Source organism: Alligator mississippiensis, chromosome 13 (assembly GCF_030867095.1).
Source record: "Alligator mississippiensis isolate rAllMis1 chromosome 13, rAllMis1, whole genome shotgun sequence".
NCBI lineage: Eukaryota > Metazoa > Chordata > Crocodylia > Alligatoridae > Alligator > Alligator mississippiensis.
This window is the reverse complement of record NC_081836.1, coordinates 24,011,163-24,290,412: the sequence shown is the minus strand read 5'-3', so window position 1 is coordinate 24,290,412 and position 279,250 is coordinate 24,011,163. Positions and strand designations below refer to the sequence as shown.

The following is a 279,250-nucleotide window of genomic DNA, read 5'->3' as shown; positions in this document are numbered from 1 at the left end:
CTTGTGAAAAGCTCAATTTGGCTAAATGGGTGCTTGCATTAGAACACTCTAGCTCACATTATGAGGACCTTATTTTGGAATATCAAGACTTGTTTCATGGCCTTGATTGCTCACCAGGGGAACATACAATTCAGATAAATAAACAGGTCCCTCCAGTTATACACCCATGCAGAAAGGTGCCTTTTGCCCTCCATGATAAACTAAAGGCAGAGCTGAAAAGGATGGAGGAAGACCAGGTAATACAGAAAATTGAGGAGCCAGCAGTGTGTGAACTCCCTAGTTATTGTGGAGAAGAAGAATGGACAGCTGCGAATATGATCCAAGGGATCTCAATAAGGCCATAAAGATTGAACATTTTAAGTTGCCCACCAGAAAAGAGATTATGGCTCAGTCTGCAAATGCGCAGTTGTTCAGACTGCCAGTGTGGGCTTACCAGATTGACCTGAGATATTTACCCTGGGCTAGGGGTGTAGGTTGTAGCCGTGTTGGTCTAAGGACATAGGCAGACAAGGTTCCTTGTGTGAATTTGATATCTTTTATTAGACCAACCCAAATAGTTGGAGAATAGTTATTAAGCAAGCTTTCGGGTTCAAAAACCCTTCGTCAGGCTAAGGAAGTTTCAGCAGTTGGTGTGTGCTCTTCCTGGATGGAATGAAAAGTAAAGAAGCCAGGGACTGGGCTGGGCTGGGCTGGGGAGTCAGTTGCCAGGCAGATTGTAATGTATCAAAAATCCCATGTCTATGTTTAGTCCATGATCTCTAGTATCCAGGAGATTGATGAAATGGAGCTCATAGGCTTGTCTCTGGGAAGTGTTGTGTAAGTTTCCCTTGAGGATCAGGACTGAGAGATTGGAGAGAGAGTGGCCCTCCTGTGAGAAATGTGCCCCCACCAGTAATTGGGTATTTCTGTCTTTGATGGATTTCCGGTGTGCATTCATTCTGGTGCGCAGTTGTTGTTTGGTCTCTCCTACGTATTTTCCATCAGGGCATTTGGTGCATTGGATGAGGTATATTACATTTCTGGAGGTGCAGCTGTAAGATCCTGGGATGCTGATGGCTCTGTTGTGGGGTGTAGTAATAGTGGGGGTGGTGGAGATGTGTTGGCAGGCTTTGCATTTCTTGTCCTGGCACGGTCTGGATCCTTTTGGTGTGTTCTGGGCTTGAGGAAGTTTGCTTCTGGTGATGAGGTTGGCGAGGTTCGGTGCTTGTTTGAAGGCTAGGATGGGTGGCTCTGGGAAGATCTTTTTAAGAATAGGGTCTCTTTCTAGTATGGGTTGCAGTTGTTTGAGGATTTTCTGTACAGATTCAAGGGAGGGGTGATACGTCATAACCAGCGGTGTGCGATTTCTGTGTGTGTGGGGAAGGGGGGGGGGGGGTTTGTACTGCAGCAGTTCTTCACGGGGTATCCAGGTGGCTCTTTCAAACGTGTGATCTACCTCTCTGGAGGAGTGTCCTTGCTGGGTGAAAGCCTTTAAGATTGGTGAGGTGGTGATCCCAGGTGTTCTCTTCAGTACAAATGCGGTGGTATCTGAGGGCTTGGCTGTTTATCACAGCTTTTTTGGTGTGTTTAGGGTAATTGCTGGTTCTGTGCAGATATGTATGTTGGTCTGTGGGTTTCTTGTATACTGTGGTCTGTATTTTATCATTTTGGATACTGATCATCGTGTCTAAAAAGGAGATGCTGGTGCTGAAGTATTCTAGAGAAAGTTGGATGGAGGGATGGTGATTGTTGAATTTCTGGTGGAACTCAATCAGAGATTGTAGGTTTTCAGTCCAAATGATGAAGATGTCATCGATATATCTAAAGTATAGCAAGGGTTTGATGGTGCAGTTCTTGAGGAAGTCTTCTTCCAGGTGGCTCATAAAAAGGTTGGCATACTGGGGGGCCATTTTAGTGCCCATAGCTGTTCCCATCATCTGGAGGAAGTGTTGATTATTAAAAGTGAAATTGTTGTGTGTGAGGATGAAGTGTATAAGGTCAGTAATATCTTTGGGTCTGTATTCTGAGTTGTAATCTTGTTCCTGTAGATATGTAAGGCAGACTTGGATGCCATCCTGGTGTGGGATGTTGGTGTATAGGCTGGTAACGTCCATGGTGGCTAGGAGGGTGTTGCTGGGAAGGTGGTCTATGTTTTTAAGTTTCCGTAGAAAGTCTGTAGTGTCTTGTACAAAACTTGCTCTGTGGGTGACAAGCGGTTTTAGGATTGATTCAACGAAACCTGATATTTCCTCAGTTAGCGTCCCATGGTTGGATATGATAGGTCTGCCAGGGTTCCTTTGTTTGTGGATTTTAGGGAGCATGTAAAAAGTCCCCAGGTTAGGTAGTGGGGGAATCAGAGTCTGTAGTTTTTCTTGTAGTCTTGATGGAAATGATTTGATGGTATTGTTGAGTTTTTTGGTGAAAAGGGGAGTAGGATCTTCTTGTAGTTCTTTGTAGTAGGTGGTGTCAGAGAGCTGTCTGTTGGCTTCCTTTATGTAATCCTCACAGTTTAGGATGACTATGGCTCCTCCTTTCTCTGCTGGTTTTATTACTATTTGGTGGTTAGATCTTAGAGATTCTATGGCCTTTTTCTCTGGTAGAGAGAGGTTGTTGATTATTTCATTGTTCATTCTTTCCCTGAAGCAGTCAATGTAGTGGTCAAGGTTAGGGTTTCGTCCACTGTGAGGTGTCCAATCTGATGAGCTAGAAATAGTGCCAGTGAACTCTGAGTGACCCCAAGGGTGGAGTAGGGGAGCCCTGCCTTGTGGAAAAGGAGAAGCCAATGGAAAGAAGGGGTTTTCAATCCCCTCATTCGCATGGAAGGGGGATGGCCAGGGTTGTGCCCCAGCCACCCTGAGCCCTGGTTGGCTGGTTTGCAAACCAAGGAGGGACTGCCAGAGGGGATAAAAGCAGCAGCTGAACTGGCATGTGGGGCTGCTAACAGTGAATCCAGGGAACGAAGCAGGTGGCCTAAGAAGAGCTAGGGTGAGCTGACCCAGCAGAGGGAGCAGAGAGACCCCTCTGAAGAGCCTCAAAGGCCCTGGGAGCAGCAGTTGGCCATGCCTCTAGCCCTGCAGCAAAGTGGGAGCAGTGGCCAGGGTTTGGGGCAGAGAGCTGGTGCCCCAAGGCCCCATCGCACTGTGATGGACATGCTGGGCATCTTGGAGGCTAGGGGTGGTAGTCGGCCTCCCACTCCACTGCGGAGAAGAAGCAGCGGCCCGGAGCAAGGAGCTGGGTGGGTGAGTTGAGGAAACCCCTCACCTTCCCCAGAGAAGCGGGACAGCAGCAGGCAAGGTATTGGGATCCTGAGGTGTGGCAGAGTGCCAGGATGAGGGTCTCCAGGAGCACAGAGCACAGGCTGGCACTCGCAGTGGGATTGGTGAGCTGCAAGGCACATGGGGCACCCGGCCAGTCATCTGGAGCAGGAGTTTAGAGCAGCGACCCCTGGGAGCTGCCCGTGCTGCTGACCCTCTGCCACTCACTGCCCCAGAGGGGACTCCATCCTGTCCCTTATTCTACAGCTGATTGTTATCGGATGGAGTCCCTGAGCTTTGTGCTTGAGTCATGCTGATTGCTGCAGTAGCCTACTCTCTTGCTTGTTGCTTGCATTTTTGGTTGCCACAGAGGGTCACCCTTCAGCCTCTTTGGGGGGTTGGGGTTTGATACAATTTGATTGCTGCAGACCAGAAGAGCTTACACTGTTGCAGTCTGTTGCTTATTGAGAAGCCTGTTGGAGCTGCTGGGAGTGAGCGCCTTGCTTCCTTGCTGTAACATCTCAACTGTGGCTGAAAGCTGCCAGTTACCCTACCCGTGGTTCTTGAGTCAAGGGTTGACTAATACATTCTGGCTTGTTTTATGATTCTGGTTATGCCATTTAAGTTCACTTGTAAGTAACCTTTCCTATTATTCTTGTTTTGTAAATCAAGTATAAATAGTTAAATCAGTTAAGTGTTAGACCTTCTTGGGACCACGGGCTGCTCTGTGGGGAGCAGGGGCCAGCTGGAAAGTAAATTGGTGCCGGCCGGGAGTTCTGCCCCACTCTCACCACACCGTCCCTGATACTGGGCAGGGGTGGCAACTATTGGGCTGCCACCCGGGTTACAATTAATTAGATGCTTCTTCAGGATTCTGGCAGCTGAAATTCACAGAGGAAAGTTCTTAATTATGCATATTCAATACTCCATTTGGAAGGTATCAGTTCCTGCATTTACCTTTCAGTATAGCTTCAGCTCCAGAGGTGTATCACAAAACTATATATACGATTTATAACCATATTCCATGTGTAGACACCTCTATTCAGCCTGTGCAAAGTGGCTAGTATTAGCTTTGGGTTTGGATTCGGCGAGTTCGGGGGACAGTGATTCGATTCAGTGATTCGAATCACTGTCCTGATTCGATTCGGCCAAATCTAATTTGGAGATTCGGCTCTTAATCAGCCAAGCCAGGCCCCTCCCCCACCCTTCTCCCAGCCCGGCAATGGCTGCCTGGCCCACCCCAGCTCCCGGCACCTGGGGGGAAAAAAGCCCTGGCTCCACGGGTGCTGCCAGGAGGGGGGCAATCCCCGCTGCCCCCCACTGCCCCACACTGCATGGGGGGCTCTGCACGAGCCCCCAGAGACCTCCCCTGCTCCTCCAGCCCCCTCACGGGTTCCTCTCACAGGCAGCTCTGGCCCTTTAAGAAAAAAAAAACCCTGAAGAAACCCTGGGACTCACCACCCCGCCAGCGGGGGACAATCCCCGCTGCCCTGCATCACATGGGGGCTCTGCATGAGTCCCCCAAAGCCCCCAGGTTGCACCAGAAGAGGTAAGTCCTGGGGCAGGGCAGCCGGGGGGGGCTGGAGGACCGGGGGGGGTCGAGGGGGCTCATGCAGTGCCCCCCATGCAGTGTGGAGCAGTGGGGATTGCCCCCTGCCCTGCAGCACCCGGTGAGCACCAGGGCTTTTCTTTAAAGTACCTGGAGCTGGGGCGGGTGGGGGCAGCCATGGAGGGGCTGGGGGGAGCAGGCAGGGAGCAGGGGGGTTAGAGGAGTGGGGGGGCTGTCAGAGGTCCCCCCATGGTCCCTTCCCCCAGTCCCCTCTCCCCCACCCCTAGTACTTACCAGCTCAGAATGGCTGCAGCTCCCTGCTGCAGCCACCAGGGACTGCTCAAATCATCAAAGCTCTCCGAATCATTGCCAAAGATTTATCACTGAAATCAAGCCGAATCTCCTCTGAATTGAATCACCACCTGAAGCTTCATACAGCCCTAACCTCTGTGGATAATATCATCATCCAGGGCTCCATCAAGGAAGAGCTTGATCGTAGGCTCCGAGAGGTATTGGAGACAACTAGGGCTGCAAATTTGAAACTCAATAGACGGAAATGTGTATTTAGAGCTACAGAATTGACATTTGTGAGGAGACATTATTTCTAGAGAAGGGGTGAAACTGGACAAGAAAAAAAATCAGAGTATTGAAATAATGCCACGCCCCCAGTCAAAAATAAGTCTTGCAACGCTTTGTGGGAATGGTAAATTATCTTGGATTGTTCATACCAAACCTGTCTACAACAGCAGCATCTCTAAGGATGCTTCTGGAGAGTAAAAATGAATGGTGGTGGAATCCAGAACAGGAAGAAGCATGGAAGGCATTGAAGAAACAATTAATACAAAAATCTGTATTAAAATTGTATACCCTTGGTAAACCAATACAGATATCAACAAATTCTTCGCAGTTAGGATTAGGTGCTGTGCTACTGCAGAATTCTTACAATCAATGGCAACCTGTTGTGTATGCATCCAAATCACTAACTGAGGCAGAAAGCAGGTTTGCACAAATTGAGAAAGAGCTGTTAGGAATTTTGTTTGCATGCCAGAGATTCAATCAATATATTTATGGGCAGAAAGTGAATGTAGCCCTTGATAGCACTGTTTCACGAGCCTCTGAATGACTGCACCTTAAGGATTCAAAGAATGATGATTAAGCTGCGGAAGTGAACTAACTACACACCTGGAAAGTTTCTGTTTACAGCAGATGTGCTGTCCAAGGGAATAGCCTCTACTGGCCAAGCAGAAAAGACCTCCAAGACAGAGATGCAAGCCTATGTCAACTTGATTGTTAGTACACTTCTGATCGTGGACAGGAGGCTACAATAAATAAAAGAAGAGACTGAGAAGGAACACTCATTAGGGATCCTGAAGGAAATGATAATTTTGGGTTGGCCAGAGGACAGGAGTACCTTTGAATTGCGCATGCGGGACTACTGGAATTGCCAGCATGAACTTTCAGTTACTGAAGGAGTTACTTTCAAAGGCAGTAAAGTCACAATACCATGGACCCTCCAAAGTGGAATGCTACAGAAGATCCATTAGAGACACTTAGGTATTGAGAAATGCAAGAAGCGAGCAAGAGAGGTGATGTTTTGACCAAGGATCAATCAGGACATTACTAATACAGTTGAAAACTGTTCCACTTGCTTGAAATTCAGACCCTACCAGCAGGCAGAACCACTAAAGTCTCACCCTGTTCCACACAGGTCCTATGAGAAGGTGGGCACCGATCTCTTTATGTGGAACTCCAGGGTGTATTGAATAGTTACTGATTATTACTTTTTGTATCCGGAAATCTGTACACTGCAATGTACCAGCAGCTGCTTAATGATAGCTTGCTTGAAGGCCATATTTGCAAGGCATGGAATTCCAGATGAAGTATTCAGTTATAATGGGCCACAGTTCTCCAGTGCAGAGTTAAGGCAATTTGCCATGGATTGGGATTTTTGTCACACCACATCGTCCCAATTATCCCCAATCAAATGGTCTTGCAGAGCGATCCCTTCAGACAGTGAAAAACCTAATGGAAAAAGCATAGGATAGTAGAGGGGATTTATATAAAGCACTACTGGCTTATCGTAGCACACCTTTGGACAATGGCTAGTCTCCAGCACAGTTGTTAATGAGCCAGTGGATACAGTCAAATCTGCCCATTACTAACACTTTATTGGAAAGTCCTAATATGGTAGCCATAAGGAGAATGAAAGAAAATCAGAAGAAGAAATAGGAATACCACTTTGATACAAGAGCTTGTGAGCTTTCACTACTAAAGCCAGGTGATAGAGTTTGTCTGAGGAATTACTTGTTGAGAACATGGAACCAGCACGATATGGTGAAACAGCTAGTGCATCCATGGTCCTATCTAGTTCAGACAGACCAAGTGGGCATGCTTTGACTTTATCGATGAGACCTACTCATGCTTCCACTTAGCTCTCAGACATCAGCAGGAGATATGGACTTGGATCAGCCTCAGTTAACGGTTCCTACTTCCTCCTCTTCATCATCATCTTCAGAAGGTGAAGATACTAATGATGCAACAGAGAGCCCCCAAACCTCTGATGAGGAGCTGATACTCCGGAGATCCAGGAGACAGGTGAAACAGCCAGAAAGTCTCATAGAGGTCTGTGAATAAGTTAAAGGGACCTGAAGAATAGGAAAGTGAGTGGTAAAGATTCATTTCAGAGTGAAGTGCTGGTAACCTCTCCTCTGTAGATTATGGATTGTTTGGTGTGGTGGTGGTGGTTTTGTCTTGCGTTGTTGTTGTTGTGGAGTTTTGTTGTTATAGTGTGATGGTTTGTTTGTTTGTTTGTTTTTTTAAAGGGAAGATGTAGTGATAAAAGTTAGACGTTGGAGACAGTCCCCTGTAAGGGACTGTCTTATCAGGTGAGGAATTTGAACATGATCCCTTGGGGGAGCAAGGGGAAATCAAGATGGAGGCAGCCACATGGTCTGTGCTAGAGGAACCCCGTGCTGTAGTATCATTAAAGGTCTGTTCTCTTCCTCATTCATAGTTGTTGTTATTTGCTGCAGGGCCTAAATCATTACATGTCCTGGGCCTGGGATGACAATCAGCTGGTTGTTGACCTTGGCCCCAGGACAGCCTTGGTAGATTTTGGGACCCTGGGCTGTCTCAGGCTGGGGCCAACAACCAATTGATTATCAGCCCTGGTGGGGGGGAGCCAAAGGGCTTCCCCTATTGGGACTTTAAACCCTGTGTCTAGAAAGCCTCTTCAGTGTTCAGAGACTTATAGTGGGGGAAGCCAAAGGGCCAGAGACTTTAAATCCTGTGCCCAGGAAGCCTCTGATCCCACACCAGGAGTCACTGATTCCCCTGCCCCCCCCCCCCCCCCAAGTCTCTGATTTCCACCCCTCCACCCTTGACTGCAGGGCAGCCCTGGGGCCAGTTCTAGAACTGGGCTGTCCTGGGGGCTCATGCAAACAATCAGCAGCCCCCAACTGGTTGGAGACCTGGGCTGCTTCAAGCCAGCACTGACAATATTATCAGCATGAAGGTTGGAAACCAGGACTAATTCTAACAATCAGCTGATTGTTGGGCATCAGCTTCAGAGAGCACCAGTGTGTGAACATGCCACACATTCAGTTTAAGGCACCACACAAACCAACCACAAAAGTGTCCTACGTGTAACATGGAACATTTTTTATGGCTGCTTTCCATTTTATGGCATCTTAAATTGGGCGCATATGTAGCACCCGTGCCACTTAGGTTGTGATTAATATGTTGATCATGACATAAATGTAACTTGTAGAGGGGCTCCAAGACACAATATTAAAGATACAATAACATATTTTCTTGATAGTAAAGAAAGATAGGAAATATAAGAGACTGAAATGGCTCTCAAACTCTTTAAAAACCTGAAAATCAAAAATGAAACATACAAAATGTGGAAATAAGAAGGAGAATGCAAGAATTGGACAAGTCTGTAAGAACAAAATCAGAAAGACTAAGTTGCAATATACTTACAATTAGCAAGAGATGTAAAAGTAAGAAAGAAATGTTCTATAGATAAAAGTTTTTTATGTACAATACTTAGCCTTCCAAACAACAGCCTTCTCTTTTAAAATGTTCAGTATCTTTTACTTACAGTCTTTTTTGTGGACACTGAACTGGAGGCTTAACACCATTAATATTAATAGGAACACAACAGTGTAAGAAAAGAAAAGGTTAAGTTAGATGTATTTGAGTTGGCAGGACCTGATGAAATTCATCCTAGAGTCCTTAAAGAACTAGCTGAAAAAAACAAACTATCTGACAGATTCTGAAAGATGAAGTAATCTCTGAATCATTAGCAATTATCTTCAAGAACTCATGCAGAATGGGTAAAGAGGGACAAACACTGATCATTAAGAGGGGAAGAAGGAAGAAGAGAACCTGGATGAGTGTCCACAGCTACCTTGTTCCAAGAAATGGCATTCTTTCTTGAGGAGCTATGATGCAGCTGGCCAGAACTGAACAATAATGTATTTTCCTTGAAGGCCGCTAGTCAGGTAAAATGTGGGAGTTCACTGTAGGCTTCTCTGCTGAGTCCCTTACTATGTAGTGACTGTTCTTGATAGTCCCTTGCATCTGTGCTATTAAATGAAGCCTTTAATTATTCTACTTAACCTGGGGTTAACGATCTTGTGCCTCTCACTGCCCTTGCTTCCCTAGGTCAAGGAAATTACACATATACTACATATATAAAAATCAACCAAGAAATAAATGGTTCTCCTGAGGCCATCACAGCTAACTAATTGTTCAGCACATTGATCCAAACAGTTATATATCCATGTTAAAGTACTTTAGTCTAGTTTTCATTTTTTTAGCTTGTTAATTAGAATATCATGGGAAACTCTAAAAAACCTGGCTAAAGTCAAGATATCCACATCCACTGCTCTCCCTCCCCATCTATGAAGTCTGTTACTTTATCATAGAAGAAAATCAGGTTAGGCAGGCATGATTTGTGCTTGGTGTATCCATGCTGGGTGTTCCTGACCACCTTGTTCTCTGCTAGGTGCTTCATAATGAGTTGCTTGAGGACCTGCTCCATGATCTTTCTAGGTACTGAGGTCATGCTGACTGGCCTAGAATTCCCTGGATTCTCTTTCTTCCCTTTCTTATATATGGGCACAAAATCTGCTCTTTGCCACTAATCTGGGACCTCACCCAATCTCCACAACTTCTCAAAATAGCTAGCTAATGGCTCTCAAATTATCTCAGCCAATTCCTTCAGTAACCTAGGGTACATCTCATCTGGCCACTTTGAAAGCATCTAGCTTTTCTAATCCCTAGCCTGTTCTTCTGCTTGTCTAAGCTGTTTTTCTCCATCCCAATATTTGCTTACAACTATACTTGTCATTTAGTAGCTACTGATATGAAGCTAGTGAAGACTTGAATAAAAAAGGCATTAAATATTCCAGCCTTCTTGGTATTATCCATAACTAGTTTGCCCTCTGAATTCTGTAAAAGACCTATGGTTTCTCCAGTCTTCCTCTTACTCCTGACACATACTTGTAAAATCCCTCTTTATTGCCTTTTATGGACCTTGCCAGTTACATCTCAAATTGTGCTTTGCCCCCTCCCCCCCGCCCCCCCCAGTTTTCTCCCTGGATGCACATGCAATACTCTTATACCACAGGTGGGCAAAATATGGACCACTAAGCCATTCTGTCTGGCCCACAGGGCCCCTAAAAAAGTTAGAAAATTAATATTTATCTGCCCTGGCTGCCTGTCAAAGATGACAGGAGGCAGTGGCAGTAGGACCTAGGGGGAATCAGCAGCAGGACCCAGCAGCTGCGGTGGCAAGGTGCTCCCAGCCCTGGCGCCCGCCCCAGCTCCCCCAACCCCAGCTGCAAGCCTCTGCCTAGCAGAGCCTTCTGGCCTGGGATCCTGGGACTGTTCTCACCTCCCTCTACTGAAGAGGGAAACTCAGATAAGAAGTGGGAGAGGAGGCAGGGGAAGACCACGGGCAATCACCCCAGTCCCCAGGGTTGGGGCAGGCCAGGCCAGCTGCATCAGTCCCAGCACTGCAGCTGGGAGCCACATGGTACCAGAGTAGCAGGTGGGGGTGTGGAGAAGAGCAGCAGCAACCACAAGCAGGGAAGCAGGGAAATGACTGCAGCAGGTGGGGGCCAAGGGGCAGCAAGTGGGCACAGGGAGCACAGCGACAGCTGAGTGGCAGCACGGGCCTGTCCTGGTGCACCGGGACCGGGACCCATGTGCCCCCAGCCTGCTGCAACCATTTGCCCTCCCCTGCCACTGCCACTGCTCCCCTCCATCCCCCCACCCACTGCTCCTGCACCATGTGGTTTCCAGCTGCAGCACCAGCCTGCAGGACTCAGCAGGAACCAGCCTGGTCTCTGTGCTTCTCGGCTGGCTCTGTATGGTGCCAGTCAGGTGGATCCAGCTCCTCCTGCATCCTGTGGTCTCAGCTATGCAGCTGGGATGTGGTGCAGGAGTGATGAGCAGCAGGGCAGGGTAGGAAAGGGAAGCATCATGAAAAGGGCAATGGTGGCAGATGGAGGGGGAAGTGGTTGTGAGCAGAAGCATGGGGCCACACTAATACCCTGGGGACAGGAGCAGCAGGAGTGCATAGCCTAGGCTTGGAGGAGTGCCAGCGTAGGCTTGGAGGAGTGCCAATGCAGAGGCTCTGTGTTCCACAGGGGGCTGTAAGCAAACCCTCCCCCTCTACACATGCCACAACCCACCCCAGCCACCTTCTCCCCACATGCTCACAGCCAACCCACAAATTCCATACCCACTTACACCCCACCCCACATATCAACACACCCCCACATGTTCCCCTACCCCACATATACCCACAGCCCCCCACAAAACTATACCCACCCACCCCCCCTACCCCACCACAATACACAAGAGTAAGGTTTCATTTTAAGCTATTATACAAATACCTCTATGTATGCTACACAAACGCATATAAATCAGGACAAAAATATTTTTTAAATCAAATTACTGAATTTTGTAGTAGATGTTTGATTTTTAAAATAGAATTTGGTATTTTTCTGGTTCCAAGATGGCAAACCCTTGCTGAAAGAAGGCGGGGGCAAGGAATGGCAAAGGTCAGGGGCTAGGGGATAGGACTTCCAGTCCCAAGATGGTGACCAGGGGGCAGGCACCTGTCAAGGGGCAGGCCTACCCTTGCAGCCCTAGACAGCTTGCCAAAACTTGGTAAGCCGCCCTCCACCCGAAATAATTGTCTGCCCTGTCTTATACTCTACCCTAGAACCGTGACTAAGATTCCACTTTTTGTAGAATTTATTTTTGAATTTCACTTCACTGATGAGATTGCTGCTTAGCCAGGCTGGCCACTTTTGTACTTAGAATCCATGAGTGGGTATTATTCCTAAATCAAATATAGAGCGAAATGCTTTGACTCAGAGTTTCCCCCATGTTTTACTCTCCTACCATGACTTGATGAGAGATTATTCGAAAAAGAGCACACAGGTAACTCTGTGCTATGTTTACAGTTATAAAATAATCTTTCTTTTTTTCTCTCTTGATATCTCTGTGACCAGAGGTCTGCTCACTTCACAATAAGTAACATGGTTCTGGGCATTTATGGACACATCCCATTCATAACTTCATCATTGTACTTGAAACCTGTAATGAAACCAAAAAAAAGAAAAAAGCCCTAAAGAAACAGCTTCTCTGACAGAACTCTTCCACACTTTGGGTAGAGCACCATTAGAAAAGTTTCTACAGTCCAATTATTCAATCATTAACTTATAACAAAGTCTCTAATTCTTTTTTGTTACATGTTCTGGGGATCACCAACCCCTCCCTAGTTTACAGGAAACACTTCAATATCTTTGATGCTTGCTTCTTGATGGATGCTGCCCTCCATCGCTCTCATGCCTCCACATGAAAATCAACACCGTCGTTAGCTCACCACAGCTATAGGCTCCCCTTCCAGGGACTCACTGTTCATTTGTCATTCCTTTTATCATTGTAATTTCTGGTTATCAATTAACAGCACTTTCTGTCTTACAGGCACCATGAATGCTCCCAACACTGACTGAAAACGTCAGCATTTTCTACTGCTTCGCCGCTGGCATGATAAGTTTCTTTCTTCATTTTTCCAAGTAATGGAGACCCACAGCTCCCTGTTACAGAATCATAGAATCACAGGAAGTTAGGGTTGGAAGGAACCTTGGGAGGTCATCTACTTCAAACCCCTGCTCAATGCAGGACCATCCCCAACTAGATCATCCCCGCCAAAACTTTGTCTAGCCAGATTTTGAAAGCCTCCAAGGATGGAGATTCCACCACCTCTCTGGGTAATCCGTTCCAGTGTTTTACTACCCTCCTAGAGAGAAAATTCTTCCTAATATCTAACCTAAAATTCCTTTGCTGCAACTTGAGACCATTGCTCCTTGTTCTGTCATCTGACACCACTGAGAACAGTCTAGCTCCATCCTCTTTCAAGCCCCGCTTCAGGTAGTTAAAGGTTCCTATTAAGTCCCCTCTCAGTCTCCTCTTCTCTAGACTAAATAAGCCCAGTTCCCTCAGTCTTTCCTCAGAAGTCATTTCCCTTAGTCCCCTCACCATTTTTGTTTCCCTCTCCTGAACTCTCTCCAATTTGTCCACATCCTTTCTGTAGTGGAGGCCCAAAACCGAACACAGTACTCCAGATGTGACCTCACCAGTGCTGAATAGAGGGGAATAATCTCTTCCCTTGACCTACTGGCAACACACCTACTAATGCAGCACAGTACACTATTAGCCTTCTTGGCAACAAGGGAATGCTGTTGACTCTTATTCAGCTTATTGTCCACTGTAACCCCCAGGTCCTTTTCTGCAGAGCTGCTTCCCATCCAGCCAGCCCCCAGCCTGTACTGGCACATGGGATTTTTCTGTCCTCAGTGCAGGACTTTACACTTGTCCTTATTGAATCTTATGAGGTTTATTTTGGCCCAATCCTCCAATATGTCTAGGTCACTCTGAATCCTAGCCCTACCCTCCCATGTATCTACTACTCCCCCCACCTTTGTGTCATATACAAACTTACTGAGGGTGCACTCTATGCCATCTTCCAAGTCGTTAACAAAGACATTGAACAAAACTGGCCCCAGGACTGACCCCTGGGGCAGTCTACTAGATACCACCTGCCAACTAGACATCAAGCTGTTGGTTACTACTCTCCGAGGCCAATGCTCCAGCCAGTTTTCTGTCCACGTTACAGTCCATTCATCCAGCCCGTACTTCCTTAGCTTGCCTGTGAGACTATTGTGGGAGACTGTATCAAAAGCCTTTGCTCAAATTAAGATACACCACACCCACCAGTCTCCCCACATCCATAGACACAGTCCTCTCATCATAGAAGACAGTCAGATTGGTCAGGCATGACTTCCCCTGGTGAATCTATGCTGCCTGTTCCTAATAATCTTTTTCTCCTCCAAGTGCTTAGAAATGGATTCCTTGAGGATCTGCTTCATGATTTTTCCAGGGATGGGTAAAATGCACTCCATCTGCAGTTGGAGCTTGAGGAACACCAGCAGTGGGATGTTCACCTGGAGGAACACCAGCTGCTCCACCAAACCAGGATCCAAGGAGGTGTGGTGGGGTGCCACAATATCCTCAGCAATGCTGAACACCCTCTCACTTAGAACACTGGTCGGTGGACAGGACAGGTGTTCCTGGGAAACTGTGGTGAGATCCTGCCACATCTGGCTACAGGTTGCCTAATAGGCCAAGGGGTTGCAGTCCAGTGGCTCCACGTCCTCAGCAAGACAGGTAGCCACCAAAGCCTTGGCGCTACCTGCCCAAGGCTGGGGTCTGGTGCCTCTGGACCCCAACATTGAAGCCATGCCCTTGACCTACATTGGCAGTGGCTAGCATGGAGTAGACTGGCTGGTGTTGGCACAGGAAAGTGGATCCCCCTCTTCCACATCCCTTTGCCTCTACCCTTCTGCCTCCCTGACTCTGTTCACTAGCCCCTCCATCCAGTGATTGAGAGTTTTGGTGCTGCACATGTTCCCCTTCACCCTCTGGTCAGACATGCCTGCCGGTACTTGGACCATACTGGACCACAACAGATCCATCTGTTTTTTGATGCCCTCCTTCAGCCGCTTCACCAGCGCCTGCACCTCTATTGAAAACAGCTTGCCCATTGATCCCCTGGAACTTCTCCATTTGATTCTCAAGTTCCCTCACTATGGAGATCACCTGGCTAAGGAGGGCATCGCCAGCACTGAGGGTCTCAGCGGCCTCAAGGAATTGCTTGAGGACCACCAAGATCTGGGAGATGGTATCCCACTCCACTTTATTAAGGGGGCCACTGATCCCAATCTCCCCAAGCAAGGGCATCTCAGAAGGGCTTCTGTTGCTCCACCAGCCTTTCCGGCATCAGATATGTGGAGTTCCACCAAGTCTCCACATCCTGCATGATTTTGTGCTGTGGGATGCTGTAACAGGGGACTTTCTTGGGGCCAGTCTGTATTTGGCCTGCCCACCTGTTTCTGGGCCAACCGCCCACCTCCTCACCTGTCACTCCTTGATGATGCATATTTATGTTGTTAATTAGGCGGGAGGCTGCCCATTCTTGCCCTGATGCCAGGGAGCACTATCTACAGCTCTGTTCTTCCCCTACACCACAGCCGAAGCCTCGTAGATGGCATCCACAGTTCTTCACATCACTGGCCCCACACTGGGCCCCAGAATCTTCCAGTCCAGACCCCAAATGGATCCCTCCAATCAGGCAGCCTAACTCCACCCTCATTTTGGGCTGCCTAGCTCCCTGAACTCCTCCCTGTCTTGGTTGTGGCCCCCCCAGGACCTTTGACCGCATAGGCCCTGGCCTGGCCTCCAAGGCCAATCAGAAACCCCAAGCCTTCAGCTCTGGGTGTCCCTTGCAGTGGGCCTCTGGCCCTTTTGACCCTTCTTGTCCTGGCCCTAGCATTGACCAGTCTAGGGTGTTTTAAGTCAGGCTTCTGAGCCTCTAGCCCACTCTCTAAACTGGGTCTGCCTTCTTGGCACTACTATAGGGTAAACCACCTGGTTGTGAGAGCTGGGGTTTTTAAGGTGCCCTGACCTACCTTTCACCAGGGTGGTAATTGGCCTGGTATTTCCTGGGGACTCCCATGTCACTGGGAGCCCCACCAGGCCACCCACTCCAAGCAAGGTGCAGTTTTAGGTCATGCCCAGGATCAGGAGCCTCCAAACCATCCCCTACAGCTCCTACCCTTACCTCCAGGATGTTGTATTCACCCTTGTAGCCAGGCAATGTTACTACCTGGCCTGCCAGCAGTGAACTACTCTGTTTATGTAGGTGGCCAGAGATCTAAAATGGCTGCCGCAATCAAGCACCTGCTGGCTGCCTGGCTCAGCCCTTAAAGTGGCAGGCACCACCACTGCCCTGCCACAGATGCTCAGCTCTGCCTGTTTCTCCCACAGCATCTTGCCCTGCTTGATGCTGCGGTGGAAGTAGCCTACCACCTTCCTGCATTTTTAAATCAGCTGAGTGGTAGTAATGACGCCATCACTGGCAGCCCTGTTCCCCTCCAAGGCACCCCTGACTATGAGGCGGAACTTGTGCACCACACAGCGATAGCCAACAAAGTTGGCATCATGGACTGCCTTGACCATATTGGCCCTGTTGTCTGTGACCATGAACCCATGGGTGCGCTTGCCCTGCCCAATGAGTCACCCCTGCACCATGCAGTTCATGGCCCCCATGGTCTTTCTTGCCATGTGGGACTCATCTATCACCTTGGCTTGAAGGAGAATCCACCAATGGCCTGACTGATCACACCAGTGCCCTGTGAGAGAGAGGTAGGCATGATCTCCACCCCGGCTGTTCCAGATGTCTGAGGTGAAGTGCAGAGCTACCTGTGGACCTGCCTTGCACAGCTTCTCCCTCAAGTATTCCCTGCATGCCTCATACAGGGAGGGCACCACCATCCTGATAAAGATGATGCATGCAGGCACTTGGTAGTATGGGGCCATAAGTGCCATGAGCTGCCCGAATCCTGGACACTCAAAGGTTGACTATCCAGAGCAAGCATCTCCCCAGTGCTCTGGGTGACCTCGCTGTCCCTTGCAACGCACTTCTCTGTGTTTGCGGCTTTTCCCCACCGGTCCAGGGTGGCCTGCCTCTGCTTTGTGGGGATGGGGGCTTTGGAACAAAAGGGGGAATTCCCTTTGGGCATGCTCCCACTGGCGCCAGGCTGAGGAGGAGCAAGGGCAACAACAGCCATGTCTTAGGCAGCCACCAGATCCCCTCTCAGCCTTCTTTTGTGGAGGATGAACAGGTTCAGGTCCCATAGCCTCTCCTTGTAGGGCCTGCCCTGCTGCCCCCTAATCATGTGAGTGGCCCTCCTCTGGACCCTCTTGATGCTGTCCACATCCCTCCTGAAGTGTGGCACTCAGAACTGGATACAGTACTCCAACTGCGGCCTGCCCAATGTCACAAACCTTATTCCTTATTCAAAAGAAGAAAACTAAACCTGTGTACTATGATAATAAGAAAGTGAGACTTAGGGCATATAATGTGAACATTAGGCCTGTGTGAAGCAGCTAGTATTTGCTTTGGGTTCAGATTCGGCCGATTCGGGGGACAGTGATTCAATTCGGCTATTTGAATCAGTGCTCCAATCAATTTGACCGAATCTAATTCGGAGATTTGACTGCTGCAAAAATCACGCAGGCCCATCCTCCAGCCACTCTCCCAGCTCCAGCAATGGCTGCCCCCCCACCTCCCCCCAGCTCCTGCATTTTGAAAAAAAAAGCCCTGACTCACCAGGTGCTGCCAGGTGAGGAGGCAGTCTCTGCTGCCCCCCACTACCCCACGCCAGGTGAGCGGCTCTGCCATGAGCCACTCCGACCTCCCTCCTGTCCCAGGCCCCCCCATGGCTGCCCCAGCTTCAGGCCTTTAAGAAAAAAAAAACAAAAAACCCCAGACTCACTAGTTCCTGCCCAGCAGGGGGCGATTCCTGCCGCCCCCCACTGCCTCGCACCATGTGGAGGGCTGTTCCATGAAACCCACAAAGCCCCAAAGCTGCTCCAGAAACTGGTGAGTTCTGGGGTTTGTTTGGTTTTTTTTTGGGGGGGGGGGGGGTTCTTAAAGAGCCAGAGCTGAGGCAGGCGGGGCAGCCATGGGGGAGGGGGCTGGGGGAGTGGGAGGGGTTCAAGGGGCTGGGGGAGCAGGCAGGGGTCCCCCCATGGTCCCCTCTCCTCTCCAGCCCCCCCTCCCCTGCCCCCTACTTACCAGCTCTGAGTCCAGCTCCAGCTCCCTGCTGCAGTGGGCAGGGAGTGCCCAAATCATCGAAGCTCTCTGATTCTTTTCCAAATCGATTTGGTGAGCTTCAAATTGATTCCGACCTTTTTAATGGTCCCCTGATTCAATTCAGATTTGGAGATTCGGCTCCTAAATTGGGCCGAATCTCCTCCGAATCAAAATCAGCACCCAAAGCTTTGCACAGTCCTAGTGAACATGATTGCAACCAAAGATGTTCGTGCAATGCATGTTAGATACAAGGGTAATATAGTAAAATTCAGTTTGCAACAGTCCCAGGAAAGCTAGTGCCAATTATTGGGTTGTGAAAATGTAAAACTCTAGGTTTGATTAAGAGAGTGAATGCCATTGAGGGACTAGAAAGCAAGAATGTACAAGAAGAGTTTTATGATGTGTTTCAAGGCATAGGGAAATTGTCAACTGAGTACAAGATAGAATTAAAGGAACCAAATACTCCCACCATACATGCTCCAAGAAATGTTCCCCTTGTGCTAAGAGGGAAACTAAAAAAGGAATTAGAGGAATTAACAAGGAATGAACATGAACATAATAGAAAGAGTAGAGCAGCCACCTGCTTGGGTTCATTCACTGGTCATAATAGAAAAAAAAGATGGATCCTTAAGATTGTGCCTGGATCCTAAGCTAATAAACAGGTACATCAAAAGGGAGCATTTTCCCATTCCCACCTGGGAAGAGGTTTGGCAACGTGGCAGAAGTTCAATATTTCTCCAGTTTGGATTCCTCTCCTGGGTTTTGGCAAATTCCCCTAGAAATGCATAGAACTAGATTACGTACCTTCAATACACCCTTTGGAAGGGATTGCTTTCATAGGCTTCCTTTTGGACTGTGTTCTGCATCTGAAGTACTTCACAGAAAGGTACAACAAATTTTTGAAGGTCTTAATGGAACTATGGTTTATATTGATGATGTATTCATTTGGGGAAATACTATGGAAGAACACAACTTGAGGCTAAGAAAGACACCAGAAAGAGCTTGCAGAGCAGGTTTGAAACTGAACAAACAAAAATGCAAATTCAGGGTCAAAGAAATTACATATCTGGGAGAAAAGCTGTCTGAGAAAGGGATACAAATTGATCCTGCTGGGGATAAAGCCATTACAAACATGCCACCTGCTACAGATAAGGAAGGAGTGCAAAGATTACTGGGAATGATCAATTTTGTAGGGAAATATCTACCTAACTTAGCAGAGCAGACCAAACACCTTAGATCACTCCTACAAAAGAATGCTAAGTGGATATGAAAACATGAACATGAAGCTGAATTTAAAAACTTAAAGGAAAAAAATAATTAAAGCTCCAGTACTAAAATACTATGACCCTAAAAGACCCATTAAATTGCCAACAGATGCTTCTAAAGAAGGCATTGGAGCAGCTTTGCTTCAAAAACATGGGGATAGCTGGAGACCAGTAGCATATGCATCTAGGACACTCTCTAAAAGTGTGTCTATATGCACAAATTGAGAAAATTTTAGCTCTGGTATATAGTAGAAATTTCATATATTCATCTATGGGAAACCTGTGATAGCTGAAACTGATCTTAAACCTTTGGTAACTATAGCAAAGAAAGGTTATCAGGTATGCCACCCAGATTACAGAGACTTCTTTCAACTACAAGTATATGATCTAGACATACAGTACATGCCAGGAAAACATCTACTTCTTGCAAATACATTGTCCAAAGCATATGACACAATGGAAAATGACAGAATTCCAGACTCACACATGGTACATGTTAATCTAATTAAAAGAGTGATTTCTGTCACAGATAAAATGTGGGCACTAATTGCAGAAGTTACTGCTCAGTAGAGCTGTGTGAAACTTCTCTGACTGTTTTGATTCAACACTGTTTCAACTCATTTCGAGCTCAAAACAGCAAAATCAAATCGAAACAAAGGGCTTTGAAACAGCTTTGAAACAAAACAAGGCTAGTCGAAATGTTTTGAAAATTTTGAAACATTTCAAGTTTCAAAGCAGCCAGCAGCCAGGTGGTGGGAGACAGGGGAGAACCAGGGCTGTGTTCCCAGTGGTTCCATAGCCCCATGTGGCTCAGCTGGGAGCACAGCCCTGACTCTCCCCACCTCCTGTGGCTGGGTTGAGGGAAGCTGATCACAGCACAGGGGAAGGGAACTGAGCCCCATCACTCAGTTCCCCTCCCCAGCCCTATGATTGGGCTGGGGAAGGCAACACAGCCCAGCTGAGCTGAGTTCCTTTCCCCAGCCCGATCACAGCACTGGGGAGGGGAACTGAGTGATCAGGCTCGCTTCCCTTCCCCAGCTCCCCAGTCCCAGGTGGCAGCACCCGGCTTTCCTCCCTCATCTGGCAGGCAGATCAGGGGCCCGGAGCCCCAGGAGGACTGGCACAGCCCCCACAGCCCTTCTGGGGTTGTGGGCCCCCATCTGCCTACTGGATGAGAGAGGCTGTTTTGAGCTTCCCCATTATAACATATGGGTGAAACATCGAAACAGAGTCACTGTTTCAATTAAACGAAACAGAACAGCGGTTTCGAATCAAAATGAAATTTGAAATGAAATGCTCTGTTGTTGAAACCTCAAAACTCAAGTTGAAACAGAACGGTGCCATTTTGCACAGCCCTGCTGCTCAGGACACCACAGTACAAAAAGTGATAACAGCTATTTGTTTTTGCTTGTTGACCTGGAAAACATAGACCTAGCCCCTACTCTCAGTTCAAGGAAGAGTTGTCAGTACTGGATGGCATTTTGTTCAAAGGTTCATGGCTTGTTGTTCTAGCAGTGCTAAAGAAAGACACATTAAATAGAATACATGAGGAGCATCTAGGCATTGAAAAATGCAAAAGGAGAGCAAGGGGTGCTCTATATTGGCCCAACATAAATAATGACATAGCTATAAAGGCTTGTACAATGTGCCTAAAGTACAGATCAGCACAAAGAAAAGAACCCATGATGGTCATGGAGGAGCCCAGAGCTCCATGGTATCAAGTGGGCATTGACTTATTCATGCATGTAGGAAAAAAAATATGTATTAGTGTTGGATTATTATTCTCACAGTCCTGAAATTGCATTGCTGAAAAGCACAACAGCAAACCATGTCATAACTCACATCAAATCAATTTTTACTAGACATGGGATTCTACAAATTGTGAAAACAGACAATGGACCTCAATTCAACTGTCTTGATTTTAAACAGTTTTCAAATAAATATGGATTCTATCACAACACTTGAAATCCTAAATTTGATTCCAATGGTCTGGTGGAAAATGGACTACAAATAGTGAAGGAATTGTTGAAAAAAGCTACAGATTCACACACCAATGTTTACCTGTCACTCTTAAATTACAGGGCAACACCCATGAAACATGGATTGTTCCCAGCAGAAATGCTGTTTAACAAGAAACTCAAAATGAGGCTGCCAAATCTTGTGGATGATGCTCATCAGAATGAAAATCCAGACATGAAAACATTTAAAAAATGTGACAAACTCGAACAAAAATTATACTATGATAAAGGTTCCAGGAAGATACCACAAATGCACAACAAAGATATGGTGTTTATTTCAGATGGAGAAGCGTGGAAACAAAAAGTACTAGTTTCCCATCAAGTAGCTCCCAGATCCTATAAAGTAGTCACACTGGAAGGACAGGTGTTAAGAAGGAACAGACAACACTTGCAGCTCGTAAAGGGGAGAAAAGAAGAAGAATCACGAGATTTGCCAAAGGAAACAGAACTAACATCAAAGCAACAAGAAATGACAGAGGAGATTGAAAATGACACAGAAATAGAGACATCTGAACAAGGAAACCAAACAAGAACTGAACAAATAAGGATTGACAATTTAGAGAAACTGAGATCACTTAGACATAAAAAGCCAACACAAAAACTAATAGACACCCTTTGAATGTGTTTTAACTATGGGTTGAACTAAACTTCCAATGTTAGTAGAACATGGGGACATGTTACATGTAAAGAGGGGAGATGTGTGGATATCTTTTAAGAGTGTTATGTATAAGTGTTTACAATTGCCCAGGAATTGCAGGATGGAACAGCAGAACAGTAGGCAGGCATTGCTCTCTGAATAAACAAGCTTTATCGTTTTATAAGCTTAACTCCTTGGTCTTTTGAAAACTACACACTTGCCTGCTCCAGACTGCTTGGATAGGTAATTGTTCACCTAAACAGAGTTTTGTTAATGGGTCTAAATGGTTGGAAGCTTCTACCTGGACCAGTTTCTTTCCCCTTCAAGCCCTGTCTTTTGTGGAAATGCAAAAGCTGGATGGCTTCATTCCAGCCAGTTTCCATGGCTAATCGCTAGGGCTATGCAAAATTTAGCCTCCAGTTTTGTTTGGAAGCTATTTCGACCCATTTCGAGGTTGAAAAAGCAAAATCAAAATGGAAAAGCTATAGTCGAAACAGCCTTGAAACAAAACGAGGCAAGTAGCTAGCTACTGTGTTACACAATTGATCATGATTCACTCAGGGACCAGTTCAATACACAGTAGCTAGCTAGGATAACGAGTCAGTGAGCAAGGATTAACACCTACAAACCACAGATTAACGAGAGGAAAGAATCAATACAGAGCCAGGAACTCCTTCAAACTTCACTGTTAAAGGTACAGAAGTCCTGGTTTGAACTAATGAACTCTGGAGACCCACTCTTGGGACCGAATACCCCCCAATCAACCACTCCCAGATCCCTATTCATCATAGCAGTGAATTAATCAAAATTCATTAACGGACTCCCAAGACTGCACATACTCACGGACATGACCCCTGGGGCTGACAGCTGCCATCCAGCAGCCACCAACAGGGACGTCCCATGAGGTCAACGACCCCTGGATTGGGTAGGCCCAAGAATAGGGGAGTCATCAAAGTCTGCCAGAGAGGGATAAGAGGCAGCAATAAATGCTCCCCAATGGCACCCTCTTTGACCTGACCAGCACCCTGCCTGTCCAGTCAGAAGGACCAGCTGGCAACCCCCTTCTGAAGCAACATCACACTGAAATAAGCCTCAACTGGCCATTGATGGTGGACTCCGCCTCCTGCACCAATCTCCTTGACAGCTGGCAGGCTTCCTGGCCTCAGCAGGGGCTAGCAGGCCTGCAGCTTTCACCCTGCTGCACCTTAAAACACACACAGTATCACCCGTGTCATAAGTTTTGCTTGTCCGCAGCTTGAGGTACAGTTTCCCCCAAACCCCACCTAGCTCCTTGAAACTTGGCAGGCTTTGTGGCCTCTGCAGGGGCTAGCATGCCTGCAGTTTTGACCCCACTGTGGAAACACATACATGTGACATGAGTTTTGCTTTTAAGATTTTGGGGTGCAGTTTCTCTGAACTTCCAGTACCTAGCTCCTTGAAACTTGGAAGGGTTTTTGCCCTCATAAGGGGCTACCATGCCTGCAAGTTTCATCGAAATCAAACCATATATCCTATGGGCAAAACGGCAAAATGTTTTCGCTGTTTCGACCCTGTTTCAATGGAACGGAACGGAACAGCTGTTTCAAATCAAAACAAAATTTGAAACGGAACATTGTTCCATCAAAACATTGAAACACTGGTCGAAACGAAACGCTGCCATTTTGCACAGCCCTACTAATCACTGAAAGAGTGTTACATAAGGGCTTGTGGCATGATAAAGTTGCCAAGTTTTTGAAGACAAGACGTTCTTCAGGTCCCAGATCTGCATATATGTGGACATGTGTGTGCATATATAATTGCCTGGTTCCATTAAGAGTCTCCCATATGGTCACTGCTTGGTTATTCAAGACATTATTTGAGGAATCTACTTGAAAAAAAGGCTAAGTCTCTGGGAAATTTCTCATGCTGCCTGAGGGCCTAATAGGTTTGAACTGCTGCCTGATATGACATTTATTTAAATATGAGGTAAAATCTGTTATTTTCCCTGTTTAATATTTTTCCCTTATTTTTCCAATGGGCTTGTTCTTATGAAGTCAATGAAGAGGAAGTGACGGTGTTCAGCACACAGGACTTTCTCAAACTAGTAAGTGGTTCTGGCAAAGGGCTAACTCGTGTGTGTGTGTGTGTGTGTTATTTATATGTATGGCTTTGGGGGATTGGGGTTTGTGACAAAGGAACCCGAGTAAGATGGATTCTAGCCTGCAGTTCTGGTTGGGAGCACTTTGGGGGACTTAATGTGGGCAGGTTTTACGGTGGATATTTCTTGTAAATTAGATGTCCTTACATGCAGAAATCTATATACCCTTTTCACCTCGAGGCCAGATGGCAGCCATGTTCCCTCTAAGATTTAGCAATCCATGAGCAATCCTGACGGGGAGTGCCTGGGTATCTCAGCGTGCCCACCCATCCCCCTCCTGCAGCAGCCTGTGGCCGGGTTGGAATGGGTGGCAAGAGGCCAGATGCAAAGCTGGCAGTGGCAGCGGCAGCAGCAGTGGTGGGGGGTGCAGGAGCACCCCCTTGCTATAGCACTGGGCATCACCCCCAGGCCAGCACCCAGGGGCCATGGTCCCCTACCATCCCCCCCATTGGTATGCCACTGTGTGCACGGCATTAAAAAGCTATTGCGCAGCATGATTTTTTATTGTGCACAGCCGCACACGTGTGCAGCTTAGACGGAACTGTGGATGACAATCTAGGCCTGACAGCAGGCCACAGACTGCTCTTTGATTCGTTTCCATGACAAAATGTTTCATTGTATTGGGGGAGTGTTGTCCCCAGGTTCAAACTATAGTTTTGCAATAGCTTTGTTGCAAGTGTGGCTGGCTGAGCCTGAGGAGAGCTGGAAGGAGAGAAGGTCCTAGGGCAATCAGAGAAAAGGAATGGTCCCAGAGAGGACAAAGTCCAAGTGAGGACAAAGGGAACTGGAATGGTACAATAAAGTCTGTTTGTTTTGAAGCAGAGTCTGTTGTGCTTTTGAAAACAATCAGCACTCTGATAATCAATGATCCAGGTTTTCCATTTCCCATGGAAAAACAGAGAAAATCACAGATTTCCCTATTATAGCAGAGAAAAAATGGATTTTACCTTTTAGCAGAGAAACCCATAGATTTCTCACTTTTGCAAAGAGCTCTGAACATTGGTAAAGTTCCAGCCTGCAAGAACTAATTGCAAAAAGGGTGGAAAATCCCCAACCCTGTCCGGAGGGGGAGGGAGATGGGGAAAGGGCAGGGCCTGAGGCTCTTAGTCACCCAAGGCCTGGCTCAGGCTCACTTTCTTTCCTGGAGCCTGTGAGGTAAGTGGGGCTTGCTGGGACCCAGGGGGTTGTGGGTCAAGGCTGGGGGACACCAGCAGGGCTGGGGGGGAAGCTGGCTGGGGGCTGATCTGGCTGCAGGGGTAAGCTGGTTGTGGGAATCTGGCTGGAGGCTGAGGGAGCGGGAAAGCATAAGAAAAAGTCATGGAGTGCTCACTCAGCCAGCAGCACATGGACCATGAGCAGGGTACTATCAGCCCAGGTGGGTTCTGCATCTCCCTATGCAGCTTCCCTGAAGGGCTGATAGCATGCCACTCTGGGTCCATTCGCCGCCAGCCAGGAGGGCACCCCTGTGGAAAGCTGGCTGGGGGATGAGGGAGCCAGGAGGTGTTGGGGAAAGACATGGAGTGCCTGCCCGGCTGGTGGCTCACGGACCCAGAGTGGCACGCTATTGGCCCTCCAGGGAAGCCACACATGGAGGCATGGAGCCCCTCGAGCCAATACCATGCCACTTCAGGTCTACATGCCACCAGCCACACTCTCACAGGTCCCCCTTGCCCCCCAGGAGTGTGCGCTGCCACCAGGAGCCAGCCCCACCCCTGCCCAAGCCCACAGCAGGTAGGCAACAGTGGGGGGCATCTCCGTGCTCCATCTGCTGCAGCCACTGCCTTCTCTTGTGGGCAGGGAGCTGTGGACCTGGGTCCCTGGCTCCATAGCCCTGGCAGCTGGGGGCCCCCTCCAGCAGCCCTGGGGGGCACAGGCTGTGGGTGGAGGGCAAAGGGCACAATCAGGGATGGGGGCAGTGCGGAGGAGTGAGGGGCACCAGCTGGGCTGGGGAGCTGTTGTGGGGGGGATGAGGGGCGTGAGCAAAGCTGGGGGGTGTTGTGGGGGAAGTGAGAGGCATGAGCAGGGTGGGGCCCTGTAGGAGGAGTGAGGGGCACAAGCAGGGCTGTGGGGAGTCTTTAATTTTAATAACAGAATATCAGAGAATTTGTGATTTTTATATCAAAGAATTTCCAATTTTTATCAGGAAAAACCAGGATCCCTGCTAATAACCCTCTTCTTTGAAAGAAGAAAATGCCCTTCCTCCTTCCCAGGAGCTGACCAGAAAAGAAGATGCTGTCAGAGGTGGGGGTGGTATGGATCACTGGGGCAGCCAGGGAGAGAGAAGAGCCAGGGTCTCAAAGCCAGAGGCTTACCACTTATGAAGCAATGCTGGGGCTGGCTGCCCAAGAGTCCTCTCAGGAGAGGGAGACCTAATAAAGCTGCTTCTTGGGGGATTCCAAAGTATGGCCAAACCCCACTCCACAGCTTGACCCACGCTGCATACCCTGCTAGGGAGCTTTCCACCCTCTCAGAACACTCTTGTGCTACAACTTAATGGAAAACTTAAGTAGAATCCTGTCCCATAGGAAGTGGAAGGCTCCATCTTCAAGGCTACTCCCTCTCAGGCAAATAGTCCACTATGGTCTCTAATAAGACACCAGACCAATAACAGGGGCTCTCCCACCCCTACACCCCCACCACAGGGCTTCATAATAACACAGTTGTCGGCTCCTGCTGTTAAGGCTTCACAGCTAGGAAGCTAGTCACAGTACCTTCCCAGGTGACTACCAGAAATTCCTAAAAGTCAGGCAGGTACAAAAATAAAGAAATATGGGCAGGTGAACTGCCCCTCACTATCTGAGACCATCTCTGTCTGGTGGAAGATCTCCTCATTTACCACTTTCATTGTCCCTTTTGGGTTTCCACTGGATGCTCCCAGCCTACCAGGGTTGGCTTCTGCTCTCCCGCTATTGCTCGCCCCTCCCTGGAGTGTCTGTCATGGCACATAGGGGCTGGTTTGCTCACCACTCTGCTCCATTCGTCACCACCACTCGTCCCAGTGCTGGTGTTGCGGCTTGCCCCTCAGGAGCTGAGGAAAAGGGGGTGAGTGGGAAATTCCCCCTCTGGGCTCCTATTCTACACAAGAAAGAGCTCTCCCTTTCCCCTCTGAAAGGGGAAGGGTGATCTCTTTATCTTTTCCATAGCAAGTTTATAGTTATAAGCACTGTAATAGTGCACTGTTGGTTACTCTTGCCTTCTTACATAATTTCCCAAGTACCTTTTATATAAAACCTTTCTTCCCTTCCTCTCCTCTTATGGTATTTGCATTTGTCATTGAACAATTTCATGAAATGTCATTGGAAAAACACAATTCTGAGAGAGCCAAGCAAATGTATATCTCATGGCTATCGTTGCCAAAGGTATATGTATAAATCATGTCACATATCTAAGTAACATATCAAAACAGTATCAAAAATACAGAATTCGTCTTTATGGAATGAGTTTGACCTCACTGTACAATGCCATAAGCTACAGGGAGGTAAATGAGTTTATTCTACCATGAGTGGATGAAATCTAGATTCTCACCATAGTTTCTGCCTATTTGATTTACACCACTCCCAAGCTTTAAACTATCCCTTGAGTGGATTTTAACTTCTGGTTGTAGCAATTGCCCAGTCAAACTGAGCTGATTTGCCTCTGAGGTGATAGCAGAAAAAGAAGATAGAAATAAGGAAATAGGATATGGGAGCTTGAAATAATCATTGGTGCTGTTTCCATTGTAGAATTAAATTACAAATAGAGCCAACATATTCCACATTAATCATTCACTGTGTCATCCTAGCAAACCAGTTTAACTGCTTGCTTATTACATAGCTTCCTGTCTTCTTAATGAAAGATACATGATACATTCATGTCTTAACTCCTTATTCCTTTTGTAGATTTGTTTCACAGTATTAAAGGGTATTACAGTGATTGCTTTCAGCAAAATTACAGAATGGTTTGTGACATGTTTAAATGTAAACTCTTCATTGCACAGCCATATACACTGTGGTGGCCATACGCAAGTTGCCACGATCTCTGACAGCCCAGAAGTACTGAGAGGACCCCAATCCCAAGACCTACCAGCATGCCCAACAGCTGGGCAGCTGAGGGAAACCCCAGCACCACTGCCACCATGCTTTATCAGTGTGTGCCGTCTCTGGCTGGCCAGCTGGGGGCCAGAAAACATCATAAAGATGCACCCAATGCCAACAAGGTAGGAGACTGAAAGAGGAAGAGAAGAAAACAGCCACCAGAATGAGTTTCCTTGGCAGGGGCGAGTGGAAGGAACCAGCTGCAGCTCCTTTGTGGGAAGACTTGGAGGAGTGGGGAGAGATGGCAAGAGGATCCAGACCTGCTGATGAGCCAGTCAAGCAGCAAGGAGCATTTGCCATCCTGATGAAGAAGAGAAAGCTACTAATGATAAGTGGATTGGGAAAGTGGAGAGAAGTTTCTTCCTCCCTCCCCCCCCCCCCCCCCAATCCTCAAAAAATATATAAAAGTAGAGAGTCATTATTATCTGATGGCATAAGGAAACCTTCCTCATGGGCATAGGACATTGCATAGAGGCAGCCAGAGTGCTCATGGACTTAGATTAACTGAGGTTTCTAGCTCAGACACATGGTCACACCAAGTGCTTGAGGATGTTGTGGGCATGCTAGCTGCCCTACTTACCTAATTGTGACTGATGACATTGGGTTGGTACTAGGATGGGGTGTAAGGGAGGCAGAGCCCCAAGATGAACCACTTGACCAAGCACAATCACAGTGTAAAGGAATTGGAAACCTTCCTCCTCTTCAATATTGTAAACATCAAGCATGGTGGGTGAAAGGAGCGTTTGTTCCATAGCATTTTGCAACTAGGGTCAAACTGTCCAGTCCTAAGGGTGGGCATGCAGAGGACCTCACCTCAAGATGTAAACATCCAGCTAAAACAACACATGGCCGTTTAGATTGGTGCATTGGCTGGGAAAGATATTACCACTCAGTCGTGGAGAAAGAGCTGGACATAGTCTTAAATATGATGCCCCAGGTAGATATATTGGGCCAGACCCTACAGGTGGAAACCAAGATATTGAAGGTACCAGAGTCCATGTACACCAGGACGAAGACAGACAAAGGGAAATTAGGAAATCTGGGGGGGAGGGGTGCCCTATTTATAGGTATAGTAGACTGGGGTACATCTCCTGGGAATGCCCACAAAATATGAATGAACGTTGGAAGCATGGGAGTATTCTGCATGTCCCTAAGGAAAGTCTGCCTGAGACAGAGGCAGTAGAGACTATGGACTGCAGCTTCAGCTGCAGGGATGAGGTTACAGTATGGGATCATCCAGTAGTAACAGCATGGGTCGCTGGAAAACCAATACAAGCAACACTAGACATGGGTTGCTCTCAGACCCTGTTTAGGGCTGACTTGGTACCTAGAGAAAGTGTTCAGTGGAGCAAGTCAGTCTGTATGAGATGTATCCATGGAACTAGTATGAGGTTTTTTCCAGATGAAAGTGGCCAACTGTCAGGGCCAGATGCAAGTAGGGGTAGCACCTGACCTTGATTGCGAAATGATATTTGGAAGAGACTGGCCTCCTTTATATGATGTGTTGGAGGAAGTAAGGAGGGCAGAGATGGAACAGAAAGGGTGGCCTAGTATGGAGGGATGGATAGATGAGGAAGATACAGCCTCACCTTCAGATGAAGAACAACCCTTGAATTCAGAAGGGATTGCCAGTAGTCCATGATTTAAGATGGAAGAGGACAAGAAGGAGAAATTTGTGGAGCTCTGGGACCAAGAGATGTCATGGATAGAAGAGCACAAAGTACACCCTGAGTGTAAGTGATCCTCATTATGAAATAAAGGGGGGATTACTATATAGAATTTTTAAAGGACATATAGAAGGCAAGGAGATAGAGATAGAGCAACTGCTGGCATCCAAGCCATTTAGACAAGCAGTGTGGGAATTAGCTCATGTGACACCAACCGTGGGATACATGGGTTGGGATAAGTCCACAGCAAAAATAAGTAGGTAGTTCTTCTGGCCTGAACTGAAGAAAGAGGTGGCACATAGTTCAGCCTACAGTGAGTGCCAGAGAGTTAATGAGAAACGTCCACCTTGGGCTTCACTGCAAGTCATGCCAATTGTAGATACTCCTTTTGATTGGGTAGCCTTAGATTTACCTAAGAGCAGTGCTGGCTATCAGTTTATATTAGTGATGGTGGATTACGCTACTAGGTACCCAAAGGCCATGCCCTTGGGGTCTGTCCTGGTGACATGTATCGCTGAAGAGTTACTCAAGTAAGTGTCCCAGGTAGAGATTCCCTGGGAGATCCTCACAGATCAGGGTACCAACTTCATGTCAGAGGTAATGAAGGCCATGTGCCAGGTACTTGGGATTAAACAAGTTAGGACTTCCATCCATCTACCACCCTCAGACCAATGGCTTGGTAGAGCATCTAAATGGTACATTGAAATGTATGTTGCAGCAATGTGAACAGAGGGACCCACAAAAATGGGACCTTTTGCTCATGCCCTTGCTATTCAAGCTCAGGGACATCCCTCAGTCCTCAACTCAGTTCTCCCCAATTGAATTAGGTTTTGGTCATAAATCACAGGGCTTAATGCAAATCATGAGAGAGAGATGGGATGAAATGGGGAATAGGGGATTGGTGGCCAACCAATATCGGCAAAATATGCTAGGCTGTCTCAATGTGGCATGACAGGTAGCACAGGAGAATTTAATAGATTCATAGATGTTAGGGTCGGAAGGGACCTCAATAGATCATCGAGTCCGACCCCCTGCATAGGCAGGAAAGAGTGCTGGGTCTAGATGACCCCAGCTAGATGCCTATCTAACCTCCTCTTGAAGACCCCCAGGGTAGGGAAGAGCACCACCTCCCTTGGGAGCCCGTTCCAGACCTTGGCCACTCGAACTGTGAAGAAGTTCTTCCTAATGTCCAATCTAAATCTGCTGTCTGCTAGCTTGTGGCCATTATTTCTTGTAACCCCCGGGGGCGCCTTGGTGAATAAATCCTCACCAATTCCCTTCTGTGCCCCCGTGATGAACTTATAGGCAGCCACAAGGTCGCCTCTCAACCTTCTCTTGCGGAGACTGAAAAGGTCCAGTTTCTCTAGTCTCTCCTCGTAGGGCTTGGTCTGCAGGCCCTTAACCATACAAGTGGCCCTTCTCTGGACCCTCTCCAGGTTATCCGCATCCCTCTTGAAGTGCGGCGCCCAGAATTGCACGCAGTACTCCAACTGCGGTCTGACCAGCGCCCGATAGAGGGGAAGTATCACCTCCTTGGACCTATTCGTCATGCATCTGCTGATGCACGATAAAGTGCCATTGGCTTTTCTGATGGCTTCATCACACTGCCGACTCATGTTCATCTTAGAGTCCGCTAGGACTCCAAGATCCCTTTCCACTTCCGTGCCACCCAGCAGGTCATTCCCTAGGCTGTAGGTGTGCTGGACATTTTTCCTCCCTAGGTGCAGCACTTTGCATTTCTCCTTGTTGAACTGCATTCTGTTGTTTTCTGCCCACTTGTCCAACCTGTCCAGGTCTGCTTGCAGCTGTTCCCTGCCCTCTGGCGTGTCCACTTCTCCCCATAGCTTTGTGTCATCCGCAAACTTGGACAGAGTACACTTCACTCCCTCGTCCAAGTCACTGATGAAGACATTTAAGAGTATCGGTCCAAGGACCGAGCCCTGCGGGACCCCACTGCCCACACCCTTCCATGTCGAAGCTGACCCATCCACCACGACTCTCCGGGTGTGACCCTCCAGCCAATTCGCCACCCACCGGACTGTGTAGTCATCCAAGTAACAGCTTCTTAATTTGTTCACCAGTATGGGGTGGGATACCGTATCGAAGGCCTTCCTGAAGTCTAAGTATACGACATCCACCCCTCCTCCTGTGTCCAGGCGTTTCGTAACCTGGTCATAAAAAGAGACCATAAAAAAGAGAAATTTTTCCTGGTCATAAAAAGAGAAATTTGGAGGGAGCCCAACATCAACAGAAAGAAAGAGATGATCATAGGGCTAAGGAGTGGGAGTTCTAAGTAGCAAATAGAGTCTTGGTAGTGCTACCTACCTGTGATGGCGGTGTGCCGCCGTCACGGGCACAGACGGAGGGCAGGAAGGATTGGGAGGCAGCAACAGCCCCTAGACAGAACCCCAGGCCAGGTTACTTACCCCCGGGAGGGACGGCAGCATCGGACCTGGGACCACGGCAGCAGCTGCAACCGTCATTATAGCCGCGCGAGCCGGCATTACTCCGGCTGTTTAAACAGCTGTTCCCGGTAAGGGGAACAGCCGAGCCAATCGCGGCAACCGCAGCGGCCACCGCGGGAGAGTTTAAAAGCCCCAGCAAACCCGCAGGAGGAGGAAGCAAGGGAGAGAGAGAGAAGATGTGCAGCACGCCGGTGGTGCTGCAGCCTCCCCAGAGCGAGAGCCTCGATCAGGCGGCTCTGCATCAGCCCAGCAGCTGAGGCTAAATCCGAACCCCCCAGCAGGGGCAGGAGGAGTGGTCCCTAGGGATTGCCGGGGCCAGGGCGTTGGTCCAGGAAGCCTCCCCATCCCGGAGGAATATTATTTCTAAAACCAGGGGAGGAAAGTGAGACAACCTAAGCTAGCGGAGGAGCCAGCAGGATTCGAAGGCAGCCTGGCTGAGGGCGACCGTTAGCCCTAGGTCCCTACGGTCGGAGGACACCTCCAGCAAGTAAGCCTGCAGAGAACAGCAGGCCACCATCCCACCAGCAAGTGACTGGCTGGCGAGTGGACGTGGTGTAGGGGTGGTGGAGCCCCGTGGAACAACAGAAGCATCAACTGTGAGTACACCCGCGTCAGGGAACCCCTCTGGTAAAAGAGCTCCACTGAAGCCCTCCTTCGAATCACCCATAACATCAAAGTCGTGGCAGGCGGGACGAGGGGAGGGGCTACCTAACGGCAGGTGATACTGGATGTGAGGCTCCCCAACATCACAGTACCACAGCCAATAAGCTGATCACGCAATGGCAGGACCCATTCAAAATTATTCATAGGGCAGGTCTGGTGGACTGAGGTACACTGCCTGGGGCATAGTCAAGAACATCAGATCTTTCATGTTAACTTATTGAGGGCCTGAAAAGATCCAGAGGGGTGGATGGTTAACCCTGAGAGTGTGGTAGAGGAATTCAGCCCCAAACTCCCCAGTCCCAATGAGGAAGAGACATTGAGCAGTACTGTCCAATGGAGTGAGAGATTAACAAGTGAGCAGCAGAAGGACTTGAGTTTCTTGATCCATAAGTTTAGGGATGTATTTGATTAAAAGCCAGGGAGGGCCAAGGGCATAGGGCATGAAATACATGCACCTAAGGGAACAGTTGTACACGAGCGATGGCAACCAGTCCCTCATCATATGCACCAAGCCATACACAATGAGTTTAAAAAATGGTGTGGATGCAGCGTGGCTCAGCAGGGAGCTATGCGCTGTCTGGGAGCTGGGGCAACTCCAGAAGTCAGCTGGAGCCCAGCACTGCTCAGCCTAGCAGCCCCAGCTCCCAGACAGTGCACAGTACCCTCCTGAGCCCATGGGGCAGCTGCTGCGCGGGTGCCAGGTGGGTGGGGTGATCCCCACTGCCCCCCATTGCCCTGTGCTGCATGGGGGGGCTCTGCCATGAGCCCTCAGAGGCCCTGATCACTGCTGCTACAGCTGGTGAGAGTGGGGCTTTTTTCTTTTTTCTTAAAGTGCCGGGAGGCTGGGGTCAGGCGGGGATGGAGCCAGACAGGGCAGCCGTGGGGGCTTCTCCTGCAGCTCCCCCAACCCAGGGAGAGGCAAGCACAGCTAGAGGAGCCACAGGAGAACCTGCAGCCATGCAGCTGTGCCTGCCTCTCCCCAGCTGATCTGAATCACTGAAGCAGCACCAAATCTCTGATTCTGATTCGGCCGAATCGAATGGAGACAGTGATTCGAATCACCAGATCGAATCACTGTCCTCTGAATTGGGTGAATCCAAATCCAAATTGAATACTTCCCTATTCACACAGACGTAGTGTTCTCACAGAGTCCATGGAGAAGCCCCATGGTGATAGTTACTAAAGCAGATGGGTCCCTCAGGCTATGTGTAGATTTTAGACATGTCAATGCCAGAGCCCAGTGGTTCCCAAACTCTGACAGACTGAGTACCACCAATTTAAAATGATACAGCCTTAAGTACCACCAGCAATTTTTTCATACACATAGGTAACAGACTATGTATTAAAACAACATCAAAACCTTTAGTAATCATAAAATATTGTTTTATCAGTTACGGTAGCCATATAAAACAATTGTGAATTGGAAAAAAAGACAGTGTAAATTTACCCATCCAGAGATGCTTTTGGGGATGTCTGTGGGAAGGTGTGGGGGGCTGTGGGGTATGTGGGGGGTTTGGAGCCTGGGGAGGGAGGGGGTTCCTGCATGCCCTGGCAGGATGCAGGGTACTGTGGGTCAGGAGTAAGGGACAGCAGCAAGGCTGGTTGGGGCTGTGGCTTGAGAGTGACAGACACATATAGACAGACATGCACACAGACACACACAGTACCCAGCAGGTAAGTGTGGAGGGGGAGAGGGAGAGGGGCAGATCAAGGTCTCCACAGTGAGGGAGGAAGTGGAGCAGGGGCAGGGTTGAGGGCGAATGGGACCCTGGGGCCAGGGTAGATCATGGGACGGAGCAGCAGGCAGCTCATCCAGGAGCACTGGGGGAGGTGTGGCTCCCCACCATTGCACACACCCCAGGGCAGGCATGGGAGGCACATGCCCCCCTGATCTGTGTATGGGGCAGAGGTGGGGCCTGTTGCAAACTGGGCTCTGCACCACGCTGCTGCTGCCCCAGGAGCCTTGCATGATGCCATGGGCCTTCTGTGCACTGGCTGCACTGTGTCCCCTACCCACCTGGTGGTGGCAGGCACATGGCGTCCCACGTGGCTCCGGAGACAGCAGCAGTACGGTGCAGAGTGCAGCGGCAGCCCACTGTTCCCCAGGGGTTCTCCCCTCATATTGGCTCACCCCATCTCCATGGCAGGGCCAGCACAATGGCAGTATGGGCCTTTGCAGGGATGTGGGGGAGGCTCCCCCCACTGGGTGCACCCTGGAATAGGCATGGGGGGATGTGCCCCCTAGATCGGGGGGGAGGGGGGCGGGCTGTGTGCTGTGCTCTGCATCACATTGCACTGCCTCTGGACCTGCACGGGATGCCATCTGCCTGCTGCTGCTGGGTAGACAGAGGCACTTGGCCAGCATGCAGCACACACATAGCATCCCACGTGGCTCTAGAGGCAGCGGCGGAGGCAGTAGCAGAGGCAGCAGCAGCAGCAGCATGGTGCAGAGCCTAGTGTGCAGCACGGAGCCCACCTCTGCCCGGATCCAGGGGGCACTTGCCCCCCCATGCCTGCCCCAGACTGCATACAGTGGCAGGAGACCCCCCCCACCCGTGCTGCCTCAGGAGCTGCGCGGGACACCATGTGTGTGCTGCATGCTGGCCTAGTGCCTCTGGCCACCCGGCAGTGGCAGGCAGATGACATGCCATGCAGGTCTGGGAGCAATGCAACATGGTGTAGAGCCCAATATGCAGCCCACCTCCCCCCATGCACAGATCCAGGGGGCACATGTCCCCTATGCCTGCCCCAGGGTACACCCAGTGGGGGGGAGCCCCCCCACATCCCTGGAAAGGCCCAGGCCATCTTCGTGCCAGCCCTGCTGCAGTCATGGGATGAGCCAGCTTGAGGGAAGAAAACCCCCAGGGAGCAGTGGGCTGCCACTGTTCTCTGCACTGTGCTATGGCTCCCTCTGGAGCCACATGGGATGCCATGTGCCTGCTGCTACTGGGCAGGGAAAGGATGAAGTGCAGCCAGCATGTGGCAGACACATGGCATCATGCAAGGCTCCTGGGCCAGCACCAGCATGATGCAGAGCCCAGAATGCAGTGGCAGCCCGTTTCTGCATGCACAGATCCAGGGGGCATGTGCCATGCCTGCCCCGGGGTGTGTGCAATGGTGGAGAGACACCCCCCCCACACACACACACACACCCCTGGATGAGCCCCCCAAGCTCTGACTGTTGCACCACCCACCCCAGGGGCACATTCACCTGAGCCTCTGCCTCTGCCGCCTACCTCCTTCAACATGGGGGCCTTAATCTGCCCCCACCTTTCCTCCAACACACTTACCTACTGGGTGCTGCTCAACACATGGTGCTGTGTCTTTGCCATGTGCAGCAGGCTGTGTGCAGCAGGCTACTGCTAGGCTCTGGGTGTGTGTGTGTGGTCCTTCCCTCCAGCCTTCCGCTCACCACTTCCAGGTCATCTGCATACCACTGCTGGTACTCCTATGTCGCAGGGCACTAAGGCAATCCTGCTCCTTTAAGAAGGAAACAGCCTAGCTAGAGAGCCCAGTGAGCTGCGGCAGAGCTCCATAGCTGCAGGTTGCCCAAGAAGCAGGCTAATGAAAGAATTAGCTGGCACTTGCACCTGGTTACCTGGCCAGAAGTAGCTGCAAATGAAAAAAAAAAAAAAAAAAAAGCTGACCAGAAGGAGGCAGGTCCCTGGGCCTATAAGTCCTATAAGCCCCAGGTCTGGGACTGGCAGGGAGTTAGTTCTATGGTAGCCATGGAGGGAAGGAGCTCCTGCAGGGAAGAACTACTTAGAGATATTTGATGGACTGGGCTGTTGCCTACAAGATTAATAATGTTTATAAGGTACCTGGTGCTAAGAGGCACACAATGGTAAGTTTACCTTCTTAAAGGGGCAGAGTGTGTCCTCCATTATTATTGTTATGTTGTAGCCTGGGGCTTGTTTTTCTGTTGTCTTTTAAACTGGTGGACTGGGAAGAGGCTAATAGGGGAGGAGGGATTGGGGCACATGATTGTGTAGAGCCCCAGCACCAGAGGGCTGTATCTGCAGGGGCCTCAGAGCCCAGCACCAGAGGGGTGCAGTCACAGGGGTCAGGGGGCCCAGTGACAGCAGGAGGCTGAGTTAGGACAAGACCTTATCAGTAAAACAATATTTATATACCACCTGTGAGACAGGGGGCATGGTAAAGGGGAAGTTTTGGAGCCATGCATCTAGCCATAGGCGGAGGAAGAAAATATAATTTTGGGGTGCTGTGTGTGCATGGCCACAAACATGCACCCCCCCCCTCCCAGCAAGTAAGTCTGTCCTGGGGAAAGGGTGTGGGGGGCATATTGAGGTCCCCATAGTGAGGGAGAGAGTGGGGCTGGGGTGAATGGACCCCCGGGTTCGGGGTGGGTTGTGAGAGGCTTGGAGCCCAGGCAGCTCATTCAGGGGCACAGGGGTGAGCTCCCACCACTGCGTGCACCCCCAGGGCAGGCACAGGGTGCACATGCCCCCCAGACCTGTGTATGGAGTGGAGGCAGCTACTGCTGCTGCACTCTGCGCTCTGTACCCCACTGCCGGTACCGCAGGAGCAGTGTGATGCCATGTGTCTCTTGCATGCTGACTACACCATCTGCCTGGCAGTGGGAGGCATGTGGCATTGTGCAGCTGCCAGAGCACCGGCAGTGGGGTCTGTAGTGCAGTCCGCAGTGGCAGTGGCCTCTACCCCACACACAGCACAGATGTGGGAGGCATGTATCTTCTGTGCCTGCCCCAGAGGTGCAGGTAGTGGCAGGAGCTCCCCCACCCCTCCCCATTCCCCTGGATGAGATGCCCAGGCAGTGAGCTTCCCACAACCCACCCCAGGTCCCCGTTCACCACCACACCTGCAGGGGCCTCGATCTGCACCCCCATTTCCCTTTCCTCCTCTGCGCCCCTTCCCATCCACAAATTTACCTGCTCAGCTGGGCGCTGCTCCACACACGACCAGGTCAGGGCTGAGTTCCTGGCTGCCTGCAGGCTCCAGCTGCTTGTCTGTCTGTGTGTGCCCCTTCCTCCTGCCTCCCCACCCCTGCTGCAGCCACCCAGAGCCAGCACATGAGCTGCCTGCTTTTGCGAGGGCTAAAGCCTTTTAGCTCCAGACTTCTACCACCTATGCATCTAGCCCATAAAGCTTGGGGTGTTCCGTGAAGCATCAACTTAGAGTGGGACCAAGCAAGGGGTCCAAGAGCCTGCAGGTTTTAGTGGGGCCCAAAGGAACCATAAGCAAGCAGAAACTCATGGGGAGCCTCCCTATTATTTATTTATACCAACAAGACGTGGCAGGAAAGAAAAGAAAGCACCCACAGGGCAGAATTGACACAGTCTCAGAGCCCCAGGGGCATCACGGCCATCCTTGGGGACCACACACTGACAGCATACCACATTTTGGGAAAGGTTGCCATAGCCAAATTTGATGCTTTCCCAATGCCTCATGTTGAGGAATTGTTTGAACAAATTGGGCAGTCCCAATACATTTCCACCATTGACCTATCTAAAGGTTATTGGCAAATTCCAATGGCAAGGGAGGATAGGGCTAAAACAGCTTTTGAAACCCCTTGGAGGCTATACAGATTTACATGCATGCTGTTCAGGCTGCATGGCATGGCAGCCACATTCCAAAGGCTCATGGACCGTATACTTGCCCCACACGTGTCATATGCTGCTGCATATACAGACAACATCGTAATATATTCCAGGTCATGGGCACAACATCTCCAAGCTGTATAAGCTATACTGAAACAATTAAGGGGTGTAGGGATGACAGCCAATCCAAAAAATGTGTTTTAGGCATGACTGAGACCAAGTTTTGGGGGGTTTTAGTGGGACACGGTGTTATTAGACCCTTAGCTGATAAGGTAGTGTCAATAGAAAAGTACAAACCTCCCCATAAAAAGTGTAAAATGAGGTAATTTTTAGGGCTAGCCAATTATTATCATCATTTCATCCCTCACTTTGTCCACCCCATTGACAGAAGCTATACATGGAGGATCGTGGGAACCCATCAGGTAGACTCCACACATGGACAATGCATTTAACAAAATCAAGAAGGCCTTATGCCAGGAGGTAATGGTGGTAACACCAGATTTTACAAAGCCCTTTATTCCACAGACCAACACCTCTGACACAGCTTTAGGTGCAGTACTTACCTAAGAAAAAGAAGAAATGGAAACACTCATCACTTACGCAAGCCAAAAACTAAATGTGCCTGAAAAAAGGCATGCAACAATTGAGAAGGGAGTGTTTGGCAATTAAATGGGCCATGGAATATTTCAAGTATTATCTGATGGGGGAGAGTTTCACCTCATAACTGATCATGCCCCATTGCTGTGGCTGTGTAAAACCAAAACAGACAATGCTCAAATTACAAGATGGGCATTGACCTTACAGCTGTTCAAATTTTCAATTGGTTGCAGGCCCAGAGCAACTAATAAAGTGACAGATTTCCTATCCAGATATGAGGAGACACCAACTCAAGAGGAAGAACCAGGCATAAGACACCAAAGAGATGTGGAGGGACTTATTCGTGATAATGGAAAAATGAAAATGCCACAAGACAACTTAATTGGAGGGATGTATGGCACTGAGACCTAAGCTGCCTCAATTGCTGGCAGCCTGGAAGTACCAGGAGAACCTCAATCCTGAGACCTACTGGCAAGCCTGATGGCTGGCCAGCTGAGGAAAACCCCAGTGCCACTGCCGCCACATTTTATCAGCGTGTGCCAGCTCCGGCTGGCTGGGCGAGGGCTAGGAGACATCATAAAGACATGCCCTATGCCAACAAGGGAGGACACTGGAAGAGGAAGCCAGGGAGAGAAAAAGCAAGCCTCCAGAGTGAGTATCCTCAGCAGGGGTGAGTGGAAGGAATCAGATGCAGTTCCTTCATGGGAAGACTTGGAGGAATCTTCAAACTTACCTGGGAAGGGACAGCAAGAAGACCCAGAGCTGCTGATGAGCCAGTGGAACAGCAAGGAGCACATGCCATCCTGATGAAGAAAAGAAGACTCCTAACTAGGGATGTGCAAAGCTTCAGTCCCTGATTCGATTCAGCGGAGATTCAGCCCAATTCAGTGGCCGAATCTCTGAATCGAATCAGAGGACCCTTTAATCTCTCCAAATTGAATTGGAACCTTCCAAATCAATTTGGAAAGATTCAGAGATTTGGACTTAGAGACAGCTTTAAATGTTTTTTCTACATACCTCTAGCTATCAGGGGCTTGTGAATGCTGTGATTGTGGGGCTCATGGAGTGTCCCACAAAAGCATGGGGTGCTCCCCAGCACACCCGGCAGCAGACCCAGAAGTAGACCAGAAGCACTTCCGGTCCACTTCTGAGTCTGCCGGGGAGCATGGTGGGGGCCCCCCCGCACCTTCCTGGCTCAGTGACTGGTGCCTCCTGGGTTGGGGGGGCACCCAGGTTCCCCCCTGAGCCAGCCCAATTGCTGGCCCAGGTTCCCCCTGCAGCCGATTGCTGAGCTGGCCCCCAGCATGCTCCCTGGCAGACCCAAAAGTGGACCAGAACTACTTCTGGTCCACTTCTGGGTTCACTGCTGAGCATGTGGAGGGCCCCCCACCACACTCCTATGGGATGCTCCATGCACCCCAGCATTGCAGCGATACCAAGCCATGCCTGCTACCTCAAGGTATGTAGAAAAAACTTTTAAAGTTGTGTCTATGTCCAAATCGCTGACTCTCCAAATCAGCATTGAATTTTCAGATTTGGCCGAATCGAATCGAGGACAGTGATCCAAATCAACTAATAGAATCACTGACCCTGATTCGGACCGAATCGAAATTTAATAGAGCGCGCTTTGCACACCCCTACTACTAACCATGAGTGGATTGAGGAAGTGGAGAGGAGTTTCTCCTCCTGCCCTCCTCAAAAAATATATAAAATTGGAAAGTAATTATTACCTGATGGTGTAGGGAAACCTTCATCACGGGCATATGACATTGCATACAGGTAGCCAGAGTGCCCATGAACTTAGATTAACTGAGGCTTCTAGCTCAGACACATGGTCACACCAAGTGCTTGAGGATGTTGTGGGAATGCTAGCTGCCCTACTTACCTAATTGTGACTGATGACATAGGATTGGTGCTAGGATGGGGTATAAGGGAGGCGGAGCCCCAAGGCACACCACTTGACCAAGTAAAATCACGGTGTAAAGGAACTGGAAACCTTCCTCCTCTTCAGTATTGTAAACATCAAGTGTGGCAGGCAAAAGAAGTGTTTGTGCCATAGCATTTTGCACCTAGGGTCAAACTGTCCAGTCCTAAGGGTGGGCGTGCACCCCACCTCAAGACGTAAACTTCTGGCTAAAACAATACATGAGCGTTTACATACACATACATTTTTAAGGGCACCAACTGAAGCCTCTATGTGCTATTGTGATATAAATATTAAATAACTATTTATTCCTGTCTTAACATTTTAATTACTTTTGGAAACCTTCCCCTTTTGAGTTAAAGAGTTTCCTGCTTGCTCTCTGCTGGAATGTAATGCAAAAATAAATAAATAGATTTTCTCACTGATTTTTATTTATTTACTCATTTTGGCACAGTGTGCCAGCAGAAAAAAATCTATTGTATAAATGTTGAGCCATTTTCATTTTACAAGGATAGCTCAAAGATGTATAGAACCTGAAACTTTAAACTGGTGAAGTAAATTAACCTTAGTGAATAGTAAATGCCTTCAGACAAGAAACAGAGGGTGAGGCAACAGAGGAGTCCAAAAAAAGAATAGGGGCAGAGCTGCCTCATTTGATTTGTGCAGTGGGAGCTGAACTGATTGGATGTAGAGGCTGAGTAGATTGTGTTCAGAGCTGATTAAGCAAATGTGTCCATGGAGATTGACTAGTCATTGGTTTGGGGTGAGGTAACAGGGCAATTATTTATCAAGCCCCACTCCTAATTCTTCTTCCATTTGGGGGGAGTGAATAAGCAACCTATACCTAATGCACAACAAAAATACCCTGTACCTAACAAAAATATCCAAACTCGGCATGCCCCCAGACACAGGCTGGACACTTTGCAGTAGTTTTCTGGCAGAATTTCCCTACTGGTAGCAAAGACAGCAGAAAGATTCTAACTGCTGATGCAATGGAAGAGGAAATCCAGGGAAAAATTGAGGTCACCTTCTCCCTAATAGTTTTATCTGTTTCTGGCATAGGCAAATATTCCACAGGAGATCTGGAATGGTGTAAAATAGAAACCAAATATAAATATACATCATTTAATGCTACTTTACACCTGAGATCGTCACAAAATTATTAACCTTTTCAACCCAACCACTTCGGGTATACTGCTTGCTTCCAACAAAACTGAATTCCATGTTGCCTATCAAAGATATTTATAGTTCTCCAAATAGGAAAACAATGCCATAAAGTCACAAGGGATATGTATTCGTGCAGGATGAGGGCACTCAAAAAACAAACTCTTGCATCAGAGAATAACTTGATCTGAGAGGATCAGTTAAGATTTTTCTACCAAACAGAATCTTCTATGTTTGGCTATAGCTGTACTGTGCTGCATAATTGCAATGCAAAGATGGACCAGTAGTTCATTTAGCTTGGCTTGCTGCATCCCAGCCATGGCTGGTATATAACAGTTTGGAGAAAAGAGAGAGAATCCACGCACATCATAATTTGTTTGGTCTAATGTACAAAAATACCCATATGCAGTAAAAATGCTTCCTGACCTTTGCAGTAATTGTTTTACATCCCAAAGCATGAGATTTTATTACTGTTGCCTTATACACAATCTATCATACACAAATATTATTTTTAGCCATAAAATTACCCAGCTACTTTTTAAGTCTAGCTATCGTATTTAACTTTCTAATCTCCTCTGGAAGTAATTTTCCTGAGCAAATTACATGCTGTGTAAGGAAGTTTCTTTTATTTGGTTCCTAAATTTTTCTTCTATTAATGTCACACTATGGGACTTCCCATTGAAGTAATCCCAGGTTTTCTAGTACTACATTTCTAGTTTGTACCACCCCCCCCCCCACCCCCCTACACACACCTCTTGCCTCCCTCCTCCCCTTCCACCACACTGGACTTACCAGCTGGGGGCAGCTCTCCACAATGCCAGCTGTGCTCCTACTGCCTGAGTGCTGCACTCTGGCTGCATGCAGCACAGGCATTTATCAATCAAATTATCAGTGCTATTGGGCCAATATCCGATACAGCCAGTTTTCTTTATATCGGTACCAATCCAATATTGGACTGATGTATTAGTGCATCTCTATTATTCAACCTTTTTACAGTATTACCTTTTAAAAAAAATTAGATCAACTTTAGAACAAAACAAATGCCAGCTTGAAACAAAAAAATCAGTGTGTTTCATTGGTAAAATATTGAAAAATGTTTTGACATTTCTGAGACAAAATGGTTCATTTAAAAAATACTGAAATGAAACCCCTTTCAAAACTTTCCCCATTGTTTGGCTTAAAACTATTTGCTGCATTTGACCTGAATTTGCAAAATAGTTTCAATCCTGTCAAAATGGTATTTTTCAAGAAATTCACTATCTGCTGAAAAGAAACTTCCTCCATTTCTACTAGCCAGTCAGAAATGCTGCAGAGAAAGCCCTGACTCCACCCCTGCCTAAGTGCAGACTGGATTCCTTAGAATAATAAAGAAGTAGGGCTGGAAGGGACCCCTGGAGGTATCTAGGTTGCAGACAGAAATGCAACACCCCCCCCCCCACACACACACATTGTAACTGAGAACACTTTGCAAGAAGCATTCTGAATTACAAGGATCCCATCCTGGACCAAACAGAAGTTCACTGATGGTTCCAGGGGGAGGGAAGTCTACCTGCTGGCTGCAACCTGCAGCTGATTTCCCCTAGCAATGGCCCCTGCTCCCTTTGAGCCTGTCCCTGTTTTCACGGAGGGAGAGGGGAAAGGGAGCAGAGGGAGCTGGTTCTAGGGGTTCCCCAGTCAGTGCTGGAGGGTGGGGTGGATGAATTGGAGCCCCCCCACCCCAGCAGGGGGGCGGGGGGGCACACCAGTACACCCAACCCACCCTCCACAGGGGCTGAAAAAACCCAGATGAAACTCCTTCCACTCCCTTTCCCCCCTCCCATTCTGCAAACAGTGACAGGCTGGGAGGCAACACAGACAGAAGTTACAGAAGACACTATTTTAAAATGTCTTCATCTGAACCCTGCTGCCTGGGCACCCTGGCCCATCCACCCCACATCCATTGCCGAGGGCAGGGTCTGTGTGGGCAGGGAGCATGGCTGGGTGGATGGGATGTGGCCGCAGGCAGGCAAGGAGTGATGTCCAGAAGCAGGACAGGAGGACACGCAGGGCCGTGATCCCAGGACCCTGACAGTGCAGGGCCAGGACCAGGGGCAGAGCTGCAATCCACTGCCCACATATCCCTGTGACAGGTACCAGTTCTGCTGGCAGAGACATGCAAGGAGTGGATTGCAGCTCTGCCCGGGGCCCCAGCCCCACACTATCATGCTGCTCCCTGGCCCGCCTGTGGCCCCACCTGCTGCCACCTGGCTGCATGTGGAGCCAGAGCCACTTAGAGAGTTTTGGTGAGCTGTGGGGGGTGGGGAGGGAGAAAAGCTACTGACCTGGCCTGCAAGAGCTCACCAAAACTCCTTAAGTAGCCCTCTGGCCCAACTAACTTCCCACCCATGATCTAACCCCTTAGTAAAACTACTGCCAACACTGACACAGCACAAGACATAATAATCTAACCCAGGGTTGGGCAAAATATGGCCTGTGGACCAGATTCAGCCCACCAGGACATTCTATCTGGCCTCTGGGACCCCTAAAAAATTTAGAAAATGTATATTTATTTGCTCCTGGCTGCCTGTCAAAGATGACAGGAGCCAGGAGCAGTAGGAATCAGGGGGAGCTGGCAGGAGCCAGCAGCAAGGCCAGCTGCACCCCCCCACCAGAAGTCTCTTGCCTGTTGCAGCTTTTCGGCTGTTCCAGCACCACATAGCTACATCGCTGGACTGCAGGAACTTGGGGCAACACCAGTACCCTGGGGCCAGGAGTGGTAGGGTATGTGTGTGTGCGTGTGTGAGAGAGAGTGACTGTGTGTGTGTCTGTGTGTGCAGTGAGGGAAGGGGAAAAAGAGAGAGAGTGTGTGTTCATAGGGTGAGTCCCACATGCACATCCCATCATATACATGTACCCATATCCCCCCTAGCACTGTCATACATGCAGACCCCCTACACCCCCTCACATACCTCATCTACCCTCCCCCACACACAGCCTCCCACAAACCCCATACCCACCCACATGCCACTTATCCACACACATACACACACATGCTCCCTTGCCCCACACTCACACCCTCACCCTCCCCTACAACCCACATGCCCCCACTCCTTCACAATATGTAAACATAAGACTTCATTTCAAGTTATTGTGCAATCACCTCTGTGTACACTATACAAACACATATAAATCAGGGCAAAATATTTTTTTAAATCAAATTAATGAATGTTGTAGATGTTTGATTTTTACAATATAATTTGGTATTTTTCTGGTTCTGAGATGTCAAAACCCCTTGCTGTAAGGAGTATTTCTGGGGGCAAGGGGAGGGACTTCTGGTTAGGGATTAGGGGGTAGGACTTCTGGTCACAAGATGGTGACCAGGGGGTGGGACACCTGTCAAGGGGTGGAGCTACCAATGCAGTCCTCGACCACTTGCCAAAACTCAGTAAGTGGCCCGCTGCCCAAAATAATTGCCCACCCCTGATCTAACCTATCACAGGTAAAGCAGGTGAACCACAAAAGCTAACATCCTGCTTCTGTAAAAGGATGTTAATCTATGCTCAAGAGATCCCAAGTACAGGGCTGTGCCATGTTGTTTCCCCCGCGCACAAACTCAGAAGGCGGCAAAAACCCCACAATTCATACCAATCTGACCACGGGATAAAAATTCCTTCCTGAACCCAAATATGGTGATTAGTTTGACCATGAGTGGAAGGGCAAGACGGTCTAGCTGGGAACCTCTAGCTTTAAGTCTCAGCAGGAGCATTCCACTTGAGATTCACAAATTAGCCACTTCAACCAGAAGAGAATCTCTAGGAAGTGTTTGTGGTTTTGCTCCCTTTTAAACCCAATAGTTCTACTTGCCAAGTAGATAGGAGGCCTCACTACCCTTCCTCTACCTTATTTAGAACAGGGATTTGAACCTAACTCTTTCCCCTTTGCAGAAGAGTACATTCCCCACTGGGCTATGGGGTAAGGTCTTTATTAATGCCCCCCCCCCCGAATCTTTTCATTTTTCATTACACATAATCAAAAATTAATTGAGGCAAGGACAGGCACTCAAATCTCTTAGCAAGTATCCTAACTGCCAGGTCATAGAGTCATTCTTCCTCTTCCTGTGATCTAGTAAACAGTTAAGTGTGCAGCTAAAAGAAACCTACCATTCCATAATCCATGTCCCAGGAAAGTTTTCCTCAGAAGACAAAGGTAAAAAAAAGGGACTGAATAGGCTCAGTGATTGGGAATAGAATGAGCAGAAGACCCAAAGAACTGGGAGCATGTATATAGGTTATTAAAGAGGGAAAAAGACAGTGGTACAATAGGTGCATACACATGTATTAAGTTTCTGACAGTTAAATTGACTTTTTTTAAATCAACTTAACTGTTAGTGTACTCACATATATGTGGAGCAGAGTCAACTTAAACTCAGTGCAAGATAATACACCTCCGAGATGTAATATCTTGAGTTGCATTAGTTAAGTAGACCTATAGAGCAGACAGAAGTTACAGAAGACTCTCTATTTTGAAGCATCTTCATATGACCCCTCATGTAATAAGCTGACTCCTCATGACTATAAACTGATTTCTGTGGCCAGATCGGATGAAAATTGTCACTTCTGTCTGCGTCCTTAAAGTACGTGTATATGCTAAGTCCAGCCTCTGTAGTTGTCATTTCTTTATTCCACCACCTGCAATGCCTGGAGCCATATGCCTGCCACGTGCTCAGGCTCTTAAAGGCACATGCAGGCACAAAGACCAGCTGCTGTCAGCCCCAGGTAAGTCCGTCCTTGTCCTGGTCAGTCCTTGTCCTGATTAAGTGGCAGCCAATGGTGAGGGGTGAAGTGGGAGAACTCAGGGCTTCTGGGGCTGGCAGAGGGGAGGCTTCATGGGGCAGGATGGTTAATCTCAGCTGCCTGCCCCTGTAGGCACCTGCTGTCTAGCCACGGGTGGCCCTGTGAAGCCCAGCTACTGCTAATTCCCTACTCTTTTCCAACAAGTCCACTACATTGGGATAGCTTTGCAGGGCTCTAGTACTACCACCAGGGGGCTGCCTCGCTCACCCTGTTAAGGGCACCCATGCACCTGCTCGACCATGTGATGGAAGGTGGCCCGAGACAGGCAGAAGGTCTCCCTCCACAGCTGTTCATCCCAGGTTCCGAGGACTATGTGGTGCCACCAGCCTATGCTGGCTGGGTGGACCCAAAGGCAATGGCACATAGTCATGTGGCTCAGCCACAGCATGTCCCCCTCAACTGAACTCTATCAGGGCTTTATGGTCCTGGTGCACGTGCTAGCCATTGTGTTCCTTATCAGCTCCAGCCACAAGAAGCAGATCCCAGAAAGGGCTGTGGCTGTTGTTCCCCTTCAGTAGGCCCTGGAACTGGCGCTGGAACCAGCTCTTGGGCTGGCTGTGCAAGTGGCCTCTCTGCCTGTCCTGAAGGTGGCACAGGTCATTGAGGTACTTGCGAGCCTGAGCAGAGCACTCCAGGAAGGCCTGCAGGATGGCTGATGAAGCTTCCGGATTGGGCTGGGGTCCAAGGGGACCAGCAGCAGCCATGGGATGCTCCCAGACTGCTGAGCAGGCAAGAGGAGATGACAGAGAGGCCATACAGCGGACTCTGCAGAGCAAGGACAGCTCTGTGCAGCCAGAAACAAAGGTGAAGCATCAGCAAGGAGGAAGCTTGGGCTAACAGTATAGACTGGCTTCAGCAGCTGGCTCCAGTCGGTCTGGACTCTGCCCTTTAAGAGGGCTATCCCAAGGACTATGACCCATCTGACTGTGTAGGCATTGATGCCACAGTCACCTAATTTTGTAAGGAGAATGGGGTGAGAGACAGTGTTGAAGGCCTTCCTAAAGTCCAGAAAGACTACATCCACCACGACACCTGCATCCAAGGATTTTGTCACCTGGCCGTAGAAGGCCACCAGGTTGGTCTGACAGGACCTGCCTCTAATGAACCCATGTTGGTTGCCCCTAAGCATAATCTCCAGTGCTGGTCCCTCGCAGATGTACTTTTGGATAATTTTCTCAAAGAGCTTCCCCAGGACTGAGGTAAGACTAACGGGGCTATAGTTTCCTGGGTCTTCCTTCCTCCCTTTATTGAAAATAGGGACCACATTGTCCCTTTTTCAGTCCTCTGGCACCTTGCTCAGAAAAATGGAGGCAAATAATTTGTTAAAGAGGTCAGCTTTATCATCCGGTGCAACCACCAGATTGCCAAGTGTGTCCTGCAGGGGCCCCATGTTACCCGGTGCCTTCTTTTTATTCCCTACATATTTAAAAAAGGACTTCTTGTTATCTTTGATCCGGGTCGCTAGTCCCAGTTCTGTCTATGCTTTAGCCTTCCTAACAGCCCCCTTACAGTCTGGAGCAATGGAGGTATAATCCTCCTTGGTGCTGGCCCCTCTTTTCCATTGGGTGTACACTTCCTTTTTAGCTTTCAGATGTTCCTGAATGCCTTTGGTGAGCCATGAGGGCTTTTGAGCACTCTTGCCCCCTTTGAGTCGCGTTGGAACTGTCACCCTTTGGGCTCAGAGGATCGTCCCCTTAAGGAACAACCACTCATCTTGGACTCCCAACTCCCCTCCCCTCCGGGACCTCAGTGCCTCCCCAACTAATCTGCTTAACTCATTGAAATCAGCCCTCCTGAAGTCAAGGGCTGCTGCCTTGCTGAAGGCCTTTGACACCCTGTGCTGGATGGTAAATTCCAGTAGGCGATGATCTCTATTGCCCAGGTGGTTGAGAACCCATACTCCCCTCACCAGGTCGTCGCTTGTAGCCAGGACCAGGTCCAGCAAGGTATTTCCCTTGGTGGGACTGTGCACCTCCTGGGTTAGGTGGAGGTCCTGTATCTCAGCTAGGAACCTACGTGAGTGTTCAGATCTGGCTGAATGCTGCTCCCAGCAGATGTCTGGGTAGTTTCGGTCACCCATGATGGCCGCGTCCCTTGACTTAACTGTCTCTGCAAGCTGACTGGAGAATTCCCAGTCTAGCTCTTCCCCCTGGTTGGGTGATCTGTATTAGACGCCCACCATTAAGTCCCTTTCCCCCTGACCCCCTTGTATTTTAACCCAGAGCACTTCAGTCTTCCCCGGTCTGACCCAGTGCTATTTGTTGAGGACGTGTATTGCTCTTTGATGTAGAGTGCCACAACCCCAGCTTTCCTCCCCATTCTATCCCACCTGTACAGTCTGTAGCCCTTGATGTTTACTGCCCAATCATGGGTTGAATCCCACCACGTTTCAGTGAGCCCCACTATGCCCAGGTTTGTGTTAGCTAGCAGGAGGGCAAGTTCCTCCTGCTTGTTCCCCATACTACTAGCAATAGTGTAGAGGTATTTAAGGCCTCTTATGGGTGTATGCACCACCCCCCTGATTCCAGGACTATCCGGACCCCTGTCACTTACCTGGGTACTTCTTGTGCTCATCGCCTGTCCTGGCTGGGAAGTGTCATTGTGTCCTTCTGTGGCCCCAGCTCCCGGTGAAGCTAGTTTAAAGCACACCGTATGAGATCAGCCAACCTGGAAGAAAAGACATGCTTGCCTTTAGGAGAGAGGAGAAGCCCATCCCACCCGAGCATGTCCCCTGCACAAAAATGTGGGTTGTTGTCAAGGAACCCGAGGCCTGCCTGCTAGCACCAACTCCAAAGCTGCCGGTTGACCACTCTGATGCAGGCCTCATGACACCGTCCACATCCGTTTACCAGAATAGAGGAGAATATCACCTGCACCCCCCATCTCCTTGACCTTGGCTCCCAGGGCCTTGTAGTCCTTCATGATGTGGTCTGGACTGCTCCCCACCTCATCATTTGTTCCCACATGGATTAGGACCATGGGGTACTGGTCCAAGGGTTGAATGAGGTCTGGGATCATGCTCCCAAGCCCCGACTGCCAGGACTAGGGAAAACCATGGCTGAAGATGGCCCAGCCCTATAAAAGAGAGAGAGTGAGAGAGAGGCCTTTGAACTGGAACTGTGAGTAAGAAGCAAAGCTCCAGACTAAGGGAGGGACTCAGTTTGGTGTGAGTGCCCATTTGGAGTAGACTGTGACTGCTGGGCAACAGCCAAACTCAGGCACAGAAGCAGCCCAACTGTTGACAGGAGTGGAGCAGGGGTGTGAATTGTGATCGACTGGAGTGTGCAGTGAAATCCTAAAGGGGAACTGAGACGATTCTGTGAGAGACTGTAAATTGGTGAAGTCTCGCCTCTTATTTTTCATTTATTGTAATGAGGATTATAGAGAGAAGACCCAAAATACACTGTGGACAGGTCAGCAAGGGTACACCCTGAAGAGAAAGCCTCAAGGAAAGCCTGTGTGGTTAAGATTAGAGGGCAGAGATGAATACAGTGTAGGGTCAGGTGCAGCCATGTACCTTGGTCCAGATATTGGGGCCCCACAAATAAGACAGCCTCCCATACCATTTTTTTTTCTTTTCTAAGTATTACAGCAAGACTTGGCAAGTGAGAGTAAGACAGGTTGCCCAAACAGGAGCAATTCCTTACTCCTCTTACACTAACACAAAGCTCTAACCAACTGTCCAGAGGTTATGTACTATGCAGGTCCTTCTCCGGCCTTCCTCTTGAAGTTGGCCCATTTGGCCTCTGAGAGAAGGAGGCATGTGAGGCTATAGGGAAACATGTAAGTTAGAGGTTGAATGGCTTAGTGGCATGGGTACATGTCCACCTGCTGCCCTGGAAAGCTCTGAACTCTAGTGCATCCTTGTCCCTGATGAGGCAGAACTGCCCTTCTTCCATTTTATCCAATGATTTTAAATGCAAGGTATAATGGTTAAGCATTAAGAAGGGGCCAAAGATGGTACTGGACAATGCCTGATCTGCAGCCTGCCAGTTAGAGCACTAGGCTAGTAAGTTAGATAGATGTAGGTTCTAACTACCTCTGGGTGAGGAGAGAACCTGAATCTCAATCTTTCTGGGTAAGCCTCCTAACGAGTTGGCCTATTATCTGGGCCATAATTTGGGGACTTACATTCAGGTATACGTGTATGGAGCCACATGCCCAGAACCCATATAAATATTTAGAGTATCCACACTGCATGTGGAGTAGGACCACAAACTGTGTATAAATGCCCAAAATGGCATTTAACACACCTGAGTGTTCTACCTTTAGTAAATTTGCAGATCCATCAGGATGGGTGGGGTAGTGAACACTTTCATGGACAGGAATAATATTTTAAATTAATTTAATGCAATGATATGTGATAGCCCAATAAGATTTAGTGACATGAGTTCCACATACAAGGCCCATGAACTTAATGTTTTACTCTGTTCAGGACAACTGAGACTTCATCTGGAATACTATGTCTAAGATATGGACAAATTTGAAAGAGTCGAGGGAACGTGGCAAAAATTACTGCAAATATAGAAAATATGACGTAGGAGGAAAGGCTGGAAGATTTGGGGTTGTTTAACCTAGAGAAAAGAAGACTGAAGGGAAAGGACGTAGATAGTCTTAAAATACAAAAATGTTTGTTATAGAAAGAAGTTGATGATTAATTTTTTGCCATTCACACAGGGAACAGGGCAAGAAATAAGGGGTGTAAATTGCAACAAGAGAGATTTAGGTTAGATATTAAAAAGAACTTGTCAGATGGTGGTTCAAAACTGGCATGGGTTACCTAGATAGACTATGTAATCTCTGTCATGGGTAGTTTTTAAGGGCAGACTAGAAAAAACATGTTTCTGGGATGATTTAGGTAGGGATGATTCTGCCTTGACTAGGTAGTTGGACCAGATGACCTCCTGAGCTCCCTTCCAGCCAAGCTTGAAGCCATCACCAACACGCCTGCTATTATAGACTAGCATCTATTAGAATAGTCAACTATGTGGGGAAATGTGATAGGTAATTTAGCTGCTAAAGCTGGAAACATGACAATATTATAGTGCAAAGATGTCCAATGGGTATGGATATCTTAAAATATGAAAAATTGAAGGAGTTAGTTAAAGACTTTCTAGTCCTGAGACATTATAAATATAAAATGTAGCTGTTGATAGGCATCTCCAAGGAAGGTATTTGAGCTGTCCTCTAACAGCAGTGTTATCAAAATTACAGGTAAATGAATCATGTATCATAGGCATAAACAAAACTGAGTGTCAATATTAGGGCTCTGCAAGGCTTGGGACAGAGCTTTGGATCCGGAGAAGCTTCGGACACTTCAGGGTCCGAAGTAGCACATCCAGGTCGAAGCGTTGGCCTCGTTAGGCTTCCCGAAGCGGTTCGGAGATCCGGACATAGGGTATAATGGGGAAACAATAAAATATCTATAACTTTGGAGGGTTTTGCCCAATTTGGATGAAATTTTCAGTGATGGTAGAATCTGCAGAGAGGATGAAGCCTGCCAAGTTTCAAGAAGATCAGTGCAGGGGCTTGGGGGGAACAGCACCCCAAATTCTTGAAAGCAAAACTCATGTCACGTCTAGGCATTACAACACAGAGGAGTCAAAACTGCAGGGGTGATAGCTCTTGCTGAGGCCACAAAGCCTGCCAAGTTTCAAGGAGATCGGTGCAGGAGTTTGGGGGGAACTGCACTCGAAGCTGCGGACAAGCAAAACTGGTGCCATGGATGCTTGTAGGACTGACTGTGTCTGTCTTGGGGTGGGGAAAGCAGACACTACTGCAGGCCTGGCTGCTAAACTGCTGTGTTTCCAGTGACCAATCGATCAATCATGATTCACTCAGGGACCAGGGACTCAGGGACCAGCTCAATACACAGGACCTAGCTACTACATAATGACTTAACGAGCATCAATTAGCACCTACAAAACCAGGCTAAGGAGAGGAAAGAATCAATACAGACAATTGACTGCCCCAGGACAACAGTCTTGACACGGGTTTTGTCTGTCAGCAGCTAAGGATGCAGGGCCCCAGAACCCCGCTGCACCAATCTCCTTGACAGCTGGCAGTAGTCGTGGCCGCAGCAGGGGCCACCATTGCTGCAGCTGTCACCCCGCTGCGCCTTAACACACGCAGTGTCACCCATGGCACGAGTTTTGCTTGTCCGCAGCTTGAGGGTCAGTTCCCCCCAAACCCCTGCACTGACCTCCTTGAAACTTGTCAGGCTTCATGGCCTCAGTAAGACCTACCACCCCTGGAGTTTTGACACCCCCCCCTCTTCCCGCCCTGTGTTGTAACACACAGCTGTGACATGAGTTTGGCTTTTAAGAATTTGGGGTACAGTTCCCCCCAAGCCCCTGCACCCATCTTTTTGAAACTTGGCAGGTTTCATGCTCTCAGTGGAGGCTACCATCCCTGCAAGTTTCATCCAAATTGGACAAAAAAACAATGAAGTTATAGATATTTCATTGATTCCCCATTACACCCTATGGCCAGATCTCCAAGGCGGCTCTGAAACTTCCGAGCCACTTCAGCCAGATCTAGGCAGAAACCCGGTCCAGAGTTCCGGATCGGATCGCAGCCATCTGAAGCAGCCAGATCTGAAGCCAGTTCGGATTGCTGCTGACTCACACAGGCCTAGTCAATATGCTCAGATACAGAAAGAAGTTTGACCTTGGTCCACAGGTATAAAAGTTGAATGTCTGCATTTATGGGAAGCCAGTGCATTGCCGATGCGTAGGGGGTGCATGAGGGTGCACGTACAATCCCCGATCACCTCTGGCCAGTGCTGACACTGCCGGTGACCACTCCATCATGCTACTGCCACCTGCGGGCAGTCACTGTGCCCCCCAGGCTCCAGTGACACGCATCGTTCATGATCCAGTGTTAGCTGAAATCAGCCATGAACAACTTATTTCCATTACCAAAAGGAGTCTGGAAAACATTGTCCTTCCTGAGAATAGAGATTATTTCTTGTTATAAATCTATGGTTTACACAGTGAATGTAGAGTTTGGAGAGATTTACTGGCTGAAGATACATACTCTAGGGAGTGATGTTCAGCCTTCTGGTTTTGCAGGTTGAATGAGTGGTGTGGGACTGGTCCATGGGCTGGATCCCAGGGGCAGGGGCAGTCTACAGGTCGGACCCAGCAGGGGTCAGCACATGGGGTCAATCTGCACTCCAATATTCTGACCTAGTCTTGCACACCAGATCTGGTCATGGAGTGACCCCACATGCCAGGGCAGTGCAGCACATGGAGCCATGTCATCCATGGAGCAATAGAAATTAATGCTGGTACTGCTCCACCACTGCAAAGCTTCCAGTCCCATGGGAGGTCTGTGGGCCAGATGACACAGCCCCATGTGTCTGATTCAGCCCACAGGCCAGACTTTGAGTACTGTTACTCTGGAGCACTTGACAAAAATGCTGGAGAAATATCCACAGATAGTCATTGTACCTATTAACCTGATTTTAAAAAGAAAAAAAAATTGTCCAGTCTCAGATAATGTGTCACTTGTGATTGCCAGAGCTATGGCAGTGGATGAAAACCTATAAAAAGTAGTCAAGTAATTAAGCCCATTCTTACAGAGGTGGCCAGAATTATTTTTTCTAGCCCATATCACAATTTATATGGTATGTGGTTATGGGGGGCATTTAATTTAGTTGGGATTTTGTATAAAGACAACCAGTGATTCATATGGTGTTACAGAAAAATAAAGACTAAATGAAGATCATTTAGAGATTGAAGTATCTTGGAAGGATTGTTAGAAACATTTTATTCTGGCCTCAGACTAACAGCAATATTACAAATTTTATCAAGGCTTGTTGCATATGCCAAAAATAAAGACCAGGTCAGCAAAGCTTTATGTGGGTAGCATAGGAAAGACTAGCCTCACGGAGCAGAACTGACATAGATTTGTCTGTTGACTAGAAACAACATATACTTTTTCTAGACTATTAGCCTTACTTCTCAGAGAAGATCTTACTAGAAATGCTGCAGCTACATACAGGATTGTTTATAGAATCATAGACATTTTTTGTTTATGGTATACATGATATACCTGACAGCAATGCTTGACCACAGCTATGAGTTTAAGCAGTTTGCAATAGAGTTTAGTTTAGACATATAACAGCAAGCCCTCATTATTCCCAATCCAAGAGGCTGATAAAAAAAGAACTTTAAAATAATAAAGCAACTATTGAAAATTACTTCAGAGTCAGGTTCTGATTCATTCTTACCATCATTACATTACAAGATGGCATCAGGTAAACATGGTTTATTATCTGCAGATATTTTGTTGAACAAAAATTTGACTGCTTGAATTCCTGTATTTTTAGAAGCTGCTATCAAAAGAATTGTGCATTTGCAGAAGCAGAAATAGACAAAGAAAGGAAAGCAAAAGAGTAATACAGATTGGAAGTCCCGAGAGCCAGTCGCATAACTAGGGGTGGGTAAGAGGGGGACCTGCCCCAGCCACCAAATTAGGAGGGGCACCAGAATTGCTCCCCACCCCCACAGAATCCTTACTCTGGCGCAAAGAGCAGCTCCATGGCTTATCCATGCTGGGAACCCCAAAACAGTCCCTGGCTTGCCTCTTTAAGAGCAACAGCCAGGGCAGGCATAGCACATAGCAGTGGCAGCAGGAGATCAGCCAGGGACTGCTCATAACCTGCTTAATGGGTACTTCACGTTGGTCTTTCATCAGTCCAGTGGGACCGCCCTACCTAGCAAGATGCGGGACGGCCAGGGAGAGGGCATATTTATACCCAGCATCAATGTTGATCTAATAAAGGATCACCTTAAGAGGCTGGACACCTTCAAGTCATCCAGTCCTGACAGATTATCCCCTACAGTACTCAAGAAGCTGGCCGGTGTCATAGCCCATACATTGGCAAAAATATTCAAAAACTCGTGGCGCTCAGGTGAAGTACCTGAAGACTGGAAGAAGGCCAGTGTGGTACCCATCCTCAAGAAAGGGCAGAAAGTAGATCCTGGGAATTACAGGCCAATCAGCTTGACCTCAATCCTTGGTAAGATTCTTGAGAAAATTATCAAGGAGACCCTTCTGGATAAGCTGGCTGATGGCAACATCCTGAGAGATAGCCAGCATGAGTTTGTCACGGATAGGTCTTGCCTGACCAATCTCATCTCCTTCTATGACGTATCACCTGGACAAGGGAGAAAAGACTGATGTCATATATCTGGACATTAAAGAAGCCTTTGATCTGGTGTCCCATGACCTCTTCATGGAAAAGTTGGCCAACTGAGGCCTCGGCCACACCACAGTCCGATAGCTGGGAAATTGGCTCCAAGTTCAGACCCAGAGAGTAGTGGTCGATGGCAGCGAATCATTATGGCACTCTGTGACCAGTAGCTTCCCCCAAGGCTCTGTCCTTGGACCAGTTCTCTTTAACAACAATGTGGACATTGGTATCAGAAGCGCACTGGCTAAGTTCATTGATGACACTAAACTTTGGGGCATAGCATCTACACCTGAGGACAGGCTAGTGATCCAGGCTGACATGGATAAACTTAGTAAGTGGGCAGACAAACCTGATGATGTTCAATACCAATAAATGTAAGGTACTCCACCTCAGGGAAAAAAACCCGCAGCATACTATTAGGCTTGGCAGTAGTATGCTTGCTAGCACCACTGCTGAAAGAGACTTGGGGGTCATGACTGACCACAAAATGAACATGAGCCACCAATACAATGTCACAGCTGGTAAAGCAAACAAAACCCTGGCTTGCATCTATAGATGCTTCTCAGGTAAATCTCAGGAAGTCATCCTCCTGCTGTACTCGGCTTTAGTGAGGCCACAGCTGGAGTACTGTATCCAATTCTGGGCTCTGCAATTCAAGAAGGATGTCAAGAAGCTTGAGACAGTCTAGAGGAGAGCCATGCTCATGATCAGAGGACAAGAAAATAGGCCTTATGAAGAGAGGTTGAAAGCCATGGGACTCTTCAGTCTGGAAAAGTGCAGGCTCAGGGGGGACCTGGTGGCTGCTTATAAGTACATAAGAGGTGTACATCAGGATCTGGGAGAACATCTGTTCACCAGAGCGCCCCAAGGAAAAGCAAGGACAAATGGTCATAAACTCCTACAAGACCATTTTAGGCTGGACATAAGAAAAAATTTCTTTATGGTCCGAGCCCCCAAGACCTGGAATAGACTCCCTCCAGAAGTGGTGCAGGCACCTATTCTGGACTCATTCAAGAAATGCTTGGATGCTTATCTTGCTGGGATCCTTTGACCCTAGCTGATTTCCTGCCCCTTGAGCAGGGGGCTGGGCTTGATGGTCTTCGAGGGCCCTTCCAGCTCTAACATCTATGAATCTATGCGTCTATGAATCTATGACTGTATAGAAGTTCCTGGTATGGTAAAATTGCTGTAACCCCTCTATATGCCCCTGCTCTCAGAACCTCAAGCCACACCCTTGGCTCTTGGAACCTGCTTGTGCACTTCCCACTCTCTCCCTCAGGGTTTGCCCAGGGCACCAGTGACACTTGTACACGTGACTGGGGTTAATTCCACAGTGTCTCAATCTATCTCCTTTAAAATGACATGGTGGGTGTCAATTTATTCTGTCACTGTGTACATGTGACTACTCAAAAATCTCCAGAATTGATCCATGTGCTATTCAAAGTTAAATAGTGTAGGGGGCACCACATAACAATCCACCCCACTGACCTCTTATTACTAAATTACAGCAGGGGGCACCTATAGCTCACACAATGCTGATATGTGTAGATCAGTGACAAGTGTGCTGTTTCATTAATTGACATATTTTAATTAAGTGTAAGTGTAAGGACTTAGGAGCAGAGCCAGGAGTTACATCTAGGGAGTCAGTGGAGTTATATCATACAGCCTGAGGACAGCAGCTCCTGGAATACCTGGAGGTCAGGGTAGGAACTATGGGGATGGAGGAGGTTCCTGTGGGTCCTGGGTAAGACCTGAAACTGCACCCTGCTGGGGTTGGATGGTGTGGTGGGACTGCCTGTGGCAGGTCAGTCTCCAGGAAATGCTATACCTGTGCCTCCCCAGTGAAAGAAGAGGATGGGACACCATAAAGCCTCAGCCTCCGCTGCCTTGTGGGTAACTTGTGGAGGGGAAAGGCTAGGGGAGCACACCCTGACAGAAAAGCACGGGGTCCAGGCCCACAGAGTGGGGCCTGAGGCCCAAGAAGCATAAGGCCCAGGAACCCGGTGAGGGGCAAAGTAGTGGCCCACTGAGGGGTGGAGTAGTGGCCCAATAAGGGGCAGAGTAGTGGCTTAGAGAAGGGGACAGGAGTCCAAGGTCCACACAGTGGGGCCTGAGGCCAAATCTGAGCCATAGGCCAAGTGCAGCCCAGCAAAGCAGCCGGGGCAATGAGTTATGGGTGATTTGGATGCATCTGTGAGTCATGGGACATGGTAGGAGGCATGGGACACGGTATAAGGGAAGGTTTGGAGCCGTGTATTAAAGCCCTTGGCATCTGGGCACCAGAATGGGCAGCCTCCTGTGTTTATCCTCAATCATTGTGACATCAAAGACATGGCAGAAGAGTCAGGGCAAACTGCCCTAGGCTGGGGGGGCAGGCCAGTGACATGTGCAGCCTGAGGGCAGAGCTTGTAGTCGCCCCCCGTCACATAAATGAAACATCTTCCCCAGTAAGAAATTGTGCATGCTTTTGGTGGTTCAAGCCAATGCAGCCCTTTGTGAGGCAGATGGCCATGCAGCAGCCCTGGCCTGCACTTCAGACAGCCAGCTTCAGCGAGTTTGGTGGTGGTGAGAGGGTTTGGTGTTGTCTGGGCGTGCTATATAGTCCCTGCTGCAGCCCCTCACTATCAACCCAAAGCCCCCCATCCCTGCTGCTGACCCTCAGTCCTTAACCCCAGACTCCTTGTCCTGCTAGTGCCACTTACTCCCTACATATAGTCCTCTGCCCCCAGGCCATGCTGGTGCCCCTCTCTCCAGACCTGCATCCCCCTGCTCCACCCAGCTCTGGTGGAGGGGGCCCCTCTGCTGCTCCCATCATGACTGGCCCACAGTGAGTTTGTCCCCAGCACGGGCTGGTGTGAAGGAGAAGGGCTGGGGCTCTTGTGCTGCCCCGAGCACCTGGCCATGTCCTTTTCCCCAACATGGGTGGTGTCTCCTTCAACAACTTCCCTGGGGTTATTAAGGCAGATGAGCTTGTTTGCTGAAATGTCCTGCAGTAGGTGGCATACCTCACATAGCACCACCTTGGCCATTCAGGGAGCCACGCTGAACTTGTTCCTGATGAAACGGAGGCTGGTTGCAGTTGCCGGTTTCATGATGGCCATGGTCACCCTCTTTTCTGGTGTGATGGGATGACACGTGACAGTTTCCTGTCACCCAATGTGCAGCGACAGCATAGTGACTAAGTGGAAGAATGTCTCCCTACTCATTCTGAATGTCTCCATCCACTTCTGATCGTGCCAAGATGAGAGTGCAATGTGTTCCCACCAGTCAAAGCTGCTCACACGTGCCCAAACCTTGCAATCGTTGCTCTGTAGGTTTATCCACAAAGCCCTGTTCATTCTCAAGATCTACGACTTCCTCTCAGTCGAACGACTGCAGCATCCCAAAAGTTTCCCAGTATAATGAGCATTTTGAAGTTAATAATCTGTGATGACACCCCAGTACAAGGGTCAGCATAGCATGCATTGCATTCAGCATCAGAAGCACTTTGTTATCAATTTGCTCAGTTCTCTGGTTGGACATTTCCAAGACCTCCAAGATCAGCAACATCTTGCTGATTCCATCAGGAGTCAATGAAGCCATCTTGTTATACAGAGAACAGAGCAACACTTACTTGTGCTAAGGGCCTTGTCTAGATAGGGCTGTTGAATAGGGTCATTAGCATTCTAACAGTCATGCTCTTTACTTTTCAATTCCTATCCTCCACAGATCAGGTTACTGTAAATGCCCCTCCTGTGAAAACGTGGGGTGTTCAATGCTCACAATAACAGTCTCAGTTTCCACAAGTTAAATCCCACTTCTACTTTTTCCAGGTCTCCCAGCCAGCACCCCCTTTTTGCATGTGACACCCTCAGCACTAAAACTGTGTGCGCACTCAGCAGACAGTTTTAACTGCCGAACCCCAAATTCAGGCTCATGTGGCTAATGTGGGTCTCACGTTCCCACTCCCCATTTAACAATAGGTCCCCTTATCATGGGCACAGCTGGGCGCCAGAACACAACAGCCAAATCTCACTCCCAGTTTTTCAACATCTCCCAGCCAGTACTTCCTTATTACATGTGACACCCTCAGTGCTAAAACTACGTGTGCACTCAGCAGACAGTTTTAACTGCCAATCCTTGAATTCAGGCTTGTGTGGCTAATGTGGGTCTCATGTCCCTGCCCCCCACTTAACAATTGGTCCCCTTATCACAGGCACAGCAGGACACCAGAGCCCAACAGCCAAATCCCACTCCCAGTTTTTCAATGTCTCCCAACCAGCACCCCCTTTTTACATGAGATGCCCTCAGCGCTAAAATTATGTCGGCACTCAACAGACAGCTTTAACCTCCAAATCCTGAATTCATGCTTGGTGCATGCTGTGGGTGTCATGTCCCATTAGGCAGACCAGGTTTTTTGGGTAAATCTGATATCTTTTATTAGATCAACTCAAATAGCTGGAAAAATTATTCTTAGCAAGTTTTGGGGTATAAATACCCTTCGTCAGTTTTTTAACATCTCCCAGACAGCACCTCCTTTGCTGACTGCCTTTCTTGCATGCATACAAGCCTCTGGCTTCTTTACTGTTCAATCCATCCAGGAAGGGCATACACCAACTGCAGATGCTTCTTCAGCCTGACAAAGGGTATTTATACCCAAAAGCTTTCTAAGAAGAATGTTTCCAAGTATTTGAGTTGGTCTAATAAAAGATATCAGATTTAGCCAAAGAACCTTGTCTGCCTATGTCCTTAGACCAACACAGCTACAACCTACTCTAATGTCCCATTAGCACATCCAAAGCTATACCAGGCTTCCAGAACCAATTTCTGCTAGGGTGGTAAGCGGATGGGGTAATTGATGCACCAGCAGCAATTCCTTTCATTCCAGCTACATTGCAGGCACTGAGTTTCAGGTAATTATCACCTACCAACTGGGTGACTATTTGGGTCAGACTATTATGAGTCTGACCCAATGAAACTATTATGAGTTTAATAGTGTTGAGGCATTGATTGATATTTGGAGAGAACGAAGCTGGAAAATCAATTAACTAAGCCAGTCTATTTATCCGTTATTAAGCAAATGAAGGAACATGGGTACAATCGCAACTGGGAGCAGTGCCACAGCAAGTTGAAGTCCATAAAATGTGCTTTCCATTGGGCCAAGGACCAGAATTCTCATTCTGGGGCTGTATGCAGAATAGTTCCACTCTATGATAAGCTGATGACCATACTAATGAAGGATGCAGGAAACGCTTACCTACGGTCATTTGGCATGATGGGTGTGCCTGAGACAGCCACAGCATCACCTACCCAGGACAAGTCTACAGACTGTCCTGACACCAGAGCAGACAGTGCAGTAGCCACTGCTCAAACTTCACTCAACCACTCGGTGGCAAGGGGCAAGTGTTCGTAGCAACCACAGGACATGGAGAGCCAAGATCAAGAAGTTATCTTGAACATAACTACATTCTCCGTATGGACTTCCTTCAATATCTGAAAGGAGGAGAAGGATATATCAGACTCCACCAGTAACCTGAGCTAGGATTTTTTCTGCATGCCAGAAAGATCTCATTCTTCTGTGCAGGAGTTGCCCGAAGATCCACACCCTGAGACTTTTAAGTTATGGGAAAGGGACATTAGATTGTTTGGGGTGACTAGGGCTTATATGCATGGGAGTGAGGGAGAGAGGGGGTTAGTGTCACAAGTGGCAAATATGTCCACTCCTTGCACTCACACAGTGCTTTGCATATGGAGGGGGGAGGGGGCGTTCTGGGCTGTCTTTTAAAGTTGCTGTGTTTTTTCCCCTGTTCCCGGCTACCACATCTGCTGGAATTGTGGCATGTGCACCCAAAGCTCAGACACCAGCAGGGGTGACTGGAACCTCCTGAGTCTCAGGGGACACAATTTGTGGGTGGGCCTGAGGGCAGGCCAAAAGCTCCATATCCACTCCTATACCAAAAGCTCCATATCCACTCCTATACTTCTGTGCTGTGGCTTAGTTCCCCCACCACCACAAATTCACACACACACACACACACATTCTACTGACCCACTCAGTTTATAGGATTTGAGGTAATCTGTCCAAGGAAAGTTCAACCCCCCACCCACCCTATAGTGCCTGTGTAAAATTAGAAGATCAGACATGCTGCACAACTGTTGCAATTTTTGGCACTGGACTGAGACTGAGAGGTTCACATGGCTCATTTTTGGGGCAGGCTGGGTAGAGCCAGGGTGGGGGATTTTACTCTTGTATTCTGGTGTCTAGCTGTGGTTGTGATAATGGGACTGGTTAAGAAATGGGGTGCGTGCATGGAACCTGACACACACAGTACCCACCAGATGCTGAATTTGAGGTTCGGGTGTTAAAGTGTGCTGCTGAGCACCCACACATATTTAGCGTTGAGGACATCACGTGTAAAAAGGGGGTGCTGGGAAGGAGACATCTCCAAACTGGGAGTGGGATGCTTGGCTGTGGCTGTGATAATGGGACTTTCGAAGACGATGAGGTGCATGTGGCATCCAAGCAGACCAAGACCTATGGGCTGCTGGCTGCTCACTTATGCTACAAACTTTAAACATATCAGATCAATAAGGGGTCATCTCCCCCAATCCCAGGGAGCTGAGCACTCAGTTTATAGGTCTTGAGGTGCCCTGTCCAAGGAAATGTCAACCTCCCTCTCCCCCCACCCTGTAGTGCCTGTGCAATGTTAGAAGACCAGACATGCTGCACAACTGTTGCAATTTTTGGCACCAGACTGAGTGGTTCACCTGGGTCATTTTGGGGCCAGACTGAGTCAAGCCAGGGCAGGGGATTTTGCTCTTGTGTTCTGGCACCTAGCTGTGGCTGTGGTAATGGGACTGGTTAAGAAATGGGGCACGTGCAAGGAACCTGCCACACACAATACCCATCCAAGCCTGAATTTGAGGTTCGGGCATGAAATTGTGCTGCTGATTGCCCACACATTTTTAGTGCCGAGGACACTGCATATAAATAGTGGGTGCTGGGAAGGAGATGTCTCCAAACTGGGAGCAGGAAGCCTAGCTATGGCTGCGATAATGGGACCTGTGAAGACATGAGGGGAGCATCTGGCATCCAAGCGGACTGACACCCATGGGCTGCTGGCCGCTCACTGCTGTCACGAACCTCAGATATCTTAGATCAATAAGGGGTCCCCCAGGAACTGTGCACTCAATTAATAGGTCTCAAGGTGCCCTGTCCAAGGAAAGTTCAACACTGTCCCTCCTACCCTGTACTGCCTGGGTAAAGTTTGAAGACCAGATATGCTCTGCAAATATATCAATATTTGATGCCAGACCAAGGTTCACCCGGGTCATTTTTGGGACCAGGCTGGGTCAAGGCTGGGGGGGGCTCTGTCTCAGCCCAAAGCCTCTCTGTACATGAAAGGGCATGCTGGTTATGGAAGACATAGGACAGTGAGCACACGCTATTCATAAACCTGCTCCAATTTAAGGTCCATGAGTGGGTACACAGAAGCCCGCTTATTGGAGTTTGGTATAGTGCCCAGACATTCAAACTGCCATGGATTCCAGGCAAGCAAAAAGGTCATATCCACCAAGGAGACATGACTAACAACTTCCCCCCATTCTCCACCACCCACCACCTCTGCCCCTAATCTTGTTCCACTTTACCCTACACCCTTCATCACTCATACATATATTATCACAGTCATGATGCTCCCACCCACAGTGTTCATTCTCCTGCCATCGACAATGGTCATGCTTCAGCCACCCACTGTGGTATGGCTTTCAACCCCCCTCCTCCCGCTTCCCTCAAGCACACCTATTTCAGCCCCCTCCCCACTCCCCCATCAGCAATGGGACCAGGAGCCAGGACAGAAGTGCAGCTGGTGGTAAGTTTTCTATTGAAGGGTGTCTTGGGAAATATGGTAATAGGGGAAACCATGAAAGTATTGTTTAGGGTACATTTGAACATGTCAGGCTAACTGCCACATCTTTCTCCCAATTGCCCTCCAGCTGTGTGTCGCTTGACAACAACAGCTGATGCATCCACACAGATCCCTGAAGAAGAATATTTAGCCACACCAAGTGCGTAGGTATTTTCACAGAAGGCTTGGGGACATATTGCTCAGGAAATCTGCTGTAAGGGGAGGCAAGAAAACTCAATTTGGAAGTATGGGACCGTGGCAGGGCACCTTTAGTACTTGCCACTTTAAGAGGCTTAAACAGGCTGTGGAGTAGCCCACAGGTGTGGTGAGACCTAAGGAGGCAGGCACATGACCACAAGAGGGCTCCTGGATTGGAGGATGGGGCTGAGCAGCTTCACTATAAACCCAGGCCTTCATAGCTGAGCAGGCAGTTGCTGCAGGGAACTGGAGGGATATGACCCAAAACTACACCCTGCTGGGGCTGAATGGTGTGGTGGGGCTGCCTGTGGCTGGGGGGGTCCCCAGGAAATGCCACTCCAGTGCCTCACTAGTGAAAGGCAAGTATGGGGTGTCATATAGCCTCAGCCCTCACAATCTGATTAGTTACCCTGTAGAGGGGACAGGCAAGGGTCCAGGCATGTCATCAAAGGAATGAGACCCAAGGGGCATAAGGTCTAGCAGCCCCAGTAAGGGGCCAGTGTAGCACCCTTGATAAGGGGGTGGTGTAGTGGTCCTAGTGAAGAGGCATGTAGAGTAGGTCTGAATGGGCAGGCCTGAAGGACTGCGCATAGGCCAGCCTTAGTGAAAGAGTGAGCTGTGTTTGGAGGGGCCCAATAAGGTGGACCTGTACGAGAAGGAGTGGGTTAGCTGCTCAGAAACCTGACCAGAAAAAACCTTGGCTAGTAAATCCTGGGGCCAGGGCCGAATGGTCAAAGGGCCAGAATGCCTGCTGCAAGGGATGCCCAGAGCCAGGAGCCTGGGGTCTGAATGGCCTGGAGGTGAGGCCATGGCCTGTGTGGCCAAAGGTTCTAGAGGGGGCCATGCACAAGCAGGAGAAGGGTTCAGGGAGCTTGGCAGCTCAGAATGAGGGCGGAGCAGACCACCTGAGAAGGAGGGATCCAGGTGGGGTCCAAACACCAAACTGGAATGTAATGGGGCCTAGTGTGGGGCTGAAGCCATATAGTGATGCCATCTGTGAGGCATGGGACATGGTGTAGGGATGGTACAGAGCCATGTATAAAGCCCTTGGCATCAGGCATTAAATAGGTAGCCTCCCGCCTTGTAAACATCTACCAATTGGTTACATCAAAGGCATGGCAGATGAGGCAGGTGAGTGGACTGCCCTACACAGGTGGGCAGGCCAACAATTTGACTGGCTGTGAGTCCCCTGTCACAGAGACAAACTCCAATATATTCTTTCTTCCCCTGAAACACTCCTGGCGTTTCCTGAACAGGGTCCCCAGCTTGAAGTCGGAATTATGAAAGGCAGACAAAAGACTTTGAAGGGGACATTTGAAGGGGGATAGGGGAGTAGGTATACAGAATTTCTTGAGTCATTTTTCACTATTTTATCTTTGTTATTTATTTATATTGGAATTAAAGTTTTATTCTTGTAAGTTTCTGTGTTTTCAATCAATGTATGCAGTAGGGCTATGTGAAACAGCACTATTTTGTTTTGACTTCTGTTTTGCCGTTTTAATAGGACAGTGTTTTGTTTTGAGTTTTGTTTTATTTCAAAAGCACTATTCTGTTTCATTTAATTGAAACTGTTTATCTGTTTTGATGCTGTTTCGACCTTTTGACCATAGGCTATAATGGGGAAGCATGAAACTGCCTATAACTTTGTCATTTTTTGCCTGATTTGGATGAAAATTGCAGATATGATAGCCCCTTCTGATGCCACAAAGTCTGCCAAGTTTCAAGAAGATAGGTACAGGGATTTTTGGGAAACTGTACCTAAAATCTTGAAAGCAAAACTCATGTCGTGTGTATGTTAAGGCACAGGGGGGTGAAAACTGCAGGCATGGTAGCCCCTTCTGAGGCCACAAAGCCTGCTAAGTTTCAAGGAGATAGGTGCAGGGGTTTCTGGGAAACTACACCTCAAGCTGCTGACAAGCAAAACTTTTGACGTGTGAGCGTGTGTATGTTAAGGCGCAGCTGATTTTCCATCCCTCCCCCAGAGCACTGGGATTGGAAGGGACCTCAGGGAAGGATCACAGTCACTGGTCAGCTACACAGTCAATATCAGAGCAGTCTTTGCCCCCTCTTCCCCCTCCCTCTCCTTAGTTTCTGCTTCCTTGCAAACAAGCCCAGCTTCGAAACTCAAAACATTTTGAGTGCCCTCATTTCATTTCAAAGCTGTTTTGAAGCCTTTTGTTTCATTTCAATTTTGCTGTTTCAATCTTGAAACAAGTTGAAACAGCATCAAAACGAAACACCCAGTGAAATTTTGCACATCCCTAGTATGCAGTGCTTTATATGTGTGGTGTCAGTCTTCTGGCTGGCGACTGTTGTTGGTGGTGTGGGTCTCCCTTGAGGGGGGATGCTGGCTTCATTTTGGTGGGGGGGATTGCTTTTGGTCATGAGGGGTGTCCCATGGCATCCATAACCATATGGGGGAGGAGACATGGCACCCACACTTGCCACCTGAGCCTGAATTTGGGGGTTGGGCACTGTAGTATTCTGCCAAGGACATCTCATGTAAAAAGTGAGTGCTAGGAGACCTTGCAAAACTGGGAGTGGGATTTTAATCTTGGGGTCTGACACCTAACTGTGGCAGTGATAATGGGACCAGTTAAAAATGGGGAATGTGGAACTGAACACACACATCAGCCACCTAAACCTGATTTCAGGGTTCAGGCATTGAAGTGTTCTACTGAGCATCCACTTAGTTTTACCACTGAGAGTATCTCTTGTAAAAAGTGGGGGGCTTGTAACACGATTTTCCTGAATGTGACTGTGTTCCTTTGCTCCTGGATGCCTGGCGTAGTTCAAGCATTCAAATCTTCAACTCCCCAATATACCCTGTCCCGGGGATGCAAGAATGGAAGAACGAGCAACCCCTCCCACAGGGGAACCCAGGACACACAAGAAAGAGAAAAACTTACCCCTTTTAGGATGCCAGATGAACGAGGAAGCACGCTGGGAAGAGACACCTGCGCAGTTTACCAGCTGCTTTTATCTGCAGCTGGGGCTGGGTGACGTCAGCAGGAGATGCCGCCCGGCAAAGACAAAAGTCGGCTCCAAGGATGGGAGAGCAGGAACGCCGGGAGCTGAAGAGGCTGCAAGAGTTCCCCATGTCAGGTGCACCCAGCACTGGCGGGGATTGGACGAGGCAAGTGGTGGCAGCAGCAGGGGCTGCAGGAGGAACCCACACCAGTGGTGTCCAGTGCCAGGACTCCGGGCTAGAGGTGGCTCAGGGAAGAGCTGAACAAAACCCCAGCTGGGGTAGAAGCACAGAGCCAAGTCCGGGAGATGCGCTCACCTAGGGCACTTGGCTAAAGGGGGAAAGGAAGGCTGCTGGGCCCAACGGTTTCCCCTCCTCTTTTCTTTTTCTTCTCCCTTCATGCTCCCCTCCTTCTTCCTTGCTTTTGAATTTCCCTTGTGTGTGTTCCCAGTCTGCTGGTGTGACTCACTTGTCTTTTTCTTTGTTACATTTCTTTTCCCTACTTAGCGTAAGCTCGCTCATTTTTCTTGTGCTGGGTCTTGTGCCTGGAGGTTCCTACCAGGAAGTGCAGATGGCGTGAAGACGCAGTGGTGACTGGCAGCATCCATTAGGACCACCAGGTTATCAGAAGAGACATCTTCAGAGTCATAATATCCAGAGACCCCCTCCGGGTCCAGTCGGAGCCTAGGAAGATCATCCGAAGATAAGAGAGAATAGGAATCTGAGGCAAACATCACCAGAGGGCAAGCCGTAGAAAGATCTTGAGGTTTGTCTCAAGGGTTGGTATATGGATGGGGTGTAGGGGAGGTGGAGCCCCGTATACATCCGCCGAGAGACGTGACAACTTTGGAGGTATTCTCAATGGGAGCCCCCTCCACTAAAGAACTATCTGAAGTTGTGGCAGGTGAGTTTGGAGGTCTGTCCAGAAGTGATCGAGGAGGAATGAATAACACCTTCTCCAATTTCCAAAAGGGAAGGAGAAAAGGAGCCTCAGTTTGTCACATAGCCTGTTCCATCCAGGAAGAGCACAGACCAACTGCAGATACTTCCTCAGCCTAACGAAGGGTGTTTGTACCCAAAAGCTTGCAAAGAAGAATTTTTCCAACTACTTTAATTGGTCTAACAAAAGATATCAGATTTACCCAAAGAATCTTGCCTGCTCACATAGCCTGAGACACTCTCAGCTATGCAAGTCATGATAGATTAAGGCAATCAAGCCAGAAGAATTGACTTAATGACTCCTTATGACAGTAGTACTACTATTGCTGGGGAGATCTTCAAGTCCAGGTAGCAGTGTAAAGCTTCTTAGAGGTTAATCAGACATTTAAATCAGTTTGGTTAATAATCTGGTTATGATTATTTGTAATTGTGTGTTATATAAATATTAAATTTTATTGAGTTCTGGCTGGGAAAGGGAGGTATGGTATTGACAGATATAGCTTTAACTAGCTTAGCTTTAGAGGCTGTAAATTTGCAGAGAGGCTGCATAGGCTAAGGTCCTGTTATGAAGTTGCAGTTAGAAATGGTCTCTGAATTAAACAGTATATCTATCAAACACATTGTGACCAGAATAAAATCTAAACACCACAGGTAAAGTCCATAGGAACAATAGTGTAACTAGAAATGGACAAGTGGGCAGTCCACAGTTTAAAGGGGGTGCCCATGCTACCACACATGCCATGTTCAGGCAGTTCATGCCCAGGCAACAGTGACCTGCAGTGACCCCTGTGCATAGAGGTAAGTGTCTGGTGCACACACACTATTGCTTTCCCATACTCAGCACCCCAGCCTTGCCTGGCCCACAGTGCCAACATTTCTAGTTATTGCAATGAGGCCAGAGTGGAGCTACAGACCTACTTAGTCTCAATCAGGGAGGCAGGGCTATTCATCCCCTGAACAAGCACTACCTGCAACAAGTCCAGGTCAGTGCCCTGGCCCCAACTGGGCTGAGCGAGGCAGTCAGGACAGCCAATCTCTAGAGCTGTGCAAAATGGCACCGTTACATTTTGACTTGAGTTTTGAGGTTTTGATGGAACAGTGTTTCATTTTGAATTTTATTTCAATTCAAAACCGCTGTTCCATTTTGCTTAATCGAAACAGTGACGCTGTTTAGATGCTGTTTTGATGTTTCACCCATACGCTATCATGGGGAAGCTTGAAACAGCCTCTCATGCAGCAGGCAGATGGGAGTCTATAGCCCTGGGAGGGCTGCGGAGGCTGTGCCAGTCCTCCTGGGGCTGTGGGCCCCCAGTCTGCCTGCCAGATGAGGGAGGGAAGCCAGGTGCTGTCAACTGGGACCAGGGAACTGGAGAAAGGAACTGAGCCCGATCGCTCGGTTCCCCTCCCCAGTGCTAAGATCAGGCTGGGGAAAGGAACTCAGTCCAGATGAGCTGAGTTCCCCTCCCCTGCGCTAGATCAGGCTGGGGAGGGGAACTCAGCCCAGCTGGGCTGAATTCCTTTCCCCAGCTGGGCTCAGTTCCCTTCCCCTGTGCTGTGATTGGCTTCCCACAGTCCAGCTGTGGGAGGCGGGGAGAGCCAGGGCTGCACTTCCAGCTGAGCAACATGGGGCTGTGGAGCTCTGGTTCTCCCCTGTCTCCCATCACCTGACTGCTGGCTACTTCAAAACTTGAAATGTTTGGAAACTTTCAAAACATTTCAAATAGCCTTGTTTTGTTTCAAGGCTGTTTCAAGTCCTTTGTTTCAATTTGATTTCACTGTTTCAAGCTCGAAATGAGTGTTGAATCGAAACAGCTGGAGAAATTTTGCACAGCCCTACCAATCTCTTGAGGCCACAGGCAACAGATCCTACCACTCCTGCCTGCAGTACCCATGTTGGAGCAAAAGCAGAAGTTCTTGCACCTGACCCTCTGTGTATTTCATTTCTGGCTCTCTAGTTTGACTCCTGGCTCTGGCTTCTGATATTGTAGTAGGACCTGGGGCATCTCCTGATTCCAGTGTTCACTCTTGATTCTTGTTTGACTTACAGCTCTGCCTTTTGGTTTCTGATCCTGGTTTAACACTCAGCATATCCTGTCTCCGGCTTTGGCTGCTAACCCTAGTTTGGCTCCTGGACTGTCTTGAGTTTGGCTATGTCTCTCAATTCCAGTTCTGATGCCAGACCCCTCCAGACCCCAGTTCCTTGGGCACCCAGCTTGGACTGCATCCATACTTCAGGTGACTACCATTAGGCTAGACTGCCCACACCCCAGTTCCTAACAGCTTGCCCAGACATAGGGTGGGAATCAGGGATGAAGATATGAACCCCATTCCACCTTCTCAGCCCCCCAAATTCCAAGAAGCCCAGGAAACGGTTACCTGTCTCCAGTAGGCAGTTCAGTGACTCCAGACTTTTGAACAGCTGCAAGGGGGAAAGCAGGACCTGTTAAGCTGCCTTGAGGAAGTAGAGGGCCAGGCTGGAGCTTGGCAAGTGCTGGGTGAGATAGTCCAGAAAGAGAATGAAACCTTCAGGCAGCAGCAGGACTCACCCCCAATGCTGGGGGCCTCGGCTGAGCCCAAAGTCCAACTCCCAGGTCACGTCCACACATGCAAGCACGTGCGCTTACAGCAGCTCAAATAGAAGCAGTGCAAATTTGAGCCGGGGCTTTTTGCCTCAGCGCACGTGCTCGGACATGCACTTTGTTGTGGAGCAAATTGTGCCATTTGGGGTAAAATAACCCTGCCTGGCTCCTCCCAGATCTTCGGCCAGGGGGAGCTCAACGGTATAAAAAGCTGCCCTGTCCTAGATCCAGCAGTACAAAAACCTGCCAGTACAAAACCCGGGCCAGCAGCTCAGGGTTACTTGACCTCAGGAGCTTCTAGCCTCTTGTGTCAGCTAGATTGCTGAGGCAGCATCCCAAATTAACTTTTTAAAATACCACAAAATCCACATTCTTCCACAGTTAGAACAGAAGAGAGAGAGAAAGGGGGATTGATCTGATGGGCAATGTTTTAATGTTATATTTACAATGTTAAAGAAATTTGGAAGCCTATCAGTGTCTCTAGCATCATAATAAAATAAATCCTAAATATCTATACGTTTTAATGTTTGCTTAGGGTTTCCTTATCACATGGTGGGTGTATGATGGGGGGATGTGGGGTTTGTAGGAGGGGGTGGGAAGGGGGATGTGGGTGAGTGTGGGGGGATGTGAGTCACTGTGTGGGTAGGTGTGGGGGGACTGTGAGTGTGGGTGCTGCTTAGGAGGGGTAGGTCCCCTGCATGAATGTTGCATGTCCCCAGTGGCTGGTGGGGCATGGCGGTGTTGGTGGCAGTGAGAGCATGGTGGCAGTGGTAAGTGGGGAGCTCCCGCAGATGCTGCCGGCACTGTCGGCAGCGGGGGGACGGGTGGTGAGCGGCGAGCACCCACAGACACCACTGGAAGTGACAGCGGTGGCCAGCAGTGGTCGCTGACTGCCTGGAGACACCACTGGTGGCAGGGGGTGGCAAGCTGCAACCACCTACAGGCACCACCGACAGTGTCAGTGGCACTTTTTTTGACAGGGTTCACTGCCATGCTCAGGGAGTGCATGTGCACCTCCTATGCATCACCAATGGTACCCTGCCCCCCACAGGGCAGAGCCCCCCTCAACACATGGACTACCCTACCTTTAGGGTCCCAGGCCTCTCCAGGGGTGACAGCTTCCCCCCCCCCCCTCGCTGGGCTCAAGCCCCCTGCTCATTCCCCTGCTCTTCTCCAGCCTCTAGAGACTGGAGATAAGCAAGAGAACAAGCAGGAGATTGGAGAGAATAGGAGAATGAACAGGAGGCTCATTCCCATCCACCCCTGTTGGTTCCCTCAGCTCCCCATTTGTTCCCCTGCTCCCCATTCATTCCCCGCATCCACGGTTCATTCCCCCTGGCCCCTGTTCATTCCCCCTGCTCTGCATTTATTCCCCTGCTCCTCACTCATTCCCCTTGCCCCGTTCATTCCCCCCATCCTGTTCATTCCCCCCACCCTCTGTTCATTCCCCCAGCTCCCCACTTGCTCTCCCAGCCCCCCCTCCCCCCCCGCCCCACTCACCAGCAGTAGCAGAGAATGAGCAGGAGGCTGGAGAGAGCACGGGAAGTCTCCAGCTTATCTCCAGGGGCTTGTCTCCAGCCTCCTGCTCGTCTCCAGCCCCCTGCTCCTTCCGCTGCTTGTCTCCAGCCTTGGGAGGGAGCAGGAGGCTGAGACTGCCCCTGGAGACATTCCCCTGATGCCTCCAGCCCCCTGCCCCCCTGAGGCTGGAGAAAAGCAGGGGAAGGAGCAGGGGGCTGGAGACAGCCACAGAAACATTCCCGTTGTCTCCAGCCTCGGGAGAGCAGGGGACAGCAGGGGAATGCCTCCAGGGCTGTCTCCAGTCCCCTGCTTGTTCCCCTGCCATCTCCAGCCTCCTGAGGTCCCCCCCCTCTCCAGCCCCCAACCCCCTGCTTACCTGGCAAAAGCTGGGTCTGGGTCCCTGCAGCTTGCACCACTGCCTGCCCAGCACAGGTAGGCAGCATGCTTCAGGAGCAGAGAAAGGGCCAATCATAGAGATGCTCTGGTACTCTGCCAGAGCGTCTCGGGAGGACTAAGCCTCCAGTTGCCTGAGGGCATGGTCCCAGACCCAGTTTTTTCCCCCGGGTTTTTGTTTGACCCCTGGATATCCAGGGGTCTCATTTTCTTGCAGCACACGGAACATTTTTTCACTCCTTCAGTGCCCCTTGCCCTGCCTCAAAGGGGTTTGAGATGGGGCAAGAGGCACATGTGCACTCGTCTGGACGCACCCAACTTGTTTGCTGGGATGAGTTTGGCTGGTGCTGTAGTGAAGTTTCATAGTTGTCATAGGCAGGAAAGACTGCTGGGCTCAGGTGACCCCAGCAAGGTGTGTGTCAAGATGCTTTTTGAAGTTCACCAGGGTTGGTGACTGTACCACCTCATGGGGGAACCTGTTCCAAACCCTCGGCACTCGACTGAAGTAGTAAGTAGTCTTCCTGGAGCTATACCCAAAGGATGTGTGAGTTACTATGACCCCACTGGTGGATCCTGTAAATCCTTATCTGAATTAGAAGTTTTGTCCTCGTCTTCTGAATCAGCAGATGTTGAGTCAGTACTGGAAAACAAATATTGCAAAAAAACCCTGACGACTGATTAAATTATTAGAGTGAACACCTTGTATTCAAGACAACTAACCACTGATGGTTAAATGGGAAAGTTTTGGGTAAAGAATTAGGCCATCATTCAATATTCACTGCTTGAACATTTTGAAAATGGCGTAAGTTGTAAGGAAGTTGAGAGCACTGTGATCCATTGTTGCTTGTGACAGACAATATGACCTGATTTCTCTCCCAGAGGCTGAATCCTCCCACACTTCTGACATAAAATGTATGTTCCCTCTTCCCAACTGGTACAAATATATGACAGTGAAATTGATACATTAAAAGAGTGTATGCAATTCATAATTTCCTCAATGTTAGATGTCCTTAATTACTGACAATTGAAGAGCAATGAATATACTGTTACCATTATGCTGCCTCCAGTTAAAATAATGGACATATGAAAATGTTTCTGGTCCCAGACTTTGGGCATTCTAGTAGTTACTGAGATCCTTGGAATTGGAGTTGTCTATTGTGAATCTTACAGGACATGATTGATTTTCTTGAGATTTGAAAGACGGAATTCAGAGCCATAACAGTGCAGCTTGGCACCAGGGGCAGTTTTAGCACACACGATAGTGCTGGACGCCATGCTGCTGGTGGTAGAGGTGCAGCCAACCACTAGCCATGTAGCTAGTTATTTCTGAATCTCTGCCCCTCTCAAAAAAAGCAGAGCCCACACCTCTGGCCCCAGGTGCCCCTGCTCCCCCCCAGGCATTTATGCTACTGATATAATTTAACAAAAAATAGTAATTATTCACTGGAATATGCATTAGTAAGGAATTATATAGCAATAGGAATAATATAGGTATTGGAACCATTAATTTAAAGGGAACTATTAAGTCGTGCTATGGCTGGCAGCCATATTAAGTAATCCCTTTAATAACTAAAGAAATTCATAAAAGTAACAAATATAATGTAGCAACTGATAAAACAGATTTTTTTTTAAATGGAAATAGATTATTACAGCTTTAAGACGCATAAAATCTAATATATCCAACTAAAGCAATGTATTAACTCATCTGTACAATCAAGAGATCTTATGTTTGTTGCCCCCATCCACCTTGTTTTCTACCACCTCCACTTTTTTTGCCTTAAAATTATATTACAAGTAGTTTGACAGAAACAGTGTTTCTGTGTGCACTTCTGCCACCATGCAGAGGCAGTGTGATGGCTCTCTGCATAGAGGCAGCAAGAATGTGTACAGGTAAATGTTTGCTGGGGAAAGTTTGGCTGGTGCTGTAGTGAAGTTTCATTGTTGTCATAGGCAGGAAAGACTGCTGGGGTCTCCCTTAGACCCTTAAGTACGCCCTGATACTGCCTGAAGGTGGGCAAGTGCTGAGCAGCTGGATGGGCAAAAACATGGGGATCTTGCATGACAGGTGTGCTGACGGGTGTTGGGGTTCTGAAAGTGTGAGAGACATTTCCAATGGCAATGTGTGGCAGGTACACGAACATATCACAGGGTCATTCAGGATTATGGAGTATCGGCATATGGAATATGGGGGAGCATGGAGGAAAGATGAGCTGGAGGTGTGGGAAGTTCTGAACCCTCTAGAGAGGCAAACTGGACGGGAACACTGTGGGGAAGCAAAAGGTGAGAAGTGTGGGTGGGCACTGTAGGATAGGAAGTAGGTATGGAGGAAGGTGCTAGGAGGTTTGGACCTATAGATAGACAGTAGAGCAGTTGCTCAATCCGTGTTACGCAGAGGCGGATGCCGGAGTGGATGATGGTGGGCATCACAGGAAGGTGGAGAGGGAGGTGTAGGCAGAGGGTATTACCGGGGGAAGGCAACAGGGTGAGCACTCTGCCTCGGGCAGCGTGTTGGAGGGGAGCAGATGTGTGACCGGTGAAGACCAACCTGTGTTCAAAGTGATCTAAGATTACAAAATTGTCCGTGTAAGTTAGTAAAATCTGCCGGGTGCTGCCACGGGCGAGGAGGCACCACCTGGAGGCAGAACGGGGGTGAGCGCTGAGGCGAGGTGGGGAGAAGGCAGCAGGGCAGGGAGGACAGGCGCTTACTGGCCGACTGGCGGGGACATGAGGTGCTCCAGGGGCAGCGGGCGGTGGGGACCACGGCGTGGCGGTGCCCGGGGGCAGAGTGCCCACAGCACGGCGGCCGTGCGAGGGGCGCAGGACCCAGGCAGGAGCCTCGGGGGCGCTGTGGCTACAGCGGCGCGCACCGGGCACCCCATATTTGCATGTCTATTTGCATACGCTTCCCCCTCCCCCGCCCACTCCGGCCGCGCTCGGCTGTTTCCGCGGCCGCTCGTGTCTTTCCGGCGATGGCGGGGGAGGGGGCGTTCCCCTGCGCGGTGACGCAGCGCGCAGGCCCCGCCCCGCCCCCGCCCCCATGGTCTCTGGAAAAGAGAAGAGAAAAAAAAACTTTTTTTTTTAATTGAGGAATCAACAGCCGCCATCTTGTCGCGGAGCCGAGCGCGGCGCGAGCGGGAGCAGGGCCGGGCCGGGCCGGGCCGGGCCAGCGAGGCGGCCCTCCGGGGCACGGGCAGCCGCACGGAGCGCCGCGGAGGCCAGGCGGGCTCGGCCAGCGGGGCAGCACCGGCCGGGGCGGGGAGCCGGGCGCCGCCGCCGGGACCGGGAGCCGCGGCCGCCGCGCTGCGCTCATTGTTTTTCTTGCCGGCGGCGGCGGCTGCTCGTGGGTGGGCGGGCGTCGGGGCGGCCGAGCGCGGAGCGGAGCCTGGGCCGCGGCCGGGGTCGGGGCCGGGGCGAGCCCGCGCGGAGGGGAGGGGACGGGCCGGGCCGGGCCGGGTCGGGCGCGGGGGGGGCGCTGTGCTCCCGGAGTGACTGACTGAGCCGCCATCCGGGCACCTCCTCGCCGCGCGAGGGCGGGGGAGCGGCCGGGAGGAGCGAGGCGGGGGGGGGAAGGGGGGGCGCTGGGCTCTCGCCACCCCGCCCCGAGCCCGAGCCCTCCTCCCTGCGGCCTGCTGCGGCGGCGGCCCGGCCCGGGCATGGGGGAGCGGGGGCCGCCGCCGGCCCGGCACTGAGCGGCGCTGTTGTTCGGCTGCTGGCGGCGCCCGACTCGGAGCGCAAGAGCTGGCGGCCCCGGCCGGCGGGCGGAGCGCGGCGGGGCTGGGGCTGTGACTGTCGAGCCGGCTGCCATGGCGGAGAACTTGCTGGACGGGCCGCCCAACGCCAAGCGACCCAAGCTCAACTCGCCGGGCTTCCCCCCCACCGACAGCACAGGTGAGCGACCGCGGAGCCGGCACCTGCGCACCGGCCTCGCAGGCGGCTCCGGGGCCGCGGGACCGGGCTGAGGCCGGACAGGACCGTCCCCCTTGGGGCTCGCCGCTGAACAAAAGCCCCCGCTTCTCTGGCAGTCGCCAGGCCCGCCCCGCCCCGCGGCTCTAAGCTAGGGGATGAGTCCGGGAGGAGCCTGACAGCCCCAGACCTGGCTGGAGAGGTGCCCCCCCCCTCCCCCCCGAGCCTGGCTGCCCCGTCCCTGCAAGCTGAGCCGGCCCTCACGGAGGCCAGACTTGCCGGACCCCCATCCCCTTCTAGCGGAGCTCACTGGCGGCTGGCTCGCCTGTCCTCCAGCTGTGGCCGCTGCTCCAGGACCGGTGACGGGTTCCCCAGAGCTTGGCAGGACCTAATGGAAGTGAAAGGGATCATTCCTCCCTGCCTTTGCTTGCTTATGCCCTCAGATAAAGGTAAACTAGAGGTGCAGTTGATCAGAACTTGAGGATTTCTGTAGGGAGCTTTGGAGCCATGTCACTGCCATGGTCCAGGGATTTCTGTACTTGCTCTTGGAAGACTTAGTGGTGTCTCAGCTTGACTTGCATTTAGACAGAATTATTTGTGCCTATTCTGTGCATTTTACTACTTTGTCAAGACCACATAGTTAGCCAGGGAGCAGGAATAATATCTCCTGAGCAGTCATTATGTGGTGTAAATGTGCCTTCATCCATTGGGAAGTGCGTTTGAGAACCAGAAAGATTTCATTCACAGTAACTACTTCTGAAAGTTTTTGGCTTTGACTATATAAGTTCTTTACATTCTGGGGAAAGGAAAAAAAATGTCAAATTTCCCTGTTTAAAATTACTATTTGCTTGTTTGGTGTAAAGAATTTATGTTTTCCTATACTTACCTTTGTAACTGTTATGACCTGGTTCTTAACTGAAAAGTTGGGTCTTACAAATAGTCACCTTAGTCTGCTTTTGAGCATTTTCCTATAGAAATTTGCAGGTGTCTTATGCATGCCAGTTGTATGATGTCTTGTGTATTGAAAATGCTCACTAGTCTCAAAATACGTACACTTCAACATAGTTGAACAACATAGTTGTAGTTTTTGCAGTAATTATTTATCACAGTAGAAAATATCTTTGAAAATCATGTTAGGAAAAGGGGAATACTTTTCTATTTTGAACAGATTATTTTACAGTTTATTTTTGTAAACTTTTATGTGCATGTGTATAGTTTGAAATTTAGGGTAGTATCTGAAAAAGCAGTAACAGACCAAGAAGGCATGTTTGACACCCACAAGTCTATGAAGGCATGTGAATGTTTAGTGAAAGGGACTTTAATTAAGCCTGATGCTTTTTACACTGAAAAATTATGCTGTAAATGAAAGATTAGGTGTACTGCTATTTCAGCTTATTTACTATCTGTATTTGACTATGTAGTAGATACTTTTGCCATTCTTCTTTCATATAATGTGTAGCAAAGGGAGGAAATGCTTGAAAGATTATAAATGATTCTAGCTTTTTCTGCAAATAACTGGATATCATGTTGAAGAAGAGTGACATATAGTGAATTTCTATATTCACAAGAGTGAATATAGAAATTATAAAATGAACTGTGGAACCAAAGAAAAAAGGAAATCGTTTATCCTAATTTCTCATATAGTTGTTATAGCGTGTAATCCTGGCTGGTAAAATAACAACTTGAAACACTGACTTCTGAAGTTAATAGTTTCTCTTTAGAATTGGGACACACTAAGTTATGTCCCAATTCTGCAAACACTTAAGCCTGTGAGTAGCCTCAGAGAACTCCTTGACAGCAGTGGTGTGAAATGTTTGTAGAGTTGAGGGCCTTGGTCCCTCAACAGTGATGATGTCCGAAAAGTCGTTTTTCTCACATGTACCTTTATAGTGTCTGGTCAGCATCTAAAAATATTCATAGCGTAATACTTCTGAAAAGTTTGAATAGCATTGGTTTTATTGTATCCTTGGTATATTGAAAGGTTTTTATTCCATCTATCTTTGAGTTATCTTTTTAATACTATTTGAAAGGTGAATGAATGTTTCCACATGAGATAACAGGTTGTTAAAAAAAAAAAAAAAAAAAAAAAAGGTGTTCATTATAATGTTTTACTCAAATTCTGACCCTAAAATGAGCTCTTGCCTGTTGTTTTAGTAATAGAACCTTGTGTTGCAACCTGGAAAGTTGCCTTTGATCACAGTTGTTTGGACAAATAGGTTTGAGCCATGTGCTCTTAAAAGCAATAGGCTGTGTAATGTGTAACACTCAATTGTATTTAGTGGCATACTTTAGCTGTTTGCTGCGTCCTTTTGTGAGAGATTAAAATTGATTCAGGTGTAAGTAATGTAAAGCTCAATTGTGCCGTTCTGTTACTAAAGATTAAGTTTGCATTCCTGCAAGTGCTTATATACCTGCTTAATTTTAGTGTTCTGAATGGTCTTAACTGCACAGGTGGACCTGAATGTTTAATGTGCATGCTGTTGTTTAATTTTTTTCTGTTCCTAGTTCATATGATGGTCTGTGTAGCAGTTGGATGGAAGGGCCCCCCTTTTTAGAGTAAATATTTAAGTATCTTAATTTTTATGGTAGAAGTAGTTGATTAATGTTAAAAGCAGTGAAATACAGTTACTCCATCTACATTACAGTGATTATAATAAGAACTGCTTGAGGCAAATAGTCTAGCATTTTGTACTATTTTTTCTGTGATTGAAATTAGTCAGCACGTGTCCTGTAAACGTTAACATGATGGTGGTGTAAATCTCAGTGCTGTTAATTCAGATAAGTTTGTTAAAATCAAGGTGTACTGATGGAAGAAATGTCCAGTTAATGATGCATCATAAGAAATCAACATTACTTACCATTACAGTTAAATTACTAACTTGTCTGTTCATCTTTCACCTGAACACCACAACAGATTAATTAGAATTGGTTAGTATGAACTTGACCAGCTGTCACAGTTGATACTTGCCAAGTTGGCTAATGAAAATCTTCACTGGAAAGGGTTCTTATTTACTGATCTAACCAGGTGAAAGGATCAGTACTTTTGCTTGCTAGGTTGTTTATGCATAAATATTTCTTTATTGAGTACTAGGTTACTTTAATATTGCACAGTTCTTAATCATTTACATTTTATTTAATCTCTTATTTGTTCCAAAACTTCTAAGATACAAAGAGTTAAAAACATTTAGCATGCAAAATAGATTTACAGTAACTTGGTTATTGCAGTATGTTAATTGGAAACAGAGTGGTCTAATCACTTAGTATATTGTCACTGTTCTTTTTGGCAGGATGTACAGTAATCCATCCAGACTTTTAAATTAATATCTCTGAAGCAGTGTGTGCTGTGTGAGCACTAATGATATATTAATTAGCAGCATTTTCTATGAAGTAATAGCAAAATGTGCGTTCTCTAAGAAGCCTCAAGGGACCAATAAAATGTAGGTGCTGTAATGGCTTATGACTGCGGTATTGAAGAAAATATAATTGCTGTCTAAAAAATTTGAAAAGTTTAGGTGCAGTTGAAATATACTAGTTTTAGAAACTAATTTTTATGTAGGTCCAAATGTGAAGTCTTGACATCTTCCTTATTTTAAAGGTTTATAAAGTTTATACATTTTAGAAAACTTAGGATGAAACTCAAAGTTAATTAAAGCTGGAGTATTAGCATTAAATGTTGTTTTTTCACTCCAGGTTGTATTTGGGTAAAGTAGTTAACTAATATGACTACTTTATAACACTGGTAATTTTTTAGTTTTTGTAAGTGGGGGAAAAAAACTGTGACCTTGCTGTTAACTTATTTCTGTGGCTGTGTGGCCTTACTCTTTTTACAAAGCTAAAACACTTGTGAGAAGTGAGGCTTTAACTAAGTTACTCTTCTTACCTTGCTCACTCAAGTAAGCAAAGAAATACAAGTGTGCATTTCAGGGGCTGGTTTCAGTTAAACTACTTCTTTTTCTCTTTAAACAAGGTAGCTTAATAGACAAGTATCTGAGTTTTAAAGTTCTGAAATCTTTAAGCTAAACTTTCAAGCAAAGCCAGAGTAGGAGGTAACACTTGTTCACCAACCCAAGAATTCAACTACACTTCTAAAGTGGCCTGAACTTGGTCTGCATTTGTGTTCATGTGAACACTTGTATGTGTATTTTAAAAGCATTTACACTTGCATATAGTTAAGTTTCACAAAGTAGTCTTACCTATACACTCGGGTATTATTGTGTGATATGAAATGTATGCAGATATAAGGACACTTGTAATTATATTTGAGTTGAAAATTCCCCTCTCCCCACCCCTTTTTGGGCATAAAACCGGACAAGTCCAACAACAGAATTAATTTAGTTGGTAAAGTGCGGTGGGAAAAGATGATTGACCCTTTCACCTCTTCCACCTCTTCCCCCATAGGATGCAGATCCTTAAAAATTGCTCATGTTATGTTTAACTCATTGTGTGGAACTTGTGTCCTGGCACTTATATATAAAATGTGGCTGTGGTCATAAAATGCAGTTCAGTTTCTTGTAGGTATACTCTTTCTTATGGTTGGGTATGTGTATTTAGAATAGTGATGGGGGAACAAGAAATCAAGAAGACAAAGTAGGACTGTCTCCTCTGTGCATTGTGCTAAGCTTAATGATTGTGTGGAGGCTAGATTTTTCTCTTTTTTTTAACATCATACAAAAAAAACTGAGCTATGCAACTCAGTGCCATGAGAGAGATTTCAGACCAAGAGCTTAGGCCAAAACATGATTTAGCATTTAGATGAAAATGTTCAGAGTTAAGACAGGCTCAGTAAAAGTATAAATAAAATTAAATGCTTCCATTTCAGGGTGTGAGAACATCATGAGTAGCATGATGTTTATAAGAGCCCCTCCTCACCCCCTTTGCCCAGCAGTCACTCTAAAATGCTCCACAGTCATCTGTTTTGCTTTGCTTTGTAAAGCATTTGATAACTGGACTCTGTCAAAGACCTCATTCTAGCTTAGATGATCTCCTGGTTTGATCTTGCATGGAAATGTGGATGGAAGTTTGCCTGTGCTTTACAATGTTAATTTATCTTGAAATTCAGATTTTTAATTATAATTGATAATAAGGGAAGTTTATCAGTGGGTACATACTTAGTACTTTAAAGTATCAGGGGTCAGTCCTGTTTTCTTCTGTATTGTGAACAACCTCTCTACTTCACAAAGTCCTACAGAAATTCTGCCAATACAACATAAGGATTTAAAGCAGGTACATGGAGGGGAGCATGAAGAACAGCACATTATGTTGCATCTTTTGAAGTCTCCTGGACTTCAAAATTCATTCATTCATTCATAGATTCATTCTCTACACAGATTATTTTGAGATTATTCATTTTCTATACCTGCTGCATTTTCCTTGTTTGAAATGGTAATCTTGTGCCTATGGCATCACAATGATTGCTATGGAAATAATAATTATGTTTCATACCTATTCTTCATCAAAACTAAAAAGCTATAACCAGAAGTAGTGAGTTCTGGAACAAAATCTTGTTTCCCTCCAGTTGTCTCTAATAATAAAATGTGGAGAAATGCATAAGCAAAAATCTTGGTACATTAGCTTTGTTGTATTTTCATGAGGCATCATCAGGTCTGTAAAAATGGGATTTGAAAAATTGAAGTAAAGGCCCAGGAGAATGAAAGAACTATGAGACAATTTAGGAATTTGACCTGCCTCACTTCATTTGGTTTACACTTTTAGAACTGTTGTTCTGTGAATCTTCTTGTTCTTTCCATTTTGTTTTTCATTTGTCCTTGCAGATGGACTTTCTCAATAACCCTACCTACTTTTTCATTTGAAAAATGACTCTTAATAGATATTGCAACAAGCAGCAATATTGTGCAAAAACAGTGGACTGACCAGAAGAGAACTATCATTTCTTTTATCACTGTTAATAAGCAAAGATTAAATTCTGAATCTGATGTGGTCAGTGCCCCTTTTACTGTTCCACTAAAGTCTTGTCTTTCCCTTTTCTTTTTTTCTCTACAAATGAGATTTACGGACCTGCACCAAAGCTTTAAACACCTGCTAAATCTAATGTAAATTTTGACTTCAGTAACTCTCACTATTCATGCAATAGATTTATAAGTTTAGTATCAGAGATGATCTTTCTGATGTAATAGGTCCAGTAGGCACCTGGGTAGAGATGATTTAATTGCTTATAGCTTCAGACATCATTGGTGCAACACTCTTGGGTAGCGGCCTTCTCTGATGCAGACAGAAACCCATGTCAGGAAGAATATCCATACCAGAGATATGGGGGCATCTTACTCCCTCTAGAGTTCCATTTGCTATTTGTTAATAACTGTATGATGAAATGTATTATTAAGACTTTTCTATATGGTTCCTTTTTAAATCTGCTTTAATGAGCTGAAGTTATGAATCGAAACAAGAGGTCGGATCTGGAGTCGACTTACTAGAGCACAGGACTACTTAGGGTTTGACTATGTTGTAAGCTGCCATGAGGAGGCCGCTAGTGCACATTGCACATCCTCATGGCTCTACTCAAGCAGTAGTACTGAAAAGCTTGCAGTGCCCTCATGGAGGTACTAGTTGTTAAAGCCAACAGAAAGTCGAGGTTCATCTACATGTAGAGAAATCCATTCCTCATAGAATGGATTTTGCTATGGGAGCTGAATGAAGGGGTTGTCCCACTACAGTGCATCTGAGAACATGGATGTACTTATGATTCTGTCAACAGACTTGGGTTCTGCCAGCAAAATTATGCTGTGCTGCCTAGGCTTAGAATAGCAAAAGTATTTCTAGCAACTGTCAAAAAAGAAGGATGCAGCTGAAGCAGGGGTGGGCAAAATACGGTCTGGGGGCTGGATGCGGCCCGCCAGACCCTAAAAAATTAGAAAATTAATATTTATTTGCTCCTAGCTGCCTGTCAAAGATGACAGGAGTCAGGGGCAGTAAGACCCAGAGGAAGATAGTGGCAGAACCGAGCAGCAAGGTCTACCCAGCCCTTGCCCCCCAACCAGAAACCCCTGCCTAGCAGAGGCTTCTGGCCTGGGACCATGGGGCTGTTCCTGCTTCCTTGCATCGGAAAGGGAAATGCAGCCCTTAACAGTTTGCCAAAACTCAGTAAGCAGCTCTTTGCCCAAAATAATTGCCTGCCTGAGCTAAAGAGAATGCGCACTAACAGCTGGAAGCTCATAGTGCCTCTAGAGGAAAGCAGAGAAAAATACCCCCCCCACCCCCCCGTAAGATGCATCTTGCTTTGAAAAAGCAGAATGAAGAGAAAAGTCTTCTTCCAGTCAGGGCTGAAACCTGACTGCAGAGATGAGAATACACTCTGCAGTGTCAGCAAAAGTTCTAATATCTAGCAGCTACTGCTGAATTGGCAGCAGCTTTTGGCCAGCTGTCATGCATGCTTCTGTTCTTTCATTTTTGCTCAGAGAATCAGCACCCCTATTGAAGATGCACCCAATTTTGGAGAGCTGATTTTTGAAGGAAAGGTGCGTGTACTATGCAAGTCAATATGGTACTCTTTTTACCATCTACCTTTTACATAGTGTGTATTAGAGGTGCACTAATGCACAGGTCCATATCATATAAGCACTGATAAAAGGAAAATTGACATTATTAACAGTCAGCTTTTTTTTAGCTGATGTGGCCAGTAATGTCCCTGATAAATGCCACAAGCATGCATGCAGCCATCCCGGCAGCTTAGAGAGCAGTGTCTGGCTGGTAGATCTGTATGTGTTCCCCTGACCAAGTGCCCCGTGGTGCAGGAGTGAGTGGGGCTGGAGTTGGAGCAGGCACTGCCCAGCTGGGGCACAGGACAGAGCCACAAGCAGATCATCTGGGAGTGAGCTTCTCCTGCCACTGTATGCACTCCCTGGGAAGGCATGGGGGGGGCATATGCCCCTCGGATCTGCATGTGGGGCAAGAGGTGGGCTGTCGTTGCAGGCTAGGGCCTGAGTGACGCTGGGCTCTTCCCGGTGGAGGGAGCTGGGCCAGGGTTGTGCTCAGGACAGGTGGCAGTACTGGGAGGAGAGAGTTCAGGGGGGCTACAGCTGTAGCCCACCCCGTAGCTTCCCTCCCAGCACCACCACCGCCTGCCCCAGGTACAACCCCTGCCCAGCCCACCTGCTCCTGGATGCTGCCTCAGCCTGTAGTGGCAGCCCACCCTCACCCCACGCACAGATCTGGGGGGGCACATGGCCCCCCATGCCTCCCCTGGTCGTGTGCATAGGAGCAGCTCCCCCTCCCTGAGTCCCCCTGGACAAGCTGCTCATGGCTCCATCGTGTGCCCTGCCCCAACTAGGCAGTGCCAGCCCCACTCACTGCAGGGGCCTTGATCTGCCCCTCCCTCCAACAACCCTTTCCTTCCCCCCAACAGATTTAGCAGCCAGATGCTGCTCTCCAAGCTGCAGGGCTGCGCATTTGCAATTGGATCTGTATCAGCTGATATGGCTTGTTAATGGCTATTGGTATCGGCCCAAAAAATCTTTATCATTGTACCCCTAGTGTGTATGCAGACACTCTAATTTTAGACCCCTAGCCACATCATTTTATGAAAAATGACCGTTCCCTGTTTGAAAACTGAGTTCACAATCACTCCCCCTGCAGGAATTCTTTTGCCAGCTTCATTTTTCCAGCAACTGGGGATAGAGATGCTGGTGCTTGTGTGGGTGGACCATCTTTTTTTTCATGTCTTTAGATATTAGCTTTCTGAATTGGATGCAATTAACGTGTCCCCTGTTACTACTTCATTTCATCTTCTCTTTATGATACAAAGTTTAATCAATACTTTGGGTGACTGAAAAGGGGTGTTCCAAGATTGATGGAGATTGCTCTGAAAGGAGGTTGATTTTGAAGTACCATTGGAAGGTCTAGGACATGAGCAATGTTTTGATGGTGGCAGGGAAGGTAGTGGGGTAAGTTAGAAAAATATAGTAGAAAGGTATTTTCAGTTTAAGGAGGGGGAGAGCTTATGTGAGAATAGTAAAAGGATGAGAAGGAAAAGAGAAAATAAACGGAAGACGGATCAGTAAAAATTAAGCAAGGGTGGTATGAATTGGAAAAAAAGGGGAGGTGTGGAAAAAGCAACAGATGTGTAAAACTTACTTTGTTTAAAGTAAATGACCTTCCTAGAATTTAGGTAAGGCAACTCTTTATTGCATAGGATATGACCTTTATTTCCCTCTGCTGAACTCTTTCTAATTTGTCCATATTTCTTTTGAAGTGAGGTATCCAAAATGAATACAGTATTCCAGGTCTAGTTTTAGTTTGATTGCTTTCTTTGAACACAATTATAGTATCTCTTTTGCATATTGCTCATTTAAATGCACAATATTAAAAATTCCATACTGGAAGTAATTTCCAATTTTCTTTTTCATTCACAAAAAAGTACCTGTTCTAAAAAGTTTAGTGGTAAGGGCATATTGTAGGCATTTATGCATGTGCTTCCACGTGTATGCTTATTAGGAAACAGTTTAATAGAAGTATTGAGAAACCTAGAAGGAAAGGAAATGGGTGGAGTAAGGGACTATTGGTTGAATGAAGAGAATATCAGGGCTAGTGATTGAAGTAAGCTACTTCTGAATGTTGGGATAAAAATACTGTTGATGTACTAGTACCTTCAACAGCAGCTTTCCGGGTGAACCAAGATGTCTTTTGAAGAAATAACACTGTTAAGTTGAATTTTGTAATACCAACATTTGAATTTGATAAATGTGTCTGTACTGTTTATGCTAACTACGTAGGACAAAATCATTTCTTTAACTTGTTTAGGGTTGTTCATCCAAGGTATACCTATCCAGAGTAATAAATTGAAACTGTAAGTGGAAAACTAAAGGAAAAGTTGAAAGAACAAACACTGACAGGACATCAGGGTGGTTTGTTGAAAGCAAGAGATGACCTGGTAATGGTTGTATACATACACAGGGGAAAATGATCAAGCTTCTTCAGTGTAGCCGTTGTAAACTTGAGTACGTAAGTGTCCTCAGCAGTACTTTCATGTGGAGCCATAGGATTGGGGAAGGACCTCAAGGGTCACCTGATCTACTTGCTAGTACAGGTGCAAGATATGCTATTCCTAAAGCATCCCAACCACAAGAATTAATGCCTATGGGGACATAATAGTGTGGAAAGGGTTTTTATTCACTCAAGGTATGAAACAGAGTATGTGTTCTCAAAACTTACCACGCTCCTCTAAACTCAGCTGTAGATAAATTAGTCTTCTAGCCTCGTGAAGTTAATTTTTTGGCCTTTGGTATTTGGGTACCTTTCTTCATAAGACATCCTCAAATCATTAACAGAACTTGCAATGGTATATCTTACCATCTTAATCTGTCTAGACACTAATTTATTGCTTTACTGTTTGAAATTGAACTTTTGTTTAAACTAGTTCTTCTCAGTAGTAGCTTATATAACTAGTCTCAGGAAGTGCTTTTATCCTCTTCAGAATCTATACTTTATACTTTTTTAAAGTTTTGTAACCCATACAGCTTATGAAAGTAATCCTTTATATATGGACTATGTATAAATTGATACATAAATATTGCTTGAGACGCAGACAGGTGGTTTCCTTGCTTTGATTGCTATTAAGAGCTTGATCAAGCTTCAACAGAATCAAAATTAACAAGAATCCTATTCCTTTTTGCTGCCAGGTAAAACAGATTAGCACTGAAACAGGCAGTAAAGTTTGGGAGGGGGGTGGGAAATGAAGATGACTTGGAGTGAAGGGCAATAGAATGCATTTAAAAGAATGTGGAGGAAAATCTTAGCAAAAAGATGAGAGAAAATACAGGAAGAGATAGAGAATGCAGTGTAATAGGCAAATATAAGATAGTGGTGTAGAGAAAGAAGAGGTGACAAGTGGATATTAAAGATACCATATAAAGATACACAATGAACTTCTGTATAAAATAAAACAGAAAAAAACAAGCTGGTAAAGGGAAAGCTAATAAATGGTTGGGTGGTGGGGGAGAGAGAGAAACATCAGTAAATACTAAGTTGGTATCATTTCGGTGAAAGTATATAGTATTGTTTGGGCATTCTACCGGTTTGTTTTTTTTCCTGTCAGTTGCTTTCAGTGTTCACCTGAAGTCTTGAGATAAAGTTAAAGCTGTGTAAATAAGGTTATGGAATGTTCCTATCTGCTGGTTGGGGTGAAATGGGAATAAGCATTTGGATTAGAATAAAAAACATGGATTTTAACAAGCAGTGGGGAAAAATTCCTGTTCTTGTGATGTTTCATTTGTATCCTGCTGCATTGTATGAAAGAATTATAGAGTGTTTTAAAGGAATGGGATACTTTATGAATAATATTCGTTTTCATTTGTTGCTTGCTTTCCTAGGTCTCCTGTTCCCTTTTCCTCGCTTGTTATCTCTTTCTCCCCCTCCCTTTTGCCCTGATCTCTTGGTATTTCTTCTTCCTGCCCACATGGGTTAGTTAAGGTGTGCTCCTGGGCATGCAGTTTGCATCCCATACGAAAGCATCTTGTGTTATGGGGAAACTTGAGCTCTCAAGTCTTCCCTCTTCCCACCCCCTCTATGCATAGTTGTCAGAAACCCTCAAAGCCTATTGGCTTGTTAATTTTATGTCTTCTAGCATCTCTAGAGGACGGAGTGCAGCTTTTCACAGCTTCAGAATACCTTTTGTGTAGACATTTGTTTTTTGGATTTTTTTTTACTATGACTGTTTTTTGCCTTATGTCTTTCTGTTCTTTCTTGTGTTCCTAAACAACTTTTTTCTCCTCCAACTTTGTTTTGTTTTGTTTGTTCATATCTTCTCTGTTGCCTCTGATTATAAAATGTAACCATTTAGTTTTCATGATATTTAAATACATTGTAAATTATTTTCTTACAGTACTTTTCTGACATTGGTAAAATGTTAACAGACACTCACTTGTTGGTCTGAAGTAGCCCATATTAGTAAGTCATGAGACTACCTAAACAATTGCAACCTTGTTTTATCTAAACACATTTCTCAGTCTGTTAAGAGTATGTATGGCTTACAATTTCAAATAATAAAGTATTTCAAATTCTTGCCTTTGGTATAAAATCATAGGAGTCTTAAACTACTTGTTTGTCAGATCACTTACTATGGGCAAGTAAGGCTTTGCAAGGATGACTGGAAAACATTTATATGTATTCATTACGCTATAGTAAAAAGTCAGTCAATCAGATGTTGTGCCTGGGTTGGAACAAATTCATGTTGCTCCTGTTTTGCCTGGGTGAGGGACAGTTTGCCATGTCCAGCTCATTTCGTGCTCGGATACATATCCTCATCAGTTTTGGAGTTGCTGAACTATTCAAATTTACATGTTTTAATTTCTAATGAAAATACATTTTTTTTACATCTTCACTTAAATTATTTTATGTTCCATTACATGTTAAAAATAGCCTTCTGTATTGTGGGTTTTTATTATATATGCTGCAAAACATCTAGTGTGGTGCTATGGCACAAAGGGCTGATACGTTTCTCAGATATGCAAACAGGGATGTATAGAGTTAAAAAGGTAATTTTATAGCCCTGGTAAGAGCAGTACTAGAATATTAATGATACAGGTTTTTTTAAAAATGGACAAAAATAAGAGATTATAGATAAGTCATAAAAATGAGTCGAGAGTTTAGGGAAGCCTCTTGCCCTGCAGCAAGAATGTTCAAAGAACTTGATTTGTTTAGCCTCTGAGAAATACAAATTATCAAAGGGTCCTTTATTTAAAAAAAAAATTATGACAAGAACCAGTGGCTGGAAGCTGAATTCAGGTGAAAAAATTAGTGACGGACTGAAATAAAGAGGGGGATTTAACTGCTCATACAAACTACAAGGGAAGTAGTAGATTTTTCCTTCAAATTAAGATTTCCTTTCTGGGAGATTTGTTTAGCTAAACACGTATTATTGGGTTAAGTGGATAAAAGTTTATGGCCTGTCGGGTATAGAAAATAGTAAGTCATGTATCATCATAATATCTCGTCTTTTAAATATCTGAAAATAACTGCCTTGAAAGACTACCTCACTTTTTTCTTATAGAATTTATTTTGGCTACAGTGCATTCTTTGGAATTGAGTCTCTTTGTGGACAGACTGCTGATCTGAGGAATTTATATACAACTTATGCTAGAGTATTTCTTTCATTAGTAGAAAAGAATATTTGGGTACATTTGATATCTTTTATTAGACCAGATATTTATTTCTGTAGTTCAGCATTCAGAATACAGTTTGAGGGTCATTATGGAAAAGGTGTGGTTGCAGATAGCGTTTTTTGTAGTCTGTTGGAGAAAGATGCTTGGCAGGTATAAAGCTGATGGAATGAGTGTACTCTTACTTGTTTATTCTTCACTTCTTTTTGGGGTTCTGTCATTTGCATAGACCTTTTGGTTTATTAGATCAGTGCTTTCGGTAGTTCATAGAACTACCAAAGTGTATATATATATTTCATTTTTATTTTATAACTTTGATTTATTATTAAGTGAAAATTACCTTTCTTATGAAAGAAGTATGTTTTTTAGCTCTTGATTGAAGACATTCAAAAGCAGCTGTTTGTTCATTCAGAGTGGCCACTTTTATCTGATGCTGGTTTAGTAATTAAAAAAAATAACTTTTAATAGTAATTTTAAAAAGATAAATAGTCAGAATCCTATTTTAATTTCAAAATCACATCTTCCATTTTGCTTTAGTTGTTTCCAGTTTGATATTTGGGTCTCTTTTATTTATAATTATTCTTAAGTAATACCAGTATAGAGAGGTAGTTAGTCATGGCAGTGTGAAGTTAGGCAGGGCTGGACCCTAAGTCATATGGTCGCTGTCAGCAACAAAGATGTGTTGGCTATTTTAAATCAAAATTCTAAATTAAGAGCTGTAGTTGGAAGGTGGTATAATCATGTCAGCATTAAGAGGGCTTCTGTAAAGAAAATGGGTGTGATTTTTATTTTTTTTTTTTTTGTTGTGCATGGATGTGACTTTATATGATCTGTTTTTCCCATATCCTAGTGAACTGATATTTAAAAATTTCACATACTTTTTTTAAAACGGTCATTGGTTTAAGTTAAAATGTGATCTTTGTGTACTGAAGTTCAGTACAGTATGATGACTCTATTATACAGGCAGTGTAGTATTTGTTCAAATTCTTTGAAATAAAAACAGAAAAATATAGTACAATATACATTCAGTTCTATGTTAATGGTCTAACTATAGAAGAATGACTGCCTGTTGATGGAAGGTGATTTAAGATGGGACTTCCATACCGGGGCAGATTCAAACAAAGAAAAGATCGATGAACAATCTTAGTATGCCAGTGATTTTTCTATTCCCTTCTGCTTTTTGCAAATGTATGTTTGAATAAGCTGTCATTCTTGCAACCCAGTTTCTTCTGCTTGATGTTCTGTTTTTCAAAATAACTAAATAAATCTTAGGAAAGAAGCACATATTAGGCAGTATTTTCACTTAATCTGCTATACAAAGGATGTTATTCTGTATACATAGAGCACTTCTGTATACTGCATAGAGCACTTTTATATTAACACCCCCTAATGGTGTTAATATATGGTAAGGTGAGATGCACAGTTTTTCATTAGTATCAATGAATTATATCAGTGTCATATTGAATATGAACCTATACAAACAAGCTAATCGTCTTTTCAGGGTTTGTCTTACATATGTTTCTGTTTAATTTTTAGATTTTGGATCTTTGTTTGACTTGGAAAATGATCTTCCTGATGAGCTGATCCCCAATGGAGAGTTAGGCCTTTTAAATAGCAGTGGGAACCTTGTTCCAGATGCAGCTTCCAAACACAAACAACTTTCTGAGCTTCTAAGGGGGGGCAGTGGCTCTACCCTAAACCCAGGAATTGGAAATGTGAATTCAAGTAGCCCTGTCCAGCAAGGAGTTGGTAATCAAGTCCAAGGGCAGCCAAACAGTGCTAACATTGGTAATCTGGGTGCTATGGGCAAGAGCCCTTTAAACCAAGGCGACTCTTCTGCATCAAGCCTGGCAAAACAGGCAGCCAGCGCCTCTGGACCTACTACACCCGCCTCACAAGCACTGAACTCTCAAGCACAAAAACAAGTGGGGATGGTGACGAGCAGCCCTGCAACATCACAGACTGGACCTGGGATATGTATGAATGCTAATTTCAGTCAGACGCACCAGGGCCTTCTCAACAGTAATTCTGGCCACAGTTTAATGAGTCAGCCTCAGCAAGCACAAGGGCAGGTAATGAATGGATCCCTTGCAGCAGCAGGCAGAGGAAGGGGAGCAGGAATACAATATTCTGCCCCTGCCATGCAGGGGAATGCAGGTAGTGTGTTGGCAGAGACTTTAACCCAAGTATCACCACAGATGGCTGGTCATACAGGACTGAACACAGCGCAGACAGGAGGAATGACAAAAGTATGTACCTATAATTTTGTATCTTATTCTTTGTCTGTAGTTGCCTGTTCATGTTTTTTCCCCACTGTGTTTGAGAAATTGATACAGAGACTGATGGCCAATAGGAGTTCAGGTGACTTGAGGCTATTTGGCAGACAAGTTTCTTTGGGTGAATCTGATATCTTTTTATTAGAGCAACTTAAATAGTTGGAAAAAACTTTTTAGCAAGCTTTCAGGTTTTAAAACCCTTCATCAGGCTGAGGAAGTCTCTCCAGTTGGTATATGCTCTTCCTGGATGGAATGAACAGTAAAGAAGCCAGAGGCTGGGCTGATACGCATGTAAGACATGAGGGTATTTGCTTTTCATCTTTTATTAAATGCAAGATGGATATCTGTATTTTATATAAAATTAAGAAGCCAAACTCCTAGTAGCAGTTAGCACAAAATTGATTAAATAATACCATTGCTTCCATAACTGATCATCTCTTTCGTAGCAGAAGAGGAAACTTGAATTCTGCTGAAGTCATTTTTCTCATATGGAAAAAATTACAAGTTTCACATTTAAAATAAGATGTTGCTTATAGTAATTTAAGAAAAAAATGTAAGTTTTTCATCTTAAAATTTAGGTGAAAAATTTGAATTCTATACATTTGTTTTCAATAGGGGAGGTATTATCACTGTTTAAAAATGATTTGTGTATACCCTTTAGATTCTGTTGTGTATTTTTTTTTTAAAAAAGGAAAAAGTTTTGTGGACTGCAATTTATCAGTTTTGGGCACAACTAAAAATGACACAATAAAAGTAGCACTTCTCATAGTATAGTAATAAAAGAAAATGAGTAGTTAGTTTTTCATGGATAAAATCTTGCTAGCTGGTCACTAAAGGAAAATGTGGCCCAAAAGGGAGAGGGGGTGGCTGGTTGACCATAATTAAGGCCAATATAAGGTGCTAGAGCAATAGGCTATGTCAGTTCTTTACTTTTCTGTGTAGACTTCCTGTAAGTTCGTAATGAATGGCTAGGTGTTTTCCTAGGATTTGGTGTAAGATGGTCCATTTCATGTAAGAACATGAACCATTTGGTAGGGGTGCACCGGTAGAGATTTTGGGGGCCAATGCTGATAGCCATTTTTTAAGGAGGCATATCAGCTGATACTGATCTGATTTCCAATGCACAGCTCTGCAGCTTGAAGAGCTGCATCTAGCTGGTAAGTCAGTTGTGGTGGGAGGGGAGGGGAAAGGGAAGGGACGTGGGGGGCAGATCAAGGCCCCTATGGTGAGGGAGGAGTAGGGCTAGGGCAGGTGCCACCCACCCGGGGCACGGCAGGGTGCCAGACAGCCATGGCTCATCTTGGGGGGTGGCTCCCAGTGCTGCGCACACCTTGGGAGGACATGGGGAGTGTATGTGCCCCTGGATCGGGGCAGTGCGCGCTGGGCCTGGAGCCAGGGCTGTGCTGGGCTCTTCCTGGTGGGAGATGGGCTAGGCTGCACTCAGGGCGGGTGGTGGCAGTGCTGGGAGGGTCCTGCAAGGGGGTTGCAGCCACCCAGAAATTCATTGTAGCCCTTCCCCCCCCCCCCTTATAGTCCTCCTTCCAGCACTGCTGCAGCTTGCCCTCCCCCTCCCCCTCCCCCATACACTCACACACATGCCAGGAAGAGCCTGGAACAGCCCCAGTCCGCAGCAGCAGCCCACCCTGCCCATGCCCCATGCAGATCTGGGGGCACACATCCTCCTCATACCCTCCCAGGGTGGGCAAAGCGGTGGGAGCCACCCCCAGTGGCTCTGTCCCGCACTCTACCCTGCCCTGGCTGGGCAGCATCTGCTCCTGCCCCCCTAGCCCCATTTCTTCCCTCACTGCGGCGGCTTTGATCTGCACCCCCACACCTCTTGGCCAATACTGATCTTACTTCTGACACAGTGGGAGGGGCAGAGGCAGCTCCAACCACTGCTGTCCCCGTTCGTCTGGGAGAGCAAGGGCAGGGGTGTGCCCCTGGATCTGTGCAGGGTGGGGCAGGGCAGGCTGCAGCTGGGGCCAGGGGCTTTACTGCTCTGTGCTCGGAGCGGGTGGTGCTGGGAGGAGGATAATGGGGGGGCTGCAACTACCCCATATTTCGCTGTGGCCCCTCCCTGTATCCCCCTCCCAGTGCCAGCACAACCCACCCAGAGCACAGTGTGTCGTGACCTCTGGCCCCAGCCCGTAGCTGCAGCCCATTTGGCCTGTCCCACGCAGATCTGGGGCTGTGTGCCGCCGCGCACCCCCCCCCCCCCCCCCGTGCTTTCCTAGATGACTGGCAGGAGCAAGCGGACAAGTTGTGTGCGGTGGTGGGAGCCACTCCCTCTGTGACCCCCAGATGAGCTGTGGCTCCGTCCCACGCCTGCTCCGCCACAGCTGGTCAGTGCCTACTGCAGCCCTGCTCCCTTCCTTACCACAGGGGTTGTTGATCTGTCCCTTACTTCCCCCTCCCATTCCACCTCAACAGACTTACCAGCTAAGGCAAGTTTCCTGATCACAGGCCCTGGTTCTCATGGGGAACCTCAATAATCCTAACATCTGCTGGGAAGGTGATACAGCAGTGTGCAGGGAATCCAGGCAGTTTTTGGACAGTGTTGGGGACAGCTTCCTGGTGCAAGTGCTGGAGCGGCCAACTAGGGGCTGTGCTGTTCTTGACCTTCTGCTCACAAACAGGGAAGAATTGGTGGGGAATGTGCTAGTAGAGGGCAGCTTGGGCAGCAGCGACCACAAGATGATTGAGTTCAGGCTCTTGAAGAAAGGAAGGATGGAAAGCAGCAGTAAGGACCCTGGATTTCAGAAAAGCAGACTTTGACTCGCTCAGGGAACTCGTGGGCAGAATCCCCTTGGATGCTAGACTGAGGGGGAGAAGAGCTGTGGCTGTACTTTAAAGAAACCTTACTGAGAGTGCAGGAACAAACTACCCCAATGTGCAGGAAGACTAGCAAGTATGGCAAAAGACCAGCTTGGCTTAGCACAGAATTCCTCAGTAAACTAAATTACAGAAAGGGAGCTTATAAGAAATGGAAATTTGGACAGACAGTTAGGGAGGAGTATAAGAGTATTGCTTGGGCATGCAAGGATGAAGTCAGGAAGGCCAAAGTACATTTGGAGTTGCAGTTGGCAAGGGACATAAAGGGGTTTTCTACAAGTATGTTAGCAATAAGAGGAGGGTCAGGGAAAGTGTGGGTATCTTACTGAATGGGGGAGGAAACCTTGTAACGGAGGATGCAGAAACATTTAGCACTTCAGCTGTCTTTTTTTGCCTCTGTCTTCACAGACAAGGTCAGCTCCCAGATCGCTGCACCTGGCAGCACAGTTTGGGGAGGAGGTGAGCAGCCAACAGTGGCAAAAGAACAGGTTATGTACTGCTTAGAGAAGCTGGACACATACAAGTCCCTGGGGCTGGATGGGATGCACCCAAGGGTGCTGAGGGAGTTGGCTGATGTCATTACAGAGCCACTGGCCATCATCTTTGAAAACTCATGGCGATTGGGAGAGGTCCTGGATGATTGGAAAAGGGCAAGCAATAATGCCCATATTTAACAAAGGGAAAAAGGAGGATCTGGGGAACTACAGACCAGTCAGCCTCATCTCAGTGCCTGGAAAACTTATGGATCATATTCTTAAGAAATCCATTTCTAAGCACTTGGAGGAAAAAGTGATTTACGAACAGTCAGCATGGATTCACGAAGGACAAGTCATGCCTGACCAACCTGATTGCCTTCTGTGATGAGATGACTGGCTCTGTGGATATGGGAAGAGCAGTGGATATGATATATCTTGACTGTAGCAAGGCTTTTGTATAGTCTCCCACAACTTTCTCACAGGCAAGCTAAGGAAGTATGAACTGGATGAATGGATTATAGGGTGGATAGAAAACTGGCTGGAGCATCAGGCTCAGAGAGTAGTAATCAATGGCTCAGTGTCTAGTCGGCAGCTGGTATCAAGTGGCGTGTCCCACGGGTCAGTCCTGGGGCCGGTTTTTTTCAATATCTTCATCAACGACCTGGAAGATGGCATAGAGTGCACCCTCAGCAAGTTTGCAGATGACACCAAGCTGGGGGGAGTAGTAGATACACTGGAGGGTAGAGCTAGGATTTAGAGTGACTCTTAGACAAATTGGAGGATTGGGCCAAAAGAAATCTCATGAGGCTTAACAAGAACAAATGCGAAGTCCTGCACTTAGGATGGAACAATCCCATACAGCAGTACAGGCTGGGGGCTGACTGGCTGGGCAGCAGCTCTGCAGAAAACAACCTGGAAGTTACAGTGGACAATAAGCCACATATGACCCAACAGTGTGCCCCTGTTGCCAAGAAGGCTAAAGGCATACCGGGCTGCATTGGTAGTTGTGTTGAGTAGGTCAAGAGAAGTGATTATTTCCCTCCATTCAGCACTGGTGAGGCCACATCTGGAGTACTGTGTTCAGATTTGGGCCCCCACTACAGAAAGGACGTGGACAAATTGGAGAGAGTCCAGTGGAGGACAATGAAAATGGTGAGGGGGCTGAGGGACATGACTTCTGAGCAGAGACTGAAGGAACTGAACTTATTTAGTCTAGAAAAGAAAGATGGGGGGGTTAAATAGCAACCTTCAACTACCTGATGGGGGGTTTAAAAGAGGATGCAGCTAGATTGTTCTAAGTGGTGGCAGATGACAGAATAAGGAGCAATGGTCTCAAGTTGCAGCAAGGGAAGTGCTTAGATTATATATTAGGAATAATTTTCTCACTAGGAGGGTATTTAAACAGTGGAATAAGTTATACAGAGGGGTTGTGGAATCTCCATCCTTTGAGGTTTTTAAGATCTGGCTGGACAAAACCTTGGCTGGGATGATCTAGTTGGGGATGGTCCTCCTTTGAGCAGGGGGTTGGACTAGATGACCTCCTGAGGTCCCTCCCAACCCTCATTTTCTATGAGGTATGGAGGTGCAGTTTGTGGGGTGGGGTCAGTTTGTGCTGCTGCTTGCACCCTGGGAGGGCGGGGGTGGGCGGGGCATGTGCCCCTGGATCTGCATGGTATGGGGTGGGCTGCAGGTATGGGGTGGAGCTGGTGCTTCATGAGGCTTTTCTTGATGGGGGCTGGGTTCAGAGCAGGTTCCAGCAGCGCTGGGAGGAGGCTGCAGCCACCCCAAATCTCCCCGCAGTTCCACTCCCAGCTCCGTGCCACCACCCAGTGCTGCCCAGCTTTTCACAGATTTCATAGACGTTAAGGCTAGAAGGGACCTCAGAAGAGAGAGTCCAGCCTCCTTCCCCAAGGGCAGGAAGTCAGCTGTGGTCAAAGGATCCCAGCAAGGTAAACGTCCAAATGGCTCTTAAAGGAGTCTAGAGTAGGTGCTTGTACAACCTCTGGCAGCAGTGTGTTCCAGGTGTTGGGGGGCTTGGACAGGAAAGAAGTTCTTCCTTATGTCCAGCCTGAAACAGTCTTAGAGGAGTTTGTGACTGTTTGACCTTGTTATCCCTTGGGGTGCTCTGGTGAGCAGGCGTTCCCCCAGATCCTGATGTACGCTTCTTTATATACTTATAGGCAGCCACCAGGTGCCCCCTGAGCCTGCACTTTTCCAGGCTGAAGAGTCCCATAGCTCTCAGCCTCTCATCCTAAGGCCTGTTCTCCTGCCCTCTGACCATGACTCTCCTCTGCACTCTCTCAAGCTTCTCCACATCCTTTTTAAATTGTGGAGCCCAGAATTGGATGCAGTACTCCAGCTGCAGCCTCACCAAGGCCAAGTACAGCCGGAGGATGACATCCTGGGATTCTTCCTGGTGCTTGGGTGGCGGCAGGGCATTCAGCTGGGGCTGTGCCAGGAGGTGGCACAGGGCTGGGAGCAGAGCTGTGGGGAAATTTGGGGTGGCTGCAGCCTCCTCCCAGTGTTGCCGAAGCCAGCTCTGAGCCCAGCCCCTGGCAAGAAAAGCCCTGTGCATCACTGCAGCTGCAGCCCGCCCAATGCTGCACAGATCTGGGGCCACAACCACCCCACCCCCCACCCTTCCAGGGTGCAAGCAGCGGCAGGAACTGCCCCCACTCCACAAAATGCGCCTCTGTCTCTCGCCCCCCGCCCTGACCCTGGCTGGGCAGCACCTGTCCCTGCCTCCTCATGCCCCTTGCACCCCCCCCTTTCCCCTTCCAACTTACCAGCTGGAGGCAGCTCTCCACTCTGCCAGCTCTGCTTTGTGCTGCACTGCAGCTAAATGCAGCATGGGCATTTATATTAAAGAAAAGGCAATTTTCTTTATATCGGTACCAATCCGATATCGGACTGATGTATTGGTGTACTTCTTGTATTTCACATGACTATTTTTGTTCATTAGTTGGATACCAATTTCCATTAGAGTACAGTTTTGATAGAAATCTCAAAGAAAACAATTGAATAAATTAGAGATGCATCATTGTTTATTTCTACAATTTATTCTAGAAAATGATAAATCTGAATGAATGTGAACATTGAAATAGCCTCATTTGCAGGAAATCCCAAATTTAGCATAAAAGGCACATGTCATTGTAAATATGTTTTTAATGGTTGTATAGTGAAATTGAATACATCATCTTTAAAGAAGTAAAGTCAAAATGCACAAGAAGATTAAAAAAGTTATTTAAGTATTTTTTCCTGACTGCTCATTTTAACTGCTTTGATTTAAATAGGTCTACCCTGAATGGACTAAATTAACATTTTTTTTTTTTTCATCCTTATCTGTTCTTTCCCCAGAGTTTTATAGAAACCTGACATCTAGGAAAAAATTAATTCCAAGCGTGTGGCTTCTTTTTTAATCTAGTAGCAAAGGTTCAACAATAATTTAGGGGAAGTGTTTCTATTTGCTGTATTCACAGGTTTGTCTTATTTAATCTATTTGGAGTCTCTCGCCCCATCCTCATTAAAAAATTAGGCGACTGTGGTGTCAACACCTACACAGTCAGATGGGTCGCAAACTGGCTGGAGGGTGGCACCCAGAGAGTGGTGGTAGACGGGTCATTTTCTACCTGAAGGGATGTGGGTTCCCCAGGGCTCGGTCCTCGGGCCCGCACTGTTCAACATCTTCATCAGCGACTTGGACAAAGGGGTGGAAAGCACCTTCTTCAAATTTGCGGATGACACTAAGATGTGGAGTGAAGTGGGCACCCTAGAAGAGAGGGACAGGCTACAACTTGATCTGGACAGGTTACAGAGGTGGGTGGATGAGAATAGGGTGGGATTCAATACTGAAAAATGCAAGGTACTACACCTGGGGAGGAAGAACCAGCAGCATACCTACAGGCTGGGGAACTCTCTTCTCATCAGTGCAGAGGCAGAAAAGGATTTTGGAGTTGCTATTGATTCCAAGATGAACATGGGCAGCCAATGTAGGGACGTGGTCAGGAAGGCTTAACCATACCTTGTCATGCATCCATAGATGCATCACGAGCAGATCCAAGGAGGTGAACCTTCCCCTCTATGCGACATTAGTCAGGCCACAGTTGGAGTACTGCATCCAGTTCTGGGTGCTGCACTTCAGGAGGGATGTGGACAGCATTGCGGGGGTCCAAAGGAGGGCAACTCGCATGATCAGGGGGTAGCAGGGTAGGCCCTATGATGAGAGGCTACAGGACCTGAACCTGTTCAGCCTCCACAAGAGAAGGCTGAGAGGGGATCTGGTGGCCATCTATAAACTTGCCAAAGGGGACCAGCAGGCAATGGGAGAGTCCCTGTTTCCCCGAGCACTACTGGGAGCAACAAGAAATAACGGCCATAAGTTGACTGAGAGTAGATTCAGGCTAGACATCAGGAAGCAGTACTTCACAGTCAGGGTGGCTAGGAGCTGGAACCAACTTCCAAGGGGAGTGGTGCACACTCTTACCCTGGGGGTCTTCAAAAGGAGGCTGTACAATCACCTAGCCAGGGTTGTTTGACCCCAGCATTCTTTCCTGCCCATGCCAGGCAGTTGGACTTGATGATCTGATTAGGTTCCTTCCGACCCTACCAACTATGAAACTATGCATTCTAAACTTCCTCTAAATGGCTGTAAACTTTTCTAAGAAGCTTAGATCTAAACTGATTCTCTTCAAAGGCAACTTTACCAAAATTGGACTAGCACTGCACTCAGATACTGTCCAACATACCAAAAGAGAACTTGCTAGTGTTACACTTCAGATTTTTCAGAAGAAGAAAGCTGATTGGATATTCTTCAGAGGGCCCTGCTAGAATGACTTGTAAAAATTAGACTGAACAGCATATTTTATTTTATTAATCAAGAATAGTCTTTATATAATATCGACTAGCAATAAACAGTCTTCATGCTCTACGGCATGCATTGTGTACCATCTCCTCGCTTCATCTGTTCTTTTGGTACTTTAAAGTGCAATTCAGTTCTCAGAATAAAGGGGCCTCTGCTACTTAACTTCGTATTTGCAGCCACTGTGTACACCTAGTTGGTGCCCCCCCCCCCCCCCCCCTTAGTTTTGGACCAGCTTTCTAGAGTAGGGCCTAATTTTATTTACCCTTTTTTTTTTTTTGGTCCTGGTTTTGTGATTTACTCCTTTTTGCCCCACGTGTGAAGGCAAAAACTTGGGTGACTGAAAGAAAGCTGAAGGATCAGTCACTGGTTTTTTGCTGCTTGTTTTCTTTAATAGTCAACCTGGGCGCACAGTGCTGGCTTTCATCCAGTTTTGAAACCTTAGGTGACCCTTAATTTAAACACCCCACTGGTATGTTTAGGAATGGCCTCTGAAGCTGGCTTATAAAATGTAGGGTTTTGAGACAAATGTTGGAATCTGTCAGGTTGTTTGAAGGCTTTAGCCATCTCAGCCTACTTGAAGGTCTTCAAATAGCTCACTGTCCCAGAACCCTTTGCCTGCCTCCTTACTTGCAGCTTGTGTAAGAAAGGAAATTATGTAAGAAAAATGGCACCTGGTTCACTTTCTGTTCTTCTACAGCAGTGATGCTCAACTGGGATTCGCGGCCCCCTGTGGGCCCGCAAGCCAGTCTCAAGGGGTTTGCTTGGCCTGGCCCAGTGTGAGGAAGAGCAGCCTTGTTCCCCCTTACCCCCAGGGCTGGGGCAAGTCCTGAGGAAAAGGGAGGGGTGGACACAGCCCCACAGCCTCCATCTTTGGGCAGTACTTTGGGTGGGTGGGTGAGGCTCTGAGTTGCTGACGCTGTTCAAGTGAGTGGGCCCTGGGGTTCCCCACTGCTGAGCCCTGCTGACTGCACCTGGGGTGCTGTGGGTGAGGCTGGGGAGCCTGGGGCTGGGGGTTACATGGGTGGGGCTGGGGACCCCTCAGACAGAAAGGGGTTGAGAATCCCTGTCCTACAGGATAGAAATGCTGGGCTGATGGACTTTTTTAGTTAATGTTAAAAATAAACTGCGAAGAATAATTTTAAGCAAACCTAAAAGTTCTGAACATCATCCCAAAACATCTTTTAATGCAAAAATGCCCTGGTGTCAAAAAATTGCAGAGAAGTTTGTGAACAAACAGCTCTTTTAAAAATTAGTGGATTTTAGGAGGCAATGCAGTTGACATGTTTAGGCCATTAAAATAAAAGCTCTATCACTTATTGGCTTCAGGCATGATAACAGAACCCCTAAGCCACTTGTCAGATAGTCACACAAGAAAAAGATCCTGAGTATAACCACAGCTAGTCCTATTTAGAGGCTTAAAAACAATAAGGCTAATTTAAATTGAGTCTCGCATTTTAGTGGAGAGTTCCTCTAAAATAAAAAAAATTAAAAAAAAAAAGCAAAATAGATGCTCATCCTTACCAGTAACCTAGCAAAAAAAGAGTTTAAGCCACAAGCTCACAAAAGCATGTGTGCCTATTGCCACATTATTATATGATAAAGGCATAACCTTTGCAAAGTGCTACATTTCTGAGTCGCATTAGATATATGACCCCCCACAGATAAGACATGATAAAAAAAAAATTAAAGTACAGTTTTTGTTTTGATTCTTGATGCACATGTCACATCCCCTGCAACTGAGGAGATAGAGGAGGAAGTGGAAGACAGTGGAAGTCTCTTGGTATTGGAGAAGATTGCATACTTCAAATGGACCTTTCTGGAGAAAAAAATCAGTCTCAACACCCCATCAACAGAGTCAAATTAAACATGCTGCAGCTAGGAAGGAGGTTTTTCTTGGATTTCATTAGGCTCAAAAGACCAATTCTAATATAAAATCCTTAGTCTGCCTGTCTGTAATGCTTATTTGCACTCTGATTGGTTGTCTTGGCAGCCAGTCACAATGCTTAATGAAACAACCAGCATGCTCTGCACAGACGGAAGTACCTCTATGACAGCGGAGACTGAGGAGGCTTTTTGGAGGCAGAGGGGAGACAGCAGGGGTGGGGTGGGGTGAGGCCAGCAGTGCTGGCTTCGCTTTCCCCCCCCCCCCCCCCCCATGGCCCCATAATCCCTGCTGTCATGGTGATGCTGTCCCCCAGCAGGGCTGGAGGGGAGGGCAGTGGTGCTGGCCTCGTGCCCTGGCCCTGGCCCTGGCCCTTGGAGGCGGGGAGGGGAACAGGCCTGGATCCAATGTGGGAGGTGGGGGAGCAGGGGGAAACAGGGCTAGACAAGAGGTAGGGATGAGGCAGAGCTGGACATAGGGCTTCGTCCATCCATCTCCCCCCCCCCCCCCTTGAAGCGGGGCAGATGGGGAAGGTGGTGGTGGCCCATGGGGCCAGAGGCAGAGTGGCAGCAGTGCAGGGTGTTAGGTGGTGCCGCTCCATCCCTGCCTACCACCCCTTGTCATTCTTGATGGACAATTGGCTAGTACTACAGTAAAAATCTAATTAATAGTTGATGGAGTGTTGTCCTAAAAGATCTTGTGAACTTTATGATAACTCCCTAAAAAAACAGGGCTTTGAATCTTCCATTGGCTTTTAACCAGCCACGGCCTTTGCAATATTTTCTTTCTTACAGAATTCTTTAAATCATCTTCTCCATGCTTCACTGATGGTGACCTAAATTTCTTTGCAGAATTCCTTAGGACTTTCAAATAGCACATATCAAGCTAGCTGCACTGCTTTATAAATTGTAGCCTATGACCTATCCAGTTTATTATCAGATCTATTCTTTGCAATACCATAGTTGGCTTCAACAGGAAGATTAGGACCCTGTCTCCTCAAGCAGTTTTCAGAACCAGTCTATTCCAGGTTCCATTCATTGAGGTAAGCAGTAACAGAAATGCCTCTCTACCTGTCTAGCTAGAATTGTTCTCTGCTTTTTTTTTTAAGTTTGCATTTAATCAAAGGTTATCATATAGGCATTTAAAATATGGCAGCAAGACTAAGCAGACAGCATTACTGCATTTATAGGAATAGGTATTCTTTTATGACTATGATCTGTTATTCTGTCATCCCATGACTCTGACGTGGGGAAAAAGATAATTTCATGTAGCTTACTGTAGCCATTGCTTGTTTTCAGTCCTGCATAGGACAGTATCTTGAGCTGCATTGCTCCTTCTTACCACTTATTGTAATGTTTTATTCAAGGAAAAAAGAAATGGCAAAGAAGATCTTATTTGTTTTATATTGCTCAGATTTCTTTTTGCAACACTAATACAGTGTACTAATTGCAGCACTAATACAACTAATGATGCTCCTTATTTTGTTGGAATTCTGGCTCTGTTTAGAACAAATTCTGGCCCAGTTGAAAGCAGTGGGGCTCTTTTTTTTTTTTTCTCTCTCAAGAAATCCATAGTAACTTGCCCTTTGTATTGCTGCAGCTTACAAAAAGCTAATTCATTAAAATATAAGGTTTATCCTTTTTAAGACTTTGGTAGTCAAGAGTTGACTTGCAAAAAGAAAATGAAAACTGGAACTCTTATAGGTGCTATACAAATTGCCCAAATGGGGATTTTCTACATGTTGCAGGATGTAAAAAATATATATTTTCAAAATAGGGTTCCTTACCTGAGGTGTCTAAACAAAGGGTTGGATGTCAGTACACTATGGCTATCCTATTATTTGGGAAAATGTAAGGCTTTTGGGCAGATTCTTAACCCCAGTTTCCTAATCTAGCTTCTTTAAATCAATTTTCTTTAAAAACTCTCTGTTCTCAAGGGCTTTAACAAATGTTTTAAAATCCTGTACAGTCTTCCTTAAAACCTTTTGGTTTCCATCTTTCTCTCTCTGGCCATTATGGCTTTTTTCTAAATTCTCCAAATTTGTGGAACAGTACCTATTTTCTAATACTTCCATTCTTTTTACTAGGGTGCAAAGTTATCCTCAGAATAGTTCTGGCTTTGTGCCCCAAAGTAGTGTTTATTCCATGTATACTAAAATGCTTCTTTGCAGAGTTGCCAGAAATGTCAGGTCAGAGACCAAGGACCAGTTCTGAAGAGCAGAAGGGGAATATAAGTACTACTTCAAAACAATTTATTTTTGTTAAAGTCCAAATGTTTGTACCGTTCAGAGGAACTCATCAGGACATCTGACATCTAAGTTGCATTTAATCAGCCTGGCTAAAATGATTAAAAGGCTTACCTGGTAGAGTGTCGAGATATTCTGCCAGACTGGTTATTTCTTCAGAATAGAGCAGCATTCATAGTGCTCCTACCCTCTGCTTTATGAGGTATGCGGTGCCTTACCTAAACTAATACTTCAGAATGCTGTAGAGAGAGCTTCATTTTATTCAATTAGTTCAGAGAGTGCTTTTACTCAAGGATAGATTCTAATAGTATAAAAGTAGCTTGAGCTTTTAAGGTTGACCTACGTAAAACTCTGCTCTTAAATAGAGGTGAGGTTGCAGCTTTTCCACAAAAAATGTTTTTTCCCTGTAAGATATAAAGGCTTTTCTCAAGACTAGTTGCCTTTTCTGGATGATAGTCTAGTTAGTTGCAAGTTACTGAGCTCAAAACCAGAAGTAGCTGGACAAATGTTTTTGGTTTAATCTTAGTATTTTAATTATAAACCAGTATGACTTCCCATTTAATAGTTCATAGGATATTTTGAATTTTTAAAATCTATTTTGCCAGGAAACTTGTAATTTTCTTATGATTGCTTGTAGCAAAAACTTATGGTTGTTTATAGAAAAAGTGTTGCTAATGTATTAAAAATCACTTTAAACTTCACTGCAGTCCAAAGAATGCAAACATTCTAAAAACTCTAAAGCTTGAGTGTCAGACTCCTCTCATGACCCAGGCTGGATTTGGACTGCTCCTTATGGGCCAGATTTAGCTCAAGGCACACACAAGTGGCTCTGGCTTGTGGCACATGGCAGCAGCAAGGCCAGTAGTGTAGGAGGTAGGGCAAGTGAGGGCCAAGTGACAAACCAAGCAAACAGGATGATTGGGGCTGTATCAGCCCTTGCTCACCCTCAGGCAACTGATGGCCACGTCCACCAGGGCCCAAGTGCCCTGGATTCAGTGGCCTGCCACACCTCCCAACTTCCAGTTGTTGCTCTACCAGTAGGATAGAGTGCCTCCATGTTTGACACCCATTCTCTAAAGGATGATTTCTTAGTTCCAATCCACGGAATTCTTACTGGCAAGCACCAGTTGTTAAGAGCCCAACTGGTTAAAAACTTAGTTTTTCAATATAACAGTCTAGATTCCTTTTGCTTCAGGTGTGGGGGGGGGTTTGTTTTGTTTTGGATTGTTTGTTTGTTTTTTGGATGCACAGTTCTGTTGATTGATGAATGAGCAAAGCTTGGAGTGGGAAAGTCTCTCCTCTTGCCATATGCTTATGGGTATGAGTAAATGTACATTTGGAGCAGTTTCAAAAGACGAGCTGCTGATCAGGAACATGCAGCTGCTATTTTCCAACAGTTTTGTGCACAAGTTGAGAGTGATGCAAATGTAGGTAAACAGCCCCAACTTTACAGCCTACTTTCCTGTGACCTTTAACACTGTTTCATGCAACAATAATAGCTGCTGCACGGTTCAGAGCAAGAGCCCTTCCCCTTCCCCTGCACACCTCCCCTTCTGAAATGGCTCCAAATCTATGTTTGTCCATACCCAGTATGCATAGGTGGCATAGAATCATAGAAAATAAGACTGGAAGGGACCTAGGAGGTTATCTAGTCCAACCCCCTGCTTGGGGCAGGAACATAACCAGGAGGTAATCTAGTTCAACCTCTGCTCAAGGTAGGAACATTCTTAACCAAGCCATTTCATGCAAGAGTTTATCTAACTCAGGGGTTGGCAACTCTTTTCTGGAGGGGTTGGGGCAGGGAGGGAACAGATTGATGGTGCTGGGATTGTGGAGGTGGGTGGGGATTAGGAGCCAGCTGCAAAATTGAATGGGATGTGGCTTAAATGTTTAAAAATGCAATTTTGATCTGAATAGTGTGTGAGAAAATGTGTTTAATCCACAGATTAGTTTATCCTGCACCTATCAACATTTTTTGACTTAAAGCTTGACTTGTCACTACTATTTTTTGTTCCTGTTATGTATGTTAGCATCTGAAACAGTGGAAGAGGCAGAACTCTTTCTGTTTTCATGTGCAAAGGGAATTATTTACTAAATTGTAGTTTGTTGTACAATCTAATGGAAAACGTCAGTGGTGGTAACTGAGCAGTAATTTTCGCAAGTGTATTTTACATATAGGTGGGCTTGCATATGGTTTAAGTGATGCATGAAAGAAGAGAACAAACTCTGCTGATTGAGTCCAGATTTTTTTTGCAAGGCTAGCAGTTTAAAAAAGTCTTGAAAACTGAGCATGCTGAATTTTTTAAGATAGTGAAAAAGTAAAACAAAAATGTTATTTCTAGAGTATCCTCTCAGAGTAGAACAGCACTATTAAAAGCTACTGCCAACTGTACTGAAGTCTTTTGTCATTAAGAATTTTGCTACCAGCCTCAAATCAAATTGGTTTCTCTTTATTGTAAGACTTTTATAGTGTCGGAAATTGAAATGTCATTCCATGTAGAGTGTGTGCGTGTGCATGTGTGTGTAGGATCTTAGACATGAAACATACACATACTTCTGTTAGTTTGAAGTTTTGTTGTTAATGTGTGAAATGCTTTATTTTTAGTTATAGTCCTTTTGAAATTTTCTCGTGTTAACTGGTGAACACATGGTGGAATTAGCAGTTCTGATTATCAGCTTTACCAGTCAAATCTTTGAGTACCTTGTTGCTGCTGTTCTGCTTGCTTTTTTACAGTTTTTTTTTAGTGTTGCCAATCTGATGTTGAGAGAGAGAACTTGCCAATTTAAATGTTAATCAGTAGAAGTTACAAAGTATCTGGTTAGCTGTATGCAAACATGTGGCTTTGTCCTAGTAAGTTTTCTAATAAGGCACAAATCACTTGCAAATTCTGTTACACAGGAGCATTTCTGCTGCCAAGGATTTTTGGGGGGTTTAAGTAGAAAGTTTTTTGCTTTCCCAAAGATTAAATTTTGGTTTTGGTACTAGGCAACGAAGTGTGAACCTGTACAGAATGCTATAATTAGAAGCATGTTTCAAGAGCTATCAAGGCTCAACTAGCATTATGGTTTGTAAGTCAAATGCTAGTGGCTAGTAATACGTAAGATAATAGAATAAAGTTTTATAGTCCCTGTATATAGTATGCTATATTGAGTGAGACTGTTAGGGAGAGAAAATTCAGCAGAAATTTCAACAAAGTGAAAGCACTTTTTCCCTTTGTGTATTTTCTCAGCCTTCTTGTTTTGAGTTTTCTGTCAAGTTGTTTTGGGAAGTCTCAGGGTTTTCAAACTGGAAAAAAATGTTGAAGAAAAGATTGATGACTAACAAAACTTGTCAGAAGTTATATTTCAGAGAGAGAGAGAAGAGCACTGCCTGGAAAAGCCTCTGACAGAGGTTTCTTTTTCACTCCTAAACGTTGTCAATTTTATTTTTATCTTTTAAAAATTAAAAAAAATAGGTTTAAAGGGAAAAAGGAGCTTTTTCCAAACCGTCTAACCCAGGGACCGCTTACTGGGGTTTGGTAAGCCATTAAGGGCTGTGTGACAGGCAGTCGGGGGCAGATAAATATTAATTTTCTAAATTTCTTAGGGGCCCTGAGGGCTGGATAGAATGGCCTGTCAGGCTGCATCTGGCCGGTGGGCTGCATTTTGCCCGCCTCTGATCTAACCAGTTCTACTTTACTGTTGAACTTCAAACCCAACAACTGTCATTGCAAAGTACAAATGCAAACACTGTTATAGCCCTCTTACCCTTCCCTTTGTGCAAGCCCATGTTCTGAGGAAATAGTCTTCCATATCTATCGTTTCGCTTTGCAAATCTCAGTCCCTGGTCTGCTTGGCTTTGATGGACAGTTTGACTGTTGCGAGTAGTATACTTTGTAGAGGTGCACTATCAGATCAGCACTGATAAAAGGAAAAATAACATTATTGTCAATCAGCTTTTTTTTAGCTGGTGTAGCCAATAATGTCACCAATAAATGCCACATGTATGCGTGTAGCTCCCAGTGCTGCCACCACCCACACAGCTCAACTACTGGCATAGCCCCTGGCCCTGAGCCTACAGTGGGCAGCCTGGCTCCACCCCATGCACAAATCTGAGGATGCACATGCCCCCCATGCTTTCTCCAGGGGTGCATGCAGTGGCAGGGAGTCATTCTCCCCCCCCCCCCCCCGGCTCTGTCCTGCTCCTGGGGTTGCATTCACTGTCCTGGCTGGGCAGCCCTGCCCCTGCCTCACTCCCTCCCTCACCAAGGGGGACCTCGATCTGCCCTTTCTTCCTGCCCCTCCGACTTACTGGCAGGAGGCTGATGGGTTGCATTCCTCTGCATCAGTTATCAGATTGGTATCAGCCAATATGTCTGGCTAATAACTGACCATCAGAATCGGAGAAGACAATCTTTATCGGTGCACCCCTAATACTTTTTCTGGCATCCGTGAGTGAAATTGGGCCAGTACATCATCTTTTCTTTTTCCTCCCCTCTTTCAACCAAAACTCGCCCTTCAGAACTTGCTGATATACAGAAGAAATAATGAAGCACACAACTTGTATATTACTGTATTTTCTTGCATGTAACACACCCTGGAATATTGTGCATCGCATTTAACTTGTGTAAATTCAGCTATATGCGGGGTGGGGGGGGCGGGGCTTGGGTTTGTACACGGTGCTGCCGCTTACCTGGAGGCCCATTATGGCAGTGACAGTCACTGCCTCCAAAACCTCCCGCTGTTGCCACGGAGCTGTGCCTGTGCCACCGGGCAGCAACAGCAACAGTGTGGTGGTGGCCAGGCGGCACGCAGCCATCCCCACCACCACCTTGCGCTGCACTGCTGCCGCACAGCACTAAGCACGGTGCCACGTGCAAACTCAAGCCCCGCCCCCCTCCCACCCCATGTATAGTCACCGATTTTCACTTTACGCGATTTTTGCCTTACTTCAAAACCTAACCCCCACATAAGATGAGACTCCACTGTACCTGTTTTTGAATGGCAGAATGAATAAGAAAAGGTGTTTCCTTGTAAGTAACTGAATAGTAGCAGGTAGGTAGCCAGGCCTGCTCATAGTTCTGCTTCCTTTGGATCACTGCAGATTTCACGTATGGTTTTACCCAGTAAGTGGCAGAACCTGCTCTTACCATGTTTCTCATGTACAATGCACACTTCAGTTACTAGCAGCTAGTTTTGAATTGAAAGTTGTGTGGTATGTGAAAAAAATAGTCTTTGAAGCATTCCGAGTAATCCCTACATATGTCATGCTCCGACTATCATGAAGATCTCCTATAGTTGGTAAAGTTGAAATGGTTGGACAGAAGACACATTTAAGTATTATTTTCACTGTCTACTTTCGAGGATTACCTATAGAAGGCAAAATCATCTAAATAGTAATATCTGTCCAAAGGTTTGTGTTTGCATTCTTTCTTTCTGTAGATACCAACATCACAAAAGAGAGTTTATACAGTGTTCAGTAACTAGTCCTATTTTTCTACTATTCTGACATATTTACATATATATGTCTAAAGTTGCTACTAAATAAGAATTATGTATGGGGTGCACTGATAAAGATTTTTTTGGGGCCAATACTGATGGCTGATTATTAATGAGTCGTATCGGCTGATACCAATCTGATTCCAGTATGTAGCCTGGCAGCTGATATGTAGCCTGAGCAGCATTCAGCTGATAAGTCTGTGGGAGAAAGGGTATGGGGAGGGAGCAGATAGAGGCCCCTGCAGGGAGGTGGGGGGAGTGGGGCAGGTGCTGCACAGCTGGGGTAGGGCACAGGACGGAGCTGTGAGCCACATGTCTGGGGGCATGTGGATTCTGCTGCTCCACCTGCCCCAACCCCCCCCCCCCCCCCCTTATCAGGAAGAGCTCTGGTGCTGACCTCAGCAGCATCCTGCCCTCCCCCCATGCACAGATCTGGGGGGCACATGCCCCCATGGTTCCCTTGTGGGTGTGTGCAGTGGTGGCATGTGCTGCCGCTGCCCCCCCTCCCCCCCCAAGATGAGCTGCTCATGGCCCCATCTCGTGCTCTTCCCCACCGTGACTGGATAGTGCCTGCCCTACTCCCTCCCTCACCACAGGTGCCTCGATTTGCCCCTTCATGCCCCTTACCTCCTCCTGCCGCTTCTCCTCCTAACAGACTTATTGGCTGGATGCTACTCTGCAAGCTGCTGGGCTGGCCGTGTGTATGCTGCGGCTGCGAGCATGCACGGGGCATTTATCGGCAACATTGTTTTGGCCCCATCAGCCAAAAAAAGGTGATTGCTGATGATGTCAATTTTCCTTTTATTGGTGCTGATATGATATGGACCGATGTATTGGTACACTTCTAATTATGTACCATACCATAAATACATTCAGTAGCTCAGCTGAACTGTGCTCCAGGAATAATGTGAATCTCACTGACCAGAATTAAGGCTGAGATATAAGGACAAAGCTTTCTTGGTCAGGTGGACAAGCCATGGGTACAAAAGACATAAAATTGAGCCTGGAATTTGACTGCCTGTTGGAAATACTGCAAAACCTTTGGCATGGTCCTTTTGTGGTAATGAGATATTTACACCATTAATGTCTCTTCAGTCCCTTTCTTTACTAAAAAAACTCAAAACTTTCTTAAGCTTCTCTAAATAATAACTTCTGCCATAACTTGAGATGTTGTGTTTGAAAAAGGGACCATAAATAAAGATGCCATCAGTGGACTTAAGGACTTTACTACCTAGATCAGGGGTGGGCGAAATACAGCCCACAAGCTGGCAGGGCCATTCTATCCAGCCTGTGGGACCCCTAAAAAATTTAGAAAATAAACATTTATCTGCCTTTGTTTCCTGTCAAAAATGACAAGAACCAAGGGCAGTAGGACCTGGGGGAAGTCCAGTGGGGTCCAACAACAGCAGGGCCTGCCCGGCCCCGCCCCCCCAGCCAGAAGCCCCTACTGGGGCTTCTGACCTGGGACCACATGACTGCCCTGTGCTGGAACTGCAGGTAAGGACGAAGGGGGTGGGGGGAAGGGCAGATAAGGAGCCCAGGGAAAAGCTGAGCGTGGGGGGGGAGTGAAGGGGAAGCAGCCTTGTGCCCGATGCCCCACGCTGCAGCCTCTTGCAGCCCGTGTGTGGCTTCCTGTGCCTGCTCCGGACAGCCCCGCGCAAGCTGCAAGCGGCTACAGTGGGAAGTGCTGGCCATGGCGCGGGGGAGGGGCTGCTCCCCCACACCCCCCCAGCGCTCAGCTTTTCCCCAGGCTCCTTCCCTGCTCCTTCCTAGCATGGAGGAAAGCGGCCCCTCCCCCGTCCCGTGTCTGGCGCTCCCTGCTGCAGCTGCTCACAGCCCGCACAGGGCTGTCCAGAGCAGGCATAGGCAGCCCTATGTGGGCTGCGAGCAGCTGCATCGCAGGGCATCAGGCACAAGGTGGGTGAGGGGTCCACTTTCCCCCCCCCCCTGCACTCAGCACCAGCTTGTAACCCGCCCCCACTGCCAGCCTGGGCCCCACGCTGGCTCTGGGTTCACCCGTCAGGGCAGCTGTGGGTCCCCCCTGCTTGCCACACCGGGCAGAGTTTGCTACTGCCACCAGTGGGCTGCCCAGCGTGCGAGCTCCGGGCAGGCAGCAGCAGCCAACACTGCGCAGCACGGCAAGCGGGGGGCCGTAGCTGCTGCTGCCATACGCAGACCTGATGGGTGAACCCAGAGGGTTACAAGCTTGTGCTGAGTGCGGGGAAAAGTGGCTCCTCGCTCGCCCCATGGCTGGTGCCACACGGTGTAGCCACTTGCTGCCTGTGCTTGCTCCAGGCAGCCCTGTGTGGGCTGCGAGCGCCTGCAGCAGGGAGTGCTGGCCATGAGGTGGGTGAGGGGTCGCTTTTCCCCATGCTCAGCACCAGCTTCTTCCCTGCCGGCGAGCAGGGGGTCGGTGCTGTGCACTGCCCCCCGCCTGTACTGTGGGGCTGGGGGGCACTGGGATTGAGCAGGAGCACGGGGCCCACGCTGGTGTCCTGGGACCAGTGCCGGTGGGGCCCAGAGCAGGGTGGCAGGAGTGTGGGTTCCCAGCTGGCAGGGGCTCTATGGAGCTGCATCAGCTCCCCCCTCTCCCTGCTGGTGCAGCCCAGCCTGGCTCCACAGACCCCTGCCAGCCTGTGCCCTGCTTTGGGCCCCACTGGTACTGGCCCCGGGACATCAGTCCCAAGATGGTGACCAGGGGGCGGGTCACCTGTCAAGGAGCAGGGCTACCCATGTGGCCTTGACAGCCTGCCAAAATGGGGTAAGTGGTCCTCCGCCCAAAATAGTTGCCCACCCCTGACCTAGATGTTATGGATCAATGCTGACCTCATGAAGGAACACCTTGAGAGGCTGGACACCTTCAAGTCAGCCAGTCCTGACAGTTTACACCCTAGAGTACTCAAGGAGCTGGCTAGCATCATAGCTCAGCCCCTGGCACAGATCTTCGAGACGTCCTACCACTCCGAAGTGCCAGATGATTGAAAGAAGGCCAATGTGGTGCCTATCTTCAAGAAAGGGAGGAAAGTGGATCTGACAAACTACAGGCCCATCAGCCTGACCTCTATCCCGGGGAAGGTCTTAGAAAAGATTATCAAAGAGGCCATTCTTAACAGACTGGCCGATGGCAACATCCTGAGGGATAGCCAGCACAGGTTTGTTGCGGGTAAGTCTTGCTTGACCAATCTTATTTCCTTTTACGACCAGGTCACCTGTCACCTGGACAAGGGAAAAGAGATTGATGTCCTGTATCTTGACTTTAAAAAAGCCTTGGATCTGGTATCCCATGATCACCTCTTGGCAAAACTGGCCAACTGTGGCCTCGGGTCCACCATGATCTGCTGTTTGGGAAACTGGCTCCGTGGTAGGACCCAGAGGGTGGTGATTGACGGAGGTCAATCGTCATGGTGCCCTGTGACCAGTGGGGCCCCACAAGGCTCTGTCCTTGGACCTATATTGTTTAACCTCTTCATTAATGATGTGGACATTGGAGTCAGAAGCAGACTGGCCAAGTTCACCCATGATACCAAACTTTGGGGTAAAGTATCCACACCTGAGGACAGGGGGGTAATCCAGGCTGACCTTGACAGGCTCAGGAAATGGGCAGATGAGAACCTGATGGTGTTTAACACTGAAAAATGCAAGGTTCTCCACCTTGGGAGGAAAAACCTGCAGCATGTCTATAGGCTCGGCAGTGCTACGCTGACTAGCACTGCAGATGAGAGGGACTGGGGGGGTCATGATTGACCACAAGATGAACATGAGCCTTCAATGTGATGCTGCGGCTAGTAATGTGAGCAAAACCCTGGCTTGCATCCATAGATGCTTCTCAAGCAAATCCTAGGACGTCATTCTCCTGTTGTACTCGGCCTTGGTGCGGCTGCAGCTGGAGTACTGCATCCAGTTTTGGGCTCCACAATTCAAAAAGGATGTGCATAAGCTTGAGAGAGTCCAAAGGAGAGCCACGTGCATGATCAGAGGTCAGGAAAACAGACCTTACTACGATAGGCTGAGAGCTATGGAACTCTTCAGCCTGGAAAAGCACAGGCTCAGGGCTGATCTGATGGCCACCTATAAGTTTATCAGGGGTGCTCATCAGGATCTGGGGGAACGTTTTTTCACCGTAGCGCCCCAAGGGATGACGAGGTCGAATGGTTATAAACTCCTGCAAGACCATTTCAGGCTGGACATAAGGAAGAACTTCTTTACTGTCCGAGCTCCCAAGTCTGGAATAGCCTGCCGCCGGAGGTGGTTCAAGCATCTACTTTGAACGCCTTCAAGAGAAACCTGGATGTTTTTCTTGCTGGGATCCTATGACGCCAGCTCACTTCCTGCCCCTGGGGCAGGGGGCTGGACTCGATGATCTTCCAAGGTCCCTTCCAGCCCTAATGTCTGAAATCTAAGAGATAGTTGGTAGTATAAAACCTTAAATTGGTTCTATGTAGTGCATGTACTCTGTCTTCCTGAATGAGTCAGTAGGTCATGACGGCTTCCTTGCTCTGATCTTCTGTGTCCTAGGGTAAAATGTACTAGTATGTGATACTGTGAGGTAATGTGTAGGCTACTATAATCCTCAGCATGCATAACTAGTTTGCTGATGCAGTAAGCTTAGTTTCCAGTGTTCATTTTAAACAAGATCACCAATATAGCTTTTTTCAAAAGCCATACATTTATTAGCTCTACGTGTATCCTTATTTTGTTTTTCATAAAAGAAACTGCTTGCTTGTACAGTAGGACCTTAGAAATTTACATGCAGTCTATCTCAAAGTGTTTGGAGTAAAAGTGTTTCTTCAAAACAAGCACATGCCTTATTAAAAACTATTAAAAAAAACTTATTTAAGAATTTCTCTTATATGACACAATATGGACTTCTGTAATGTGACAAATAAAGCTGTAATGTTACAAACGAGAAGGCTAACACCAAAAAGAAAAAAAAATCATAATAATCCATAAATAAACTAACATGAAAGGGCACCCATGGAAATACATTTTAATTGATATTGGTAGCATAATAATCAGTACCCAAAACCAGATTTTCTTGGAGTAATGAGAATGGCGGCTTATAAGATGGATGGCTTCAAATTTTAGAATAGAGACCTATAGGTTCCACATTAATTTGCAGTACTTATTCAAAATATTGTAATTATTATAAGTATGGTCCATTTTTAATTTAAAATAATAACACTATTAATATTAAACACTGGCAGCATCTAAAAGCCTAAATCAGGTAGGGAGCAGATTAAGCAAGTATGAACAGACCTGCTGAAGGTATTAATGGTACCTTGATATCAACTTAGCTTTATCCAATATTTCTTTCAAAACTAATTAAGTAGTCTTTAAGATTTTTGTTAAAGAATTTCAACAAACTGAAGTTCTCTGTTATAATTTATATTTAGATTTAGTTCTTGACACATCTTGTATCTGGTACCAATTTAACTTTTAAAATATAGATTTTTTATTTAGGTATGTATTAGAACAGTGGCTGTGTCCAGATAACAGTTTACCTTCTGCTCTGAACTAGCACTCAAAGTAATTTTTAGGATGATAAGAACACATTATTGGACAAATATTTATTGTTGCTAAAAAGTTTATATTTCCAAAAGCTGCACTTTCCACAGATGAACCTTCTTCACTTATTTATCTAATATTATTGATCAGATCTGCAAGGCATGCTGTTTAGTACAAAAGTGATGGGATTTTAATCTTATATATTATACTAGATATTCATTTCCAATCAAAATACAGTTGTTAAATGTAAACTGCAATTACTACCGTTTACAAAAGAGAAAAGAACAAAAAGATGGAAGGAATTCCCATACCAGATCAGTCCTTCCTAGTAGGTAGGTCTGTAGAGTTGGATCACATTGAAGCGACCACAGAAGTTTTAGAACAGATGGAGAAATTAAATACTCTATTTACTTGAATAGAAAATGCCCCTGATTTATAAAATGAATGCCTAATGATTAGATTTTATATATCGAATTATATATATTAATATTAAGATGCATTTATATATTAATCATAATATTAAGATTTTACACACACATGAGATATCTCTCTCTCTATCTACCTCTCTAGCTCATGTGTCTTTAAAAAACAGATACAGGCAGACAGACAGACAATTTATAAATTTGTTATAATTTTCCAGGTATAGAATCTAAATATTGGAGGTTTGCCCTGTATTTTGCACACTGCTACAGCAGGAGAATTAAATCTGGGAAGTCAGGTAGCCCTTTGTTCTGTACTCCTTTCCCCCCCCCCCCACCCTTTTTCTTTTTTTTCCCTTGGCAGCCCCTTTCCCCTCCCCCCTACTGTCAGACCCTGCCCTCCCTAAGCTGGTAGAAGTGAGGAGCAAATCTGAAAGCAATGTTGAAATTAAACAGGGCTTTAGTAATTTGCATACAATATCCATAGACTTAATTCATCGAGAATTGATACGTTACCTTTTTTTTTAAACTGCTTCAAGTTTTCCATAAACTCAGTTTTGAGCAGCACTTTTGGCGCTTAGTTACATCTAGCATAAGTTCTTTATTTTTTTATATTTTGTTCCAAGAGCTCTTTTTGTATGTTTCAGGGGCTTTTTTATATTTCATTTTGGTTCTAGATTCAGTTGGGAATCCAGTAGGTTCCAAAATTCGACTGAGCAGAGAGCTCAGTTGTCACGTGTGTGTGGCTCTACCACTAGGTAAGTATCCTTCCTCCCAGACCCATCAGTCTGGGACTTCAGAGATTCCCCAAATCCAGGTAGGCATCCTATGTGCTAGCCCCAGCCCCAGAACTCTTGGTGTTCAGGTGCCCTCAGTCTCACTTGATCCTAGCCCAGAAGGCTGTGTGTGTCCAAAGCCAAAAGCTCATGACTTGCCACATAGTTCATTGGGCTGGCCCCCACAAGTCAGCAGCATTTTGAGCCATGGCATTGCATACAGTTAACCCATGATCCCTCTGTCGTGCCCTCTAAGCCTGGCACACTTGACTAGTTTGATTAGTGGGGCCTTTACTTCCATGGCAACCTCACAGCTCAGCACTGCTCAGTATGTGTATATATTCCAGATTACACCCCCCCCACCCCTGTCAAAGGATCCATGTGATAACTAGCCCCCACTTATGACTCAAAAAACTGTTCTCGTTGCAAGTCCTGGATGTTCCAAAAAATTGTGCAGAGGCGGCACAGGGCAACCTTGTCTGGCTTTACCTCATGGAGGGTAGAGCCATACTAATCATGCACTAAGATGAGAAGAAGCAATAAAGGGATACAGGGTGAATTGTAAGCAATGCTGTTGCTCACCATGACTTGAAAAAGAATTGGCAGTGAGGGAGATTGCATTTGACGGACCTAACATGTATCTTATTCAAATAGGCTTCGTTAACTTATCCTTGTGGTAGGTTCTCATCCATTTTGTGGCAGAGGGGGCCTGCTTTTGTGTGTTTTCTCCTGGCTGCTCCTCAGCCTTTTGGCTAGGAGCAAGAAAGATTGGGGGGCATCTGAACTCCAAGCCTTCTGGGCCTTTCACATAGGATGCCACCCCAAAAAAGTTTCTATTAGTATATTTGACCAATGTGTGCCATGTGTCTTAGTCTTGCATTATTGGCTGCGTTTAATCAACTTCATAGTTGGTTTCCATTGCTGAGCATATGCTGCTTTTGGCAGCAGTTTAATGATAGTTTATTTAGTGAGATTTCCTTGTATGCAGATATAAGACAAGGGACTTTTTTCCCTATGCTAATTGGGGGGTACCTCATCTTGGTATTTGAGTAAATACAATACTAAGTCATCAGGACTCGATGGCATTCACCCAAAAGTTCTGAAGGAACTCAAAGGTGAAATTGCAGACCTGTTTGGGTATATACCTGTTGTTAAAAATGGCCTTTGTGGCAAAGGACTAGTATATTGCCAACATATAATACCCATTTCATAAAGGGCTTCAGAGACAATCTGGGAATTGTAGACTGACGAGTCTCACTTTTGTCACTGGCAAGTTGGTAGAATCTAATAATAAAGATTAAAATTAGCATTCATATGGACAGATATGACCTCCTGGGGAAGGGTCAACATGGCTTTTGTAAAGAGAAATCCTTCCTTTCCAATCTGCTGGAGTTCTTTGCAAGCACATGGACAAAGGGGATCCAGTTGACCTAGGCTGTTTAAAATCCAAGTATATTTTGGCAGGGTCCCTCAACAAGGGCATTTTGGGAAAAATGCATTGCCATGGAATTGGTGGGAAGAGTCTTTCATGGATTGAACAATAGTTAATAGACTGGAAACAAAGGGTAGGCATAAATGGCCACTATTCAGGATAGAGGGAGGTCAAAAGATGTCCTGCTCGGATCTGTGCTAGGCCCAGTTTTGTTCAACACTTTCATCCAATGGCCTGGAGATCAGAGTGCACAGTGAAATCTCCAGGTTTGCAAATGATGCTAAATTATTTTGGTTAATCAAATCCCATGCTGATAAAGAAGAGCACATAAAGACCTCATTAAGCTAATTGAGTGGGTAAAAAATGCCAGATGAGCTTCAACGTTGGACAAGTGCAAGGAAACGCACCAGGGGAAAAGTAACTTCAACTATACATGCACAAGACTGGGTTCTGAACTAGCTGGTACAACTCAGGAAACTGACCTTTGGTGTCGTTGTAGATAGTTCTTTAAAAACATCAGCTCAGTGTGCAGTGGCAAACGAAAAAGCCTATAAAATATTGGAGTGCATTTAGAAGGAATTGAAAACAAAATGGAGAACATCAACATGCCACTAAAATCCATAGTATGCCTGCATCTTGACTACTGTGTGCAGTTTTGGTCTTCGCATCTCCAAAAGGATATAGTAGAATTACGTATAGAGAAGGGCAACCAAAATAATCAGGGGCATGGAACAGTTGCCATATCAAGGGAGACTAAAAGAGCGAGGCTCTTGAGTTTGGAAAGGAGACACCTGAGGAGGGTTATGAAGAGACCTATAAGATCATGAAGGGTGTGCACCAGGTGAACAGGGAACTGTTGTTCACAAAGTCTCAGAATACCAGAATTAAAGAGCACTCACTGAAACTAGTAGGAGACCAGTATAAAACTAACAAGGGAAAGGACTTTTGTTTTTTAATACATAATTTGTACTTTATGGGTGGAGTTCATTGCCAGAGGTGATACTGTAGCGGCAGATAGTAAAGCCAGATTCAGAAAGGCATGAAGTCAAATTTATGGATGATAGATCCATTAATAGCTGCTAAACAGAACAGTGGGAGATGTTTCCTCTGGCATCTCTAAGTCAGTGATGGTGAATGCCAGGAAAGGTAATGAATAGGAGACAGATTACCCAGTTCAATGCTTGCTCCTTTCCAGATCACCCAGTTCAATGCTTGCTCCTTTCTAATGCATCTGCTCTTGCCACTGTTGGAGATTAGAATACATTACTGGGCTGCATGGACCATTGGTCTGACTGATTATGGTGCTGTTTAAGTTCTTAGAAAAAAATCTTTTAGTTAATTCTTTATGAATATTAATATGTGTGTGTACCCCATAGCCTGGTGCTGGTTCCCATATATTTGGTTTCATCAGATGCCTTTTTTTTCATTGTATACCCAGCCATTTCAGTGGAACTGCATGAGAAGATGGCATTACAAAGTTTGAATCCTTATCCTTATCAATGATTAGAAAAGATTAATAAAAAAAACTTTTCAGAGCATGGATTTTGTTTTCATGAGATCCATTTGACTTAATTTACTATAGCAGTTGGCCTCAGCTTTGAAGATATTTTCATTGTAGTGGAACTTTCATTGAAATGGATTCTGTAATGTGATCCCACCTGTAGTCTAAACTTTAGCAGAGAAGATTTTGCATTTCTTACCATCAGAAGGCATTCTGCTTTCATAGAAGCAGATGTCTTATTTTAAATGGCTCTGCTAAGTAAGATGAATGGAAAGCCCAGACATGGAATAGGTTTAGCAATTGAGCAAAAGAGATTTCACCCTTAGTCAGATAATGGAGAATGAAATGGATCTAGAGAGGGTTTAAATGTGTAAAACCAGTGAAAAGGGAAATACAAATTTCCTAGATAGCAACCTTAGTAGAATTGTCTTTTCCTCAAGTCACTTTACTTCACCCCTTTCTACATAGTGGCTTATAACTAATGCTATATTTTGAAACATTGAAATAAAACATGTAATATGTGCTTAACACATTTGTCTTTATTATACTTGGGGTAATTAATTGGTACTGTGGGACTGTAGCTGGTCTGTGGCCATAGGGGCAGCTGTGACTCCCCCTGCCTGGCTCGGTTTCAGCTGCAGCCCTTCCCTTCTGATCAGTTTCCTGCCATGCCTTGCATATTGAAGGTTATAAAAGGGAGGCTGCCTGTGGGCTCTGTATGAGCCTGAGCCTATGTCAGTGACCACTGGGCCACTCCTGGGTCCCCTCAGTCACAGTCCTGTGCCCCCCAGCTAGCCGGCCCTCTCAATCTGTCTGCATCCCTGCTGAGCTCCTTGCATGGCTCTGTACCTTCCCTATTCCACACCCTGAGGCTCACAGATGTTCTCTCTCTGTGATGTTGCCTAGTTATACACTCAGCCCCTTCAGTCTTTGGACCCCCCTGGTCCTGCACGCTGCCTCTTCTCCAGGCTCACAGATTTTCTGTGGGCTAAAAAAAACAAAGGCCACTTGTCTGTGAAACTGAGTCTTTCTCTGCCCAAGAGGCTTGCCTCTGCCTGTCTATATAAATTCCAGGTCCTTCAGGAACCCTGCTGCCCCAGACCTCCTTGCCTTGCGGCTGCCAGGGAAAAACTGCCTGACCGGCTCAGGCTATGGGCTTATATAGCTTCAGCCTGAGCCCTCTTCTGGTTAGGCGTCTCTCATTAGCACTCTGCGCCCCCTGCAGGCAGCCTTGCAGGCACACCCCAATGCCCTGTTACAGGGACTGTCATGACTATTATGATTAGCACTAAATTTTCTTAATGTATCAGCTTCTGAGTCAGTCAGTCTGTTCTGAGGCCTCATGGACCCTTGGGGCATCTTTGTAGCAACAGTTTGTACAGCCTGGAGATGGACGGGACAGATTGACAGACTGACTCACTGATATGTTAAGAAAATTTACTGCTAATAACAAATTTATAGCTAACTTGTAGATAATCACAGTTTGAGAGCACTCTCCAAAGAATAATCTTTGTTATCATGATAATTGCTCAAGGATGAGGATGAGTAGAAAGGATCAAATGAAAAAACAGGAAGTATCCCTTTTCTGAGATTTCTTCACCATAAATGATTAACAAAGGAATTGGTCTTCAGACTGGATGTCTTGGCAAAGTCAGGCTACTTTTTCTGAAAAGGCATGTTTCTAATCCATACAATGCTGCATGGACCATCATCAATAGCCTTATGTTGTCAACCTTTAAGCAGGGGGCAACAATCTAGAAAAAATTATTTATACTAGTGGGCCATGTTCTTGGTTTGTGTGGGTTTTTTTGTTTGTTTGTTTTTTTTGAAAGGTGGACTGGTTGCATCTATTCAACTATCAGCATTGTATTCCTTATCAAATTCTCTCAATGCTATGGTAGAAAACACTGTTGTTCTCTTTCCTTCCAAACTTAGTTTGCGGGGTGGGGGAAGTTGCAGTGTAAAAACCTCCTTGTTTACTTGGGTCTTAATGAAATCATTCAACTAGATACAGCATTGTTTTCCCTCTGTAAGAATGGAAGAAATAGTTTAGAGTTCGGATTTGGGGCTGGGAGTTAACTTCTTGGTTTTGACCTGTGTGTTGCAGCTTTTTTATTAATACAAGGGTTATACCTCAGTGTTAACTCAGTTGTATTCAAAATTAGGAACTTTGTCTTCTATAACTTAACTGTACCCGTTTGACCACTCTCCCACAAATAAAAGAAAGATTTCTGTCATGTCCCTGCATTCACTGAAAGAGACACTTAAGTTTCCTTGAATGTTGTTTTTTTTTTTTATCAGCAAGAGGACAAACTACCCATTTGATGCTCTTCTGCTGGCGCAGGTCTACTTAAGAAGTCTTTCTTCAGAAGACCTAATAGTTGTTGAAGTGAACAAAACACTCCATCTTGTATGCTTCTTTGGTTCCTGAATGGCAAGCAGTGAGGCACTGCAAAAGGCTTTTCCTCCATTCTTCCCTATCCTCTATCTGACCAGCACCAAATGAAAGCAGACTTTGTTATTCTTGAGCATTAAGTTCAGCTGCATTGGAGAATAAACTTGTGAAAGTTTCACAGATTATAAGTAATATCTTTTAGAATGTCTTGCATTCAAAAGCTTGTCTAACTTTATCCAAACTACATCGTTTGTTCATTAAAAGATATCACCATAAGAAATCCTTGCCTCTCTCAGCTAATATGGCCAGAAGGGGCAGTTTTAATTAGGGGTTGTCAACCGGGGGTATGTGTATCCTTCAGGGTACTTTGAAAGGTCCCAGGGGGCGGGCGGGGACGGAGCGCCACCAGCCCGTGCCGCTGCCTCAGAGGAGCGGGGCCGGGCAAGGTGAGAGCAGGGCCACACAGATGCTCCCCCCCGCCCAGTGTCTGACCGCTTGCCACCCCCCACCCCCATTCGAGGTCCAGCCTCTCGCCATCCCCACCCCCCGAGGTATACTTACTAAAAAGGGGGCTGCCAGGGATACACTTATTAAAAAAGTTTGAAAACCCCTCATCTAGACTCTCGGGTATAACACTAGCCATAGGACTTGGCTTGATTCCTGTTAAAACTAGAGCATTCCTTTGAGGGAAATGTTAAAATGTTACATTTAAAATGTCCCGTGACCAAATACATCACAGGAGTTGATAATTCTTTCAGTTGGTAATTACCTTTTACTATCTTTAAAAAACCAAAAAAGCCACTCTAAAAGGTAGCTTGTCTGAATTTTCCTAGTGTCAACTTTCAGTGAGTGCTTTCTAACTTGTACCTTTAGTCTGCCAGATTACAGAGCCCTGTTATCAAATTTCTGGTCTCTTTATAATCAAATAATACAGATCAAATTACCCCTACAAGTTCAATGTAATATGTAAATTAAGTTGACCCTACTTAGTTTAAAACTGAAGCATGTTTTCTAGTCTTTTAATCAGTCTTGTGGATCTTCTGTGAACTTTTTCCAGTTTACCAGCATCCTTCAACATCCAGTTTTGGTGCTGATACTTCTAGTTCAACTATAGTTGTATCAGAACCAATTTCAGAAGTAATAGAGCCTCTCTCTTCCTCTGTTCCCATTTTTATATATCCAAGGTCAGTCCTTTTGACCCTGTTGTTGCACTGGGAGCTGATTATTCATCAGTTTGGGGGTTTTTTATATTGGCTGCTTCCTATGGTAGTCCATATGCTGTAAGACCTGCATTTATTTTTTTTTGGGTGATGATGTCCCTTGGGGTGTCTTGAAATGTGTATCGTTTGTGTGTGCTAGGCTTACCGAGTTATTTAGATTTTTTTTGGTGAGACAAAGCATCGTACTTCAGTTTTTTAAACGCTCCCCCAGTCTATGTGATACGCTTTCGAAAAAGATTCTACTTTTTCCTGTGTAATCAATAAAAGTAGTAAATAGCCTAGCACTGAAACCAGAGGAATCTCATTGGAAACATCCTTAAGGATGATTCCTCACATACAGTTCTGCTTTGAGACCTATCACTGAACCAATTTTTAATTTATTTAATGTCATAAAGTTTTGGTGTTGTATTATTAAAATTAAAATGTGTGGTACCAAGTCAAATGTCTAGCACAAGTTGTAATCTCATTAAAAGTTCAAGTTAGTTTGACTAAACCTATTTTCCAGATACCCATCTTAATTGGCATTAATTAAATGATCCTCTTTCACTTTTAATCCAGTGTTAGCCATTTTATTATTTTTTCTCTGATTGATGTTGAGATGACAGGTCCATAATTACCCAGGTTTTCCCACTTAGCTTTTTTCTAAATATTGGAACCACTGCATTAATTTCATCATTCTTTCAGTTGTCTGGAATTTCCCTGTTGTTTCAAGACTTATTGAAAATCTGTATTAACAGTTCAGATAACTACTTAGCTATTTTTTAAAAACTTAAATGCAAGTTAAATTTAAGTGTTGCAAGTGTAAAAGTGGATCCTCAGGCATGTGTGCAGAGTGCTTTTAAAACATTTAAGAAGATTGACATTGCTGACCATCTGACAACAGGCCACTTGTACATAAACAGTGAGATTGTGTGGGCAGTAGTGTGTCATTAAGAGTATCTTTAAATGTGGGTAGAGTTGGGCTGGAGGGGAAGGATGAGGATGTTTGACAGTACTAAGAAAGAACGGACGAAGAGGAAAGAGGCATTGTTAAAGGATTAATCCAGTAGTCACTTGCATTTTGAATGCTCCTAGTACTAAGACAAGTAGTCACTGCTCCTAGTACTAAGACAAGTAGTGTGAGATTTGCTAGTTGTACTGAGGTTACATTGCTGCAAGTTTATTATAGTGTATACCAGAGTGGCCAACCTGGCATGGGCAGCCTCTAGGAGTGCACCGTTAAGAGTTTTTAGGGGCCAATACCGATAGCTGATATTTAAGGAGGCATAGTGGCCAATACTGATCTGATACAGCTGCTTCCAGGTGATACGTTTGTTGTGGTGGAAGGGGAGAGGGGAGAGAAGGGGCATGGGCGTGCAGCTCAAAGCCCCCTGCAGGGGCAGGGGCAGGTGCTGCCCAGAGGGGCGTGGGTGCAGCTTGGGGGGGGGGGGGGGCGTAGCTCCCACTGCTGCTTGCACCCCGGGAGGTTGGTAGGCGTGTGGCCCTCTGGATCTGCATGGGGTGGGGGTAGAACTGGAGCCAGTGCTGCGCAGCTTTTCTCAGCAGGGGCTGGGCTTGGAGCAGGTGCTAGCGGTGCTGGGAGGGGCTGCAGCCACCCTAGATTTTGCTGCAGCTTTGCTCCCAGCCCTGTGTGGCCAGGCACAGCCTGGTTCCATGTCTTGCCTCCACCCATGTGCTGGGAAGAGCTGGGGCTGTGGTGGCAGCGGCACTGGGAGCAGAGCTGCGGCAAAATTTGGGGTGGCTGCAGCATCTTCCCAGCGCTGCCGGTGCCTGCTCTGAGGCTCTTCTCCGATGTTTTGTATTATGTTATTTGAAATGTTGTATTACCTTTTTGTGAGGCCTCTGTTTGGGGTCGTTTTGAGTCTTTTGTTATAGTCTGGTTTTCTAATAAAATGTTTAAAAAAAAAAAAAAATCTTCTGGCACTGTGCATGGCTCTTCTCATCCGGTTTGGGCTTGGAGCAGGCACCGGCGGAACTGGGAGGGGGCTGCAGCCACTCCATATTTTGCCACAGTTCCGCTCCCAGCGCAGCTGCCAGCCGCCCTTTGGAGCTGGGCTGTGGCTGTCAGTGCTGGCGGAGTGGAGCAGTGGCAAAGTTTAGCGTGGATGCAGCGTCTTCCCAGTGCCACTGGCACCCGCTCTGAACCTAGCCTCCACCGAGAAGAGCTGCGCAGTGCCGGCTCCAGCCCGCCCGCCTGCCCCGCGCAAATCTGAGGGGCGTACCCCTCCCCCCTACCCTTCCAGGGTGCAAGCAGCAGCAGAAGCTGCTCACCCCCCATGAGCTGAGCTTCTCTCCGTTCCCCCAGGGCAATGCCTACTCCTGCCCCTTCCCTCCCCAGGGGGGTGTTGATCTGCTCTCCTCCCTTCCCCCTCTGACTTAACAGCTGGAGGCAGCTCTACATGCAGCACAGGCAGTTATCAGCCAAATTATCGAGCTGATATCTGCTACAGCAAATTTTCTTTATTCATAGATGTTAGGGTCGGAAGGGACCTCAATAGATCATCGAGTCCGACCCCCTGCATAGGCAGGAAAGAGTGCTGGGTCTAGATGACCCCAGCTAGATGCTTATCTAACCTCTTCTTGAAGACCCCCAGGGTAGGGGAGAGCACCACCTCCCTTGGGAGCCCATTCCAGACCTTGGCCACTTTAACTGTGAAGAAGTTCTTCCTAATGTCCAATCTAAATCTGCTCTCTGCTAGCTTGTGGCCATTATTTCTTGTAACTCCCGGGGGCGCCTTGGTGGATAAAACCTCACCAATTCCCTTCTGTGCCCCTGTGATGAACTTATAGGCAGCCACATGGTCGCCTCTCAACCTTCTCTTGCGGAGGCTGAAAAGGTCCAGTTCCTCTAGTCTCTCCTCGTAGGGCTTGGTCTGCAGGCCCTTAACCATACGAGTGGCCCTTCTCTGGACCCTCTCCAGGTTATCCACATCCCTCTTGAAGTGCAGCACCCAGAATTGCATGCAATACTCCAACTAAATTTATACTGGTATCAATCTGATATTGGACTGATGTATTGGTGCACATCTTGCAGCTTCTCTTGTGGCACATGGCAGACGAGGAAGGGAACGAATTGCACAATGGCAGTTAAGTCAGAAAGCAGAACAGCAAATTGGGCAAGGGAGCAGAAAGGGTATCAAAGTGGCACATGGGGAGGGTGTGAGGCGAATTCATGTCATGCCTGCCGAAAAGTTTGATCCCCATTGGTGTGTACAAATCCATATGCTTCCCCTTATAGCATCCCAGCTTTAGTCTTAAATATCCCTGTTACAGTGGTTTTCAACCTATTTGCTGTAGTGGGTCACATTTGCAACTCTCAATGTGTTATGAGCCACACACCAGGGCTGCCAGGGCTATGGGGCTAGGTCCCACAGCCCCCCTGCCCCTCCTTGCCCCCTAGCAGCACCCAAGCCCCAGCTACTGCCTATGGGAGGCAGCAGTTGCTGCAGCCACAGTAGAGCACAGGTAGCAGGGTGGGGAGACCCGAGCCTCCAGTGTGCAGCCTACATCTGCCCCTACTCCACCCTGTACACACATCTGGGGTAGCACATGCCCCCCATGCCTGCCTTTCTGGGAGTGCATGCAGTGGCAGGGAGCTATTCCCCCACGTCCCCTGAATAAGCTGCCTGTGGAACCATTCCACTCCCCAGCCAGGCCCCACAGCTGCACATTCCTACTTCAGCCCCAAGCTCCACACACTGCCTCAGCTGGGCAGCAGCCCCAACCCTGTCATGCCCTGCTCTGCCCTACTCAACTCCCTCGGTCCCTTCCTTACCACTGGGGCCTCAGTCTGCACCTTCCACACCCCCCTCTGCCCCTGGCATAAACTTACCTGGAGGGAGCTGTTCTCCACGCTACCATGTGCACATGAAACCCCTGCCTCTGATTGCTCTCCTTCTATTCCCCACAGCCCCTTGCAAGCTGGAACTCTGCTGGCCTTCAAGGGGAAACCTGCTGTTTCCCATGTTTTTCTCCTTAAAATAGGAAAAGCTGCATTTTTTTCCATGATGAACAGAAAACCAGATCCCCGACTAACAAACTGCGGGCAGCAATCTTTACTTTTTTTGTTTTTCCCAGCATGTTACATGTACCTCAACAGTGTGCTGATTGAGCCTCATGCAGGCCGCGGTTTGAGAACCACTGCCCTATTACATCTACAGTGACTAGAAGAGGTTAAATTGTGGCTCAGCTCTGAAAGTAACTCATAAAATAATGTTATGAGTACTTATATTTGTTTACTTGATATGTAGATTGAGACAAAGTTTTTAAGAGAACATGTTTTTTCTATTTGCAAGCCTGTGCATTGCCCAGTCAGGATAGGATCTCTACTTTTAGCTCATTACCACAGGCAGTCGAGAATCTGGTGGTCAAATTATGTGTATAATGATGTCTGTGTTCATTTCTTAATTGAGTTTTGACAGGTGTAATTAGCTGTGAAATAGTTTAGTTATGTTGATACAAAGAAGAAATATAATCTAGCTGGCTCTTCAGGGTTAAAAGAATTAAACATTAGCAAAACTTTGTCATAGAGTCAGCAGATCTGACCATAAGCCCACAGTCTGTTATAATGGTAACAGCTCTTTTCAGAGGAGAACCATGCTTTGATACAGGCAGACAAGGTTCCTTGGGTGAATTTGATATCTTTTATTAGACCAACCCAAATGGTTGGAGAATAGTTATTAAGCAAGCTTTCGGGTTCAAAAACCCTTCGTCAGGCTAAGGAAGCTTCAGCAGTTGGTGTGTGCTCTTCCTGGATGGAATGAAAAGTAAAGAAGCCAGAGGCTGGGCTGGGCTGGGGAGTCAGTTGCCAGGCAGATTATAATGTATCAAAAATCCCATGTCTATGTTTAGTCCATGATCTCTAGTATCCAGCAGGTTGATGAAATGGAGCTCATAGGCTCGTCTCTGGGAAGTGTTGTGTAAGTTTCCCTTGAGGATCAGGACTGAGAGATTGGAGAGAGAGTGGCCCTCCTGTGAGAAATGTGCCCCCACTGGTAATTGAGTGTTTCTGTCTTTGATGGATTTCTGGTGTGCATTAATTCTGGTGCGCAGTTGTTGTTTGGTCTCTCCTACATATCTTCCATCAGGGCATTTGGTGCATTGGATGAGGTATATTACATTTCTGGAGGTGCAGCTGTAAGATCCTGGGATGCTGATGGCTCTGTTGTGGGGTGTAGTAATAGTGGGGGTGGTGGAGATGTGTTGGCAGGTTTTGCATTTCTTGTCCTGGCACGGTCTGGATCCTTTTGGTGTGTTCTGGGCTTGAGGAAGTTTGCTTCTGGTGATGAGGTTGGCGAGGTTTGGTGCTTGTTTGAAGGCTAGGATGGGTGGCTCTGGGAAGATCTTTTTAAGAATAGGGTCTCTTTCTGATATGGGTTGCAATTTTTTGAGGATTTTCCTTACAGGTTCAAGGGAGGGGTGATATGTCATAACCAGCGGTGTGTGATTTGTGGGTGTTTTTCTTCTGTACTGCAGCAGTTCTTCACGTGGTATCCGGGTGGCTCTTTCAAACGTGCGATCTACCTCTCTGGAGGAGTGTCCTTGCTGGATGAAAGCCTTTTTAAGATTGGTGAGGTGGTGATCCCAGGTGTTCTCTTCAGTACAAATGCGGTGGTATCTGAGGGCTTGGCTGTATATCACAGCTTTTTTGGTGTGTTTAGGGTGATTGCTGGTTCTGTGCAGATATGTATGTTGGTCTGTGGGTTTCTTGTATACTGTGGTCTGTATTTTACCCTTCTGGATACTGATCATTGTGTCTAAAAAGGAGATGTTGGTGCTGGAGTATTCTAAAGAAAGTCGGATGGAGGGATGGTAACTGTTGAATTTCTGGTGGAACTCAGTCAGAGATTGCAGGTTCTCAGTCCAAATGATGAAGATGTCATCGATGTATCTTAAATATAGCAAGGGTTTGATGGTGCAGTTCTTAAGGAAGTCTTCTTCCAGGTGGCTCATAAAAAGGTTGGCATACTGTGAGGCCATTTTAGTGCCCATAGCTGTCCCCATCATTTGGAGGAAGCGTTGATTATTAAAAGTGAAATTGTTTTGTGTGAGGATGAAGTGTATAAGGTCAGTAATATCTTTGGGTCTGTATTCTGGGTTGTAATCTTGTTCCTGTAGATAGGTAAGGCAGGCTTGGATGCCATCCTGGTGTGGGATGTTGGTATATAGGCTGGTAACGTCCATGGTGGCTAGGAGTGTGTTGCTGGGAAGGTGGTCTATGTTTTTAAGTTTCCGTAGAAAGTCTGTAGTGTCTTGTACAAAACTTGCTCTGTGGGTGATGAGCGGTTTTAGGATTGATTCAACGAAACCTGATATTTCCTCAGTTAGGGTCCCATGGTTAGATATGATAGGTCTGCCTTTACCGGTGGGTTTCAGTGCCACATTCTTTACTCTCTCCAGATGCTTAAATCCCTTCGTTTATAATGCTTATGCTGGTATAATTTACATTGCCTGTAGAGACTGACCCACTGAGTTTGACAGAACAGTGAGACAGCCATGATGAAAATAAACTGGGATTGAAGCAGCAGTTTTCAATGGCAAAAGTATCATCAGGAGGGAAAAGGTAATTTGTGTGCGCAAAGATGGGAGTGGAAGATGAGGGAATGGTGGATGAGAATGGGAATAGCGGGTGCTGACAGACCATGGTGGGTGGGGAACATGCTTTGCAAGAAGAAGCAGGGCGTTACTGCTACCTGGCTCCACAGAGTCTGTTTAGATCGGGTGATTCAGCGGGGCTTTTTGGCACTTCTATCTTGCCCCAACACCCTGGACCCCTGGGGAGCTGGGCCCAGCTGGTTCTGCTGGCAGATCTGGGCAGATTCTCGGTCCCTCCCCACCGCCTCCTGCTTCACCTGGGCTGGGAGGGTGGGAGGGACATAGCCCAGCTGCGGGCCAGCTGAGTGGAGCTGAGGAGGGCCTTGCCCCGCCCCGCCCCAGCTCCTACTTCGCCCAGCCATCCCAGGGAGCTGTGCGAACAGACTGCGCAAAGAGGCATGCTTCTGGACCCAGCATGCCAGTTAGCGTGGGAGTTCGTGCAGGAGGGTGAGCAGCAGAGCGCCCGAGGGCCTGCCAGTGCCCCCTAGAGAACGCAGTCCCAGCTGTAATCGGCCTACCAGTGGCACTATGCAGATGGGCACATGCCACACCCCGAGGGTCCCTTCTGGAGTCTGTGGCCTCCCCTTCTGGTGCCTCAGAGGCCTCCACTCAGATGGAGTCCATGGTTTCAGGCACCACGCAAATGGAGCCTCTGGCTCTTGACTGTGGGGGCTGCCTGGCACTTTTTCAGGCTCTGGGGTCCAGGAGCATGGCCACCTCCGCTTGTGAGGTCTGTTCCCTTTTGGGGTCTCTGGCACACCAACTGGAGGATCTCCAAGCCGCAGTCCAGAGACTGTGTGCCATCAGGGATGGTGAGCGGGAGATAGATTCCTACTGCCAGGTCCATCTCCCCCCTGGAGGCGGAGGGCAGACCATGGTCACCTTCCAGGACGAGGGAAGACTCGGGGACCTCCCGTTCTGTCCAGCCAGAGGATTGAACCAAAATGGTCAAGGGTCCCAAGGCTTGCTGCACCAAGGTCCCTGCCCTGCTGGAGCTTTGCAACAGGTATGAACCTCTTGCAGCCCCAGCAGAGCCTGCTAAGCTGTCAGCTCCTGCAGGCAACACAGGCTCAACTGTAGCTACTGCCCCCACTTTCCCCAAGATAAAATGCAAAGTGTTTGTCATGGGAGACTCCATCCTGAGGGGGCAATCTGCCGCCCTGACCCCTTAGCCTGGGAAGTCTGCTGCTTCCCAGAAGCCCATATTTGAGACATTGCGGAGAAGATCCCTAAGCCCCTCCGGCCCACTGACCACTACCCTGTTCTCCTTATCCATGTGGGCACAAATGACACAGCTCGGAGCAATCCCAGCCAGGTCATGAAGTGCTACAGAGATCTGGGAGCAGGGCTTAAGGGGTTGGGGGCGCAGGTGGTGTTTTCCTCGTTCCTCCCAGTCTTGGGCTACGGGCTGAGGAGGGAGAGGAGGATCGAGGTAGTAAAACAAAGACTGTGACGCTGATGTAATCGGAAAGGCTTTGGCTTCCATGACCGCAGTCCGCTCTTTGGTGAGAGAGGCAGTGAGCTGCTGGGAAGGGACAGCCTCCACCTCTTTCTGCTGGGGAGAAGGCTCTTCTCAGCCAGACTGGCTGACCTGCTCCACCGGGCTTTAAATTAAGCCTGCCGGGGGATGGGGGGACTACCACCACTACTGGCCTGCTGAGCAACCCTTGCAAAGCCAGCAGGCCAAGGCACTTAAGGGAGCCCACCCTTGCCCCAGCCCTGGAACGATCTGTAGGCAAGGTAAGGGCCCCCAAAGGGACACTTGTGTGCCTGTACACAAATGCCAGGAGCTTGGGGAATAAACATGAGGAACTTGTCCTCCTGCTTAATGCAAATAACTATGATGTCATAGGGATAACGGAGACCTGGTGGGACTCCACCCATGATTGGGCCACAGGTATAGACAGCTATACCCTATACAGGAGAGATCAAGTGGATAAAAGGGGCGGGGGTGTAGCTCGCTACGTCAAGGAAAACTACGCATCCCTGCAAGCTGACATTGGTGCCCAGGGTGGATGACTGGAAACCCTCTGGGTTAAAATCTGTGGGGAACACAGCACAGGGGACACAATGGTGGGCGTCTACTACAGACCTTCGAGCAAAACTGGCTAACTGCAGCCTCGGCCTCACCACGATCCGCTGGCTGGGGAATTGGCTCTGTCATCGGACCCAGAGTGTGGTGATTGATGGAAGTCAGTCGTGGTGGTGTGCTGTGACCAGTGGGGTCCCTCAAGGCTCTGTCCTTGGTCCTATACTATTCAACATCTTCATTAATGATGTGGACATTGGTATCAGAAGCAGACTGGCCAAGTTTGCCAATGACAACAAACTTTGGCAAACTCCACACCTGAGGACAGGAGGGCAATCCAGACTGACCTTGAGAGGTTCAAGAAATGGGTGGATGAGAACCTGATGGTGTTTAACACCGAAAAATGCAAGGTTCTCCACCTTGGGAAGAAAAACCTGCAGCATGCTTATAGGGTCAGCAGTGCTACCCTGGCTAGGACTAGGGATGAGAGGGACTTGAGAGTCGCGACTGACCACGAGATGAACGTGAGCCATCAATGTGATGCAGCTAGTAAAGCGAGCAAAACGTTAGCTTGCATCCATAGATGCTTCTCAAGCAAATCCCAGGACATTCTCCCGTTGCACTTGGCTTTGGTGAGGCTGCAGCTGGAGTATTGAGTCCAGTTTTGGGCTCCACAATTCAAAAAGGATGTGGAGAAGCTTGAGAGAGTCCAGAGGAGAGCCACATGCATGATCACAGGTCAGGAAAACAGACCTTATGATGAGAGGCTGAGAGCTACGGGACTCTTCAGCCTGGAAAAGCGCAGGCTCAGGGGTGATTTGGTGGCCACCTATAAGTTTATCAGGGGTGCTCACCAGGATCTGGGGGAATGTTTGTTCACCAGAGTGCCCCAAGGAATGACGAGATCAAATGGTCACAAACTCCTCCAAGACTGTTTCAGGCTGGACATAAGGAAGAAGTTTACTGTGCGAGCCCCCAAGGTTTGGAATAAACTGCTGCCAGAGGTGGTTCAAGCACCTACCTTGAACGCCTTCAAGAGACATTTGGATTTTTATCCTGCTGGAATCCTATGACCGCTGCTGACTTCCTGCCCCTGGGGCCAGGGGCTGGACTTGATGATCTTCCGAGGTCCCTTCCAGCCCCTATGTCTATGAAATCTTTGAAACTGATGCAATCAGCTATTAGATGAAAGTGCCTAAAAAGCCATGCTGAGACACCCAATCTACCAATCTATACAGGCTTTGGGTGAGCTGGATCCAACTAACGCAGTGCCTCTTCTGGGCATGCACTGGGCTCAGTGTGGGGGTGCACAAAGTTTAAAGCAAAGCACTGTTTTGGGGGGGGGGGGAGGAGTGGGGGTAGTTTACACCTGTAATCAGCCAGCGAGGAGAAGTTTAGTCTGAAACTTAAATGTTCACTGACCTGTTTAATGAAACGGTTAACTGGAGGCTTTTAAGTAGATGCCTAACTAGGAAGCACAGAATATTTGCATCAAAACATGTTACATTTGTTGGCAGGAAGTGACTTGGTTTGGGCAGATCCTCAACAATCCTGCTTTTGCTCCCTTTCTCATGCCCCTTATTCATATAACTGCTGTTCTGTGGATGAAAAACTGAAAACATTTCTATTCAAAACTGTTACCACTAGTTCACTGGTGCTCAGCCTTTTGGCCCAGAGGGCCAAATGAGTGGCATGGGACCCTGTGTGCCAGAACTGGGCCCCAGGCTACCCATGCACACCGGGATCGGGTTCTGCACTGTCCCTCTACTCCCCATGTAGTGTACAGGGCCACAGCCAGTGAGGAACCCCAGAGACTGGATCTTGCCTGCAGACTGGGAATTGAGCACCCCTCCACTAATCCATGGCTGCATACAGGTGTTAATTTTTACCAGGCAAAAGCCAGGAGCTGAGTTGGAGAAAGCCTCTGTACACCCAGCTCCTCTGGCTTCCCCTTGCTCCCCTGGCACTCAAGTTGAGAGGCAGGGGCAGCGATTTGAATGCTGGGGAGAATGCCAGAAGCCAGAGATGTAGAGGGTTTCCACAGCCCAGCACTTGGTTCCCTTTTGTCACCCAGCTGAACAGTGGGTTGCTGATCTATTTAAAAAAAAAAAAATCTGGTCACTGGGAGCAGGGCTCAGGGACCCCACTCCTAGCCACGAGCTTTTAAATTGCTATCATGCTGCTCAGTGGGGAAGCCAGCAGGAGCTGGATTGGGGAACCTTTCCCAGAATCCTGCTTCCAGCTATTGGCTTTTAAATTGCTGCCCCACTTCTCTGCTTGGCAGTGGGCTCTGCAAGAGGAAGCCAGCAGGATCTGGCAAAGCACCCTGCCCCTTCCCAAAACCAGGGCCTTCCTAGTTTGGGGGAGGAGGAGGCAGGGAGCCACTGCCCCCACACCTTCTCAAGATAGGGGTGACCCTTGTTTCATGAAGGCAGAGAGCCTTCCATACAGCTCCATCCTCCCTGGCTCCTGGAGTAGTCATTTTTGCTGCAAGAGAAAAAGCCGGAACACGTTTTGTTCCTACCAAGGAAATGGTGTTTCTCCTGGTAGAAAACAAATGTCTGTGCCTAGCTCGTGTTTGCTAGAGGTGGTTTCTGTCGCAGTTGACGTGTCCTGTATGCCTCCTTGGCTTGGGCCACCTCTGCAGCATTGCTAACCCTAAAACACAGAGCTTGTTCTGAATTGCTATGTAGCACCAGAATGTTGTCACTGGAACACTGTACTAGTCTTGTTCTTATTCTAAAATAGTTTTAAACATGCTGATAACTCAGTATTCTTAATCATTTTTCCCAACATGTGCTTTTCTCTGGAAAACACAATATTACTACTAATGTAAGTTTTCAGAGAAAAAATTAATTATTTTTAATGTCATCAAGACTGCATAGTAATGTATAAGTGGCAAAGAGTAGTTAAGGTGATAACTTTTTATTGGATCAACTATGTAGATGGGGATAAAGTTAGACAAGCTTTCAAATGCAAGACATTCTTCATCAGGTTTCTGATCATAGGCAACCAGGCACAGCATAATAATATAGAGGAAAGTATTTTTAATTAACTACTTCTATATTGATCTTTTGTTCACATTTCTGTCTTTATCTTGTATCCATTTTGTTTTTCTTTTTTCTTTTTTTAAGTACTTTTTGGAATGAAGTGTAACAGGAGAAAATGATTTTTTAAATACCCAGGTCTCCATATTGTTTTATTTTTGAAGAATTTTCACCTTAACTTTGCATTATTTTTAGTTGTCTGTGTTCTGATGTATGTACAGAAACAGGTATTTTAAGCCAATTCTTAAAACATTATCATTCAGTGTACTAGAGAACTTTGTGATGCTTGTGCTAGTCTAAGACTGGCTATGCATTGCATGTTAATATGCAGTTTAAAAAGGCAGGTAATAAGGAATTTGAAAGTTTATCACTTGGTAACTAATAGTCTATTGTTTTAGGCATGTGAATATGTTACTTTAAGGTAGAAGAAGGCAGTGTGATGTAGTGCTTTTTCTCCTCCATGGTAACTGCAGTAATGAAAGCACACTCATAAGATCCTGTTTCCACACTCACATAACTTAGATTCAGAATCAGAGCATTTAAAATGTTTCTTAAAAGTTTCATCTGGAAAGCCTCCATTTCAGAGAATGAAGTTTGGGAAAAACAGCTTGTTTTGCTGTGTCTTTTGCATCTTGCTTTGGAGCAAGATTTGAAATTGGGTAGTGGGCACTTGACTATTTCTTTAGAAATGCACCTCCTGAAAATTCCCTAAAATTTGTCCAGGTTATAAATTTTGGCTCTAGCAATTTCCCTTTATTCTTAGTATCTCAAGAAGGTCTCCAGCATACTTTTTCCTGGGCTTCACTCAGTATTATTTAGAGGTGCACTGATGCGTCAGTCCGATTATGGGATCGGCACGAATATAAAGAAAATTGACTGTTTTGGAGATTGGCCTAATGTGGCCGATAAATGCCCCATGCATGCGCGCAGCTGCAATGCAGCATGTAGGTCGTGAGGAGCACAGCCTGACAGCGTGGAGAGTTGCATGCAGCCGGTAAGTCTGTTGTGGCGGAAGAGCTGGGGGGGAGGGCAAAGGGAAGGGCCACGGAGGGGCAGATCAAAGCACCTGTGGTGAAAGAGGAAGTGGGGCTGGGGCAGAGTGTGGGGCGAAGACATGGCTCATTTTGGGGTGTGGCAGCTCCTGCTGCTGTGTGCACCCCAGGAGGGGGCAGGGTGGGTGGCGTGTGCCCCCAGATCAGGGTGGGGCAAGCTGGGCTGCATGGGGCTCTTCCCGGGGCAGGCTGGGCCAGGCCGCGCTCAGGGTGGGCAGTGGTGGTGCTGGGAGGAGGGTTGGGGGGACTACAGTGAATTTTGGGGTGGCTACAGCCCTCCTGTAGCCCCCTCCCAGCACTACCCCTGCTCGCCCCAAGCACAGCCTGGCCCAGCCCCCACTGGGAAGAGACCCACACACCCCTGGCCCCAGCCTGCCCCACCTCACCCAGATCCAGGGATACATGCCCCCCATGCCTCCTGGGTTGTATGCGGCACCGGGAGCTGCCACCCCCTCCCCAGGCCCCCCGGATGAGCTGTGGCTTCATCCTCTGCCCTGCCCTGCCCTGCCCCAGCTAGAGACCGCCTGCCCCAACCCTAGTCCCTCCCACACCACAGAAGCCTCAATCTGCACCCCCGTGCCCCTTCCATTCCCGCTCCCCTTCCACCACAACAGACTTATCAGCTGGACATTGCTGTTCAAGCTGCCAGGCTGTGCATCATAAATCAGATGGGTATTGGCTGATATGTCTTCTTAAAAACCAACTATCAGTATTGGCTCAAAAAAATTTCTATCAGTGCACCCTTATTTCGTTATTGCTGAAAAGGTTTCTGCATTTTTTAAAAGGAGGGCAGTATAGCAGGACCATGCCCCAGGGGCATCCATGAAACCTTCTGGTGGTCATGCGACTCCTGCCTCCCCACTCTGGCTCCTCAGGGGACCCTCCTTTTTTCTCACCTGCCATGCCTTGATGGTACTATTAATGATGTTAAAGGAGCCTGCCCCATGGTCCCAGAGTGAACCCTTGTTCACTTTGACACACTGATACCACTGGTATGCAGCTTACCCCTCAGCACTAAGTTATGGCCCTCTGGCTGTATTGGTGCTTCAGGGCACTAGTTGCCTTTTGGACTGTATTTAATGGCCTCTTTCTACCATGCCCATGCCTTGCAGATGTCTCTCCAGATTTTGTCACACTGGCTTGTATGAGCTTGGCTCTCTTGGCCTTGGCGTGCCAGTTACTTTAGCTGCAGACTCTTAAGCCTGGGCCCACTGGCACTGGCCTGTTTCAGTCCCTGCCTAAACCTGTGTTTGTGTGCTGTGGACCCTGGCATTTGTGCTCTGGGTGCCTGGCCCAGGCTGGTCTGCCTGATGCTGAGTGTACCACCAGGTACCCCTCTGTGGCCTCCACATGTCTCCCCTAACCACAACCTGGTCCTCTAGTATCAAGCTCAAAACAACAGAATAGCAAGCAATCTGATTTACAAGCTAAAAGTTTTTTCCCCACTCAGAGTAAATGTTGCCCTCAAACCTTACCTTCCTTGGAGCCCTTTCTGCCTAGCTCTCTTTGGTGGCTTGGATGCCTGCCTGTTGGCCTCAGGTGCTGGGCTTATGTGCCCCAAAGCCCCACCCCTTCCTTCCTGTCATGTGCCTGCCCAGCTGCATGCAGATGTTTCCAGCTGGGGCTGATGGTCAGCCTGCCCCCTTCCACTACTGGAGCTGCAGCAGCCAGCTGCTCATCACTCTTAATGTGACAGGGGCTTTGGCCCCTGTAGCAGCCAGCCATAGGAAATATTCTCTTTAGGTATCCTCACCCCTCTTCCCACTCCCCCCCATCCTCCAAACTAGGGGTCCATCTTTTGCATTATTTTCAGAAGATGATTGGGACTAATAAAAAGGGATTCAGAAATACAGTTCTGGCACTTGAACTCTGATGTGCCTTGTTTTACTATCCATATCATTGGTCCATAATGAGCCAGAACTTCATTTTACTGACAGTTAGATTGGGATCATTTTGAGCACTCTAGAGCAGTACTTGAGTCAATATGACCACTGTGTTCCCAGTAAAAAGCTGTCACGCCACACAGCTTGCAAGCAAGTTCACATATGAGGAAAAAAATGACTGTTCTATGCATCCAACTGAAGTGAGTATAGGCAATCATTGATCCCCTGGATCTTGGTGTACACATAAGAGGTCTAGTCAGGTGCCTGATGAATCCGTTTGTGGCTGACAAAACCCTATATGAGAGCAACACAGCTTGTTACAAGTTTCACAGATCCATGTGCTGTCTTGAGTTGGAGCCCAAGTTTACAGCACACTGCTTTCTCCATTTTCGTTTTGTTTCCATCGTATGGATCAATGCAGTTTCGTGTTAAGGATGTAAAATTCGTGGCATGTGTGCAGGTAAAATATCATTTTTCATACACTGTTCATGGAGCTACCCTTGATGGTTCCTGGTAGTTCTGTGACTGTTCTGTGAAAAATAATACTTTTACCTGCACGTGTGTGGCAGGCAGGCACACAGACCTAGGCAGCAGAAGGCCTGGGCTAACAGAGCTCAGCCCTCTCAAACACTGGGGAGTGCAAAGGGCCACGGAGCAGCCCGGGCTTGGGTTCCAGGTGGCTGCAGTGAGGGGGAGGGATGTGCATAGACAGACATGGAACCTGCAGGTGGCTGGGATTGCAGCCAGGCGGCTTGCAGAGCACTACCCACCACAGCAGGAAAGTTGGGGAAGGTGGGAGGAGGTGCAGATTGAGGTCCCCACAGTGAGGGAGGAAGAGGGGCAGGGGTGAACAGGGTCCTGGGGCGGGTGGTGGGATGCTCGGAGCCCTGGTGGCTTGTCCAGGGGCAGGGGGCTCCCGCCACTTCTTGTACCTCGGGAGAGGTCTGGGCATATGTGTCCCCCTGATCTCTACAGAAATGGGACAGAAGCAGCTGCCCACTGCATGCTGGACTGTGTGCTGCTGCTCCAGGAGCCAGCTGCCACTGCCAGCTCCCGGGCAGCAGCAGTGGGGCGCAGAGCTCAGCCTGCAGTGATGGTCCACCTCTGCCCTGCGTACAGATCTGGGGGGGGAGGGGGGACACATCCCCCCCTGCTGAAGTGCATGCTAATTGCAGAACCTAAATAATTAGAGCAGTTGATGATGCCAAGAGATTTACCTTCCTGAGTGATGTCAGTTTTTGGTTCTACCACGTCTTGCTACATGATCACAGTCTTGTTGAGACTAATTGCCAACCCAAAGCTCTTGCATGACTCAATCTGCCCAAGAGATTTCTCAGGGAACATTCACTTTGGCCAACCAAAGCTGTATCATCCACAAACAGGAAATCTCTCAGAATCAGCTCTTTTACCTTGGTTTTTGCTTTAAACCTTGCGATACTGAGCAAGCGGGAGATCTGGAGGAAGAGCAAGTAGGAGGTGGCAATTGGGGAGGTGCTTTCATACTACCTGAGAAATTAGGGTAATCAATTATTTACCTCTGGTGTCTGTACACAAATGCACAGAGCCTGGGAAACAAGCAAAAAGAATTGGAAGTCCTTGCACAGTCACAGCACTGTGACATAATTGGAATAACAGACTTGGTGGGAGCTTGCATGACTGGAGCATTGCCGTGGATGGGTCCAAACTATTCAGGAAGGACAGGCAAGGGAGAACAGGAGGAGTTGCATTTTATGTAGAAGAGCCATGTGATTGCTCAGAGCTCCAGTATGGAGCTGGAGATAGGCCTGTTGAGAGTCTCTGGATTAAGGTTAGAGGGGAGAGCAATAAGGTTGATGTCGTGGTGGGGGTCTGCTATAGACCACTAGACCAGGAGGAAGTGGTGGATGAGACTTTCTTCAAACGGCTAGCGAAAGTTTCCTGATCACAAGCCGTGGTTCTCATTGGGGGACTTCAGTCAAACTGACATCTGCTGGGAGGGCAGTACAGCAGTGCTCAGGCAATCCAGGCAGTTTTTGGCGGGTGCTGGGAGCAACTTCCTGGTACAAGTACTGGAGTGGCCAACTAGGGGCTGTGCTCTTCTTGACCTGCTGCTCACAACCAGGGAAGAATTGGTGGGGAATGTAGTTGTGGATGGCATCTTGGGCAGCAGTGACCACAAGAAGATTGAGTTCAGGCTCCTGAGGAAAGGAAGGAAGGAGAGCAGCAGGGTAAGAACTCTAGACTTCAGCAAAGCAGACTTCAACTGCTCAGGGAACTCATGGGCAGGATCCCCTGGGAAACCAGACTGAGGGGGAGAGGAGTCCAGGAGAGCTGGAAGCCTTACTGAGAGTGCAGGAACAAACCATCCCAATGTGCAGGAAGTATGGCAGAAGACCAGCTTGTCTTAACAGGGAACTCTTTACTAAGCTAAATCAAAAGAAGGCAGCTTATAAGAAGTGGAAACTTGCAGAAATAACTAGGGAAGAATATAAGAGCATTGTTCAGGCATGGCGGGGTGAAGTCAGGAAGGCCAAAGCACAACCGGAGTTGCAGCTAGCAAGGGATGTGGAGGGTAACAAGAAGGGTCATGGTATTTCCCCTGTCAGGTACGTATTGAAACTACTGCAAGTTTTAGCATGGGACTCCATAAACACACTTCTGAGCAGCACTTTGGCACCTACTTCTATGTAGCAAAAACTATTAGAGGTGCACCGATACATAAGTCCGATATTGGATCGGCACCGATATAAAGAAAATTGACTGTATCGGAAATCGGCTTTTTTTTGCCTGATATGGCTGATAAGTGCCCCGTGCATGCGCGCAGCTGCAGCATAGCACATAGGTGGCAAGGATCACAGCGTCCAGCTTGTAAGTCTGTTGTGGTAGAATGGGGGGCAGATCCTAGTCCCTACAGTGAGGGAGGAAGTGGGGCTGGGGCAGACCCTGCCCAGCTGGGGTGAAGCATGGGATAGAACTGCAGCTCGTCCAGGGGGCGCGGGGAGGTGGGGGGCGGCTCCTGCTGCTGTGCACACCGCGGGAGGGAATGGGGGGGCATGTATGCCCCCTATCTGTGTGCGGGTCAGGCTGCTGCTGCAGGCCAGGGCTGCGCCAGGCTCTTCCCGCTAGGGACTGGGCCAGGCTGCGCTCGGGGCAGGTGGCAGTGGCACTGGGGGGGCCTGCGGCAAATTTTGGAATGGCTGCACCCCATAGTCTCCTCCCAGCACTGCTGCTACCCTCCCTGAGCATAGCCCTGCCCAGCCCCCACCAGGAAGACCCTGGCTCCAGCCCGCAACAGCTGCCCGCCCTCAGCCTGCGCAGATCCGTGGGCACGTGCCCCCTATGCCCTCCCAGGGTGCATGTCGTGGCTCTATCCCCTCTGTCCCCCATCCCGCCCTGCCCCAGCCCCATTCCCTCCGTCACCACAGGGGCCTTGATCTTCCCCCCACGTGCCCCTTCCCTTCCCCCTCTCTTTCCACCATAAGAGACTTACCAGCTGGACACTGCTGTTCAAGCTGCTGGGCTGTGTATTGGAAATCAGATCAGTATCGGCTGATATGCCTCCTTAAAAACTGGCTATTGGTATTGGCCCCAAAAATCTCTGTTGGTGCACTCCTACAAACTATGCATAATATTAGTCCAAAGCCAAAGGCTCATGATTTACTACGTAGCTCATTGGGCTGGGACCTACCAGAGTCGACAGCGTTTCAAGCCGTGGTGATCCCACAGTTGAGCCATTTCTCAGTATGTCTGTTTATTCCAGGTACCTCCCCACAAAGGATCTATGTGCTAATTGTCCACACTCATGACTGGAACCGGTTGTTGTTATCACACATCCTGGGCTGCTCCAAGATTTTTATGCACGTTAAGTGCAGGGCAACTTGGCCTGGATGCACTAGGCTAAGAGAGGCATCACAGAGGGATTCTGGAAGAACTGTTTGGGGCCCCATTTGGTGATGTTTGCCAGGCATTTAAGGCTGGTGAAGAAACAGGAAAGAAAGGCACAACTCTGCTGTGAGAGTGAAAAGGAAGTTGAAATGTATGCAGTGTGGTGACATGCCATGACTTTAAAAGATTTGGCAGTGAAGGGGTCTGTGCTTAATGGGCACTAACATTTTGTGGCAGTGAGGGACCACTTTCTTGCCTTTCCCCTAGCTGCTCCTTAGCTTTTTGGTTAAGAACAAGCAAGAGTGGGAGGCATGTGAGCTTCCAGGCTTCCAGGCCTGGGGCTTGCGTGCACGATGCCAACACCTTCCTCCCTGCCCCTCAAAAAGGTCCTATCAGCATACTTGCTTAATATGGGCCATGTGTTTTATAGTGATGTTCAGCTTTGGCTGTATTTAATTAACTTCATAGTTGGTTTCCATTGCTGAACATATGCTGCTTTTGGCAGCAGTTTAATAATATATTTAGTCAAGTTTCCTTGTATGCAAATGTAAGACAAAGGGCTTTTTTCCCTATGCCAGTGAAATGGGGGGGTGAGGGGGAGCGGGGCACCTGGTTTTGTGTTCAAGGAAATACGGTAACTGTTGGCTGGGTCCTGACTGGCTCAAAAGCAGTCAGCACTAGTAGATCATTTTTACAGAAACTATTTCAGAAATGATGCTGCTTGTCTTAACAAAACACAACAACTCCCCCCTCCCCCCCCCCCCAAAAAAAACAACAACCCCAAAACAAAACAAACACCCAATGGATTTTGTGACTGAATAGCTTTGAAAGTTTGGTAATTCTTTCTTAGTCTATATATTTGTGTTAGGATATAGGGGTAAATTTGTGCTTAAAAATCTTACTGTTAAAACCACATGCACTATGACTGTGACTGGTAGTTTTGTCAATACACAGGTGGGTTTTAGCAGGGAAAATATCAGCCAATTTCTGTGAATTCTTTTTATTTTGAAGAAAATGTTTCTGGAGAACACTGATTTATTTGAAGTGCATGGCATATACTACAGATTCTGCTCTTTGGGCACATGTGAGCATGGCTCCTATTCACTGAGAGGACACGAATAAAAGAGAGTATAGGCATGTGAAAGTGGAATCATTCTTATTGATTGGATTGCCTAATGTTTAATTTTGAATATTGAAAAGAAAGCCAACTATGTAGAAGCCAGTGGACAATCAGATTTTATTATGCTATTGTACTAGGCCAGATTTTGTTCACAATTAATTGTGCATACATCAGATGGAGACAGATGTGAACTGCAGTAGTTTGTATTAAGTAAGTCCCCTGTTGGCTTTAGTACTTTTTGGCGCTTCTTTTGAGGAGTTGTATGGGGTCATTGTGTGATCACTTTCCATTTATAAGATACGTTTATTATCAGTTCAGCTTTATTTCTGGAAAATATAGCTGTTTCATACCGTTTAGACTTCAAATGGCTGTGCTAGTTCATGCATAACCTCTCCTGTATGCAGATGATCAGTCCATTTTCTTAAACCGCTTGTTTCAGTTTGTGGGACTTTATTCTCCAGTAGGACCCATTTCATCAAACATTTCTAAACTTGAAATTTAGATGATCAGGGAGAGGGTAATAACACTTGAAAGAGTCTTCCATCTTTTTGTCAGTTAAAATGCTTTCAAGTTTCCTGTGCATTTTTCCTTACATTGTGCACAAGAATACAAGATGTATTTCATTTATGCATATAACAATTCAGTTAACTGCATAACTAAATGTTAGTCCTGTGTTTGTTTTCTTGTATTATCTCAAACATCAATTATCTGGGTATTGGTTAAGTGAAACAGAACAGTTGAAAACAGCTTTTAACTTTGTGACATAATTTTGCTCTGTTCAACTGCATTCCAGTTTAAGCCAGAAAATGAAATGCAGGCATCTGTGAAAAGGCAGGTATCAAAAGCATTAAAAGTCAGGGAAAATGGCAGTTCTGAGACTGGGCTGCTTTCTAATAGCAGCTCTGAAACTGACTACTAGGAGCCCTGAAACAGAGAGGAATTGATCAGTTTTGGAGCCCCTGATATTGCAGCCTTGATAGTGCTCTATACTTGAGCGCTATTTACATTTTAAGTTCAGGTAAATGCATAGTCTTCTTTCAGTCCCAAGGCTATGCACTTAACCAAAGTACAGTTATATTTATCTTGTCTGCTGCACATGCAAAAAAGGAAATAAATGTTAATCAGAATTTGGTAAGACCTTTCTTCCCCACCCGCCATCAATGCTGCCATATATCATCCTTGTTTAAAGTCATAACTATGAGACTGTTTCAGAAACTAAATGGAAAAATGGTTGCCCATGCCGTGTGTCTGTGACAAAGTGGGAAACTACACAGCAGAAGGGGAGCACTGAAGTTGGCACTATCCAACATGCCTGTTTATGACAGTTTAAAGAAGTAATGTGGTCCAGTAAATGATCGTTGTACACACAAGGGTTTTATTTAAAAATTGTGGTTATTTTCTGAAATGCCCTCATAATAATAATAATAATAATAATAATAATAATTAAAAAACCCTCATCACCATTTATTACTTATGTGAACTTGTACCTGGAAATTCCTTAGTTTAGTATGTCATGCCATGTGCAGGTTTCCAAATATTTAAACAATGAATGGAATAAAAATTTGCTAGATGCTCTACTTTTCCCATAAGCAGTTGTATTTTCTGCACAACAGGACACAACAGTTATCTGATTTTTGTGGGTTTTGTCAGTATAGTATTGAAGAGAGTAACCCTTTTCTTTATTCAGAGTTTTAGATACCTTTTATAGTCTGCATTACTACAGATAAGATTCAGACACAAAGGGAAACTAAAGCCAAAAAATAATTCTAGTTTGGACATGTATGTTAAGGTGCCTTACAAGCTAAAAATGAGCAACTGTCTCTGGGAGAAGGGAATGTTTGGCTTTTTGGATCAAACAGTAATAAACTGGATACTAAATACTTGCTTTCTTATAGTCTTGTAAATATATGGAAAAAAATTAAATTTAGTAGTAGTAATTTTGTTGTTTCTTTTCCAGATGGGAATGACAGGAAACACTAGTCCCTTTGGGCAGCCCTTTAGTCAAACGGGAGGGCAGCAGATGGGAGCTACAGGAGTGAATCCTCAGTTACCAAATAAGCCAGGCATAACGAATAGTTTGCCTCCCTTTCCTACCGACATCAAGAATACTTCAGTCACCAATGTGCCAAATATGGTGAGTTGCATTTCGTTCATGTAATTTCCCCCTTATTTATGCATGTTCAAAGTGTTCCAAACCCCTCAGTATTTTGGTTGCTAAACGCTATTGACCTTGATTTGATCTTGCCTGCACATGCATTTAAACTTCACACTGGTTCAGGTGATCTCCATTTTCAGTCATTAACTATCAGCAGTTGCTAAACTTCATGATGTAGACCAGGGGTCAGCATCCCCTGGCATGCATGCCAAGTGAGGCCATTTTGCTTGTCAAGCCGTGGCCAGCCCTGGCTCCGGGTAGCTGCAGCCAGCGATGGAGCCCAGGCTGCTCCCAGCAGGGCTTGCAGCATCCCAGCTAACTGCTGGGAGCAGCCTGGGATCCCGGCTGGCAGCAGCTCCCCAGAGTCAGGGCGGCTGCAGCTGAGGGGCTCCAAACAGCTGTGCCGGGCTCCGGCATCAGCTCCGCACCAGTGTGTGCAGGTGCGCCTTGGAGTGGGTGGTGGGGGAGGGGCCTGAGGCAGCCCCAGTCTCTCCCTGGCTCCTGGCACAGAGATGATGAGCCTGGCACAGCTGTTTGTAGCCAGCCCGGGCTCTGGACAGCTGCAGCAAGCTGCTGGCAGCCACACAGCCTGGGCTGGGGGGCAAGGAGCAGTAGGGCTTGGGGGCAGGGTCTTTGGGTGGGGGGCAAGGGCACAAGCAGGGCATCCTGCCATGTACCTCTTGCCCTCATTTTGTTTTTCTGCCACGCCAGCACTCTGGCACTTTCCGAGGTAGGCATTATGGTGTTCTTTGGCACTCCGGCCAAAAAATGTTGCCTACCCCTGATGTAGACTGTGCTTGTATGTACATACTAGAAGCGCACCAGTGTATCAGTTCATACCAGATCGGCACTGCTAAAAGGAAAATTGACATCATTGGCAGTCGGTTTTTTTTTTGGCTGGTGTAGCCAGTAATGTCACTGATAATGTTGCATGCATGTGCTCAGTTGCAGCATGCATGCAGCCAGGAATGCAGCCCGGCAGCATGGAAAGCAGTCGGGCTGGTAAGTCTGTGGGGGCAAGGAATGGGGGGGAAGAGTGCAGATTGAGGCCTCCATGGTAAGGGAGGGAGTAGGGCTGGGGCAGGGACAGGTGCTGACCAGCTGGGGTGGGGTAGGGTGGGGTATGGGGTGGAGCTATAGGTGGCTTGCCTGGGGAGGGTGAAAGGGTAGCTCCCCACCACTGTGTGCACCCCTAGGGCAGGCATGGGGGGCATGTGCCCCACAGATCTGTGCATAGAGTGAGGGTAGGCTGCCCACTGCAGGCTTGGGGCCAAGGGCTGCCATGGGGTAGGGCAGGGCAGGAGGTGGTGCTGGCAAGAGGGCTTTAGCCACCCCAAAATTCACCCTAGCTCCCTCTCCCAGTGCAGCCCCAGCCTAGCGCCGCCATGCCCCGCCCCCTCGGGAAGAGTTCAGCACAACCCCTGGCCCTGAGCCCACAGCAGGCAGCCCTCCCTTGTCCTATGCACAAATCCAGGGGGCACATGCCCCCTGAGCTTCCCCTGGGGGTGTACGCAGTGGTGGGGAACTGCCCCCCCCCCCCCCCCCCCCCCCCCAGCTCCCAATCAGCCACCCGCAGCTCCACCCTGCGCCTTGCCTTGCCCCAGGTGGGCATCACCTGCCCCACTCCCTCCCTCACCATGCAGGGGGGGCCTCAGTCTGCCCCCCCCCAACCCTCCCACCCCCCACAGACTTGCCGGATGGTGCTCTCGAAGCTGCCGGGCTGCTTATGAACTATCCAACTGGTATCAGCCAGTATGTCTGGTTAGTAATCCGCCATTGGTATCAACAAAAACATTCTTTATTGGTGCACCCCTAGTACACACTTCTGCACCTATACCTTACCTTACATCTCAAGGTATGTGCTATGAATATTCACAAGGGTTGTAGTACAGCCATTTATGTCAACTCTATACACTGAGCTCCAAAACTGATACAGGAAATGCTCTGTTCTCTAAACTACTTGTAGCATTATAAGCATGAATACATTCCTAACCCAACCAGCAGCTGTTTTATGGGCAGTTCTAAAGTGGCTTGTTTGAGAGGCTGAATAGTATCTCATGTATTCTTTTGACTCTGATTTGGAAAATATGCTCAATGCTCCTGTGCAAGCCGTGTAATACAGTGACTTCCAGCTAGTGCAGGCTGCTTGTGATTATAGTTTTCATTAGTATTTTTAAGGTGTATTAATTTTGGGATGTTAAAATATTACAAATTTGGGAAATTTTATATATTTTATGTGCTTTTTCTGCAGAAAGCATAATTAAATATCACCACTTTTCTCTACATCTCTGTGTATTAGGGCTAATTTAATCAAACTGCTTGTATAGTTTCTATGGAAACTACAGATCCAGTTGTATAATGTCTTAAATGTGATAGCAGTTACTATAGTAACTCAAAGCCTTTCTGTGAGATGCAAATTACTTATTTTTTATTTAAACTAGAATCGTTGCTGTTCTTTAGCAGAAGTATGAATGTGCATATTACATCCTTGTGCTTCTATATGTGGACTCCAGTTATCCTATTAAAGCTAATAGGAATTTCTGGAATCTTAGCTTCAGTCTGTGCCTAAAAGGAAACGTGAATAGGGAAGGGAAGATATAAATCTAATAAGCTCCCAGGACTTGGTCCCACCCAGTCATTGGAGGAATGGCCCTGCTTGGTGTGAGTCTTCTCTATTGTTGAGAAATCTTTTAATCTTAAATCTGCTGTGTATTGTGCTTTTGTGATTATAGAAAGGGGTTTAGTTGTTACTGTGCGGGCCGGGAGCGATCCAGGCCCTTTTGTGCACGCGGGCCATGGCCAGCAGCCCGGGCACGCAGGGTCGGAGAAGACCGGGGGCGAGCTAGAATTAGTCACGGACGTGTAGTGGTTGATTTAAAGATTGTTTACTTACACCAAAGGTGGTCGTGGTGTAGGCTGGACAGTTTTCCAGGTACAGCTCCACTTAAATCCTCGTTAGAGGACTACAACAAATTCGTTCTCTCCCGCGGAGTTGTTGAAGCTCCGTGGGTTCGGTAGTTTCTCGTACAGGAAGGGATACGTCTAGGAATCTATCGGCGATGGGGAGAGGCCAGAGGCTGTTCAGGCCTCTGTTGCCTTTTAAGAAATGCGTTGGGTCCGTAAGGATCCACAGCACTTGGAGATCTTCACGCAAGGCGAAGGTTTCTCTCTCACTCCAGTTTCTCTCCAGCCGATTTCTCTCCAACTTGGGCGGAAACCACCCAAGCTCTTTATACGGCTAGCAAGCCAATCACTAGCCACCACGTGTGCATATTTTAGAACTGACCAATAATGTGGCACAAATTTAAATACAAATGGCGGGAACTCCTTGCACCGAGCATTTCTTAGATGCAAAAAGAAATGCACCATGCAAAGAAAGCTTCAAATTGGCGGGAAATTCTCCGTTGCACCGGGGTTCTCTTCTGCATCAGAAAACTCCACCGTGCAAAGAAGCTGCAATTTAGCAGGAAAATAATTTAGCAGTGCCGAAGCGCGCACAAACAGAAACTCACAGCTCTGGGTTGTGACAGTTACCTGTCAGAATTGGACTCCTGTGTAAAGTGCAGTCAAGCACAAGTGTACAATACTTACAGTTGCTGCATAAGTATGCTATTTTTTTGCTTTAAAAAAAATTCACCAACTCTACTAATTCCAAAAGAAACTTCTGGAATGGGAATCAGATACAAACCTTTGTAGTGATATTTGTCTATTTGCTATAAACCTAAGGATGGCTTTGAAGAAATTATGAAGTTTTCTTTTCATTTTGGTGATTGGCTCTAAAACAGGGGTGGGCAGTTATTTTGGGTGGAGGGCCACTTACTGAGTTTTGGCAAGCCATTGAGGGCCGCATGAGGCAGCCCAGGGCAGATAAATGTTAATTTTCTAAATTATTTAGGGGCCCTGCAGGCTGGATAGAATGGCTTGGCGGGCTGCATCTGGCCTGTGGGCCGCATTTTGCCCACCCCTGCTCTAAAACCTAATCATGCCAGTTTATGCATCAATGGTAGCTATTTTACTACTTATCATTTTAAGAGAAACCCAAATCTTAAATGTACCTGTCCATGTTGACTATACTGGGAGATAGTAGAATAGGGTGAAATTGAGGCAGTTACCCTCTAGCAAGCTTCCTCTTACCTGAGTAAGAGGAAGAGAGGAAATCTGCATTTGTCTCTAACCCATTCAAAAGGTGAAGAAGAAAAAGGAAGTCTTTCCCTTTCTCAGACCAGAAGTCTCCCTGAGGCTGTTTACAGCATCCAAAGCATGTTAAAAAAAATCTTCCCTCTTAGTTTTCTAGGGGCGCTGGCAGATGTGTTTTAAAAAAAACCAAAAAACCAAGCAAACAAACAAAACAAAACAAAAAAACCCTCAATGCCTTACAGGAAGAGGAATCGCATCACTTTGACCCAGTTCCCCAGCGTCCGTATATCTTGTGCACTTCAGTGGGGCTTTTGGCTGCTTTTATGTAATAGCTGATTGAATCAGCTATTAAATAAAAGCAGCCAAAAGCCCCACTGTTGCACATGAGCTGTACAAATGCTGGGAAACTGAGTCAAACCATGTGTTTGTTTTGTTTTTTGGTTTGTTTGTCTATAAAAGCAGCCTGTGTGTCAGAAGCCTTGCATGTCAGCAGAGAAGTGTGAAACCTACTCAACTTCCATCCCCAGGCTGATTCACACAAAGGATAGTAGTCTATCAGGCCCTTGACATGCATTTAATGGCATAATGGGATCTGATCTCAGCCCCAACAATCACACTTCCTGTGCATTGCAGGAGGTGGAATTTTGGGACCAGGGATCAGTTTTCCATTTGCTTTTTTTAAAAAAAACCCTGAAATTACAATAAATAAAAATGTTTTAAAAGGCTCAAAAGTTAGGAAGTATCAGGTGTCCTGCTTATAGCTTTAATATGGCCTTTTGCATATACATTATTACAGCCTTTAATTGCATGTTGTAGTAGCATGTGACCACATTATCAGATCTGTGTACCCTGGCTTGCTTATTGTACAGAATGAAAAGCTGTCCAATGAAAAGAAGCAGCTATCTAATACTTTTTTGGGGGGTTACCCGTAATTTTTCAATATATGGCAGTAACCTTTAGGTACTGTACTCCATGCAAACCTTTTCTGAATACAGACAAGGTTCTTTGGGTGAATCTGATAACTTTTATTAGACCAACTTATTAGTTGGTCTAATAAAAGATATCAGATTCACTCAAAGAACCTTGTCTGCCTACGTCCTTAGACCAATACAGCTACAACCTACACCCCTGTTTCTGAATATAGGAATTTATAACATCTGGTTTTTCTGTAGTGTTGATGATCACTAGTATCCGAATGTTTCACAAATATTGATGAATGCATCTTTATAATGCCCTAGGCAGGGAATGGATCTATTCTGCTTTTACTAATAATCAGGAATCTGGGTTTTCTGTTTCCCACAGAAAAAAATGTGAATTTTCCCTTCTAACTGAGGAAAATTGAGATTTTATTTTATTTTATTTTAGCAGAGAAACACGCAAATTTTCCACTTTTGCAAAGAGCTCTCTGCAGGCTGGCAGAGTTCCAGCCTGCGAGGGGCTGGGGGGAGCAGGATAAGGGTGATCAGCAGGGATTCTGGTTTTCTCCGATTTGAAAAATTGTAAGTTCTCTGATTTAAAAACACAAAATCTGTGATAAAAATTAAAGGCCCTCCACAACTTCTCTCCCCCCCCCCCAGTGCTGCTGGTGCCCCTTACTCCCCCCCCCACCTCCTCCTCAGTCTTCTGATGCCCCCACTTCCCCACATCAGTCCCCCAGCCCCACAGACATGTAGACACTCATGCACAGACACTGACATCCACCCCAGCAGGTAAGTGTGTGTGGAGGAAAGGGAAGGTGCTGGAGCGGCCAGATCAAGAAGGGTGGGGAGTGTGTCCCTGTGCCCACTCCCAGGAGCAGGGCCAGGGGGGTGAGGGCAGGGGTGCCCTTCTGCGGTACGCACACACGCAAGATGGCCTGACGGGAGGGGTTCGCACATGGCAGCTGCCACCACAGCTTTGCCACTGTGCCCTAAAGTGCCTTCCCATGGCCGGCCACATGGCTTTGCAGGCAAGCGGCACAGCAGTGGTGGGGCGGTGGCAGCTGCTGCGTGCAGGCCACATATGCTGCCTGGCTGGGGGTGGGAGAGGCCTCACATGTGGTGGTACTTGTGACATGTGGCCGGCTGCATGGCTCTGTGGCAGTGTGGGTTGATGGCTGTGGCAGCTGCTTGCCTGCTGGTGGGGGATGGGGCTCGCATGCAATGGCCACCAACTCTTTCCTGTGGAGCCGTGTTCGCATGTGCGCTCCCTGTTCATGGGCATGGCTCTGAAGACGAGCGGCAGCAGCAGTGCCAGGTGGTGGCAGCTGCTGTGTACAAAACCCCCCTGCCCCCACTGGCCATTGGGGCAGCACGCAGCCACTGCCGCTTGTCTAAGGAGCCATGCCCGCAGACTGGGGGGGAGGGAGGGACTTGCACATGGCCGTGACCGCCACCACACCACCGCTATTGCCCTGCAGTCAGCTGCACAGCTCCATGGGCATGGCTCTACAGTGGTGGTGACTGCATGCTGGCCGGCGGTGGGAGGAGGGGAGTTTTCACACATGGCGGTCACCACCGTGGGCACATCTCCACAGGCAAGTGGCAGCAGTGGTGGTCACCACATGTGAGCCCCTGGCCCTCTGGCCAGCACGCAGCCACTACAGCCACCACCCCTCACTGCCACAGAAGTGTGCCTGCAGAGCCATGTGGCCAGCCACCGTGTGTGAACCCCACCCCAGCTGGCCAGTGCATTTGCAACCCACAGGAATGGGCTGAGGTGGAGGGCAGGGAGGCACTGTGGTGTGTTGCCTGGGGCCAGAAGCGTCTCCATGCCCCACTCCCTCAGCCACCCCCCACCCCAGCCCTGCCCCACAACCCCCAAGCCCCACTTACCTCCAGACTCCAGGGGCAAAGGATGAGCCTGAGCCTGTGTCTGAGCCAGCCAAGCCTTGGCTGACTCAGAGGCTCAGGCCCTGCTCTCCCTCTCTGGGCAGGGCTGGGGGTTTCCCACCCTTTCTGCAATCAGCTCTTGCAGGCTGGATCTGTGCCAGTCTGCAAGAGCTCTTTGCAAAAGCAGAGAATCCGCGGATTTCTCTGCTAAAAGGGGAAATCCGCATTTTCTCCAATTTAAAGCCAGGGAATCTCTGGTTTTCACCATTTTTCCATGGGAAATGGAAAACCCAGATCCCTGTTGATCAGGAAGGGGGTGCCATGTGCATGTGCACACACAAACATGCACATAGCCACCAGGCATCCTGGCGAGCAGCTCCCACAAGTGAATCTGACAGGAGGCGGGGAGGGGATTTAGGCCCCCATAGGGAGGGTGGGAGGGAGTTGGGCATGGCTGGGTGTTTGGGACCTGGGGTCCAGGGCTGGAATGCACAGCCACAGGGCCCCGGCAGGGAGCAGGACAGGGCTGCAGGTGGATGGGGCTGGCTCCCTGCTGCTGTCCAGATTTGTGCGTGGGACAAGGGAGGATGCAGGCTGCCCACTAGGAGCCTTGGCTTCCCTGCCCTGCTGCCCTTCCCTTGGGGCCTCCGCAGGCCAGTGGGTGAGACCTGGTGCAGCAGGGCCACACAGAGACCTCCTTGCAGCTGCAAACCCCGTGCCACCATAGCCACATGCCCCCTGCCCAGCTGGCTGCAGCGGGAGTGGTGGCACAGAGTTGTGCTTCTCGCTGAGGTGGGCAAGGGGCACCTAACCATGGTGGCACGGGGCTTGCAGTGGCAAGGCACTTCCCTATCTGGCCCTGCTCTGCCCTGCTACTCTGGGTCCCACCTGCTAGGCTGTGAAGGCCCTGGGGTGGAGGGCAGCAGGGCAGGGAGCCCACACCCAGCTTTTCCCAATCGACTCTGCTTTGGCCAGGCTCCATGCTCTGCTTTGCCACAACACCTGCAGCCTCCTCCTGCAGGCGGCAGCCAGGGCTCGGGTGCTGCTGTGGGGGGCAGGAGGCTGTGGACCTGGGTCCCTGGCCCCGTAGCCCTGGCAAGTTGTGGGGGTGGGCTCCTCTGGTAGGGTTTGGGGGGGGGGTTAAGTGGGGAGTGAGGGGCACGGGTGGGGGGGCTGTGGTTGGGGAGTGAGGGGCACCAGCAGGTCTGCGGAGCTATGACTTGGGAGTGAGGGGCCTGGACCTGTGTACTGGTGAGCGAAGGGGGCAGGGGGAGCTCTGGCTTTCCATGATAAAAAAAAAAAATCCAAAATTAGATATCAAAATTTATAGGTACTTAGAACTTATTATAGTGTTTTGAGGCAGTGGTAGGCTTCCAAATTGCTTTAAAATTGTGACTATATCAATAAAACATTGTGTTCAATTCATATCTACATAGTGGAGTTTCACTTTAGTTGCAGATTTTGAATTTCTTAATAAGTGAATTTACAATTTCTTTTAATCATAGAATTTGCGATTTTTAAACGTTAATCATGCATTTCCTATGGTGTTGCTTATGCCCATACACCTGCCCTGCACACCTATCCCCTTCCTTCACACAGTGCGGGATGGGGAGCAGCGGGTCACAAGTGAGGGGTACCAGCAGAGCCAGGGAACTGCTGGTTGGGAGTGAGGGGCACCAGCAAGGCTGGTGGGGGTTCTGGGTTGGGATTGAAGGGCAGGGCACTGACATATTAGGCTACTCAGTACCCCCAAAGCAGCAGGGAAGGAAGGACAGCCGCAGCTGAATCTGTGTCCTGGTCAGTGAAAGGAGAAGGGAGGGGCTCTGATTTGCTATGGGGGGGGGGGGGGAACAAGAAAATCAAATGCCAAAATACATAAGTATATAGAATTTATTTTATTACTAGCCAGTTGCCCATCATGAATGAATGAATGACGGGATATGTACATGCCCGTGCCCCTCAGTCACCCTTCGGGGCCAGCCAAGTAAATAGTCCCTCTGCTGCCTTCTCCTTCAGCCTCTGGCACAGCAGCTCTCGCCTGCCTGCCTGCCCACCTCCTCCTCCTCCTCCTCCTCCTCCTCCTCCTGCAGAGCAGCGGGGCTTCCCACTGCCTGAGGCAGCAGCTCCTCCTTCCCCTCTGCCCACCCCCCTCTGCCTCTTCCCGCAGAGTAGCGGGGCTCCTGTCCCTCTGCCTGAGGCGGAGGCAGCTCCCTCCATGCCTGAGGAGGCGGAGCCTCCTCAGCCAATCTCCACCTCCGCTGCCTCCACCTCTTGGTGGCGCACGCATAGTTGCCCAGAAGCATTATGGACAGAAAGACACGCAGACAGACAAAGCCCTTTATTATTTTAAAATAACGATTCAGGCATGAGTAGGCTTCCAGATTGCTATATTTACAATTTTAAAGCAATAAAATATTTGCGTTCAACTGATGCCTATATATAGTGCAGCATCATTTTAATTGCGGAAAAATGAGGATTTGAGAGGGGGTTTTAATCGGAGAATTTTGGATTTTCTTAACAGACAAAACCAGGATACCTGCTATTATGTCCTTAGAGAGGTTAGGGTCAAAGGTATTCACAAGTTTGAGATATCTAGGGTCTCACTTTATTCTGTCTTCCAATAAAGTCTCCTTCATTTTAGTTGCATCCTTTAGGTTGCATCATGCATGCAAATCAGATCTTAGCACTTCAAATTGAGCCCCTGGGGTGCACAGTTAGTGGCTATTGTTTTGGAAAAACAAAACAAAACTTTTTCCTGTCTGTGTCACAGCAGTTCTGTGGCAAAGGTAGGAATCAAATCCAGTTCTCCAAGATGGCCTCAATCATAAGACCACCTTTTCTTCTTCCATCAGTTCCCTGAATCATTTGTTTTGTATTTTCAAATTAATGCGATAAGTGACTCAGCAATCCTAAGTGCAATGGTATTATTCCTCATACAACTTTGATTCCTGATAGCGCAGTCTGTTCTGTGCACTGAATGAGGCATCAGCCTCATGGGGAAAAATAGCTTATTGCAGGGATAAGCAACCCCCAATACACGTGCCAGTTAGTGGCATGTGGAGACATTTTCCCCAGCACCTCAGGAGGCACGAGAGAAAATTGTTTTTAAAAAAAATTGTTTTAAGTTGCTGCTCTGTGCTCTCCAGAGCAGCCACAGGTGCCAGTGCTGCAGCAGGCACTAGGGGCAGAGTCAGAAGAACATAGGCAGCGACACTGTCTGTGTTCTTCTGATCCTGCCCCCTGTCCCCAGGCTGCATCCTCCAGCCTGGGCCCTGAAAGGAGCTGCAGGGGGGTGGGGCTGGGGCCCAGGCAGGCATTACACAGAGCAGCTGTGCTGGAGACTCCCAGCTAGTCGGTGAGCCCAGGGCTCAGGCGGACAGATGCCATCCCACCTGGGTGGGAGCAGCACCAGGGTGCTGAGTGCTGGAGCTGGGTGCTCAGGGCAGGGTCCAGGCAGCACAAGAAGCAGACTCAGGGAGGCACCACAGGCAGGCCAGCCCAGCCAGGCCCTTGGGAAGGCAGGGGCCAGGTAGTAAGCAGGGGCTGCTGCAGCGAGTGGGTGGGGGCACCCAGTAGCACCCGAGGCAGGGCCAGCCTCAGCGATCGACACCCCGGTGCTGTCCCCACCAGAGCGGGACAGGGAGTTGATCTGAGAGCCCCGACCTCGCCAGGGCTTCCCCTGCTCCAGGACTACAAGGGAGGCGTGAGTGTCCCAGCCCTGACAGCTGCTGCTGGAGTGTTGCTGCCGCCCTCTGCTGGACACTGCTCTGGACCAGCGGGGCCCAAGCTACAGCCAGTAGTGGTGGGAGACATTGGTGGCGAGGGACGCACCCTCCCCCCCCCCCCCCTTTTTTTCTCTCCTTTTTTCTCTCTTTTTTTCTCTCTTCTTTCTCTTCTTTTTACTTTCCCCTTTTTTGTTTCCTTTTTCTCTCTCCTTTTTCCTTTCTAATCTCTTCTTTTCTTTACTCCTTTCTTTTTTTCTCGCTCTCCTCTGCTTTTCTTCTTTTTTCTTTCTCTTTTTTTCTCTCTATCATCACAAAATGCTTAACACAAAAGAACACACAAGAACAAAGGTAGTATATGAAGTTTTTATTTTTTGTCACCATGCTTAGAATTGTTAGAAAACCTGTCTTCTGTTTTAAAAAAAAAAAGCAACATTTATGATTATTAACTATATTAATATGCAGTGTATCCTCCCATGTACCCCTATATCCCGGTTTTGTTTTTCTGGCATGCCGGCTCTCCGGCACCTTACAAGGTAGAGATTGTGGTTTTTTCAGCACTCCGGCTTATTGCATGATGATATAATTACAGAATACATGCAAAAGGAGAGGATCAGCAGATCATTTGAGACATGCAGTTTGAAAGATGGGCAAACATGCACATTTGTTAAAGTTTTCAGTTTTTTGGCATGTGGTCTGGTTAGTAGGGTATAAATTGACCAGTAAGGGTTTTAGGTTTTGTTGTCGTAGATAATTCGTTGCCATAAGCGGTAACAGTGCATTTCAGGTAGAGGTAGTCTACCCATGTCAGAAAAGCCATGTTGCCAATCTGGCAAGTAGTGCGTGTAGCTGCTATATTGGAATCCAAAATGGCTGCTGTGATTTCACATTTTGGTCAACATTTCACCCCCAGTAGTATTAGAAAATTAATTCCAGTGACAAAACCAACATGGTATGAATTGAAGAGATCAATCATAACATTTCAGTTGTGGGGTAGTCATTTTGGATTCGAAGATGGCTGACACATTAACATGTATATATCGACTCAATGCAATTTAAAAAACCTAGTAAATAACACTCTAATACTAAAACCTCACAAATTCAATTACTACAATTTTTATAGCAGACCTACAGTACTGGAGACATTATAATTCAGGCTACCTTACTTGTTTGAGATATTAAATAAGACAATACAATTTCTTTTTTATTTCAGAATATAGATAAGTCCGATTCATTGCCACTGAATTATGTATTATTAAACACGTACATATATTTGGCTCAAGGCAATACGCAAATGTAATGGTCTAATCCAGCGGTTCCCAAACTCTGACAGATTGTGTACCACCAATTTAAAACAGTACAGGCTTAAGGAGCACCAGCAAATTTTTCATACACGTAGGTAACAGACTATGTATTAAAACAACATCAAAACCTTTAGTATTCATAAAACATTGTTTTATAAGTTTATGGTAGTTGTATAAAACAGTTAAAAATTTAAAAATGTGATCACGATTAATTGTACAATTAAAATCACAATTAATTGCAATTAATTTTTTTTAATCATACAGCTAAAAACTCAGAATTATGCAGGTACCTTGTATGGTTGGGAAGTGGGGGTGGAGTTTGTAGGGGGTAGGAATTTGTGAAGGTGTGGGGGATTGGGTGTATGTGGGGGATTGGGTGTATGTGGGGTTTGGAGCCCGGGGGAGGGGGGGGGTCCCTGCATGCCCTGGCAGGATGCCAGGGTACTGTGGGTCAGGAGTGATGGGAAGCAGCAGGGCTTGGGAGGGCTGTGGTTCAAGAGTGACAGACACAGGTAGACTTATGCACGCACACAGACACGCACAGCACTCAGCAGTCTGTGGAGGGGAAGGGGCAGGGGGAGAGGGGCAAAGCAAGGGCCCCACAGTGAAGGAGGAAGTGGGGCAGGGGTAAATGGGACCCTGGGGCCAGGGCAGATCATTGGACCGAGCCACAGGAGACTTAACCAGGGGCATTTGGGGAGGCATGGCTCCCCACCATTATGCACACCCCAGGGCGGGCATAGGGGCATGTGCCCCCTAGCATGGGGCAGAGGTGGGCTGCATGCTGGCCACATGGCGTTGCCTCCGGACCTGTGCGGGATGCCACGTGCCTGCTGCAACCAGGTGAACAGAGCACTTGGTCAGTGCACAGTAGGCACTTGGTGTCCTGCGCAGATCCAGAGGCAGCAGCAACAGTAGCAGCAGCACGGTGCAGAGCCCAACGGGCAGCCTGCCTCCACCCTATGCACAGATCTGGATGGCATGTGCCCCCATACCTGCCCTGGTATGTGTAGTGATAGGTGTTGCTGCTCTTCCCTCCCCCCCACCACTCTGGAGCCACATGGGACACCATGTGCCTAATGCGTGATGTAGAGTGCAGCTCACCTCAGCCCTGCTCACAGATCTGGGGGGCACAGCTCCCACCCCTGCCATTTCACTGCCTTCAGTACTGTGTGGGATGCCGTGTGCCTGCCACCTCCTGGCAGACAGAGGCACTCAGACAGCGCATGGTAGGCACATGGCATCCCACGCAGGTCTGGAGGCAGCGCTATTTAGTGTAGAGCCCAGCAGGCAGGCTGCCTCCGCCCCATGCACAGATCTGGGGGGCACATGCCCCCCCATGCCTGCCCCAGGGTGTGCTCAGCAGAGGGAGCCCCCTGCCACTTTTGTGCCACAGGGACGGGGCAAGCTAGCCTGAGGGGAGAACTCCTGGGGAGCAGTGGGTTGCTGCTGTGCTCTGCACTGCACTACAGCTGCCTCCAGAGCTGCATGGGATGCTATTTGCCTGCCGCCATCAGGCAGGCAGAGGACACAGTGCAGCCAGTGCACAGCAGGCACATGGCATTATACGAGACTCCTGGGGCAGCAGCAGCATGCAGAGTGGAGCAGTAACCCGCCTGTGCCCCATGCACAGATCCGGGGGGCATGTGTCCTACATGCCTCTCCTGGCCTGCACACAATGGCGGGGAGTCCCCCCCCCACACACCCATGGATGAGCTGCCCGGGCTTTGACCATGCCACCACCTGCCCTCACCCCAGCACACTTACCTGCTGGGTTCCTGGCTGTCTGCAGCAGGCTGCTCCTGGGCTCTGGGTGTGTGAGGCCTCACCCACCAGCCTCTGTGGTACACATGCCACAGTTTGGGAACTGTTGGTCTAATGTATTGGTGATATAATAGTAATGCAATGATATATATAACATTAATACAGTAAGTAATTGCAGTTTTTCAGTTCTCTTCATCACTTGAATCTGTTTCTGAATACCTGTAGTTAAAATATGGATTGCAACATGCTGTCTCCTAGCACTTGCAGTTAGGAGTGCAGGGCATGTTAACCTGCTTGTGCGAGCACCCTGGTCCCTGGCATTCCATCTTGCACTTGCAGCTTGTCATCAAGAGTGTTTATGATGGAAACATAAGTCATTTTCAGCTTGCCAACTGCACTGGTCAGATGGTGGCAATGGTGGATTAGGTTCAAGCGCAGTTTGCCAAACAAGACTTTGATAATTGGCTGTATGTACATGGTGCACATAGGAGTTGTATGTAGGTGAAAGTTTATCCAGAGCTTTTCCTTGATGAAATAATTTCACCCTAACATGCAAAAGAGTCGTCAAAGATCTTGACAGTGGATACAGCAACATAACAAACTTCTCTGCACAACTGTACAAATCCTTATTAACATCAGGCCTACTTCCTAGACCTGCCAATAGATGTGAATGTTGAATGAACACTTTCCAAGCAGTTTTCTCAGCATGACCAGCTGAACTGGCTGGTGGTGTCACAACTAGTGACCCTCTGGAATCCAACTAGAGATGCAAGAGCTGGCTCAGGGAATTCTGATGCAATGTCATGAACTGGAATTGATCTTACTGGGTTGCTTCTCTTCATCCAAACCTTAGGGACAAGATTATACCATAGAAGGAGGACCGGTATGTCTGTGTCATCAGAGGAGAATACTGTACAGGAGTATCTCTGACTGACTGCATGTCTGCTGTGTAAGAGCATTCTTGTGTCTGCCACTTATTGCTGCGAATACTGCTGTGAAATGTTACATGAGCCAGAGTGCTCTGCTTTCCCATCAGCGAAAACACCAACAATCAGTATTCATTCACTTTGGAAACGTTGGCATGGTCCTTTAAGAAGTTCCTCACTTAAAAAAATTAACTAGGTTTTGTTTGCTGATAAGGATATAAAACTAGGCCATGATGCTGGTACCAGAAAAGATCTGCTAATGATTCTGTGAATTGGCCTAGTAGCTTGAATATTCTTGTGTCTGCGTTTATGGGTGGCGATACGTATTGATCAAAGACAACATTGACTTGATCGCATGTGTTGGTATCATTGGCAAACACTTGTTGCACAAAGGAATCAGCCAAATCTCCAAATGTTCATGCAAATTTCGGCTTTCCTATTGTCTGTACAAGAGCCATGGCATCAATAACAACAACTGATTTCTCAGAAGTAGCTTGTGGCAGAATAGTTATTGCTTTATCTCCAGTCAAGAGCCATGACAAGGCTGCTCTGTCAGCCACATTGAGCACTTCATCAAATTAAAAAAGTAATGGAGGGTATCCAGACAGCTTGTGCTGTCGGAGAGAGTACACATCAAACCTTCCACTTGCTGCAGCTGCTGCAAGTCGCCTTTGCTGGATCTTCTTTGCATTCTGTGTCTGTTTCATTTTGCTGCACTGTCCTATAGTTGACTTCACATCCTTGAAGTTTTTCAGTTTTGAAATGGAGGGTTTTCAGTTTTGCATAGAAGCTTTGAAGGTTTTCAGTTTTGCATAGAAGCTCTCGGTAGCATTTGCAGTAAGACATTTCTGGATAATGGTGTTCACAATTTCTCTTTGTCTTGTGCCTTCAGAATGTCTAATGCAGTATCTTCCTGCACAACATCTCCTGCAGAAATGCATAACAGCTCATCGCTGGAAACCTTAAACAAGTGGAACCTTTCAAACTGCTCTTGTAACAGCCTGACATCATTGTAATCTCATTTCAGTCGTGTCCTTTGTCTTTCATTATGATTGAAAGATGCTGTTTTATTGATCCCAAACATTTGATTTACCATCTCATTTAGGTGCGACCTCTTTCATTGTAGTTCAGCCCCATCGTTCTCTAACTGATTCATTGCGTGTTTACTATACCACTGGATATTTTGCAAACCTTGTTAATGTGCACTATTGCCTGGTCAGTTGAAATGTTTACAAGTGGCAGATTAGTTGTATTGACCCTGAATACTCCTTCCCTAAAGTCAGCATACATCATAGGAGCAAAATTTGCTAAATCCTTCATACATGCAAGATATACTGGGTTCCATCTCATGTAATTAGTATGATCATGCACAGCTATCAGCAGAAGCATTTCTTCAAAGGCACGTAAATCCTCATGCCAGTTTCCTTCATGTTCAGCCTTGATGAAACACAAAAGAGGTATTGATTACTTCCAAATAGTTCATCCAATATAGAACACCTTGATGAGAGTGTTCTTCCACAAATTCTTGAAGTAGTGACAGTTGTCAGCAGATGCAGATGTACTAACAGTTTTCACCACACTCCTTCCCTCTTAGTCATCGTTTCTGAATGCAACAGCTTTGCTACTGGAAAATTGGTCAATGACATCATAATCTAATCCTTTGCTTGAACTAGACAACCAATGTGTTTGTTTATCAGAATATGTCCTATTACTTTGAATGTTATTTTGTATGTTCTGATGGCATGGTTGTACAATTTTCCTTTTATTATATTGGTGGCGGTGTTTTCTGAAAATAATCTGCTTTCTGTCCAACAGTCTTCCAAGTCCTGTAGTGGTGAAATGCTGACCAATTGCTGTTAAGTAAACCATGATGATATATAAGCCTCCTAATCAAATGATTACTCTTTCAGTCTCTTCTGGATGAGTGCATGCGTGTTCATTTGCTTTGCAATTCAGTGTCTGATCGAATGTGCACTGTTGTACCAGGTGTCTTACAATTATTTTGCATTGCACGATTGCAGTCCAAATGGTGTTGTACTGAGTTGTTGGTGCAGGCAGCATGGGACAAAATCCAACGATCAATGGTGGTGACATAGCATCAGAAAAAAATGTGTTAAACGCTCTCCATCCTGGTATGGGAATGGTCTTCTGGTTGTTGGCTGATGTTCTTCACAGACATCTGTTGAACAGCTGAGTTGTCAAGCTTTTCATTCATGTACTACCTGTAGTATGGATGGGTGGTTTCAATGACTCATTACAGGTCGTCATCACTGGAATGACTTTGTTAAATTCGGGTGATGCATCTATTTTGTTGGTGCTTTCTTCAATCTCAGCTAGTTTTGATTGTCCTCTTTGAAATGCTACAGTTTGTGTTGTACAAAATGTTTGCTTTCCATCCAGTGTCTCCTCCAAGATGTTGATTTTTGTCTGAGGAAAATTGAACAAAATGACCAGGAATGAGATTCCTTGAGAGAATTCCACTTTCCCAAAATTCTTAAGTTTTTCTCAGCAGTGATGGTCTCAGTGGAACCAACTGTATCGTACATACAGTATGCTGCATCCAACAACGTGGAGACTACCAGTTTCTTAGATCTAGTTGTTTGATGCATCGGCAAACCTAACTCAGCATGTTTTGGTGTTAACTTTTTGCCCCTTGATTGCAGGTAAACTAAATCCTGACACACATTTAGTACATCTCTGTCTAGATTCTTATCTTGTGCGTGACTTTCAACATCTAAGTCGTCTTTGTCATCTTCCAAAATGTAATGGATCTATGTATAAAGGCTCTCGGGAACATATTTTTGGGCTTGCTCTTCATTCAGATTTCTGTATCCCCTCATGCCAACTATAACTTTCAGATCTGCTTTGATCTAAAAACAGGAACATAGTGTAAGTTTTGTGCGTCTGAAAACTCTTCTCTGAACAGGCCAGCAATCGCCGCTTCATTTATATGAAAAGTTACAACTGCTCATACGGCCTTACCAATTGTCACAGTTTGGAAGACAAGGAGGGGAAATTTGCATTTCTTTGGTGCTGAAACTGAATGGTTGTGTTGTAGTAAGTCTGAAGCTGTTGCTTCATTTGCTTCAATATGGTCAAAAGATGTTCACCATCTTCATCTTCTAAAGTGCAGTATCAAGTATCTTTCAGACTGTGTGAACTTTTCCCATCTAGTTCATCAGTCGCTTAACACCATGCACCTGCTTCAGGAGAAAGAAGAATAACTTTTTGTGCAATCTCCACATGCAAATGGGAACACGTTGTTACTTCAGCCTGCCTCCAGGATAGTAACGTATCTCAGCAGCTATAAGATCCTTGACACCAATTTGGCAATGCGACACTTCATTCTTCTCTGCCAGCTTGTGTATTGCATTGGCTGATTTAAACAACAACACTTGACTCAGTCTCTTCTTATTAGAATGTTTCTGGCAGAATATGCACATCTTCCAGTGAACTGCTGGAGTAGATGATCTACTTGATGTCCTAGCATGTTCTTCACTTGATGTTTTTGGTAGGATTTTCCTTTCATCTTCTACCTTGCATGACTTTGTTACCAGTCTCTTAATATGTCATTTGTTTGTAAGAGAACTATAGAAAGAACAGTTCCAGTTGAGGCTTTTGGAATGTTGCAGTGCAGGATCAACACAACGTGATAGTCTGTCAAGAATACTGCCTTAACAGGTGTCAAATTTGGTAACTTCTCCATGTTGAACAGGTGCCTTGTTTATTCACGCAGTTCCAGCTGATGTGCTTTGGATAATGATTGACTGTGAACCTACTTTGAGATGTATGATGCACCTTGTAGGTTCCGAGTCATACCTCCTGCACTTTGCTGAACTCAGTGATGCTATTGGCTCCATTGTAATGTTTGCTTAAAGGCGAGTCTCTTGTCAACAATCTCTGTTGGAGCTTTTCATGTCAAGGTAATGTGGAACAGAACAGAGTTGAAGTACAATTTTGCAACCTTTTGGGTATAATAATGAAGAAAACTAAATTCTTGGCAGCCATCTTGGAATCCAACATGGCTACCACGATGGCAATGTTACGAGTCATCCTTGTTCATACAATCTTGGTTTTGTCATTGAAATTACTTTTCTAACTCTCCTAGGGGCTGAAATGTTAACCACAAAATGTAACTTCATGGCAGCCATTTTGGATTCCAATATGGCAGCTACACGCGCTACTTGCCAGATTGGCAGCATGACTTTTCTGACATGAGTAGACCACCTCTACCTGAAAGACACTGTTGCTGTTTTTGGCAATGAGTTGCCTACCAGGTCACATCTTTTACCCTTCTTTTTTTTTATATAAGGAAAGCATAGAAGTTTGCTAAGGGATTCAGTACTATTCTTGACTTATAGGCCCCCAAAGACATGGTCTGTCCACTCCAATGTAAAAGAGTATTTGAGTGGCTCATCCCAGAAAGGGAATAGTTTCCTAGTGAGTTAAGTGTTTTCAGTCAATATTAGATATTGAATTATAAAATGGATGCTCCTTTGAAATAGCAAAGATGAGAAAGTCCTGGAAAACAAGTGGGTAAAGGACAACCCTCCAGGACCTCTTTTGATATGAAAACTTGAAGTATCACTGAAATGTACTTTTGAGGTCTCTTGCCTTTCATAACCCCTTGACTTCTTCTACAAGCATTTTACAAACAAGAGTGAGGTGAGTTCTAGTAGATATGTAGTGGCAAAAGGATACTGAAATGGCTAAAACTCTCCTAGTTTACACCATTTCATTGTGTGTGACACTCCTTTGTTAAATTGTTTAAAGTTTTATGACAGAGAAGTCCTAGTAGGAGTGAATTCAATGAGGTTAAGGTGTGTGGTGTAGGAAAGTGTGAAACCGCTTCAGGGGGGGAAAAAATTGGAGTCATTTGGATTAGTTCTTTTCATTAACATTCAGCTGAGTTACAGGAATCCTTGTGACCCCTTATTAGGTTCACTGCAAAGACCAGTGAACTGAGGTAGATGCTTTTTAGTTTTTTTCCATTAGACTGCCTCAAATATTTTAGTACATACAGTGTTGCATATCAAGGCATAAGGACATTTCAAAACTGGTAAATCTGTGACATTTTGTGAGTTGTTTGGATAGCAAATAATACACGTAAGAGGCTGGCCACTGTACATTCTGAATACTGGTTTTAGTTTTTGTAGTTAACCTTCTTACCAGCAGATGGAGTTAGAGAATATTACTTTAGAATCTGACAAACCATCCATTCCTCAGCTGTATCCAGACGGCCTGAGCTTTCTCAATTCTGTTTTTCTACCATTGGTGAAAGAAGCTTTTTCTGTGATTTTTTTACTGCAGTTTCTTGGTGTTATATAGTAAACTGTTTGTTGGATTATGGTGGTCAGACTCCAGATGTATCTCTTTGATTTTCCTAATGTGATTTTGAAAGGAGAAATGACAAAGTAAGGGAGGCTTTTATTTGACAAGGGTTATGAAGCGGTGGAAAATGTATAAATATAGTCTTCACATCTACAAAAATTGAGCAGTTATACATGCATCTTTGTCCTCTTCAACGTACCAGAAATCCAGCACATCGGAGTGGACTCGATTAATTAAGTCTGTGAAGTATGCAAGCTGATGCGCCTGGCGCTGCTTCGCATACATTTGTATAAATGGCGAAATGTGCATCAGCACACAGAAAATGGCGGCAGTGCACTTTTGAACTAAAACACCTTTAATGTGTGTTAGTTGAAAAGTGCGCTGCTATCATTTTCTGTGCACTGATGCACATTTTGCCATTTATACAAATGCTTGCAATGCAATGCTGAGTGCTTTTGAAAGCGCCCAGCACTGAAGCACATACATGTATCCAAATGCCCATTGTTGTGAGGGGGAAAAAAATGCAGACATTTATTTTTTGAAGAGTTACTTCCTTACCATTAATTGAGAAGTTGTCAAATTGAATAGCAACCGGTGATGGCCCTGGACTCCTCACAGCTCATAGATATGCACTTTTTAACAGAAAGCTGGCAAAAAAAACTCCCTTCCTTCTGTGACTGGCCAGAGAATGGTGCATCATCTTATTATACAAGTGCTGGTTTAGAATGGTCAGTACCTTGACCTCCAGTTTGAGTAGTTGCATCTTGTTAGATCTATATTTGAGCATTCAAAACTTTAAAAGATCTGAGAAATAATCCAGTTTCCTTCCATACCAGCTGACAAAAGCATACTACGTGGATATTCTACTCAATTGTCCCTCGTACCTTAGAATGCACCTCTGAGGTCACCTTTCTTTGACAGCTGTGTTTCTCAGGAATTATGAAATTGTTCAAAACAAAATTTAAGTATGTAAAAAATTTAATTTTTATTTGAACCAGACTAGAACCCAGAACTTTTTGCTGGAGAGAATTAGAATGACCACATATTTCTGCCTTAGAAACAAAGTGTAGAAAGTCACTCTCTGAACTAAATGTTTCCACATCTGTGGTGGGGAGAGAGAGAAAGAAGAGAAGTTCTGAAACTAGCGAGAGTGGAGTGGTAGTAGGAAAAGAAAGAAGGTGGTAATACATTAAAAACCAACCCTTATTTTATCTTTTGGGAAGAAAGGAGGAAAATTAGTCCACTAACTTCTTCCAACTGCTGCAAGATACCCATGTACTATTGAAATATGTGCTCTTTAATAAGGAGAGGTAGACATTGTTTGATTTAAAGGGTTTAAATAATTTTCTGTTATACAGGCTATTGAAAACTAGAATGATTTCATCTGTCATCTCCATAGTGGTACTAAGGAACTTTTTCATTTCCGTTAAATTAAGGAGAGCATGCTTGTTTGCATTTGTTGCTCAGTAGTTTAGGAAGTTTCTGTTTCAGAAGTAAAATGAAACTGATACTTATACACTTCTTTCTAGCTTGCATGGTTTCTATGGAGGAGTTAGCAGTAGAGGAAGTTTATATATTCCTACATTTATAGGGAGCTGACCAATGAAAGCCCCAACACTGTCAAGACACTGCAGCTTCCAAAGTGTCACTGAGCACCTTGATTAACTTGGCTTTGGGTTCAACAACAGAAATGGCTGTCTTTTGCAGGTCCTAGTATTTTTCCAGAAAGGCCTATATGAAGGACCTCTTTCCTACACACTATCGAGTGGAGTTAGCATTTTGGTGTGGTTTTTTTGTTTGTTTGTTTTGTTTTAGGCTTACCTAGAAAGTATCCTACCAGTTTGTCAGTTTTCAGGATGACAGTAATTTGGTTGCTGAGTTTTGCCTGGTATCCTGAAGTAATGTTAACTTACTGAGTTTGCTTTTTTCCTGCCTTCTGAGTCTTTATCCATAATCTTGTTCCTACTTTGAGTTTAAGAAAGTATTTTTAATGAGTGTTTTACTTAGTGGAGCTACTGGAAATTAGACATGTTTTCTTTAGTTGGCTTTTACTGTGGGTCTTTTTTGAGTAATCTAGATCATTTGTAGGCAAGTTTGCAGTTTTCCCCAAGGTTAATTCGAATTAACTTATAATATGTTTAATCTATAGAGAGGGTATTTTCCTGTGTTCATAGATCCATAGATGATTAGGGGCTGAAAGGGACCTTGCAAGGTCATCGGGTCCAGCCCTCCTGCACTGGGCAGAAAAGACAACTGGGGTCAAGTGACCCCAGCGAGGTGACTGTCCAGTCTCCTCTTGAAGATTTCCAGGGTGGGTGATTGCACCACTTCTGGAGGGAGTTTATTCCACATTCTGGACATCCTAACTGAGAAGAAGTCTTTCCTAGTGTTAAGCCTGAAATGGTCTTCCAGCAGTTTGTGGCCATTACTCCTGGTTTTCTCCAAGGGTGCCCTGGTGAACATTTGTTTGCCAAGCCCTTGATGTATTCTCCTGGTATAGTGTTAAGCTCCTACGGGGTCCCCTCTCAGCCTTCTCTTTTTTAGGCTGAAGAGAGGTTGAGGCACTGGTGGGACAGAGGTCTTGCTTGCTTGCTTGGGTCCTTAAGTTCTTCAGTGTTAATCTTCCATCAGCTTTGCTTCTTTTGCAGCCATAGTTCAGGAGCCAGTTTGAGTGACATAATCAAGTGGATGAGTGACTCAGTGATCAGTCCATCAATGCATAGCATAGCTCGGGTGATGCAAACATCTTTGTGATCCTGGACACGAATGATGACACATTCAGTCAGGTGCCAGTGCTTAGATTGTGGGTGTTGCCGTGATGCCTTGTTCCTGTTTTTCTGCTGAAACAGGGTGTTGGTGATGGTGAGTCCATTTTCTGCACATTTGGTCAAAAGGAGGATGCCACTGGAGTGACCTTTCCTATTCCTTCCTTTCCAATGGTTCTGTTTCAGAGGTTAGAATCCCTTCCTACTCTGACTTTGAAATTACTGAGAAGAATAAGTCCATCTCCTTCTGGAACATCAGAAAGGACTTGATCGAGGTTGACACAGAATTCCTTCTTGGTTTCATTGGCAGCGTCAAGGGGCGTATGTACTGATGACGGTGCCATATTGGCTCCCTGCCAGTTTAAGATAGAGAATCACAAGGCATTCATTAATTCTGGTAGGGAACTCACTGAGTTAATTTATGAGTTCATTCGTAATGGCAAAACCATCTCCATGAAGTCAGCGTTCTCTTTCCCGTTTATCCTTCTAGAAGCAAGTACAGCCACCTATGTGTTCTTTGAGCTGCCCCTCTCCGGGTCTCGCTCAGTGCAGGTACATTGATGTTGCTTGGCCTGAGTTCTCAGGCTTTGCTGGCAGTATGGCACTCTGGGTATGCACTCTTAGGGTTGTCCATGAGGGTCCTAATGTTCTAGGTCCCAAAAATGATGCATCTTCACTGGCATTTTTGACTGCAGTAAAGGTGATCCCACTGGATTCTTAGATTTAGAGGCTGGAAGGGACCTTACAGATCATTGAGTTCCTTCCCCCCCCCCCGCTTTAGGCAGGAAAGCAACTGGGGTCTAGTGACCCCAACGAGGTGACTGTCCAGTCTCTTGAAAACCTAACCTCCAGGGTAGGTGACTGCACCACCTCTGGAGGGAGTTTATTCCACAAAAATTGCACGAATAGAAATCAGTTTGTGGAAAGGTTGATGTCATCTGTATATCTTAGTGATTCCTTTTGACAATTAATAAAGCCAAATTGAAGGTTTTAACATTTAACACTGAAGACAATGAAGATACAGTTGGGAAGAAATACAGATACTGTATGAAGCTATGTTTAGGGCACCTTTTCTAGGCCCCCTTCCCACACAGAGTGAGCAGAAAGGATCCTGAAGAGGGCTGCTCAGTCAGTTACAGCTGCTGAATTGCACTCCTCTGTCTAGTCTAAGTGATAGACAGCCTTCTTGTAAGTGCTGTGTTTATGCCAGTTCATGACTAGGAGCTTTCAGACCTCACAGTCCTGCTCCCATCACTGTTAGCTGTTCACCAAAGGGCTTGAGGAATGTGCTAGAAAAGCTGTTTTAATGGAAGACATCTCTGCATGACTTCTTTTATTATGGAGAGGCTGCTGCACATAAGCTTCCACATGGCTCTTGACAGAATGTGACCTTGATCCAATGACAAGGAGATCAAGACAACTGGGGATTTTGTTCTGCTGTAGCCTTCATTCACCTTCACAGCTGTTGAGATTCTAACATCATCTTCTGCCTGCTCCACCACTGCGAACTTGTAGACCCATGGCTGGTGGCTGGGCAGACTTATTATAGTGGCAACCTGTGCTCACCATGTCACAGCACCATCAAAGGATATATCTGACTTTTCAGGAGGGAAAGCATTGCTATCTGCTGTCCTCACCAAATCCTAGTGGTGCTGCCGCTGCTTGATCCACAACTGCTTATTCATTAGAGTTAACCCACTTATTTCACAGCTAACCTTCCCTGAAGTTCATTCTACTATCTGCCACCTGTGGACACACTGGGTAGCAGTACAGCTTTGCTTCACAAAGTGAATGAACTAAAACTTTAGTATTAGACCTGTCAGTAAAGAACTAACCAACAAGAGCCCTTGATGGTGAAATCTATTCATGATATACTGTGGTTTTTTGTTTTTTAACTAGGTCCATAAGGTTAGTTATAATTCCATTTTTAGACACTTAAATAATTTGGCCTGCTTTTCAGGTGGTGAATGTGCTCATCTCCTATTATAATTATGATAATTTAATAAATGATAGAGGTGCACCTATGCATCAGTCCGATATCGGATCAGTATCAGAAATCAGCCTGAAGTGACCAATAATTGGGCCGATTAAATGCGTGCGCTTCTCTGGGGGGGGTGGTGAACAGCCAGGTCCCATGCTTTGGGGGGCCCCATGGAGCTGAGACTCCACCAGCTTCACGCCCGGCCACTCAGCACCCCTGCTGCTGAATCCGCTGCCGAATCTGGCATGTCCGGCCACTTGATCCACCCCCTCCCCACCGAATCTGCTGCCAGCTTCCTTGCATCTGGGGACAGGGCCCCACACACGGCTTCCTGCAGTGAGGGATGGGGAGGGGGCAGGGCCAAGCAATGCTCAGCTGGGGTAGGACAGGGCACAGGATAGAGCTGTGGCTCATCGGGGGGGGTGCCTCCTGCCATTGCACGCACCCCAGGAGGGCATGGGGGAGGCATATGCCCCCAGATCTGCACAGGGCAGGGGGCTATAGCTGCAGGCTGGAGCCAGTGCTGTGCCAGGCTGTTCTTGGTGGGGGCTGGGCTCAGGGTGGGTGGCGGAGGTGCTGGGAGGGGAGCTATGGAGGGGGCTGCAGCTACCACAGATTTTGCTGCAGCACGCTGTGCCACCCCCCTCCCCTCCCCCCCCGTAGCCCCACTCCCTGTACAAGATGGGCAGCAGCAGTGCTGGGAACAGGGCTATGGGAGGGCTACAGCAAAATTTTGAGTGGCTACAGCCCCCTCCGTAGCTCCCCTCCCAGTGTCACCACTGCCCACTCTGATCCCAGCTCCAGCCCACAGCTGCAGCCTGCCCTGCCCTGCCCCCCACCCCCATGAGCTGTCCTGCACTCTGCCCCACCCAACCCTGGCTGGGTAGCCCCTGCCTCTTCCCTCCCTCACCGCAGGGGGGCATTGATCTGCCCCCCTCTGCCCCTTCCTCCTCCCTCCCTTTCCACCACAAGAGACTTACCAGTTGCACAAAGCTGTATCAGAAATTGGATCGGTATCAGCCGACATGCCTCCTTAAATATTGGCTATTAGTATCAGCCACCATAATTTCTATTGGTGCAGCCCTAATCAATGATCTTCACAAAAAATATTTATTTCTCTCCCCAGAAGTGAGTCCAAATGTTTCTGAGGATTCAAGAGAGAATAATTTCTCAGAATTAAATACTGACTTATCTAAGTTTTTGAATATTGGTTTTAGTTAAACGGATAGCCTATCCTATTGGAGTATAACCTCTTCTACCTTAAACATAACTGAATACAAAATTATTTTTGGATTTTACTTCCTAACAACTTAAAATGTTTTCTTTTAGTCACAGATGCAAACCCAGGTACAGCAGGTGGGAATTGTACCAACGCAGGCTATGGCAACTGGACCAACAGCAGATCCTGAGAAACGCAAACTGATACAGCAGCAACTGGTTCTACTGCTTCATGCCCACAAATGTCAGAGACGAGAGCAAGCAAATGGAGAGGTGCGAGCCTGTGCACTCCCACACTGTCGAACTATGAAAAATGTCCTCAATCACATGACACATTGTCAAGCTGGGAAAGCCTGTCAAGGTGAGACCAGGTTGTTAAAAATCAAACTCTTGGAAGGTATAAGCTTTTTTTTCTTTTTACATATTTCTCAGTAGCTTGCCTGCCTGCCTTTCTTTCCTCCTGGTGGTTACCAGTCTCTCTTCCTGGTATAAGTGAAGGGGTACACTTTTGCTTTCCTTTCTCACCCCATTCTTGCCACTAGATATTTTCCTACTACTGTCATAAGGTTGTCCTTTTAGAAGAGATAATTAAGTGCCCAAAATTTCAGGGCACCTGTTTTATTAATGCTCTTTTACTTCCAAAATAACAGGTTTCAGTTCTCCTGTGACAATTTCATGTATCTGCATATATTTGATACCTTGCAGTTCAGTATGTTGAAGTTGTTAGATCACTATTGAAATGTTCTTACATGGTGTTGTTTTCAAATCTAATTTTTCCTGTTAATTAACATACCCTATAGAGTACCAAATTCTTTCAGGTCTTGGTATTTGGTTTATTTATGATTGTAAGGATTCATAGTACATAGGAATGAAAATTGGGGGATTGAGAAAATGGAATTAGTTTTATTTAAAACATTTATACTAGAATTACTTTAAATCTCATTGTTTTAGTTGCCCATTGTGCATCCTCACGACAAATCATCTCTCACTGGAAGAATTGTACTCGGCATGATTGTCCTGTGTGCCTTCCTTTGAAAAATGCCAGTGACAAAAGAAACCAACAACGTAAGTTATATTTTCTACAGAATAACCTCATTAAAGTAAAACGAACCAAAAGTAAAGTACTGGAAAGGCTTTTGTGTGTCAGTATTGTGACAGGCTTAGTTGTACGTGGTAATCTTTTTTTTAAAATACATTTAAGCAGTCTTCTTTTTTATCATTGTACATAACTTATGACATACAACATACCTGATTCAGAAAAGGGGAAGCTGTCAAATTAAACACGACGTCCATTTTGGAAGGATAAAGTTATTTCTGGCAGACATTTTGTTCTTGGGCATGTCATTCAAGTTATTTAGAACATATAATATTTCCTAAAATTGATACTCTTAATTGCAATCAACTTGTATATGGGAAGATGCAAGATTTTTTTTACTTTGAGTACATGTCAAAGGTTATTCAGACAAGGTTGCCATCACTCAAAGTAGAACAAATATTGCATGAATAAAAATCGGCTTGTGGAAAGGTTGATCTCATCTGTATATCTCAGTGATTCCTGCTGACCGTTAATAAAGCTGAATTAAACATTTAACACTGGAGACAATGGGTAACTGGTTGAGGTTCTAGTAAGCCTTGTTTGTACTGTTTTTGTTTGTATATGTCGTCATAACAACTTAAGCACAGCAATATTCCTTCTTCAGTTTTTTATGGATTTCTGCTCTTTATGTTCTGAATCAGCAGATTGTCAAAACTGTATTGCTGGAGTTTGAGAGGATTGTTGGACAATATTAGAACAGATAATTGTAGAAAATCTGGCACTGGTTATTACAGTCTGCATCTTCTTAAAATAATGCTATAAAGAAGTAAAGATGAAAGGAATGAGAGACAAGTTCAAAGTAATTTGTGGGAGGTGGTAGGAATTAGTATGGGATAAAAGAGCTTTAACTTTAAGTACAGTTTTGGGAGGGTTTTTCTAGGTTCTGACTTGGGATGAGGCTGCAAGGAAAAGTAAGAAAAGGTATGAAACTCTGGAAGTAAAAGATAGTTAAGCTGTCAAGTTAAATATGGCTAAGAGAGCAAAAGGGAGTAGAGCTGTTAAGTCAGAGGGAGTAGAAAAGCCTATAGAAAAAAAACAACTGCAGTTGGCTTTACTGTTCTATTATGTTTAGGTGGGTTTAGAGGGAAATTTCCTGCACAAATTACTTTTTAAAAAGGATGCAGTTGTTCGGTATGTGTTTTGTTTTTAATTGCAGAGCAAAACCCCGTACATTTCAAACAATTTTTTAAGGTTGCACAGTCAAGCACTCTCAAAAGTTAAGGAAACCCCAGAATTAATGTTGCCTATGCAACTTTAAATTGTTCCTCTTCTGTACATACATTATGATCAGGGATATTAGCTGTAGGATAATGTGCATTTTCTCCTTTAATGGAAAACAGGCAAATTTTCTCTCTTAAAGGAGAAAATGATTTTCTTTCTCTTTTAAAGCAGAGTGCACACCTCTATGCCACTTCCACACCTCACCATAGTGACATGACACTCCCTCACATGCTGGGTCCCGCCTGCTGGGCTGCAGAGGCAGCTCCTCCGGAACTGGTCCAGCCTGTCTGCAGCCATGCACCCCACAGTGGGTTCAGAAATCTTGGGGGGGCACATGCCCCCCCCAACTCACAATGCCTGTGCCCCCTGCCTTCTCCACACACCTACTCCCTTCCTCACATACTGGGGGGCTGGGAGTGGAGGGCAGTGGATCAGGAGTGAGGGGCACTGGCAGGGCCAGGGGCTGCAGGCTTGGATTCCAAGTGTGTCAAACTGGACATCCATTATTAACGGACACTTGAAGCCTAGAAATGTTAAGGTTGTTTCTGACCTTCACAGTGGGGATAGTACTACCCCCTTCACCTCACATGGGTATTGAAGATAAATGGTTTGTAGAGCATTAAGTACAGTGATACAAAGCCCATTAGGAAATTAGTAATACCGTTTTTAGAACAGGGTTTGAGTAGGATACAGTGAATAAGGGCCAGAGTCATTCACTGAACAATGAGAACTTAATCAGTGGGCACCATCCATTTTGTACAGTGGATGAGGCAGGGGTCCCATGGAAAAAATGTCATCAGTTGAACCATGCTATCATAATGTGTATATATGCAAGGGGACTAAAGTGAGGTTGCAAAGGTGATCTTTATGCTAGTATTTCCTAACTTGTGATTTTACAGACTACAGACAAAAATGTTAAAATAACATCAATAATATTTTTTAATTAATTTGAAACCTGAATAGTCATAAGAACTTAAAATAATAGATTTACAGAAGAGTTTTGTTAATTATATTTTATTTTAAGGAGAGTGATAGTGCTTCAGTTTGTTAAAAAAACAAACAAACAAACGAACAAAAAAAGCCTACGGTAGCAGGAGACTGGACTCCACAACCCAGGAGGTCCATTCTAGTCCTAAGTTTAGTTTAGTTTGTTCTGATTAGAACAGCATTTTTATATGTAAGTGCATTGTATTTGAACTCTAGCTGTTTACCAAAGAATTATTAACATTGTAGTCTTCCCTGTGGCTGATGGGCTATCATTTTGAAATGGAGTTTTTGTAATAGGGCTAGCAATTATGTCACAGCATCTGATTTATAGCATACTCCAGCCAACAGAGCTTCTTACTGTGGTTGGCAGCAGCAAAGGAATTCATGCTACCATCACTTAACTTGCATTGCCATGGCTGCTGTAGCCACATTTTCATTGGGGAGGGATGGTGGAAAAGTTTGTGGCATGGTTAACTCTTGGCTTTTGGTGCTAACACTGATTCTGGCAACCACATCAAGGAGCCCCACAATCTGGATCCTGGCCCACAAGGGGTTTGACATCCCTGGTGTAAAATGAAGTTTGAGGATAAATACCAAGAGAGTGGGAGAGGGATATAAAAATAGCCGTACAATCTCATCTTTTAAAAGTTTGTAATCTAGTCATCAGAATGTTTTCTATCCTGGAATATGGTATATAGTTTGTGTACAGGAGCATGTGCACAAGCTTTTAACTTCTAAAAGGCACTATTCTCCAAGCACTGCTTCTCTACTGCCTCTCTTTGTCTACTACCTGAGGGCCATGTAAAGGGGCCTGATGCCAGCTACTATCCTTGTCTTTATGACATTTGATAGCAACAGATGGTTACTTGTCATGTCCATTTTGTCATATATTTTTTCTTTCCTTTGGGAAATCTGTTTTCCTTAAAAATAGTTAAAGACTTGCTACAATTTTGCTTTCGGTGTTTAAGTTACCTTGGGGTTCTGTAGAGCTTCCTCAACACTGGTAAAAGTGTTTCTGCATGGAATACCTGCCTGAAACCAAGACAGTAGTTCTCATCATGTGATAGGCTAATATTTATCATGGAGAACCACATAGGCTGTCTTTTTTTCTTAGGAGAAAGTTACATTCCATGTTGATGCACACTTTAGGACAGCTAATTTAAATTAAGTTTCTTAAAATGGGAATATCTTCTTCAGGGACAGAAGTGGTAAGGAATCCAGTGTGAGATTCTGACTCTTATTTAGTTGAGTCAGGATCTAGATAAGTATTGAGCTTGGATTCTACAGACATGCTTACTCACACACAGACTTGATTTGTAATTCCTGGCTACCAGTAATAGTGTCACACAGATATGGCATCTTCTCTTTCCCAAAAGCCCCAAACTGTGGTCATGTATAGTCCCCTACCCTTTCGAGGACTGTTGTAGTTTCCATGGTGAGGTCTTGATGTAGGCCTACAGAATCTTACTTACTGGCACCTGGCTTCTTTCTGTAAGGAACAGGAAAAAATGTTAAGAGATTCGGCTGTCTCTGATGAATTAATTCAACTGTTGATTGTTCACAATTCTGGATCATGTGACTGTCTTGCATCTGTTGATACCCTAGATATCTGTACTTAAGTATCTGCTGTAGAGATACTGGTATTATCTGCACATCAGCATTGGCTCTGGGTCATCATGGTCTCTCAGTTTTCTTTGATCTCTGGAGGTGCTTTCATTATTGCCTTTTTTTACCCCAAGCAAAGAAACGTTGCCCACTTCCTTGTCTACATTTCCTTTTAGACCATTTTCAAGTGCTTCAGGGACAGGGGGTTCCTATAGTCACCCTCTTGCCATCATAAACAGCCTTTGGATTGGCTTATACCCTAGATATAAGTTCATTAATAGGCTGAATAGTTCCACATCTTGCCTTTCTCCACATGTAAAAACTTATGGTCCCAGGGCACTGTACAGCTTTTGTGTAATCCAAGAAGAACAAATAATTAGGTTTACTTCACCCTTTTTGAGAACTTTGTAGCTTTCTTAATAGAAAACATGTCTTCCTCCCTTTTCCTTTTATTATCCTATTCTTTGTGTAATATCTGTCTGGAGGCCTCATTATAAGCTAAATAAATAAATGGCCTGAATAAGAAATGCAGTACATGCTATAGTTGGTGCTTCAGTGGCTCAATAGTAGTCGATTTCTAGTCCAGTGGTGGGGTTTCCACAAGTGTATTTGCAGACGTTCTCAAGGTACTATTACTGTATTTACTTGACTACAAGACAAGGTGGTTTTTTTCTACGAATAGCATTGGGGGGAAAAGCCCCATATCTTATATTTGCATTCAAGGAGATCTCACTAAATACGTTGTCTGTTGTTAAACTGCTGCCAAAAGCAGCATGTGCTCAGCAATGGAAACCAACTATGAAGTTAATTAAATGCAACCAACAATGAGCATGGATATAAAGCAAAATGACCTGTACAGGGCCTACTATAAGGATAGGTTAGTGCAGGCCATCTGAATAAGATATATGGTAGTATCTACTGAGCACAGTTCCCCTCAGCACTGACTCCTTCAAGTCATGGTGAGCCATGTCACTGCATACATTGCAACTTCCTCTTCATTCCTACAGCTGGGCTGGGCCTTTCTTTCCCAGTTCCAGTCATTCCTTTTTCTTCACCAGCCTTAAATTCTGGCAAATATCATGAAACAAGGCCCCAGACAGTTCACTCAGGATCCCTCTGTCAACTGCTTTCTCAGCCTGTTGCATATCATTAGTATGGTACTGCCATCCATGAAATTAAGCACAGGTTGCCCTGTGCTGCATCTGCATATAAATTTTTGGAAGATCCCAGGACTCATGATAAGAACACCCAGTTCTAGTCATGAGAGGGGAGGTAATTAGTACATGGATCCTTTGTGGGGTATATCTGGAGTATATGCACATACTGAGTAGTGCTGAGCTGTGGGGTCACCGTGGCTTGAAATGCTGTTGACTGATGGGGCCCATTCCGATGGCAAATCACAGGCCTTTGGCTTTGACCCCATATCAGGCATAGTTTGCACTATAAGTAGGTGCAAGTGCTGCTTAAAAGTGTGCTTATGAAGTACTTTTGCTAAACTTGCAGCAGTTTCAAAGAAAATAAAAAGTAACATACATTGTTTTTGGATGAACTAAGTCTGAGTACCACATGCAAGTTACTATAGCTATGCTTAATTTCGAGGTCATTGTTCTCAAATTTGTTTCTCACTTCGATGTGCTCAGGGAGAGCAGGGTCTGATAGTAAAGAGAGTGGCAAAGGTCTGCTATGGGGAAAGACATGGGGAAGCAGAGGGCAAAGGGGTTATCTCACCCTCCCAGATTAATTTTTCCTGTTGTAGCAGGGAAAACCTCCAAAGATTAGATTTTTATACCTGGAAAATTATAACAAATTTTCTCTTGGACTGTAGTAAAAGCACTAATATTTTTTTTTTAATGAGCTTCCTTATTTCCATACCTGTAAAGGTGATGAGGCAGAGCCAGTGTATTGATGTTTAAAATTAAGTTTCTTTGAAGACCTGTTTGAATATTTTCCCTTGTCTCCATCTTGATCTTTCCATCTAGCTTCTTCCCTCCCCCCTGCTGTTAACTCTGGGCTGGAAGATCTCCCAACTGATGTCTGAAGAACTCTAGTTAGGAAGATGTATATTCTTTTCCACCTAGAGATAATGCCCTGTGTGCCTGGGACTTTCTTATTTGCCATACAGAGGGCTGTTTTCCTGTCTTATTTCTACAGCACTTAAAACCTCCAGGAGTCGCCTTGAAATTATGCATGACAATTTTGGGGAGGTTTAACTCGTTTCCTGTGTGACCCAGTACTCAAGGGGTGTTGTAGGAATGCGTGTTATTCTTGAGGTTGTAAATTAAATACTTGGATAGATTTCTCAAATTGACTACCAAAAGCTATAGCTTCTTCATCTCTGTCTTTATCTACTTTTTAACTTTTTAATTTTTTTTTTTTTACTTAGAACAGAAAATCCTCTTTGTCTTCATTCATGAAGATTTGAAATCCATCAGTGTTCTGCCCCTTTCTGAATAACTCTGCCTTTGTGCTAATTGGTTTAGTCTCTCAAATCTGTTTTTCAGTGCATCCTTAACACAACATTCCAGGTGATCTATAGATGTTTCAGTTGAGAACTCAGTCGGGTTTCTACGTTCTGCAGCCAGTAGTTAGACCAGGAATCTTGATTTGGGGCTGGTTGGTTGGTTTTCCAGTTATTCCCAGAATAGGAAAATCCAGTCTATTCCAAGAAGTGGGCCAATGGCAGAGGCATTTTAAGCAGGCTTCACGCAGCCTGCAAGGGATTAAATTGTGATTCCCCAGGGCTCCTGCTCAGCTGCTAGTCCCCCAGCGCTCTGGATGCAGTAGCAGCCATGGCCTCTGGGCTCCCCCTCCCTTCTCTATGCATGGGAAGGAGAGGGTGAATCTGACACTGCGTGGTACAGGGTGTGTTTTGGGCTGGGGAGGCGGGATGTGCAGCAAAAGGAGGGGTGGGGGTGATGTGACCCAGGAGCTTGTGGACCTCCCTACTGTGTCTCTCACGGCCCCAGTTGCTTGGAAGTTGGACAGCTCTGTCCTAAACTGTACCCATGGCAATCAGCTGGTTTGAATACTTCTTGAATCTAAACAAGTGACTCAGTACAGTATTCTTGTTTGTTTTGTAAAGTTGAAGCATGAGGTCCTCTAATTTAGCATTTTGTATATCTATAAAGCTCAACTTTATTTAAGAATATGTATGATGTAGCTTTGTGCATGTTTCATTAACTCATGGATACTTTCCATTTGCTTTGTTTGTTTGTTTTGTTGCTGTATTAATTTTGTTTTGACTTCCTTTTATGTTCCACTCTTTATATGTAGCCCTTCTGGGATCGCCAGCTGGTGGAATCCAGAATTCTATTGGTTCTGTTGGAACAGGCCAGCAGAATACTCCTTCATTAAGTAATCCTAATCCAATTGACCCCAGCTCCATGCAACGAGCCTATGCTGCTCTTGGACTACCATATGGCAACCAGCCACAGACACAGTTGCAGCCACAGGTACAAGGCCAACAACCAGCACAGCCTCAGGCTCACCAGCAAATGAGGACCATAAATGCTTTGGGTAGGTGGAGAAAATAGCAAGAAAAACTTAGGTTAAAATAACCAACTTAATTGCAACCTAACCCCCAAAACAAGGGTGTTTCAGGGTGTACAAATATTTGTGTATAGTACTCTGATCAAATAGAACTTTTGGTCAGATTCTGTTCATAGAATCAAATTGACACACTTTTTGTCTCTAAACATTTTTGTTTGCGCTGTAAAAAAAATTAGGTTCAATTTGTACTAGCTATCTCTAATTATAGGAGTTTAAAAAATACAATGATTAAACATTCCAAGTATTCTGTTGTTAGCATTTACCATTTACTTCTGTTGAGAGAGAATTCTTTATCAATTTCATGTTGTTTGATAAGACATGTAAGTTGTTTCAAAATTGTTCCATTTCCACAAGTACTGTGTACCTTGTGTTTTTCTGAAAGAGAAATTATTACTGGTCTGTTCTGTTCGTAGCTCTGTAAGCCCATCTAAAATATCATGCATTTAAGATGCTTGCTTTCAGGTTTTAATTTCCATTAATATAATTTAAGGAACGTACATTAATACATATGTTAAAAAAAAGTTTGCCTAATAAATGCATGATTGCTTGTTTCTCCTTTCTTAACAAGTAAAATTTACTAATTACTATTTGTTTGCCATTTTGTTACCAAAATTGTGACGTGTACATCAATTGTGTTTACTGTTCTTTCAAAGGAGCGAACCAGATGAATCTTCCTGCTGGAGGAATGACAACAGACCAGCAAGCTAATCTGATTTCCGAAACTGCTCTTCCAACATCTCTTGGGACAACAAAGTAATGCATGTTTTAAATACTTGTTCAATTAAATGTGTGTTTCCATGTACTATGAATGTATAAATTAGAGAGCATATTTGATAGTCTGATTGTATCTACTGTAAACCATATTGCAATAGTGTATCCTATCTTTTAACCAAAAACGTTTTCCCTACTTTCATTCCAGTGCTACCATTTTCCCAAGTGTGTATGCAAAAAATAAATTTTTGGAAATACATATTCAGTAGGGCTGTGCAAAGCTTCGGTCGCTGATTCAATTCAGAGGAGACTTGGCCCGATTTGGCAGCCAAATATCAGAATTGAATCACGAGACCCATTAATTTCTCCAAATCTAATCGGAAGCCTCCGATTAGATTCGGAGAGATTCAATGATTCAGCCATAGACACAACTTTATATGTTTTTTCTACATACTTCAAGCTACTAGGCACAGCTCGTGAATGCTGAGATGGTGGGGTGGATGGAACGTCCAATGCAGGGGGTGTCCCTAACGTGCTCAGTGATGGACCTGGAAGTGGACCAGAAGTACTTCCAGTCCATTTCCAGGTCCACCAAGGGGCATCTGGGGTTCCCCTGTAGCCAATCCCCGAGCTGGGAGGGCATGGGGAGGTCCCCCACGCGTTCAGCAGTGGACCCAGAATCGTACCGGAAGTATTTCCGGGCCAACATCCAGGTCTGCCACTGAGCACATTGGGGGGGCTGGCCCGCACGCTCCTTGTGGGACGCTCCATCTGCCCCACCATTTCAGCATTCACGAGCTGCGCCTAGTACCTCGAAGTATATAGAAAAAACATATAAAGCTGTGTCTATGGCTGAATCACTGATTCTCCGAATCAGAATCAAATCTTCAGATTTGGCCGAATCAATCAGAACAGTGATCTAAATCAGCGAATCAAATCACTGTCCCCCGAATCTGGCCAAATCTGAATCAAATACTGCCTGCTTTGTACACCCCTAATATTCAAGTTCAACAGAAGAATGCTTCCTCCTCTTAGGATACTTACATATCTAGTAGCTACAGCTATATATTTCACTAGTTGTCTGCAATTTTTTCTTCAACTTATTCCAGTCTTTTACTACATCTTAAATATGTCTGTGATAGTGAATATATCTTATTTTCATTTCTTCACTTATAGTCATGCATTTCACTTATTTCTTTCTTCTCTTGAAATGAGAATTACAGGTCCTTTTATTTTCAAATAAATATTTTTTCAGACATCTAATTTTATAGTTGTAATCCACATACTACTGCACTGTGCCAGTTGTATGTTTATCCTTCTTTCTAGCCCACTAATGAATGATGGCACGAATTCGGGCAATGTTGGTAACCTCAGCTCAATGCCGACAGCTGCACCTCCTTCCAGTACTGGAGTAAGGAAAGCATGGCATGAACATGTCACTCAGGACTTGCGTAATCATTTAGTACATAAACTGTAAGTGTTCATCATGACTGGCTGTTTTTACATTTCTTGACTTGTAACTGTAAGAATTGAAGCATCCAAGTTGAGAATTGGATTCAGAGGAACCATTGCTAATCAGTAATAAAGTTTGATGTCACTATCTCATAGCTCAACAGGTTGTAATTACAGCATTACTAGCTGAAAAGTCAGTATCTGATGCTCGAAGGTCTACAAGAAGTCTGCATGATATGGTGATCTTAAGTCAGTTTTCACTGAAGAAATGTGCACACTAGTACAACTTTGTCAGTGGTTTTTACAGTAGTACTTTTGCTTATCTGCTGAGATAACTCAGACTGCTGTTAAGCTTTTTTACTCTGCCCATCTCTCCAGTTCAGTGTTAAAGCACAGTGAGTAGACAGTGCAGGTAGACTGGTGCGGCTACTTGCAGTATCTGTTTTAGCAAATAAAGGATTTCCATTACTAAGTTTGTTTAACAAGTAATTCATTTTAAATTTTATTTTAACTGTAGGAGAATGGCTTGGCATTGATTCTCTTTCAGATAGCTTTGATATACCCCATGTTCTCTTGTACAATAGATATCTGAAGTTATTATAAAGTTGCCTAAATTCTAAAAGACTTTTTAAATTTATATACTTTTTTTTCTGTAGTGTCCAAGCCATCTTTCCCACTCCTGACCCAGCAGCTCTGAAGGATCGCCGCATGGAGAATTTGGTGGCTTATGCCAGGAAGGTGGAGGGGGATATGTATGAATCGGCTAACAGTAGGGTATGTTGTCTCAGTGCAGATACTTGCTCTTAGCAAACTCTATAATATTAAAAATGTGATGCATACATTGTAAACTATGGAGAACCTTTGGCTATGCTGTGGAAGTAACAGTGCTTTCAGTGGGTCTTATACTGCTGTAAAGCAGGTAACAGACTGAACTCCTTGTGCAGTTTTTATTTGTCCTTGCTGTAGCGGTTATTCTTTCACCAAACCAGAGTCACTACTGGAAATGTTTTTCTATTGGAGGAAGGTCTACTGAATAAATTTTAAATTCTTAGGAGACTCCTTTATAGAATACAAAGAAGTTCAATGTATTTCATTATTCTTCTTCAAATGTTGAAATGGATCCTCATTCTCTGAATAAAGCAAGCACCCTAACACTACTGCTTCCCTTACTTTCTGTTTTTGGTCCACGTGCCCTCTTTGGTCTTAATTGTGTTTCAAAAAGTTTTGAAGGCTTTTCTGTGCCTGTGTGGTTAGAAATTCTGTGTGGGATTCAGACAGGCTGCTTACCTTCCCCTGTTTGCAGGTTTGTTAAGATGTTTTTCCTTTTATTTGGCTTTGAACTTATCCAGTGGAGGTAGAGATGGCCAACAAAATCAGCTTTGATCCACTTGCCTTGTAATATTTCACAGTATCAGTATTTGTCTTTGCCTCCTACCACTGAGGAGTAAAGGGACTTAGTAAGCCCAGTTAAATGTAACAGATTAATGACTGAAATGTGATTCTTTAACTCCAGAGATCCACTTACTGAAAACAGCTTCCTTTAGCCTGGCAAAGATAATAACAATCTCCTTAGGTAATGAGAGCAATCATTGAGGCCTTTCCAGATCAGAAGCCTTATGTCAGTGTTTCTCGGTTGGGATACCACAGTGCCCAGCCCCTATGCAAGGACGTATATGCTCTCTTCCCCCTGTTCAGCACCCTGCACTCTCCTTTCCCAGCATACTGTGGACAGCCCCCCTCCTCTGGAGACTGCTGTTGCCGTCCTCAGCAGCCCATGTGCTGGCCACCCCTGTGCCCCAAATCATGCTCTGCTGTGGGCAAATGGGCACAGTTCCTTCTCCCATGCCCTCAGGGCTTTCAGGAGAGGTTGCTGGGACAGTAGTTCCAATTGCTGGCATGCAAGAGCTTGGAAGAGCAACCTTGGTGGTGGAGCCACCCTTTCCCTCTGAAATACAAACTAGGATTAAGGAGAGGGCAGATCATGGAAAGAGCATAGCGAGGTGGGGTCAGATCCTGTTTTCATCACCCTCAATTGGTACCAACTAGATCAGTGATTCAAGTATTAAGGCACCTCCACAACTTTTCTAAACTTAGATTCTAGCTCAGTGATTCTTAACCAGGGTGATGCTAAATTGTAAAAAAAAAAAAAAAAAAAAAAAAAAAAATTATGGGGGAGTGTCTTAAGGCTGCAAAGGTTGAGAACCACAGCCTAAGAAGAAAGATGTTAACTATCTGATTATCCTAAGCCACAAAATATTTGTTAACCACATTCCAGGTGACAACTGCAAATTAAGAGACAGCAATGGCAAATTACAGTATCCTTGTCTAGCCTTCTTGGATTATCTAGAAGAGTAAAATTTGGAACATAAGTCTTCTGTCAGAGAAAGGGCTGCCCAACCATTTTATAGCCATGTATCTGATGCTGCTCTCGGGTCAGTATCAGGTGATGTTTTGTTTGTCCTAGTTAAAGGTTTCATATACACATTCAGATTTGGGAGAATTCTTCCAGATTTGTTATCATGGTAGAAAAACTTGCCTGGAAATGGTGGGCCCTTGAAGAGCTGAGAGCATGCACAGCTGATGCTGCACAGCCAGGGGACCCCTGTCCACACATATTGGGGTACTCTGTTAACTCCCTCAGTCTGCCTGGAGACAGATGGCAGCAGTGTACAGGGCAGCCCTGATTGGCTGACCCAGTCTGCTCAGTCAGCCTGTCTCTCCTTGCAGCAGTAGAATTGTGAAAGAAAAGTGGTCTGCTCTCTGCTCTGTTGGAGTGGCAGAGTCCAAGGAGCAACACACTGTCTCCCTAGAGTGGGGGGTGGGAACAAAGCACCCTAGGATGAGGGAGGACTGTGCTGTGGCTTCTTTTGGTAGAGAACATGTACAGACATTTGGTCTCCCGAGAGAAACTCACTTATGAGTAATTTAACCTTGCTTGTTCCCAGGTTATTTTTCTCTGGGAGAGAAGTCCTGAGCTTCTGTATACTCATGGTTTCTCCTGGGAGATCAGCGACTCTTCCAAGAGAAAATGAATGTTCCCCCCAACCCACCCCGGTTGGCGAGATTGGCCATGGGGGGGACTCCTCCCCTCCCCCCCCCCCCCCCGGGTCACTGACTGGTCACTGGGGAGGCATGTGCCCCCCCCTGACTAAGGTGGCACCAGTTGCCCATGCTGCTTCTAGAAAGACCTCTCAGATCTCTGGGTTAGGCATATACCAGGAGGTGTGTTTCAAAGGTGGCAATCCAAACACTCTTACCCGAGGCCCAACTGTGAGGAGTTCATCTAGAATATTTAGTTCCAGGCAGTGAATTGTAAGGCATGGTTAAGAGATGCTAAATGTTCTATCTTGTGGATTTACACTTTTTCTTCTTTTGAGAACTACTGATTCTACTCCGTGACAACTGGAAATAGAATAATGTGATGGGTCATAGAAAACAATTGACTTTGTCCTGCTGTCCATAGCATGCATTTCCCTTTACCTGTCCTCTTTTTTTTTTAGGAGAATTGTCTAACTTATTTCCAGGGAAGTAGAACGTCCTCTCACATCTAGAGAAGTTAGACATAGAGATGGGTTACTGTGCTGCACAAGCATGAGGGACTTCAGTTATTTTCTTCTGCCCAAGAGAGAAGATCTCTCTCATCATGAATCAGACATTTGGACAAAAAAAGCCAAAAATTGAAGCTCTCTGTTGTAACATTAACCTTTATTATTATACCTTTTACTCCATGGAGTTGGTTAGGGTCTCTCAGTTTAAAGGGTGCCTAGTACCCTAGTGCAGTCTATCTAGCTCATGGGAATATTATACAGTTTTGTTTGGGGGTACAGATGTGAAAAATCACTTTTGCTTCAATGTGTTAGTCCACTTTATCTCTGTACAACACCACAGACCGTAAGTCTGTCTATAATGGCAGTTTTGTTCAAACATTGTCCACGCTTATTTAATGTTGTGTTGTTTAGAGCACATGCACCACAAATAGTCTTGGCCTGTTCAGAAAGTGTTTTATACTCCTCCCTGTGGCTTCTCATAAACTATAAGATAGACTTTCGGCCCACAAGAGATGGGAATAAATGAAACCCTGTGAGCCTTCATGACAATGAAGGTTTTCTTTGCAGAGGGCACATTCCATAACATTTTTTTTTCCTCTGAGATCACATCCTTGTAGAGTCGGATAATTCTTCTTTTGGCTGCAGTGCCTCATGGCTTTTGCATTTTGTGATACTTTCTCAGAAGTTTCAATTGTCTAAAGAGCTTATTGCCAAGAGCTACAGTATTCCTACCTTAGCAGCTTGATGGTTCTAGTACAGGACCTCAAAGCAGTCAGGACTGAGCACTGTAGAGAACATGTCTGCTGTGGGGTTTCTTGTTTCCCAGGCAAACTAGACCACCTCTCTCCTTGGTTTCCCTCTGTGCCCACAACTCTACCCTGGAGACCTTCCACTTTCCTATTGGCATGAAAATTCATGCAGCCCTACTCTCCTTCAGACATGTCAGCTAGAGGCTCAGCTCAAGATGGCAGGGGCAGCTGAAGTTTCATTATGTCTCTGAACTTTTATCATGATTTTTCAGTCAGCACTGCAAAAATAGTTTCCCTCCACTGATTTGGTAGTATACTCCAATTCTTCTCTCACAGCGTTACTTTTAATCCTCACTTTACCTTCCCTTCATCAGCCTTTTCTTCCTCTGTGTTCCTTCCACCATCTCCCTCACTTGCTCTGTTAGTATTATTCATGTTTATAATAAAAATAAAGTAGAATAAAAAACTCAACAAAGTAAAGCACAGAACTTGTATTAACACATCCAGACCAATACTGTGTTCGTTCTGCTTGTGTTATTCCCCTTAATTTTACTCTTTCTGTCTTCTCTGTTTAGACTGTAAGGCTTTAAGCACACATTACTTTTGTAGTGCTCTGTGCATTTTGTTCTAATACTATAAAAGCCTTAGTCTGTCTGTCTGTCCATAACACTTTATTCGCACTCTGATTGGATGACTGAAACAACCAGAGTGCTCCAAGAGCATTCAGACAGGAGACGACGTGGCAGAGTGCTGCCATGATGGTGGGTGTGGAGCAGGGAGGGGCCAGCTGGCCTGCCCTCCCCGCTCCCTGCAGGTGACGAAGCGGGACGCGTAGCCACCGGGCCCCAAAGAAAGCCAGTGGGGAGGGGCAGGCCATGGTGGCAGTGACCCACAGCTGCTGCCATGCCCCAACAACAGTCCTGAAGAAGGGTGGGGGGAATGAGCCCAACTAAAGTGGCAGGGGTGGGGATGGGGGGATCAGGGCCTGACACAGGACTCCATCCCTGCCCACCATGACAGTGGGGAGTGTGCTGCCAACAGTTGGGAGGGAGAGGAGAGTGGGGAGGGGAGGCAGGTGGACACAGGTGAGGCAGACCCAGAACGGCGGGGGGGACGACAGGCCTAGACTGGAAGTGGCGGGGGAGGAGGGGAATAGGCCCAGACCCAAAGCGTGGGGGGAGGGGGGACGGGGCTGTACATGGGCCTCTGTCCCCACTCCCTCCCCCTGGCATTCTTGATGGGCAATTGGCTAGTAATTCTATAAAATGTGTGTCCATATATTCTGACTGTTACTAGCACCACAAAAAAAGTGTCAGATCCAACATAAGTTCCTGTTTGAAACAGGAACTTCATTGTAGTGAACTCTTACATGTAGTGCTACAGGAGGTCCCTCAAAACCCCAGCACTCTGGAGTGCTCTGCTCTCCCTCCTCTCCTCTGCCACCATGTTCCCCTGCACCTCCCTGGCCTCACTCCAAGACAGGGTGGGAGTGAGAGCAGTTAGATCCCTGTTAAAGCAAAGCTGCAGTTCTGCTATTTGTGGTGGCTGTTACAGAGACTGTATTTAAACAGTTCAGTTAAGAGTAGACTTGAGACGGTCCTTAATTCTTTTTGTTAGATCATTCTCCATAAATCAAAAGAACACAGGCCTTGGAACAAGGCTGCGATTTATGGCATAAGGCAAACCTTTTGTTCTAGCTAAATCATGAGACCCTTTCCATCTTTCCCTGAAACCTAAGCAACTAAAGAATGTTTTTAATTCTCTAAAATAATGGTTCTCAACCTCTGGCCCATGGGGCTCCCAATGGGACCAGAAATTTGGTGGTGGGAGAGTGGTGACACTGTTAATTACCACAGTTTCTAGAGCTGTGATAGTTGTTGCCACTGCTCCCCTGTTGCCAGATTTCTGGCCCCGTGGGGAGTCCTTTAGAGGCCTGATGAGACAGCTGGGTACAGGGTTGCTCCATGGCCAGATCTGGCATGTGAGCTTGGCCTGGCACAGCAGATAGCTCCCATGAACTGACCCCATGCCCTCGGACCATCTCTGCCTATGGGATCCAGCCCACAGACTAGCCTCGTGTCACCAGCCCATGGGGCTGAAAGATTGAGCACCGCTGCTTTAGAAGGATTGAGGGAAACCTGCCTTTCTGCATACTGGACTCGATCGTTCTTTACAATAAATACACAAAAAAGACTGTAAATTAAGTAAATCCTAGGTCTGCAGACCCATGATGGCAGCACAGACCATAAAGAACACAGTATCCTCAAGTAAGCATAACATGTTCACCTGTTTGTTCTATACATCTGACAAAATGGATTTTTCCTTGTGCGTATGTCCTTAGACATCTGCTCATCTTGGTCACTGTTTCTCACTAGTTGTCTCCCTCCCTTTCAGTAGCAACTGTCTTGTCAGATAAATTGTATATGGAACAAGGACAGTTTTATTCTTTATATTTCTAAATTGATCTTCTCACGTACACCAAGTTAGCAGCTTTCAGAAGTTTGTTCTATAGAATTGTAAAGGTAGGCAGCTTCTCTCAGTGTTGACTCTGGATTGGACGATAAGTGCATTATAGAAACACCTACTCTAGAAGTATGCATCTAGTTAGCTATGGCCCACTGGAAACAACTGAATTTTCATATTGTTTTTTTTCTTCCAAAAACCTACAGCTGTTCGGTTTGTAAAAATCCACACATGATTTGCAAAGGTCTATCTTTGAAATATAGACTTAGATAGTGAATCATCGTGAGAAGCTTTTAATTTTCCAGATTTTTTTAAGTTCACTGTTTCTTAGAATAATAAGTTCCATCTAGTTTATGACAAGAGCTGTAATTGTTCAAATAAATGACAAGAGCTGTAATTGTTCAAATAAACAGCTCTTTATGTGAAAAAATGTGTCAGATCTGTCTCCCTGATAGAGGCAAGAGTTGTCTGAATATTATCTCTCATTTATAGGATGAATACTATCACTTATTAGCAGAGAAAATCTATAAGATACAAAAGGAACTAGAAGAGAAACGGAGGAGTCGTTTACATAAACAAGGGATCTTGGGTAACCAGCCAGCCTTACAGACCCCAGGTGCTCAGCCACCAGGTATCCCACAGGTGGCTGCTGCCATGGGCCAGGCACAGCCCGTAAGACCTCCAAGTAAGTACTTGTTCATGAAGATGAATGGGGTCAGGGAAATGAAAGAAGGGTGGGACAACATTTTATAAAATTCATTTAATTTGAATGCTACTTCTGTATGTTGCTAAATTGACAAAAATGTCCCTGTGCTTTTAAACTAGTTCTGACTTTTTAAATAAGAGAAACAGTTTTGACCTTTTCTTTTGTTTCTGTTACAGATGGACCTATGTCCATGCCAAATGTGCCTATGAGTCGTATGCAGGTGTCTCAAGGTATTTAATTTTTCTTTAAGTCAGTTTTGCTCAAAACATGCATTTTCTGGTTTGCTTTTCTTCTGTGTCTTCCTTTCAGATCTTGTATATGGATGGGTGGAGTATGTGTATGTTTGTCTGAGAGATGTGTGTTTTTTCCTTTCAGTAGCCACATTCACTATTATACTGTATCAGACTTTATCTCACTGAATCAGGAGTGCTAGCAACATGAGAGGAAGAGACTCTGTTCTTGTTGTCGGTTTTCCTGTAATTTTTAAATGTACTTAACCATTTTCATTTTGATCACTTCTCTGTCAGCTAACCCTATGAGCTAGAAAGATGTTTAACTGGGAACTTCGTCATCATTAACTAATATCCCCTATACATTCTGGGCAGTTGGTGTAGCCTCCTTCAGCTATTTTTCCCTAAAAATTTGCTGGTATTTCAGCTTCCCAAAATGTAGTCCAGCTCTTAGCCTATTCTTGATTTAATGTCAGTTTTATGGAATCTGTTAACCTGAAGCTTGTGTTGCAATCATGAGATGTCCCCATTGGAAGTCCTCTTAACATTTTTTGTTTGTTATTTATTTTGGTTAGGGAAGGAGATGGTCTTTCTGGATATCATCAGTAAATATCATTGAGCCTAAAATAAAACTCTTCATTTACCAAAATTGACTGCATTATTTAGGATGTGTTTTTGAGGGGGATTTTGAAAGGGGGGGGGGCTATGCTTCTCCGTAATTGCTGGTTGTGGTTGTATTAGCACTTGGGGAATGGCTTTCCTTCATGTATTCAGGGTGTATTTTTTTCTGTTTATTTTGAAAATTACAATGAAATAAACAGCAGACCACCCTTATTATGCAAACTTTGATATTTAAGAAACCACATTAAGTTTTCCTAGAACTATCATTATAGTACCATTACATTCTTAAACAACACCTCCAGTATTGCTCCCCTAAGGCCAAGATGGATTTTAAGACAAATTTAACTCTTTTGCCCTACTTGGTTTTCCCCTGCCTATTTCTCCTTGTTTGCTTTCTTTGATTACTGGCAGTTTTGCATTCAGTAACAAAGCCCACTTTTTAAAGTGAGGATTCATTTTTACTTTTCTGATAATGTGAGGCAAACCTTGGGTGAAGGGGAGCGTAATTACCCAATCTACTTGCCATCTGTCACTGTTAGGCAACATCTTTCACCTTAAGCAGTTTCAGTTATGATACTGCAGGCTGGTGAGTGTGCTATACATAAATAAGTGTGGTGATTTGTTCCTAATGAGTTGTTTTGGGGGTACATTTGCAGGAATGAATCAGTTTAACCCCATGTCCATAGGGAATGTACAGATGCCACAGGCACCTATGGCACCCCGTGCAGCTTCTCCAATGAACCATCCTGTACAAATGAGCAACATGGGCGCTGTTCCAGCGGTTTGTATTTGTTATTTTTAAAATGTATTATCTTTGAAATCTTATTGGTTAATTATCTCAGAATTAAATACCTCAATTTTTATCAGGTATCTTAAGGAAAAACTGAGTTCATACTATTGTGAATATTACACAATTTATTTAGTTTGCAATTCAAATGAATGATTTCAGGGAAATTGGTCTCGTCATTCTATCAGATTTTTTTACTGACTTTGTTTATTATTTATTGTTTCCAGTATTTAATGCTGCCACACGTAGATACCAGAGGTATAACAACACAAAGTTTTGGGAAGAAACTTGGTGCTTTAAAGTATAGCCATCCAATATTATTTCCTTTGTTGCTCCATGAAAATTTAGTTTCATTCTTTCAGAAAATGAAAGTGGAAAGAGTTCTAGTATGTTACTTGTCTGTGTTAATTGAGAGACCAGCATAAAATGTAGTATTCTGAATAGAGCTGGAATATTTCTTCCCCCTGTTTGAAAGTAACTTAGTTGCCTATTAACACCTTGGACAAAATGCTGAGCTTATTTATTGAAAGTTTCTTTGAATTTACTGAGGTCAAAATTTGGCCTGTATATTTTTTTTATCTTATGGGTAATTATCTAGAATTCTTTCCTTTATAGCTATATACTTTTTTAAATAACTGAAGTGTGTTTAATTTTTAGATGGCAATGTCTCCTTCCCGAATGCCTCAACCACAGAACATGATGGGAGCTCATTCCAATAATATGATGGGTCAGGCTCCTACCCAAAACCAGTTCCTGCCTCAAAATCAGTTTCCGGCATCCAGTGGGGCTATGAATGTGAACACTGTAGGCATGAGTCAGTCAGCAGCTCAGGCTGGAGTTTCTCAGGTAGAATTCATTTTCTGCAAGATGGGTTATCTTAGCTTAATTTACTCAGTTTTATTTTTTGTATATCCAGTAGTTGTTTTAATTGTCCAAGTAGCTGACTTATCAGAGACCTTCATTTCATTCACTCTCTCTTGCAGTGTAGTGTCTTCTGTGTTCCAAATGTTTCCATGAACATAACTGATTTAGGTGTATTTGTTAAGGAAAATATTCCTCCAACTTGTGATGTAAATTCCATAATCCATAAAACGGTTATAAGGAAATTCAGGAGGGAACATCAGGAAGAGTTGATTCCTAGCCCATGAGACTGTTTTCAGTGTTGTCGTTTCCTCCCCCCACCTTTTTTTTTTTTTTTTACATCTCAGCCATGTATATGTTCCTCTTTTATGTGCAGTCTTCAGAGCTGTTTTAAATTACAGGTGTCAAGAAAGCATATAGCCCAAGAAACCTTTTTAGAATTACTTTGTTTAACCTTGTTGCTGCATCTGAATGGAAAATACTGTTCATCAGTCATATTCTTCTCCAGGTTGTTGCAGAGGTCAGTCAGGCTAATTGTTTAGCAAAAGAAACATTTCTGCACTTTTTTTAAATCAAAAAGATAAATTTCTACCCTCCAGGAGTCTCTTAAATGAACAATGAGTAGTGTAATGGTATCCCTTCAGAACTGATGGGCAATACAGAAGCAGTTTTAACCATTTTAAGTTCTAATTGCAAGTGAACATTATGTTGTTTAGGTTTATTGTGATACACAGATCTTTTATGCACCTTATTTTAAAGCAGAAATAAGATCTGTATATATTAGCAGGATGTACTCTTCACTTTTCTTCCTTTCACATTGTAGGTCAGGGTTGCCCAATGTGTGGTGTACAGCAGATAGGCAAAGGGGCAAGGCAGCACAGCAGCAGTAGATAAGTCAGGGAGTAAAGAATAGAGCAGCATATAGGGCAGGGAGCACAGGCCTGGGAACAGACAGCAGATCGGGCAGGGGAAAGGATCAGACTGACACTTAAACAGGGCATGAGGGCTTAATTTGTGGTGCACCTGCCAAAAAGTTGGCCCCCACTTTCCTAGGTTGCACGCACAAACACAGAACGTTTATAATAGTGTTTGACTGAAATGTAGATTCATACATGATATAATTTCTGAAATAGTAAAGTTAGGATAAAAACAGTTACCAGACATTTTGTTGTCTCTTGTGTGTTTCAGTTGTGGCAGATATAACCACTAAGTCTCAAGTACAGCTTATGGTTTGGGTTTGGGGGTAGCTTTATGGCATGTTATAGTCTCCGATTTCTAGATGATGCTCAGCCCAGTACAATTTAAAGATTGAATGGCTTGCTATTGACTATTCTGTCAATGGTGGGAGTTTAATCTGGGTTCTAGTCCTTTTATTCCAGTAAAACAATATATAAAAGGAGCAGAATGTAATCAGATTTAAGGTTCAGGTTTGAGCAGAAGGCATTGAAAAGCTCTCTGATGTGTTCAGAATCTTTTCATGTGCAACAGCAAGAGTTACTGTAAAAACAAGTTGAGTATAAATGAAATTACAGGTGTGGTGATCTACATTTGGCACTGTTGTAAGATATTTAATGCTCTTAAAGAGAACATGACTAGAATTTTGAGGTAGAATAGATGTATCAAAACTTTTGTTTCTCTTTCAAGCAGGGGCAGGTTTCCAGTGCTACCCTTCCTAACTCCGTGAATATGCTAGGACCACAGAGTGGTACGCTGTCATGTCCACCAGTGACCCAGCCACCTCTACATCAGACTGTGCCTCCTGTATCTACAGCAGCTGGCATGCCACCTATCCAACACCAAACACCAACTGGAATAACTCCTCCTCAGCCAGCAGCACCTACTCAACCATCCACACCAGTCTCATCTTCAGGGCAAACCCCTACCCCAACACCTGGTTCAGTTCCAAATGCAACACAGACACAAAGCACACCAACAGGACAGACTGCAGCCCAGGCTCAAGTTACACCACAGCCTCAAACCCCAGTACAACCCCCATCCGTGCCAACCCCACAGCCATCTCAGCAACAGCCAATGTCTGTGCAGGCACAACAACCTCCTGGCACTCCAGTGAGTATCAGTTGCTGTTTTTGGTTGAAGTATAAAAAAAAACCCTTAAATACCGAATAAGTACTCTTTCCCCTATATAGCACTATGCATGTACATTTTAGTGCCTTTTATAGAGTTATAACAGTTGCTTATATTTTATAGTAGTAGATTAATCAAAATATATACATAAATATTTTTTAAATAATCTGCAAACATAAAATGCATCCATCTAAATCTTCTTAACAGCAATTTTAGTTTGTGATTTCTATTGTGAAGAGTAAAATACACAGAATATTTCTGCAGCTATGTGTGGGAGGCTTGTACATAATCTGTCCAAGCTGTTTGGCTTTAGTTGGGATCATTAGTTTTTTACCTTCATGATCATTATGTTTGCACTGAGATATTAAAAATGGGGACAAAGTGTGTGTGGTGAAGATGTGTGTACTGTTGCCAGTATACCTGCTTTGTTAACTGTATATGCTGCTACATCAGATGAGATTCTTCTGTGTTCCCTTTTGTATAAACAGAACCTTGTGGTGTGGATCTAATTATCTAGATCTTGATTTTAGTGAGTTCCCAGATTCAGGTCTTGTACTGTCTTTATATATAATTTTGTGCTATCCCTCTTGCAAGGAAAAAATATTTCCATTTTTTCAGTGTATGTATTTTATACCTTTCTTTATATTAGCTCTCCCAGGCAGCAGCTAGTGTTGATAACAGGGTGCCCACCCCAGCCTCAGTTGCTAGTACTGATACCAACTCCCAGCAACTGGGACCTGATGCATCAATGTTAGAAAGTAAACCAGAGGTTAAAAATGAAGAAACTGAGCCAGAACCCAGTGAAACACAAGTGGAACCCAAGACTGAGGTAAGTGAAATTGCTTCACTTGCTTCAATTTAATTAAAGTAATAATATGCAAGAGCCTAAAATAAGATGTGTGAATGTGAGCTAAGCTGACAAAAAGGTTAGTTAAAGGAAAGTATGTTTTTTGTGTCTCTTTTTTTTTTTCTATGAAAATCCCTAATTGGCTGGTGCTGTTGTGACACCCTAAGCTTATAGAACTCATTGTTTGAAGCATTATAGATTAAATTTCATCTAGTTTCCTTTCTTAAGATGGAGGAGGATTTACAAGGATCTTCACAAATGAAAGAAGAGATGGAAGGGACAGAGCCAAAGCAGGAGCCAATGGAGATTGAAGAAAAGAAACCTGAAATAAAAGTAGAACCTAAGGAGGAAGATGAGAATGGCACAAATGGCAATACTTCACAATCAACATCCCCATCTCAGCCCCGTAGAAAAAGTATGTATGTAGACTGCCATACCTGTCCTGCAAATTTGGGGAGGGGGAGGAGAGGCTTTGTGTAGCTGTTAATGTAGTGCTACTACTTTCAAAGTGTGCTAGTCAAAAACTTTTCCTAGAGAATGTGAATGCCATTCTTGTTTCAAATGAATCTGCAGTGCTAAGTGTTCTGAATATGGCTTATTTGAACCTATATGATTAGTTCCTGTATTCCTTCCCTGACCCTCCCCACACTCACTTTTCTTTAAGGAAACAAGGCAGCATTGCATATTTGGGAGCTCATTCCCATTAAATTCTTCCAACAAATTTGCATGCAAACATGTGCTTAAGAAATATCACCATTTCTAGTGAGAGCTGTTTTAATTTGCTTCTAGTTTCCCTTACACTTAAATTTTCTTTTCTTGATAAGCTTTTGCCCACCAACAGACATGAAAAAATTGGTACAAGTTGTTTGAAAAATGTTATTATGTAATTACAGACCATATCATATTGTGTATACATTCTGGACAATTATGGTTGCAGGTACCATCTTATATTTGGCATTTCTTAATTTTCATTTATTTGGTTAATCTTTTTATATTGAATTGTTTAACTAGTATGCAAGAATCAGTCTTGTATATAACAGTGTTAAAATATCTTGCCACCACTTGTTTTAATACGTATTGCTGAAATCTCTTCATTAGATGCAGAAGTTTGTCTGAGACTTTCTTCTCTGCAGTCTGATGCAAAAGGCATGCTCTGTATGAAGCTGAAATACAGCAAAGTCAGCTCCCAATGGGAAGAATTTTATTCTTTCTTTGCATGGGATGTCCTGATAGCTGAAGTAATTCTTTTGATCTTAAACTCAGTAATATCTAAATATGATTTATAGCATAAAAATCTCATTAACAGGAGACTGAAGTTCATAATGATGCTTTAATCTAAATATATAAGCCCTTTTCTTTTTCTCAAAGTAAATGCCTTCTATATCTAGCTATACAGGATGCACTATTAATCTATTTATACACTTATCCTGATGTGCTAACTAGTCTGTACTAGACTCATTCATGCAATTTTAAGTGGATTACATTGTAATTTGACCGACTGGTGAGAGGTCATTACTGTTTTATGATTGTTTATTACAGCTGTAGTGATTTGGACTTGAAGCAGGACTTGGGTATAAATTGCAGAAGTAGGACTTCCCTTGGTCATTTTTTAAACTGTTTTAGTTCTTTAGCCTCCATGGAGGATCACAGATGCTCTGTTGACTTGTTTCCCTTCCTTACAGAATGAAAAGGGATTGTTTCATTTAGCAGCTTAAAATTTTCAGATTTCTAGCTTTTCTTGCCTGTTTTGTGAGCAGTGCTTAGGGGGTGCCATTTCTGGCTCCAGGCTACCATACCTTACAACATTACTTCCTTGAAGAAACTCCAAACTAGCCAAGAAGCCATTCAAGAAAAACAACTGTAAATGTCTCCCTTGCCCTTCTTCAGACACTATGGGGAAGAGACAGATATTATTGTTATCAGCTAAGCTTTTTCCTATCACTTTTCTTCCCCTCACTTCTTTCAAAAAGAAAAACATTTTGGAGTGTTTGTTAATTAGGACTTGCTAATATGCCACGCCACCCCACCCTACAGAATCTTTGGTAGGTGGCCAGTTTCTTCAGGCGTTTCAAAAGACCACCAAACCTTACATTGATATCTTCCATATGCTACAGGATCCTCTACTGAAAAGCCTACAAGAAAAAAAGAGAACCAAATCCAAGCATATTGTCTAACAACAAGATGTTGTCACTTAATTGATAATAGAGTATACTGATTCAGGCAAAGAACTATGTATCCAAGACAAAATAAGGCAAATAATGGTTGTGTGCTAGTTCCTTGTGACCTCTTATATCCACAAGAACACGTTCCTTCCCAAGGAACACACACAATATTTGTTTGCAAAAGGGAGAAACCCAAAACAGAGGTGTCTAACCAGCATAGGAGAAACAAATTCTATGACCATAAGCACTTAAGTCCATGCTTCTTTACCTTTACTTGTTTTCAGGCAGAAGACAAGTTAGTTGCACCCTAGAAACTAATCCAGAGATGCATAAGCTTTCATAAGCAAGAGCCTTGCAGCTCACAAAATGCAATGAGCAGTACTAGTAAGTTGCAAGTGGGCAGCTCTTCTAAAAACCTTCCCCAGGCTGCTATCTAGTCCTGCTGGCTCCTATGAGCTCTGGCCCTTCTGGGCTTACTCACAGTTCCTTTGCCACTTTCTGGTACTGCTTCTCAGCTTCATGCACAGGAAACTCCTTCCGTTAGCACAATCAGTCTCTAGTTCCCAACAGTGCTTTGTTCTGCTCCCACCAGAGAGCTCCTTCCTCCAGCTCTGCCTGGGTCAGACTGCCCCTTCTGCCTTTGCTGCAGGGCTTATTATATAGCCCACAGCCTGCCTCTTCCTGCTTCTTGAGCTTGGCTTAAAGGAGCAGCCTTCAATTTCTCACTCAGTAACAAGGCAGGATCCCCTGTTACACATTTGTGTAAGACAGGTGCAGCAGGCAAGTACAGTTTTGGCTGAGATAATGGAGCATACATTTCTAGATTTTAAACCCTTAATAGCTTCCAGATGTTTTGGAATGTGGAAGCTTTTCTTGTACAGGTTTCCCTTGATTTTATGCAGGTTGTGTATATGCAAATTCACTCTTATGCAGTGTGCATTTTTTAGACCCATAATTCGTTATATGCAAGGTAAATTCACTCTTATGTGATTGGCATAGGTACCCCCCATGCCCTGTCCAAGCTGTTAAGTCTGTGGGGGGAGGAGAAAGGGCCGTGGGGTTGGGGCCCCACTCACCCCAGTCCCTGGTGTAGCAGACTCGGGAGCAGCTGGTGCCAGCTGCCCGCAGTCGCTAGGCTCCACCTGTCCCCACTCACCCCAGCTTCTGGGCTGCACCATGCTGTGGTGCAGGCAGCTGGTGTTGGCTGCTCCCAAGGCCACTGCAGCAGGGGCTGGGGTGAGTGTGGACAAGTAGAGCCCCGGGCGGCACAGCACAGCGCAGCTTATCCACACTCACCCCAGACCCTGCTGCAGTGGCCCCAGGAGCGGCTGGCAGCAGCTGCAGCAGCCTGCTGTGATACCATGCACAAATCCGGGAGGTACGTGCCCCCAAGAAGAGCCCGGCACAGCCCTGCCAGGGGGCACAGAGCAGCAAGAGGCACCTGCCACCCCTCCACACCCACCAACATTTCCCTTTGTGGCAGCTGCTCCCAGGGCTGCTGCAGCAGGGGCTGAGGTGAGTGCAGACAAGCAGCGCCATGCCCCCCAGGGCTCCACTTGTTCCCACTCACCCCAGCCCCTGCTGCAGCAAGAGCTGTACCCCCCGCCACCCTGCACCGACTGCCAGTTCTCTCTGCTGTGCGCCTTTGTGCATCCCTGGGAGCAGCACCCCTCCCCTAGCACCTTCCCTAGTCCCAGCCTCCCTCAGGGCCATGGGAACCTATCCCTATTTGTTCCATTATAAAGCAAGTCCACTTTATGTACCATTCTCCAGGAATGCATGTACCCCATAAATTGAGGGAAACCTGTAAATTGTTACAGTTGCCAGAGAAGAAATTTGTTTATAATATAACCAGGTAAGGACTACAAAAACAAGGGAGTTCCTAAAATCTCGGGTTCACTTATCCTGAACCCAGCTTCTCAGTTAAATCTTGCATGCTCTGAAATTCAAAGAAGCTGAAGGAAAGGCACAGAAGAGCTCTTGTGGCCAAGCTTGGGAGATGGTATTTGGGGATAGCCTGTCTCCCTATGTCCTTACATCTGGGAAAGGGTAGCGTGCTTTTGGCATTCTCTGTCATTATAGACATCCAGTTATTGTTCCATGAAGTCCAGAATGACACAGTGGAATAGGTTCTCTTATTAGTAGAACCCCTCCCCCCATCTTTGGTGTCCAGTAATCCTTCTTTCTTTTTCCCCAAGCAAACACATGCTCAAGATTCCACTTCACCATAAAATATTCTGATATTGGTGCATTCCATTAGTATTATATTGGCAGTAATCAAGAAATGTTGCTCCATTCTGCTGTTAGAAATGTATTCCAATCCTTAAGAAAGCAATATACCAAATTACAATATTTGCAGTTGTATTACTTTTTGTGGTTGTGCCCCCAAGGCTTAAGCTGTTGTGCCAGGCACTGTACAAAAATGTAGAATAACAGTCTTTGTTCTTTGTCACAAAGTTTGAAGTCTGTTATGCCTGAATTATAAAGGAAACTCCAGTCTTTGATGCAAAGCTAAAAATGTAAAGCCAAATTCTCAGTTCTCTATAAGAGAGCAATCCCGTTTTTCAGCCCCATTTTTGTGTGTAATCATATACATCAGTGTAAAGATGTTAACAAGTACAAAACTGGAATGGTAATGTATTGAACAGTTGTGTGCAAAATAACCAAATAAAGTGCAAGTGAACAAAGAATTGGGTATCTTTACTTTTTTTTGGTTTGAAAGTCAACCTCAGTACAGGCATACTTCAGTAATATGCAGTGTGCTGATTGTGGACAAAGAGTCTAATTCCTACCCTTCCCACCTGTTGTTAAATTTCTGAGGAGTGAAAACAGTTAGCATGAATAAGGCGATTATGCAGAGTAATCCTTTTGAGATTCCATATTGATTTGAATGCCTTAACAAAACTTTGTATTTAATCTCTGAACTGAAAGTCTGGCCTCAGCTGGGCAGATCTTTAAATGAGCTGTTTTGTCCGTTCACTTTAACCTTTTTCACTGTGTTCAGGAAATAGTCCTCTCCTTTTTGTCAAAACTCTGTTTCCCCGAAGGAAACAGTATGATATGCCTGGGATGTACAGAGAGCTCCCCTAATTAACTTTGCGGAAAAATACTGCCTTGTTTTCCCATCTGTGGGAGAGAGAGAAATGTATAATCAGACTTACACTTTTATGTCAGATGGCTGAAAATGTGGATCGCATATAAATCTGGGAGTATTATCCAAATAATTGATAGCCCATCAGACTAGGACTTCCATGTTGTGTCCAGAAAACTCCTGTGCCACTTAATATAACAAAAACATGTCAAGTATACAGTTCTCTGTGGATCATTGGTCATTGCCTGCAGCTTTCCTTGTTCTAAAATATTCTGTAAAGGGTAAGAAAGTTATATATGATAAAGAGGAAGAAAGAATTACATTTAGCTTATTTTTCTCTTTGGGGGGAAAAAAAACCTTATTGTTCATCATTTTATCCCTTCACAGTGTAAGATTATTAGTTTCTGTTCATGAAACCAATACATTTATTAGATTTTATATTTACATGTAATACATCTGGCACAGTTTCAGGAAAGAGAAAATGGGAGTAAATGTGACAATATGCAGAGCAGAACAAAACGTTCACATTAACATTAATGAACCTAGTTGTTCAGAGACCAAAAAAAACTGGTAACCGCTACTATCCGTGTGTGTACACAACAGAACAGTTTTAATATCTGAGGGGATTTCTTTTGTGTAACAGTGTCTGTGTATTTTTTTCCTTCTTTTCCCCCCCGCAAGTCTTCAAACCCGAGGAGCTGCGCCAGGCTCTCATGCCTACCCTTGAAGCATTGTACAGGCAGGACCCTGAGTCTCTACCCTTCAGACAGCCTGTGGACCCCCAACTCCTAGGAATTCCAGTGAGTTAGAATGACAGATGTTTTTGTAGCATATACAGCAAGATATGCAAAATCTTACATTTATTTGGGCTACTTTGTTTTACTTCACATTTTTATGCTTGTTTCTTCAGCATAATGCTTCTGTGTACCTCTGCTTTGTACATTTTAAAACTTGCTCACTTTCAGTTGTAACTGAACCAGAATGTAGTACAGGTTTCCCTCGCTTTATGTGAGCATTCGTTCTTATGCAATGACCCTTTTTATACCAAAAGTTCATTATATGCAAGGTAAATTCACTCTTACATGATCGGTGTGGTGGAAGCATGTAATCAGCTGCTTTGTGCAGTGCATTGTGGGACTGACACGCACCAAAATATATTCTCCTGTGTGGATCTGTGCTCCTTGTTCATCTGCGACGTGTGTTTCTGTAGTTGCCATCCCCATTTTGGTAACATTCACCACTACCTTGTGCATGTGTGTACTGTCTACTGTTGATGAGTACCAAAATTGTCTTGTAGAAGTGGGTCTGGGGGTCAGTACAGTCAAGGTCTTGGAACATATCTCTATTTGTTACATTGTAAAGTAGGTTCCCTTTATGTGAGTTCAAGTTATGCACTGTTTTCCAGGAACGCATGTACAGCATAAAGTGAGGGAAACCTATATAGGTTGCTTCTTTGTTGAAGACTTGGTTTCCATTTAAAACACTTTTTTCCCTTAAAGATTTTGTCATCATTTACCGTTCTTGGTATTATTTTGTATTGGCTACTGACTGGACCTCCAGTCAAAATCTAGGGCCTTATTGTTTTGGGGACTTTCCACAACAGAAACAAAGTCTATTACAAACTTAGGTGTAAGTGGTGAGGCAACTGATATATAGAGTCAGAATGAGAGTGTAAGGATATAAAAAAGCAGTACTGGTCAGCATGGTAGGTAGTGATCTTGGAACATCCATGTCTAACTGTTGAGGTGTTGTTGTTTTTTTTAAGGCATCTTGGCAAAGAAGAATTTTAAGGAGAATAATGTGGTAGCTTTGATCTTTTGGAAGCCTTTCCCAAACGAGAAAGAACAATATAGAATAATACAGAATAAAAGTTCTCCTTTTGAAAGTTTAAATATGCAGAGAACATTGGTTCCATTTCAGTAGGAATGAGAATCTATGGGTAGTTTGGGGATAGATTACAAATGGCTTTGAAAATGAGAACAAGCAGCTTATTTTTGAGGCAATACAGTTGAGATGAAAGATGATTAGAGACTGGACCAAGAGTTTCTAGCAGTATGTGAATGGCTAAACCTTCATGTAAATATGATGAGGAAAGAATTGGCAAGACTTAGGCTTAACATGAATGTGAGCATCTACTGAGGTCAGAATCAAAGATAGTAACTAGATTAAAAGAGTAAGTGACAGGCAGGATGTTTGTTTACACAGTGAGTGAGAAAGGAGATAGGAGTGAGAACTTGACAGGCAGGGTAGAGTCAGAACTTTGTTTTAACCATGTTGAATTTGAGCATGTGGGTAGACAGCCATACATTGCCAGAGAGAAAGGCAGATATTTTTGTTTGGACAGAAGGAGATGCTTAAAAATTAAGAAATCGACCTGTAAGCTGCTGGCATAGAGGTGTGGTGGTTGAATATGGGACTAAAATTGACATAGAGGGAAAATAGATAGAAGCGAAGAAAAAATTCCTTTGGAACCCAACTAAATGAGAGAAATAATAAACAAGAAGCCCCAAGAGATCCACAGAAAAACCGTTAGAGAGGTGGGAAAGCAAGGAGAGGACAGTGCTGTGGAAACCAAGGGAAGGCCATATTTCAAGAACACCACTGTTTGGTGCATCAGCAGGTATATCAGGGACATAGAATAAAATCTAAAGGTATTTCAAAAGCAGTGGTGCTTAACCTTTTCGCCCTGCAGGCGAAGTTAGTGGTACTGTGCCACCCCCATCTAGACCTGCGTGCTTCGATTGGGCCCTGCAGTCCAGGATTTGTCTTTGTGCTACCCTGCACGCCCAATATAGCGCACAGGGCCACATTGTCCAGCCTATAGAGCTCCCTATGGGTCCGGAGTTTTGGCAGCAAGGGAGCAGCCACTGCTCCCCCACCACCAAATCTTCAGATCTGTGGGGAGCGCCATGGACTAGATGACAATGCTCCAGGGGTTGAATCTGGCCCATGGGCTGGGGGTTGAACACCCCTGCTCTAAGGAGATCAGAGACTTTGAGAGTAGTTTCAGTTGAGTGAAAGTGGCACAAGCAGGGAAGGAGCATCTAGGGTGGAATAGAAAGGGATGAACTCCAGATTACAATTGTAGACAGCATATTCCATGTCCATAAAGATGAGAGATGTAGCAGTAATTCTAGGGGCAAGTGGGACATGGGTAAGTCAAGATAGGAGAGACTAAAGCATGCTTTTTCATGAGGGGAAAGCCAGAAAGAGTTAAAGATAAGGAGGGAATAAGTGGGAAATGTGGAGGAAATCATGAGGTTGAATGAGGTCACTGGGTAAGTAGATGGAATTTAAAAAAAAACAAATTTAAGCTTCTGAAATGGGAGAGGGAAGGAAGTGGGGAAGGTAAGCTCTGAGAAGGAGGAAAAGTCAACTTTCTCTTGAAAGGAATTGGTTAAGGTCCTGTGTAGAGAGAAAAGCAGATGCAGGAAAGAGCACATTTGAAGGGGTAAGTCAAAGGTGGCTGGAACTGTAGTTGCTGCATTCAGTTAGTTTGGAAAGGAGGTCAGGAAGATGACAGAAATCAAGGAAGAGAGAATACGCTTGTGGTGAAGATGTCAGCCTTCTCATAGGATTTCTGCCAGAGATGTTCCATGAAGTTGAGTACAGGAGCACGATAAGGAAATGGGGATGATGCTGGGGCAAAGAAGGAAGAAGGGAAGCAGAGTGAATAGAACTTGTAGAGAGGATCAAGTGTGTATGGTTTAGAAAATAGGATCAACCACTAAAGGGAAGAAAGAGCAGGAAGGGAGAGGGTTGAGAAGTTGCAAGTCTCCAGTGTTAGATGACTGGAAACTAGGTAAAGACCAAGTTGGGTAGGACTGAAAGAGACCACATGGTTGGTGGAATACTTAGTAACAGAAAAGTGGAAAATAGTGCCTAATAAAATAAAGACCATGTTGAAATGGTAGCCATTTTGGTGAGTGGGAGAACTGAACAGTAGGGCTGTGCGAAATTTCGCCAGCCGTTTTGTTTCAACACTGTTTCGACCAGTTTCGAAGTCGAAACAGCAAAATTGAAACAAAACAAAGGGCCTCGAAATAATCTCGAGACAAAATGAGATTGGTTGACCATAGGCTGGGGATGGGAAGTCAGTCCAGCTGGGCTGACTTCCCATCCCCAGCGCCAGATCCGGTAGGGGACATGAGGCAGCCCAGGTGGGCTGCCCCCCCATCCCCTGTGCTAGATCGTGCCGGGGTGGTGAGGCAGCCCAGCCCTGCCGCCCCTGGTGCAATCTAGCACGGAAGACAGGAAAGCAACCCAGCTGGGCTGACATCGCATCCCCCAGTGCAACTCAAAATAGACTTTGTTTCAATGGAACAAAGCAGCTGTTTGCACTCTAAATGAAATTGGAGACTAAACACTGTTCCATCGAAACTCGAGGCGAAACGGAACAGTGCCGTTTCACACAGCCCTACTGAACAGGTCTGCAGTTTGAATGAAGAGGTGAGGGCAAGCAGATGTGTAGCTACAGGTGATTGATGGGTCATCACCATGGAGATTCAAGTCACTGAAGATGAGCGTAGGAAATTGAGAGGAATGGAAGAAAACCAGGAGTCAAAATCAGAAAGTAATACTGTTTGGAAGAGTGTAGTTGCTAGTAGTTCAAGGCCCACGTAAAGCTAATGGCTTTATGATATGTTTGTCTAGATCTTTATATTTTTGGTTTTCTAAACACTTTCTTTGATGTGTTTAAGGAGTTATGCAATTTAAGCAAAAACAGACTTTCTGGACTTGTTTTACGCTTTTGAACTCTTTGAAGCATCCTTTCAAGGGACCTTTGAAAACCAACTTTTAAAGATAAGATCACCGTGAAACTTTTACCTTTTAACCTCAAGGCACTTTTGCCCCTTTCAGATTTTCCTCGGGGATGTCAAATGGGGATGTTAAATCATTTAGCCAAGTCCCAGAGACTTACAGTGAGAGTTAAGTTATTTTTGCATTGTTTTAAATGTTACCCAAATACCCATTTTGGGTGCAATATGTACTCTTATGCCAAGAGTTGCTGTGTACAAGAGTAAAACCCCACTTAAGTGTTCAGAGCAAACCCCACTTAAGTGCTCAGACCATATTTTTATGGTCATGCATAAATTTCTCTTTGCTCACATTCAAAATTGTGTGAACCAGTGTGTCACTGTAAATGCAATAGCTTTTTTTTATATGATTTTTTTTATTCATTTATTTTGAAGGATTACTTTGACATTGTGAAGAATCCCATGGACCTTTCTACTATTAAACGTAAATTGGATACTGGGCAGTACCAAGAGCCCTGGCAGTACGTGGATGATGTCTGGCTAATGTTTAACAATGCCTGGCTTTATAATCGCAAGACTTCCAGGGTCTACAAATTTTGCACTAAACTTGCAGAGGTCTTTGAACAAGAAATTGACCCAGTTATGCAGTCGCTTGGATATTGTTGTGGACGAAAGGTATATATTTCAGGTTTCATTGCAGGAAAGGTTTTTTAATTTGACTAAGCAAAAAGTGTCCTTCTAGACTTTATTAAGATAAATTAAATTCCTGGCTGCAATAGCTAAAATTTTGACTTTCACAAGAGCACACGGAAATTGGAGAATCACCAAAGATTGCTAGTCAGATTTTTATCACTGGTGATATTTTAACCTTAAAGGTTACTGAAATGTCATGCTAGTTTACTGAATCACTGTATCTTCCAATTTGTAATATAGATACAGGGCTGGATCTCTGGCTAGTGTCAGTCAGCATAGCTCCATTTGAAATTAAGGGACCTAGACCAGTGGAGGATCTGTCTGTATCCAGCTAACTTTGTATCAGTGTGGAGAGGTAGTTAGCCATGTTAGTCTGAAGCCAGGCAGAAGGCAGGGTCGTGATTACAGTATACTTGATATCAGATTCATTTTGTTGTCATTTCTGGGCATATCTACACCATGTCAAGTGTTGCTGGGGAAGGTTACTCTCAAAACATGCCCCACCCACTCTACCACTCCATGCTTGTCAAATATCAAAAAAATTATGTTGTTAGTTTTTTGGCATATGTCAAGGTGAGCGCTGCACCACTCTGTCTCAAGAGTGCTAATAAAAGTAACATTGAATATGCCCAGCCAATCTTCAACAGTAGCTATTCATTTTTTGGCATGCAGCGTGAGCATACAGAGAGGAAGTGGACAAGGAGTGTTTTCATGACAACACTCCCTAGCTTTGTTCAGACAAGCCGTCGTTACTATAGTCATATTTGTAAGGTTCCTTTCTCCTTTATTTTGCAGTATGAGTTTTCTCCACAGACCTTGTGCTGCTATGGTAAGCAGCTGTGTACTATTCCCCGCGATGCTGCCTACTACAGTTACCAGAATAGGTAAGTCAAAACATTTCTGCTTTATCCAGGAAATGAGATGCAGTGAGTGCCAGAGTTCATCTGTTTGTAATGTAATTGTTATTAAGACGAATAATGTTAACCTTGTTTTCTTCTTCTCTGCCCAGTCAAGAGAAAATAAGACTGTTTATCCTTATGTGCCCCCCAACCCCCATTTTGTAGACAACTTTGTTTTTTACATTATATCTTATTATAAAGATATAGATGCTTGTCAGTTTAGAGACTCTGCACTGCCCCAGCAGTTCATATTTTCCATATAATTTGTTAGTATTCCTTATTTTATAACAAAAAAGAGCTTAGGAAAGCATGCCTTTTGCATTGAAAGAATTACAAATGTGCAGGTGCATCTTAGAATTGTAGGTGGCATTTGAAAAGTGAATAATATAAGAGTACTTGAAAGATCATCTTAAAGATTTACATTGGAAAGTAAATGACCTCATCTTAAATCAGTCTGATTGCATTGGGATATTTTGAAAATGTTGCACCAAGTTAGGACATGAAAGCAAAATCTTAAAATGAAACATGGGCTTGAACTTGCTTTGAAAAAGTTTTCAGTGAAAAGTTAGCTGAATGGAGTAACTGCAAATGTCATTTATAATTTTTTTCTTTTAAATGTGTTGTAAGTTTCGCCTTCTATAAAAGCTCCCAGGATTCCATGAAAATTTGGAATTAAAAAAGTAGTCTCCAATTAAAATGAGGAAAAACATGTGATTTAATATCTTTTGGTGTCCTTTTATTAAACAAAGTTTAGGATTCATTAAAGCACTTGAATAATACACTGCCTAGCACACTTCTGATTTTCCTCATATTTGTTGCAATTAAAATGTAACTTCCAATTACTTCTTGATCCATCAGTAAGGTGTCACTTTAAAAAAGAAAAGAAGTTTTTTAAACCTAAACTCACTAGGACTCCAGAAAAGGGAACAAGTGTTTCAAGTTACAGCATAAAATGTCTTCCTAGCAGAGATTTAGCAAAGCCTGAAACTTGCCAACTCTGAGGTATACTGCAGACTGCCTTCTAACTTCAGTTATGTAATAAATAGGGTTGGACAGTTGGCATTTAAGTGATCTCTCAAGACTCTGCATTATGAAAATCATATTGAAATATAATGCTCTAGTATTCAACACAGCTAAAACGTAGCTCAGTAGAGGAGCCCATACTGTGTTTTATTTTTGTTCCCAAGTTGTTCTCTGCCAGGCAGTTAGCATGCTTATGTTAACATATCAAACTTTGACTGTGGATGGACATGCATACCTTCTGTAAAATCTCAATAATGGTGGATCTGCCACAATAATTTCTTCTTCCAGAGAGAGACTTCTTTTTAGTAGGACACTTTGTAGTGCTACGTGTAACATCTATTTAATTAGTTAACTATCTGACACTGCCATGTAATAACCTGGTTCTGTAACATGGTTTTTCACTGTTTTAGAGCCTACCACTATTATCAGATGTATTGGGTAGTATTATATAGAAGGTCTTTTGTGCAAAGTCAGAATGTACGTAGTAGTGATTTGTAGGCTTTATGGATTTCATTGTGTAGCAAAATAGACTCTTAAGTGCTTAAAATAAAGGATAAAAGCGTTCTTTTTTCCAGGTGTCATTCATTTGTGATGGTGATTCAGGCAAGGTAGCTTGTTGAATTGGGGATAGGGCATTGCTCTTCAGACTGAGTTGTTATACATGAATGATGACTAAGGACTTTCCATTTGAGAACTAAAATATAGGTCATGGATCTCCTGATCTTATTTAAAATTTTAAGAACAAATAAAAGGACTTACAAAGCATGAAATTCAATATGGGATAGTTTCCATTGATACACATTTGGGTAGGTGTGTGTTCCCACAGTTGCTAAGAAAGGCAAAACTTGTATTTTTTAAATGTGAACCCTTAACAGGAGAATTTTAAACTGATCAATCCAGATGGTTGAGTATCCTTTAAAAGAAGGCTCTATTTTAAAATAAATAAAAGGGATAGCTGTTAATATAATGTATTTGATTGAGGCTGCCCTCCCCCAAAAAACTCAGGGCAACATACAGTACCAAAGTCATAAAAACAGATAACAATAATAAAACATACAGTTCCTACTCAAGTATGAGATTATCAGGATTATTCAGTCCACTGAAGAATATAGTTTGATAGAGCATTGGCTGTAATGTCTTCATCTGAAATCCAGACTTGTTTGTTCAGTAGTGTAGTTCAATTTTATTTTAGTAGTAAAGAAAGGTAGTTGGCTGTTTTTGTCTGAAGTCAGGCAGAAGGCAGGGCAGAGTGGTACATTAGACTAACTTATCCAGAAAGGCTTAAGCTTTCATAGGTAAGAGCCGACTTTAGCAGATGCTCCTTCTGTTTCCTAAAATGCTACTTCATCACATCACAGTGTTTAGGCATTGTGGAATTAATAAAGCCTTGCATTTCAATTAAAAAGCTAAAAATAATAATTCAGTAGGGACATTTTTTTTTAATCAATGAGTTAAGGCTAGAATTGTAAGTTAAAGGAAATAAAAATTTTCTGAAACGTATTTTGGATTTAGATGCATATGTATGTGGTATCAATTCCAATTTGTAATTATATAAATTTTCTTTCATATGTATTTTTTATTTTTAATTGAAACTTTTGAATTTCTAGATGTGCCTGGAAAAATGTTTTAACACTTGCCTTGATTTGCAGCACTCAAACATGATATCAACTATCTAAACAGTCTGCATTTGAAAAGCTTTTCTTTTTCAGTGTTACAAGAACCATGTCATGTTTTGTTTTTGTGACTCTAGTTGCCATAATATTGTATGCCTGCTGTAAGTTGTAAGAGAGAGAGAGAGAGTGTGTGTGTGTGTGTGTGTGTGTGTGTGTGTGTGTGTGTGTGTGTGTACACATGTGCAGGTGCACTCAGGCATGCAGTGTGCAAAAGAAAGCTCTGAAAGTTACAAGCCAGTTTCATTCCTTTGCAGTTCCATATCAATAACAAAGTATCTATAAATGTTGTCTTCTGAGATGCTTGTATAGATAGATATTTGGAATGCTTCAGTTGTTCATTTTCATTGTGTTTGGTTTTTCTCATTTTAATTATTTCATGTATAGGGATCAACCTTTGGGAAAATTGCAGTTCAGTTTTCTAGGGTGTTGAGTATTTTGGTTTTGATCTCACAAAATAATGTAAACTTTGCTGAATTAGGTCAGGAGTGCTCAGTACCTTCCAGGATTGAATGGTATCATTCACAATATGAGTTAAGATTTAATTATCTGGAGAGACTGACTGAAGACTACTTATTGGTATAACATTTAAAGCCTTAGCTATTTAAGTGACATTTACTATGGGGAGCTCTTACAGATACTCATTGCCCAATCTTTTAGGTGCATATAGAGTCCCCTAAGCTAAAACTGATAGTGGATTAAAATAAGCAATTTCTTAATTACAAAGGAAAAAAATAATATCAGTATTCACTCCTAAAATGTTCTTGTGTTTAATTACAGGCATAAGCTAATAAGATAGATTTGTACTGTTCTTGCCCTTTTGCTTGGATATAGAAGCTCTAAAACCTTGTTTGTTACCAGGGAAAGAAGATATACATTTAACTCTAATTAATCTGTATCATGTTAACCAACCTATTTTGTTGTCCTTGTGGAAAGACAAGACAGTTGCAGTTTTAACTTGTGCCAGCTCTTTGAGGTCAAGGAAGGAAGGGTTTATGTCAACTGGCTAGAATGGGTAAAACTGCAACTGCCTTGTCTTCATTAGGATTCTAATATGTGTGTTGGTATGGGCTACATTACCTGGAGTTAAAAATAAGCTTTTGTGTAGTAAAAACACATCCAGCCACCTCTGCATGCATCGTTCCCAGTCTTGAGGCTGCTGCAAACTGTGTTAGAGGTGGGTGGCATAGAGCTGGCTCCAGTTCTGGGGAGCAGCAGATGGCTCCTTAGCTGCATCCAGTGCTTTCTGGGCACTGTTCAAGGGTTGTTTCACTTTGAATTCGGGTTGTTTTCCACGTGCCTTAAAATTTGATGTCTTACTTTACTAGTGATATGATAGTTATTGTCTGTCACAGAAAAAAGATTGTGCTCCATATATTTCAATAAGAAATAGCTTTTGGTTTCTCCATTACAATACATTACTGGAATGCTGTCATCTGGATTACAATAGTTTTTAAAATGCTTTCAAGTGTGTGTTTGAATGAAGGGGCAAGCTACCACATTAATCTCCATCCCCATAAATTGTTGGTTCAGTGTGACACTGTGTCCTGTTTGATGCCTTTTATACTTACCATTCTTAATTATAGTTCTAGTGTTTGATTACTAAAACTGCATTTTACTGTGCTGCCATTGCTGCTTATTCTTTCTCACTCTTGACCCTTCATACAGCAATTTTATTTTGATGATCCTGTGTAGCCATTCTACATTTTATAGCTGTGGCCTGTACTTGTTACCTTTGTTCATGTTTGAATTCATACCCTTTCCAAACATTTAGCTATCATTTTATATAAAGTCCTGACAACTTTGGTTCCAGTTCATCTGAAATGCAAAAAATCTTACATAATTAGATTTTTTTCAAATGCAGATTGTATCTTTTGAAGTAGACCTCTAATTTACTCAACTTGGTTTACAAAACCACAGCATTGTTTTTGCTGAGTATATCGTAGATTGGCTGACAGTTGGTCTAGTGACCAAAAATTGTAACTAGTTTCACATTCGATTTGTAAAGCTTTATTGCAGATCTTTAATGTATTACTGAAATATATTGTATGTATGTACAATATATAAAATGTTGTTCACATATATACAAATATCGTATTTATATATAAATGGCTGGAAACTCTGACCCATAAGTACATTTCTGTTAAATGTTTGTCTAGAGTATGGATTTGGTTTCATTTGTATTAAAATAAAGTTAGCTAAGCAGTTGGTCACATTTAATTTTATAAACCAAACAACATTTGAATCTTTAATATTTTTATATACTTTTCAGTATTAAGGCTATTTCTGCCTTTACAGTTTTACTAATAATAATTGAATGCTTTTAGCATAATTTTCTTCTGGTTTTTTTTCAAATTATGGTTACTTTCTGTGAACATTGTTTTTCAGGCTTTTTGACATCGGTATTCTTTTTAAAAGAACTCATTAATCCTTAAGCCTGAAATCATACAACATTTTCTCTAACTAATGAAAATCAAATCCAAATTCTTAAATTTGAAGTATATACAAATGTAGCACTTACTAGCTACTGACAAATCATTTCAAAATTTTGAATTTGACATCCTATCATTTGTTAGTAGTAATGATGGCCTGTAATGTATGAAATGAGACCGAATGCTAATCTGTGCTTTGCCTTGGCTTTCTGCTCTGTGTTGTCTTGGTGTTTGCGTCTTACCTCTTATGTCTGTGCTGTTTGTTCCCTTCCCTGTTCTCTAATCCTGCCCTTCCCTCCCCTCTGTTCCTTTTCATTGTCCACACTGACCCATCAATCAACCAACAACGCCCCCCCTTTCGTCGTGGTGATCTACCCTGCTCTGGTTGGTGGCTCCGTTGCTTGGGTGGCTGTGTATTATGATGGACCAGTTCACCCAAATATGGCCTTCTTGCTGACAGGTATCACTTCTGTGAGAAGTGTTTCACTGAAATCCAGGGGGAGAATGTTACCCTGGGTGATGACCCTTCGCAGCCTCAAACGTAAGTAAACCTGATTGTTCTGAATGCTGCATTTAAAATAACTTTAATACATTCTGTCTTGATGTGGTTGCATTAAACAGAGCAGTTACTTCTTTTTAGGGTAAACCTGCAGGAGACTAGGACATTTTTAGTGTAACAGATGGGTGTTTGTTATCTGATGTTTTCCAGTATTTGCTGTTCATATTTTAAGTTTGCCACACTCCTTTATAACTGCCCATGTTCTAATGACTTCAGCAGTGGGCTCTAAAGTTAAAAAAAAAAAACAAAAAACAACAAACAAACAAACAATGGCAATGATTTGTCATTGATCTTATCGTTTCTGTGAGTGCAATTAGAAATCCTGATCTGTCGCTCTCTTGAAGCACTCGCTTTAATAAACTACTATCACTTGTTTTTAAATTTACTAGACATGGCATGAAATAAGATGCAAGAAAGTTTGAGGGCAAGACCAAACATTTCTGAAAATAGCTGCTTTACTGAATGCAGTTTTTCTAGCTTTTTTGAGATGTACTAGATCTTGGGTTGTGTGTCTAGGTGGGTACAAATTTGCATAGTAATCATATTGTCTTAGTTTAAGATGCAAAATAAACTAGTTACATTAACGAGGAGAAATTTGGATTTTTTTCAAATGAAAATGAATTCCATGGTGCTTTTCCCACAATGTAAATAACTGTTACGTTTTCTTGTTAAAACGTGGGGTTCTGGTTACTTGCTTGCAGTTCTGATGAACATATTACAATTTTAGTTCTTTCTGAGATGAAGCTGATTAGTTTCATTTTAACTCTCTAGAACTATCTCTAAGGATCAGTTTGAAAAGAAGAAAAATGATACGCTAGATCCAGAGCCGTAAGTACAAATGCCACTTTTATTCCACCCCCTGCCAAACCAGGTGACTTGCTATCACTGAAGAACTGTTACTTGCTTCTGGGGCAAGAACTCCAGAAAAAAATGGTTACAGACAGAATTGTCCTTCTTTCCCCTAGTTCTACCTTAAATAGGCAACACAATCTCTGTTTTTAGCCCTGCCCATGGAGTTTAACATCAAATTCAGTTTCTTTGATGCATATTAGGAACATTTTTGCCTGTACTTCAATAATACTTTGCAATTCCTTATTGTTTATCCAGAGTTCTTAGTTGGTACTTGTGTTCCTTTCTTTTTCTTATATCTAGGGTCTTGAGGGGTGGGGGAACCAAGAATTTAAAAGTAGCAATCTGCTTCTGTTAATTTTCTGTTTCAAGTTCTGTTCCTCCTCAGCTTAGGAAGATGCAGTCATTATCATAGATAAGAACTATTATATCACAAACTGAAAATTGGAAAATAAGCCTAAGAAGCAAGTGATTCTATTCCTACACTACAAAAAGATAGAAGGAATGGCACAGGGTAGGGAAGTTTTCAAAGGTTATTCTATCTAAATAGAAAAGTTAGAAGAAGTTTATGTTAGAAGTGCAGGAGGGCTGGACCCAATGATCTTGCAAGGTCCCTTCCAGCCCTTACAATCTATGAATCTGTGAAAGTGTTTTGTGGACGTATCTGTGTCTTCAGAAAATTCCCTCCTTCACAGTATGATGGTAGGTATCTACAAGAATAGATTGAGTCTGTTCTACAGGATATTACACAAATATATATTAAAGGATTGGCCATGACCCTGCAGAGTTTCCTCTTTAATGAAGATAACATTAAATGAGTGGATGTAACCAAGAATGGGAAGGAGTGAGAGGCTGAAAAACAAGGAAAATGGTGATAATTAGTAGGGGGGATAACATACTATTTAATATTTCATCTTGGTTTCATCAGGATGCTGTGTTTCATGAGGCCTTGCAATCCAGCCTTACCTGTATAGGAGTACTGTACTGATTCCAAATATTGAATTACCTTTGTGGTTACTGAGGCTCCTTCTACACATTAGATTTATTCCACAAGTAGTGTGTTAACTGAGGCATAAATAGGAAGGGTGCTACATGTGCACCCAAATGAAGGCACCATAAAATGGTGCATGAGCCATAAAAATGTTCCATGTGTAATGTAGAACATTTGTTATAGCTAACTTGTCTGGTGCCTTAAATTTAGCATGTGGCCATTGGCTGACAGTCATTTGATTTTGTCCTAGCTAGAGGCCAGCCAAGGATTTTAAACCCCACACTGTGTAACACTAACCAAGTTTCCCAGTCTGCGGGAGCAGAGGCTCCCAGTTGGTAGAAAGCAGAGGCTTCCCCAGTCAGGAACTTTAAACCCTGCACCAGACATCACTGGCTGTGCTGGGCTGCCCAGCAGAGAGAGGCAGAGTTTCCCCTGGGCAAAAGGGAGCCTTTAGCTTCCCCTGTCAAAGACTTGAAACCTTGCACTGAGCAGTTCTGGTTGGTTGAGTGTTGTAACTTCACTGGAGTCTGGAACCCCAGTACAGTTCCTGCTGAGCTGACAATCAGCTGATTGTGGGGTACCCATCTTTCAACTTGCTGGTGTAAGGCTCCTCCTGCACTGGTAAATATGGTGTGACTGGGATCCGATTCCCTACAGTTCCCAAAATGTTGTATCCTGCCCTGCCTGTGTGGTATAGCAAAAGGCACAATTGATGGGATAGAGGTTCAGATGCCATTGCACCTTTAAATGAGCATCTTCCAGGGGCCAGAGATGTGATCTGGATTTGCTTCTTCATGGTGAGTTAGACTTGCCTCATTTTTGGTTCAACTGTTTGCTTGTCCAGTGGAAGTAAGAGGACCTGCTTGAGCCTTGCTGCCTCTTTCCTCTATCTCCCTCTTGGGAATTCCACAAAAGTCAGTTATGTGGTTTGGTAGTTTGAGATCAGAAGGATTTCTAATTTGTTGAACCCATGCCTTTTCCTACCTACATCACAGAGAAAATTTGATATCCCATCTTGTAAAAGTATGAGGTGGAGATCCCCTTTGGCTCTTTAAAACTGCACTGAATGTAAAGCCCATGCTGGCATTTGGTGATATAAAAGTGTAGCTGTCTGGACTGGTCCTACTCACCAGATATGGCGGTTTTTGTTTGTTTATTCCTCTTTCAAATAAAAAATGTTATAGACAAAGATAGGACATGAAGACAAGCTGGTGCATATCTGCTGGCCTAACTCGTTAATGCTTGAACTAGTTTTTAGGCTCAGGAGTAAGGTGAGCAATATTATTCGTTCCATGGTTGCACCAGAAGACGAAATTCCCTGCTAAAGTCAGCAGAAATGCTGTTAAGAAATAGACGAAGTGTATGATTTGAGGAACAAATCCTAGAAAGTAAGAGTTTACACGAAGGGCCTTTCACACATTTGACAGTCTGTGACGATGTATGTTTTGAATATATTTGTACCTCAAGTATGCTTGCAGAGCACATCCAGTTTGTAAATTTTGCTTAAGCTTCATGTGAGGATGGGAAGATAAGAAATACACAGTAAAATGTTTATTATCTGGAATCCTGTTATCATGAATGTCGGTTAACTGGAAGATTCTCTGACTTGCACAGAGTGGCTGGCTCTAATAGCCCACCCTGTGGAGACCTTCCTGCCATTGGTGCTTGAGCAGCCCTGAGACTCTCTGTAGCTGCTCAGTTGACAGCACAGATTCTCAGAAAATTGACTATTTGGAATGATAGGGAAGTATTTTTTCTGGGTAATCATCGTTTAACTGTAATCTTGTTCTGTCATTAATAAGTAGTCGTCTGGAAACTGACTTACCTTTCGTAGTAAGTAATTTTTCTCTTGTTTTGTTTGTTTTTTCCTCTCAGCTTTGTTGATTGTAAAGAATGTGGTCGGAAGATGCACCAGATCTGTGTATTACATTATGATGTTATTTGGCCATTAGGGTAAGTAGTTTTAGATGTCTTTTAGCCCTAAGTTCTTCATTGTATATGAACTGTTTGCTGTTAATTAACAAACAGTTAGCCTGCTTTGGGGTAAAAAGAGGCAAAGCACCTGCAAATGAACTGCAGTTTTGATGGTGGTGTTAATGCTTTTTAAACGTATTTAGCCAAAATTTGTAAGGAGTGACTTGTCCAGACAGGTGGCATTTCCTCTATTTGCATTACTATTTCTAATAATTGGATAATGGTCAAGGCAGATAACTGAGGGGGGGAAAATGCATGTACAATATTCTGCAGAATTACTTGGCCAACTCCTAAGTGCCTACTTTTTTTAAGATTGATGAACTTAAATTGTTCATACGTCATATAAAAGAGATGAGAAGGTAGATACAGGAACTTTTTTCTGACTACTAGTATTAGTACAAAGCAAAACAGTATTTTTAAGCAGTAGATTACATCAATGGTAGCATATTTTTACCAGATTTTCAGCAGTCTTTTTTTTCTTCCAGCTTTGTCTGTGACAATTGTCTAAAGAAAACTGGTAGAACACGTAAAGAGAACAAATTCAGTGCTAAGAGTAAGTTTATGGTCTCCTTAATATTAATATATTTTAGAAAGTAGGTCCTCAGTATATAATTTCTACAACCTTTTATGTTCTCCAGGCTAAAACCTGACACATTCAACATTGGGGTGCCTGAACGGTACTAGTGTGCGCCAACATTTTCATTTGTCTTGTAGACCTGCTCTTTCCAAGTTTCTAAATAAACAGTGACTCTATACATTTTTCTGAGGTACAAAGTAAAAGGAAACACGGTCATGACTGACTAAACTTAGACTGGCTTGTATATAGTCTTCAAATAGAAGTGAATGTCTCTTGCTGTATCAGCTATTGACAGACGCTGCAAATTTACTTGTAAGGTATCTGGATCATGGGCGTTTCCAAGGAGTCAAAGAAATTCATGGGGTGGTTATGAATATGTCAAGTTTCGAAGTCAGTTTGTTGGTACAGCATTTATACTTCACCATGCTGTCTGTTGGTCCTTTCTTTTTTCATAAGGGTGTTAAATAGCATGCAGTCCATGGAAGCAGCAATCTTAGATTGAGAAGACAGTGTGGTTATCCAGGTTGTGTATATTTTTGCATATAAAGTTAGTGTGTTGATAAATCAGACATACTAACTTTTGCTCTTTCCATTTAAGCATCCGACATTCATAAACTAGTTCTAGAAAAGGGCTGTGTGTAGGTACAAGAACTTTTTATCCACATAATTGGTGAAAAGCACAAAGTGAGAATTTCAACACTTTTCACTAGCTTAACTCTTCCTATCAAATGGTAGAACTCCCATTGGCTTGAATTTGATGACAGCTATTAGGTAGGTTCTGTGTACTTTTCAGAACTTTACCTTTAATGAAGAATATAGAATGGCGATCTTTAGTATTCTATTTTCTGAGCAGCGTTTTGAGGTACAGTTTTATTGGTGGCTAGTTTGTACAAAATCTTAAGGTTAAAAATAACGTGTTCTGATATCTGATTGTGGGTAAGGTATATTCCCCTTCACCATTTTCCAGAGATAACTGCAAAGGCTGTATTAAGAAAATGGTAGGTGCCTTACCTAGACATTTTTATACTTGGAAATGTTTGGTTTCTTTCAAGTTTATTCTTAATTCAGCATCCTGCTTGAAATACTTATATTGACAAGAGTATTTTCATTATCCTTTGGTTATGGATTATGAGGGGTGGTGGTTGTTGTTGTTTTTTTACTTATTAAAATTTTAGGATTCCCGGGTTGGTACCATGCTAGGGGCAGCTCTCATCCCTTGGGACTTCTTGCAAGTTTCTTTGTCCATCTGACAAATGTTAAGACTGACTGGAACAATGAGCCCAAGTTTGCATTCGTTTCCTACCACCTGTCATCATTTTTTCTGAGTTATGCTCATTCAGTCCTCCTTCTCTTCTTATCTTAGAATTTTGTAGATCTCCAGAACCATATAGAATGTTATATAGGCCTGGAAGTTCCTTGGCAGAGGACATTGAGTCTCCTAATCCAGTTCCCTCATGTTTTCTGTTAAAAATAAATAAATAACTGTTTTCTGAACATGTTTTCCATAGAACTTATTCTATGCATTAAGAAAATGCATATTTGAGTGCCCAAAGAACTGCATGTCTCTGCATGGTTAATTCTCAGAATGTACCAAAATTGAAAACATGAGCCCAAAAGCTTGATGCTGCTGGGGTTTTTTTTGTTAAGTAGTGTTTAACACTTCACACACTACTGTGTTTCATCTTTCACTCTTATTTTAAGCATCTGAATGAAAAAAAAAAAAAAATCAGAGGAGTGTAGAAGTTAAAAGGATCTATGCCTCTGTCAATTCCAAAATGAAATTCATCTCTCCACAAAGGAACTTGCAAGACTGTATCACTTAACATTGTCCCATGTTAAGAAGTTATAGAGAGGGTCTTTCACATAATGTGAAGAAATCCTGCATATCCTGTAGGATATATACAAAAGCTGTAATGATAAAATGGTTTCAGTTGGATATCTGATACAGTGTATACTAAAGCATTATTTAGAAGGGGGACAGAAAGAGTAAGATGGAACTGCTTTTATAAAAATATTTGAGAAGCAAATTGTAAAATTTTTGTTTAAAGGTTACATTAAATAATTTATTTTGACTTAAATTGTAAAAAAAGATTTAAATTAGCCAAAATAAATTATTTCCTTTGTTGCTTAAGATAGGTGAGGAACTTCAGTCTCGGCTAGCAGCTGGCAATATTAGTAATCTTTGTAGTTAGAAAGGACTAGAAAACAGACTACATACTAGAAAAAAGGCAAACTGTAAGGGCTCTTCCACATGTGCAGGTAAAGACATAATGAGATCTAATGAACAATTATGGGATTGCATGTTAGATCCCATTGTACCTTATCACCAGTGCAGGGGGGAGCCTGGGATCACAATCCTGAACTCCCTCTGCAATGGCCTCTGCAGCTGCAAGTTTCACAATGGGGGCAGCATTCTCTGCACTGCCTCTCCTGTGAGCCCCACAGCCAACATGGGCAGTGGGGCTTGCAACAGGGACAGCACCAAGAATGCTGCCCCCACTGCAAGCCTTTTGATGTGCAGAGCTTGCAGCAGCGGCAGTGTTCTCCCCACTACCCCTGCTGCAAGTCCCACAACCAGAGATGCCTGCCCTATTGCGAGCCTTGTATTCAACAAGTCTCATGGGGTGGCAGGCCAGTGTTCTCTCTGCAGCAAGCCCCACACCTGACAAGGCCCTCAGTTGATGGGGCTCCTAGCCACAGGGGAACACTTGGGTGCATGTTCAATTAATGGTATGATTAAAACAAGCTACAAAGTTATTCCACGTTTTTGGTGGAATAACTTTGTAGCTTATTGTTTGTTTTATCATGCCAATAATTGGTTGAACATGTAGCTGGGTCACAACTTGAAGCAATTACCTGGTTAATCAAATCTTAAGTCAGGGTTAGGCAAAATACAGCCTGTGCACTGGATCCACCCTGCCCAACGATTCTATCCTGCCCGTGGCTGCTCCTCTGAAGGAGCATTGTATCCGGTCCATGGCTGCCCTGGTGCCTCTCATCCTTTTCTGTTCCCCATGCCAGCCAGCTGCAGCAGCCCCCGCTGGGAAGAGTCTGGTGCCAGGACCCAGCTCCTAGTGGCAGCCCGCCCTCGCCCCATGCACAGATCTGGGGACACATGCCCCCCATGCCCTCCTGGGGTGCACACAGGAGCTGCCCCCTGACCCCACCCCCCCCAGCCCAGATATGCTGCTTGCCACTCTGTCCTGCACCTGCCCCATCCCAGCTGTGCAGCACCTGTCCCTGCCCCACCCATGTCCCTTCCCTTCCCCCACCGTCGGGCTTCGCTTCTCACCCCATGCATGCTGCAGCTACGTACATACATGGGGCATTTATCAGCCACAGTCGGCCACCTCAGGCAAAAAAAGCCGATAGTGGGCAGCGCCTGCCTCTGCCCCACTCCCTGCCTCACTGTGGGGGCCTTGATCTGCCCCTTCCCTCCCCCAACCCCTTTCCCCATGCCAGACTTACCAGCCCGATACTGGTCTCCAAGCTGCCTGGCTGCATATCTGAATTGGATTGGTATCAGCCAATATGGCTCCTTAAGAACTGGCCATCAGTATCAGCCCAAATAATCTCTATCGGTGCATCTCTAATAATTATACTGTCTGCATCTGTTCATTTGGACTTTTACTTAGTTTGTAATACTTCATGTGCGATAGCACATAATGATGGAATTATGTTGAAGGCTTTGGGTATTACTTAGTGGAGCTAGCAATGCAGAAGTAAATATAAGGACAACAAATAATTTGTAAAATTAGCTAAAGATATGCTTCTTTGTTAAACTGAATTAATAGAACTGATTTGTCTTTTTTTTTTCTATTTTCTTTGAGAGAAGTTGACACAATTAAATACTGCTTTTAAAAGGAATTTTAAGTACTGACTCAAATCCAGCCCACTTCAATATGATGTATGGGTGTTTCACATTTTCATTCAGTGTACTATCAGTGGCAGTGGAAATGTAACAGTTTTTCCTCCAAGAATCTCTGAAGTCAGATTGGTTCACACATAATGAAGTTCTAAAGCATCTTTTGCTGGTGATGTCATAACTACAGAATTCTAGTAGATTGTGGCAGAACACTATATTAAGGTGTAAAGGTTGAGGCCTGTACTTGGGAGCTTTTATCTGCTATTTTCTTTCAAATATGTATGTTCACTAGGGCATGGAATATGTCTGTCTTTTAAACTGTAAAACTCTCAATACAGTGTTGACATTTCATGTAATCATAGAGAAGTAGGGCTGGAATGGACCTCCAGAGATTAGCTTGTCCAACTCCCTGCCTGAGGCAGGATCATCCCTGTCCAAACTATCCTATACAATCTTTAACCTAATGTAACACAGACATAACACCCTAACCTGTCGCAGGTAAAGCAGAGGAACAATGACATCGAGAGTCTTGCTATAAAACATTGACAATATATGTGCATGAGATCCTATGTCAGGAGTGGGCAAAATATGGCCTGCAGGTCAGATCTAGTCCACCAGGCACTTTCATCCAGCCCACGGGCACCCACAAACTAATTGTACCCCACCCAGCCCTTCTGCCCATGAGGGCAGGAGTGAGGCAGCCACATACATATACATATACCCTATTGCACCTCACTCCCACTCTCGTGCACAGAAAGGCCCGGCCCTGCCAGCATGCAGTTTCCGGGTGGGGCTGCTGCTCAGCTTTCCTGGCATTCCACTCTGGGCAACAGGTAGGGAAGCGGTAGGGGCATGGTGGGAGCTGTAGCTAGGTGGGAGCATGGGGCTGGGACGGGGCTGGAGGCAACACAGAGCCTGCGCCCAGGGGGGCAGCAGGAGTGTAGTGCTCAGGTGGGCGTAGGTGTGAGGGAGGATGGGGGAGAGTGGGAACCCCCTACACATTCTCCCCCCCTCACATGCTGCACAACCCCCAACACTGGAGGCAGCAGCAGCAGGCAGGGATGCTTGGGGTGCTCATGCCCAGTGCAGGTGCTGCCACTGGCAGCGTGGTGCTCCAGCCAGCACTGCACATGGGGGCAAGGAATACCTAGAATGGCCCACCTCTGTTGTGCAGGGCTTCCCACAGCACATGTGCAGCTTCCATACTTGCATGCCACCAGGGGAGGCCCTGCATGATAGAGCCAGCTGCTTTCCCCGTTCCCTGCCATGGAGTCCAGGACTCCGAAGGGAGCAGAGGCTGGGACTCCCCTCCATTTCCAGCTGAGTCCTGGGACCTGCACAGCAGGGAGTGGGGAAGGTAGCCAGTGCCATGGCTTAGGGCTTCCCCTGATCGCGCACCAGCGTGGGAGCTGCACGTGCCACAGGGAGCCACACACAATGGAGGCAGGCCAGCCTGGCTACATTTTTCACCCTGATGAGCAGCAATGGCTGGGGCCACATGCTGCAAGGGAGCAGCACCAGGCACCAGTGCCCTGACTGCCCCACTTGCTCCTGCTGCTGCCTCCAGTCAGGGGCTGTGCACCATAGAAGGAGAGGTCTGCACACCCCACACACCCACGCCATGCTCCCCCAAACCCCCCACATAAATACACCCCACCATACACACCTCCCACACGCACAATATACAAAAGTAAGACTTTATTTTTTACCTACTATATATTACGCAAACAAATTATGACAAAAATGTTTTCTGTGATACAATTAAAATCTGCTATAGTACAGTGGTCACCATCCCAGAGCCTCTTGAAGTCGATCCTGGGCTGCGGAGGATAAGCATGCGTGTGCTTGCGCACCCCCCCCTCCCCCCCCCCCAGCCCAGCAGGTCAGTCAGTGGGGGAGGGAAGGAGCAGAGGCCTAACGGGGCACATGCAGTGGGGCTCGGGTCACAGAGCCCAGTCTGCTACATACCTGTGGGGGGGGGGGGGGGGGGTGCAAGTGCAATGTTTGGCACAAGTGCCTTCCCCAAACATGGGGCAGCGCCAGAAGCTGCAACAGCTCTGAGGTAGGGAGTGGGACCCTACAGGGGTGGGGCAGAGGACAGACCCATAAGTGGCTCATCTAGGAGGTGTGGGGGAGGGTGTGTGCCCCTGGATCTGTACATGGGGCGGGGCAGGGTAGGTTGGGGCCATAGCAGCACCGGGCTCTTCCCAGCTGGGATGTGTTCAGGCTGGGCAGCTGCAGCGCTGGGAGCAGAGCCAGCCCCCTCCATGGCCCGACTCCCAGCACCGCAGCTGCCCAGTCTGAGCGCAGCTTGACTGGGAATAGCCCAACACCAACCCAGCCCCAACCCACAGCCCACCCTGCTGAGGCGCTCCCCTGTGCCATCCCAGGCTACATGCCCCACCTTGGCTGTGCAAGTCTTGCCCCTCCCTCACTGCCATTTGGGATAGCCAGGGGGGGGGGGCAGATTGACACCCCAGTGGTGAGGGAGAGAGTGGAGCTAGGGTTGGGGCCTCAATCTGCCCCACTTCCCCCCCCCCCCCCATGGCCCTTTCCCCTCCCCACAGACTTACCTGCTTTGGGTGGGTAGAACTTCGGTTCCTTTTAAATTCCAAAAGTGATCTCTGACTAAAAAGGTTGGAGACCACTGCTATAGTAAGTGTTTGACTTTTAGTGTATGATTTGGGGTGTTTTTTCTGGTTCCAAGATGCCAATTCTCCCCTCCCAAAAGGAGTATTTCCGGGGGGCAAGAGGAGGGACTTCCGGTGGCAAAGGTCGGGGGTTATGGGGTGGGACTTCCAGTCCCGAGATGGCAACCAGGGGGTGGGGCTATCCTTATGGCCCCTTACAGCTGCCAAAAACTCATTAAGCAGCCCTCCAATCAAAATAATTACCCACACCTGTCCTAGGTAGAGGATCACCCCCCACACCCCCCCCCCCCCCCCCCCCGCTACAAAGGAAGGCAAAACCACCCATAGTCCATACTAATCTGACCACAGGGTAAAATTCTTTCCTGACCCTAAATATGGCAGTCTGTCTGACCGTGAGTGGAGGGGGTAATGCCCTCTAGCCAGGAACCTCCCACTTCGCTCCCAGCAGGAGCATTGGCATACCCCAGTCAAAGTCTCCAGCCTTGGCTGGAGCCAACACCCAGTGCGTCTGAGGAAAGCTTAAGCACCCTGACATGTAACAGAAAGGTGGGGGAGTGGGGAGAGGCAGGGGCAACCATCAAAACCCAGAAGCATGGGAAATACCCATAGTGCCTAGACCATCCCCCACCAGCAGCTGTCCAGCCTCTTCTTGAACATCTCTAGTGATGGAGAGTCTACAACCTCCCTATGTAGTCTATTCTGGTACTCCCCAAACTTTTTTATACTGTGGACCAGGATGGGAGTGAGATGGGGCACACGGAGCCAGCTTCCTCCCTCTGGGGGCTGCTTTGCCACGCAGCTTTAACCTCACCTGTGACTGCTGGCTGTGGAAGCCACTCACCTGGACTGACAGACGGGTCCAAGGAGGGAGCTTCTGCTGTGACGTGACAGCTAACCCTTCACAGCTTGGTACCAATTTGCAGCCCAGTGGTTGGGGACCTCTGGTCTATTCCACTACCTCACTGTTCTCACAGTGAAGAAGTTCTTCCAGATATCCCATTTAAATTTACTGTGCTGCAACTTCAGGTCACCAGTCCACATGGTTCTCTCTGCAGCAAGAAAAAAAAAGTGATTTCCCTCTTCTTCCCTCATCAAGAAAAGGATGTGAAGTCCAAGTGTTTGAAGACTGTTATCATGTTCTCTTAGGTTCCTTTTCTGCAAGCTGGACATGCTTAGCTCCTTCAGCGTCTTCTCATATGACTTGCTTTCCAAGCCCTTATCATGTTTTTTTGTCTACCTCCTGGACCCTCTCTAAATTCTCCATGTCCTTGTAAAAATTTGGAGCCCAGAACTGTGCACACTATTCCAGGTGAGCCTAACCCAGGGGCAGGCAATTCTTTCAGCTGGAGTGCCACTTACTGAGTTTTGGCAAGCTGTCGAGGGCTGCAAGGGTCACCCCACCCATGACAGGTGCTCTGCCCCCTGGTTGCCATCTTGGGACCAGAAGTCCCACCCCCTAAAACCCCACTGACCTTTGTCAGCAGAAGTCCCTCCCCTTGCCCCCCAGAAGTACTCCTTTCAGCATCTTCATCAGCGACTTGGACAAGGGGGTTGAAAGCACATTGTCCAAGTTTGCTGATGACACTAAGATGTGGGGTGAGGTGGGCACACTTGAAGGAAGAGAGAGGCTGCAAATAGACTACAAGAGTGGGCAGATGAGAATAGGATGGGGTTCAACGTAGATAAATGCAGGGTGCTGCACCTTAGGAGAAGGAATCCACAGCATATATACAGGCTGGGGAGTTCCCCTCTTGAAAGCACAGAGGCAGAAAGGGATCTTGGAGTCATTATTGACTGCAAGATGAACTTGAGCCGCCAATGCTAGACCGCAGCCAGCAAGGCCAGCCATAACTTGTCATGCATCCAAAGATGCATCCCAAGCCGGTCCAGAGAAATGATACTCCCCCTCTATGTGACGTTGGTCAGGCCACAATTGGAGTACTGCATCCAGTACTGGGCGCCGCACTTTAAAAAGGATGTGGCCAGCCTGGAGAGAGTTCAGAGGAGAGCCACCCATTTGGGGAAAGGGCAGCAAGGCAGGCCCTATGAGGAGAGACTGAGGGACCTGAATGTGTTCAGCCTCAGCAAGAGGAGGCTGAGGGGGGACCTGGTGGCTACCTACAAACTCATCGGGAGATAATCAGCAAATAGGAAGAGCCCTTTTCTCCCTAGCACCACCTGGAGTGACAAGGAACAATGGTCATAAGCTAATGGAGAATAGGTTTAGGTTAGAGATCAGGAGGAAATATTTTATAGCTAGGGTGGCCAGAATCTGGAACCAACTTCCCAGGGAAGTGGTCCTCTCCCCTACCTTAGGTAAATTCAAAAAGAGGTTAGATGATCATCTGTCTGGGGTCTTGTGAACCCAGCATTCATTCCTGCCTATGGCAGGGGGTCAGGCTAGATGATCTGTTCAGGTCCCTCCTGACCCTAGCTACTATGAAACTACTATGAAACAATGGAACCAGAAAAATACCAAATTATATTCTGAAAATCAAGCATCTACTACACCATTCATTAATTTGATTTTTTTTAAATATTTTGTCCTGATTTACATGCGTTTGTGTAGTGTACATAGAGGTGATTGTACAATAGCTTAAAACGAAGTCTTACTCTTGCATATTGTGGGGGGTATGGGTGGGTAGATATAGGTTTGTTGCGGGGGCTGTGGGTGTGTGTGGGTGCGCTTGTGGGAGCATAGATGTGTAGGGAGTATGGGTGTGTGTGGGGGGGAGGCATGTGGAGGTGTGGGTGGGTATGGAGTTTGTTGGGGGAGGGTTAGCCAGGGAAGGTTGTGGAATGTCTGGAGGAGGAGGGTTTGCCCACAGCCCCCCTGTGGTAGCCAGAGCCCTCACCAACACTCCTCCAAGCCCGAGCTCCATGCTCCTGGCCCCATGCTCCTACTCGCCACCACTTCACCAACCACTGTTGCCGGTCTCCTGCTGCCTCTGCCTCCACCTCCTCCCCTGCTCACCAGTCCATGTCCCAGCTACACAGCAGAGACTGAAGGATGCAACAGGAACTGGATCCGCCCAGCCCACACTGCATGATGCCAGCTGAGAATTGTGGGGGCCAGGCCAGCTCCTGCTGAGTCCTGCAGCCTGACACTGCAGCCAGGAACCACATGGTGCCGGAGAGGCAAGCAGTGGGGTAGAGAGGAACAGCGGCAGCAGGCAGGAAAGTGGGGAAATGATGACAGCAGGTGGAGGCAAGTGGCAGTGAGTGGGCACGCTGAGGGCAGCAACAGCTAGGCAGGAGCATGGGACCTGAACCTGTGCACTGGGGCCAGAGTGGGGCAGCAGGAGCACAGGGCCCAGACTGGCAGGGGCTCTATAGAGCAGGGCCAGGCCGCACCAGCAGGGAAAGGGAGAAGCTGGCCCAGCTCCATAGAGCCCCTGCCAGCCCACACCCCGTGCTCCTGCCACCCCACTCTGGCCCCTGTCAAGGCAGGCCCCACCCTTCTGCCCAGCTGTCGCTGCGTTCCACACGCCTGCTCGCTACCACATAACTCCCACCTGCCTGCTGCCACCATTTCCCCACTTTCCTGCATGCCTCCTCCACGCTCCCCACCCACCGCTTCGGCACCACCTAGTTCCTGGCTGCAGCACCAGCACCACAGGATTTAGCAGGACCTGGCCTGGCCCTGAGGATGGGGATGATCACCCAAAGTCTTCCCCCCCTTCCTTCTTATCTGAATTTCCTCTCCGGTGGAGGGAGGCGGGAATGGCCCCAGGTGGTAGGCCTGGGGGCAGGTCCCGGTGGGCCTTGCAGCTGCTAGGCACTGCCACCGGCCCCCCCTGGGTTCTACTGCCCTTGGTGCTTTGTCATCTTTGACAGGTAGCCGGGACAGATAAATATTTATCTTCTAAATTTTTTAGAAACCCTACATGCCAATGGAATGGCCTGATGGGCCGGATGCAGCCCGCAGGCCATATCTTGCCCACCCCTGGCCTAACCAGTGCCCAGTAGAAAGGCAGTATCACAAGGACAGGCAATTATTTTGGAGGAGGGCTGCTTACTGAGTTTTGACAAGCTGTCTAGGGCCACGTAGGTAGCCCTGCCCCTTGACAGATGCCCGCCTCTGGGTGCCATCTTGTGATTACAGGTTCCTGCCTCCTAACCCCCTGACCTTTGCCACTAGACATCCCTCCCCTTGCCCCTGGAAGTTCTCCTTTCAGCAAAGAGGTTTGCCATCTTGGAACCAGAAAAATACCAAATTGTATTCTAAAAAGTGAACATCTAAAACTTTCATTAATTTGATTTCATAAAATATTTTTGTCCTAGTTTACATGCGTTTGTTTAGTGTATATAGAGGTGATTGTATATAATAACTTAAAATGAAGTCATACTCTTGTGTGCTGTGGTGGGGTGGGTATAGGTTTGGGGGGGGGGGGGTGTGAGGCTCCACCTGCGTCCTACTGCCCCTGCCTCCTGTTATCTTTGACAGGCAGCCAGGAGCAGATAAATATTAATTTTTCTAAATTTTTTAGGGGCCCCATGGGCCAGATAGAATGGCCTGGTTGGCCAGATCAAGCCCACAGGCTGTATTTTGCCCACCCCTGCACTATCACCTCCTGTGTTTTATATCTAATGCTTCTATTTATGCATCCCAAAATTGCACTCACCATTTGTGGAGCTGTATCACACTACATACTCTTATTGAGTCTGTGACCTACCAAGACTCCCAAATCCTTTTCATAGTGCTGTCATCCAGCCAGGTATTACCCATTTTGTATTTGTGCTTCTGATTAGTCTTTCCAAGGTTTAGAAAATTGTGTGTGTCTGCTACGTACTTCATTCTGCTATTAGCTTTGGCCCAGCTCTCCAGCCTGTTGAGATTCTTCTGAATCCTGTAACGTGTTTACAATCCTTCCCAGTTTTGTGTTGTCTGCAGACTTGCTCCAGAAGCTTTCTATGCCAGCATCCAAATCATTAATAAACACATCGAACAGCACCAGGTCCAGGACACTTGAAACCTCCTGCCATTCTGACATGGACCGATTTAATAATTACCCTTTGCTTGTGGCTATTGAGCAGTTATCTGTCCACCTAATAGTAGTTCTGTCTAGCCCACATTTCTCTAATTTGTTTCTAAAAAGGTTGTGTGGGACCTTACCAAAAGCCATGCTGAAATCCAGATATGCTATATCCACAGCATTCCCTTCATCTATCCAAGTAGCTACAAGTTTGTTTGCTACGATTTGTTTTTCATACATCTATGCTGGCTGCTTACAATCCGCCCTTCCTACTCCATATGCTTGCAAGTGGACTTCCTTAGGATGTGTTCTAATAACATCCCAAGTATTGAGGTGAGGCTAACTATTCTGTAGTTCCTCAGGTTCACCTTTTTGCCTTTTTTTTTAAAAAGGGTCACTATATTGTCCATTTTCCAGTCCTCTAGTACCTGGCCTGTCTCCCATGACTTCATAAAGATCACTACTAAGGGCCCCAAGATCTCCTCTCCCAGTTCCTTCAGGACCTTGGGATGAAGTTCGTCCAGCCCTGCTGGCTTGAATTCATTCAGAACTATCAAAAACTCTCTGGCCATTTCTTTTTTTTATTTTATCCCTCAGCTTGCCACCCTTCCTTATCCAGATACTCCTGATTAGGTGTCTGGTTGCAGCTTCATTATTATTATTTTTTTTTTTTTTTGAAGACTGAGGCAAAGTAGTTGTTGAGTAGATCTGCTGCCTTTGCATCTGTTAGGCATTCCCCCTGGCTTGTTAACAGTGGATCCACAGCTTCCCTGGTCCTTCTTTTCTGGCTAATATACTTATAGAACCTCTTCTTGTTGTCCTTAGCTTCCTTTGCCAGGTACAGATCATTCTTTTATCTTTGTCATCCTCATTTTGTCCTGTAGGTTATTCCTGTTTCCTGGTACACTTCTTTGTTCTGCTCATTTTTTCCATTGCTTGTATGCTTTCCTTTTGTATTTGAGGCATTGTAAAAGTTCCTTGTGCAGCCACGTAGGTCTCTTGCCATTCATCTCATGTTTGCATCATGTGGGGACAAGTTTCGCTGGGCTTCCAGTACTGTGTCCTTGAGAAACACCTAGTGTTCCTGGGCATCCTTATCCTTCAGTCCATCTTCCCATGGCACCTTACCTATTAACTGTTTGATTTAGAGTCCAATACATGTATAGGTTTGAAATCCATCTTTTTGAAATCTAGCATCCTAATTTTGCTGGCCTCATGCTTTTCCAGTCTCAGAATCTGAAATCATCATGATCACTTCCTCCCAAGTTACCTATCATCTTTACATCCTCCACCAGTTCTTTCCTGTTGGTCAGGACAAGATCCAAGATAGATGACCCCTAAGTTGTATCCTCCACCTTCTGGAACAGAAAGTTGTCCTCCATACAGTTTAGGAACTGGCTTGATATTTTATTTCCTGCTGCATTGTTCTTCCAGCGGACGTCCAGAAAATTGAAGTCTCCCGTCAGTACCATCTCACACGCAGCTTTTGGATAGATTTGCCACCTGCTTGAAGAGTCCATCCAACCCCTCTTCCTGATTTGATGGCCTATTATTAGGGACCTGCTCAAATTGTGATTTTGCAGAAATCTGGCAAGCTCCGCAAAATTCATGAGAGAAAAACAAAAATTAAAAAAATGCTAGCTCCCTAGTGGGAGCCAGTAGTCCTCCCCATGCAGCCTGGCATGAAGGGGGCTGCTGGCACAAAGGTGAGCAGGCAAGATGGCTTCCACTCTGTCCCTCACCACTGACTGACTGAGAGGACTGCCTCTTGTGTGGCCCCGTCCCTCCAATCAGCTGTGAGGGGCACAACTGCATGAAGGATGGCCCTCAGCCAGTCAGCAGGGGAGAGGAGGAGGTTCATATGATGGATAGCCCTCTCCACCAATCAGTAGTGGGGGTGGGGCCACTGGTGCCCCTCAACCAATCAGAGGCATGGGAGGGGGGCGGGGAGTACACCACAATAAACCCATGAAAATGGCGGCCAGACCTGCAGTCTGCCTACAAAATCAGCTAGATGCCTCTGAGTTTCATAAACTCCTACCTATAATAAATCCCCACCATTATACTGGTGCAGCATCTTTTGCCTTTCATCTTCACCCAAATGCATTATGCTTTGCTGTCATCTTCCTCTTGAACCATGGAACAAGTGTATGTGTGTTTAACATATAAGGTAACACTACTATGTTTTCTCTAAGGTAACTCCACCCTGTCCTTCCAAAACTGAGTATAAGCCTCAATATTGATATTCCAGTCAAAAGAGCTGTCCCACCAGGTCTGTGTGATGCCAATAGTCATCTTAACAGGCTGCAGTTTCCAGCTTATCTTGTTTATTCCCCATACTTCTCACATTTGTATACATTTATTGGGCACATTTTGCAATTTGACCTTCTCTTTTGCACCACTTGTTGCAGTCCTGTAGCTCTCTGGCCCTTTCCTAGAGTTAAGTTGCTTCTTTGAGTCCTTTCCCCTGTGGACTACATGCTCTGCAGATGGAGGGGTTTGTTCATCCTTCCCTGTGGAACCTAGTTTTAAAGCCCTCCTTACTAGGTTGGCACACAACAGTCAAAGATGCTCTTTTTTGTTTTTGTCAGATGGATCTTAACTCTTGATAGTTAGTAGTCGTCCTCCCAAGAACATACTCCTGTTGTTGAAGAAGCCAAAATCTTCATATCAACGTTACCATCTCAGCCACATGTTCACTTCCAGGATACAGTGTTCTCTGCCTGAACCCTTGCCTTCCACAGGAAGAATTTGATGAGAACACCACTTGTGCTCCAAGCTCCTTAAGCCTCCTGCCAAGTATCTCAGTCACCTTTCACCTGCTTAGTGTCATTCCTGGCAATATCATTGATGCCTATGTGGACAAGCAGGAAGGGGTAGTGGTCTGAAGGATGGATGAGCTTTGTCACTCTCTCGGTGACATCCTGAATTCTTGCTGCAAGCAGGCAGCACACCTCCCAAGCCCCCAAATCTAGACAACAAATTGGTGCCTCTGTTATCCAAAGAAGGAAGTCACCAATGACCACCACTCTTCCTTCTTGGTGCAGTGGTCACAAAAGCTGATCTGACTCCATGAATGCCTCCTTTTCTTCCTAGAGAACACCTGTGCTGCAAGGAGAAAAAAGGGTGGTGGGGTAGAGGGGGAAACGCATCATAAGAACCTGCATGCCAAACACCCATACCTGGACCCTTGTGCACACACTCAGTCTGCTGCTCCCTGGCTCCCTCATTCTGTTAACTTGTTCTCTGTTTGCTGCCCTCTGTTCACTGCTCTCATGGTTTGCTGGGGGCTGCCTAGCCTAGCTCCAATCCTCAGTTAGCTAAACCAGCCCCACTCAGAGCAGGCCTTGTAGCCCAGTAACTTCAGAGGGGAGAAGAAAGAAAAGAACAAAAAAAGAGAGAGAAAGAAGGGGGGGGGCAGGGGGGAATAACAGGGTGGGAAATTAAAATAAAACAAACAAACACACATCAAGTAAGCCAACACTCTAACACAGGGGAGGGCAATTATTTTGGGCAGAGGGCCACTTACTAAGTGCACCACCCCTTGGCAGGTACCCCACCCCCTGGTTGCCATCTTGGGACTGAAAGTCCTGCCCCTAACCCCTGACCTCTGGCACCAGAAGTCCCTCGCCTTGCCCCCTCCGGAATTACTCCTTTCAGCAAGGGGTTTTGCTATCTCTGAACCAGAAAAATACCAAATTATATTCTAAAAATCAAACATACTACAACATTCATTAATTTGATTTCAAAAAAATACTTTTGTCCTGATTTATGTGTGTTTGTGTAGTGTACATAGAGGTGTTAGTATAATAGTTTAAAATGAAATCTTACTCTTGTATATTGTGGGGTGGGAGGGTATGTATGGGTTTGTGGGGTGTGGGGGAGGGTGTGTGTAGGGGATTTGTGGGGGGGTGGATAGGTGGGTATGGGTTTTGTGGGGATGCGAGTGTGGAGGGAGGGTGGCTGGGAAGGGTTGTGGCTTGCGTGGAGGGGAAGGGGTTTACCACAGCCTGCTCCTTCTCCCCGTCCCCTCCCTCACAGCAGGCAAGCCCCTGCCAGCGCTCCTGCAAACCTGGACTCTACACTCCTGCTGCTCCTGGCCCTGGGGTACTGGTGCAAGCCCTGTGCTCCCACTTGTCCCCCATCTACCACTGCTGCACTTCTCCTGCCACGTCCCCATTCCCACCGCCCCCCCACAGCCCCTCTGACACCCACGTCCCAGCTGCTTCTGCAGTCCTGGCACTGCACTGGGAACCATATGATGCTGGAGTGCAGTGGGTTGGGGAGGAAGGGAATGGGGAAATGGCTGCAGTAGGTGGGGAGGGTGGGGGGGAAGGTTCAGCAAGCGGCTGCACAAAGTGCACAGCAACAGCCAGGTGGGAGTGTGGGACCCACACCAGTGAGGCCCAGACAGGGGCAGTAGGAGCATGGGGTCCAGGCTGCCAGGGGCTCTATGGAATTGGGCTGCTCTGCTCAAGCAGGGAGAGGATCACCAAAGACGAATATACCTCCTCTGTTCGTGCTTGTAGGGAGGCAGTTAGACAGGCCAAAGCTACCATGGAGCTGAGGATGGCATCCCAAGTAAAGGACAACAAGAAATTGTTTTTTAGATATATAGGGAGTAAAAGGAAGGCCCAGGGAGGAATAGGACCCCTGCTAAATGGGCAGAAACAATTGGTGACGGACAGGGGGGACAAGGCTGAACTCCTCAATGAGTTCTTTGCCTCAGTGTTCCTAAGCGAGGGGCACAACAAGTCTTTCACTGGGGTTGTAGAGAGGCAGCAGCAAGGCACCAGATTTCCATGTGTAGACCCTGAGATGGTGCAGAGTCACTTGGAAGAACTGGATGCCTTTAAGTCGGCAGGCCCGGATGAGCTCCATCCGAGGGTGCTGAAGGCACTGGCCGACATCATTGCAGAGCCACTGGCAGGAATATTTGAATGCTCATGGCGCACGGGCCAAGTCCCGGAGGACTGGAAAAGGGCCAACGTGGTTCCCATTTTCAAAAAGGGGAGGAAGGAGGACCCGGGCAACTATAGGCCAGTCAGTCTCACCTCCATCCTTGGCAAAGTCTTTGAAAAAATTATCAAGGCTCACATTTGCAAGAGCCCGGCAGGACAAATTATGCTGAGGGGAAACCAGCACGGGTTCGTGGCAGGCAGATCGTGCCTGACCAATCTAGTCTCTTTTTATGACCAGGTTACAAAACGCCTGGACACAGGAGGAGGGGTGGATGTCGTATACTTAGACTTCAGGAAGGCCTTCGATACGGTATCCCACCCCATACTGGTGAACAAGTTAAGAGGCTGTGATGTGGATGACTACACAGTCCGGTGGGTGGCAAATTGGCTGGAGGGTCACACCCAGAGAGTCGTGGTGGATGGGTTGGCTTCGACCTGGAAGGGTGTGGGCAGTGGGGTCCCGCAGGGCTCGGTCCTTGGACCGATACTCTTTAATGTCTTCATCAGCGACTTGGACGAGGGAGTCAAATGTACTCTGTCCAAGTTTGCAGATGACACAAAGCTATGGGGAGAAGTGGACACGCCGGAGGGCAGGGAACAGCTGCAAGCAGACCTGGACAGGTTGGACAAGTGGGCAGAAAACAACAGGATGCAGTTCAACAAGGAGAAATGCAAAGTGCTGCACCTAGGGAGGAAAAATGTCCAGCACACCTACAGCCTAGGGAATGACCTGCTGGGTGGCACAGAAGTGGAAAGGGATCTTGGAGTCCTAGTGGACTCCAAGATGAACATGAGCCGGCAGTGTGACGAAGCCATCAGAAAAGCCAATGGCACTTTATCGTGCATCAGCAGATGCATGACGAATAGGTCCAAGGAGGTGATACTTCCCCTCTATCGGGTGCTGGTCAGACCGCAGTTGGAGTACTACGTGCAATTCTGGGCGCCGCTATTCAAGAGGGATGCAGATAACCTGGAGAGGGTCCAGAGAAGGGCCACTCGTATGGTTAAGGGCCTACAGACCAAGCCCTACGAGGAGAGACTAGAGAAACTGGACCTTTTCAGCCTCCGCAAGAGAAGGTTGAGAGGCGACCTTGTGGCTGCCTATAAGTTCATCATGGGGTCACAGAAGGGAATTGGTGAGTACTTATTCACCAAGGCGCCTCCGGGGGTTACAAGAAATAATGGCCAGAAGCTAGCAGAGAGCAGATTTAAATTGGACATTAGGAAGAACTTCTTCACAGTTAGATTGGCCAAGGTCTGGAATGGGCTCCCAAGGGAGGTGGTGCTCTCCCCTACCCTGGGGGTCTTCAAGAGGAGGTTAGATAACCATCTAGCTGGAGTCATCTAGACCCAGCACTCTTTCCTGCCTATGCAGGGGGTCGGACTCGATGATCTATTGAGGTCCCTTCCAACCCTAACATCTATGAATCTAGGAGGGAGCCAACCCAGCTCCAGGGAAAGGAGGAACCCAGCCCAAGGCTGAGCCGGACTTGCTGCTGTGGCTGTTTAGTTCTGCTGCTGACTCCCTCTGGGTCCTATTGCCCCTAACTCCTGTCACCTTTAACAGGCAGCCAGGGCCCGATAAATATTAATTTTCTAAATTTTTTAGAGGCTCTGTGGGCCAGATAGAATGGCCTGGTGGGCTGGATCTGGCCTGCAGGCCGTATTTTACACACCCCTGCTGTAGCATCAGTCAGCCACCCTAAGTCATTAGCACAGAGAAAAACCTCTTCAAGGCAGTCCCACATTTAAGCTGCTCATTGCAAAGCAGCTGCTCTGTGCTTACTGCTCAGCTTACTCTTTAGGGTGCATAATTAGCTGCAGCACTGTGTAAATGTCTGATGGTTATTTAAAAAAAGACACACAACAGTCTTGCTTACTGGCATGATGGCAGCCATGAGGAGCTGAGAATTAAATGTTGGGTAGAATGGGTGACTGCAGGAATACATACAGAAATTGTGCTATCACTGTGAGAGACTGGTAGATTTTGCTACTTGGCAAAATTGATGTAAGTTGTAAATGGTAAGAAAATTACAAAAACAGCATGGTACATCCATATTATTACAGTTTACACTTCGAAATGTATTTTAACAAAGTTCTCAATTTGTTGTGAATCTATTAATAAAGTTCATCTGTCTGCTTACAATGTGTGCTTTACAGTTGTTTAACTTTCTCTAGTTACATGAATGTAAAAACTGAATTAATAGTTCAGGAATACATAGCATGAACATGAGCCTTTAAAGCAGTATGTGTACATTTATTAGTGTGCAGATTACAGTTACAGTCAAACTATGAATGCTCTGTTTAAAAACAAAAAAAATCCAGTTCTCCATTGAAGTCATGGGGCTTTTCATTTCTGTGTATTCACTTTGCTTGAAAAGGTGTGGCTTCAAGCCAGATTCATAAACTGATGTAATCTCTGTCAAGCTGCCAGATGTGTTTTTGTTACTAGAAAAACATTTGCAGTATTTATAAAATAGCCTACAAATGTAAAAATACCATGTAAAGTTTCCTTTGTTAGCCCATTTACTCAGTGATTTTTTGTTTTCCACGTGTTTTTAGCCAGCATATTAGAATTGCATATATTTAAGATTTGGATAAGGAGGTGTATTCTCACTTTAGGTATAAAAAGTAATATTTTATATTATTATATAGAAATTAAAGGAGCAAGTTTGGGAGCTTTATAGTTGCATCCCAGAAAGAGTAAGCTAGAAAGATCTGTCTGACCTTAGGATTTGACTGCATCACTTTCTCCAAACGTTCTCCAAACCTCTGGGTTTCTTCTTTTTTTAGGGCTGCAGACTACCCGTTTGGGAAACCACTTAGAAGACAGAGTAAATAAATTTCTGCGGCGACAGAACCACCCTGAAGCTGGAGAGGTCTTTGTCAGAGTGGTAGCCAGTTCAGATAAGACGGTAGAAGTGAAGCCAGGAATGAAATCCAGGTTTGCTTTATCTGTTAAAAAATTCCATTTTGCAATCTTTCTTGCACAATTTTCTCTTTGCCAAAAAGCAGTAAAACTTATAGGTGTTTATTTAGAGACATTTTGCGAGGTATTGACATTTTGGGAATTGTTAAACAGATTAAATGGATAATAAAAATAAGATGCTGTACCACAAAATGTACCATAAAATTATCGTGTCCCTTTTGGCAACTGTAATTTTAATTTTCAATGTATTTGTGACACCTTATCTGTTGTGTGTAAAAAAAAAAAAAAAAAAAAAAAAAAAAAAAAAAAAAAAAAAGTGAGGGTGGCACCTTAGACTAACTGGTACAGAGAGGCATAAGCTTTTGTAAGTGACGATGTCATTCTTCTCTGCCTTCTGCCTGACTTTAGACTAACACAGCTGACTACCTCAATATTGTATAAAAAGAAATGCAATATTATATTATTCAGGCATCCCACAGGACATATGCATCCCACAAGGGGTTAATGTACTGCCTCAGCTCTCATTCTGCAGCAGTTCTCTCCATCTCTTCAGCTGCAATAGCCCCCAGTCTCTCCAGGCTCTTGCCTCCCTTCTCTGGCTTCCATTTCTTGCCTTTGCCCTAGGGGGAGAAGCACCGCACCCACAGTGCATGTGGCTCCTCCAGGCTTAGAAGTTGGATAGCCCTGGATTATGCAACACTGAAACCTTGTATTGTTAAAATTGTGTGGAGGTGGGGAAAAATAATGTGAAGAATTTAGTCCTATTCAGGACAAATTCAACTCTAGGAACCTTTCCCAAGTAAAGGACAACAAGAGGCATCCCAAGTAAAGGACAACAATAAATTGTTTTTCAGATATATAGGGAGTAAAAGGAAGGCCCAGGGAGGAATAGGACCCCTACTAAATGGGCAGAAACATTTGGTGACGGACAGGGGGGACAAGGCTGAACTCCTCAATGAGTTCTTTGCCTCAGTGTTCCTAAGTGAGGGGCAGGACAAGTCTCTCACTGGGGTTGTAGAGAGGCAGCAGCAAGGCACCAGACTTCCATGCGTAGACCTGAGATGGTGCAGAGTCACTTGGAAGAACTGGGTGCCTTTAAATTGGCAGGCCCGGATGAGCTCCATCCGAGGGTGCTGAAGGCACTGGCCGACATCATTGCAGAGCCACTGGCGGGAATATTTGAACGCTTGTGGCTCACGGACCAAGTCCCGGAGGACTGGAAAAGGGCCAATGTGGTCCCCATTTTCAAGAAGGGGAGGAAGGAGGACCCGGGCAACTATAGGCCAGTCAGTCTCACCTCTATCCTTGGCAAAGTCTTTGAAAAAATTATCAAGGCTCACATATGCTAGAGCCCAGCAGGGCAAATTATGCTGAGGGGAAACCAGCACGGGTTCGTGACAGGCAGATCGTGCCTGACCAATCTAGTCTCTTTTTATGACCAGGTTACGAAACGCCTGGACACAGGAGGAGGGGTGGATGTCGTATACTTAGACTTCAGGAAGGCCTTCGATACGGTATCCCACCCCATACTGGTGAACAAGTTAAGAGTCTGTGACTTGGATGACTACACAGTCCGGTGGGTGGCGAATTGGCTGGAGGGTCGCACCCAGAGAGTCGTGGTGGATGGGTCGGCTTCGACCTGGAAGGGTGTGGGCAGTGGGGTCCCGCAGGGCTCGGTCCTTGGACTGATACTCTTTAATGTCTTCATCAGCGACTTGGACGAGGGAGTGAAATGTACTCTGTCCAAGTTTGCAGATGACACAAAGCTATGGGGAGAAGTGGACATGCCGGAGGGCAGGGAACAGCTGCAAGCAGACCTGGACAGGTTAGACAAGTGGGCAGAAAACAACAGAATGCAGTTCAACAAGGAGAAATGCAAAGTGCTGCACCTAGGGAGGAAAAATTTCCAGCACACCTACAGCCTAGGAAATGACCTGCTGGGTGGCACGGAAGTGGAAAGGGATCTTGGAGTCCTAGTGGACTCCAAGATGAACATGAGTCGGCAGTGTGACGAAGCCATCAGAAAAGCCAATGGCACGTGCATCAGCAGATGCATGACGAATAGGTCCAAGGAGGTGATACTTTCCCTCTATCGGGCGCTGGTCAGACCGCATTTGGAGTACTGCGTGCAATTCTGGGCGCCGCACTTCAAGAGGGATGCGGATAACCTGGAGAGGGTCCAGAGAAGGGCCACTTGTATGGTTAAGGGCCTGCAGACCAAGCCCTACGAGGAGAGACTAGAGAAACTGGACCTTTTCAGCCTCCGCAAGAGAAGGTTGAGAGGCGACCTTGTGGCTGCCTATAAGTTCATCACGGGGGCACAGAAGGGAATTGGTGAGTATTTATTCACCAAGGAGCCCCCGGGGGTTACAAGAAATAATGGCCACAAGCTAGCAAAGAGCAGATTTAGATTGGACATTAGGAGGAACTTCTTCACAGTTAGATTGGCCAAGGTCTGGAACGGGCTCCCAAGGGAGGTGGTGCTCTCCCCTACCCTGGGGGTCTTCAAGAGGAGGTTAGATAACCATCTAGCTGGAGTCATCTAGACCCAGCACTCTTTCCTGCCTATGCAGGGGGTCGGACTCGATGATCTATTGAAGTCCCTTCCAACCCTAACATCTATGAATCTAGGAGGGAGCCAACCCAGCTCCAGGGAAAGGAGGAACCCAGCCCAAGGCTGAGCCGGACTTGCTGCTGTGGCTGTTTAATTCTGCTAATGATCTATTGAGGTCCCTTCTGACCCTAACATCTATGAATCTTTCCTTAACTTTCTTCTATCTATCTACTTTGGCTTCTGCAAGTGCCTTTATAGTAAACAGGCAATTCATGATAAACAGGACATTTTTAAACTGCTTTATCCATAAAAGTATTTTAGTTTTACTTTTAAGAATGGCAGAGTGTTGGTTCTGTTTCACTTAGTTAAATGTGTTATATAGCTAATTATCATTTATTTAGAAACTGACAATTTCTGCAGACATTTTGTACTTTGCAGCATATATTGAGTCAGAGGTTAATTATATGGGAAGCCTTTCCTTGCCATCAGATTTTATACAATCTGATCTTGCATTTCCAGGGTGCAACTTTAATATGTACAGTGTGCCCCAGACGGTACTTCTGGGGCATGTTTCTGCAGAATCAAGAATAACTTTGTAAAAGGTGTTTTTGATTTTGATAGAATTTTAATTGTTTGATAAGTTTCTCCCTTTCTTGCAGGTTTGTGGATTCTGGTGAAATGTCAGAATCTTTCCCTTATCGAACCAAGGCTCTGTTTGCTTTTGAGGAGATAGATGGTGTGGATGTGTGCTTCTTTGGCATGCATGTACAGGAATACGGCTCTGATTGTCCACCTCCAAACACAAGGTACGCATCTGCTCCCATACCAGTGCCTGTTGCTAATTAAATTCCTTATGATTATAAACAAGTAGGGGATAGCTGTAGGTATTTTCAGGTATGGGGGCTAGAGATGGTCATCTTCACAGTGCTAATATAGTATTAGTGTAAGCCTAGAAAGAAGGCAGGGCTTGGTGGCATCTTAGAGACTCACTTGTTCAACAAGGCATAAGCTTTCACAGTCAACAGCCTACTTTCGCAGATGCTATATAAAATGTGAAACGTGTTGACAGCATCTTACTTTTGTATTCCTGTAACCTTTGTAATACTGATTTCCCCCCCCCCCCCCCCTCCCCTTACACCAGCAAATAATGCTGCTGCTCCACAAATTTGCCTGGAATGTCTAATTTCCAGATCCCTGGCCAGTTGGGCTCTTGCAAAGCATCTGTTTTGGAATGCACTTATTCATTTAGTATTTGTTTTTTCTCATTTTTTCCCATAGGCGTGTGTACATATCCTATCTAGATAGTATTCATTTCTTCCGGCCCCGATGCCTTCGAACAGCTGTTTATCATGAAATCCTTATTGGATATCTGGAATACGTGAAGAAACTGGGGTGAGTGCAAGTTGATGAGCTCTTCTGCAAAGCTCTGTTCAGTGTCACTTGTACGTTATGATTAGTCTACATAGAGGGGAGACTAATGCTGTATTTTGAGTGGTCTGGGATTAGGAGGCAGATACGATTTTAAGACGGTCTCTCTTTTGCCCTCCCTCAAAGAATTATGGAACATGCACTTCTACAATGGAGGTAGGGTTTAGATTTCTTAACTAGTAAGCATGGAGTGTTGTCCCATCCAGAGAATTTTTCTCCCCTAACCTTTTGACTTTTCATCTTATTCTTTCCACCCACTAGAACAGGAAGGAGGTACATGAGTAGTTCATGTAAAACTGAAGCTTCATAATTAGATCATAGGCACATTCCCATCTCTTCCACACAAAGGAAATATTATCATCATATGCTATCCAGCATCTTACTAAGAAACTAAGGAGTCTGAATTCACTTTCAAATTTGGCTAAATTTGTGCACAGATAAAGCAAAGGATTTTTTTTATAGACGCTAATAAAAATATTCTGTTTTGCATGTAATCGCAGATATGTGACGGGTCACATCTGGGCTTGTCCCCCAAGTGAAGGAGATGACTATATTTTCCATTGCCATCCTCCTGATCAGAAAATACCCAAACCCAAACGTCTGCAAGAATGGTATAAGAAGATGCTAGACAAGGCATTTGCTGAGAGGATCATTCATGACTACAAGGTTTGTATATGTTTTACTTTCTGAATTATTTCTAGTGTTTGTTAGCCTAGTTAATAGTCTTCTGCACTACAAGGGAAGTGGCAGCAATAGTAACATTTTATAAATATTTTTATGCAAGCTGAAATTCTTCGTATTTTTTTTTTTTTGCCCTAAGGGCAGTTTTTAAAACTTTTGAGCAAAAAAAAATTGGCTAATTTTGAGTAGAAAAGTGAGAGGTTTTTTTTTTAATTGGTCTTTTTATGAATAGCAGTGGTGTTGATTTGCCTGGGGTTGAAAACCAAAGTTAGAATTTGGAGAAGTGCTTTTTGAGTTTCAGCCAAAGATAGTTTTGATTTGACCAAATTGAGCAACTACACATTCTAGGCTGCATATATGTTTACATGGAGTTCCCCTGCCGTACCCAAAATTGCGCAGCTAAGGAAGACTTTGTTGTTAGTGAAGCAAGTAAAGTAAGAACAAACAATTGAAGGCTCTTTAATGGAGGAAGGAAAGAGCTGCATAGCTTGTTAAGGTTTGTAAGGGAAATAATCCCTCCTAGAAGCCTTGCAGTGTATGGAATATGACACTTGAGCAGCATCTATCCAAATAGCTGTTTACACTTTTTGTTTTCTTTTAATAATACCCACAAAAAATGTTTGTGCTCTCTAGTGTAATGCAAAAGTGACATAGGTGATCTTTTTATTTCCTAATATTTAAGTAATCATAAGTTTTTTATTGTATGTATATAGCTGTAATTTGGTCATAATTTGAGCAGAAATAGCAGTTATTAAAGCTATGAAATAGTATAATCTTTGTAATTTGTTAGGCTTTGTCATGTGGCTCAAGTAAAAGTATTGCTTGGGAATTTGTCTTCTGATTTAAAATGTTTTCTTTTGAAAGAACTATATAGAAATCCTGTATTGCGTCTGAATTTATACAGTTGAACACAATTTATATATAGGCTCGGCAGGATTTGACTTTTTATCAGTAAACTTTGATAAACATTGATTTTTGCCTCACACTTGTAGACTAATGAAAAATATTTCCGTCATTAATAATCAAAATATGTAGAAGGGACTCAAGAAAAATGCTGGCTGATGGAGTCTGTGAGGACAGGGGTTTGGGCTGCAACTCCCAGAAAACGCCAAGAAACTGGGAACAAAGGAATAGGAAGTGAAAAAACGGATGAGAGAGTTTGGGCAAGGGGAGCAGGGACTGATGGCAATTCTGCTGCTCAGCTAGTGGCGGCCCTACAGTAGTTACATATGTCACAGTGGGGCAGTTAAACTGCACAATCCTGAAAATTTTAATTGATTAAAAAAAATCTAAATAAATGCTTTAAAAGAAACATCAATATTGTCCGTCAGAATTATTTAACCCTCATTCGTTTTCATGAAACCGTAACTGTTGTTCTTATGGGGTAACTTGTTACCCCGCAATTCAACGTTGTTGGTCTCATGGGGTAACTTGTTATCCCACCCACATGAACAAAGTGGAACCAGTGACAACAGTATAAATGTACCAAAAACTATTTATTAAAGCATACAGATTGTTTGAAAGAGTATTTATGATGATATGAACCCAAAATATTATTTATTGAGAACTCTGAACAAAATGTCAGCTTTTTCTGGAGTTTCAAAACGTGAATGCACAATTTGCAAAGTCTGCAGTGCACAATTTTCAAACTAACAGTTACTTCCAAAAACATTTCCTAACTGTTTTAACTAAATATTGCATTCCTCACAAAGCAGCAGTGATGTACCGTGGTGCACACAAATAAATAGATAAATTACAATCTTTGCATTGTTTCTGGGTTTTGCAGTCATCTGTCCTTGGACAAAAAGCATAACATCCACTCATGCTTGCAGAAGGTTACACTGGGGCACGTTGTGGCAGTTTGTAATTTAGGGCCATCATACAAGACTTGACAGACTTAGGTTATGTGTATCCATCATTCTTCATTTTATTTGTCTGTTGATCAACTGTTCTCCAAGCTCCTGCAAAAAAAAGCAGAGTCTTCTTAAATGTGATTTTTTTTTTTGCTTCCAGTTTACGGTGTGACCTAGCCAAATAATGAGGCTGGCAATGGCAGCCACATCCAGCATATTGAAAAATGGTGTCATTGGCCACCCGTTGATTTTCCATCTGCAGGTGGTCATATGGACTAAGCAGTCAAGGTTATCCACCCCAGTCTTGTTTTTATTGTAGTCATGGATGATGTCCTGCTTTCTTTGCTGTCCACCCAGACAAGTCATGGTGCATGTTTGACAGCAACAGCACAACTTTGGACTTCTTTGGAACATAGGAAACTAGGGTGAGTTCCCCATCAAAAGCAAAAATGGATGAAAAAGTTTCCCTTCTTCAAGTTGCTTGCATTTCATTTGGGATGTTGGCCTTGTTTTTCCAACTCATACCCACATAGGTCAAGTCCTGTGGTAGTAGTCTTTCTGCCAGGTCAGTACTTGTGAAGAAACCGTCACCCACAATATTCCTTCCCATCTTGTACCAGAGATGAACCAGTTTTTCAATGACCTGGGTACCAAGATTACCTTGACGTGGATGGAGCTTCTGGTTGCTTGCCCAGGTAGATGTCTCCAGACAGGGGGAATGATGTTGCTGCATCACAGCACCACCAAATTTTCAAGCCATATTTGGCAGGCTTGCTGGGCATATACTGTCTGAAGGGGCAGCAACCCCTGAACGCAATGAGCTGCTCATCAACCGTCAGGTAGATACATGGAATATACCACTTCCTGAGCTGCTTCACAAATTGTGATCAAATATCTCTGAAGACAGCAAGCATGTCCACAGCTCTCTTTTCCTCGCATGTCAGTTTGTTGTCAATTCTTAGGTAGTTGGTGATTTGACGGAATCGTTTTAAACTCATGGTGGCACAGAACCAAGGCTGCCCAGTGCATTGCTCCCACAACTCCTCCAGTGCCTCATGACCACTGTGGTATAGACCACTCAGTGGTAGGAGGCCAATATAGGCTTTTAGCTCTGTTTTTGTGCAGCTTTTTCTACTCCTTTCTATTTTCAGGGTGGCTATCATTCCACTCCCTGAATCTTCTTTCTACCTGTCTGTTTGTTTCTCTTATGATAAGTCAGGATATCGTGTGAGAGAAACAGGTGGAGCCTTTCCCACCATTGTCTTTATTATTACTTTCTCTTGTTGGCCCAGCACTTCCATGGAGTATGTCCTTGGCTATTCTCCGATGATATATTAGCTGTGGACTTCTTTTTTCCCCACGGTCTGCCATTCCTTCTTCTAAAAGTATCTTCATCTGTATTGTTTTCTGGGGGTGGTGGCAGTGGTTCTCTTCCATGTCCTTCTGTAGCTCTCCTCAGTCTTCCACGGCAGCCCCGGGCTGGTCCTCTTCCCTTTCCCATTGGAAGTGTTGGTATCACTTCTGCTTGTGGCACCAACTCCTCATCTGAGCTGGATGAAGCTTCTGTAGCTGCGTGGTCGTCTTGCTCTGAACAATCTCCCATGTCTGGAACAAAGTCAGCATCCTCACTGCCTTAGGATAAGATTTCATCAGTGGATGTGTTGCTGTCATCCGCAGTTACCTGTGCAAGACAGGCTTCAGCACTGAATATGTACTGCCTTCTCATCCTGGACTGCAGAAAAAAAAATTGATTGCTGCTGAATGCATATAAATAACAATCAAAGACGAGTCTCTCCACCTACGCTGTAACAGAAGCAATTCTACCCTGCCCTATGGCAGCGCCAGCATCCACCCTTTGCAGGCAAGCCAAACGTGGGTGGATGCTGTTTGGAAACCGCACATGCAGGGGCTTATTGAGAGTAAGTAAAAGTGCCATGAGGGGTGTCAAACCCGTACCGTTGAAGGTACGCTGTATTGCAGTATGATGATGTTCTATTTCTTCTCTGCTGTCCCTTTGCTCCTTGTCCTCACTTCCAACAAAGGCAGGCAAACTAGCTTGTGTGTTATGAAGAGGGCAGTTGAGGTGGAGTTTTGCCATGAAAAGAGAGCAGAGGTGGATTTGGGTGTAACAAAGTGTTGGGGTTTTTTGGGGGGGGCGGGTTTGGCAAAGGGCAAGGTGTTTTGATGGTTTTGCAGCCTGCAAACAAAGTGGTTAGCAAAAGGATTACCACATCTTCTGCAAAAGCAGGGTGGAGGATGGCCATCCATGGGTTGCCATGGATACCTGAAGTGGATATGAATGAGGTATGAATGGATGCTGTCCTTTCAGATGCATCCACCCAAAATGGCCAAACAGGTCTAGGCCTGTCATTTATACAGAAATTGCATTGGGCTAACAAGTTACCCCAATGTGTTAACATGGGCTTGGGCAAGTTGTTACCCCTTATGGAAAAACACATTCATGCCTGGAATAACATGTTACCCTGGGCAGTATTTTATCCACAGAGAGCAAACCATTCATGTAATCTGGCTGTTCTTTAGGGATATTGTACACTGCAATGCCAGTGACAATGTCCTAAAAAGAAATTTTTTTTAGAATTAATTAACTTTAAGATACTGCACAAAATGTGTCTGGGGTAGGAAATTACCCCATGGAAATGTATGAAGGTTAAATAATAAAAATCAAATTCTGCCAAGCTTACATATATACAACTTGTTTTAAAATATGCTGTAAACAGCTCCATCCAGAAACAGGACCTTTTCAAGCATCCATATACTGCCTTGGTTCCCAAACTTCTTGGGACACTGTAAACCCTCAAATTTTTTTCACTGATCACCATGCACCTTATCAGACTTTTCAGATCCCTGTGGGGAAGGGGCTAGTTATGGTTGCAAGTTATGCTATAACTTGCTATGGTTTCAGAACCAGTGGTATGTTGGATATTAGATTTCAAACCCATCTTGTGCCCTGAGCCATATCCGCACCACAGAGGTGCTTGCAGGCTGAATATGGCACAGGGTGGTGGCAGCAAGTGACCATAGCCTAGACTTGTTGTTTGTCATGGCAGTGGTGGCATAAGCAGCAATGGATCAGACAGCCTTAAGGTGAGTGAGGGTTGTGTTGTTATAGCACTCGCTCAGCCCTCTGCTGTGGAAGGCCATGTGCACGAGGGCCCCAGCGTCCTGGGTTCCACAACAGACCTTGTTGTCCACAGCTAGGTATGCCCCTCAGTTCACCAACCCACTTAGATGCCTGGTAGGCCAGATAGAGTAACTCCATGGACTGGATCTGTACTGAGCCATATGTTGTAACGCCCCTCTTGAAAGTGGTGATAATGCTCAGAGGTATGTGAATGTCTCTGTCTGTCCCTGGTTTTTGTGTTTTGAGGCTTTCTGTTAATTTGTTCTTTACCTTCTGTGATGCACTTAACAGGACATCTTCAAGCAAGCAACTGAGGACAGGCTGACCAGTGCCAAGGAGCTGCCTTACTTTGAAGGTGATTTCTGGCCTAATGTGTTGGAAGAGAGCATCAAAGAGCTGGAACAGGAAGAGGAGGAAAGGAAGAAGGAGGAAAGTACAGCAGCTAGTGAAACAACAGAGGTAAGTTCTCTTCAGCTGAATTTCTCATTTATTTCCTGATAATGATTAAAAATTTCTTAGCACTTTTTAAAAAGGATAGGACAGTGGGGGCCAACCTTGCAGTCATGCCACAAATTAGCCCTTCACCTTCCGGAGTGTCATTCCAATTTCCTTCCCCTGCCAGGTTTGCTGCTCTCCTTTCTGCTCCCTCCCTCTTCTGCCATTTGCCACACAGGCTGCTCAGGCCACTTGTACCTGTGCTGCAGGTTAGCCACCCCGGCATAGGCAGTAGCTTGTATGTCGAAGCCAGCATTTCTTTCTCAATAAAATGGTATCTACCATCCAGGGACACTGGAGAGCTTTTCTGCATTGCACAGTGGATATGATTAGTCACTCTACTGAACTTCTGATTCATGGTTTTGCCAGCTACCTTTAAAATATGCAGTTTGAAAAACAGTGTACAGGTGAATTTTGTTTTGCCTTTGTACAGCAGGCCTACGCACATAAACTTTCAGTGATAGGGGATTAAAACCAGATATTAGTACTGCAAATGACATGTTATTGTGCTAATACACTGATATTGGATGGTTGTTTCCTCTTGCATGTTACTTTGTGCATTTGAATAAAAAAAAAAGTGGTCTATCCAGTCACAGATGAGCCTTCATTATTCGCTAACATCTTCTACAATGCTGACCTTTGAGCATCTGCAGCTAGATTATCTTTGTTTTAGCTTTCTGGGGGTTTTGTTTAGGGTTTTTTTTGTTTGTTTTGGTTTTTTTTACACTATTCTTTTTAACTGTCATTATGGTTGAATTTGTGTGGCTTTAAAACCTCTTAATTCAGCAGGATGAGTTTAAAATACCACATTTACTTGAATCCAAGGCAGTGTTTTTCCCCGCAACCAGCATGAGGAAAAAAGCCCATCATTTGAATACAAACAGGTGGGGGGGAGCAGCTCTGGCTCCTGCCTTGACCCAGGCTCAGGGTTTGAGGTGCAGCCACTGCCCTGCTACCTCTGCCCTGTGCACTGCCTGCTCACTGCCCTCACCTTGCCCTGCACACCTCTGCTCTGTGCCACCCCCACTCCTTCCCTAACCACCACCTGCTGCCATTTCCTCTCCAGCATGGCTCCAGTTGCACTCCAACTATGCAGCAGCACAATTGGTGATGACAGCTCAGGTTCTGGAGTGCCCATGCACTCTGTGCCCCAGGCTGGAGCAGAACTGAAAGGGTCTGCTCAGTTTCAAAAATGTAAAGATATCACAGTGCAATTAAGGATTTCAAACCACTGAATGTAGGTTCACAGAAAACCTTGAACTATTTTGAGGCTGCATTTTAACTTTTTTGGTTGTCTGTTAAAGTCCTAAAGATTTGTATTCTGTACAGAACTGCTGGCAGGCTCTGAAAAGAGAAGTACAAAGCTTTCATGTACAAGTGATAATGAGGCGGGGTAGGGAAATGTATAAGATCATGAATCCTTAAAGGTAGGTACATTTGTGATTTAAATGTGCACATTTATTTTAAACCATTTGAAATCAATTCTTCCTTCACTTGCCAACTAGTTCAGTCTTCTCATTTACCCTGGAAGACAGGTTCTATTTTGGCTAATTTGCAAGCATTGGAACAAAGTCCCAACAGTTGACAGCAAAGATCAAGTGAAACAATAAATGGAACAATATTAAGTGGAATTTTATAAAAATTAACGTCTTTGCAATGGGTTTTTTCAGGGAAGCCAGGGGGACAGCAAAAATGCCAAGAAAAAGAACAACAAAAAAACAAACAAGAATAAGAGCAGCATCAGCAGAGCTAACAAAAAGAAACCCAGCATGCCAAATGTATCCAATGATCTGTCACAGAAGCTCTATGCCACCATGGAGAAACATAAAGAGGTACTGTCACTTGGCTGCTAGAATAGACCATCTTTTTTGTAAAATGGGGCATGGCAATGGCGAGAAATGAAAAACCAGAAGGAATAATGCTTGTGACCATAGTTGGATTTTGTTTCTCTTGCATAATGCATGTAGGAGGAGATAACCCGAAAATAAATTCATTTGGTTACAGTAGAGAACATTGATTCTATTTGTAGAAATATAGAAATTAAGGGCTGGAAGGGACCTTGAAAGATCATCAAGTCCAACCCACCTGCTCTGCGCAGGAATAAGGTGTCTGTCTAGTCTTGAAGACTTCCAAGGTTGGGGACTGCACCACCTCCAAATTCTGGTCACCCTTACTGTAAACAAGTTCTTACATCCCACCTGAAACCATCCTCTAACAGTTTATGGCCATTGCTCCATGGCCTTCCCTGAGGTGTGGCACCCAGAAGTGGACACAGTGCTCCAGCTGGGGTCTCTCCAGCACCAAGTAGAGAGGAAGTATCACTTCCTTAGCCCTGCTTGCAATGCATCAGTTAATAATACATCCAGTATGCTATTAGCTCTGCTGACTACAGCTTCACACTGGCAGCTTATATTCATACTGTGATCAGTCATAACCCCAAGGTCCCTTTCAGCCATCGTGCTGGCCAGGACAGCTCCTCCTTACCTATATTCGTGTCACTGGTTGCTTCTCCCCAGATGAAGCACTCTTATTGAACTGCATCTGGTTCCACTCCACCCACCTTTCCAGCTTGTCCAGGTCCACTTGGATCTGCATCCTATCCCCTAGAATGACTGCTTTTCCCCATAACTTAGTATTGTCCGCAGACTTGGCCAGCGTGCTTTCCACATCATCATCTACGTTTGTTGATAAAGATGTTGAACAGCATGGGGCCAAGAACTAAACCCTGTGGGACACCACTGGCCACTTCTCCGGCCAAGATAAGACCGGTCCAGTAACACCCTCTGGGTTTGATCCCTTAACCAGTTCCCAACCCACCTGACCGTGGACTCTGCCAGCCCACGATCTCCCAGGTTTTTTTTTATAATAACGTCATGGGAGACCATATCAAAGACCTTTTTAAAATCCAAGTATATGACATCAACCACATTTCCCACATCTAAGCGGTTTGTTACTTGATCATAGAAGAAGACAAGGTTGGTCAGACATGACCTGCCCGCAATGAAACCATATTGGCTATCCTTCAGCATCATGCCTTCTGCCAGTCTCACAAATGGACTTCATGATACTTTTTTTTCATCAAGGTCAAACTGACCTCCCTTCTTAAAGACTGGCATCACATTGGCCCTTTTCCAGTCTTCCGGGATCTCTCCCAAGCACCACGACTCTTCAGATACCTTTGCTAATGGTCCTGCAATGACTCCAGCCAGTTCCCTCAGCACTGTTGGGTGTAGTCCATCCAGTCCTGCCAACTTGAAGACATTCAGCCACTCTAAGTGCTCCCTCACCAGTTTGACACTGACCATTGGTTGGCAATCGCGCCGCCTGCATCTGTCCTGTATGCAACCAAGCGGACAACCACCATTTACATGCAAGAACACCAGCGCAAAGTATTCATTAAAGAGTTCAGCTTTCTCCTGACTGTCTGTTATCAGCTGTCCCGTCCCATTCTGCAAGGGGCGCACATTTACCTTGGTCTTCCTCCTGCTCCCTATATACCTAAAGAAGGACTTCTTATTGTCCTTGATTTGGTTGCCAACCTGATCTCGGTTGCCACCCTTACCTTCTTTATCCTCTCCCTACAAATACGGCTGTACTTGTATATTTCCTCTTTGGTGACTGCCCCTTGTTTCCACTGTCCATAAGCCTCCTTTTTCTTTTTTAAGCACTCCTTGACTCCTTTGGTAAGCCAAGAGGGCTTCCCAGCACCTTTACTAGCTTTCCTGCATACAGGAATGGAACTTCTGTGCTCTAAGGATTGCTCCTTTGAGGAACAGCCACCCTTCCTGAACTCCCTGCTCCTCCAGTCCCTTTTCCCATAGGGTCTCTCCCATTATTTTCCTAAGTACATTGAAGTCACCCTTCCTGAAGTGAAGCACCTCTGCCCTACTGGCTGGCTTCCCTGCCCTACAACAGATAGTGAATTCTATTATCTCATGATCACCATCTCCCAAATTATCCTCAGTCCTCAGATCTCCCACCAGGTCGTCCCCTTTGGCTAGAACCAAATGCAACAAAGCCTTCCCCCAGTCAGCCCGTTCACCTCCTGTACTAAATAAAGTTCTTCCACGCAGGTCAGAAACCTATGTGACTGGTCAGATCTGGCAGAGTGCTCCTCCCAGCAGATGTCAGGGTAACTGAGGTCACCCACGACAACTGTCCCTTGAACATGCAGCTTCCATCAGTTCTCTGGAAAATTCTAGATTCAGCTCCTCCTGGTGTGGCAGTCTGTAGCAGATGCCTACCATCAAATCTCCTTCTCCTTGTTCCCCACCCCTCCATCTTGACCCACACGGTCTCAAGTTGCCCTTCTCCCCAACCAGTTTGGGTCTCCGAGGAGGCATACTGCTCCTTTACACAGATAGCTACACCTCCTCCCTTTTTCCCTACCCAATCCCTTCTGTGCAGCCTGTATCCCTCTATGCATACAACCCAGTCGTGCGTGGCTTCCCAACAGATCTCCATTATTCCAATGAGATCATATTCCCAATTTGCTAGCAGGAGTGCCAGTTCCTCCTGCTTATTCCCTGTACTCCTAGCATTTGTGTACAAACACTGAAGTTCCTCATTAGTAACCCCCGGTTCCCTGCTGCCCCAACGTCTTTCCAACATCTCAACACCTCCCTGACTGTCCTCTCTATGGTAAAGGCTTTCTCTCTTCATGAAAACGTTTTATTTCTATATGGCATTTTAGTTCATATGTGTAGCTAATCAGTTTTACCTTTTACCTGCAGGTCTTTTTTGTGATTCATTTACATGCTGGACCTGTAATAAACACTCTGCCTCCTATTGTGGATCCTGATCCCTTACTTAGCTGTGACTTGATGGATGGGAGAGATGCCTTCCTCACTTTAGCCAGAGATAAGCATTGGGAGTTCTCCTCATTACGCCGATCCAAGTGGTCCACACTGTGCATGCTTGTAGAACTACACACTCAAGGGCAGGACCGCTTTGTCTATACATGCAATGAGTGCAAACACCATGTGGAAACAAGGTGGCATTGCACTGTGTGTGAGGTATGTGTTTATCTGCCTTTTTTTTCTTTTCTCTCTTCTTTCAAAGTGTTATTCCACCCTCTCCCCCCTGCCAAGTTACTTCCTGCTGTACCAAATTACACTGAATCCTAGCTTTTAAGAGCTTCTCAATTTGGGGAAATTGACCAGCATAATGGAGTAATTATTCTAAAAAGAATGCATCTTTAGTCATTCCTAAACTAAAGCAGAATAGCTTATTCCACTGAAGCGAAACTGATCAACTTCTCTGTATCGACAAGTCCATTGCTTCACAGGACTTTGGGACTTGGAATGCTTGTTTACATGAGGTAATAACAGGGTGGTACCTGCTCTCCACTCACTCCCTGCATAGGTGCTCAGTTTTGGGCCTGCATGTGGCATCTCATTCCTTCTTATGAGTGGAATTAACTCTCTCGTGTGTGCACACAAGGAGTTATTGCAGAGTATATAATGCACTAAATCCACACCCTGGTTTATGTACAATAACTTTCCTTTGTAGATAAGCCGTATTAGTCCCTCTCTGAAGTTAGGTGTTGTGCTATGGTTTTTGAAGCAAGACCTCAGGAAATTGATCTAATCACCCATAATTAAGGAAGGGATGAAACTAAGGCATTTGGCTTTCTTTTGGGTACTTATCTCTAAATCTACAAAGCTAGGCAAGGAGAGAGACCTTTGTGCAGAAAGAAGGGACTGGGGAGTTTTGGATGGAGTGGTTCGTCTGGGTAAATGTCCCTGCTTTACCTTCATATTTGCTCACTAAAGGCTTATATGGGGAATAAAAATTATGGTTTGTTTTAGGAGCAATATAATTACTGGTCTTACAGCCACTGTAAGCTCAATTAAATAAAAACAGTCAAACAAGCTCTGATTGTAAAGTAATAAAATTAATTTATTAAACCCAAATTCTGAGCTAGATTTGGCTTAATTTTAAGGGATCTAGGACCCTTAGAAGTAAGCTTTGTTTTTATCTTTGCCTTAAACCAGACACCAGGGACTTATATTCAGTAATTAAGAAAATGGGGAGGGGGAGAGGAAGGGGAAGCTAAGGTCCTTGGGCCTTGTTCTGGGTAGCAATTTCTACAGAGCTAGGCAGTATCTCAGGTTCCATTGCATGAAGAAACTTTTATTTGTATAATACCAACAAAAGCTAAACTGGAAAAGGGTATTTAATTCTGGTAGTTCTACAGTTGGAGTTAGTCATATTATTACAGCAGTATAATTATACTAATATAATTATCCCGGTAAATATTCATTGTGTAAACAAGCCCTATGGGGAGTTTGGACTGTGAATGAGTTCCTTTGAGTAAGTGTGGTTTTAACTTAAATCTTTTACTCCTGTTTTGGGAGATTTGAAACTACAATCTGGTTTTAAGACCAGTTATTAAATAATCAGATAGATGAGCTCCAATTCTCAAAACATCAGTAGTTGAACTACTTGTTTGCCTTAGAGGTCTTAAATGGATACCTTTAAGAAAGGGATCTAGCCAGCAGCTAAGAGTTTGTGAAGTTTGTCCAGTGTACTGATGAAGTTAAAGTAAGCAAGTTGTTAGGGTGCATACAGGATGGAAGAGCAAGTAATATGGAGAGAAAATATAGTGTCTTTAATTAGTCATTCATTTTCAGCCTGAATATTGCATGCAGAACTGGATATCTCCATTTCAAAAAAGGATATTGCGGAAGTAGCCTGCTTCAGAGATATGCAGCAAGAATGATCAAGGGCCTGGGAAATCTCTCATGAAGAGAAGTAGAAAAATAGAGATTGCCCCTTAGAAATTAGATGAATGAGAGAAGAGACACCTCTGAAAGATCAGGAGCTGCTCTTCTCCCTTTCTTATAATGCAAGAATGCAGGGCCATTCAGTAGAAGTAAAATGTTTTATATAGTTTCTGTGCATCAGGGCCCAAGGTAAGACCTAATGCTCAGTGCAGGTTACCCCACATCTGCCTGCCCCTGAAGTATCTGGTTCTGGCCCACAGGACAATGGACTACACAGACCCGAGTCTGCTCAGCCTGTGCTCATTTGTTGAGATATTCAGGAGTTTTGTATATTAAGTGGAGACCATCTAGAAGTCCATGGGTGCCATATGCATGCTCCTTTGTAGGTCCAAGCTGGTGGTACAGTGATTCCATAAGGTTGCAAATTTAGCAGCACATCAGTGTCCTTTTCAACTGTTACAATGACAAGTCTTGGACTCCTTGGTCACATTCAGATGAGTGTGGATGTTTTTTTCTTCAGGGACAACTAGCAGCAGCACACTATGTGCCGCCACTAGTTATCCCCAAGGAACACCTGTGCCACATGGCCCAGGTGAGGTAGGGGAGGCTGAGGCCAGCACTGGGCTGGCCCAGTAGCCTTACCTGGGGACCTCCCAGGGCTGCAGCAGTGGTGAACGCTGCTGCTGTGTGCACTCTTTCTAGTCTTTCATGCCCTATCCTAGCAGGACAACTCCAGTTGATGGGGTGGAAACTTACTGTCTAATGACTTCATTTGCAGATGGGGAGGAGCAGGGCAATTGGGTGCTGTAGATAATGCCTTAGTAGCTTCTGAAGAGGTTGATTGCTTTCATGGTTATAGTGTGACTGGTATGTTTCCATAATTTTTGGGAGAGTCATTCACCCCTTTTAAGGTGGCCCACTTCTAGAGTCTCAGCTTTGGGTTATTGGACACTTCTGGCGTTGGCCTTAATTGGCAATGGAGGGAACCGTAGTGCCTCTCTCCCTTCCACCCACCCAACCCCTGCAGAAGACATTGAGTATTTCTGTGCAGTAGAAGGAAGATGCAATTAGAGCGTATGCCAGTATCCCTATGCTCATATGATCTGCTGTTGTTACTTGGTGCTAGCTAATGAAGATGTAGTAGCACAAGTGCCCGCATGGGTTGCAGCCAGACCAGAAACCCTTTGGGGGCCTACTTTGTTAGCATGTGCTGGCACTTGTGCCATGGTGTCTTTGCTGCATGTGCTCAGGCTCACTAGTCTGAGCTAGGTTTATAATTTCACCATCATTTTGCCATGTGGTTGTGTCCACAAAAAACGTCAGTGTAGTTTCACAACAGGACCCTGTGGCACCCTCTTCAACTCTCTTAAAGCTCAAACACTTAATGCTATTCTATGAGGCTGAACCTTGTGGGTTTTTTGTTTGTTTTTAGGATTACGATCTCTGCATTAACTGCTACAACACTAAGAGCCACGATCACAAGATGGTTAAATGGGGACTGGGTCTGGATGATGAGAGCAACAGCCAGGGAGAGCAGCAGTCCAAGAGTCCCCAAGAATCACGCCGACTGAGCATCCAGCGCTGCATTCAGTCCCTGGTCCATGCCTGTCAGTGCCGCAATGCAAACTGCTCATTGCCATCCTGCCAGAAGATGAAACGGGTTGTCCAGCACACCAAGGGCTGCAAGCGCAAGACCAACGGTGGCTGTCCAGTATGCAAACAGCTAATTGCGCTTTGCTGCTACCATGCCAAACACTGCCAAGAGAACAAATGCCCTGTGCCATTCTGTCTCAATATTAAACACAAGCTTCGACAGCAGCAGATCCAGCACCGTCTGCAGCAAGCTCAGCTAATGCGCCGAAGGATGGCTACTATGAACACCCGAAACGTGCCTCAAAGTTTGCCTTCTCCTACCTCAGCAACGCCTGGTACCCCCACGCAGCAGCCAAGTACGCCGCAAACACCGCAGCCACCTCCCCAGCCTCAACCCTCCCCTGTAAGTATGTCACCAGCCGGCTTCCCCAGTGTATCAAGAACTCAACCCCCTACTACAGTTTCAACAGGAAAACCTGCAAACCAGGTGGCAGCACCTCCACCTCCAGCTCAGCCTCCACCAGCTGCTGTGGAAGCAGCTCGGCAGATTGAGATAGAAGCTGCCAAGCAGCAACAGCAACAACTCTACAGGGTCAACAACATAAACAATGGTTTGCCTCCTGGCCGTCCAGGAATAACAAACCCAACAGTGGGTTCAGTGAACCAGATGCAGCAAGTTGGCATAAATGTCCCCCGGCCTAGCCCCTTAAGTGGGCCAGTAATGCCCAACATGCAAGGTAGCCAATGGCAGTCAACTCCAATGCCACAGCAGCAACCAATGCAGCCAGGAATGCCAAGACCAGTTATGTCAATGCCAACACAGCAAACAGTAGCTGGGCCAAGAATGCCAGGTGTGCAGCAACCACCCCGCAGCATCCCGCCGAATGCACTTCAGGATTTGCTGCGGACCTTGAAATCCCCCAGCTCTCCGCAGCAGCAGCAGCAGGTTCTAAATATCCTCAAATCTAACCCCCAGCTTATGGCAGCTTTTATAAAGCAAAGAACAGCCAAATACGTGGCTAACCAGCCTGGGATGCAGCCACAAGCAGGCATACAGCCTCAGCCTGGGATGCAGCAGCCTCAGCCTGGGATGCAGCAGCCAAGTATGCACACTCAACCTGGTTTGCAGAACATGAACGCAATGCAAGCAGGAGTCCAGAGACCGAGTGTTCCACCTCAGCAGCAAGGGATAGGAGGCATGAACCCCCAGGGACAAACAATAAATATTATGAACCCTGGACACAATCCCAGCATGGCAAATATGAGTCCTCAGTACAGAGAGATGCTGAGGAGGCAGTTACTGCAACAGCAGCAGCAGCAACAAGGAGGTGCAGGCATGGCAGGAGGGATGGCAGGTCATAATCAGTTCCAGCAACCTCAAGGACCAGGAGGTTACCCTCAAGCCATGCAACAGCAAAGGATGCAGCAGCATATATCAATACAGGGGGGGTCCATGGGACAGATGGCTCAGATGGGACAGCTCAGTCAGATGGGCCAACCTGGCATGGGGGCAGATGGCACCCCCAACATTCAGCAAGCACTGCAGCAAAGAATTCTGCAACAGCAACAGATGAAACAACAAATAGGGTCCCCAGGCCAGCCTAATCCCATGAGCCCACAGCAGCATATGCTCTCAGGACAACCACAAGCGTCTCATCTCCCTGGCCAGCAGATAGCCACATCCCTCAGCAGCCAGGTGCGGTCTCCAGCACCTGTTCAGTCTCCCCGTCCCCAGTCCCAGCCACCACATTCCAGCCCGTCACCAAGAATACAGCCCCAACCTTCACCTCATCATGTTTCTCCCCAGACTGGTTCCCCCCACCCAGGACTTGCAGTTACTATGGCTAGCTCCATGGATCAGGGACACTTGGGCAACCCGGAACAGAGTGCAATGCTTCCACAACTAAACACCCCAAACAGGAGTGCATTGTCTAATGAATTGTCTTTGGTTGGTGATACCACAGGAGACACACTAGAAAAGTTTGTGGAGGGTTTGTAGCATTATGGGAGCATCATTTTTTTCCTGTCTTGTTCTTGGACGTTTTGTACTGAAAATTCAGACATCTGGGTTGTTTTGAATCCTAGATGGAACTGCTACTTCCTACAAGTGGAAGAACGAATTGCTGTTTAAAAAAAGAAACCAATACAAAGAATATATTTTTTGTTAAAGCCAGGCGGTTAAAATATCTGGTCTCTTTTGTGGGGTTTGGTTTTTTTTTGTTTTGGTTTTTTGTTTTTTGTTTTGTGTTTTTTTTGTTGCTGTTGACTCGTACCTTTTTTTTAATGGGGAAAACATGTTCATTATATTCGTATTTTTTATTTGTATTTTCAAGACTTAAAACATTTGCATTTAAAAGAAGAAAAATAATATTCAGAAACTGTTTCCTGAAATAATGCAACATCATAATGTATCCTGATAACTTTGACATGTTGCGGGAAGATTTTTTTCTATAGTGAATTCTGCAGGCATTTGAAGTATTACCCCTGGAAAATAGGAATGGACTCTTGCACACACAAACACCCATTGGCTAATGCCAAAATCCTTGTCTTGCAGATGTAGAAATTGTTGCTTTGTTTCTCAGATAAAACTGGTTTTAGATTAAAAAAATAGGGATGATCACTCTTAGACCGTGCTGATTTTAATAGAGAAGAAGCATTCTTTTCTTTCTTTCTTCTATGTGAAACTTGAAATGAGGAAAAGCAATTCTAGTGTAAATCATGCAAGCTCTATAATTACTATAAATAAGAAAATCCAAGAAGATCCAATCACTGTATAGAATGGTTAAAAAAAAACTCATTTCTTACTTATAATATCATATTGTTAAATAAACTGTGTGCAACAGACAAAAAGGGTGGTCCTTCTTGAATTCATGTATATGGTATTAACACTTAGTGTTTGGGGTTTTTTGTTATGAAAATGCTGTTTTCAACATTGTATTTGGACTATGCATGTCTTTTTCCATTGTATATAAAGTATTGCTTAAAATTGATATAAATTACTGAAGTTTTTAACATGTATTCTGTTCTTTAAAATCCATGTAAGAATGTTTAAGGTTTTTATTTATTTATATATTTTTTGGATCATGTTCTTTGTAAGACATGGCTATGAATATTCACGCATTACACAGAAGCAGCCAGTGGCATTGATAGGAGTGGCACGATACATACATGGAGTACTTGTAGGTAGCATGTCTGTTTTACAACACCCCTTAGATCATTTCCTTTATGGGGAGGGGAGAGACAGTAATGTTTCCCATTCATTCAATACATGTAGGCATTCATCCATAAGGGTTAACTGGAATAAATTATTAACAGCTGTTGCTTTTCTTTAAAAAGTCATTGAATTTAGAGAAGGATCACCATTGAACAAAAAGATAGGAAGTACTGAGTTAATTCTGGGCTAATTTATTTAGTCTATAGTAAAATATGAACCTATTGACTTTTAACACTATTTTTCTGCTGTTAACTCGGAGTCTAGATTTGAGGGTTTTCTGTGGAATAAAAAATAACAAATCACGTACCTGTTCCCTTTTAATAACCTATCACCTTTCCTGGATGCTCACCCCATAATACATTATTTTGTTTGATTTAAAACCTGAGGAAACTCTCCAAGTTTAGGTGAAAACTAATCCTACGATTAGCTTCATAGTCCACCACTTTAAATTTTAGTCTAATAGATTATGAACCTTAGATGGGATTTGCAGCAAATCCAGAAAAAATCCCCAACCTATGGTCTGATGTTGCTCCAGTTGGGAGCTCTTGGCTTGCTTGGTTTTCTACATAGTTTAGTGCTTCCTCCAGTATTACATTTTTTTTTTTTATTGGAACAGTATTTAAGGAGGGAGGGGGGAGAAGCAAGTATATTAACTTCTGAAAGAATTTTTAGCCCCATACTGTGAAAATAGTGGTGCATCATAGCACTGCTTAATGTTTTTAAATTTTAGAGGAGGGTCTCTGCTTAAATTGCTTTTGTAAATCTAAACTGTTGTACCTACATCACCATCTTTGGATTCATCTGCCCATGCAACCATCTTCAGCAATCAAGTTGTCAAAATTCTGGGCTTGAGTGGGATCAGTGAATACTAACCCAAGCTCCTCCAAAGGAAATTGCTGTAAAAAAGGATGGAAAGCCCTGATGCTGTGTCTCATGCTGTAAACTTATAAGAGGAAAAATACTATATTTGTGATCAAAAAGAGGAAACTTGAAATGTGCTGGTATTTCTAATAAAAGCTGGTAAAATTGCTTGGATTGTAGGATGGTTCCAATTGGCTAGTGCCCATTAGGATCAGTTGAGTCTAATGCTCAAGGTGTAGATGACTGCATGGAATCCTGCTAATTTATCTATAATAATGTTTTGTTTAAAATAGCATGCTAATGCTCCTACAGTTGAATAAGCTAAGCCTTACTTGTGGAGCCTAGGGAGATGGGACTGCTTTCATGTTAGAGTTTATACTTTTCCAGCTATGGAGAAAAAGCAAGGAAGACCTGACTGGCAACAGCAGAATACTTGAAGGCATAATTTGGTTCTGAAATTCTTGTTTGAATGAATAGATCAACACCTAAGTGTGGCATGAGGAAGAGGTCTAGACTGCCAGCCTGCCCAGAATCCCTTATATTTGGTTGCAGGCCCTCGGTTTCTTTACTGCAGCCAGGCCAGATTTTGAGGTGTTTCTCTGGTAGTTTCAAATTTAGACATCGAGTATGGTATGTAATCCTTTTCAGCAGTAGATTTCAAAGTGTTTTGGAGCAGTGGGGATTTTGGTGATGGGGAAACCAGTTTGCAGAGGTGTGAAGTCGCATGGGACTATGACAACTGGGATTACTACCTGAAACATCCCAGCACCCACTCTTGCACATACTATCTATTGCATGGAAATTAAAAAATAATAATAATAGCCCAATTGCTGCAGCCTTCCTCATGCTTATTTTAATTTTAAATTCAGTAGAAGCTTTTGGTTTTAGAATGGCTTTGACTTGTTTCAAGTGCCACATCTATTTGGTCGCTGGAGATAAAGCTTTCACAGTACAGTGATTCAGGATATCTAGAACTTTTGATGTCTCAGAAGACCTAGAAAGCAGGCTTGGGGATTTAGGCACTGTTTGGGAATTTAGGTGGTGAAGGCCTTTATCTCTGTAGATGGGATGCATTTCCATATTCCCAGTTATGGGTAGGGATTACTTTAATTTTTGAGGGAGAAGGGCCTTGCATTCTGAATTGTCCACTGCAGCAACTGGGTCCCCTTTCCACCGTTCCGTTAAGGATAGATGAGCATAATAAAATCAGCACAGGAGTAGGTAGCATTGTTAACGCAAGCAGTTGCCATGATTCAGCATCCAGCAGGACAAGAGCACAGCTACAGATTTGATTCTGTAGGCATTCAGAAACAGCTCTGCACAGGTTCATATCTAGGTTGCCAAGAAAACCTTCCAAAACCAAACTAAAAATCCAACATTTGTTTTAATGGAATTTGCTACCAACAGCAGCAAAACAGCAGTGAAGGCAGATTTCTGTGGCTGATCTGAGTCAGGCAGCCCCCTGCACCAGTGTTTCTCAGCCTGTGGTACACGTACCCCTGGGGGTATGCAAGACATGGGAAGGAGGTATGCAGGTGCCACGTTTTGAGTTTGACCCGTCCCCCAGCTCAGCGGTTTGGAGGCGGCTTTGCCTGTTTGGGCCAGAAGTTCTGGCCACTGCCGTGTCCAGTCCAGGGTTTTCACTCCCCAGTGTCAGTGTGCCAGGGGCCAGGGAGTGGGCCCTGTGCAGGCTGCTTTGCCTCGGGCCATGGTCCATGAGGAAAAAGTGGGACCCGGCTCACAGCGGCAAAACCAGAAGTGCCACTGGGACTTCCGGTTTCACTTTTGCTGCATCGATTGGCAGGTGGTATGGAAGGTACCAAATGGTGAGAACCAGTAAACTGCATCACAGTCTGATGGCACAAAGTAAGAGAGTTTTAATTTAGCAATTTCCTTTTCAGCTCTATCTACCCTTACTCTGAAATATTAGTTTGAAAACAACGTGTTCAAATGATCAAATTGAATCCAGGCTAAATACACAATAGCTGAAAATGCCTGCATTTGATCTAATGCAACTTGTATGTATTACATGCAAGTGAATCGAGATGGATGCGTGAGAAAAAGTTCTTAAAGAGTGGCAGTTAGAATACAAGAGCTTGAAACATAGAATGCAACAGTGTATTAAACCAGTGCCCTGTACTACTCTAGGGTGGATTACAGACAGTAGACAAGACTGCTCAATTAGCTTGCCCATGCATTTTTCTTCTAGAGGGTAATTTTTGGAAGCTTCTACTTTTCCAAACTTCCCTTTTTGGCTTGTACTTTTCAGCACCCTTGCTTTGTCAGAATGCATTTTTTCTGGACGTTAGTGAGGACTCGAGCCTTTTAGTAATGCTCTCAGAAGAGGGAACAAATAGTTCCCCTACCAAAAAAAAACTGCAATTGATTTTTGGAAGCTCTAATGTCAGCTGGAGCTGATGGACAGCCAGTTTGAACATAGATGTATTTCACTTGTTCATGTCCCTTTATTGGTGTGAAAAACCTAGTTTTGATTTATTCAGCTTGTGTGCTTGCTCTGCACATGTGCACTGTTTGTTAAGGAATAAAAGAATGTGCACTGTTTCACTGACATTTCTGAAGTATATGTAGCTTTCCACTGAGTAAGTGTTTGTTCTCCATTAACCTTACACATCCACATAAGAGTTGAGTAGAATTTCAGCTTTAGTTCGTGGAAGCTAGTAGGCTATAGTTATGAAAGTGCATATCCCATGTGGCTGGCTACTGAAGTATTTTGTCTCTTCTATTGTGTGGAAAAGCATGTGCAAAATGATGCTAAGTCTCTCTCTCTCTCCTTTCATTGAATATATCACACTCAGTACTGACTGCTTTTTTGCATTGTAACAAGGGTGTATAATGGATTTTTTCTTAAACATTCTATATAAATATCAATATAGTTCAAGAATGTGAAAGGTGCAAAGCACAAAGTGAATGCCAAACATGGTGTTTCCCATTAACTATGCACATTGTGCATGTAAATTACAATTCCCACTTCTACATATTACATTGCTGTTTTTCCTTCAAGATCTCTGCCTCATTCTGGGTGAAAACTGTTCAGTGCTTGCTGAACAAGACAGTTGTTTATCCATGTTATTCATTCAGGCTTTATGCACTTTGCAAACCCTGTCCTGATAGAAACTGTTTCAGAAGGCACATTCCCAGAATCCCTAGAATTTATTTTATCTCACACTTTCACAGGCATTTACTAATTATCATTGGCTTATATCTGTAAGGTCAAAGATCTCTCCATTTGACAAATGGGAAACATGCAGAGTAACTTGTCCAAGTTAGGAAGTTCAGTAGAGTGGGGATTGAACCAGTTTTCAGAAGCCCATACCAGTAATTTGTACAGCCTTCCCCAGTAAGAAGAATACACACTTCAGAGGCCAATGAGGTAAGAGATGCTTGGACCAAATCTACCAAACAATCTAAAATAGACAGGCGTGTGGTTTAACAGTAATAGCAACAAATTAACAGGGCAAGAATGTGACTGGAAAATCTAGTAAAAGAATAAGTGACCTGCAGAATAAAGGTAGATTACACTTCATGACCCAGGAGGCCCTAACTATCCCTGTTACAGAGCTAATGCTTTGGGATTCTCATAAACATCATTAAGTTAATTTTGGTCATTGTTCTACACACAGTTTCATAACTTGCTTTTCAGGATGCCACTATATACAGGAACAGCCTTCCAATGCCTGCATTGGAAAGGGCCCTAAAAGGAGTGACTGTTTCAAGACCTGGAGGAAATTTTGGCAGGTGCAGCAATAGCATGTGTATTGATTGCTGCACAAGTTCCTTGCAGTTGTTTCCATGTAGGAAACTGAACAAGAGCAGGAGGGGCTATGACTGGAGTATCTTGGGTCTGGCAATTCCATCCTGGTCCAGTGGTCCTGTGACGTACGTTACAGGCTGATGAGAACCAGCCCTCTAGCCTTGGTTTTAGCTGCGCCAAGTGCTATACAGCAGAAGATCGGGCTCCCTGTAATCCATGGGTTCTTCTCCAGTCTTTCTCTTTCTGGAATTAATAAGTGTGTTTTGCAGGGTCTGACATTTCACAAGTGGCTGGGAGGGGTTCCTAGTTTCACCCAAGCATTGTGAGAGTGCTTTGTGATAGGGACTCTGGGGAGAAGTGCAGAGTACCAGCAAGGGCAGGAGCTGCTTGCTAGTGGAATCAAAACTCAACATAATTCCCTTCAACCTTTGAAGGGATTTTCAACCTTTTTTAATAAGTGTACCCCCGGCAGCTCCCATTTTAATACGTATACCCCGGGGTGGGGGGGAGCAACCAGACTCTGAGAGGGAGGACAGGGAGTGCCAGTGCAGCGTCTGTACAGCCCTGCTCCTGTGAGGCAATCGCACAGGGTGGCGGTGCTCCCTCCCTGCCTGCCCCTGTGTCCCCCTTGGGTCCTTTCAAAGTACCCCTGGCGTACACATACCCTGGTTGACAACACCTGGTATAGGCCTTTGGCATTTACAACAGCTTTGGCTAGTTGAGCAATCTATCTGCTCTGAGCTTTGATTTAAAATATACAGTCATGTGCATCCTAATGCTTAACAAGTCAGTAGGCACTGCACAAGCTGAGTCAATATGAGTCGCCCTTTAGAGTGTATCTTACAAGAGGTTCATTTTCATTCAGCAGCAAGCAAGGAAATAATCCTGAGTTGTGACACCAGTCCCTCTCTTTAGCAATCAGGCTATGCCTCAAAGATTGAACTGGAAAAATGCTGGCTGTTATGGGGCAGAAGTGGCAGAGGTAATCACTCAGACTGGGAGGGGGGCAGGGGAAGCAAAATCTGTGGGTACAGAAAAACAAATGGAAATTTGTAAATACGGGAAGTTAAATGCTTGATAAAGGCAGCCATACTGCACTGGACACAATATAAGGATCGTACTTTCCAGTGTATGAGCATAAAGATGGTGATGTCCTCAGTATATGGTTCATGCTTCACAGCTGCTCTTGGCTGACTCGGATATCAGAACTGATACTAGTGAGACCATGGTATTGTTGGTAGAAAGTGAAAGCCCAGGCATTTTACCAGGGAAACCCAGGGCTGGGTCTGCAGCCAAAACAAAGCTGTGGGATTACAGATGGCATCAGAGAAAGAAGATTAAGAGTTCCTGCACTTTGTGGTTGTACACAGCAGCAATTTGTCTGTCTGCTTTTAACCTCCCATAATGAACTGATAATTTGGGTCCAGTTCCAAGGGGACTAGTGGAATGACAAGTGCTTGTGGCCATCATGACTGGCATGATATCGCTGATGAGAGAGTAGTGACTGCTGCAATGTGAGATCAAAGTTACTCATGTATTCCTGAACACTGGTCCCTTTGTAGGGGGCTCTCTAGTAAGCAGGACTATTAATTTCAGTGAAAGCAGAGGGACGTATGGATCAGGCTGCCCTCAGGAGAGGTGGCCACCACTTCACTAGAGCCTTTTAATTAAGTCACTCCCCCTTCAAGGGAATGTGCCAAGGGATTGAAATATGGAGCTCCCATTGAATGTCCTGTCCCCTTGCCAGATTACAAAGGCTTGTATCTAACCTGGTGGAGGAAAGTTCTCACTGACCTAATAAGCCACATTTTAAATATAAAATTGAACAAGTATAAATCCTGGTGTCAACCATCACAACGGCTCCCACTGGGCTATCAGCAGTGTCTGAAGGTTGGATTCACAACACTTCTGAGCAGACCGAACTGTTGGAGACCAGGGGTCTGGTTCTGGGGTCCAGCTTTGGCAGATATTGTGTCATTGTGAGATTATTTGTAGGGAAGTAGCACAAAAAAGCTCCAACCAAGCATGGACCACACTGTGTGCATTGCTCTGAGGACTTGCTTAGGATGGAGCATGCCTCATTAATAGATTCCACATCTTCACAAGGAAGGTTCTCACTAAATGTCTGATGCTGCCTCTGCATGGTGCTGTGGGGGCAGTGTGGCACAACTCAGATGTCTCCACTAACCTGACACTGGGGATGTTATACTGGCACATTGGTGGAGAACTGGACTCCAGCCCCTGCCCCAAGAGCACTTTATGTATCTTACAACACGATAAGGATGTCAAACATACAGCCCATGGGCCAAATTCAAACTCCAGAGCCTTTCTATTCAACCTTCCAGGCTACTGGCATGACTGGGGGGAGGGATCTGCCACAATCTGGGTCTCCAGTGAACATAGCAACTAGCAGCATTAAGGCAAGTGAGGGATGACACAGCCTCAGTCAACCTACAGTCACTTTGCCTGGTCATACTGCCATAGCCCTACCTCTCTAGGTGCCCACCCCTGCCACAGCCAGGGCCAGAGCTGCTAATATAGCAGGGGCAGTAGCTCCAGCTGCAGCTGGAGCTACATGGTGGTGCCAAAGCTGGAGCCACTATTTCCTTGTGCCCTGCTGTCCGCATCTGGCCTGCAATCAGCCCTGGAGTCCACATCTGGTCAAGGACACAAGGTGAGTTTGACACCCCGACAATACATAATAAAATAAACCTGTGATCCTGGGAGTAGGGTCTGCCACTGCCAAGGCAAGTGCCCAAACCACTAAGCAACCACCTTGGCCCCTCCCATGCTCTCTGACCTAGCAACTGTACAATGGCCCAGCTTCAACATGATAGGCCAAGTATGCCCCCACTCAGATTAGCTCCAGATCTGGTGGTTCTGGACACTGTTTTGTATAAGTGCTATAGACATTAGGGCTGTGTGAAATTTCACTGTTTTGTTTTGAAGTTGTATCAATGCATTTCAAGCTTGAAACGGTGAAATTCAAACAAAACAAAAAGCTTTGAAACAGCTTCAAAATGAAATGAGGGCACTCAAAATGTTTTGAAATGTTCCAAGTTTTGAAGCAGCCCAGTGGCGGAAGGCAGGGGAAAGCCAGGGCTGTGCTCTGCCTCCCAGCACTGGGCTGAGCTCCATGGGGCTGGATGAGCCGGTAGGAATGCAGCTTGGCAGTGGAAGGAGAGGAGAGCCAAGGTTGTGCTCCACCTCCCACAGCCAGGCTGAGCTCCATGGGGCTGACAGAGCTGCTTGGAGTGCAGCCTGGCGGTGGGAGATGGGGGGAGCCAGGGCAGCACTCAGACTGGCTCCGCCAGCCCCAGGGACCTTAGCAAGCAACAGGAAGCAGGGAGAGCCAGGGCTGTGCTCCAAGTTGCTTTAAAATTATAAATCTATCAATAAAACATTGTGTTCAACTGATACCTAGAGAGAGAGAGAGGTGTTTAATTTTAATCATGGAAAAACACAGATTTTGAGTTTTTAAATCAGAGAATTTTGGATTTCTATTTTTTTTTAATAATAGATTTTGGGATTTTTAAGCACAAAAAACCAGGGGCCCTGCTGATAAGCAGGGATCTGGATTTTCCATTTCCCACAGAAAAACGGACAAAACCATGGGTTCCCTGTTTTTATCGGAGAAAACACGGATTTCCCTTTTTAGTAGAGAAATCCACGGATTCTCTGCTTTTGCAAAGAGCTCTTGCAGGCTGGCACAGCTCCAGCCTGCAAGAACCAATTGCAGAAAGGGCAGGAAACCACCAGCCCTACCCAGAGGGGGACGGAGAAGGCGAAGGGCAGGTCCTGAGCCTCTAAGGCAGCCAAGGCTGGGCTCAGGCTCAGGTTCAGACTTGCCCTTCGCCCCTGGATCCTAGAGGTAAGTGGGGCTTGGGGACTGTGGGACCGGGCTGGAGAAGATGGTTGGGGGCTGAGGGAGTGGGGGGTGCTGCTGGCCCCAGGTAGCACACCACAGCCAGAAGCAGGGCCAGGAGGGGAGGGGAGGGGTGCTCCTCTGCGGGGGGCTTTGTGGGCAAGCAATGCAGGGCGCAGTGTGGTGGTGCCCAGCTGGCTGCCCAGGAGAGAGGGAGGCTGGCATGCAGCTGGCTGCACAGCTCCATGGCCGGCTTTGCAATGGCAGCGAGGGATGGTGGCTGGGGGAGAGGGGTGGCTCGCACACAGTGGTCACTACCACTTACCTATAGGGCCATGCCAGCGGTGACAGCTGCTGCCTACAAAAGCTCCCTGCACCGCCGCGGAGCCGTGCCCAGAGCTGTGCAGCCAGCTGCAGGGCAGCAGCGGCAGTATGGTGGTGGCCAGATGGCACGCTGGCATCCCCACCACCACCACCCCACGCGGCAGCCATGGCTGACACCACACTGCTGCTGCCGCCATGCGGCTGGCCACGCAGCTTCTGGCACAGCTCCACAGCAGTGCGGGGAGGTCCTGTACGCATCAGCCATCTCTGATGGCACAGCCCCACAGGTAAGCAGCAGCAGCTGCTGTGTGCAAGCCCTCCCCACGCCCCCAGCCACCATCCCTTGCTGCCACTGCAAAGCCAGCCATGGAGCTGTGCAGCTGGCCACATGCCAGCCTCCCCCTCCCACCACACTGCACCCTGCATCCCTTGCCTGCAAAGCCCCCTGCAGAGGGGCACCCCTGCCCTCACCCCCTGGCCTTGCTCCCAGCTGTGTCGTGCCAACTGGAGTCAGCGGCAGCCCCCGCTCCTTCAGCCGCCAACCATCTTCTCCAGCCCTGCCCCACAGCCCCCAAGCGCCTCTTACCTCTAGGATCCAGGGGCAAAAGGCATGGCTTTGCAGTGGCAGCACTTGCCTGCATACCCCCCCCCAGCCAGTACGCAGCCGTCACCACCCCACACCACTGCAGAGCCCTGCAGCCGGTCACGAGGCATAAGCAGCGGTGCACTGGTGGCTGCTGCATGTAAGCCCCACTTTCCACCCTCCAGCTGGGCAGCATATGTGGCCCGCACAAGGTGGTTGCCACCGCACTGCTGCTGCCATGCCCTGCTCCACTTGCCCACAAAGCCATGCAGGTGGCCATGGGATGGTAGCGCAGGGTGCAGTGGCAGATTTGCAGTGGCAGCCTCCATGTGCGAACCCCCTGTCAGGCCAGCCAGTGTGTGTGTGGCCCTCAGAGTAGCACCCCTGCCCTCACTCCCTGGTCCTGCTCCTGGGAGTGGGCACAGAGGCACACTCCCCCACTTCTTGATCTACCCCCACAGCACCTTTTGCTTTCCCCCACCCTGCCCCACCCCTTCCCCCCACACACACTTACCTGCTGGGATGGGTGTCAGTGTCTGTGTGTGCTTCTGTGTCTGTATGCCTGTGCCTTCATGTCTGTGGGTATGGGGGGCTGTTGTGAGAGGCATCAGGAGGGCTGTTGAGGCTGTGGGAGGGGCATGCAGGGCACCAGCAGCACTGGAGGGGGGGCCTTTAATTTTTGTCATGAATTTTGGGTTTTTCATCAGAGAATTTGCAATTTTTAATCAGAGAAAACCAGGATCCCTCCTGATCAGTGTGCTCAGAAACACCTGATACTTACCATTGTTGGACATTCCAGACCAGCAAGATACATAAGCAGGGTCCTGTATGGATATTTCTATTCACCTAAGCATAAGCAAAGGAATGGGAGAGAGACAGTTTTTACTAGTTGCCTCTAGTATCATGGAAGAGTCTGTCATGCCAGACATGGCAACTTTGGTGAATAAAGAAACCCATTGTTAATTATGTACATTATTCAGTTTTGTTAAATTATTTTAGGTAACCAGTAGCTGGCAGGGATTTGGGGTTGAGTATAGCATCTCTGTACATTTCAGGGTCCTCTGAAGCCTGGTTCCAGTCTCACTTTCTTAGTTACTGGTTTGGTTGAGATTTTAAAAAGACCCTTTAGAAACCACTAAAGCTGGTTCTTTAGTGGCTCGTATGTCTTGCTGGTTTAGAATGTCCAGCAATGGCAAGTATCAGATATACAGGTTCCTCTATGCTCAACAAGGAAGCTTCTGGTTATGGTACTGATGCATTTGCCCCTGTATCTACCTTTCAGCTGCTCACTGGCCTCATCTCCCAGATGGGAGTGTGGACCACTGTAAGCAGGGTCATGTCTGTCTATTCTGAGGGAGAGCTCAAGGATTTATTCTTGTTCAACTATTCCTGGTCTCAGGTTCTCTAAAAAGGTGATGTGATTCTGACTGATAGAGTGGAACACAAAGTGCTGTCTCTTCTGTTCTAGGGCTGCTCTCAGTACAGGCTCTTTTTCAACAGATGTCATGGAAGAACAGCCTACCCTATGCCTTCCCCCTTTATCCACAAGTCATCCAGAAGGTGTAGGAGGACTGCGTCTGGATCATCCTGATACTAGATTGGTGATAAACAATGGTTCTAGGCCCTCCTACATTTCCTGTGCAACAAGACCTTGCTCAGTGTCAATTTGTTTTTCCCTGCCTCTGCTCCCCAACCTGTTCTTCTAGGAAGTGGAGAATGCTTAACCCAGACCTCCTCTCACTTCAACTCTTGGGATGCTGAATGGTTCTTGCAACTAGAATGCATCTGTTCCATCCCTGTTAGAAATGTCCTGAGATTTCCACAAGGGGCCCCTACCTCACTAAGTGGTCCAAATTCTTGTCATGGTGCTTTTTAGGTGGGGTATCTCATCAATGCTTGCCTCAATCCCAAATATTCTAGCCTATTCATTGGACCTCAGACCTCTCTCTCAATTCAATTAAGGTTCGCTTGGTCCCAGTCACTGCCCGTTATCCCTCGTAAACAACTGGATGGTTTTCTCCCAGCTGATCACACTGAGGTTTCTAAAGATGTTGGCAAATGCTTTGTGTTGCATCAAAAAAACAATACCTCAATTTGACTTGCACCTGGTCTTTACTGTAGTAATGCACTCATCATCTGAGTTGATCATGTCTTTGTCGCAGGGCACTAAGGTGCCTGCTTCTTTAAAGGCAGAAACTGCTCAGAGAGAGGGCCCTAGCAGTCAGGCAGAAACCCACAGGTGCAGGTTACTGTGGTAGCAGGTCTAAGGAGGAAATTAGCCTGCACCTGCAGCCGGTCAGCTGATTGGAAGAGGCAGGGCCCTGGGCACATATAAACCCCAGGGCTGGGACTAGAGGAGCAGTTCCCTGCCAGTAGCCAAGGGGGAAGGAGCTTCTAGGGAGGAATTGCCCAGAGACACTGCAACTGCCAGAAATGCTGCACTTAGGGCTAATGGGGATCCAGGAGCTCACCAGATACCTTTGCCTACAAGGTACTTAGTGCCAGGGAAGAAGTTTGACTCTTTTAAAGGGACAGAGCACACCCTGAACTTTTTGTATTATGTTATTAGCCCAGGGACTCATATCTTTGGCTGCTGTTTTATAAGACCGGAGGATCAGACTGAGGCTATTGGGGAAGGAGGCGGCCTCATTGGGGGCCCACTACAGTGTGGGGACCCCAGTGTGGGTGCTGTATTTGGGGTGAACAGGCCCCAGCACCAGGGGATGCCAAGAGAGAGACAGGGCTACGGAGAGCCCAGTGATGCCATCTGTGAGGATTAGGGCATGGCAAAGAGGCTATCTGGAGCCATGCATCTAGCCCATAAGGCTGAGGGTGTCCTGAGAGGCATCCATTTTGGAGCGGGACCCAAAAGGGGTCCAAAAACCCACAGGGTTCAGTGGAATCCATCAGGACCATACCCAAAATACAAACTTGAGAGCAGCCTCCATATTTATTATAGTACAAGACGTGGCAGGTGAGAGAGAGGGTGCCTGCTGGGCAGGATTGTCATGGTCAAAGAGCCCTAGGGGGTATCATGACCATCCCTGGGGACCCCATCCTGTGACAGTCATATACACTCCATTATCTGTCTATGAAGATGGCCTTGGTGACAATCAATTACATCAGAAATGTTAGCAAAACCCAAGCCCTGATGGAAGCTTTCTACCTGGACAAGGTGGTCCTCTAAAAAGAAAGGCCTACAAAGGATGGAGGATGGGAGTCACCTCCAAGGAGGATTATTCTGCACTGGTCCGGTCCTGTAGGGAGCAGACCAGGAAAGCCAAGGCTGCAACTGAACTCCAGCTAGCTTTGAGCATCAAGGACAATAAAAAGTCCTTTTTCAGATATGTGGGGAGCCGGAGGAAAAGCAGGGGCAACGTTGGACCCCTGCTGAACCAGAAGGGGCAACTGACAACTGACGCCCAGGAAAAAGCCAACCTATTAAATAGGTACTTTGTGTCAGTCTTTCATCAGCCCCATGGGACGCCCGTGCCCGCTACAGGGCCGGGAAGTCCCGGGTGAGGGTGATCCCCTGCCCTCCATTAATGCTGACTTTGTGAAGGAACATCTTGAGAAGCTGGATACCTTCAAGTCAGCCGGCCCTGACAATCTTCACCCCAGGGTACTCAAGGAGCTGGCGAGCATCATAGCCCAGCCTCTAGCACGGATCTTTGAAAACTCTTGGCGCTCTGGTGTAGTGCCCGAAGACTGGAAGAAGGCCAACATGGTGCCTATCTTCAAGAAAGGGAGGAAAGTGGATCCGGCTAACTATAGGCCCATCAGCCTGACTTCTATCCCGGGGAAGATCTTAGAAAAGTTTATTAAGGAGGCCATCCTTAATGGACTGGCCGACGCCAACATCTTAAGGGATAGCCAGCACGGGTTTGTTGCGGGTAGGTCTTGCTTGACCAATCTCATTTCCTTCTACGACCAGGTGACCTATCACCTGGACAAGGGAGATGAGATTGATGTCATATATCTTGACTTCAAAAAAGCCTTCGATCTGGTGTCCCATGATCATCTCTTGGAGAAGCTGGCCAATTGTCGCCTTGGGTCCCCCACGATCCACTGGCTGGAAAATTGGCTCCGGGGTTGGACCCAGAGGGTAGTAATTGATGGAAGTCACTCATCGTGGTGTCCTGTGACCAGTGGGGTCCCCCAGGGCTCTGTTCTTGGACCCATACTGTTCAACATCTTCATTAATGATGTGGACACTGGAGTCAGAAGCGGACTGGCCAAGTTCGCCGATGACACGAAACTTTGGGGCAAAGCATCCACACCAGAAGACAGGCAGATGATCCAGGCTGACCTGGACAGGCTCAGCAAGTGGGCGGATGAGAATCTGATGGTGTTCAACGCCGATAAATGCAAGGTTCTCCACCTTGGGAAAAAAAACCCGCAGCATCCTTATAGGCTCGGCAGTGCTATGTTGGTTAGCACTATGGAAGAAAGAGACTTGGGGGTCATCATTGACCACAAGATGAACATGAGCCTGCAATGCGATGCTGCGGCTAGTAAAGCGACCAAAACGCTGGCTTGCATCCATAGATGCTTCTCAAGCAAATCCCGGGACGTCATTCTCCCCCTGTACTCGGCCTTAGTGAGGCCACAGCTGGAGTACTGCGTCCAGTTTTGGGCTCCACAATTCAAAAAGGATGTGGAGAAGCTTGAGAGAGTCCAGAGAAGAGCCACGCACGTGATCAGAGGTCAGGGAAGCAGACCCTACGATGACAGGCTGAGAGCCCTGGGGCTCTTTAGCCTGGAAAAGCGCAGGCTCAGGGGTGATCTGATGGCCACCTACAAGTTTATCAGGGGTGACCACCAGTATCTAGGGGAACGTTTGTTCACCAGAGCGCCTCAAGGGATGACGAGGACGAATGGTCACAAACTACTACAAGATCGTTTCAGGCTGGACATAAGGAAGAATTTCTTTACTGTCCGAGCCCCCAAGGTCTGGAACAGCCAGCCACCGGAGGTTGTTCAAGCACCTTCATTGAACACCTTCAAGATGAAACTGGATGCTTATCTTGCTGGGATCCTATGACCCCAGCTGACGTCCTGCCCTTTGGGCGGGGGGCTGGACTCGATGATCTTCCGAGGTCCCTTCCAGCCCTAATGTCTATGAAATCTATGAAATCTATACTCAACCCAAATTTTTCCCAAAGCTTCCAAGTTCCATCTCAGTAAGCAAATTTTATTCCCAACTTCTCCCCCAAAGCCACATGATTCCAATGCTAAGGTTACTTTCCACACACCGGATGTGAAGAGAGTGTGGCCCTCTAATTACATAGGACCAAATTCTTTCGATGGTCTCCATGCCTATTGTTGCAGCCATAGACAAGAGATCCAAAGGATCAGATATTTTCTCCAGAAGCTTCTTAAACTGTATTTCTAGTTGCATCAGAGTCTGCTGTGGCCTGGCAAAGATTAACCCTTTTTCTGTGATTTTAGTGATTGTAGTGTGTTCTACCAGGATTAAGACTACTAATGCTTCCTCCCTCCATGGGGTCTCCATGCTGAACATGTATATAGCAGTAATGCAAAACTTGGTCCGCACCTTACTAAAGCAGCAGACAACCATAGAGGCCTCGTTGAGTGATAGTCTTTGGCAGGGTGGTACTCTCCCTAAGTAAATGGATCCAAGACAACTTAGTTCAAAAGATGGTGTGCTCTGGAGTATTTCCAATGGCTTCTATTTCCTCAGAGAATATTAAGGCCCAAAGGTTTTCAGAGAATGAAAGACATTAAGCATCTTTACATGTGCTCCGGGCTCAACTACCTCCTTAACTCCCTCATGTTGGTATTTGCTCTGATGAGAGCTCAGAGCATTGCTTTAGCATCATTAGAGGGCCACTGTTTATTGTCTTCATCTCCTGCTTCTTGTAAAGGGCCTTCAGACAAGACCTGTGCCCAGCTTACAACAGGAGAGCACATTCCATTGGTGGAGGAAGACGGAACAGACCTCATCAAGGGGAGAAGGATCAAGACGACTGCCACCAAGAAGAAGCAATGGGTGATGATGATTGGAGACTCCCTTCTGCAGGGGATGAAGGGAGCCATCTGCTAACCTGACCTATTGTCTTGGGAAGCCTTCTGCTTGCCTGGAGCCCAGATCCAAAATGGTACAGAGGGATTACCAAGACTCATTCAGCTCTCTGACCATTAACCCATGTTGCCAATCCATGTGGGCACTAATGATACTGCCAGGGAAGACCCTGAGCATATCAAAAGTGACTATAGGGCTCTGGGTGCAAAGGTGAAGGGCTCTGGGGCTCAAGTTGTGTTCTCTTCAATCTTTTCAGTCAGGTGAAAAGGCCCAAGCAGGAATGGGTGCATCCTGGAGATCAATGCCCAGGTGTGTAGGTACTGTAGCCAGCAGGGCTTTGGCTTCTTCAACCATGGGATGTTGTTCCAAGAAGAAGGATTGCTGGGAAGAGATGGGATCCACTTCATGAAGAGAGAGAGCATCTTTCCAACCAGGCTCGCTAACCTAGTGAGGAAGACTTTAAACTAGGTTCAGCCAGGGAATGGAGACGAAAGACCTGAGGTTAAGTGGGGAAGTAGGAGACCTAGAGGAAAAGCAAGCAGGAGGGGGAAACAGGGGAGGTGTTCCCAGGACAATCAACTATTTACCTTAGGTGCCTATATATGAATGCATGGAGCCTGGGAAACAAGCGGAAAGAATTGGAAGTCTTTACACAGTCACGGAACTATGACATGATTGAAATAACAGAGACTTAGTGGGATAGCTCACATAAGTGAAGCACTGTCATGGATGGGTACAAACTGTTGAGGAAGGACAGACAAGGGAGAAGCAGATGAGGACTTGCACTTTATGTAAAACAGCCATGTGATTTCTCAGAGCTCCAGTCTGAAACTGGAGATACGCCTGTTGAAAGTCTCAGAGATAAGGTTAGAGGGGAGAGCAACAAGGGTGATGTGGTGGTGGGTGTCTTCTATATACCACCAGACCAAGATGAGGCTTTCTTCAAACAGCTAGCAGAAGTTTCCTGATCACAAACCCTGGTTTTCACGGGGGACTTCAATCACACTAACATCTGCTGGGAGGACAATACAGCAACGTGCAGGCAATCCAGGAAGTTTTTGGAGAGTGTTGGGGACAACTTCCTGGTGCAAGTGCTGGAGAGACCAACTAGGGACCTGCTGCTCACAAATGGATGAGCTGGTGGGGAAGGTAGTAGTGGATGGCAACTTGGCTAGCAGTGAACATGAGATGATTGAGTTCAGGATCCTGAGGAAAGAAAGGATGGAGAGCAGCAGAGTAAGGACCTTGGACTTCAGCAAAGCAGACTTCAACTCGCTCAGGGAACTCATGGGCAGGATCCCCTGAGAAGGCAGCCTGAGAAGGAGAGCAACCCAGGAGAGTTGGCTGTACTTTAAAGAAGCCTTACTGAGAGTGTTGGAACAAACCATCCCAATGTGCAGGAAGACTAACAAGTATGGTAGAAGATCAGCTTGGCTTAGCAGGGAACTCTTCAGTAAAGTAAATCACAAAAAGAAATCTTATAAGAAGTGGCCCCTCACCTGCCCCATGGCCGGCGCCCCACGTTGCAGGTGCTCACAGCCCACGCAGGGCTGTCCAAAGCAAGCACAGGCAGCCCCAGGCAGGCTGCAAGCAGCTGCAGCGTGGGGCGCTGGCCATGGGGCCACTTTTCCAACGCTCAGCACCAGCTTGTTACCCGCCCCACTGCCAGCCTAGCAGTGGGGACGGGTTACAAGGCGGTGCTGAGTGGGGGGGCGGGGGGCAGCCCCTCCCCGCCCCATGCCCAGCGCCTCCACACTGCAGCCGCTCGCAGCCTGCCTGGGGCTGCCTGTGCCTGCTCCAGACAGCCCTGCGTGGGCTGCAAGCACCTGCAGCACGGGGCGCCGGCCATGGGGCAAGTGAGGGGCCACTTTTCCCTACACTCAGCACCAGCTTCTTCCCTGCCAGCGAGCAGGGGGTTGGGGCTGTGTGCTTCCCCCCTCAGCAAGTTTGCAAATGACACAAAGCTGGGGGGAGTATGCTGGAGGGTAGGGCCAAAAGAAATCCCATGCAGCAGTACAGGCTGGGGGCTGAATGACTGGGCAGCACTCTGCTGAAAAGAGCCTAGGGGTTACAGTGGACAATAAGCTGAATACGAGCCAACACTGTGCCCTTGTTGCCAAGAAGGCTAATAGCATACTGGGCTATATTGGTAGCTGTGTTGCCAGCAGATCAAAGAAAGTGATTATTCCCTTCTATTCAGCACTGGTGAGGCCACATCTGGAGTTCAGTTTTGGGCCCCCCACTACAGAAAGTATGTGGACAAATTGGAGAGAGTCCAGTGAAGGGCAACAAAAATGGTGAGTGGGCTGGGGCGCATGACTTCTGAGGAGAGGGTGAGGGAACTGGGTGTATTTAGTCTAGAGAAGAGAAGAGTGAGAGGGGATTTAATAGAAGCATTTAACTATCTGAAGGGAGGTTCCACAGAGCATGTAGTTAAATTGTTCTCAGTGGTGGTGGATGACAGAACAAAGAGCGACAGTCTCAAGTTGCAGCATGGGAAGTTTAGGTTATATATTAGGAAGAATTTCCTCACTAGGAGGGTAGTTAAACACTGGAACAGGTTACCCAGAGGGGCTGTGGAATCTCCATCCTTGGAGGTTTTTCAGATCTGGCTACATAAAGCTCTGACTGGGATGATCTAGTTGGGGATGGTCCTGCTTTGAGCAGAGGGTTAGACTAGATGTGACTTCCTGAGGTCCCTTCCAACCCTAATTTTCTATTATTCTATGATTCTATAACTAAACTTCCATGCACACAAAGCTGTACAGACCGGTTACAGGTAAGGGTTTTGTGGTCATAAGGAATAGATTAATGTCACAATACAATATCTTACATTTTGAAAGATGGTTTTGTATAAAGCAATATGACAAGATGTTGGCGTTGGAGCTCTGGCCTCTTTGCTAAGCCAATGCTGGTAAACTGGAAAGGGCATAGGGTGGAACAAGAAGTGGATGTTTCAGGAAACTTCTAGAGGCCTATGGTAATGTTCACCTCCACTGCACAACCTCCAACCTGGCATAGGCCAGAAGTGGCTGACAGCAATCAACATCTTATGACTGGTTTGTCTGACATGAATGGGAAGAGGCTGAGTCTGGCCCAGGTTCCTGTTCATTCTTAATATTGTAGTCACCAAGATTTCCATTGCTCCTGGTTTAAATAGAGCAGGGTCCCTACTTTTACATGTATCACTAAATTGTGGTGGGACAAAATGGCAGGACTAGTTTAGGATTAGATATTGCTGGCTGAATATTTGATGTTGCACAAACCTGCATGGGAAGTTGGAAGATGTTATCTGGCATTTGCTCTTGCAAATCTAAACACATCAAATAAGTGCATGATAAAATTGTTCACCAGAGAGGATTTATTGGATGGTAGCTGTAACAGACTGATGATTAACTAAATGGGCTATGGAGCATGACATAGAAGAAAATGGAGTTCAAATGGACCCCCATGATCACTGAATTCAGTCACTTGCCATAGCAGGCACATCATACAATCCCCTTAAAAATGTATTAGCTCCATTTTGAAACCAAAAAGATTTCCTGCCTCACTACTTCTACTGGGAAGTTTTTCCACAATCTCTTTCCCCAGTGATCAGAAACTTTTTTTTTGATTTCCAGCTCTCTTCTGCTCCCTCCCCCTCGCCAACAGGTACTGCTGATCTCTGCAGTTCGGAATGGGGGCACATTGACAAGGGGCAGGATGACAAGAGTTTTCTTTGCCCCCTCTACTCATCCTGTGGATGGAAAACTGTCCATCACCTTTCACCAGTGTTAAATTCACTCTGAAATAAGACAATAGATGGCAATATGCAAGTGGAGCTAGGGAGACAGAAGTTATGGACATGTCTGTCCTCTGAGAAAGAGAAGGCTACAGTATGACCTGAACAGTTTTCAGAATAACAAAAATAATTGATCTAGCCTAGAGAGAAATGGTTAACCTTGGCAGGAATTATCAAAATGTCATGTTAACAGGAAATTTTGGCATACAGAGGCATGTCAAGTAGAGGATGAAACAAGGGACAGGTGAGCAAGGAAGAAGAGTGAAGTAAACAGTCAATTCACTTGAAAAGACTTGCAGAAGGAAATAATGGGCAGTCATGGGGGGCAGGGAGGGAGGGCCAATCCTATATCCTAGCTATGTGGAATTCTGCATCCACCCACAGAGGCCATTGCAGCCAAGATGTGACTGAAGGCTTCAACTGCACCAGAGGCCAAACTAGCTCCAGCAGCTCTATGGTTGGTGGCAAGGGGGGCAAGTCATCTGTCATCTTCACAACTGCTGAAGAGAATCTACCCGTTAGAAAAGGCATCATTTTTATTCTGACCATATAAAATGGTTGGATTCTCTTTGCTGCTGCTGCCCATTTAACTCAAATGCCTGAATAGAGTAACAGCCTCCTTCCACCTCCTCTTTGCTGCAGTCTGAAGCCTGGACACTGCTGCAGGTCACCCTGATACAGCACTGACAGCTGCACAAAGTGAGTGGAAAGGCTACCACCAGTGCAAATGGACTACTCTGATTTGGTACTGTTTTGCACCAACCTTTGCATGGTGTAAACAGAGAATAGGGGACAGGGCATTAACAATCCAACCAGGATCAGAAAAGTCAATTGCAGGCCCTGAAGAAATATTCAGGATTTATGGTGGATTTAAGAGTGAACATAAAACTAAGACATAGAGCCTAAACCTATAGAGGTGACTGAGCAGAAAGCTCTGAAGAGAATCACAAGGCTTTGCCATGTGACATATCTTTTAGTCAAACAAAACACCAAGACTCTAGGGCTTAGGTAAGACATCATGAATTATGAGCAGCATGTAAGACACCACATTTAGGTCTGCCCATAATACAGAAGTGATTTATAGATGGATCAGAATAGCCAATAATTGTATTTTGGAAGTAGATTAACTGTGGGCATTTTAACTGACCCATAAAGTGGTAACTATAGTGCAGGACTGGAATGGAATACAACTTCAGTCACTGTGGAGATTCAACAGTTATTAATGTCCTCTGTCTAGCCACTCTTGGCCAAAAATTGGGCAAGGCTGAGAGGTGGAGCATGCTTCAGTGTCAGTAGCTAAGCAAAGAAGGAGTTGCAGAAATAGGATGTTAATAGAGAGCTGATGAAAAACTATTCCCTAGTGACAAAATATACATCACTAATAAGATTGGACACCAGATAAAAATCTGCATCGCATCCTCTGCACAGCTCTGTATTGCAAATATATCATTTGCTGAAGCACAGGAGATGCAATTAGAAAAGTGCTGTTAAAAATAGTTCAGGAGGCAAGAGCCAGACAGGCCCATCAATAAATATTCCACAGCTGATAGCTACTGTTAAAATCAAATGAAATAACAGAAGAATAAACGGCTTCTGAGGAGATGAGGAATGCATTTCTTCCATGAATAATGGCAATTTCAGCTCAACAGGAAGATTATACATCAGAGACAAACCTTTCAAAGGGGGCATTGGATGCTGCTGCAATTGTTTGCAACAGTCGATGCACCCATTAGGAAATTGACATTGTTTCCCAAATCAGTGACTTAGAAAAAAGAGACACAAAAATCCAGAAATTCTGTACCAACAGATCTGACATAATCAGAACAGATAATCAAACACAATAGGATGGACACATGCTGTCTGACGGCAGAATCATGCAGGGCAGATTTCTCTGTCAAATGCTTTCGACTCCAGGTGCATGAAACACAACAAAGACAGCATCTGATTTGGAAGCCTGAGAATTTCTTAGCTTTTATAATCTTGGCCTTCGAGTTTGGGTGGGTTTTTGTTTGTTTTGGTTTGGGGGGGCAGGGGAGGGGCAGAGGGTAGTTCTTTGCTGAGGCCATATAACATTCCTGGAAAATAATCTGTCCACCTCATGCTAAAGGGAAACAAATGTCTCCCCAAGTTGCCTGTGATGTCTAATATTTAAATAGAACCAGTCGACACAGAATAAATAAAAATTAATGCATACAGGAATTGGCAAATCAGATCAAACTAATGGTCCACCCAGTCCAGTATCCTGTCTCCAAAGGTAGTGAACATCAAATGCTTCAGAGGAAGGTGCAAAATACCCATAATGGATAATCAAACAATAGCATGCTCATGGGAGAAACAACTTCCTACTCCCTAGCAGTTAGTGGTTGGCTTATATTCTGAAATGCATGTGTTTATGCCTTCAGTAAATATAAAATACAGCTAATATACCTGTAAATTATATTTTTATTATTCATATAAATGCTTTGGCCATGATTTGTAAAGCTTACATTCAGATCCTTAAATAGCGAACCAGATTCTCAAATGCACTAAGCACACAGCAGCTCCCTTTGATTCATCATTGGCAGACAGTCTCCATGAGGAGAAGAAGCAGTAGCTATCAAAACTAAGGAGGAAACTACCTGATCCCACTTAAGTATGGGAACGGCCATGTTGCCCTTTGTCCTGGCAGGGCCTAGCTTGACTACAATCTACAGATATGCAAGTAAGCCTTATGACCTCTTAGGACCACTGATTAAATCAGGGGGAAGATAAATGATAGTGTCTTCTGAGGCACCACCCACTTTTGACCCCAAACAGGACATCACTGATGACTCTGAAATTCATGCTAAGCTTGGGCCTGCTCACAAAAGTTAAAATACAGAATACTGATGTTAACTCCATATTGCAAGAGGATACGAGTTCATGGCTAGGCCATCTGAGAAGGAATGATGAAGTATCTTTTCCAGCTTATCTTGCTATATTTAGGATGATTTCAGGCAGACTCTTAGTTGTCTGGTGTGTAACCATATGAAA

The 279,250-nt window shown here is 45.7% G+C and overlaps 1 protein-coding gene and 1 long non-coding RNA gene across 6 annotated transcripts in view; both read left to right on the top strand.

Moving 5' to 3' along the window:
• The window catches only part of LOC132244595 (uncharacterized), a 23,608-nt gene extending 1,479 nt beyond the window's left edge, over nucleotides 1-22,129 (top strand). Inside the window, exon 2 of the long non-coding RNA XR_009456165.1 lies at nucleotides 21,372-22,129. This is a non-coding gene — a long non-coding RNA (uncharacterized LOC132244595). The remainder of the gene's footprint in view (nucleotides 1-21,371) is intronic.
• Nucleotides 22,130-76,313: 54,184 nt separating this feature from the next.
• Nucleotides 76,314-258,036, top strand: CREBBP (CREB binding protein). 5 transcript variants are annotated; one of them, XM_059716341.1, is made up of 31 exons: nucleotides 76,314-76,617; nucleotides 91,278-91,990; nucleotides 144,586-144,762; nucleotides 170,853-171,102; nucleotides 171,693-171,806; nucleotides 178,924-179,166; nucleotides 179,853-179,952; nucleotides 181,237-181,383; nucleotides 182,019-182,136; nucleotides 188,615-188,807; nucleotides 189,005-189,058; nucleotides 190,366-190,460; nucleotides 191,124-191,312; nucleotides 192,972-193,394; nucleotides 194,062-194,241; nucleotides 194,488-194,674; nucleotides 200,194-200,312; nucleotides 204,705-204,944; nucleotides 205,758-205,846; nucleotides 211,417-211,527; nucleotides 212,317-212,373; nucleotides 215,261-215,338; nucleotides 215,845-215,912; nucleotides 235,183-235,333; nucleotides 238,532-238,678; nucleotides 239,151-239,264; nucleotides 239,801-239,966; nucleotides 245,268-245,435; nucleotides 247,142-247,303; nucleotides 250,205-250,486; nucleotides 253,632-258,036. In XM_059716341.1, the coding sequence occupies exons 1-31, from the start codon at nucleotides 76,533-76,535 to the stop codon at nucleotides 255,789-255,791; spliced, it is 7,380 nt and encodes a 2,459-aa protein (XP_059572324.1). In that variant the 5' UTR covers nucleotides 76,314-76,532; the 3' UTR covers nucleotides 255,792-258,036. The 5 variants fall into 5 exon arrangements, with proteins under 5 accessions (XP_059572324.1, XP_006264860.1, XP_059572321.1 ...); XM_006264798.4 differs by having other exon boundaries at nucleotides 190,336-190,460; nucleotides 192,975-193,394; nucleotides 211,447-211,527; XM_059716338.1 differs by having other exon boundaries at nucleotides 190,336-190,460; nucleotides 192,975-193,394.
• The last annotated feature ends 21,214 nt before the right edge of the window (nucleotides 258,037-279,250 follow it).

What these genes read in the sequence shown, in the direction of transcription:
- CREBBP (XM_059716337.1), top strand. Translation starts at nt 76,533, where the DNA reads ATGGCGGAGAACTTGCTGGACGGGCCGCCCAACGCCAAGCGACCCAAG. An exon ending in GACCCTTCGCAGCCTCAAAC is followed by an intron (nt 211,528 to 212,316) that starts GTAAGTAAACCT and finishes TTAACTCTCTAG; the next exon opens with AACTATCTCTAAGGATCAGT. An exon ending in GAATACGTGAAGAAACTGGG is followed by an intron (nt 239,265 to 239,800) that starts GTGAGTGCAAGT and finishes ATGTAATCGCAG; the next exon opens with ATATGTGACGGGTCACATCT.